Genomic DNA, 288,358 nt, shown 5'->3' with positions numbered 1-288,358 from the left:
AGAATAATGAGGCTTAAAAAAAAAAAAAAAGCAACTACAGAAAATACAGGACACTCCCTAAGAAGAAACACAGATAAGAGGGTGACAAGAACTTACCTTATAAAATTTTAATAAAATTGCTGTGATAATTTAGTACAGTAATAACACAAGGTCAAACAAATTCAATAATGGAACTGACTAGAAATCTCAGTAACAATCTACACATTTGGAAACTGTATGAATGTCGAAGTGACACTGAATAACAATCCCTTTCGAGTTTTCTGAGTATTAGGAGCAATTTTTTTTCCTAATAAGGCAATGCTTGGTAGGCTCCTGGGTGGGGGCTGGTCATCAGAAAGATTAGGCTATGACTAGAAGCTTGGAGCTTTCAGCTTCATCCCCTAATTACCAGGAAGAGGATAGGGGCTAAAAATTGAGTTAATGTTAGATCATGGCAATATGAGGGAATCTCCATAAAAATCCCAAACGTAGCAGGTTCAGGGAACTTCTGGGTTGGTGAGCCCATGCAGGTGCCTGTTCAAATACAGTATGGAAGTTTGATGCCCCTTTCCACTTACTTTGTCCTCTGTATCTCTTTCATCTGGCTATTCCTGAGTACCATCTCTTTTTGTTTTTAACAAACTGATAATCTAGTATGTAAACTGTTTTCCTGAGTTTTGTGAGCTGCACTAGCAAAATCAGTTGAACCAAGGAGGGAGCTGTACTATAATCAGTAGTAGGGACCTCTGATTTATATCCGGTGGATCAGAAGCACAGGTAACAGGTACTTGCAGTTAGGAGCTGAAGCTGGGAGTGTGATGTTGTAGGGCTAAGACTTTAAGTTATGGGATCTGATGCTATCTCCAGGTAGACAATATCAGAATTGAGTAAAATTGTAGGACACCCAGCTGGTATGGCAGATAATTGATTAGTATAGGAAAAAAAAAAACACAGACATTTGGTGATGTATCAGAGGAGAAGTGTTCTGTGTGAGTAGTAAAGGAGAAAGGAAGAGTATAGATTTTCTTAACAGATTTGTTCCTTGAAATTTTTAAAAATTGATTTATAATATATTAAGCAAATAATGTGATGAACAGTATATGTATTCAATGCTATAAATTTCCCTGTAAGCACTGTTTTTGCTGCATCCCATATATTTTGATAACTTGAAATTGATAACTGATAATTTGATGCTTTAATATTGCTTGTGAACTTTTATTCAATTCAATATTTAAAACAATTTATATCCATATTTATCCCATGTGTTATCTAAAAATGTGTTTTTTAATATCCACGTATTTTGGTAATTTCCAGCTGTTTTTCTGTTATAGGTTTTTTAATTTCATCGTGGTGTAAGAACAAACCTTAAGTAATTTCTACTTTTTTCAATTTTTAAGGTGTAATTTATGACCCAGATATGGTCTATCATGGTGAATGTTCTATTCAGAGATTGAACAGAATGTGTGTTCTGCTATTGTTAGATGAAGTCATTCAGTTCAGTTCAGCTCAGTTCAGTCACTCAGTCATGTCCAACTCTTTGCGACCCCATGAATTGCAGCACGCCAGGCCTCCCTGTCCATCACCAACTCCTGGAGTTCACCCAGACTCACGTCCATTGAGTCAGTGATGCCATCCAGCCATCTCATCCTCTGTCGTCCCCTTCTCCTCCTGCCCCCAATCCCTCCCAGCATCAGAGTCTTTTCCAAATGGATCACATGGGATCACAGTGTCCGACTCTGTGATTCCATGGACTGTGCCTGCCTGCCTGCCAGGAATCTCTGTCCATGGAATTCTCCAGGCAAGAATACTGGAGTGGGTCGCCATTCCTTTCTCCAGGGAATCTTCCTGACCCAGGAATAAAACCCAGATCTCCCCGCATTGCGGGCAGATTCTTTACTGTCTGAGCAACTGGAGAACCACTGATGAAATCATTGAGAGATGTCAATTACATCCAGTTAATTGACGGTGTTGAGTTCATCTATATCCGTATTGATTTTCTGCCTGCTGAATCTGTTCATTCCCAATAGAGTATTGAAGTCTCAACTATAACAATGGATTCATCTGTTTATCCAAGTAGTTCTAATAGTTTTTGCTTCATGAATTTCGATGTTCTATTATTATATACATATTTATTCTGTCTGTCTGGTCAAGGCTATGGTTTTTCCAGTAGTCACGTATGGATGTGAGAGTTGGACTGTGAAGAAAGCTGAGCACCGAAGAATTGATGCTTTTGAACTGTGGTGTTGGAGAAGACTCTTGAGAGTTCTTTGGACTGCAAGGAGATCCAACCAGTCTATCCTAAAGGAGATCAGTCCTGGGTGTTCTTTGGAAGGACTGATGCTGAGGCTGAAATTCCAGTACTTTGGCCACCTCATGCAAAGAGTTGACCCATTGGAAAAGACTCTGATGCTGGGAGGGATTGGGAGCAGGAGGAGAAGGGGACGACAGAGGATGAGATGGCTGGATGGCATCACCAACTGGATGGACGTGAGTTTGAGTGAACTCTGGGAGTTGGTGATGGACAGGGAGGCCTGGCGTGCGGCAATTCATGGGGTCGCAAAGAGTCGGATACGACTGAGCGACTGAACTGAACTGACTGAGTAAGGATTATTATTGTCTTCTTGTATTGACATCTTTGTCATTATGTGAAAGTGAAAGTTAAGTCGCTCAGTCCTGCCCGACTCTTTGTGACTCCATGGACTGTAGCCTACCACTCTCCTCCGTCCACGGGATTTTCCAGGCAAGAGTATGAAGTGGGTTGCCATTTCCTTCTCCAGAGGATCTTCCCGACCCAGGGATCGAACCCAGGTCCCCTGCATTTTAGGCAGACGCCTTGTAGTCTGAGCCACCTATGTAACCCACTCTTTATCCCCGATAACTTACCGTGCTCTGAAGTCTACTTTGTTTGATTTAATACATCTGATTGGGCTTCCCAGGTGGCGCTAGTGGTAATGAATCCACATGTCAATGCAGGAGACGTGAGACCCCCTAGAGGAGGGCATGGCAACCCACTCCAGTCTTGAGAGTCCAGTAGACAGAGAAGCCTGGCGGACTATGGTGCATAAAGTCCCAAAGAGTCAGACACAACTGAAAAGACTTAGCAGGCGCACGTTCAATAAAACTGATCACTCTACTGCTGGGCATACACACTGAGGAAACCAGAAGGGAAAGAGACACGTGTACCCCAATGTTCATCGCAGCACTGTTTATAATAGCCAGGACATGGAAGCAACCTAGATGTCCATCAGCAGATGAATGGATAAGAAAGCTGTGGTACATATACACAATGGAGTATTACTCAGCCATTAAAAAGAATAGATTTGAATCAGTTCTAATGAGGTGGATGAAACTGGAGCCTATTATACAGAGTGAAGTAAGCCAGAAGGAAAAACACCAATATAGTATACTAACGCATATATATGGAATTTAGAAAGATGGTAATGATAACCCTGTATACGAGACAGCAAAAGAGACACTGATGTATAGAACAGGCTTATGGACTCTGGGAGAGGGAGAGGGTGGGAAGATTTGGGAGAATGGCATTGAAACATGTGAAATGTCATGTATGAAACGAGATGCCAGTCCAGGTTCAATGCACGATGCTGGATGCTTGGGGCTGGTGCACTGGGACGACCCAGAGGGATGGTATGGGGAGGGAGGAGGGAGGAGGGTTCAGGATGGGGAACACATGTTTTAAAATTATTAAATTAAAAATTAAAAAAAAAAAAAACTGATCACTCTAGATTAGAGTAGCTGCTGCTGCTGCTAAGTTGCTTCAGTCGTGTCCGACTCTGTGCGACCCCATAGAGGGAAGCCCACCAGGTTCCCCCGTCCCTGGGATTCTCCAGGCAAAAACACTGGAGTGGGTTAGCTTGGCCTGTTTTCAGCATCTCTTTACTTTTAATCTAAGGTGTCTTAATATTTAAAGTCAGATTCTTGTAGACAATATATTAGTGTGGGCTTGTTCTTTGATTGGCTTTATCTGTCTTTTGATTAGTATATTTAGACCACTGACATTTCAGTGATCATGGATATAGTTGGACACATATTTTCCATATTTGTTACTGTCTTCTACTTCTTGTCTTTGTTTCTACTTTTGTCTTCCACACTTTTTCTGCCTTTTGTGGTTTTAATTGAAGATTTTATATGATCCCATTTTCTCTCCTTTTGTAGAATACCAATTGTACTAAAAAAAAAAAACCCAAACTTTTCTTATAGACATGTGACATGCTTCTTTATTCTGATACTCATCGCTTGTGCCTTGTTTCCTTCTGTGTTTTGTGAGCTCTCATTATGAGCCTTTCTTTTCTTGATCTTACTCTGTGAAAATCCTAAGGGACTAAAAGTGAGATGCTTTACACTAAAGAAGACTCATGTTTGCTTCTGCTCTGATTCAAGAGGTTTTGGTGACTACGTGATACTACGTGAACTCTACTGCCTAGACTCCTGCACACTGAAATACACTCTCATATAGCAGCATTTAATCCCAAGTTTGGCGTGGGTGTTCATACCTTAGATAAAGTCAATTTACAGGTTAATTTACTCTTCACTGCTTTCTACTCAGGTTTCAGCTTATAGCTTTGTTGATTACTTATTTTAACTCTTGCATAGGTTCCTTATTCCTTGAAACCCAACAGTGTATTTATATGCAAGATTTAATTGCTTTGTACGGAGGAGAGGTCTTCTGAGTGTCTAATCTATCACCTGGCTGGTAACAGACATGTATCGTTTTTTTAAATTCTATGAAATTTCAAACATTAATTTGTTAAGTCAAAAGGATTACATGCCTCTCACTCAAATTTCTTTAAACTTGATGGGAGTATATTACCATCAGCATTTTAAATTTGCAACTCTTAAATTAGTTCAAATCCCTGTGACTGAGAATGTATTATTTAAAATGTGTCATACTGGTGACTTAGGTCATTCTTTAATCACAAAAAAATAAGATAAGAAGTAGTAAAATAAGTACAACCTTCCTCATAATGACTTTCAACACATAGTCAATCTATAAGGAAACAAATCAATTACCTTTCCTGACACCATGAATATTATACAATCTATTTTGCTACAATAATAGTATATTCTTCAAAAAACAAGACTTTTTATAAACTTACATGATTTAATATTTGCTTAGCTATATTTCTGTGCCTTTTTATTACACATTTCCTGGATATTAACAGAATTTGCAAACACCAGAGTCTGAGTATCACTATCAATTTGCATTAACATAAAACTCTTCTTCATACTGTCTATAATTGTTTCATGCCTCATAAATCCAACTTGGTCCCTGTGTATTAATTTATCCATAACTCTTTCAAGTCTTGTTGCCAAAATCTTGGCATATATCTTTATAGCACATTTAGTTATTTAAATGGACCTATAATTTTCCAGACTGTTATCCCTCCGTTTTCTAAATTAGTAATAGGTACTTTGCTCATAGCTGGGGAAAACTCACCTTGTCCTGTTTGCTCCACAAAAACTGGCCATACAAGGTGGTCAGTTTCATCCTGAAATTATAAAATGACTCACTGGATAACCACATTCTCCTGTTCTTTGCCCTCAGTGAGTTTTCAAATGTCATTTAGAGAAAATTAATTTGTCTCCACAGGATGTTCTAATCAGTGACATTGAGGCTATATTTTCAAGCATTTCTTAGCTTTTAAAGTTAGCAGGAAATAAATCCACTGGAGTTATGACACCATTTTTTCCCTTTATATAAGACTGATGGAAATGAGGAAATATGCTCTGCCATGGCAGCATTCTGAGCCTATGTTCCCAGGGGCAAAGCATACTTAGATATAGGACAGACACTAGGGTGAAACACTATGTCTGAGTGCTAAGGAAATTGTTCCTTAGAGGCCTGAAAAGTTAATGTGTCTCATTAAATTATGACCATGGAACAGTACCAGGTTACACAGAAATTTGAAACTAGAATAGGCTGGAGAAATCATCTAACAGTACAAAATCATTTCATAAGTAAGAAACTGAGGCCCAGGCAAGTTATGTGACTTGGTGCAAGTTGCACAACTAACTAGTAAGGAATTCAAGATTAGAATTTAGTTTTCTAAATCTTTGATAGAAATATTATTCTATGTAACACTCAGAGAATAGTAGCCTAATTGTACTTTGATTAAGCTTGATAATGTATCTTTTAATTAAAAAATAACTTACATAATTAACATTTTTAACATATTTTAGACGTGGGATACATTTTTAGGAATTGGGGCTCAAGAGATATTTCATAGACCCCATCATCAAGGGACTCATGGTTCAAAGGAAGAAATAAATATGTAGTTAATTACAGTATGCTACGCAGTGAGATAATGAAAATAGGTGGGCAGGAACGAAATCTGAAAGGTTCCTTATTCTATGTTAACTAATTCTGACTTTATCTTAAAAGTCAAAACAATACTGATGGATGCCAAGAAGATAAGAACTAAAATAAATTCATTGTTTCAGAAAGCTCAACCTAAGTCAGCATTTTATACAGTGGTTAGGGTAAGAAACAAGAGACTTGAGGGCAATTACATTATTAACAAATAAATACAAAGAATAATACAGACACACACAGACACAAAGAATCATGAATGTCTCAAAGTTATTATAATGAATATAAAGAGAAAAGAAGAGTTTAAGAATTTTTTAAGGACACAAAATTGATAGAATTTAAAGATTCAGGCAATTAAGTACCATATACAATGATAAGGGACAACTCAGGAGGAAAATATTTGGGTCTGAGGGAATAAAAAGGTCTATTTTACATTTTGATATTATTTACATGTTGATTTTAAGATATCTGTTGGATATTTAGGTAAATATTTTCTGTGTATGTGGTAAAGCAGAATCTAAAAAAGATTTGGTTTAGTGATAGCAATTTATGAACATAAGAATAAATGTAAATTGAACATATGGATATGGATGAAATGTTATAACTTTAGAACTAAAGTAAAGGTTTAATATGAATATGTGAGATCCAATATTAAAGATGACAGAAAAAAATAATAGAGTGACCAGAGACACAAAAAATAAATTAAAAAAAAAGAAGGTATTATCTTGAAAGACCATGATGGAGAGAACTTCAAAATAGAGACAATGCCCCAAAAGGGCATATCCTGCAGAGAGCTTAAGTGCGATAAGCATTCATATGGTTATCTTGGGGTACTAACACAAAGTGTTTGGTGAAGTAAAAAATAATATTAGTTAAACACTAAGAGAAGAGACACATTAGAGAATTGAGGTATTAGTGAAAGTTTTAGATGTGGAAAAATGCATTAAATCTATTTCTTCATAAGTTTCTCTATGAAAGAAAGAAAAGAGAAAATTAGAAAACTAGAGCTGGAAAACATACAAAGAAACAAAAACATTGGGAAAGAAGTTGAGAAATTCTATTACAATGTTAAAGTTACACACTGTGCTAATGTTCAAGTTGGAAGAAAGTTTAGAGGCTTATTCCCGCCTGTTCACACATATAAATAATGTCCAATGAGGAAAAGTTAAGTAAATAACCACTGCTTAACAGTGACCTATGGAGGACCAAGTTGAGGTATCCACAACAAACAAGGTATTGATGTGTGTTCCATTCACACAGTCAGTAAAGTGTTTTGTGTGTGTGTTTTGTTCTGTCTTGTTTTGTTCGCTGTTGTTATTTTTGTTGTTAGGAAACTGTTCTGACTGAGGTAATACATGGATATTTCTGATCAAATATGGAAGAATTTTAATAGATATGTTCATTAGCATTGATGAACACAGATATGAAAAATGATTATTTCTGACAATTTAGAAAACAAGTACATATAATATATGTGAAATGATTCTGAGGAGAATAAGGAAGTAGACATTTTAAATATCTTTTTCAACATATTATAAGGACTTAACTGTAATAATGTTATAGTTTTTGCTTTCCAGTTTCTACCCTTACATTCAGTTATTATTTCCTTGAATCACGACATTTTGTTATTTAAGGATTGTTGTTCAGTCATTGAGTCACATCCGACTCTTTGCCATCCCATGGGCTGCAGCATGCCAGGCTTCCCTGTCCTTCACCATCTCTCAGAGTTTGCTCAAACTCATGTCCATTGAGTCGGTGATCCTATCCAAACATCTTGTTCTCTGTCATCCCCTTCTCCTCCTGCCTTCAATCTTTCCCAGCATCAGGGAAAGTTTGTTGTTGTTATTCAGTTGCTAAATTGTGTTTGACTCTTTACAACCCTATGGACTGCAGCATGCAGGCTCCTCTGTCCTTCATTATCTCCCAGTTTGCTCAAATTCATGCCCATTGAGTCAGTGGTGCTATTGAACCATTTCATTCTCTGCTGCCCCCTTCTTTTGCCTTCAGTCTTTCCCAGCATGAGGGTCTTTTCCAATGAGTCAGCTCTTCACATCAGGTGGCCAAAATACTGGAGCTTCAGCTTCAGCATCAGTCCTTCCAATGAATATTCAGGGTTGATTTCCTTTAGGATTGCCTGGCTTCATCTCCCTTCAGTCCAAGGGACTCTCAAGAGTCTCCTCCAGCACAAAATCAGTTCTTTGGAACTCAACCTTCTTTATGGACCAACTCTCACATCCATACATGACTACTGAAAAAACCATAGCTTCGACTTTACAGACCTTTGTTGGCAAAGTGATGTCTCTGTTTTTTCATATGCTGTCTAGATTTGTCATGCATTTCCTTCCAAGGAGCAAGTATCTCTTAATTTCATGGCTGCAGTCACTCTGTGCACTGATTTTGGAGCTCAAGAAAATGGAGTATTACTCAGCCATTGAAAAGAATACATTTGAATCAGTTCTAATGAGGTGGATGAAACTGGAGCCTATTATACAGAGTGAAGTAAGCCAGAAAGAAAAACACCATTATAGTATACTAACACATATATATGGAATTTAGAAAGATGCTAACAATAACCCTGTATACGAGACAGCAAAAGAGACACTGATGTATTGAACAGTCTTTTGGACTCTGTGGGAGAGGGAGAGGGTGGGATGATTTGGGAGAATGGCATTGAAACATGTATAATATCATATATGGAACGAGTCACCAGTCCAGGTTTGATGCACGATGCTGGATGCTTGGGGCTGGTGCACTGGGATGACCAGTGGGATGATATGGGGAGGGAGGAGGGAGGAGGGTTCAGGATGGGGAACACATGTATACCTTGGCGGATTCATTTTGATATATGGCAAAACCAATACAATATTGTAGTTAAAAAATAAAAAAAATAAAAAAAAAACATCTAGTTACTTGTAATTTAGGAATAAATGGATGAGTAATTATGATTTAATTATCTCATTTATCAAATAAACCAGGACAGAAATCTCTAATAACTAGATGAAAAATCTCTTCAAAATAAAGAATTATCAGCAATCATAAATAAAATAAAATAAAATAACATCTGTCACTGCTTCCATTTTTCCCCTTCTATTTGTCATGAAGTGATGGGACAGAATGCCATGATCTTAGTTTTTTGTATGTTGAGTTTTAAGCCAGCTTTTCCACTCTCCTCTTTCACCCTCATCAAGAGACTCTTTAGTTCTTCTTTACTTTCTGTCATTAGTGGTGTTATCTGATTATCTGAGGCTGTTCATATTTCTTCTAGCAATCTTGATTCCAGCCTGTGATTCATCCAGTCCAGTATTTTGCATAATGTACTCTGCATATAAGTTAAATAAACTGGGTGACAATGACAGCCTTGCTATCCTCCTTTCTCAGGTTTGAACCATTCAGTTATTCCAGGTAAGGTTCTGTTGCTTTTTGACCTGTATACAGGTTTTTTAGGATACAGCTCAGGTAGTCTTGTACTCAATCTCTTTAAGAATTTCCCACAGTTTGTTCTTAAGGATAGTTCCACATATTAATGACCTTATTCATCTATTACTTTTTTTTTCTTTAAAGATGTTCTTAGAGTTTATTAGTTTTTCTCTGAAGATGAGTTCTAAAGGCATGAAGCATTGGACAGTGTAGACATATCTTTAAATTCTGTTTTTTTGTAAAATCAGTTTTACTATACATTTCTACTTAAATAGGACAGATTCAGTTCAGCTCAGTTCAGTTCAGTTGCTCAGTCGTGTCCGACTCTTTGTGGCCCCATGAATTGCAGCACACTAGGCCTCCCTGTACATCACCAACTCCTGGAGTTCATTCAAACTCACTTCCATCGAGTCGGTGATGCCATCCAGCCATCTCATCCCCTGTCGTCCCCTTCTCCTCCTGCCCCCAATCCCTCCCAGCATCAGAGTCTTTTCCAATGAGTCAACTCTTCTCATGAGGTAGCCCAAGTACTGGAGTTTCAGCTTTAGCATCAGTCCTTCCAAAGAACACACCGTCCACCTTTAGGATGGACTCCTTGGATCTCCTTGTAGTCCAAGGGACTCTCAAGAGTCTTCTCCAACACCACGGTTCAAAAGCATCAATTCTTCGGCGCTCAGCCTTCTTCACAGTCCAACTCTCACATCCATACATGACTACTGGAAAAACCATAACTTTGACTAGATGGACCTTTGTTGGCAAAGTAATGTCTCTGCTTTTGAATATGCTATCTAGGTTGGTCATAACTTTCCTTCCAAGGAGTAAGCGTCTTTTAATTTCATGGCTGCAGTCACCATCTGCAGTGATTTTGGAGCCCCCAAAAATAGTCTGACACTGTTTCCACTGTTTCCCCATCTATTTCCCATGAAATGATGGGACCAGATGCCATGATCTTCGTTTTCTGAATGTTGAGATTTAAGCTAACTTTTTCACTCTCCTCTTTCACTTTCATCATGAGGATTTTTAGTTCCTCTGCACTTTCTGTCATAAAGGTGGTGTCATCTGCATATCTGAAGTTGTTAAGATTTCTCCCAGCAATCTTGATTCCAGCTTGTGCTTCATCCAGCCTGGCATTTCACATGATGTACTTTGCATATAAGTTAAATAACCACTGTGACAATATGCAGCCTTGACGTACTCCTTTTCTATTTGGAACCAGTCTGTTGTTCCATGTCCTGTTCTAACTGTTGTTTTCTTATCTGCATACAGGTTTCTCAAGAGTAGGTCAGGTGGTCTGGTATTCCCATCTCTTTCAGAATTTTCCACAGTTTATTGTGATCCACATAGTCAAAGGCTTTGGCATAGTCAATAAAGCAGAAATAGATGGTTTTCTGCAACTCTTGCTTTTTTCGATGATCCAGCGGATGTTGGCAATTTGATCTCTGGTTCCTCTGCCTTTTCTAAAACCAGCTTGAACATCTGGAAGTTCATAGTTCACATATTGCTGAAGCCTGGCTTGGAGAATTTTGAGCATTACTTCACTAGCGTGTGAGATGAGTGCAGTTATGCAATAGTTTGAGCATTCTTTGGCATTGCCTTTCTTTGGGATTGTAGTGAAAACTGACCTTTTCCAGTCCTGTGGCCATTGCTGAGTTTTTCAAATTTGCTGGCATATTAAGTGCAGCACTTTCACAGCATCATCTTTCAGGATTTAAAATAGCTCAACTGGAATTCCATCACCTCCACTAGCTTTGTTCATAGTGATGCTTTCTAAGGCCCACTTGACTTCACATTCCAGGATGTCTGGCTCTAGGAAAATTAGAGATACCAAGGGAACATTTCATGCAAAGTGGGCTCAATAAAGGACAGAAATGGTATGGACCTAACAGAAGCAGAAGATATTAAGAAGAAGTGGCAAGAATACACAGAAGAACTGTACCAAAAAAAAAAAAGGACAGCTTAGTTATAGTTTATGTGTGCTACACCCTAAGACATTTGAAATACCATTAAATGTTAATATTGATATTAAACAGGAAAGCTTGAGATGGATGCCCTGAGAGCAAACATGGGGTCTGTATCCTTCAGTGCTGATCCCCAGTGTCTAGCTCCCATCCTGAAACTCAATAAATGTAATTGAGTGAAATAAATGAGAAAGTGTTCCTCCAAAGGTGCAAATATATGCATCAGAATATGGGACATTTTAGCTAGGGCATCTTTGCGATAAATTTACAGAATCTGTATGTGGTTGTGGTGAATTATTTATCACTATTATAAATATTTGCCTCCATTTGCCCAGGACGATCTCCGTTTTTTACACCAATTGTCCTTGTGTCTGGCCTGGTTAGCAACTCCTATCATTTTCAAGGATGCACACGTTTTAAAATACCTTTTATACTAATAATATCCACTGGCTGTACTCTCCAGCTTACTCAGTAACTAAATTCTTCCTTTATTTTCTTCTATCTTGGATAATGTTATGTTAATAAAAAATAACTTGCAGGAAATAGAATTGGACAAATTCAGGCTAATAGGTATATGAAAAGTGTAGGTATACAATCCGAATAGCTCAGAAAAAAACATGTTTTACGTTTTAAGCAGGAGACTGTCTGCATTACAGAAGACCTGAGTTTGATCCCTGGGTTGGGAAGATCACCTGAAGAAGGAAATGGCAATCCACTCCAGGATTCTTGCCTGGTAAATCTCATGCACAGAGGAGCCTGGCAGACTACACTCCATGGAGTCACAAGAATAGAACATGACATAAGCAAATAAGCCATCACCATACTTTCTAAATCTTATAGAGTCATTAGAAAAAATGTAAACTAAAAAATGCCAATAGGAGTAAATACGTAGAATTTGGAATTTGGAATGTCCTTCTGAGTGCTTAGTTGCTCAGTCATGTCTGACTCTTTGTGACGCCCATGGACTGCAGCCTGTCAGGCTCCTCTGTCCATGGGATTCTCCAGGCAAGAATACTGGAGTGGGTTGTCATGCCCTCCTCCAGGGGATCTTCCCAACCCAGGGATCGGACCCAGGTCTCCTGCATTGCAGGTAGGGAAGCCCCCAGTGTCCTTCTATGGGCATTTGAAATTCTGAATATGATACTAGAGTGCAGAAGAAATTTGGGTTTCATACGCCAAACAAAATTAAGCTTCCACAAAAGTGCACAGCAGTTACTATATTTGAGAAAGTTAGTTTCATATTGTAACAATCTTCTCCTTGATGACAACATGATACTCAAGAGGGATTATATTTTACTGATTCAAGGTCTAAGTTAGAAATGAGTAAACTTCTGTGGTTTTACAGTAAGACAGTAACTGAATTATACAATGTTTCAATCCCATTCAAAACTGTACTGAGGCTCGAATGAACTGGTGCTGGATATCAAAACAGATACGGACCCCTGTTGACACCTACTGAAAAGAATCCATAGTTAGGTGAGTTTGAAGATCCTAGCTATTCTATTGAACTAGATACCACTGGGACTTTAAGGAAGGTTAAAAAAAAATACTCCTATAGAATCAAAGGAGTAAACTGTAGTTATTCTCATTTTGGGTCATGTAAACTCCTTTCCCATTTTTATCTGGCCTTTAAAGATGAGTATCAATGATTACAATCAGTATCAGATTATACCTACAGTGTTCTAGGTGCAGATTAAATATTTTATTCCACATGACACCAGGGAATAATTAAATTACAATTTTCCTATTACTGATGAGGAAACTCAATCAATATTAAGGATATTAGAATCAGAAACATTTTATCTTTTTGGTCTTTTTTAATTTTAATTAGAGGCTAATTACTTTACAATATTGTATTGGTTTTGCCATACATCAACATGAATCCGAAATAGCATCTGATTTGGTGATTCCAATTATTCCTGGTATAAATATGCTCTGATGAATATTTTGTATACAATACTGACAACTCTTAGACAACTGCAACTGCAACTAACCCAAATAATTATTTCAATTTTCACTATTTAGCAGAATTTCTGAGTGCCTGGGTATTCTCATTTTCAGTGTTACTAGACAGGGAAGGATATCTCTTCGAAAGGACTACCACTTTTGAAACTTGCCCTGCTGTGTAAGAATACATTTTCCTCTCATACTCTTTAAAGCCTCTACATCTTCATTAACACATCTTATCATCTGACTGTTCTAGGAGAAATTCATTGTTGCTATGTTATGTCATGCTCAGATTCAAAGTGAGGTTGAGCATATTTTCACTTGTTTATTGGCCACTTGGATACTCATTTTTGTGAATGTTCTATTAACATCATTCGTGCAAATTTTATTTAGATTTTTTTGCTGTTATTGTTGCTTATCCTTATTGATTGGTAATTATTTATATAATCAAATATTGTTACGTCATATGGTTTGCAGTTACCTCACCTGTACTTGCAATTAGCAATGTAGTGTCAAAGTTGTTCTGTTTTTCTCATTTAGTGCTTTTTTTACAGGTATAACTTACACACTATAACATTAACACTTCCAACAATCAAGGTGTAGAGCAGCTGAAAAAATGCCCTCATGACCTTTTGAAGTCAAACCCTTCTTCCAGTCCAGTTTCTTGGGCTCACTGACTAATCAGTTTTTGGTTTCTATTCTTTTGCCATTCCAAGGCTGTCATATTAACATAAATGGAATCATATTTTACACAGCCTCTAAGAACTTAACTTCTTAAGTTAACTTCTTCCACTTAGAATATTGCGTCTGAGATTCATTCATGTTATGCGTATCAATAGTTCTTTTTCAAATTCCTTGAAGCATTTTGTTGTGTGGATGTACCAACACTTATCTATTGATGTGTTGAAGGACATTTGGGTTGCTTACAACACAAATGGAATTGGAATACCTCTGGCAATTGTATGCAGTGCCAGATGTCCATGGGCCACAGAGTTATGCTCAACAACAGAACATGGAGTTTATGAACTTCCTGCATAATAGGCAGCTACATAAAATAAATATATGCCAGTTGTCTTTATTGTGCCTTATGTTCTAACTAGACATGAAACTGAACATATATTAGGCAATAAAGGGAATGATTCTATGTCTGGTAACAGAATTTCATGTAAATGAATTGCTTTTTCTAAAATGCATGGCTAAAGTTTTTCCAAGAAAAAGTCATAATTAACATTTACTAAAATCTCAGAGTATTTCTCATAAAATGGTTAAAGCTATAATCACATTATTCAGAACAAGTTAGGAATCATTTTCAGAGGAGGGGACATATATTTTGGGGACAGAAAATAAATTATTTCCCTATGAATATACTTCTAAAATGATTATGCCTCAATAAACTGAGGCAACTTTTTAAATGTTAATTGATTAATTTTATAGTTATATATTTCTTTGATTAGGGAAAAGTGAAGTGTTTTTTTTTTTTTTTTTTAAGTAACTCACTCATTGTTCTTGCCAGAGAATCCCAGGGACAGGGGAGCCTGGTGGGCTGCCGTCTATGGGGTCGCACAGAGTTGGACACGACTGAAGCGACTTAGCAGCAGCAGCAGCAGCAACTCATATTGCTAATGTAAAACTAACTTGGATTTTAGTTCTGTAGTTAAAGGAATCTTTAATAACAGTTCATTTACAATATTTTTTAGGATTCTTATATTTTGAATTTGTTTTCTTCTAAATATGTAGGTCATTGGGTTCAGAGAAAAACAGGTCATGATTATCTGCCTTTTAAGCTTTTAGAACTATGGTAAATATAAATTGACAAGAAAATTTAGTTTCTATTCAATTTGATAAGCTAGGAATGAAATAAGAAGCAGCAGCAATTATTTTTAATAAAACAACTGTATGACCCTATGCTTTTGATTATAAAATCAAATTTTAACTTAAGAACCTGCACTTTACTTTGAAATATCATCTGTTGGGGATAGACAACAAACTTTAATAAATACCAGACAATCCTTTAAGGCCTTTGTGAAAAACAAATAAAATTATTACTTAGCTTATTTCAAAAATTAAATTCAACTATATATATGTGTGTGTGTGTGTGTGTACATATATATATACATATGCGTGTGTGTGTGTGTGTGATTTTCACTTGATTTCCCAAATGCCAAGATATTATAATATGTAACATAAAAGCATTACATGGATGTAAATTGCTGCCGTCAAGTGGCTTACATTCCACTGAGAAAATGTTAAATGATAGTGGGAGTTGGGGGAGACAATAAATACGGAGAATAGACCAGATATGGGACGATGATAATACAAAATTTTTTGCAGTGACTAAATGTGCCAATAATTTGAACAGGTCTATCAACAGGTCACAGAAAATTGTAGAGGAGAGGAAAACATTAGTTGATAAAGAACAAGAAAAATCAGATAAGTATATAGGATAAGAAAATTAGCTGATATTTTAAATGGGCAGTTTTTACTTTTTGACTACTTGGTTAATATAAAATACTAGTAACTCATGCAACGAAAATAAAAAACTTTTGAATAAAGGAGGAAAGATGGGCAAAAAGAAAGCCAAAGTAAAGTAAAAATATATAAAATAAATATATAAAAATAAAAGTAAAAATTATAATTGAGTAACAGATGGTTGGTTAGTAAAATACGTGGTATGAAACTTGCTCAGGCTGTTATCGGGTTAATGTTACTCTTAAAACATATTATCTCTATGATGATAGATTTTCCAGTGTTGCTTTTCACTCTTCTAGTGTGCCTACTATAGCACAGCAGCTATTTCCTCCCCAAAATCCAATAACCAAGATAAGAAAACTCTTTAGAGTGGGAATGAAACCACCTTGGCATTTTACTAACTAGAAAGACCCAGACTACATCAAAGCTGTACTGCCTCCAAATCCCCAGAGGTGGGACTCAGGACTTAGCATCACTAAATCCAGGATTAGACTCCTCAGGTGATATAAGCCATATTATAAACTTTTGTTCCTTGCAATATAAAGAAACAAGTCATAATGATTAAATAACTAGGTTTTACAGGCCAAATCATTGAGCCTTGTTTCAAAGAAACAGAAATAATGAATTTTTAATCTTTGTACCTGAATTTCCTTTTTTTCTCATTCTTTTTCCTGATCCAGGTCTTTCAAAATTCTTCTTTTTAACCATGTAGGAATTAAATTTGCCTTAGGGATGAGGACTATGACATCATCAAGTCTAGAAAGGAAGTCTATTTTAATCCCCAACTGGAGTATGAGGATACACCTCTGTATTTATTAATGTTTTATCTTTCTCATACAGTAATCCTGGTGTCTGACATGAAAGAATCAGGATCTTTCTGCCCCTGATTACTTACTGGACTTCTCAACACTGTGCTCGGCTACCTGCAGCCCCACACACATTTTATCCTTTGTCCTTACCTTACTTTCTGCGGCACAGCCTCTAGGTGTACACCAGGTATCCATTCACCTCTTCTTTGATAAACGAATACTTGTGTTCAGGAGAGTAAGTTCTTCAAATTTCTATCAAATGTTTCATTTTCTAAAATGGTCTTTCACAGACTATTTTATAGTTGGTAAATGAAGTCACAGCTTATCCACAGATTCCGCATATCATATAGCCAATAATTTATCCAATAACTTACCCAATCACTATATATGTATATTGTATATGTACCTATGTACACATGTGTAAACATATATATGGGCTTCCAGGTGGCTCAGTGGTAAAGAATCTGCTGCCAACGCAGGAGACAGGAGACATGGTTTCAGTCCTTGGGTCAGGAAGATTCCCTGGAGAAGGGAATGACAACTCACTGCAGTATTCTTGCCTAGAGAATTCTGTGAACAGAGGAGCCTGGTGGGCTATAGTCCATGGAGTCGCAAAGAATCGGACACAACTGAGCACACAGACATGCATCACATCCTACATATATATACACACTGATAGTGAATAGTTGCAAGTTTTATTCCCTTATGGTAGAAATTAGCAGTGCCATGCAACAGAAACTAGGGGATATGTATACCTATGGCTGATTCATGTTGATGTGTGACAGAAAACTACAAAATTCTGTAAAGCAATTATACTTCAATTAAAATTTTTAAAAAACATAATTCACTTTGAAAAGTGAGCAGTATTTGTTCTCTTCAATTTTTCTTCAGATCTCACTATATTTTAATCAAGAATTAATTTCCCTGTATATACAGACTCTTTCCTTAATTTAAATAAAAACTATATAAAAGTAAATGCTACAACTATACTGCCCTTGTTAATGATTTATAGCAAATGCTGTATTAAATTATACTCAGAAAGAATCTTTTGAAGGGCTCATTCAGTCACATGTTGCTCACTAAAAGGAGCCAAATGCATCCGAGTGTGACTTTTGGCAATGTCGTTAACAAAAAGGCAGTTCAATATGAGTTAATTATAGTTATGATGTCTTTTATAAACAATAATGATAACTTTAGCACTCCATCATCATTAAGATGTAAGCAGTTATTGTAGATTGGTTTGAATTACAATTATATAAAGCCAATGAATTCAATTTTTAGCTGATAACACACTCGTCTTAGATGTTAAGGAAGCAGAGTTTCTTTCTGCCTTCCTTTCAGTTCTGTGACTTTCTTCCTTTCAGTTCTACTCTCACCTTCAGGAGATCACACAGGGATGGTCACAGTCACCCACCATTCCCCCCGGTTCTCCACACAAACAAAAAAACGACATTAAATTCACAGCATTATTTTCCCTATGAACTATCATAAAAAAGAAAGGAAGAAAAATATACTAGCATTCATAGTTGGTGACTCAGCCTACCAGACACATAGACCTCAGACTGAGACACAGGGATCACAACAGCATGCTGAGTCAAGTCACTGAGACAGCTTTCCGCCACAACCTAAAGGCTTATGTATGGAGTAACAAACAATAAATGCTTGCTGAAAGAATGCATGATTGAAACAATATAAAGCCAGTAACAACATTTAAGGAACCAGACTATACTTTAAGCTAGATTCAAAAGAGGAATGTTAAGAGAAGCCTCAAAGAATTAAATCCAATATTCATGATATTGAACTGAATTAATAAAATGTCTTAAGAATACTAGATTTAATTTTTCAGTCTCTCATAGAAACTTCTTTTTCACCTTTTGAAAGGTATCTTTTCCATCACTTTACAATTCTTTGCCCACTCTGACAGTTTTTCTCTCTACTGTCATTCACCTTTGCCCTGAAGACCTCAAATATTCATAACTAAGGGCAATTCTGATGGCTATTACTTAAAAATCAGGGATAACATGTGATAAAAGTTGTGACTTTTCATGTACCTTGAAGATTGAGCCAAAGAAGGCAGAGTATTGCATATACATCTTTCAAAACTTAGTTGAACGTTTACACTGTATATTGTGGAAAATTAAAGCTTTTAGATAGAAAGTGAGCATGTGTTGGGCTGTACTAAGTCCCTTCAGTCGTGCCTGACCCTTTGTAACCCTATGGACCAAAGCCCTCCAGGCTCCTCTGATGTGGGATTCTCCAAATAAGAATACTGGCAGGCGTTGCCATGGCTTCCTCCAGGACATCTTTCTGACCCAAGGATTAAACCTGAGTCTCATACATCTCCTTCATTGGTAGGCAGGTTCTTTACCACTAGCACCATGTGGGAAGCCTCAGAAAATGAGCTTATCTGACCTAAATAGCACAAACTTATACACCAAAATTGGAGAAGGGAATGGCAATCCACTCCAGTATTCTTTCCTGGAGAATCCCATGGACAGAGGAGCCTGTGGGCTACAGTCCATGAGTCGAAGAGTCAGACACGACTGAGCGATTTAGCATCAGCATACACCAAATAATGAGAAAATGTTTCTAGGCACTAATAAATGTAAATGCGTGATATTTGTGTTGTAGGACATGAAGAATTCTGCTGACTGGGCCTTATTTGCTTGCTCTGATCTTATTCAAAATCCATTTGACACCAGATACATTTATAAGGAACAGAAGTTTCTAAGCATCATATCTATTGGTACAGATAAGTGAGACACAGAAGGATAGAGATTAAAAAAAAAGAAATGAGAGTATAAATGTGAGTACAAATGCTTTGGTGTCTTCGTAGTAGCCCAGTCTTCAGGACAAACTTCCTCATAGTCAAGCAGGATCAAGAACAATAAACAATTTCTGCCATCAACTGAATCCCAGGTTATAAGGAACCAATGCACTGATGATTAATAAATTGACACTTTCAACAGATTCAGTCTTGCTTCTTTGTAATGCCAATGCTTATCTCTGCTCCCCCACACAGTACCACTAATGACTTCATAATAGCAATGACCTTTTTTTTTTAATGATACGAGGTTGTTAACTCAGTGAGCAATCAAACAAGAATTATCAAGCCTACTATTCTTTTAGTTCAGTTCAGTTCAGTTGCTCAGTCATGTCTGACTCTTTGTGACCTCATGGACTGCAGCACACCAGGCTTCCCCAGCTCTCAGAACTTGCTCAAACTCATGTCCATCCAGTCGGTGATGCCATCCAAACATCTCATTCTCTGTCATCCCCTTCTCCTCCTGCCTTCAATCTTTCCCAGCATCAGGATCTTTTCAATGAGTCAGTTCTTTGCATCAGGTAACCAAAGTATTGGAGCTTCTACTTCAGCATCAGTTCTTTCAATGAATATTCAGGACTGATTTCCTTCAGGATGGACTGGTTGGATCTCCTTGCTCTCCACAGGACTCTCAAGAGTCTTCTCCAACACCACAGTTCAAAAGCATCAATTCTTTAGCGCTCAGCTTTCCTTTTGGTTCAACTCTCACATCCATACATGACTACTGGAAAAACCATACCTTTGACTAGATGGACTTTTGTTTGCAAAGTAATGTCTCTGCTTTTTAATTTGTTGTCTACGTTGGTCATAGCTTTTCTTCCAAGGAGCAACCACCTTTTAATTTCATGGCTTTAGTTACCATCTGCAGTGATTTTGGAGCCCTAGAAAATAAAGTCTCTCACTGTTTCCATTGTTTCCCCATCTATTCACCATAAAGTGATGGGACCAGATTCCATGATCTTCAGTTTTTAAATGTTGAGCTTTAAACCAGCTTTTTTCACTCTTCTTTCACTTTCCTCAACAGGTTTTTTAATTCCTCTTCACTTTCTGCCCTTAGGGTGGTGTCATCTGCCTATCTGAGGCTATTGGTATTTCTCCTGGCAATCTTGATTCCAGGTTGTGTTTCATCCAGTCCAGCATTTCACATGATGTACTCTGCATAGAAGTTAAATAAGCAAGGTGACAGTATACAACCTTGATGTACTCTTTTCCCAACTTGGAACTAGTCGGTTGTTCCATGTCCAGTTCTAACTGTTGCTTCTTGACCTGCATACAGATTTCTCAAGAGGCAGGTAAGATGGTTTGGTGTTCCCATCTCTTGAATAATTTTCCACAGTTTGTTGAGATCCACACAGTCAAAGAATTTAGTGTAGTCAATGAAGCAGAAGTAGATGATTTTTCTGGAATTCTCTTGCTTTATCTATGATCCAGTAGATTTGGCAATTTGATCTCTGGTTCCTCTGCCTTCTCTTCTGGGGCTTCTCTGGTGGCTCAGAGGTTAAAGCATCTACCTGCAAGGTGGGAGATCCGGATTCAATTTCTGGGTTGGGAAGATTCCCCTGGGGAAGGAAATGGCAACCCACTCCAGTATTCTTGCCTGGAGAATCCCATGGATGGAGAAGCCTGGTAGGTTACAGTACATGGCGTCACAAAGAGTAGGACATGACTGAGTGACTTCATTTTCACTTTCACTTTCCTCTGCTTTTTCTAAATCTAGCTTGAATTCTTTTAGAGAGGCAACATTTTACCTATTACCTATTTAAGGCATGTCTTCCCTTTCTTTCTTTCTTCCTTCTCTCCTTTCTCTTATTCTTAATAAGGACAACTGAGCATCTTCTATGTGCCACATGATATATTATATAATTATGATATATCATGATACATTTTCTAATGATACATTCAATTCAGTTCAGTCACTCAGTCATGTCCAACTCTTTGCGACCCCATGAACCGCAGAATGCCAGGCCTCCCTGTCCATCACCAACTCCCGGAGTTCACCCAGACTCACGCCAATCGAATCAGTGGTGCCATCCAGCCATCTCAACCTCTGTCGTCCCCTTCTCCTCCTGCCCCCAATCCCTCCCAGCATCAGAGTCTTTTCCAATGAGTCAACTCTTCACGTGAGGTGGCCAAAGTACTGGAGTTTCAGCTTTAGCATCAGTCCTTCCAAAGAACACCCAGGACTGATCTCCTTTAGGATGGACTGGTTGGATCTCCTTGCAGTCCAAGGGACTCTCAGGAGTTTTCTCCAACACCACAGTTCAAAAGCATCAATTCTTTGGCGCTCAGCCTTCTTCACAGTCCAACTCTCACATCCATACATGACCACTGGAAAAACCATAGCCTTGACTAGGTGGACCTTTGTTGGCAAAGTAATGTCTCCGTTTTTCAATATGCTGTCTAGGGTGGTCATAACTTTCCTTCCAAGGAGTAAGCGTCTTTTAATTTCATGGCTGCAGTCACCATCTGCAGTGATTTTGGAGCCCCCAAAATAAAGTCTGACACTGTTTCCACTGTTTCCCCATCTATTTGCCATGAAGTGGTGGGACCAGATGCCATGATCTTCATTTTCTGTATGTTGAGCTTTAAGCCAACTTTTTCACTCTCCTCTTTCATCTTCATCAAGAGGCTTTTTAGTTCCTCTTTACTTTCTGCCATAAGGATGGTGTCATCTGCATATCTGAAGTTATTGATATTTCTCCCGGCAATCTTGATTCCAGCTTGTGCTTCTTCCAGCCCAGCATTTCTCATGATGTACTCTGCATATAAGTTAAATAAGCGAGGTGATAATATACAGCCTTGACGTACTCCTTTTCCTAGTTGGAACCAGTCTGCTGTTCCATGTCCAGTTCTAACTGTTGCTTCCTGACCTGCATATAGGTTTTTAAAGAGGTAGGTCAGGTGGTCTGGTATCCCCAATCTCTTGAAGAATTTTCCACAGTTTATTGTGATCCACACAGTGAAAGGCTTTGGTATAGTCAATAAAGCAGGAATAGATGTTTTTCTGCAACTCTTTTGCTTTTTTGATGATCCAGCGGATGTTGGCAATTTGATCTCTGGTTCCTCTGCCTTTTCTAAAACCAGCTTGAACATCTGAAAGTTCACAGTTCACGTATTATATCACGTAATGTATATAATGATCTATTATATATATTATATAATGATATATAATGTATATTATATAATGTATAATGTATTATATAATGTATATATACATTGTATAATGATATATTATATCATTAAGCTAAGTGCTTAAACAGGTCCCTGTCTGCACACAGCTTAATTCTAGTGATAGAAGACTGATAATAATCTAATGAATTCTTCATGTTTTTGATGATGGTGGGCACTGTGGTGAAATTTAAAGAAAGGTGAAGGGATCACACAGTGTTCTTGGCTGGGGAAACATATGCTATTGTATATACAGCAGTGAGGACAGCCTTTCTGACAAGATGACACTTGAACCATTGACCTGACAAAAAAGAAGTGATAACATGTGTGGCTCTCTGTAGAAAGAATATTCAAAGCAGAGAAAACAACAGATACATAGTCAAGAGAATGCTTAAGTTTATTCAACTCTAAAGTGTTACAAAGGTTTACAAGAGTAACACTGAGAGGGGAGAATTCAGAGACATGACAGAATTTCTTTGCTACTTCCCTGTGGCAGCTGGGGTGGAATTTTTCTAGGCAACATTTCATAAAAGATCCCTTGATGGCTCCAGGGTTTCTCATGGCAATTCAAATCCTGCTTGTTGTACTTCTCGAATCAGTGGTCAGGATTATTATCCATGTGGTTGTATGGAGGCCTATATTCTTTGTTTAAAGTTCATATCTCATTCCAATTTCCCTATAGGCATCTTGGCTTGACATCTAATAAGTGTCTTTTCTTGACTTTTCTGCTCCATTTCAAACACTTGTGGATTTTTCCATTCTTCATTTCAAGCTTGGCTATGCATTTAATTTATTCAGCTATATTCTATGTGTTTGGGACATGGAAATGGACTCCTATGATGATACATTCCACCATATTTACCTAAAAATAAGGATTTCCTTCATGTCAGCTGACCAGTGGGTCTAATTGTTTCACTGAGCTTACTATCTTCATAAAAATACATTTTTAAAGAATCAAATTCTCATATCTAGGTTTTATTCAAGGAGTTTACAGAAAACACAGACACATGGTAAATACATAGTTTAAATTACATAAGCTGCCTTTTGAGCACTGGTTCTTTTTTCTTGCCAAATTCCATAAAATGTGAAAATTTATATAATAGACCAATATAGTATAAGCAAGATGGGAGACTGTTTGACAGCCAGATGTCCCAATTTTTTAGCCTAAGATATAAGATATAGTTGTTCATGTCAATAAATATGTAAAATAGGCTACCATGTATAAGCAGTTTTCAATATGACTTATAAGAATTATGTAAAAATAACCCAGATTTGTGCTACCATTCCAGTCTTGAAAATTCAATGTTTTATTTCCTATTGGAAATAAAATAGTTATAACTACATTTTCAAAGTCCACACTAAAGGGAAAAAGGTGAATAAATCAATGAAGCACAGCCTGTGTCCTCATAATTCACTAAATTAAATGCTGTAATTTCGTCCACCAGACTCCACAGAAAATGAAACCTAATTTCATCAGAAACATTTACAGATCCACCTAGCTAATTCATTTAATAGTGAACACTGAATTATTCCTCTTGGTATTGGAGAAATGTAAATTTGGAGATTACTAAAGAAACAAAAACACTCAGAAGTAACAAGTATTGACTTGCTGTCGGGTAGCAATCACAGAAATGGCTGGTAAACAATACACTAAGTGGTTGTAGAAACATTGTGCTATTTATTGCCTTTTCATGGTGACATGAGAAAGTGGTAACAAGCTAAAATTATGCTTTTATTTGGCGACACAAAAGCTCATTTATCCAACATCCATCCATGCAAATTTCTAATTATTCAAGATGTAGTCTTCTTAATGACAAAATCTTGACCTGCCATTTAGCTACTGACCCTGAGAAAATTATTTAATGTGTCTCTCAGTTTCCTCAACTATCAAATACAGATAAGGATAGTGCCTCCTCATAAGTTATTTATAGGAAACAAAGAAGTAAATATATATAAGGTGCTGAGACCAGTGCCTAATACATAGTATGAATTATAAAACTGCTACCTATTAAAATACTTATTGCTTTATATCGTATGGACTAGACTGGGAGAGGGCAATATAATTATCCATATAAGCATTGTATGAGAAAGATGATGGGCAACTTCTCAGGCCAGCCCAGGTATTCTTATCTGAAAATTGTATATAAAGAAAGACTTGAGAAGATCACAGACCAGAGACAGAGGCTGGCTGAAAAACTGAGAGTTAATAAGAGGATATTACAAAGTGATAAAGGGGTCAATTCTTCAATAAAGCACAATAATCCTAAAAGGGTATGTACCTAACAATAGAGCATCAAATATGTGATAGAACTAAAACAAGTAATAGGTAAATGTGCTATTATATTTGTAAATTAAAATATTCCCCTTGTCAATAACTGATGGGTGAAGTAAGTAGAAAATCAATAAAGAGAGAGTGGACCTGAAGGTCACTATCAATCCTCTTGGTCTAATTGATAATTTTAGAATACACTCTTCAATAACAGCTGAATGCTCATTATGCTCAAGTTCACATGGAACATTCACCACAAAAGACCACATTCTAGACCATAAAGCATACCTCATCAAATAGGAGGAATAGAAGTCATACAAAGTATGCACTCAAACCACAATGGAATTACAAAATCAATAGCAAAAACTTAGCTGGAAAATCACCAAACATTTGGAAATTAAATGATACATTACTAAATAGCAAATAAAATATGAGTCAAATAGGATGACTCAAGAGGAATTAAAACAAATTTTGAACTAGATGAAAATTAAAATAAAACCTATCAAAATCATTGTCATGGTATAAAAATAGTTCAATGCCTAAAGGAAAATGTATAACATTCAGTGCATGTAATATAAAAGAAAGATCTAAAATCAATAACCCAAGCTTCCAATGTAAAAGACTAGGAAACAAGGATCAATTTAACTCTAAAGCAAGCAGAGGAAAAAAATAATTAAAATTAGAGCACTAAGCATGAAATTGAAAACAAGAAAACAATAGAGAAAAATCAACAAAACTAAAAAATAGTTCTTTGAAAAGAAACACAAACTTTACAGACCTCTAGCCAGGCTAACTGGAGAAGGCAATGGCACCCCACTCCAGTACTCTCGCCTGGAAAATCCCATGGATGGAGGAGCGGGTGGGCTGCAGTCCATGGGGTTGCTAAGAGTCAGACACGACTGAGCGACTTCACTTTCACTTTTCACTTTCATGCATTGGAGAAGGAAATGGCAACCCACTCCAGTGTTTTTGCCTGGAGAATCCCAGGGACAGGGGAGCCTGGTGGGCTGTCTATGGGGTCGCACAGAGTCGGGCACGACTGAGGCGACTTAGCACAGCAGCAGCAGCCAGGCTAATGAATGTGAAAAGAGAGATGACATGAAACATCGGTATCATAACTGAAAGAAGATAATTTCTGCTAAGTCCCTGGATTTAGATGACAATAAAAAATATATGAACAGCTTCATGTCTACAAATTTGATAATTCAGATAAAACAGACCAATTATTTGAAAAACACGAAGTACCAAAACACACAAAAAAGTAAATTACTTTAGTAATTCTATATCTAGTAAAGAAGTTAAATGATAAACTAGCCATCCAAACCAATAAATCACCAGGCACAAATGGTTTTACTGGTAAATTCTAGCAAACATTTAAAGAAAAACTGGCACTAATTCTCTAAAATCTTGTCCAGGAAAAGATACAGTGAAAAAACTTGCCTCTTTCTCTGAGAATAGCATTGCCCCAAACAACAAAGCAGATTAAGGTATTATAAGAAATGAAAACTATAGACTAGTTCTTTCATGAACATTGACAAAAATATCCTCAAAAATATGAACAAATTGAACTCAAAAGGTGTAAAGAGTGTCATACTCCATGATTAAGTGAAATCTATTCCAGATATTCTGCTGCTGCTGCTGCTGCTGCTGCTGCTGCTAAGTCGCTTCAGTCATGTCCGACTGTGCGACCCCAAAGACGGCAGCCCACCAGGCTCACCCCATCCCTGGGATTCTCCAGACAAGAACACTGGAGTGGGTTGCCATTTCCTTCTCCAATGCATGAAAGTGAAAATTGAAAGTGAAGTCGCTCAGTCGTGTATGACTCTTGGCGACCCCGTGGACTGCAGCCCACCAGGCTCCTCCGTCCATGGGATTTTCCAGGCAAGAGTACTGGAGTGGGGTACCATTGCCTTCTCTGCCAGATATGTTAAGCAGGCTAAATATTTGAGAATTAATCAATGTAATCAATAGAAATAGAAAATCATATTATCATATCAGTTGACTCATAAAAGCATTTAGCAAAATCCAAAGTCCATTCATGATTAAAAGCACAGATCAAACTAGGGACCAAGGGGAAATTCTTCAGTTTGATAAAGAATATTTGCATAAAGCCTACAGCTAACATCATATTAAATCATGAAAATCTGAACACGCAATATTTTTAACATACGGTTCTAAAATTTATCTAAATGCGTTTAACACAATTTGGGGACAGGGAAGGAGAGAAGGACAAATTTTTGGTATGTAATTAACAAACACAAGCTACTATACTTAAAATAGATCAATAATAAGGATTTACTGTATAGCACAGGGAATTACACCCAGTATCTTATAGTAATTTGTAATGGAATATTATCTTCACAAAAAACTGAATCATTATATTATGTACCTGAAGCTAATACAATAGTATAAATCAACTATACTTCAATTAGAAAATATTTTTTAAAAATAAAAAATTATGTTGAAAGGAGAAGAGTCATTGTGATTCACTCTTGAAAGTATGTATCACTTTTTACTATATTTCTTGGCCAGCCCTTAGTCATGGAGCCCCAGTTAACTGCAAGGGAGTCTGGGTAATCTGTCTCAGTCCCTAGAAGAAGAGAATATGTAAATAGTGAACTCTAGGGATCTCTTCCACATCTGTGACCCATTGAGAAAGCAGAAACTTTAGAAATCCCTCCAAGAAATCACAGTTCAATCAGATTTAAGGACAAAGACATTGTGTCTGAAAGGATTCTCTTACTACATAGAAATGTTTGCTGGAAGTAATACTGGACCCTTGGAATTCACAGAGAACTAAACTGAAATGAAGGTGACAAGAGGAAATATAAATTTTATTTAAAGGAAGGGAATGGCATCAAGGTAATTCCGGGGATCAGGATGACATTTAGCAGGCCAGGTTCCAATAAATAGAACACTGGTTGTTGTTGTTTAGTTGCTAAGTAGTGTCCGACTCTTTTGTAGCCCATTGGATTGTAACATTCCAGGCTCCTTTGTCCATGGGATTTCCCAGGCAAGAAAACTGGAGTGGGTTGCAATTTCTTTCTTCGGGGGATCTTCCCAACCCAGGGATCGAACCCACATCCCCTGCATTGGTAGACAGGTTCTTTACCACTGAGCCACCATGGAACACTGGAATGGAGTGCAAAAAGAAGACTGGCTAAGAAGGCAGTTCTCATAGGAGACAAACATCACTCATCACTCCCAAACTTTCTAGAGGCTAGTTGTAAACAAACATTTATTAGTGTAGAGGCTCCAAAGAGATAAGTGTCTTTTTCTTTGTTCACTATCCTTTCTGTGTTCTGTTCTATTCTCACAACTCAAAAATGTTCTGAATTCTTTTCCAGTGTCCTCCAAGCATTAAAATTCCGATAACAAGACATAAATTCATCTTCAAAAAATCTGAGGAAGTGATTTTGTAGATATAAACAAATGAATTCTAAAGCTTATATGGAAAGACAACATCTGTTAGCACCTGCCTTTTTTTTTTTCTTCTTCATCCTTATCTATAACTTTACCAATGCTTTTTTTTTTTTTTTTTTTCTATCACTGAGGAAAGTGTATCACTTTAGGAGTTATACTTGCACCTGATCCAGTCACCAGACTTCTCTGTAGTGGCCACTGGCGTTTTCTTTGCTCTCACCTCACTCCTTCACCTATGGGCACGGCAGGAGTCTGTGAACGGTGAATTACACGTAGTCCTTGCCATCAAAGGAAAATAGGATTAAACCCTTGTTTCAACTCCAGCTAAATATCAAATGCCAGGCAGGTGTTTTGCCTGTGTGGATCAATATTAATTTTTCTATCTTCCCCTTAGCCTACAAACACATTCAAGTACATTCTAACATAACCTTCCTTTCTCTCTTTGCCCTTCCTGAAGCTACCAGTGAGAACAATTTTCAAAGAGATGGTAAACTGCCTGCATATATTTCCTCTCCACTTCTTCATCCTCAAATACCTATAGATGGCATTCATTCCTACTGGTTCCTCACATTATTAAAAAAAAATGATTAGTGACTTTCTATTTTCAAATACAAAAGTCTTTTTCTAGCTTGAGCTGCATTTACTCTGAGATATTCTTACGGTTTTCGTTTTAATAAACAAACAGCTTCATTCCCTAAATCCCTGAGTGGAAGAATATCATTAGTTCTCCTTGAATAAAACATACACTAAAACAGATTCAATCCATCCATGTGAACTCAATTGATTAAAGTATCTTGACACAAACTATGATTCTTTAAGAAAAATACAAACATCTTGATATAAAAGAATTTCTGAAATATATTCAATTAGTTATTCTAGTGGAACACTGATTCATAAAAGTAAATTCTTCTGCTCAGTAAAAAGATGCCTAAAGGCTTAAAATTCCTTCTCTTCTTACTGACTCAGCATGTTGTTTCATTTTTAGATATAAACACATTAATGCAAAACACACTACAACTGCTCTACTGGAGGACTAAGCTGGTACTGAAATTAGTTGACTATTTCCTTTGAAGAAAAGTAAACAAGCCATCTTAAAATAATTTGAATGGTAATGTCACATTTATTGAACAAATCTTTTACAATGAGCTACAAAAAGAAACAAATGGCAAGCAAAAGTCAGTAAGGAGCGGGGTAATTTTTAATTTTCAAAGATGAGGATAAAACAGTACCCCAAGTGAGATTTTAGCATTGACCATGTTCAAGGGATTTTTTTGGTCAACAAGTAATGAAATAAGAAAAAAAACCTCATTAAAATATCCAGTTTTAACTGTGGTAAGGAATTTACCAATAACCATGCTAAAATTTATTCTCTTTGCTTTATTTTCCTGGTATTCAAATACTAAGCCTTTTAAAATTTATTGTAGCATATGCATTATACAATTCAAGGTCAAATGTAGAAGTGACGAATCTCTTTGGACAAATTTTTGAACTTGTTTTATGTGCCCAACCAAAAATTTTTGAAGTCATCATCATAATTATTACAGTGACAGTTATAATTGCTGTCACAAGCAGAACCCTACTGCAAAGGAAACTAGCTCTTGCTGCAAGATAACTCTGAGGCATTCACAGCAGAAACTTCATATGTTATCCATGGAATCCTCTCAACATCCCTGTGTGGTAGCTGTTAACTCTACTGAGTGAGGAGAAAATTGCCAGACTAGCTCCAAGTCAAATATCCAGTATTGGCAGCTTTGAATTCAAATGAGGCCAGTGCATAAGTTTGTTTTCCACATCTGTGAAGGAGTGGGGGATAAACTGGGAGATTGGGATTGACATATATGCACTACAATATATAAAATAGATAACTAATAAAAACCGACTATATAGCACAGGGAACTCTATTCAGGTCTTTGTAATGACCGATACAGGAAAAAAATCTAAATAAGAGTGCATGCGTATGTGCTAAGTCACTTTAGTCATGTCTGAATCTGTGTGACCCTATGGACTGTAGCCTGTCAGGCTCCGCTGTCCATGGGATTCTCCAGGCAAGAATACTGTAGTGGGTTTCCATACCCTCCTCCAGGGTATCTTCCTGAACCAGGGATCAAAATTGTGTCTTTTATGTCTCCTGCATTGGCAGGTGGATTCCTTACCACCAGTGTCACCTGGGAAGCCCGTGAATATGTTTATATGTATAGCTGATTCACTTTCTTGTACAGCAGAAAGTAACACAACATTGTAAATTAACTATACTCCAATAAAAATTAATTTTAAAAAGACAAAGACAAAACAAATGCTGTGGTGCAACTTCAGAGTCTATAGGTATACAATGTATTCATTTGCAGAAGAAATGAGAAATGTGGGGGTTAGCTTATGTGACCAAAAAAAAACAAAGAAAATTCACACTTTTCCTCTTTGTCTGCTAAGAAGAATTCCAGATTCCCTGCTTAGTTCTTTCTCTGCATTGTTTAGAATCAGAGAGATGACTGTCTAGGAAAATTGAGAGGCACAAAATCAACTTTCGTTTGTTTATATGGAAAGTCACTGACGGGTCTGGTGCCCAAAGGGGACTGAGAAGAGGAGTGAAGAAAAGATTTCACTCAGGCTGAGAAGATTAAAAATTTTCTGGGACCTTAGCAAGAGATGAGAAGGTTCAGAGAACTCTGTAAGACTCCGAGAGAAAGTTAGGGAAATTGAATCTTTAAGAAATCCTTCTTTAACATTAGAGAAACAATCCCCCTTTGTTGTCTCTGCTGCTGCTGCTGCTGCTAAGTCGCTTCAGTCGTGTCCGACTCTGTGCGACCCCATAGAGGGCAGCCCACCAGGCTCCCCCGTGCCTGGGATTCTCCAGGCAAGAACACTGGAGTGGGTTGCCATTTCCTTCTCCAATGCATGAAAGTGAAAAGTGAAAGTGAAGTCTCTCAGTCGTGTCCGACTCTTCGCGACCCTATGGACTGCAGCCTACCAGGCTCCTCTGTCCATGGGATTTTCCAGGCAAGAGTGCTGGAGTGGGGTGCCATTGTTGTCTCTAGACTGCATTTAACATCTAAATGTTTTAAGATTACTTTTAGACACAGGCGTGATATTTCTTTGAATACAACACAGGGTGAGGAATTGGTCATGTGGAGACATGGCTTTGTTTTGAATACGGTAGACATCGAACTAGCATTGAGATGGAACATTACATTTTAAAAATCTTTCCCTCCATTTGTATTACAGCCAACACCTCTGGCAACTGGTATAGGCAAGGAGACTAAAATGACCTTCTCCCCAATGGCTGCCTCCAACAGACCTTCTCCTGAAAGCTGGAGACCAATTGTTTCAGCGGTGGAGGGGTAGGGAGAGAATTTCTAGCCATCAACTTCTCCAAGTCTTAGAAATTTTAAGAGGTCAGATGTCTGGCAACAGATGACAGATGAAAGAAAAACATTAGTTTCATGTCAAACAAGCTGGAGACGGAGAAGCAGCCCTTTTATCAGACAGAAAAACTGGGAGGCAGATACTGTAACCTAAAGTCTTGAAGTATAATGGGGCTCTACCATTGGAAATTGTTTTTATTGACAAGTTTGCATTGATGTAACCTAGTTAAAAACCAACTGAGGTGACCAAAGTAAGCAGTGAATCCAAGTGAGATTGTTGATAAGACTTGGTACATGAACATGGAGACAATTTATCTAGGCTGGTAAAGTCTGTACTACCTACATCACCACTGTAGCCTGTTCAGAGCAACACATAGGATCCCTAAGGACTCTACATATGTGATATATAAGCACTCGCTTTATGTGTATTAAGCAACCTGAAGAACTACTGTACCTTCTTCTGAGCCCTGCACCATCTGACGTCAACTAACTTCTTATCCAGACTCCACTGTAGCAAGATCACTGAAGGGCACCATTCACTCTGCACTACAGAATCATATTTAAGGAGGCCAACTATTTTGATACACTAACAAGGCAATGTTAGATACCCTCCAAAAATGATGTACTTCATCTTCATCCTCTGTGCTGGTCCTCTTTCCATACCAGCAACTGCCAGCCTTAAGTCTATAACCTATGCCATCTCCGTGCCCCACTTCTGCCTCTAATCATCTGCAGGTTTGGGAGTACGTTCTTTTAGACTTGTTGATTCCACTTATCCAGTGACCCTAAAACAAAGTATATTCACTAGGTTTAGGAAGAATACTTTCAACTGCTTTCTTCCTTTTTTCCCTTATCCCCTCTTTCTTCTTTCTCTCTTTTACTGTCAGATGTTTGAACAAGTTATCTGATCACTGTCACTGCATTTCGCCTCATGCTTGTTCATCTTTCATCACAGATGCTTTGCTAAGTTAGCTCTTCCTAATTTCACACATGAGTTTCAAGTTTCCAAATTAAATATCATTTTTATATTTTCAATTCCTCTTTCTTATATTGACTTCTGAAGACAATGTTTATTCTTGTGTTCACTCAGTTTATTCTACTAATGTTTTTAAACACCTATCTTCAATGAAACAGTATTGTAAGCAAGGAGAATAAAGAAATGGTCAATAAATACATGGTTGATATTCTTGTGACGCATATACTTTCATACAGGAGACAGATATTAGACAAATAATCACAAAACTATGTTTAATTAAAATCTGAGTTAAGTCCTCTAAGGGAATTAAATTCCATTTTATTACAAGAGCCTGGCCTATATTGAGACTTGAGGTCAACCTCCCAAAGAAGTTAATCTTGAGCTGAGATCTGAAAAATGAGTAGAACTTTATCTAAAGACACAGGGACATGGACACACTGAGCAAACAGTTAGTGGCAAAGGCATATTTTCCTGTACACTTATCCTTAGGAACGAGGGTAGGAGGTGGGATATAAATGAAATGCTTAAGAGAGAAAATGAGAAACATAATTATAATTTATGTTGTTATAGGTTTTATTTTTGTACCCAGCACCTTTTGGACATTATTGCATTTGATCTTCAAAGTCCCCTGATGGGTAAGTATTCTTATCCTGTCTCTTACAAATAAGGAAAGTGAAAGTGAAAGTCATGCAGTTGTGTCCAACTCTTTGCAACTCCATGGGCCATAGCCTGCCAGCCTCCTCTGTCCATGGAATTCTCCAGGCAAGAATATTGGAGTGGGTTGCCATCCCCTTCTCCAGGGGATCTTCCCAACCCAGGGACTGAACTTGGGTCACCTGTGTTACAGGCAGATTCTTTACTGTCTGAACCACCAGGGAAGCCCTAATGAGGAAACTGGGATGCAAAGTATTACTAAAATGAATGTGCAGAGGGTTCATAGGAGCAGGGCCCTGATTAGAAGCCTCATTTCTGAGGCTCCATGAAAGGCTTAAAGACAAAATTTTGCAAATAAAATTAGTGGAGAGACAGAATCTTTTTAAAGAATTAGTAACTGCATCAATCGTTAGCTGGAAAGTTATTTATCCATGGTAGAGTATCCAACGACAATCTAAATTACCCACTGGGAAGCCTGAAGAAATCCATCCCCAGGCTTTTGGAATTAGGGTTTTCTGAGAGAGGTGTGAGATTCAAGTTAGCTCACTGCCTTTAAGAATTTAGATTTTGCCAAAGGCAGAAAGCGTAAAAACCTGTAAAGAGAATTTCTAACCAAATTCCTTTGGCAGTATTCCGCCCAACTATCCATTTCTTTCTTTGAGAGGGTCTGTGTTTTTCCTCTGTTTTTGTTGTTGTTGCTTTGCTTGGCATTCAAATTTGGTTTCTCAACAAGATACTATCTCCTTTTGTTGTTGTTGTTGTTCAGTTGCTAAGTCATGGTAGACTTTTTGTGACCCCATGGACTGCAGCATGCCAGGCTTTCCTGTCCTTCATTATCTACCAGAGTTTGCTTAAATTCATGTCCATCAGTTGCCGATGCCATTCAACCACCTCATCCTCTCTCGTCCCCTTCTCCTTCTGCCTTCAATCTTTTCCAGCATCAGGGTCTTTTCCAATGAGTTGGCTCTTCACATCAGGTGGACAAAGTGTTGGAGCTTCAGCTTCAGACCTTCCAAAGAATATTCAGGGTTGATTTCCTTTAGGATTGACTGATTTGAGCTATCTCCTTTATCCTTCCTTTGTTATCATGTACCCAGCACATGATAAGAGTTCTTCCCAAGTGGCTTAGATGGTAAAGCGTCTGCTTACAACGTGGGAGACCCTGGTTCGATCCCTGGGTTGGGAAGGCCCTCTGGAGAAGGAAATGGCAACCCACTCCAGTACTCTTGCCTGGAAAATCCCATGGATGGAAGAGCCTGATAGGCTACAGTCCACGGCATCGCAAAGAGTCAGACACGACTGAGCGACGTCACTTTCACCCAGCACCTAGGTAAACCACCTCTCAGCTGCTCTCACCTCATTTTAGGCCCCTGAAACATCACATCTTTGTAAGTATAGGTGAGACAATGTTAATTTATCTGCCACCTCTTTTCATAAAGATAATGAACTAGAATCATCCATGATATGACTCTTTTAATAGCACTTGGTAAAATCATAACATAGGTTTAAGTATCAGAATATGAGGCAAGGGGAAAAAACATTAAAATCCTGAAAGGACTGTTGGATGGCCAGGGTTAATCGCTTGTCCAGTTAGCAGTGATCGAACTGTTCTAGTTCTCACAGATGTGAGAGAACATGAACTGAAAATTCGTGAACCAGACTATGATGAGATGAAAGAGCAATTAGAGGACACCTATCACTTGCTGAAATAGTTTGTCTGAAGAATCCATGGCACAGCAGGGAGTTGTCTTGGGAATGGAGCACTGATTTGGAATGTGGCAAGTTTCACAAGAAGTGTTCAGATTAATACTGAAGGAATCATAATAAAAACTCCTCAGAGAACTTACAGTTTATGAAAATGTTACAATGTGGAAGTGCCCTCCGACCCCCATTCCTCAGTAATCACCTGAACCTTCCTGTCTCTGTGTGGTTCCAATCCAACAAACCTATATTGCATCCTTTCTTAAGAGAGTGTCACACTTTATCTCATCAGCATGATCCAAAAGAGTCTGAAAATATCATGAAGGTTCTATCAAGTTGACAATATATATTTTCAGAGCATAGAGAGGACAAAAGAATAGATTAACTCCTTTAGTAACTGTTACTTAACAATTTAGGTTTTCTTTCTTAAAATTGAAAAAGCTCTAAATGTTATTTTATAGTGTTCTATTTCTCTACAGCAATATCTAAGCCATAGAAAGAAGATTTTATATTAGGGAAGAGTAATGTTGTTTGTGCCCTAATGGATATACTGTACTAGGTACTTTTGCATTAATTCAGTTTTTATCCAATTATTTCTATATCCTATAAGTGCACGACTGCCAGTATTGTTTCAGATTATCCATGCCTTAGGGGCAAAAGGAATGCCAGTACAATAAAATTAAAATGTCTAAAATAAATTTTAAAGGGGCTGTAGTCAATAACTTATTTATCAAAATAGATTCCCAAATGGTTTCTTAAAACCAAATAAAAGAAGTAAATGATATTTTTTGAAAGTTTATTGCTTTCACTGACCACCTCCATCACCCACCCATTACCTTCTTGCCACTCATAATTGGGTTGGTTAGTTATACAAACTGATTTAAAAGAATTACAAAGTCACCTATCCACTGCTCAAGACGTGAGTTCAGCTGTAAATTCATGCTGCTGCTGCTGCTAAGTCTCTTCAGTCGTGTCTGACTCTGTGAGACCCCATAGACAGCAGCTCACCAGGCTCCCCCATCCCTGGAATTCTCCAGGCTAGAACATTGGAGTGGGTTGCCATTTCCTTCTCCAATGCATGAAAGTGAAAGGTGAAAGTGAAATCGCTCGGTCGTGTCCGACTCTTAGCTACCCCATGGACTGCAGCCCACCAGGCTCCTCTGCCCACGGGATTTACCAGGCAAGAGTACTGGAGTGGGATGCCACTGCCTTCTCCAAAATTCATGCTATATTTGGACTTATTTTTACTTGAAGTCAGGTTTTTTAAAGAATTAAATGTGAGGAAACTGATAGTAAAATGTAGGTTTTACTTTTCTGTATCCTAAGGGTGTGTGTGTGTGTGTGTGTGTTTATTTACATGTATATGCAGATGGGGTAGGAGAAAAAAGTAAAAGCAAGTTTATAATATTCTCTAACCAAATTTTGAAAATTGATTACTGAATATAAGAGAGAAATTTTTAGATAATTTTTACACTTAATATACTAGAAAAGGCTATACTCAGTCACACTTTGTGGCTCAGATTATAGGTTAATTCCAAGGGAATCATCCAACTTAGAGAGCTCACTGATTCTAGGAGTTAAGTTTTTTTAAATGTGATCCCATAATTTATGGAGTTCCAAAATAAATATTTCAATCTATGTAGTTATAGATTAATTATAGATTAATGCATTGTTTTGAAAGTGTGGAAATGCCATTTCTAGAGCATGAGCATTTCATTATTTTTGATACCAAGTAATATGGCCGAATCATATTCTTTTAGGTATTCTACATTTAAATGTGAATCAAAATAACTAAGATATCAGTTCAGTTGAGTCGCTCAGTCACGGCTGACTCTTTGCAACCCCATGAACCACAGCACGCCAGGCCTCCCTGTCCATCCCCAACTCCCGGAGATTACTGAAACCCATGTCCATTGAGTCAGTGATGCATCCAACCATCTCATGCTCTGTCGTCCCCTTCTCCTCCTGCCCTCAATCTTTCCCAGCATCAGTCTTTTCCAATGAGTCAGCTCTTTGAATCAGGTGGCCAAAGTATTGGAGTTTCAGCCTCAGCATCAGTCCTTACAATGAACACCCAAGACTGATCTCCTTTAGGATGGACTGGTTGGATCTCCTTGCAGTCCAAGGGACTCTCAAGAGTCTTCTCCAACACCACAGTTCAAAAGCATCAATTCTTCGGTGCTTAGCTTTCTTCACAGTCCAACTCTCACATCCATACATGACCACTGGGAAAACCATAGCCTTGACTAGATGGACCTTTGTTGGCAGAGTAATGTCTCTGCTTTTCAATATTCTGTCCAGGTTGGTCATAACTTTCCTTCCAAGGAGTAAGCATCTTTTAATTTCATGGCTGCAATCACCATCTGAAGTGATTTTGGAGCCCCCCAAAATAAAGTCAGCCACTGTTTCCCCATGTATTTGACATTAAGTGATGGGACAAGACGCCATGATCTTAGTTTTCTGAATGTTGAGCTTTAAGCCAACTTTTTCACTCTCCTCTTTCACTTTCATCAAGAGGCTTTTGAGTTCCTCTTCATTTTCTGCCATAAGGGTGGTGTCATCTGCGTATCTGAGGTTATTGATATTTCTCCCGGCAATCTTGATTCCAGCTTGTGCTTCATCCAGCCCAGCATTTATCATGATGTACTCTGCATATAAGTTAAATAAGTAAGGTGACAATATATAGCCTTGACGTACTCCTTTTCCTATTTGGAACCAGTCTGTTGTTCCATGTCCAGTTCTAACTGTTGCTTCCTGACCTGCATACACATTTCTCAGGAGGCAGGTCAGGTGGTCTGGTATTCCCATCTCAGAATTTTCCACAGTTTATTGTGATCCACACAGTCAGAGGCTTTGGCATAGTCAATAAAGCAGAAATAGATGTTTGTCTGCAACTCTTTTGCTTTTTTGATGATTCCACGGATGTTGGCAATTTGATCTCTGGTTCCTCTGCCTTTTCTAAAACCAGCTTGAACATCTGGAAGTTCACAGTTCACGTATTGCTGAAGCCTGGCTTGGAGAATTTTGAGCATTACTTTACTAGCGTGTGAGATGAGTGCAATTGTGCAGTAGTTTGAGCATTCTTTGGCATTGCCTTTCTTTGGGGTTGAAATGAAAATTGACCTTTTCCAATCCTGTGGCCAGCTAAATTTTCCATATTTGCTGGCATATTGAGTGCAGCACTTTCACAGCATCATCTTTCATGATTTGAAATAGCTCCACTGGAATTCCATCACCTTCACTAGCTTTGTTCCTAGTGATGCTTCTTAAGGCCCGCTTGACTTCACATTCCAGGATGTCTGGCTCTAGGTGAGTGATCACACCATCGTGATTATCTTAGTCGTGAAGATCTTTTTTGTACAGTTGTTCTGTGTATTCTTGCCACCTTTTCTTAATATTTTCTGCTTCTGTTAGGTCCATACCATTTCTGTCCTTTATCGAGCCCATCTTTGCATGAAATGTTCCCTTGGTACCTCTAATTTTCTTGAAAAGATCTCCAGTCTTTCCCATTCTATTGTTTTCCTTTATTTCTTTTCATTGATCACTGAGGAAGGCTTTCTTATCTCTCTTTGCTATTCTTTGGAACACTGCATTCAAATGGGTATATCTTTCCTTTTCCTTTTGCTTTTCGCTTCCCTTCTTTTCACAGCTATTTTTGTTAAACTACTGTGTGGTAAACAAAAATTAATTAATGTACATGGTTTTTCTGAAAAATGTCTAAAGTGAGGGAGTAAAGTGTTATTTAATTCACTTTGGTTTTTTTCCTTCTATCATGAATGCATCAACTGGTATTTCTCCTATAATAGCAGATGAGCCCCTAAATACTATGAGGACAATAAGTGAAGCTATGTGATTCCAAACTTAGAACCAAGAGGACTTAGTTCAGAAGACTGGCTTTGAGACAGATTAAATTTTACTGAAGTGTTTTAGCAGTGTGTTGTTATTTTCAGGAACAACCATTAAAGATATTTTGTTAGACTATGATAGTTTAAACTGTCATTCTTAAATGATTCATTTTTGCCGTTGTCTTGAATGGATCCATGATTATAGTTGGTAGTATGGACATTTGCCATTGGTTCAGGTTATTCTGCATGTGCACAGAAGTCCAGTGTGTGTGGGCTCTTTCAATTTAGGAGGCAAAACCTCCTCTCACAGAGGAGTCAAATATTTGAGTTTCTTACATGCCTCGACTCACTGGAAGTTCACACTCAAGCCCCTGCTCTGAAACTTTCATTTGAAGCCAGTGATGTGAAGAAGTGAGAGTCATGCAGCACCCATTCTAAGACAGATAGCCACAGGGCAGTTGCGTCTTCTTTTCTCTGTGTAAGAGTAGAGCAGTTCTAACCAGAGACAAGCAGCTTTGGTGTCATCAGTGGCATTGTTATATAGGCTATGGTGTCTGAATTCAACTGCAAGATCATTTCTGGGATATAATCAAACAGGAAATTGTGTCATGCCAATTAGCCTCAAATCCCAGTTCTCTGGTCCCCAAGAGATTCCTGTGACCATCTACAGAATTCTTTTCCTACCTTTTTTAAAAACTGTGAACTACAGTTGACTTCTGTTCTTGAAATTAAAAAATCCTATCCAATATATTTGTGATTGATTAAGGGATGGAGAGAGGAAGTAAGAAGGGTGAAAGAGAGAAAGAGAATGAATGAGAGAGTGAGAATAAAGGTACATTATTAGAAAAAGTACTAAGCTGTCTCCTGCTTTTATTGTTGCCATGACACCATAAAATGTTAAAAATTGTATTGCAAACTGTGATTTTTGGGGCAAGGCTACTCATAATTGTCAGTTACAGCCCTAGAGAATCCATAAACATTGTATAAGGGTTGAGATAAATAATGCCTCTGAAACAGGTAATTGAGAAAATGGATAGTAATTTTATCCTTTATTCTAACTCTTATTTTTGCTTGTTGAGTAATGACAAACAAACTGCAAAATATACTTACTTATACGAAATTTAAGCAGACTTTAGTTTGAAAGCATTGGAAAGAAAATGTTAAAGACATCTGGTTTAGAAAGCAACACACACATGCACAGGCACATGGAAACTCTAGGGAGCCCATTATATTGATATTTATGTAAATAAAGTGATTAGCATTAAGCATTCCCTTGTGACTTTTAACTACTTAAGATTTCTCCCATCAGAACTCCTAATCTAAACTGTACAATATGAAGAATTCAGAAGACTCTACATCCAGTTAAAATAATATAAACTAGTATAGATTCACCAAGGGATTATTAAAAATCCATGAAATCTGGGAAATGTTCCAGAGTCCAAACTGGAGAGTCTGCGTTTGAAACATTTACAAAAGTAGAATATTCTCAGCTAGCATGCACATGGGACCTACACAGATGATTTAGCCAAAATGATGGATCCTGGCACTTTTGGAATGAAATCCCGGAAAACCTTTATTCCTGGATTTTTTGTTACAAGCAAAAGACATTTTGAGGGAGGACAGTAATACAAATGCCTACATGAGTGAGGCATGTAACTAACTGGCAGAATCAGTGTACTTACTGTGAGTGTTTAAACTAATTTCTAGTCCCAGCAAATGGACTAGAAAAATTAATTTCAGTTTTCTCCGCTTTGAAGTGGGAATTTTAACAGTGTCAGTATAACTTGGGCTTCCCACGTGGCCGAGTAGTAAAGAAACTGTCTTTTGATACTGGAGATGTAGGATCAATCCTTGGATTGGGAAGATGCCCTGGAGAAGGAAATGGCAACCCACTCCAGTATTCTTGCCAGGGAAATCACATGGACAGAGAAGCCTGGCAGGCTACAGTCCATGGGGGTCACAAAAGATTCTGACATGATTTAGCAACTAAACAACAACACAATAAAGACATTCTGCCTTTGCGATCACCACAATCACTGAAATCCCAGACTCTCAGAAGGAAAGTAGGTGCTTATGAGTAATTGTTTGTATACAATCTAGAGAGGTTGGACAACAGCATTCACTGACTCAGACACAAAAGCAATCTATTACCCAGGGAACATTTCAAAAGCCAGCCAAGGGTTAGCCTTGGAAGCAGGTTTTTCTGATAAACAGCCCTTTCATGTTACCCTTGCCTGCATGTCCACTAATGTGCCAGTTGTTTAAAAAATACCCACCTATAACACTACACTCCTACAGATCTGTTGTATGCCATATATGAAAAAGACAATAAAGTTGTCTTCAAATTATTGATATTTAAATGCTGTTGACCTGCACTTAACTAAAAGCCTTTTAAATTAATGTATTGAAGAGAACAATAAAATCAGATATGTCCTTCAGGGAAATGTATCACAGCCAAATGAAAGAACATAAAATGACTCTTGATCATACAACTCAACAGCTAAAAAGCAAACAATGTGATTAAAAAATGGGCAAAAGATCTGAATAGACATTTTCCCAAAGACACATAGATTGCCAACAGGTACATAAAAAGGTGCTCAACATCATAAATATTCAGGAAAGTGCATATCAAAACCACAATGAGATATTACCTCACAACTGTTAGAATGGCTATAGTCAAAACGATGAGAAATAACAAGTGCTAGCATGGATACTCAGAGAAGGCGATGGCACCCCACTCCAGTACCCTTGCCTGGAAAATCCCATGGGTGGAGGAGCCCGGTAGGCTGCAGTCTATGGGGTCATGAAGAGTCGGACGTGACTGAGAGACTTCCCTTTCACTTTTCACTTTCACGCATTGGAGAAGGAAATAGCAACCCACTCCAGTGTTCTTGCCTGGAGAATTCCAGGGACGGGGGAGCCTGGTGGGCTGCCGTCTGTGGGGTTGCACAGAGTCGGACATGACTGAAGCGACTTAGCAGCAGCAGCATGGATACTAGTGGGAATGTAAATTGGTGACACCACTATAGAAAACACTATGGAGGTTTCTCAAACATTTAAAAATAGAACTACCATATGATCCAGAAATTGCACTTCTGGACATTTCCAAAGAAAATGAAAATAGTAATTTGAAAAGATACATGCACTTCAATATTCATAGCAGCATCATTTACAATTGCCAAGATATGGGGACAACCTAAGTGTACATAGATGGATGAGTGGATAAATAAAATGTTAAATACATATATAATATATAAATTATTCAACCACCAAAAAAGGAAATCCTGCCATCTGTGACAACAGGGATGGGCCTTAAGTGTATTATGTTAAGTGAAAAAAGTCAGATGGAGAAAGGTGAATAACATATGATTGCACTTACATATGGAATATACACAAACAAACTCAGATACAGAAAACAGATCGGTGGTTGCCAGAGCTGAAGAGTGGCAAGGTAGACGAAATGGGTGAAGGTGGTTAAAAGATACAAACTTACAATCATAAACTAAGTCCTGGGGATTTAATAGACAGTAAAGGATTCCCGGGTGGAGCAGTGGTAATGCAGGAGACACAGGAGAGTGGGTCAAGAGGATCCCCCAGAGTAGGAAATGGCAAACCACCCCAGTATTCTTGCCTGGAGAAGCCTATGGACAGAGAAGTCTGACAGGCTACAGTCCATTGGGTCACGAAGAGTCGGACACGATTGAAAATGCATGCACACATACCGGAGTATACCTAAAAATAGAGCACTTTTAATTGAAAGTTACTAAGACAATAGATTTGAAAAGTTCTCACTACAACAACAACAAAAACTATGTGTAGTGGTGATAAATAGCTAGATTTATGATGGTGACCATTTTTCAATATATATATAGTGAATCATTACATTCTACACCTGAAACTAATACAGTTCAGTCGCTCAGTCATGTCTGACTCTTTGCGACCCAAATGGACTGGAGCACACCAGGCTTCCCCATCCTTCACCAACACCAGGAGATTGCTCAAACCTATGTCCATTGAGTTGCTGATGCCATCCAACCGTCTCATCCTCTGTCGTCCCCTTCTCCTCCCTCCTTCAATTTTTCCTAGCATCACAGTCTTTTCCAGAGTCGGTTATTCACATCAAGTGGCCAAACTATTGGAGTTTCAACTTCAGCATCAGTCTTTCCAATGAATATTCAGGACTGATTTCCTTCAGGATTGACTGGTTTGATCTCCTTGCAGTCCAAGGGACTCTCAAGAGTCTTCTCCAACACTACAGTTCAAAAGCATCAATTCTTCAGCACTCAGCTTTCTTTTTTTTTTTAATTTTATTTTATTTTTAAACTTTACATAATAGTATTAGTTTTGCCAAATATCAAAATGAATCCGCCACAGGTATACATGTATTCCCCATCCTGAACCCTCCTCCCTCCTCCCTCCCCATACCATCCCTCTGGGTCATCCCAGTGCACTAGCCCCAAGCATCCAGTATCGTGCATCGAACCTGGACTGGCATCTCGTTTCATACGTGATATTTTACATGTTTCAATGCCATTCCCCCAAATCTTCCCACCCTCTCCCTCTCCCACAGAGTCCATAAGACTGTTCTATACATCAGTGTCTCTTTTGCTGTCCCGTACACAGGGTTATTGTTACCATCTTTCTAAATTCCATATATATGCGTTAGTATACTGTATTGGTGTTTTTCCTTCTGGCTTACTTCACTCTGTATAATAGGCTCCAGTTTCATCCACCTCATTAGAACTGATTCAAATCTATTCTTTTTAATGGCTGAGTAATACTCCATTGTGTATATGTACCACAGCTTTCTTATCCATTCATCTGCTGATGGGCATCTAGGTTGCTTCCATGTCCTGGCTATTATAAACAGTGCTGCGATGAACATTGGGGTACACATGTCTCTTTCCATTCTGGTTTCCTCAGTGTGTATGCCCAGCAGTGGGATTGCTGGATCATAAGGCAGTTCTATTTCCAGTTTTTTAAGGAATCTCCACACTGTTCTCCATAGTGGCTATACTAGTTTGCATTCCCACCAACAGTGTAAGAGGGTTCCCTTTTCTCCACACCCTCTCCAGCATTTATTATTTGTAGACTTTTGGATCCCAGCCATTCTGACTGGTGTGAAATGGTACCTCATAGTGGTTTTGATTTGCATTTCTCTGATAATGAGTGATGTTGAGCATCTTTTCATGTGTTTGTTAGCCATCTGTATGTCTTCTTTGGAGAAATGTCTATTTAGTTCTTTGGCCCATTTTTTGATTGGGTCTTTTATTTTTCTGGAATTGAGCTGTAGGAGTCAGCTTTCTTTATAGTCCAACTCTCACATCCATACATGACTACTGGAAAAACCATAGCTTTGACTAGACAGACCTTTGTCGGCAAAGTAATGTCTCTGCTTTAAATATGCTGTCTAGGGTGGTCATAGCTTTTTTTCCAAGGAGCAAGCGTCTTTTAATTTCATGGCTGCAATCACCATCTGCAGTGATTTTGGAGCCCCCAAAATAAAGTCTCTCATTGTTTCCATTGTTTCCCCATCTATTTGCCATGAAGTGATCGGACCAGATTCGATGATCTTAGTCTTCCGAATGTTGAGTTTTATGCCAGCCTTTTCACTCTCCTCTTTCATTTTCATTAACAGGCTCTTTAATTCTTCTTCACTTTCTGCCATAAGGATGGTGTCATCTTCATATGTGAGGTTATTGATATTTCTCCCAGCAGTCTTGATTTCAGCTTGTGCTTCATCCAGACCGGGATTTTGCATGATATAATCTGCATGTGAGTTAAATAAGCATGGTGACAGTATACAGCCTTGATGTACTCCTTTCCTGATTTGGAACCAGTCTGTTGTTCCATGTCCAGTTCTAACAGTTGCTTCTTGACCTGCATATAGATTTGTCAGGAGGCAGGTCAGGTGGCCTGGTATTCCCACCTCTTGAAGAATTTTCCACAGTTTGTTGTGATCCACGCAGTCAAAGGCTCTGGCATAGTCAATAAAGGAGAAGATGATTTTCTGAAACTCTCTTGCTTTTTTGATGATTCAACAGATGTTGGAAATTTGATCTTTGGTTTCTCTGCTTTTCTAAATCCAACTTGAACATCTAGAAGTTCATGGTTCATGTATTTTGAAGACTGACTTGGAGAATTTTGAGCATTACTTTGCTAGCATGTGAGATGAGTGCAATTGTGTAGTAGTTTGAACATTCTTCAACATTGCCTTAATTTGGGATTGGAATGAAAACTGACCTTTTCTAGTCCTGGGGCCACTACTGAATTTTCCAAATCTGCTGGCATATTGAGTGCAGCACTTTCACAGCATAATCTTTTAGGATTTGAAATAGTTCCTCTGGAATTCTATCACCTCCACTAGTTTTGTTTGTAGTGATGTTTCCTAAGGCTCACTTGAGTTCACATTCCAGGATGTCTGATACTAGGTGGGTGATCACACCATCATGGTTATCTGGGTCATGAAGATCTTTTTGAATAGTTCTTCTGTGTATTCTTGCCACCTCTTCTTAATATCTTCTGCTTCTGTTAAGTCCATACCATTTCTGTCCTTTATTGAGCCATCTTTGCATGGATTATTCCCTTGATATCTCTAATTTTCTTGAAGAGATCTCTAGTCTTTCCCATTCTATTGTTTTCCTCTATTTCTTTGCAGTGATCACTGAGGAAGGCTTTCTTATCTCTCCTTGCTATTCTTTGGAACTCTGCATTCTAATGGGCATATCTTTCCTTTTCTCCCTTGCTTTTCTCCCTTTCCTCTCTTGTCTTCTCTTCTTTTCTTAGCTATTTGTAAGGCCTCCTCAGACAACCATTTTGCCTTTTTACATTTCTCTTTCTTGGGGATGGCTTGATCTCTGCCTCCTGTACAATGTCACGAACCTCCATCCATAGTTCTTCAAGCACTCTGTCTATCAGATCTAATCCCTTGAATCTATTTCTCATTTCCACCATATAATTTGATATAGGTCATACCTGAATCAGAGAAGGCAATGGCACCCCACTCCAGTACTCTTGCCTGGAAAGTCCCATGGATGGAGGAGCCTGGTGGGCCGCAGTCCATCGGGTCGCGAAGAGTCGGACACGACTGAGCGACTTCACTTTCCCTTTTCACTTTCATGCATTGGAGAAGGAAATGGCAACCTACTCCAGTGTTCTTGCCTGGAGAGTCCCAGGGACGGTGGCGCCTGGTGGGCTGCCGTCTATGGGATCACACAGAGTCAGACACAACTAAAGTGACTTAGCAACGGTAGCAGCATACCCGAATGGTCTAGTGGTTTTCCCCACTTTATTCAATTTAAGTCTGAATTTGGCAGTAAGGAGTTCATTATCTGAGCCAAAGTCAGCTACGAGTCTTTTTTTTTTTTTTTTTTTTTTTGCTGACTATATAGAGCTTCTCCATCTTTGGTTACAAAGAACATAATCAATCTGATTTCCGTATTTACCATCTGGTGATGTCCATGTGTCAAGTCTTCTCTTGTGTTGTTGGAAGAAGGTGTTTGCTATGACCAGTGTTTTCTGCTGGTAATACTGTGTTAGCCTTTACCCTGCTTCATTTTGTACTCCAAGGCCAAATTTTCTGGTTACTCCAGGTGTCATTTGACTTCCTACTTTTGCATTGCAGTCCCCTATAATGAAGAGATATCCTTTTTGGGTATTAGTTCTAGAAGGTCTTGTAGGTCTTTATAGAACGGCTCAACTTCAGCTTCTTCAGCATTACTGGTTGGGACATAGACTTGGATTACTGCAATATTGAATGGTTTGCCTTGGAAACTAACAGAGATCATTCTCTTGTTTTTGTGATTGTACCCAAGAAGTCCATTTCAGACTTTTGTTGAAGTTTTTTTTTTTTTTCCTAAGGGATTTTTTCTAAGGGATTCTTGCACACAACAGTTGATATAATGGTCATCTGAGTTAAATTTGCCCATTCCAGTCCGTTTTAGTTCACAATTCCTAAAATGTTGATGTTCAATCTCCTGTTTGACCACTTCCAATTTGACTGGATTCTTGAACCTAATATTCCAGGTTCTTATGTAACATTGTTCTTTAGAGAATCAGACTTTACTTTCATCACCAGTCACATTCACAACTGGACACTGTTTTTGCTTTGGCTTTGTCTCTTCATTCTTTGTGGAGTTATTTCTCCACTCTTCTCCAGTAGCCTATTGGGCACCTACCGACCTGGAAAGTTCATCTTTCAGTGTCATATCTTTTTGCCTTTTTATACTCTTCATGGGGTTCTCAAGGCAAGAATACTGAAGTGGTTTGCCATTCCCTTCTCCAGCAGACAACGTTTTTTCAGAACTCTCCACCATGACCCTTCCATCTTGGGTGGCCCTATGCAGCATGGCTCATTCATTGAGTTAGATAAGGCTGTGGTCCTCGTGATCAGATTGGTTTGTTTTCTGTGATTGTGGTTTTCATTCTGTCTGCCCTCTGAGGGGTGATGAGAGGCTTATTGAAGCTTTCTGATGGGAGACACTGACCAGGGGGAAACTAGGTCTTGTTCTGATGGTGGGGCCATGCATGGTAAATCTTTAATCCAATTTTCTTCTGATGGGTGGGGCTGTGTTCTCTCTCTGTTGTTGGACCTGAGACCAAACTATGGTGGAGGTAATGAAGAAAATGGCGACCTCCTTCAAAAGGTCCCACGCACGCACTGCTGCACTCAGTGACCCCGACCCTGCAGCAGGCCACCACTGACCCATGCCTTCGCCGGAGACTCCTGGACACTCACAGGCAAGTCTGAGTCAGTCTATTGTGGGGTCACTGCTCCTTTCTCCTGGATCTAATGTAATATAGACCCAGGAAAAACTAATACAATGTTATGTCATATATAATGTTATGTCAATATAATGTTATGTCAACTATATCCCAATTAAAAATGACTTGATTATTTATAATAAAGCCTATATTCATTAAGCCTTTACTTTGTGCCAGGCCCTGAACTAAGGCCTCGATACAATTTATTTTCTTTAATCCCTGCTGCTGCTACTGCTGCTGATAAGTCGCTTCAGTTGTGTCCGACTCTGTGTGACCCCATAGACAGAAACCCACCAGGCTCCCCTGTCCCTGGGATTCTCCAGGCAAGAACACTGGAGTGGGTTGCCATTTCCTTCTCCAATGCGTGAAAGTGAAAAGTGAAAGGGAAGTCGCTCAGTCATGTCCGACTCTTAGCGATCCCGTAGACTGCAGCCCACCAGGCTCCACCGTCCATGGGATTTTCCAGGCAAGAGTACTGGAGTGGGGTGCCATTGCTTTCTCCGCTTTAATCCCTATACAGTCCTATAATTCAGTTACTAAAATGCTCCCTATTTTATAACTTGGAAACTGAGGTTTAAAGAAATTAACTCATATGCCTATAGTTACTCAACTAGAAAGAGCAGAGTATGCAAAGGGCAGTTTGATTCCAGACTTTGAGCATACAACCTTTGGAAAACACTGCCTCATTTGTTTGAAATAATAACACAAACATATTTTTATAGTCCAATTCTTTATCTTCCCTATTTACATACTTTTTTCAATTTTTACTTGAGTCTAGGAATATGAACTATTCCACATGACAAGTTAGGATACTGAGAAAAATTATGTGCCATCAGTCACATTGTTTTCAAAGAAAGTATAAGTATTCACAACTTTATAAGCACCCTCATACCTATATTAAATATAGAAAAAATACTTCATGAATTCTAATTAAATTCAAAGAATAGAGACTTAAACTTGAATTGCCATCTTCCAATAGTTAGCCATTTACTCCAATGAGTATTTCTAACATAAGTAATTTTACTTTTAAGTGATATGTCTTAAATTCATTTGGCAAATGCAAAATCAAAACCCATAATTTTTAGGTTTGCTTACCACATTTTTCTAAAATACAATTTACCTCCTTTTAAAGTCTTCCTAATTTCTAATTCCCAACATGATTTTGGAAATTGTGGCTGTGTCATGTTGTTTGAATTCAAAAAGTTATAATGCAGCAAAAAATGTCTGAAGTTGCTAAGCAGTGAATTAAAGTACTCTTCAGGAGGAGACAATAAGAAACTTACAAGATCAGTTATGTCTACAGGGGGTAAACTGTCCTTGAAAGAAATAAAGGAAGCATAAAGAGGAATTTATAATATCTCTTGGGTTCAACAATATTAATTTGTCTTAACCATCTTTGAAGTCCTGACCACAGTGATACCTTCCTAGGTGCATTTTAATTAGCATGATACTGTCTCAATAAGCTGCCCAGAATTCAGAAGAGAACAAATCATTATCCCAAAAGCATTTGTCATAGAATATATTGCAACATGAAATGAATAAATTGGTTTCCATATGAGAGCAGAAAGTCTAGAATTGAAAAAAATTAGAAAATTATTTCCATCATGGTTCACAATACCCTCAATAATTTTTAATACATACCATATTTTGGGGAAAATGGATTTTATGAGAACAGGTGGGGCAAGTATTTTCCTATTAGTGTCTTAACTGTCAAGATTTTATATAAATATAAGGTTTTCAACATCGCAAGTGTCTTTCACCTCCAAAAGTCCCATCTTTTTCATCATTTTAAGTATTGAATCATCCTCACTTGTGAATAAGCCATCTGCTAGAAGCAATAATTTTAGGAACGATGTCCCAAAACAGCTTCCCATAGATAGCTGTTGGCAGCTCTGGCATTTGGGAGCATAATCCTTTTAAATTGAAATCTGCCCTCACAGGTACAGGTTTCCAGATCCTCAGAGTGTCATGAGTTCTATATATTTGTGAGGAAGGTCAAATTTACCAAAAAGGACATTTAAGCTGAAATTTAGCTGATTTTCTTTCTAGTTGTGTCATTATATTTCAAATTATAAATAATCAAGAATGTGCTGAGATTCTTAATGAAAACCCAACATTCATCTTTGGAAACTTTTAACATCCATGATTCATGAGAAAATGAATGAGCATAGATTTCCTAAATCATGGATGAGTAATCTATCTTCTTTATACTTACACTTTGTCTTTCAGCATGATCTTCACACCTCCTTTGTTGCAATACACATTTAAAATTCTTGATATGTCCTTAAACTGAGTGTCTTGGTCAAAGGAGCATTGTACAGAGCGGAACAAATATCGTAGACTGAAACACCTTAGTTTATTCAGAACATTTTCACTTAAAAATATTATTGAAGAAAACAATCCATCCAGAAGCAAAGATAATACTCAAGGAGGATATAATTCTCATCGATCTCTTAGTTTTTGGCTCTTAGATGAACTGCTTCCTTTAATGCTAACACAAATCATGTAAAAGAAAAATTTTGTGTTGCCATAAAATAAAATGAATTATAATGGCTGTAGAATTCTTCTACATATATTCACTTCATGCTTTGATATCTTTGTAGCAAGAACAAGTTAAACCGATATGTAATATGAAAACTTACATAGAAAAAAGGTTTAGAAAGCCCAAATGTCATTACTGTAAATGTAATGGGAAAATTTTTATCTAATTCTGATTTTTCAAACTATGAATTGACAGTATATTTAAAGATGTTTTATCTATTCTTTATAGATTACAGAAATATGAAAACAATCTGCATCTAATAAATTTATTGTTTTCTATAACCAGAGACTTCCTGAATGTTTATGTTCTTAGAATAGCATTAAAAACTTTTAACTTATGTATTACACACATCGATTTTTCTTTTCACGAATAATCTTTAGCTTAATAAACTATGTATATGTGCATGCTAAGCCACTTCAGTCGTGTCTGACTCTTTGCGAACCTGTGGATTGTAGTCCTCCAGGTCCCTGCTGGCTCCTCTGTCTGTGGGATTCTCCAGGCAAGAACACTGGGATGGGCTCCCATGCCCTCCTCCAGGGGATCTTCCCAACCCGGGGACTGAACCTGTGTCTCTCACATGTCCTGCATTGGCAGATGGATTCTTTACCATTAACGCCACCTGGTCTATAACTATATATTTTTACAATCTTTGACTCTTTGCAACCCCAAGGACTATACAGTCCATGGAATTCTCCAGGCCAGAATACTGGAGTGGGTAGCCTTTCCCTTCTCCAGGGGATCTTCCCAACCCAGGGATCGAACCCAGGTCTCCCACATTGCAGGCAGATTCTTTACCAGTTGAGCCACAAGGGAAGCCCAAGAATACTGGAGTGAGTAGCTATCCCTTCTCCAGGGGATCTTCCCAACCCAGGAGTCGAACCGGGGTTTCCTGCATTGCAGGTGGATTCTTTACCAACAGAGCTATCAGGGAAGCCCTTGGGTTTTTAATAACTACTCATAAATGATTTCAATTGAATACCTAGAAAATCTAGATAGATAATATAAAATATTTTATATCATATGGTAGAAGAAGTCATTTTCTTCTCCTAGTAGTCCTGATTTGCCTATTACATTTGGGATATATTGGACATTTACCCTTTTGCATGTACTGAGAATATCTTCTAGCTTCCCTCCACATCCCCATTCATTCATGATCCTGGAAAATTAGTGATTTAGCTATTGATTTTAAGAGGAAAAACAGTATTGTGGGTCAGCCTTTGCTCTTTCTTTTGGATAATCTGTACTCAGTGTGAAGAACACAAGCAATCTTTGTTCCCCTATTTGTCAAGCTTCCAGCGAAAGACCCTTCATCTGCAAGGTGAAAAGCATGCTGCCTTGTATAAGTAATTTCAATTTACATATGAAGAATAAAAATAAACCGTGAATTCATAAAGCAGATATGTGGTGTTCCATTTACATTACTTTTGTAACTAATTTCTCAGTTAGTTTGGACCTCAGGAAAAAAAAAAAAAAAAGCATTGCAAATCACCAAGATTTCCTTAAAGTAAAAATTTCTAAGAAGGTATGAATAAGATAATTCCTTGGTGGCTCAGCTGGTAAAGAATCCACTTGTAATGAGGGAGACCTGGGTTTGATCCCTGGGTTGGGAAGATCCCCTGGAGAAGGGGACAGCTATTCACTCCAGTATTCTGGCCTGGAGAATTCCATGGACTGTATAGTCCACAGGGTCTCAAAGAGTTGGACACAACTGAGTGAATTTGGGTCCATGGGTAGTATGATTAAGATTGGGATTAACTTTTCAGAAGGAAGTATAATTGACTAAATTTAGGCACAATTAATCAGTTACCTTAAAAAAAAGTTCCTGTTGAAAATAAACATTATACCATTATCTTGATCATTTAGTTCCCATTTCTTTGAGAATTAAAAAATGCCCTGTATATGCCTATTTATTGTTAGTAATCTTTGTTTTTGTTCAGTTGCCCAGTTGTGTCCCACTCTTTGTGACCCCATGGACTGCAGCACAGCAGGCCTCTCTGTCCCTCACCATTTCCTGAGGTTTGCGTAAGTTCATGTCCATTGCATCAGTGATGCTATCCAGCCATTTCATCCTCTGATGCTGTCTTATCCTTTGGCCCTCAATCCTTCCCAGCATGAGGGACTTTTCCAGTGAATGAGCTGTTTGCATCAGATGACCAAAATACTGGAGCTTCAACTTCAGCATCAGTCCTTCCAATGAGTATTCAGGGTTGATTTCCCTTAAGATTGACTGGTTTGGTCTCCTTGCTGACCAAGGGACTCTCAGGAGTCTTCTCTAAGACCATAGTTTGAAGGCATCAATTCTTCGGCACTCCACCTTCTTTACAGTTCAGCTTTCACAACCGTGCATGACGACTGGGAAGACCATAGCCTTGACTGTACAGCCCTTTGTTGGCAGAGTAAGGTCTCAGCTTTTCAACACATTAAGTTTGTCATAGCTTTCTTGCCAAGAAGCAAATGTCTTATGATTTCATGGCTGCAGTCACCATCCACAGTGATTTTAGAGCCCAAGAAAAGGAAATCTGTCAGTACTTCCACCTTTTCCCTCTCTATTTGCCATGAAGTAATGGGGTCAGATGCCATGATCTTATTTTTTTTAATATTTAGTTCTAAGCTGGCTCTTTCACTCTCCTCCTTCACCTTTACCAAGAGACTCTTTAGTTCCTCTCAGTTTCTGCCATTAGAGTGGTATCATCCTCATATCTGAGGTTGTTGATGTTTCTCCCACCTGTCTTGATTCCAGCTTGTAACTCATCAAGCCTGGCATTTCTCATGATGTATTCAGCATATATATTAAACAAACAAGGTGACAGCAAATTTTCGTTTGCTTTCTCAATCTTGAACCATTTAGTTGTTTCATATAGGATTCTAACTGTTGCTGCTTGACCGGCATACAGGTTTCTCAGGAGACAGGTAAAAAGGTCTGGTATTTCCATATCTTTAAGAGCTTTCCACAGTTTATTATGATCCACACAGTCAAAGGCTTTGGTGTAGTTGATGAAATAAGGGTAGGTGTTTTTTTCCCCTTAATTCTCTAGCTTTCTCTGTGATCCAGCGAATGTTGGCAATTTGATCTCTGGTTCCTCTTCCTTTTCTAAACAGCTTGGACATCTGGAAGTTCTTGGTTCACATAATGCTGAAGCCTAGCACGCAAGATTTTAAACATGACCTTATTAGTATGGGAGATGAGTGCAACTGTCTGATGGATAGCACATTCTTTAGTACTACCCTTCTTGGGAATCGAGATTAATCTTTACTAGCACACTTATAATAGTGAATGTTGGAGAAAATTAGGAAACAGGTTTAAAACATTAGTAAGTAAAAAGAAGATAATTTGTTTAAGTTAAAAATGATTGGTTCTTACTTTGGGTCTAGCCATGTTACAAATTTTCATACATGTTACTTGATTTCATATTTTTAAAATTTAACAAGATATAACTATAAATATTATCTGAATCTTAAGAAAATGGATAATATTACTTAAAGAGACTCAAACAAATAAAGACATATCATTTTTAAGGCTACAGTTGAAAATAAAAAGGCAAAGTCAACATGAATTTCTGATTAAAGAAAATATCAGATATTCAATAAAAATTATAAAAAAAGTATGTTCTTATTTCTGAAAAACTTAAAACCACTCAATAAAATTAATAATAATTATTCATCTATATCTGAAGACTTTTAAGTCACTCAATGAAGTATATTTATAATAAATAACATTTAAGACCTTAATAATTCTCATGTGGTAGCTAGTCTCACAATATGGTCTTCTCACTGAATATACCTCTTTGTGTTCACATCATTGCGTGGTATTCTTCACTAGAATCTGGGCTGGCCCTGTGCTTATTTTTTTTGATCAATAGATCACAGTGAAGCTGGTTCATAATGAGAGTTGGGACTCTTGGAACGCTTGCTGTTGTCATGTAGCCTCACAGATCCCACCCACAATTTTCTGCTAAAAGCCCAGACCAGACAGGTCTCATAGTCTAAAGTAAACATAGTCACTTTGGCCGATAGCACAGGCTGAGATCAGAGCCAACAACAAATATTAGTTTTCAGTAATGTGAGTGGGTACATCTTGGACATTCAGTTGAATTAAACCCTTAATGTCCCAGTTATCTGACAGCAGCTGCCTAAGAGAATGCAGTGCTCAGCTGAATTCAGTCAAGCCACCCAACCATGAGAGACAATGCTTTGCTTAATGTTATTTTTAGCTAGTAAGGTTTCAGATGATTTGTTATAGAGCAGAAATGACTGGAAGAGAAATCAGTACCTAGAGTGGGGTGATACAACTGAAAAAAAAAAAAAAAAAAACAACCTTTATATGACTTTCGTTTTAGGATTGGGTAGCTAATGGAGGCCTGAAGGGCATGGAGAGGATTATTTTCAATGGAATAATAATTATGGAAGCTGCAAGGACAGCAAGAAATTTTGTTTTAGAATCCATAAGAACTGTTACTTCTGCCATACAAGAGAGGAATTTAGAAAAATGTTGCTTGGGATAAAATAGAAAATATATTAAATAAACTGGTATGTTTGGCTAAGAGTTCCACTCAGTTGCAAGTGCTAACTGGTTTTCTTTAGCTGCGTATGATGAGGTAGGGATATTTAGAAATAAGCTAAAAATTGTTCCATTTTCAAGTAAAATTTAGAGGAAGTAAAAAGAAGTCAGGAATTTCTCAGTTTAAAAAAAAATGCATCATATTCTCAGCCTCTCTCAATGGAAAAAGGCTCTCAGAGTAAAAAAAAAAAAAAAAAATGCCCCTGGGATAAAGACCATCTCAACAGCATGACTGTAGAAACCTTTGTTAAGACTTCAGAAAGGTTTAAGGACTATCTCATAGAACTTCTTAATATTTCAAATTACTTTTAAGAATTTTAAGAGCATTGCTCCAACACATCCTGACAAAGAAAGATCCTGAGTTAAAGCAATAGGTATTCACAGTGTTTGTCTAATGAGTGAATTCTATGATATTCATAGGAAAACCACAAGGGCTCTCAAGAGTGCAGTATTTGAGGACATACTGTTAGCTTGCACCAAAATAGGGAAAGTTCAAAATGAATTCAACCCTTCGGGTCCTGACCTATACATAGGTAGGAATCAGGCTAAGAAAGGCACAGAGCGGCAAATTTCTTGTAAAAAGGGAAGGTATTAAAAAGTAGAAGAGAAAGTGGAGTCAAGAGTCCAGAGAGTAGAATTAAGAGCCTAGATATAAATAACAACCATCTAGAAGATGTGGAGAGCAGCTTATAGGGAACAATACTGAGATCTAACCAATGAAATTGGTGGCATGCACTGGCTGGATTTGAGACTTGCTATGTATAGGTTATTGCAATGTGTTCTCATTCCTACCATTCTTGGATGAGAATGACTATTGCATTTATCCTGTTCCTACATCACCACTGTATGTTGAGAGTGTGTATTTTCATTGAGATGAATGCAGATTGAGAGAAATAACATTCCAGAAATAACATAGCAGAAACCATTTTTGTAAAGGCTGAATAATTGTCGCTATACCCTGACCCTCGGAACCTATGAATATGTTATCTTATTACATGGCAAAAGGGACTTCACAGATGAGCATTAGTTTTAAAATGGAGAAATTATCCTGGATTATCATGGTGAGCCCAAGGGAATCACAAGGTTTCTTATAAAAGGGAGGCTGTAAGTCAGGAAAAAGACATCATGCCACTGATTTAAAGATAAGTAAGGAACCACAGGTCAAGGAATGCAGATGGTCTTTACAAGCTAGAAAGGCAAAAATAAATAAATAAATAAACCTCAAGAAGGGATATGCCCCTTCCAACACCTTGGCTGTAGACTTTTAATCATCATATCCAAGAGGAAAAAACATTTGTGTTGTTTTAAGCCATTAAATTTGTAGTGATTTGTTATAGAAACAGTAACCATCCTTATATTCCTGCCCTGCCCTAACCCATGGATTGCAGCCTGTTTCAGCTGCTTCTGCCTCCTGGGCTCAGTGGGGTGGCAGGAGTCGGCTTGGGCTCTAACTTGCTGCTCATGGTCAACATATCCTCAGACAAGGAGCTATAGTTACTACAGTCCTCACTACCTAAGTTTCCCTTCTCTCATAGATTGCATTTGGGAGCTGAAAAACGATCTTCCTCTATGTTATTCAGTTTTACAGTTCTTTACATTGAAACAGCTAGTCTAGTACTAATAACTCTGTCTTGGCCAAAAGCAAAAGGCATTTTTACTTCTAAATGAACATTAAGTCTATCTTTTAAACTTAAATTTCTCTAAGTATTGTAACTCAATTTAGGAAATAATTAAGGCATAATAAATCTTCCTATCCAGGAAAATATTATGTTTTTGTATATTTTTAGTAAAAATTGGAGTTACCACTTAATGGTCTTGATCTATCAGGCAGTCTGCTAAAAGCAAAATATGCAATCCATATAACAATGGTGTATTTTACAGATGAGGAATCAGAAGATAGCAGATATCTGAAATTTCTAAAAGCACTGGCTTTGAAACTATGAGGCTTCACATCCAGCCTCAACAAGTTATTGACTATCATCTTAGGCACATTATTTTTCATTTTTCTGTACTTCAGTTCCCTCATTTGTAAAAAGGACACGATATTATCCAACCCATAGAACTGCTGAGAAGATTAATTTAAACAACAAGTGCTTACAATACCATCTACTCAAGAAAGTATCAATAAATGTTACTTGCTGTTGTTTAGTCACTAAGTCATGTCTGACTCTGCCACCCAACATGGGCTGCCAGGCTCCTCTGTCCGTGGGATTTTTTCAGACAAGAATACTGGAGCGGATTGCTATTTCCTCCTCTAGGGGATCTCCCTGAGCCAAGGATCAAATACACGCCTTCTGTATCTCCTGCATTGCAGACGGATTCTTTACCCATTGAGCTATCATGGAAGCCCAAATGTCAGCGATTACAGGTATATTTCAGATTCAAATCCAAGTCTTATATGATACCAAAGTCTCATATTTAACCACTTGCTACTATATTTTGTCTTTTATAGACTTTGTTCCATGGATTGTTTCAATTTTTGTTGCCATTGTAAAAAGCATCTGACTTTTTATAATTCCATTTTATCCAAACTGGCTATTTCTGATATGTAGAAAACATATGTATGTTACAATTAGAAACCTTCCTAAAGTCTATTATTTCAAATAGCTTTCTTATTGAATTCCTTAAGTTTCCTGGGCAAGCAATTACATAATACACAAACAATAATAATCTTCTTCAAATTCTTATGTTTTATTTCTTTCTCCTAAGTATTGAAATGATTAAAACTTCAGAACACTGTTTAATAGATGTGATAATAAAGAGCATATTTCTTTAGCTCTTGACTTTAATCAAGATGAGTAATTTTTCACTGTTGAGTATGATCAGATTTTTATTTTGAAGTAGGTATTTTAATCACATCTTTATGTCTTGTTTAAAGTGTGTTTAACTTTTTCACATATAATCATAAACAATGTTTAAATTAACTTAGTCTCTACATATTTTGAGGGAATCAAATCACATGAATTTGATTATTTCAATTTGATTAAATAAAGCGAATAAAGTTTTTCAATATTATCTTAGTGAATTGTCTTATGTACTGTTTACATTGTCATCACCATTCAGTAAACACATAAAACACATTAATAACAATAATCATTAAACATTACACCCTTTTGATAGCCCAAGAATTCTTCTAAACATTTTGATCCTCGTTTTGTTTAATTTTTACAAGAGTCTTATGAATTGGGGACTATTCTAGTCTACATTTTATAGCTGAATAAATCAAAGTGTAAGTGGCTATAAATCTTGCCAGACTTTACTCACCTGGGAAATATACCATTTGGAATTTGAGCTAATCACATGATTCTAGAACTCGAGTGTTTTAATATTTCATTCTACTTAATTTTGATTGCCCAAGTAGCAGTGAGCTAAGCTAGCCTCAGGAAGGTTAAGTCTAAATCCTTTTGCAAAATGCTTCCCAGTTATATCTGTATCTCTAAGAAGGACTCTCACACATTTACTTCAATGACTCTGGTGTTGTCAGTTACTATGCAATGTTTACTCTGTTCTTTCTTCTTTCTCTCATTCTGTTACCAAAACCATTAGAAAAAAACAGATTTTGTTTAAACTCAACAGATTGAACCTATATGTGTACTTGTACTCTCTCTGTATGGGAGATGTCATAAAATTGGAAGCTAAAATGGAAAAGTGGTAACTGATTAAACAAATCAGAAGAAAGTCAAAATCTGATTAACTATAGTAAGTGGCAGTCAGGTGTGAAGTGTTTGTGTGAAGTCAGATGTGACGTATGTGTGTGTGTATGTGGTAGGGAAGGAGTGGAACTGGAGTTGAAAGCCAGAATTGATGCAGAAAATTCCAGAAAGGCTTCAAGGGTAAGGACTGTAACACTTTCTATGGTTTATGACTCTTGGAAAGTCTAGGAAACCTAAAAATTGAAATACTTGTTTTTGGTTTAGACTTCCTTCTGTTGTGTTTGCAAATGGAAATTATTGTGTTTGGTTCACTACCCATTCTCCTATACTCACTTCTTCTTATTGTCTGATGTGTACTCCTTGCACTGGTCTTTTCCCACTATTGTAATCAGACCTTATGTGCAGTATCTGAGTTCAGGAGTTAAAGTTACAAAGTGGCCTACCGACTTGCTTTGTCTCTATCATCCTGCTTCTTGCCTAAGTAAAACAAAACAAAATCCAAATAAGTATATTAGTTTACCTAGTTTACTAATGGGCTTTCCTGGTGGCTCAGACAGTAAAGAATCTGTCTGCAATGCAGGAAACCCAGGAAACCCTGGGTCGCAAAGACCACCTGGAGAAGGGAATGGCTACCCACTTCAGTATTCTTGCCTGGAGAATCCAGTTTATTAAAGATTATATTCATGGGAAAGTCTCTTAGTAAAAATCTCACAGATTATTCTTTTGATTACTTTTTGTCTTCCAGGCATGTAAGTCCCTCTGAAATTCTTAAAAAGTGACCATAAGAAGGCCAAAGACTAAATTCAAGAATTCAAATACTGTCATCTGCTTTCCTTTCTTATTTGATGCCCAGCAATATAGAATTATGCATAGTATTCACATATAATTTTATTAATTTATTTTCTGAATCTACAGTTATGTCCCTTTTTTCATAATTAATTGTGTGTTTGGTTGTTCATCTTTTTGCAATATTGGTCTAGTAGAAACGCCTATTTTATTCCTTTTTCTTCAAAGAACAACAGATGGTGTTTTTTAATCATTTCTATTCAACTGCTTGATGTTTCATAATATATTATTGCTTTAATATTGACTAATGCATTAAATTGTTTTATTATTCCCCAATATTTAAAGATATATGATTAGCCCTTTTACTTGCCTTCTGTCTTTTTAGTAATGAATGCATTTGTTCTTAAGATTTACCTTTGATTACTGCTGTTCTTACTCTGCAACCACTGTTGAACCCATCCTCTTATTTTAAAGTCAAAGAAAACATTTTTTACCAACAATTTATTTTCAGTCATATCAGAAATATGACTAACATCTATCCTATTACTTTAGCAATTTTTGAAATATTTTCCTTCAACATGACTTATGCTTTGGTACAATATTGTAATCAGTCCATTCTATTTCTTAGCATTAGCAATACAATTTTCTAAAAATATCATTTATGATACAACACTGCCTTGGTACTTTTTAATATTTGGCTCTTTGTCCCAAATTTTTAGAAGGCTGTATAATCCAATCTATAAAACAAAAGTTTTGTACTTTACATGAGATCCAAATAACAAATACAATTTTCTCACTCAATAAGTGTTATTAGAAATAGAATATCCAACTACAGTAATAAAAGAGGACAGTGTACTAAATCAGTTAGAAACATTTAGAGTCAGAATGACCCAGGTAGACTTTGAGGTCCTTCTTACCTATCTGTTCCTTCCAGCATTTGGACCAGGCATTCTACCTGCTTGATAGACCAAGGATTTTCAACACAGAGTGTAGCTTTACACTCTGTACACACACAGAGTGTAGTGTGTGCTGAGTTGCTCAGTTGTGTCTGACTGTTTGTGACACCATGAACTGTAGTCCACCAGGCTCCTCTGTCCATGGGGATTCTCCAGGCAAGAATAACTCTAGTGGGTTGGGTGCCCTCTTCTAGGAGATCTTCCTAACCCAGAGATTGAACCCAGGTCTCCCGCATTGCAGGCAGAGTCTTTACTATCTAAGCCACCAAGGAAGCCCCTTAGAATATTTTAAACAATGAGGTATCATTTCACACCAGTCAGAATGGCTGCGACCCAAAAGTCTACAAGCAGTAAATGCTGGAGAGGGTGTGGAGAAAAGGTAACCCTCTTACAGTGTTGGTGGGAATGCAAACTAGTACAGCCACTATGGAGAACAGTGTGGAGATTTCTTAAAAAATAAGGAATAGAACTGCCTTATGATCCAGCAATCCCACTGCTGGGCATACACACTGAGGAAACCAGAATGGAAAGAGACACGTGTACCCCAATGTTCATCACAGCACTGTTTATAATAGCCAGGACATGGAAGCAACCTAGATGTCCATCAGCAGATGAATGGATAAGAAAGCTGTGGTACATATACACAATGGAGTATTACTCAGCCATTAAAAAGAATACATTTGAATCAGTTCAAATGAGGTGGATGAAACTGGAGTCTATTATACAGAGTGAAGTAAGCCAGAAAGAAAAACACCAATACAGTACACTAATGCATATATATGGAATTTAGAAAGATGGTAACAATAACCCTGTATACGAGACAGCAAAAGAGACACAGATGTATAACAGTCTTTTGGACTCTGTGGGAGAGGGAGAGGGTGGGATGATTTGGGAGAATGGCATTGAAACATGTATAATATCATATATGAAATGAATCGCCAGTCCAGGTTCGATGCATGATACTGGATGCTTGGGGCTGGTGCACTGGGATGACCCAGAGGGATGCTACAGGGAGGGAGGAGGGAGGGGTTTTCAGGATGGGGAACATGTGTATACCCATGGCGGATTCATGTTGATGTATGGCAAAACCAATACAATATTGTAATTAACCTCCAATTAAAATAAATAAATTTACATTAAAAAATAAAAATAAAAAACTAAAAAAAAAATAAAATTAATTAATTAATTAAAAAAAAAGAATATTTTAAATGATTCTAATGAGGAACTTTCAAACAGGATACGTTTCAAGCCCAACCTAAGAGTAATTAAATGAGAATTCATACTTAATTCCTTAGATATTCTACTGAACAACCAGAGTTAAGTATCATTGTTATATCCTTTAGTTTGTAGGCTTCAAACTAGTAACTATATTCTCTAGTACAAAATGTATTAACCAATATTCAAACAAAAAACTTTGTATATACAAATAAGCATATATATATGTATATGTGTGTGTGTCTATGTATGGATGATAATAAAAGATTATTATGTATATATGTTTGTGTCTATGTATGGATGATAATAAATATATATAATATACTCATATATTATATAAATATATATATAATATATATTATATAAATATTATGTATATATGTGTGTGTCTATGTATGGATGATAATAAAAGATTATTATGGATGGTAATAAAGATGAAAAGAGTACTATGAGTTCAATATGATCCAAACAGTGAAGAAATGATATAAGGTAATTTTGATGAGAAATTAAGCTCTTAATAAAGCTGAATATCTCAATAAAACCAGAGTATTTCAATTAGTAATTAGCTACTGAGCAAACCTCTGGGAGTAATAATATATGACACTACAAAGTATCCCAAAATAGTACAAGAAAAAGTTATGCCTTCAAGAAGCTTGTAAGGGAGACTGAGATACAAATATAACATGGAGAAAATCATTGCAAAATTAAATTCTAACTAAAGATATTGTTTGGGTTTCTCTGATGGCTCAGTGGTAAAGAATCCACCTGCTATGCAGGAGAGGCAGGTTGGATCCCTGGGTGGGGAAGATCCCCTGGAGGAGGAAATGGCAACCCACTCCAGTTTCTCACCTGAAAAATCCCACGGATAGAAGAGTCTGGCGGGCTACAGTCCACAGGGTCACAAAGAGTTGGTCAGGACTGAGTGCCTGAGCTCACACATACTCACTAAAGGATATTAAGTAAGTTTCAGAAATAATTCCATAAAGCTCGTAATCCAGATTCAACCTGACACAGCATCAAGCAGCTTATGGAGAAGAGGCAGCATTACTGGGCTTGAAGGATCATTAGGCTTTAAATAGATTAAAAAAAAAAAGATGCATGTTCGAAACAGAAGGGACAGTAAGAGCTGTGTATATGCTGAGGAGCTGAAATCATCTCTGCTGATTTAGATTGTGTATGTTATGAAGTCCTGGGGATAGTGGAGAATAGTGATATAAGTATGGAGACAAGATAAACTTACAAATCTATTATATCTAATATTTATCATGGTGATCTTTTTTTTATACCAGTGTATTTAACCATTCTGTCCCTTGAGTTACTCAGAAGATTGTATACAATGCCAATGACACCTATGGTATGCAATGGTAATTCATTAAATATATATTAATATATATGCATATTTACAGTTCAGTGGTAATTAAAAATAAAGCTTTAATACTTTTATAAACAATAATACATTATTGTTTCACATATATATTATAAACACAACAGTTAATATATTAGCAACATATTACAGAAATTATAAATTAAATTAATGCAATTATACTACAGTCAAACTAAACTCCTTTCCATAAATTAAACATTACTTGAACCAAGACTTTTTTTTATTGCACTTGTATTTTTGTTTGCCTTGTTTTTGTTTTTTCTTACTATGTTTTCCCTGATATTATCATGGCTTAATCTTTCTCATGTATCATTTCAAGGGCAATGTGTTCTCTTGAAGGAAGCCTTTGCTGACTTGAATAACAACTAATGTTGTATGCTCTAAGTTGCTACCCTAGTCTTCCTCTGCTTCCTTTACAGCAGTCAGCATGATGGGTTTGTACTTGTTTCTACTCCTGTGTTTGTCCATTCTCCACAGTTACTGTTTAGTTGCTCAGTCACATCAACTCTTTACAATCCTGTGGATTGCAGCATCACAGGCTTCCCTGTCCATCACCAACTCGCACAGCTTGCTCAAACTCATGTCCATTGAGTCAGTGATGCCATCCTACCATCTTATCCTCTGTCATCCACTTCTCCTCTTGCCCTCTATCTTTCCCAGCATCAGGGTCTTTTCCAGTTAGTCAGCTCTTCGCATCAGGTAGCAAGCTTCAGCATCAGTCCTTCCAATGAATATTCAGGGTTGATTTCCTTTAGGATTGACTGGTTTGATCTTCTTGCAGTCCAAGGGACTCTCAAGAGTCTCTTCCAACACTGCAGTTAAGAAGCATCAATTCTTCAGTGCTCAGCCTTTTTTATGGTCCAGCTCTCACATTTATACATGACTACTAGAAAAACAGTAGCTTTGACTATATATATCTCTGTCGGCAAAGTGATGTCTGTGCTTTTTCATATGCTCTCTAGGTTTGTCATAGCTTTCCCTCTGAGGAACAAGCATCTTTTAATTTCATAGCTGCAGTAACCATCGACAGTGATTTTGGAGCCGAAAAAAACGAACATCTATCACTGTTTCCATTGTTCCCCCATCTATATGCCTTGAAGTGATGGGACCAGATGCAATGATCTTTGCTTTTTGAATATTAAGTTTCAAGCCAGCTTTTTCATTCCCCTCTTTCACCTTCATCAAGAGGCTCTTTAGTTCCTCTTCACTTTCTGCCATAAGGTGTCACCTGCATATCTAAGGTTATTGGTATTTCTCTTGGCAATCTTGAGTCCAGTTTGTGATTCATCCAGCCTGGCATTTCACATGATGTACTCTGCATTTACATTAAATAAACAGGGTGACAATATACAACCTTGACGCATTCCTTTCCCAATTTTGAACCAGTCTGTTGTTCCATGTTTGATTCTAACTTCTGTTCTTGACCTGCATATAGGTTTCTCAGGAAACAGGTAATGTGGTCTGGTATTCCCATCTCTCTAAGAATTTTCCACAGTCTGTTGTGATTTACACAGTCAAAGGCTTTAGCATAGTCAATGAAGTAGAAGTTGATACTTTTCTGGAATTGTTTTGCTTTTTCGATGATACAGCAGATGTTGGCAATTCGATGTCTGGTTCCTCTGCCTCATCTAAATCCACCTGTACAATCTGGAAGTTCTCAGTTCACATAATGTTGAAGTCTAGCTTGGAGGATTTTGAGCATGACCTTGCTAGCACATGAAATGAGTGCTATTGTGCAGTAGTCTGAACATTCTTTGGCATTGTCCTTTGGGATTGGAATGAAAACTGACTTTTTCCAGTGCAGTGGCCACTGCTGAGTTTTCCAAATTTACTGGCATATTGAGTGCAGTACTTTCATAGCATCATCTTTTAGGGTTTGAAATAGCTCAACTGGAATTCCATCACCTCCACTAGCATTGTTCATAGTGATGCTTCCTAAAGCCCACTTGATTTCACACACCAGGATGTCTGCTCTAGGTGAGTGATCACACCATCATGGTTTTCCAAGTCATTAATATCTTTTTTATATAGTTCTTCTGTGTATTCTTGCTACCTGTTCTTAATATCTTCTGCTTCTGTTAGGTCCATACCATTTCTGTCCTTTATTGTGCTATCTTTGCATGAAATATTCCCTTGGTATGTCTACTTTTTTTGAAAAGGTCTCTAGTCTTTCCCATTCTATTGTTTTCCTCCATTTGCACTGTTCACTTAGGAAGGCTTTCTTATCTGTCCTTGCTATTCTTTGGAACTCCTCATGATGGGCATATCTTTCCTTTTCTCTTTTGCCTTTCAATTCTCTTTTTTCAGCGATTTGTAAGGCCTCCTCAGACAACCATTTTGCCTTTTTGCATTTCTGTTCCTTGAGGATGGTTTCAATCACTGCCTCCTATACAATGTTACAGAGCTCCTCCATCCGTAGATCTTCAGGCATTCTATGAGATCTAATCCCTTGAATCTATTTATCATTTCCACTGTATAATCATAGAGAATTTTATTTATGTCATACCTGAATGGCCTAATGGTTTTCCCTACTTTCTTCAATTTAAGTCTGAATTTTGCAATAAGGAGTTGATGATCTAAGGCATTGTCAGTTCCCAGTCTTGCTTTTGCTGACCCTAGAGAGCTTCTCCATCTTCAGTTGCAAAGAATATAATCAATCTGATTTTGGTACTGACCATCTGATGATGTTCATGTGTACAGTCGTCTCTTGCATTGTTGGAAGAGGGTGTTTTCTATGACCAGTGTGTTCTCTTGGTAAACTCCATTCTCCACAGTAGAATGTAAATATTAGGAGTATTGCAACCAAGTTTGTCTTATACAGCAGTGAGCCTTTTGAGCCCAGCACAATTCTTGGCTCAGAGAGAAACCAATGTATTGGTTTTGCCATATATCAACATGAATCCGCCACGGGTGTACATGTGTTCCCCATCCTGCACCCCCCCTCCCACCTCCCTCTGCATACCATCCCTCTGGGTCATGCCAGTGCACCAGCCCTGAGCATCCTGTATCATGCATCGAACCTAGACTGGCGATTCGCTTTGCATATGATATTATACATGTTTCAATGCCATTCTCCCAAATCATGCCACCCTCGCCCTCTCCCACAAAGTCCAAAAGACTGTTCTATACATCTCTGTCTCTTTTGCTGTTGTAAAGTAATTAGCCTCCAATTAAAATAAATAAATTTATATTATTAAAATATTTTTAAAAATTAGTTAAGCAGATAAATGAAATCTACAATCATATATCCCTCTTGCCTTTCAGTGGTGCTTTCACCATATTATTTCATTTTTTTTGCCCTGAATTGTTTAACAATCTATATTAAGGATGACCTAAGGAAATGGCAACCCACTCCAGTATTCTTGCCTGGAAAATCCCATGGACAGAGGAGCTTGGTTGGCTACTGTCCATGGGGTCGCAAAGAGTCAGACACAACTGAGCGACTTCACTATCACTACTAAGTAAATTATACATATTCCACATTATTCTATGACAGTAAAGAAATACATAATCTTTCTTCTCATAATCTATGGCCTTATCTGTTAAGTTAAGCATCTTCCCTAGATCTATTTGAAGCTGTGGAGACAGACCCCAAAGGCCAGGCTGAAAGGATAACTAGTGAGTAAAGCTTCTTTCAATATGTAATAAAGCTCTCAGATCACTACTCTTGTAAGAATCCAATTTAAAGTTGAACATTATTGAATTAAAATCTTTAAACTATAATTGAAATATAAAAATCACAATTATTATTTTGACTGAATTCCTGTTTTCAATAAAAATATCTCCTTTTGAGACAAGAGAGGGATGGATGGCTGTAGCAAAGGAGAGTGATACATACAAATGTCAAATTTACAGGAATGTGGATTTGTAATATGATTTCCTGCTTTATAACAATGCTAATGTTTTATTGTTTTAGATTTTATTTTAAATGATCCTTAAAGTCTGTAAGTGTCACATTACGAACTTTATGCCTTGAGTGGTTGTTACAGCAGAAGTAGAAATAAATTTCTTAAGATATTCCAGAACCCCCTCCAGCTTTTACTGTATTATTGCTACTAATATACTGCATAGAATAGTTTTACCACTCAGCTGGGAGTATAAGGAAATTGAAAACAAAATGCATGCCTTATGTGCTAAGTGCACTGCAATAAACCATGTTTGAATCCTGACCACCCCAGTAAATCAGATGCTAATGAGCTTTCCTATTTATTAACATTGTAAAATTGCCTTAAACATTCCTCTCAATTTGAGGAATTAAAGACAAGTTTTGCTCCCTTTTACTATCATAGAAAAATCATATTGAAAAAATATTTTTTCAAATAGAAATATGAACATATCCAGAACAAGTAAATAGATTCTTTAAAATCATATTGTCCCCAAATCCTTCAGCAAATGCAATAATATTAATGGTTTTGAAACCTTTAAAGCTAGTTTGCAAGGATGTAATAGACAGTTGTTGACATTGATACTGAAGCACAAGACATTTGTTTTGTTCTATTTTTTGCCAGTCGGTTGCTGCTTTTTATGAAAGTTTACTTAGCCTTAGGCACAGAAAAGCAGGGATCAATAGCATGGATTTTAGCTACAGCCCCAGATATATAGCTAACAATAATTTTGTTGATTAGAAGTGAATAGACTGAATAGAGATTTTTCAAAAATAAGTGATGGTAAAAATAATTCAAAACAAATATTCCAATATCTGCATGTGTGCTCAGTCACTAAGTCGTGTCCAACTCTTTGTGACCCCTAGATTGGTAGCCTACCAGGCTCTTCTGTCCATAGGATTTCCCAGGCAAGAACACTTGAGTGGGTTGCCATTTCCTTCTCCATGGGATCTCCCCAACTCAGGGATCAAACCCATATCTCCTGCATTGGCAGGCAAATTCTTTACCACTGAACCACAAGGGAAGCCCATTCCCATGTCTAATGACCTGCAATTGCAGAGATAGCATTAATTGCATTTTTAAAATAATAACTAAGGTTTTAATATCTAAACATCTAAGTTCGGAAGTGTCTAAGATTACATATGCATGTTTTCATTAAATTGAGAGGCTATTATTTTTAAAATATAGCTATTATTGTGCTTCAAAAGAGATAAAATTTTAATAAAATTAAAACTTTATTGTGATGTCAACTTTGGTGGGGAATTCAGAGATCTATTTTATGAGTTTTAGACATTTACTTTTTATACTTTTTCTCCTTTGCACAATCTGACTAAAGCTTTCCATCACTTCAGTTCTTGGCATTTCTTACTGTTTCTCAATTGTTTCTTAAATCTCTTAATTATTTCCATACTCTGGTTTCTGACTTTTCCCTTCCAAACCAATGTCTTCTTCATGATTTACTTATCCCATAATACTCTTAATACCAAGGTTTGATATATGTACCAAACTCTACATACCAAACTCTTCCCTCTACTTGCACTGTTCTTTTCCCTCTATTTAAGATTCTTTGATTTTCTTTCTTTTTTTTTGCTACATCAACTCTGAGAGATTCCCAGTCATCTTCCTTATTGGTAGCTCAGCCATATACTCCTGAATCCAACTGTTAATTTGACATCACCACTTGGACATATCTAAAATGTATGTAGGTAACATTACAACCTTAAATAGCTAAAGCTGTTACTCATTCCCATTTCCTTAAATCTGCTCTAGACTTCCTTTTAGCACAACCATTTTTACTTAGGACACAATTCTTGGACTCACCATTGATTTCTCTGTTTCCTTACACCTCACATCCAACACAGCAGTATAGATTCTTAGATTTACCTCCGAAAATAGCAGAATTTATTTATTTTTTCTGCAGCTGTGCCACAGGACATGGTATCTTAGTTCTCCAACCAGGGAATGAACCCGGGCAGGGAAAGTGTGGTGTCCTAACCACTGGACTGTCAGGGAATTCCCAAAAGAATAGCCAAATTTAACTTAAATTTCTATTGCTATAATCAAAGACCTGGAATACTACAGGCTACTGAGACTACTTTTGACTAATTTCCCCCCATTGTTAACTTCACAACAGAACACAACACAACTTCTTCACACAATAAGAGAAATAATTCCTCCAATCAAACATGAGGTCATAATAATTCTCTGCTTAAAAGAGCCTTCAAATGGGTTTATATTTCCACTAGAAAAAAAAATCAGACTTCTTATCATGGCCTTCAGGGATTTCAAGTTAGATTTAACCCTAACTTAAATGTCCAAGCTTATGTTCTTTCCTCTGTTGTATCCAGCCACACATCTACTCTATCCAGCTCTTTATTTGTGTCCTTTAACACATCAAATGTGTGTTTGATCTCAAGATCTTTTGACTTATTGTTTCATCTACATGGAATGTTCTTTCCCTGGAACATATATGCCTGGATCCTTATCATCATATAAGTATCAAATCAAATGAAGTTGTCTCTATGCCAAGCATACACTTAGCAGAATGATATATATGGAAATATTTAAGGGTTCTGCCAACATTTCCTGGACTCAAATCTTAATCCTGTTATTTACTTGTGTAAAGGCACATGCAAATTAAAAATAAGAGGCTTAATTCTTCCTATTAAATACAAGGAAAGCAACGTCTCCCTTCCTTTGAGCATTACATTTAGAGTACTTGCAACTCTAAGTTCTTTCTCTGTCTTTTGAAAGTGTATGCAAAATGTTTAAAAAACTAAATAAGACCTTTGTCAGATTTATAACCTTATAAGTAGGGTATGTCTTTCTCAAGGACCTGGGAGCCATCTCTTTGGTATGTAATTATCACAGAAGATGTATCTCTATTTCCCATTTTCCTTAAAAGCTTAGGACTCTAACTTTGGCAGGTGCCACACTCCAAATTGCAAAACTACCTCCTGTCATAAAGAGAAGTTTATTTTTCCTTTGGATAAGGCCAATTCATTGACAGAGAAGGTCACCCTAATTATCAGGTTAACTTAGGGTGAAGTATGTATGATAAATGGTGCTTTCAAGTCTCCTTGCTCAAGGGCTAGTTATTGTTTATCTTGAAGACATATCTATAATGGGTTGTATCTGCTTGGCTACAGATGCGGTGAGATTTCTTTTTGCCTTTGCAATCTCTTAGCAGATTGCCTACAATGAGCATCACGTTCTGGTTTTATGCTCATTGAATAAACTGTTTTCTTTCTCTTCCACTTTTGGAGAAAATGGAGAGGTTTCCTGGGTTAGCAGGAAATTTTATTTTAATTATTTTCTCAATACTTACTAGCTGTGAAACAAGTTACTTATTTAAAATATTTCTTCCTCATTTTCCTCATATGAACAACCAGGTGTAATAAAACCCCTTAAGTTCCTATAAGGAAACAAATTAATTAAGCCATGGAAAGAAGGGTATCTATTACAATAAAAGTGTTCAAAAATTATTAGGCATTGTTGTTATTCTAACAGCATAATACAATCCCTAGTAATATAAGAAATTATCTTTATGCATTTTAATGTTCACCAGTTTATTATATGTCTCCTTCAAAAAAGCTCTGCCAGTTTCTCCTTGAATGTATTTCAATTGCTTATTCATAAACAATAGTAAATATTTATTTACTGATGTAATAAGTAAATTTGAAGAAACAAATTTAAAGATGACAAACACTATTAAAAGGGAGGCATTTCTTCTACTTTTATTCACAGCCTGTTAGTAAGTCAGAGCCCATAAAGTTGTTTTAAATATTTTATAAATGTTTATAAAAATACTATATATAAATGTATGAAACTTAAAAAAGTATGCCTTGCTGGCTATTTATTTTTAGGAAAAGAACCTTACAGTCTTAATAGCTTATTAAAACTATATCTCTGAATCATCAATAATAGAATAATATATTCAGTGTAATTGATTTTAACAGAAAAAAATTATAGCATACTTCAAACAACAATAACTTTTTAAAAGTTTCAATGCCTAAGGGATCCTTCATTTGTTTGGAAGATTCATTTATAAAACAAAATATGTTATTTCAAAAAAGAACACATAAATTGGACACTAGATGTTTTATTTGCTTGCTTCCTCAATTATAGAAATATACATATATGGACATCTTAAATGTGCATGTATGTACACCTGTATACATGCATATTGGTAAGCACCTTGAGTTTTAAACAAAAGAAATTTGGGTTTGCGTGTTCAAAGTAGATAAAAGTTAAAATTCTACTCACATTGCTGTGATATAGTCTTTACAGTTTAATGAAAATGCAAATGAGCTAACAGTTTAAATGAATAATACATGTCTTTATATGCTGTATGAACTAAAAAAATATCCCTCAGATAAATGAGTTATAAATTTAAGCTTAATTTCAGCATTTGGTTGTACAATATACACTTTATGGGTTATAAAAACTGGCTATTGTCTCATACCAGTTAAAGGCACTCCTTTATAAACAAAATATTAACATAAAATAATTGTTAGTAGCTATTTCAGAAAGCCTTACATATTCATTGTATTATTGACTTTAGAGAATTTTGCAACAGTTATCACTACTCAAGTACACCAAACTCCCATTTCTCATCAAATATGTATTTTCTCCTTTGTCAAATTCACAGGTCATTTTCAATTTTTGAACTTTGAACTTGTACTTTTACTCTGGAGGAAAACATGAGATAATCACTAAGTGGATAAATAATTTTTAAAAGCATAATTTTGAAAAACTGTTTAACTTAAACATTTGTTGTTATGGTTCAGTCACTAAATTTGTTTTTTAAACATTACAACTAACCTTTGATTTCACACAAGCCTTTGAGGTTTTATGCTATTATTATACAATTGGCAGAGAGATGTAGGAACTTTAATTTCTTACTTCCATTTCCTTTACAGTAGCTGCTTTAATTAACAGAAGTCAATGTCCACTTTCCTTTGCATTGGAGACTTGTAATAAATCTCCTCAAACATTCCTTGCTCAGTATAACTTCTAGACATGCTATAAGATGACTTCCCCTGAAAGCAGGAATGAAAATACATTATACAGTGGTACCTATGGCCAACAGTAGTTGTTACTATTTGTAATCTTATGTTCAGATGATTGTGTGCTAAACATATTTCATGTTACCTACATAGCCATGCCTGCTTGAAGGGGAAGAATGAAACCCATGTACTTTGACAAACGGGGTGGCCTTGGTGATCATTTTTCTTTTTCATGGCTCTACCTGCTCACCCTACCACAGCTAATGGAGCTTCTCTAGTTGCTCAGATGGTAAAGTAGTATCTGTCTGAAATGCAGGAGACTGGGTACAATCCCAGAGTCAGGAAGATCTCCTGAAGAAGGGAGTGGCTACCCACTCCACTACTCTTGCCTGGAGAATTCCATGGACAGAGGAGCCTGGTAGGCTACAGTCCATGGGGTCACAAAGAGTCAGATGCAACTGAGCAACTAACACTTAATACTTGATCTCTTCCAAAAAGCTTGGTTTAAAAAAAATGAGCTAGACTTAAGAGATTTTCTCTCAATAATCTGAACCAAAATAGCTGATTACCAATAGGTGTCAAAGATGAAAGAGTAACTTCTTGAAAGTAGATTAATGGTCATGGTACAGTGAAGCCATGAGAGAAGAGAAATAATGAATAAAAAGATGAAGAAAATAGATCAGGAAGAAGAGTTCATGCAAACTATGAGTCATGTCTGGAGTTATGTCAGTCAGAGAGCACTCAAGTTGAGGCTGTTATGATTGATTCCTTAGTATAGCTGAGTCCAGCATTAATGTCCAAGCTAAGCTTCATGAGCATTGACTTCATATAGTCTCTTCTTTGTGGATTTCTATTATGTCCCATTTATATCCTCATAATAAATAACACTGGGCTAAAACTAGCTTCATTAGTCCTTTCTTCCCTGGAATAAAAAATATCTAGGGAAGATACATGTTTAACGTGACATTTCAGCTCAAAGTAAAATTCATCTTTTCAAGCAAATGTAGGACTTTCAAAACTGTTCATTTGAAATTTTTCATTGCCATGTTATATAACCCCAGGTGGTGCTTCATTATGTCTTTGAATCACAGAATTTCAGGTCTGAAAGCTACACTAGATATCATCTATTTTATGTTATCATTTTAAAGGACCAAAATTTAGAATCCCAAGTACATTTTGTTATTTGCCCAAGGTTATACTCTAAATCAACTTAGCAGAGACTAGAAATGAAATATTCTAACACCTAATGTGGAGGTAGGAGAGAAGGAGAGATAGAAAAAGAGAGGAGAGACAGACACAGAGAAAGGAGTAGACAGTGAGAGAGACCAAAATTTGTGATACTATAAAAAAATCACTTGGAAAATTTATTTTAGTGTCTACCCAGAAGTATATTTCAATTTTGGTATTTCTTTGTTTCCACCAGCACCTATTTAGAGAGAATATCTTTCTATTCTGACATATGAAACAACCAGGACTTTGACATAGGATGTCAATATCATCATGGCAGAAGGAAAAGCAGACTTGTCAAAAGAAAAAGAAAAGTGAAAAGAATAGTGATTGTCTTGAGTAAACTTAGAGAAAAGCAAGTGTTGAAAACTAGACATTAGTAAGATTAATATTAGAGTCTTTGTGAACCTTTTAAGAAGCATAGGTACATATCACATATTTCTACACTGAATCATTCATATTATTGTGTGTGTATGTATATATATATAAATATATACACATATATATAATGTATATATACTTCCTTGGTGGCTCAGATGGTAAAGCGTTTGCCTACAATGCCGGAGACCTGGGTTTGATCCCTGGGTCAGGAAGACCCCCTGGAGAAGGAAATGGCAACCCACTCTAGTATTCTTGCCTGGTGAATCCCATGGATGGAAGAGTCTGGTGGGCTACAGTCCATGGGGTCGCAAAGAGTTGGGCATGACTGAGTGACTTCACTTTCACTTTCAATGAATATTAATCAGTTTGAAGCATTTTATTGTCTCTGCTGCTGCTGCTAAGTCGCTTCAGTTGTGTCCAACTCTGTGTGACCCCATAGACAGCAGCCCACCAGACTCCCCCGTCACTGGGATTCTCCAGGCAAGAACACTGGAGTGGGTTGCCATTTCCTTCTCCAATGCATGAAAGTGAAAAGTGAAAGTGAAGTCGTTCAGTTGTGTCCGACTCCTACAGACCCCATGGACTGCAGCCTACCAGGCTCCCCCGTCCCTAGTATTCTCCAACTCAAAGTAAAAGCTTGATATATATATATATATATGATTTCTAAATAATGCAGAATAGTAATAACAGATGCTAGGTAGATAAAATATGATATAACTGCCCTTTATTGATTGTGATACAATGATACAATAAGTTTCCTTTCTCTAACTAGTTTGTTTTCTCTGTATACTTTCTCTGTTTAACTTTTCAAATAGAATGATTTTTTTTTCCACTAAAGAGCTTTTGTTTTTAAACAAACATATAATATTTCATTTCTGATCATATGGGCCTATTGTTATATATACATTGGATTGTTAGCTTAAAAGTTTACTCAAGGTAGTTTAAGGATAAAAGCTAAATTTATTGTCCTAATAGACATATCATATGGAATCAAAGGCAAGAAATACAACTAGATATCATAAAACTGTAATCAAAATTAAATATCAGAAACCCAGAATATTTAGTTCCATATAAGTTAGCACTTGGCCTATCCCTCCATTGATAAATTTAACACTGATATACAATCCAGACAGATGAATATAAAAATATGAACTAACAATGGAACTTCAAAATATATGAAGCAAAAAACTGAAATAATTGAATGGGGAAATGAATAATTCTGCAATAGTTGGAGACTTCAATATCCCACTTTCAGAAATGGAGTTAACAACTAGACAGAAAATCAATTACAAAATATAAGATTTGAACATATATAAAACTTTCCACTTCAAAAAAATAGGATACCTTTCCTCAAGTGCACATGGGATATTCTTCTGCACAGATCATATGTTAGACCACAAAATAAGTCCAAATAAAATTTTTAAAAATGAAACTGAAATTATCCAACATATCTTCTCCAAGTACAGTGCAATGAAATTAGAAACTAATAACAGAAGGAAAACTGGAAGGTCACAAATATGTAAATTAGATAACAACCACAAGGTCAAGAAGAAATCATAAAGGAATTGAGAAAATACTTTGATATGAACTAAATTAAAAAAATATATATATATATATCAGATCAGATCAGTCACTCAGTCTTGTCCGACTCTTTGCAATCCCATGAATCACAGCATGCCAGGCCTCCCTGTCCATCACCAACTCCCCGAGTTCACGCAGACTCACATCCATCTAGTCAGTGATGCCATCCAGCCATCTCATCCTCTGTCGTCCCCTTCTCCTCCCGCCCCCAATCTCTCCCAGCATCAGAGTCTTATCCAATGAGTCAACTCTTCGCATGAGGTGGCCAAAGTACTGGAGTTTCAGCTTTAGCATCAGTCCTTCCAAAGAAATCCCAGGGCCGATCTCTTCACAATGGACTGGTTGGATGTCCTTGCAGTCCAAGGGACTCTCAAGAGTCTTCTCCAACACCACAGTTCCGATGCATCAATTCTTCAGCGCTCAGCCTTCTTCACAATCCAACTCTCACATCCATACATGACCACAGGAAAAACCATAGCCTTGACTAGACAGACCTTTGTTGACAAAGTAATGTCTCTGCTTTTGAATATGCTATCTAGGTTGGTCATAACTTTCCTTCCAAGGAGTAAGCGTCTTTTAATTTCATGGCTGCAGTCACCATCTGCAGTGATTTTGAAGCCCCCAAAAATAAAGTCTGACAATGTTTCCACTGTTTCCCCATCTATTTCCCATGAAGTGATGGGACTGGATGCCATGATCTTCATTTTCTGAATGTTGAGCTTTAAGCCAACTTTTTCACTCTCCACTTTCACTTTCATCAAGAGGCTTTTGAGTTCCTCTTCACTTTCTGCCATAAGGGTGGTGTCATCTGCATATCTGAGGTTATTGATATATACAACACTTCAAAATTTACAGGATGAAGCAAAATGACTGCTTAGAAGCAAATTTTTAGCTCAAAATGCTTACCCTAAAAAATCGAAAGATCTCAAATCAATAACCTAACAATGAAAGAAAAAAGAACAAAATAAATACAAAACTAGCAGAAGGAAATAATAAAGATTAAAGTGTAGATAAACAAAATAACAGAAAAAGAGAAAACCAATGAATCTAAAAGTAATACATATGAGTGTCACATATAAGTAGAACATGATGGTATGCAATGAAATCTGAATTCAGTGATACATACTATAATAAATGATGCATTGGAGGAAGGGTATTTTTAAATTGAAGGCAAATTCTATAACAACTTCAGAGAAGAGATTGCTATGTTTTATGTAGGTCAAGAGAAGATTAAAGGAAATTTACATCAGTAATGCCAGGAGGAAATTTAAAAAGTTGACTAGTGGCATTCATAGGAGAAACAAGGAAGACAGAAGTGTAAACAAAGAAAGGTCACCCTGAAAGTGCAAACAAACAAAAAAGAGATTAGGTTATAGATCTTAGTCTGCTGCTGCTGCTGCTTCTAAGTCGCTTCAGTCATGTCCGACTCTCTGCGATCCCATAGACAGCAGCCCACCAGGCTCCCCCATCCCTGGGATTCTCAGGCAAGAACACTGGAGTGGATTGCCATTTCCTTCTCCAATGCATGAAAGTGAAAAGTGAAAGTGAAGTCACTCAGTCGTGTCCGACTCTTCCTGATCCCATGGACTGCAGCCTACCAGGCTGCTCCATCCATGGGATTTTCCAGGCAAGAGTACTGGACTGGGGTGCCATTGCCTTCTCCGAGATCTTAGTCTGAAATGAAGTAAAAGTCGCTCAGTCATGTCCGACTCTGCGCAAACCCCATAGACTGTAGCCCACCAGACTCCTCTATCCATGGAATTCTCCAGGTAAGTATACTGGAGTGGGTAGCCTATCCCTTCTCCAGTGGATCTTTCTGACCCAGGAATTGAACCCGGGTCTCCTGCATTGTAAGCAGATTCTTTACCAGCTAAGTAACCAGGAAAGCCCCAGCTCTTAGTCTATCCATTAATTATTCTGTGACTAACTTTCACTATATATAAAAATTATTGGTCATCAGAAGAGCCAATACAAATACAGAAGATAATGAAAATTTCAAATGCTGATATATTGAAAATTTTCATTTAAAATGTTTCATATCTATTAAATGTCATTTTCCACTGGTTATGTCAATTTCAGAAACTTACTGTTACTTATTGTTTTGAATGTGTGTGAGACTAAATATCTAGCTCTTTATTCCCATAGAAGTGCTAAGGAAGGTTTTCCTAGAATGTATCTAGGAGGGAGGAAGAGTGCACACTAGAGAATATTTTAGCAGAATAAATTTAATAAACTGTGCCTTTCTATTTATTACATTATTGTCAGAAAAAACATTTATATTTCAGGGGAAAGCCAAAGTACCGCAAGGCTGGGCAACAATAGGAAATGATGTCAAGGCTCAAATTGATGATAGCATTCATAAATTAAGGACTGGGCCAGGAAAAGTTTTGATGATCCAATATGTAAATCTACTTGTGAAGTCAATTTATCTAGCTTCTTGGTCTATTTGTATTTTTTATTTATGCTTTTAATTTTGGCTTAGACAGCAGCTCTAAGTTTACTAAAAGAAGTAAACATAAGATTCTCTCTGGGTTTGCCTTAGGGAATCAAGCTGATTTCATACATCTTTTCCTTGAAATGGATTAGACCTTTTGAAGATAAATATAACTGTGTAATGGAAAAGAGATTTTTGAAGACCTAATGTGAATACTCTTATCTTCAAAACAGTTATCTTTCCTTCTGAGGTAAAAATGACTTAGGCTTGAAGTTCAGTCAAAAAAAAATTTTCTATATGTGCTACATAGATGAAATTGTAACATTTATTAAGGATTATATGGAAATCATGGAGAGCAATAACGAGAAAGGAATAAGAGAACAATAACTACTATTTAGGCTTAAAAAATAAACTGTAGAGCTTATTTTTCCCATTCCTGAATACATACACAGTTCTTAACTGCATTTCTAAACTACTAATTTTTGTAGCCCGATCAGTCAGCGACTGTAAACTTTTTTCATGGCAAAAATCTAGAACAACCAAAATCATCTTGAAAATGAAAAATAATGTGGAGGATTTACATGTCCTGATCTTACTCTAAAGTCAGAAATCAAACACTGAGGTACTGACGAAAGGAAGGACTAAAAAAAAAAAATCAGTGACACATAATAGATAATTCATTAATAGGGCATATATTATCAGATGATATTTTGATCAAGGTGTCAATTCAACTGGAGAATAAAATTATTTTTAAAACAAATGGTGTTTGAAACACTGGATATATACTGGAAAAAAGAAACTCATTCCTTCATACCGTCCCCCTAAAAATAACATTTGATATGGATATCATAGACCAAACAGAATATCCAGAATCTCACAGCTTCTGAAAGAAAACTCTGTGAAAACTCCAATTTAGTACCAAAACAGCACAAAGGAAAAATTAAAAAATAATAAACTGTACCTTGTCAAATTTGAAAATATCTGCTCATTAAAAAAAATCATTTAGGAAACCATAACCAAACTGCTGACTTTATATAGTATTTGCAGCATACAGGAATTAGAAGTTCACATTTAGCCTTATTAAGGTAGAGCCCTGTGAAACATACCAAGAGAAATGTCATGTGGACAACTGGATATCAAATCCGGAGGTCAGGAGATTCAACCTGAAGATACACATTTCAGTCATCATCATGTAGTTGAAACCCCAGGAGAAAACAGAATTGCGGAGAGGATAGCAGGAACTGAGTCCTAAAGTAGTTCATTGTTTTGAGGCTGAAAATTTTAGAGGCAACAAGTGAAGGAAAGGAATGAGGAACAACCAGTAATGGCAAAGGAGAATCAAGAGAAGAAAAATCCAAAGGTGAAGAAAGCATTTCATGAATTGTGTTAACTACTGCTAATAAGTTAGAATTGTTTATAACTAAGTCAGCCTTACTATTGCATGATAAGATCTCAGATACAAGGGTGGCTTCAAAGTCTACACACTTAGTTTTAAAATGCTGTTTATGATTCATTTGCCCAGTCACCAAACTCAAGTACTCAAACAGGATATTTTAACCCTGGATACACACTAGGTGGTATCTTTTATTTAAAAACACTGTCTCTCAAAGAAAAATCTGATGTAATTTTCCTGAGATGGAATTGAGCTTTGGTAATTTTTTTTTCCAGTCTTCCAACATTAATATGCAGCCAGGACTAAAATCACTGACTGTGACCATTGCAGTGATGAGAATTCATTAATTATTTAGATAATTTATTTTGCTCTTAGACTTCTGTGATACACTATTTCAAATCTCTCCAAAAGCTTCTCTCCTTTATAATAACATTTCAAATTTTTGTAGATGGCAATAAAGTGATACAGATCAGACTGCCCTCACACTCCTGATTGCTCTTTTCTGAAACCACCTTAGATGATCAGTGTCTGTCAAGAAGTGAAATCTAATAGGAAGCTGTTATGATCATAACACAAAAAAAACACAGAAGTGTCCAGAGTCAGACTGTTGCTACAGGTATGATCTAACTTAGGTTCTCCTTGTGAACACAGGAGTATATTAAAACAAACCTATTTGTTTGTTTGCTTGCCTGTTTGTGTTTAATTATGGAGGTAGCATCATAATGGTGATATTTTTAACCTACTATCAACTATAACCTTTAGAAAGTTATCACACCTTATGAAGTACTGTGTCCTCTGCTTTAATCCTTCTTTACCAACTAGGATTTGGGTACTAGTTAAAGAAATTCCTAAAGCACTCTCCTAAATTTCATCTTGTCAAAATTAAATCATCATTAGAAATAGAAATGAATATAAATTGCATTCCTTGTCTAGTAAGTGGTTTAATAAATATCCCTTCATTCGAAATTTATAACAACATGACTCAGGCTAATTGCTTATTTACCATTTATATTATTGAATTTATCTTCATTATTATTTTGTTTATCATGTTCTCTGCAGCAGATTTTAATATTCTTTAATAATCCAGCAAATATCCATTATAGCCACTGTAACCAATCTCCACAATACCATCCACAATGTATATGTCCATAATATATTATTAATGGAAAGATCAACATAAACAACAGGGCTCACAGGATGATCCCACAGAGTACAGTGTATGCATGTATATGTGGATAGGCCAGTATAAGAAGATTAAAAGGTAACCTGTAAGTATATGTATCACATGGTCAGCAATAGCCATCTGCAGAAATAAAAGGGATTTTACTTTCTATTTTCAAATTTCTATAATGTTGCTAAATTTTCCTTTTGGGTTAAAAAAACCAAAAGTATTAAAAAAATCTTCAAAAGGAAAGGTACCTTCTTCATTAGGTACAGTAGGCACAGTGCCTACCACCCACAATACTTTTAGGGGTCCATGATTGCATTTTAATCTTTTGTAAATTAGAGGAAAAGTGAACTTATTTTAGTATAGAACATTAATCTATTAATTTATATACCAATACAGTTATAAAATATAAATTTAATTTTTTTTTTAAATCAGGGGTGCATGGAAAGTCAGAATTCAGCCCTAGGTATAGGCTCCTCTTGGAGAAGAAAAGCATCTTGAAGCTCTTACCTGTCAAGTACACAATCACACAGTCGATCCTAGAAGTCACAGGACAGAAAGTCTCCAGATCAAGTTAAGATGTTCGAATCACACAGTTTATTGAGTCAGTTTAAAACATACAACAAAGCAACTTAGCTTAATGTGCTATGGCAGCATGAAAGTGGGAGAGAAGGAAAACGGTACTTCAGTCTCTCCCTCTCTGTCTCCATTTGCCCCTCTCTCCCTTGTTTCCCTCCCTACTCCACCAGTTTCTCTCTTCCATCATCCTTCCCTGTGATAGTATGGCAAAAAGGGCCAGTTAGTTGAAGGCAGTCAAGATGACTCAGCAGAAGGAAGGTGACTGGAATCAACACACATACTTATTTTATGAGAAAATTAGGAACAAGACTCCTGGCAGGTAGCTGTAGCTCCTGTAACTTGCTACACACCAGTGGTTGGTTTCTACACGTCTTAGAGCTAAATAGAGCCAGATAAGGAGCACTGAAGAGTGTCCAAATTAAGGGTATATAACTGTCATAAAAATGGGGTGCTCCTTGAATATGTGATACTTGTTCATTCTATCCCTTCCTGTTTATGTCAGCACACAAATGAACTACTTCCCTCATCTATGTCTAACATGTTTCAGAAGCTTCTTGTTTATCATCTGTACTTCATTTTACTATCTTCTGTTGCTCATTTCTCTTCCTTTCCATAATACTGTGAACTATTCTTAAAGAACATCACAAACATACAATAAAATCAGCTGATCTGATCACAATAAAATTAAATGAGAGCTCTGCAATAACAATTTAACTGAAATGACAATAATTGCAACCATTTTAACAAATTAAAAATATTTAAACCTATGAGTTTTTAATGATTTAAAACAAACAACCATAGCAAAATTTCTATCATGTCTGGAAGATATAAGTAAAATCAGCTAAATATTTGAAAATCTGGTAAATAAGAATAAATAATCTAATATGTTATCTTTATATAAAAACTGTTATTCATGATAACATAATTGTTGATGAGGAAAGTTTCTCTTTGTAAAGGCATCACAGCTAATAATTAGGATTGTTAAATTAGATGTTATCTTTTCATAATCCCTAATGTAATAAAAGATGTTTGTAGTGATTGTCAATGGTTACTAACATCAAAGAGGGATGGGGTAAGATGTGGAAAGAGAAAGACATGAGAGAGAGATTTTTACCTCTGGAAATAAGTATGAGACATTATTTCTGAAGTGGTTTTGTCAAAACCTTAAACCAGTTTCTGATCAAACTTCTCAGTCTACCTCACAGTTTATACAGAAAAAAAAAAAAAAGCTAGCAGATTCTTTACCACTGAGCCACCAGGGAAGTCCAAGGTAACAGAGAGAAGCATGTTAATAAACACATGGAAATATAATCAATGAAATCCAGATTTAAAATTTCTATGGACATGCCACCTGGTTTATTCATTTAGAAGCAAATGTGAAAGAAAAATAGGTACAGAGGAAGAACATTTTTCAAAAGAGAATTAATTAAAAAGCACACCAATCATTCTCCATTCACAAATGAAATTACATAATTTTCAAAATTATCTTCAAAGAATTTTGGAGAAATAGAGGGTTAGGTCATCAATAAAATAAGACTGCCATGAAGGGATGATTTTTGAAGCTGAGGACATGGGAATATTATATTATTTTCTTTACTTTTGTATATCATTGGCCTTTTTTATAGTAAAGAAAAGAGACTTTCTGGTTCTTTGTTGTCATCTAAGGTCTATAGATAAGGTAGGTTTTGTAGAACATGTGTACAATAAAAGAAACCAAGAACATAAATGTGGTAATGTTTACAAAGAAGCCTAAACAACTTGATGTCTCAGAGTAAACAGAATACTCTGTAAAAATCAGGGAAATGTTTTATTCCTTTTTATAACACAGACACTCTATTAACGATCATACACAGAACTGCTTTAATTTTAATTTTAATCATAGAATTTATGATTTTATAGTAAAACATAATGATCAAATGTTTTAAAATTACCAAGTCATAGTGACAACAAAATGTACATACATTTTGTACATATATAGAACATACATTCTATGCAAAATGTACTGGGTTGATTTTCACATAAGTCCAAAAATTAAAATTGCTCAAAAATCTGAATTAACTAAAAAATATCTGTATTTGGTCTAATTTACAGATTTTAAGGGACAGCATTATTGAAAAGAAAATCCTAGCCATTCTAAATGTAACTCATTAAGTGAGAAAAAGCAGTTACAATTGCAACAAAAGTAGACATAATTATACATACTCCTGTATTTATATCTAGGTACTTCTAAAGCGACTGCCTACAATGCAGGAGACCTCGGTTCGATCCCTGGGTTGGGAAGATCCCCTGGAGAAGGAAATGGCAACCCACTCCAGTATTCTTGCCTGGAAAATTCCATGGATGGAGGAGCCTGGTAGGCGACAGTCCACTGGGTCACAAAGAGTCGGACACGACTGAGAGACTTCACTTTCTTTCAGGGGCGTCCTAGGTGGCTCATTAGTAAAGAATTGGCCTGCAATGCAGGAAACGCGGGTTTGATCCTTGGGTTGGGAAGATCTACTGGAAAAGAAAATGGCAACCCACTCCAGTATTCTTGCCTGGGAAATCCCATGGACAGAGGACCCTGGTAGGCTAAGTCCATAGGGTCACAAACAGTTGGACGTGGCTGAGCACACACAAGCGTGCACAGGTAATTTGGTCTTTTAATCCTTATTTGAAAATGCTTTTATTGGCATACAAACATAAAATCATAATAGTGACTTTTTGACTTATTCATGTACTTCTTTCTCAAACTTTTCTAAACAGTCTCTTTGCTTGGCATGTGGCCATTTTAGGAAGAGGGTACCAAGGGTCCTGTTTAAGTGAGTTCCATTTGAGCAGACTTGAAAAGGCTCTAAGAACATGCAGTTATTTTAAATAAATTGTTTAATTTGCTTTCAGTTTGCAATAATCATAAACTTTTAGAACTGTAATTGACCATAAATATAATCCAGTGCAATTTCTTTATCTAAAACACTGAAATTAAACCCAAGGTGCTCTACAAATAAGAAAGCTGGCTGAATGGTAATCAAAACAGTTGGGGCAACTTTAAAAAGGCCAATAATTAAATTTTTTTCCAATGACTAATTTTTCAACTATACCAGATGTTCCTTGAAAAAATACACCAATGGTTATATTTCCTTTTATCCCTACATACAATACAGAACCCAGCCCTGTAAAATATTAATTAAAGTTACATATTTTAAAGTCAAGAAAATTTGGGTTTAAATCCAATTTTTGACCCTTACTAGACATACAACATTGGAAAGATTATTTAACTAATTTTAATACTCAGTTTCTTCATCTGTAAGATAGGAATTAAAACAACAATTAGTTGTTAGTTTAATTATAATAATGTTCTCAGAAGTACTTACTATTTTTAATAATAAATTCTATTATTAATTTAGTAAATATTTAATAAAAAGTTAATGAGGTTTTCACTAGCACTCAACTGACATTATATACCCTATGTAAATTATTTTAAAATAATGTTTATAAATCTTATTTATAGTTATAAATATTTACCATTTTACACATAAGATTATAAATCTTGTTCTAATAATATACTAGATTTTGCTTGTGAGAGTAGCATTAACATGTATTAAACATGAATAGAATTAACATTTGTTTAAAAATAAGCACAGGGTATAAATATTAATAGATTATGTATTTAAGGCTTTGTGAGCAGATTTCAACTTGAAATACAACACATATAACTGTATTAGAATTATAACCTATGGATTAAAAGAAAAATGTAATTTCTGATGTGATATATAAATAAGTGACATAAAAAAAGATATAAATCTTTAGTATGATTTTTCTGCAAAATAGCCCAGTGCCCTTCTGAATACAGCCATCATCTATACTATTGCTTCTTATCTTGGCATCTGAAAATCCTTCCACAATGAAATTCAAAGATGAGCCTTAACTGCATAGATCCCCAAATAGCAGGAGCTATTTATTCTTAGGAACAACTCAAAACTGCTATCATAAATTATATTTCCATCATGTGGCATTTGATTGTCTACTTTTCTCTTTGGTAAAATAAGAAATCTTAAATATTCCTTTTCTGAATAATAAACACAACAGATATATGAGTTAACATTGAGAAAATGTATATGTCTTAATTTTTTTCTCTAACAGGAAATCACAAGAGTTCAGGAACATTTATGTTTTATAAATGACTATGACACTGAAATTTAAAGATGGAGAACTAGCAGTCATTCCGTTGGTGCACTGGTTGAAGGAACTTTTTTTTAGTGTAGGGATGTTTCCCATTGAGCATTAGATTTTATCCTACCCCACTCCCAATGTGTATATACACTTTTTTCAATTTTTATACCAGGAAGAGAATCTTGTGTTTAAGAAAAGAACTTGAGAAAAATCTTAGTATTGAAGTAGAAATGGAGAGTTCTAGAGTCATATTTACTTTAAGAAAGTGTTTCCCCTTTTAGTTATGGATGCGTAATTATAGCCACATAATCATTAATTTCACAAGCAGATTCAGCATGATTTTTATATACTAAGTGCTTAACAAGACATTTGAAACTAACCATCTCGTTCAGCTGATCAACACCCTTCTCTTAGAATCATATAATGACTCTAACGTTTGCCTTTAGGATAACTAACACATTTAGCTGCAGAATAAATAAAACAATCAGATAGACAGGGAGAAAGCAAGACTAAATATCACAACCAGATAGGTACTTAGAAAATAATCTCGGCAAAACCTAAATATTTAAGCTAAATGTGTTTGAACTCGAATGACTATTCTTCAATTTAATGCTAAATATACTCCTATATATATAGTTAAAAATTAGCTCAACCTAATTTTTATTTCCAGTTTCAACAATTTCACTGTTTTGGGAACTTTTCATCCCAGTCTTTGGCACTAAGTTAACACATAGTCACTTATTTACTTTTTTGACTGAAAGCAAAAGCCTACCCCCTCCAAAGAATAATAATGACAATATTGAGCTCTGAATTTAAAACAAGTGCTCTAAATATAAACTTGTAAAATGATCCATCCCTATGCAAATGCAACCAAGTTATATATTCATAGACTCACAAACTCATTTCATTAAGCCCCTTTTTGCTATCTCATAACCTTTCACTCTCTGAGAATGTATTCTACATATTTTATACAAATAGTTCTCTAATGGCCTTTGGCCAAAACTGTAAACTTCTGAACTAATTTGACCTAAAGACATTATCTCTACTACTAACTGCTTTACATTGAATATAAGCTTGAGAGTAAAAATTTAAAGAGATAGCGTTTTATACAGCTATTTAAAAGTATATTGCCCAAACACGTATTAAGTATTTTGTAAGCAAAAATGAACATTTTCTGTTGAAATCAGCTTCAGCAGGGAAAGTGACTAGAGATCTTTCTCATGACTATTGCTTCATAACAATAATCACCTACTGATGAAGGTACACTAACTCCCTGGAAAGTCAAAGTGTTGTTCAGTCGTGTCCGACTCTTTGCAACCCCATGGACTGAAGCCTGCAAGATTCCTCTGTCCATGGAATTCTCCAGGCAAGAATACTGGAGTAGGTTGCCATTTCCTGTTCCAGGGATCTTCCCAACCCAGGGATTAAACCTGGTCTCCTGCATTGTAGGCAGATTCTTTACAGTCTGAGCTACCAGGGAGGCTTTAGCAAAAGCTATTCCTTCTATTTTCTATTTCAGTGAAGCTACAGCCTGTATCTGTAAACAATCCCATTCACAAATAGGTTCTTATGATTTAGAGCTTATAATAAATTAAAATAATTAAAAACTAACTGTAGTCACATCTCTCCTTGAAAGTGAGTTACGTTTACATAGATGACAAGTTCATGCTAAACTGGAATTATAAATCAAGTCATAGGAAAAAAAAAAAGTGTGATATTATGGCCTGGTTTGAATGAAGTGGTTGCTCATTCTTTTTTGCTAAGGTCAAAACTAAAAATCGGTAATTGTGAATGTCAATATCTTCTAATATTAAGTGAGATCCAAAGACACGGTTATCTCAAAGCTGACAGTTATCACATAGATGCCTTACAAAAGTTAGCACTCCATTAAATAAACATTTATTTTTTAATGTAGTATAAAAAAGCAAAAAATGAATGGAAAAGAAAAATACAAAAATAGCACATAATATCCTAAGTATTATATAAGAAAATTAGTATTCTATAATAAAATATTTTTAAAGTTATAGAATTTCTAGATTTCTCCAGCTATGAAGTCTCTTATTTCAGTTGCCCAGGAGCCAGATAATTTCAAACTTTTAAAAACGTTCTCACTTTTGATCTTTCCATGTCCATTTCCAAATAATGGGAACAAAACTACATTCACAGTAAGCCAAAGAAGGGAAATTTGGTTAAAAACAAGACTACTTGCTTTTCAAATTACCTCTTCTCACATCCTTAATTTAGGATGCATTAATTCTCATTCTCTCTGCCATTCTCCTATTTTCAGAGGTTCAGGGAAGAGCGGTAAGAATATAACTGATTCTTTCCCAGACTTATTTGAATATCGAGAAGTAGTTATATAAATAATATTTATATATAAATGATATTTATACATACGTCTGTGGGGTTGCACAGAGTCAGACACGACTAAAGTGACTTAGCAGCAGCATACATGTATACTCTTCATTAACACTCCTTGTTACAACAACCCCTTCAGGATTATTCAAGATAGAGCTTTTCCTTTCTCTTGTCCATCTAAGATTTTGATTCTGATTTCCAAAAATAACCTCTTTCTTCAAGCAAAATTTTGCCTTCCTAAGTAAGGGCATAGGGTACTCACATTAGAATGAAGCATATAAATCTATATGTTTGCATAAGTGATATACACACATTGGAGAAAACAAAAGATGATATGATTTCTTAATTGGCTTACCTCACTGCAATTGTTGAATGTAGGTATTTATGGTCCTTTTTAGAAGGGATGTATATGTGGTAGATACAGAAACAACCAATTTTCAGGCTAACGATTATTCAAATGTCCTTTCCTCTTTAGACTTGTGATGACATAGATTGCTTGCCTGGGTGGCACTAGAGGTAAAGAGCCTATCTGCCAATGCAGGAGACCTAAGAGATGCGGGTTTGATCCCTGGGTCAAGACGATCCCCTGAAGGAGAGCATGACAATCCACTCCAGCATTCTTGCCTTAAGAATCCCACAGACAGTGGAGCCTGGCGGGCTACTGTCCATAGTGTCACAAAGAGTCAGACATGAATGAAGCAACTTAGCCCATAGGCATGTATTGCTTGCCACCTTGTAGTCAAAGAAATTAGAAACTAACACACTCCAGAGCTAGCTAGCCTTTGCATCCACTTGTCTGGTGGTTTTCAACTCTGACTTCACATTAGAATTATTTTGGAAAATTTTAAAAATTATTTTTAAAAATTTAAAAGTGTAGGATGCCTCCATCCTACACTTAAGATTCAGTTCAGTTACTCTTGGGTAAACTCAAAGCCTCAATGATTTGAAAAGCTTCTTAAATTACTCTAATGTGCAGCCAAAGTTGACTGGTTTAAATGATGTGGTTAAAAGAAATTAATATAATATTGAGAATGATATAATTGAATATATGTATATATTCATTCAATATAGGATCCTAGGGTCAAGCCAGGGTATTCTTTGAACCCATGAGATTAACATTACAATAGTTTATCCAGAGAAGGCAATGGCACCCCACTCCAGTACTCTTGCCTGGAAAACCCCATGGATGGAGGAGCCTGGTAGGCTGCAATCCGTGGGGTCGCTAAGAATCGGACACGACTGAGCGACTTCACTTTCAGCTTTCACTTTCATGCATTGGAGAAGGAAATGGCAACCTACTCCAGTGTTCTTGCCTACAAAATCCCAGGGAAGGGGGAGCTTGGTGGGCTTCCGTCTATGGGGTCGCACAGAGTCGGACACGACTGAAGCGACTTAGAGAGTTTATCAGACATAGATTCTTTCAGCCTATGATTCACTCTCAGAATAAAATACAGCTTCTTATTATTTTGTTACTTTTTTTTTTTTAATTTTTTTTATAGCGCGCCCGCGCGCAGTGGTAGCACCGCCCCCGCGCACGCTGTCACGCTTCCGACCCCGCCTCCCACGTGACGATCCGGAGCTATTTTGTTACTTTTTGGTAGTAACGTAGATCTAGCATTTGACAAAATGCACATATTGGAGAGAAAATAAACTGAACTGCCTCATCAGTTCAAAGGATATTTTAAATTGTTTTATTATATATAAATCTATTTTGTCCTTTCCAAATTTTCAGTCTGTTGTTCACTTTCAGAAATAATGTTGTTTGACAGTAAAAGAATAAATAACAGCAGAACACTTGAATTTAAACACACTCATTATAGAATCATCAATATGAAACAATGGTATGCTTCCAATTTCATGAAACTGTGATGGTAAAACAACAAATGCTTTTGCCTTTTAAATGAAAATCAGACATGAAGACTATTTATTATTCATTTGTAGAATTATATGTTATATACCATCAAACTGAAGTGTGTAGTAAGTTTTCACTGGGTAGTGTTTTTAAAATTTGGAAAGCCACACATATACACATGTCCTCTAAAGGCAATGTTGAAAATTTAACAGTGTAAAGATTTATTCAGTCATCTGATACTCCTCTCAGTTAAAGGATCTTTCAGAGCAGTGCCTTTTCCAGTGGCTCTGTCAGCCTGGGTGGCTGATAAGCAATGGGAACACAGTGGAAGGCATCCGTGGGTGAGAGCAACATCAAAGGTAGACTCTACCACACAAATAGTTATGAGAATATGAAAATGTCACAGATGTGGTAAATACACGAGGAAACACAATGTAACAAGGACCTGATCTGCTCAACTAACCGTTGAGAAAGAAAAAGAGGTCACGTTCACTAAGAGCTCCACTTAAGAAACGAGCTGAAATTTTGCAAAAGCACAGAAGTGATTTTAACTTACCTCTTCAAAGCATCTTAATTTGAGGAGGAGATGGATTTGAATAGGAGAGATGAGAACAGCAGTCATGTTTAATTTTTGATTGGCAGTATTAGCAAAGGACTTTCAATTTTCTTAACAGTATTTTACCTCCTGTCTTCCTCTACATGCTTTAACCTGTGGTGGATTCATTTTGATATTTGGCAAAACTAATACAATTATGTAAAGTTTAAAAATAAAATAAAATTAATTAAAAAAAAGTAAAAAAAAAAAATAAAGATGTCTTATTAAAAGAATACAAAGACAATCAGTATTTCTGCAGTATCATCATTGGGAATCAAAAGCTTGAAGAAGAAATTTGTGGAATGGCAGTGGGGCTACCGTGACTCTCCAGAAAATAAAAGTATAGAGATAGAAAGGAAGTGGATACAGGATGTAAGTAAGAGCCAATTAGATATTTCACACACACACACTCTTCAGCTATTTGCCATTATGAGAGGCCACAGTGTGGACAGCAGATGACCGTGTAGCTCAGGGAGTCAAGGAATGCCAATATACACACAGGTGTTGTTCTTAGGCTATGAAGACCACTCATCCACAGAGATACTAGAAACACAAACATTCATTCATTCACTCAGCATGTATTTCTTGAGCTCTTACTATGAATAGAAATCTGGTAGACACTGACAATCCAATGGTTAAAAAAAAATGGCATGGTCTCTACCCTAGTTTAAAGGCTCTCAAGGACTTCTTCCTCACAAGTGTGAAAGAACATTCACATATTAAAATTTTGATACCATACAGAATATTGATACAGAGTGATCTTGGAAAATGATTGGAGTATAGCATATAGACACCCAGAATACTGAGACTTACAATAGTACTGTAAATATGACATCTTTTCATCACAGCAGATAAAGCTTAAGTCACATTGGTCACACATAATAGTGGTATTGGGAGGCAGGAATATATGTCATCAGTGAGAATTATAAGACACTTGGGGAAGGAGACTTGGGGAGAATTATAAGACACTCTTTGAATCTACAAACTCTATAGGTGAGTTCTTAGAAAAGAGACAAGGAAGTAGTTTTTAAGTAATCAGTCAAAAAAAAAAAAACTTTTTAGAAAGGCAAGAAGAAAAACAAAAAAAAACAACAGAAGCAGAAAGAAAAAAAAGAAACAGAGAAAGTCTTGGAGTCAGAGGGTTAGAGAATTACATTCTGAAAGAAGTGCATAGACAGCAAGAAGTCCGAGATTTTGTCTACCAACGACAGAAATAAGATCCAAATCTAAAGGAGAAAAGAAAAAAAAAAGTTCTGTAGGACGAACTCATAACTGCCAGCAATGCCCATAGTCACTCATAGCCGTCTACTACAAGTTGGCTACTACTCTGGTTTAATGAAAGCAAACCGAATCAAACATTTGTCCTGAAGCCATGAAGGGCTGGATCAGATAGATAAAGATCTACTTTCTCTATGGAATGATGAAAAGTCTCATGTTTATGGGTGGGATCAGGAAAAATTAAAATCTGTACTATTTAGAATTTGTGACAAGCTAAAAATAATGCCTATATGGAAATTAGATCTAAATTTTATTTAAAAATAATTGTGCATATTTTATACTATGTATTTTTCCTACTTTAAAAAAGCAGTTGTAAATGACAGCAGAAACCATTATAAAACATTGGGAGTATGCTCTGTAGGAGTGATTCCATAAATAGAATAAGGGACAGTCTCTTTATAGTGATTAAATTCTTTCAAAAATCATGTAAGACACATCGATACTCATTTTCACACACATTAATACTTGCATGTGTACAATAAACATTAAAAAAGAAGGAACCAAGTAATCAGCATATTTTAGAACATGATTGATACGTATACAAACAACTAACTTGGTCTCAAAGTTCCTCATTCATTAATGGGTCCTTGTTCTGTAATGAGAAGGCTGTTTTGTGGGAGGATGGTTTGAAAAATCAGTTTTATGGTTTAGTCAGTTTCATAAGAATTATCAAAATATTCATAGTACTCTGACTTACTAATCACCTGTCCTAAACTGGACTACATAGGACTCTGAGAACTTCCTGCATAAACTTTCTTATATTTTTTATCAGCCAAGTATAGGCAAGCTGGAATTAAGATTGCTGGGAGAAATATCAGCAATCTCAATATGCAGATGATACCACTCTTATGCATAGCTCAGTTAGTAAAGAATCCACCTGCAATGCAGGAGACTCTGGTTCAATTCCTGAGTCGGGAAGATCTGCTGGAGAAGGGATAGGCTACTCATTCCAGTATTCTTGGGCTTCCTTGTGGCTTAGCTGGTAAAGAATCCACCCATAGTGCGGGAGATCTAGGTTTGATCCCTGGGTTGGGAAGATCCCCTGGAGAAAGGAAAGGCTACTCACTCCAGTATTCTGGCCTGGAGAATTCCATGGACTATACAGTCCATGTGGTCGCAAAGAGTTGGATAGGACTGAGTGACTTTCACCACTCTAATGGCATAAAGTGAAGAGGAACTAAAAATCCTCTTGGTAAGGGTAATAGAGAAGAGTGAAAAAGCTAGCTTAAAAAGCAACATTGAAAAAATGAAGATCATGGCATCTGGTCCCATCACTTTGTGGCACATAGATGGGGAAACAATGGAAACAATGACAGACTTTATTTTCTTGGGCTCCAAAATCAATGTGGACAGTGACTGCAGCCATGAAATTAAAAGCTGCTTGCTCCTTGGAAGAAAAGCTATGACAAACCTAGAGAGCATATTAAAAAGCAGAGACATTACTTTACTGACAAAGATCCATATAGTCAAAGTTATGGTTTCTCCAGTAGCTGTGTACAGATGTAAGAGATGGACCATAAAGAAGACTGAGTGCCGAAGAACTGATGCTTTTGAATTGTAATTCTGGAGAAGACTCTTGAGAGTCCCTTGGACTGCAAGGAATCAAACCAGTCAATTCTAAAGGAAATCAAGACTGACTATTCATTGGAAGGACTGATACTGAAGCTTTAATAATTTGGCCACCTGATGTGAAGAGCCAATTCTAGATAAGATCCTGATGCTGGGAAGGACCAAAGGCAGGAGGAGAAGGGGGTGACAGAGGATGTATGATTGGATGACATCATTAACTCAATGGACATGAGTTTGAGCAAACTCAGGGAGATAGTGAAGGACAGGGAAGCTTGGCATGCTGAAGTCCACGAGTCACAAAGAATCAGTCATGACTTAGCAACTGAACAACAAGAAGTATAGGCAAAGGAAACTAAAAAATGCAATCCTGTCATCATCCTCCATAAAGCACATTTTCAAACTCACTAAGATACTACATTTAGAACAACACAAAACGTGCATGTATTCACAGTTTTACATATGTAAAATAACAATAGAAAACAAGTACTCATCAGTCCATTGCTTTTCTGTGTTGTCCTTCATAAGTAAGCCAAGCCGGCAGATCAGTAAGGTCAATATTAGCCAAAATCAGCTTTGAGACATTTTGTGAACCAATTTCCTAGCCATTTACTTGGACCCACTAGCTAATCAGCCACAGCATAATGATTAAAAATGAATATGACTCACCAGCCCTCAATTTTTTCAATCTCAACTGAAAAAAAAAAAAACTCCATTTCATTTTAAGGGGAAAAAAATGCATTATTTCAATTAGGGAGAATTTTATTTAGGTCAATAACATTTTTTTTTTCCAGTTTCGTTCAGTTCAGTCACTCAGTCATGTCTGATGCTTTGCAACCCCCATGGACTGCAGTATGCCAGGCCTCTGTCCATCACCAACTCCTGGAGTTTACTCAAATTCATGTCCATTGAGCTGGTGATGCCATCCAATCATCTCATCCTCTGGCATCCCCTTCTCCTCCTGCCCTCAATCTTTCCCAGCATCAGGGTCTTTTCAAATGAGTCAGCTCTTCACATCAGGTGGCTAAAGTACTAGAGTTTCAGCTTCAGCATCAGTCCTTCCAATGAAAGGACTGATTTCCTTTAGGATAGACTGGTTGGATCTCCTTGCAGTCCAAGGGACTCTCAAGAGTCTTCTCCAACACCACAGATCAAAAGCATCAATTCTTTGGCTCTCAGCTTTCTTTATAGTCCAACTTTCACATCCATACATGTCTACTGGAAAAACCATAGCTTTTTGACTAGACAGACCTTTGTTGGTAAAGTAATGTCTTTGCTTTCTAATATGCTGTCTAGGCTGGTCATAACTGTTCTTCCAAGGAGCAAGTGTCTTTTAATTTCATGGCTGCAGTCACTATCTGCAGAGATTTTGGAGCCCCGCAAAAATAGTTTGTCACTGTTTCCAGTTTCCCCATCTATTTGCCATGAAGTGATGGGACCAGATACCATGATCTTAGTGTTCTAAATGTTGAGCTTTAAGCCAACTTTTTCACTCTCCTCTTTCACCTTCAACAAGGGGCTCTTTAGTTCCTCTTCACTTTCTGCCATAAGGGTGGTGTCATCTGCATATCTGAGGTTATTGATATTTCTCCCGGCAATCGAGATTCCAGCTTGTGCTTCATCCAGCCCAGTGTTTCTCATGATGTACTCTGCATATATCTTAAATAAGCAGGGTGACAATATACAGCTTTGACCTACTCCTTTCCCAACTTGGAACTAGTTTGTTGTTCCATGTCCAGTTCTATCTGTTGCTTCCTGGCCTGCATACACATTTCTTAGGAGGCAGGTCTAGTATTCCCATATCTTTCAAAATTTTCCACAGTCTTGTGATCCACACAGTCAAAGGCTTTGGCATAGTCAATAAAGCAGAAGTAGATGTTTTTCTGGAACTCTCTTGCTTTTTTGATGATCCAGTGGATGTTGGCAATTTAATCTCTGATTCCTTTGCCTTTTCTAAATCCAGCTTGAATATCTGGAAGCTCATGGTTCACATACTGTTGAAGCCTGTCTTGGAGAATTTTGAGCATTATTTTGCTAGCGTGAGATGAGTGCAGTTGTGTGGTAATTAGAGCATTCTGTGGCATTGCCTTTCTTTGGGATTGAAATGAAACTGACCTTTTCTAGTCCTGTGGCCACTGCTGAGTTTTCCAAATTTGCTGGCATACTGAGTGCAGCACTTTCACTGCATCATCTTTTAGGATTTGAAATAGCTCAACTGGATTCCATCACTTCCACTAGGTTTGTTCATAGTGATGCTTCCTAAAGTCCACTTGACTTCACATTCCAGGATGTCTGGCTCTAGGTGAGTGATCACACCATTGTGATCTGGGTCATGAAGATATTTTTGTATACTTCTTCTTTGTATTCTTGCCACCTCTTTTTAATATCTTCTGCTTCTGTTAGCTTCATACCATTTCTGCCCTTTATTGAGCCCATCTTTGCATGAAAAGTTCTCTTGGTATCTCTAATTTTCTTGAAGAGATCTCTAGTCTTTCCCATTTTTTCCAGAATATTTTCCCGTTTTTCCAGAATATTTCCTAATTCATAGCTTTATAGTTATTCAGTAAGAGATTTTTGAAAATCGTCATTCCAAATCTTTTAAAACGTTATTTGAGAATAGCTCCAATTTTCTGACTTTCTGGTACTTCCCAGAGGCAGAAACTCAAATAGTCTTACATGGTATAAAATGAAAATTAGCCAAAGAAATTCAGTGACACAAATGTCGAGCCAAATAGGCCTAGGATAAAGGTGAGTGCTCTGGTGGGGTAAGGGGGAAGCCGGGTGACTAAAAGTGTGGGAAGAATGATTTTTTACTGCCTTAAGGATCCATTCCTGTAGCAGGACAAAGGGCCTGCTTACTGCCCATTAGAGAACTGAAGAATTATTTACTAGCTCTGATGAACTGGTTTTCCAGAAATAGCCATCACTAGGGAAAAAAAATTAAGTTTGAATTATAGCAGAAATTACTTCAGCAATTAAAACAAATGTTATCATATTTCACTCTAAAAAATGGTAATTTTATTTTGTTTTCTTTTTATTTAACATCAAAAGTAAATGTGAAAAGTAAAAGGGAACTAATATAAAACAATTCTATTCTTTAGCTAGTTTATTTTTTGCAATAACTAATCTATATATTGTATTGTCTTAGCTTTAGGTATACTTTTAAAAATTATGTCTAATGATTGCCAGTACTATGAAGATGATATGCTTAAGAAATGTACTTTAATTAACTGATAAGATCAGTGAAGTGGTAAATTAGTCAGCCACAGATGAAACATTTGACAAGTATCCTCAAAAGAGGAAAAGTTATTTTCTACAATGCATGTCAGCTTTAACACTGTCATGGTTTCATGGGTATAGAATTTTAAAACTGAAAAGTACCTTAGAGAGGATGAAGCTGAAGACAGTGTTCATGGGTTGCAGATCACTCTGAGGGCAGAGCTTAGGAATATTATCAGGTACTGCTTAGCACTATTTCATTGTGTTGAAAATGCACACAGACCAGAACTCATGATTTTTTTAAGTTCTATGCATCAAACACCAACATTTCCCAACAATTGCTATGGATTACTCAGCAATTCATTAAAACAAAGTAACAAAATAAATTCAACAATGAAATAATCAAACAATGAAATTCAGTATTTTCTAATAATTTTATGAACAGAGCTGTTACTATTTGCCTGGAGTAGTCTTAAAATCTATAGCAAATGAGAAAGGAAAACTCAGGCACATTGTTTGAGTATGAGAAATCTATCTTAGTTTCTCGTCTTCTCAGTTCCTAGTCTCTTCTCTCTCACTCCCTTGTCCTTGACTTCTGGTCTTTTTTCTGTTACTCTCATTCTCATTCTCTCTCTCTTTTTTGTATTGCTCTCATTCTCATTCTTTGTCTCCCTCTTACTCACTGCAAACAACCAACACATTCTGTTAAAATTCAGCCAGTACTACACTGAAGTTGTACTACTCAAAATTCATTTCAGAAAAGTTCTTGACTGAATATGTCATTAATTACCCTAATTAAATAAGCCTGTATTGAAATATTCCCACTTTGTGCAAATACGCTAGGCACCAGAGAATCACATGCAAATAATATGGTGCAACTCAGTTATAAACAAAGGAGAGAAGATAATATATATATTTTACCATAAATATCAACATAGAACAAATTATTTAAAAGTGATTCCAAGTACAATATAAGCAAGTTGGGAAATTAATAGCATCGAGTTATTCAATTTGTATTGCATATATTTTAAGTTTCATGCACTTTTCTTACTATGTGTTGATAATTCAGGCAAAGCTTAAGTCTGTTTTGTTTACTCATTATTTTTAAAGCCACATAAATGAACTTATTAAAAGTACTCAGAATATTTAATTGTCAAGTTGTAGAATATTTCCCAATCAGAAGAGGAAGAAAAAACTGTCACTAACTGATGATACACTTTGAGAGTCACAGAAATTTAAAAAGAAAAAATAAGCAACATTTTAGCCCCCAGACACTAGGCATGGGCCTTTCCTTCTGATTTTACCATTCTGAATGGGGTAGCTGAATACACTGAAATCAGAATCTGAATGCATCCTTACTTTGACAGGTTATGCTATGCTATGCTAAGTCACTTCAGTCGTGTCCGACTCTGTGCGATCCCATAGACGGCAGCCCACCAGGCTCCCCCGTCCCTGGGATTCTCCAGGCAAGAACACTGGAGTGGGTTGCCATTTCCTTCTCCAATGCATGAAAGTGAAAAGTGAAAGTGAAGTCGCTCAGTCGTGTCCGATTCTTCGCGACCACATGGACTGCAGCCTACCAGGCTCCTCCGTCCATGAGATTTTCCAGGCAAGAGTACTGGAGTAGGGTGCCATTGCCTTAGGCTTATGGTAACTCTGACTTCAATTTACCTTCTAACTCACAGGGCTCAAACAATCCTTTTGCCCATTTATTGACACACTCTTAACAACCCCAGAATGGTTTGTTTTGTTTTGACAGAACTGAACTCCCAGCAAATAATCCAAATGTTTAATCTGGTCTAGCTCAGCTGAGATAACATAAAAATAACCCAAAAATGAAGTACTAAAGAAAATATCGGCAGAAAATAGACTTATTTTAAGCTAATTATAAGCTCCTTTTAAAGGAAAATATTATAAATAAAAATCCATTGTGTTGTATGTACTTTAAAGGACACTAAGTTTTGGCTGGAATTTTTCTGGTCAAAATATGATTATGCAAAGTAAAGAGCCTTTAAGGTCTTTCTTAAGCAAATTTGCTTTTGCTAAATTTAAAAATATTTTACATGCTACATGTCATGTCCCTGTTGATTACAAAGCTAAAGATTAATATTGAAATATCAGTACTTTAGTTTTAAATTCCATGATTCACTTGCATTCCACATAGAAATTATTTTTAAAATATCATAAACTGATATTTGGCCTGTGTACTTACTTTCCAATACTAAAATTCTGTTTAAACTTATGATGGGGTAATAAGAAATTATAGCTTCAGATACAAACCCAGTGCTAACTTAAATGAAAACCTCTAATATTTCATTTTAATGTTTTTAGGAGTTAAGAGATGTCAGGATTTCCTATTGTAGTTTCTTTTTACAAGTGTTTTACTTATTTTTACTTATGCAAGGTGAAATTAGATTATTCTAGGCTGTTTTAGCAATGGCACCCCACTCCAGTACTCTTGCCTGGAAAACCTCATGGACGGAGAAGCCTGGTAGGCTGCAGTCCATGGGGTCGCTAAGAGTTGGCGCGACTGAGTGACTTCACTTTCGCTTTTCACTTTCATGCACTGGAGAAGGAAATGGCAACCCATTCTCGTATTCTTGCCTGGAGAATTCCAGGGACAGGAGAGCCTGGTGGGCTGCCATCTATGGGGTCGCACAGAGTTGGACACGACTGAAGCGACTTAGCAGCAGTAGCAGCAGGCTGTTTTATTAATTCCATTAATTCTAGCATAATTATTTTATATAGAAGACAGAGAAAATTGATTCCTATATAAAATAATAAAAGCAAAACATAAATTTTGTTAGATCAAAAGAAAATGAAATAAGACAAAGAATTACTATACTACAATTTTAAAAACTAATTTTTAAGAAGAATATGTATTTTTCTTATCTTTCTCACAATAAAATGAGATACATGTGGTGCATGAGTTTTAATACACGTCAAAAGTGAAAATATACCCACAATATATATTTTAACTGTAGACAATCCTTGTACTGGTGATTTTTTAAGAACAAAAGAGGAGAGGAATAAGAAGAATGATAGGATTAGAACAATTCTTAACATTTCTATTAGTATTACATCTGGAGGTATTTGGTGTTCTGAAATATTTATACTTAGCATTCCAATGAACTGCTTTTTGAAATGCAATAAACAATTTATTTCTTATTGTAAGGAATGTATAACTGCACACAATAATGATTACATACACTGAAATTTAAATTATTCATTCTTTATACTACAAAAAAAATAGTTCAATATTTAGGCAATGCTCTTGACTCATTATTAAAGCCCTTGCTTCAACATTTGATTAAAATTAATTCTGAGTCCAGTAACACTATAATAACATTTAGTGTCAATCATTTAAAAATTGTTCTATGTCATGAGGGAGAAAAGCTATTATCAGGCCTAAGAATTAGTAAAAGTGTCAAGCAAGTAAATAACCTGTCATACAGCTGTTAATGCTGATTAATTTCTGAAGCAGCATCCCTTTTTCATAAATGAAGGAGAAATGGAGAGGCCAATGAAACTAGCAAGCTTTTACTAAATGTGTAAGGGCAGCCTGGTCCTAAAACAAATTTCCCTCATATGAACAAGTTTAAAATATTCATTCTAAAAATGTTTATTTTATACCATTGTACTGTGTGAGATAAATTTATTGCAGAAAACTTATAAAGGTGTAGGTCATCAAAAAAGAAGATTGAGGAAGGAAGAAGAGAGAAACAAAGAAACAGGGGAAAAATTATCCTATCATTAGGGGTACTGGTTTTTGTTATTTGAAATGAAGAAAGATTAAATAGATAAATTGTAAGGAAAATAATCAGTTTTCAATTTGGCATTCTACATGATTATCTTTTTCCGTTGATAAAATTTAATCTGTAAAATCATTTTTAATTTGTAAATAGTATTCTATCACCTGGGGCTTCCCTCAATGGTAAAGCATCTGCCTGACAATGCAGGAGATGGAGGTAGGATCTCTGGGTTGGGAAGATCCCCTGGAAGAGGAAATGGCAACCCACTCCAGTTTTCTTGCCTGGAGAATCCCATGGACACAGAAGCCTGGCGGGCTACAGTCCACGGGATTACAAAAGAGTAGGGCATGACTTAGGGACTAAACATACATACATAGATACATACATTACACATTCTATCACACGGATTGACTTTGAATTCTTCAACTATTATGAGTTGTATTTAAGAACTATTTCTAATTGAGTAAGAAGCACCAACCTAGTACCATGATACAGCTCTCTGAGGGGAACATGGTAAACAAGTAAAATACCTCTGTAAACAAGGAATCCCAAGGACAGAGGAGCCTGGCGGGCTACAGTCCATGGGATTACAGAGAGTCAAACATGACTGACCAATTGAGACTTTCACATACTATTATAAATAAGTGAACAGTGAGAGAAAGAGGAGGGAGGGCATGTGAGGGTTGTATTTCATGAATTCTAGGAGAAAAACTACTCATGTGCTTTCAGTTCAGTTCAGTTCAGTCACTCAATCGTGTCCGTCTCTTTGCGACCCCGTGGACCGCAGCATGCCAGGCCTCCCTGTCCATCATCAGCTCCCGGAGTTTACCCAAACTCATGTCCATTGAGTCAGTGATGCCATCCAACCATCTCATCCACTGTTGTCCTCTTCTCCTCCTGCCTTCAATCTGTCCTCTCATTAGAGTCTTTTCAAATGAGTCAGCTCTTCGCATCAGGTGGGCAAAGAACTGGAGTTTCAACATCAGTCCTTCCAATGAACACTCAGGACTGATCTTTAGGATGGACTGGTTGGATCTCCTTGCAGTCCAAGGGACTCTCAAGAGTCTTCTCCAACACCACAGTTCAAAAGCATCAATTCTTTGGTGCTCAGCTTTCTTTATAATCCAACTCTCACATTTATACATGACTACTGGAAAAACCATAGCCTTGGATAGATGGACCTTTGTTGGCAAAGTAATGTCTCTGCTTTCTAATATGCTATCTAGGTTGGTCATAACTTTCAAGGAGTAAGTGTCTTTTAATTTCATGGCTACAGTAACCATCTGCAGTGATTTTGGAACCCCCGCCCCAAAAATAGTCTGTCACTGTTTCCACTGTTTCCCCATCTATTTGCCATGAAGTGATGGGACTGGATGCCATGTGCTTTACAGTGGTGAAATGTCAAGGCAATTTGTAATCAGTACTGTAGACCAATGCCTCATAAACCTTGTTCCAAAAGGTTTCCTTACAGTTTCCTATGTGTGTGAGTGAGCAGAACTCAGAGCCAGAGGACCAAATCCAACCAGGGCAGGTCAACTTCATCATGGTTTTCATATTTATTGTGTTTATATGGACTTTTGCTTTTAGCAACAATTTCTTAGACTTAAAGACTTTTAAAACCACCATTTTTGACAGTGCATATTATAAATTCATTCCATGACAGTGGTTTTGAGAAAATTTAGAAGTTGTGCCAAAAGTATTTAGATTTCACCATGCTGTCTTTTATGAGTTCCTACACATGCACATGTTGTACTGTATAAACCCATTCATTCCATTCTTTGTTAACAGACTGAAAAGGAAGCTCATGTGAAAGGAAAGAGATGTTCATAAACACTCTTTAAATGGTTAAAGTGTAAATTATCACAAATATCCATTAAGATCACATGAAAATGTGATATTTAGAGTTTTTAAAATATTTTCTATTGATTTCTTAATTTCAGTCTAATATTTTCAAGTGATGAGCTATCCTGCATCTCACCAGAGAATTCTCAAACAAGTAAACTTTATACTTTGAGAACTACTTCCTTCAGAAGCTATTTAGTATTAGAAATGTATCTCATTAATTTCTCTTCCCCAAATTGCTCCAGCAGCTTGAAAGCATGAAGAGTTTTTCTAAATCCAGTGTTGGTAGATGAATTTCTCATATTTCTAAATGCTGATTCTCTGACATCTTGAATAAGAGATAAGCCATTTTTTTCAAAGGCATTGAATAAAGAAATCATATTAGTATAGTGTCACCTCTGAGAATTTAATTAAAAGCATCACAATTACTTTATTATATGATATTAATAAAAATTTTGCTAGATTTCCAGCAAACTTAAGCTTTAAGTAATAATTACTTGAATCAACATTTTTATTGTTTATAATTATGAATTTGACTCCTTAGCAATTTTTCATTAGAATATTAACATACTCATAAATTTTATAAGGCTATAAAGCCCATTAGCAAATTTTTTGTCTATGAATATCTTCAATTTATAATTCTAACATAGTTATAATTTATAACTACAAAGTTCCTTTTCAAGAGGCCAAAAAACAATCACAGGTAAAATCGACAATAATGTTTCCATATTCCTTAGAACCTTGAAGGGCTAAGGCTTATTTTAAATATATTAAACCCCCATAAGTCATTAAGTATTATACACAGTGTGATTTTTAAAATAACAAGCAATTAAAACTATAGCACTAATCCGGTCCTGTAGACTAGTATAAGCCAGTTTGTTCATGCTCTTTCTAAGTCAATTTTATCCATTAGCTTCCTGACTGAATCCATTAACCGTAGCCCCACATTTTTGCATGGCTATACGTTCCTCTACTGAGAAGAAATATGATTATTTGAACATACTTCACATCAGTCAAAGGATAATCCCTAAATCAAAGTGATTTGTATAACAACCAAATGATGAATAATAACCTCAGTAAGAAAATGCATACTGTCAAGTCATCTATATATGAGTTGTGTTTTGGATATTGGGTGGTATGCAAATGGCAGGAAGGAATTAAGAAACTGAAGGAAGAAATTTTAAGAAACAAAGCAGATAAGATCATACTTATTGCAATTATATGTATATAGGAAGCCATCAGCATCTATGGAGGAAAAATTATAGATATATATATTCCTGTCAGCAAGGGAAATTAAATATCCATGAGAGTGAAGGAACAGATGGTGGGATTAAGTAAACAAATCATAAAATGATTTAAGTATTTAAATACTTGCTTTACACAGCTTTCACTAAGAAATATGTGCTAAAAAATAGCTATTTGCTCTACTTCTTCCTCATTCTGTGTGTGTATGTGTGAGGGAGGGAAAAAAGAGAGATAGAGAAGAAGGTAAGCAATGAGGGATGGGAGGAAAGAAGGCAAGAATGAGAGAGGAAATGCTCGTCAGAAATGGTAGACACTAAATAAACTGAAGAGTAAAAGAATGAAAGATGCCCAAACTGACAGAACGCTGTCATTATAGAAACAAAATCTGACATCCTAACCCCAATAATTAATAATTATGCCACACATTTTTTCCCACTCAAGGTCATAGCTCAATTTACACAGTCCTTCAGACCCATCTAACTCCTTTCCCTTCCTTATCCTCAAAGGCTTTCCATTATCAAGGTCATCAGATTCAACCTTATTGCACAGTGCACTTCATTTCAAAATTTTCATTCTTTCCAAAACTCCTTTCAAAAAAGTAGAAAAGTAAAAAGAGGAAACAAACAGAAAAAATTCCCTTCACTGAAGTTGATCTCCCCAAGTTACAACAGATTTCAATAATCCCCAAGAGAAACATGCTAATCCTAAAAAGGGTATGGTGTCTGATGTCAGGAGTTTTTTGTTTTTGTTTTTTTTCACTCAAAGCTGATTACTTACTCAGAACACCTCAACTACCACAGACTAATTTCCTCACCTAGATAGTAGGTAAATAGAACGAGATAATCTGCAAATTACCTTCTGTGATATTATATGTATTGAAAGAATTTGTACATAAGTGTGTATGGAAATAATTATCTCAAGAAATGACACCAAAATTATTAAAGTAAATAATATATTCTACATAAAGAGAGTATCAGATCAGATCAGTCGCTCAGTCGTGTCCGACTCTTTGCGACCCCATGAATCGCAGCACGCCAGGCCTCCCTGTCCATTACCAACTCCCGGAGTTCACTCAGATTCACGTCCATCGAGTCAGTGATGCCATCCAGCCATCTCATCCTCTGTCATCCCCTTCTCCTCCTGCCCCTAATCCCTCCCAGCATCAGAGTCTTTTCCAATGAGTCAACTCTTCGCATGAGGTGGTCAAAGTACTGGAGTTTCAGCTTCAGCATCATTCCTTCCAAAGAAATCCCAGGGCTGGTCTCCTTCAGAATGGACTGGTTGGATGTCCTTGCAGTCCAAGGGACTCTCAAGAGTCTTCTCCAACACCACAGTTCAAAAGCATCAATTCTTCGGTGCTCAGCCTTCTTCACAGTCCAACTCTCACATCCATACATGACCACAGGAAAAACCATAGCCTTGACTAGACGAACCTTTGTTGGCAAAGTAATGTCTCTGCTTTTGAATAAGAGAGTATAGAAGATATTATTTGTTGACTGCTTAATGTGTTCTTAGAATGGTAATGGTCAAGGCAGAAGCATGCAGGAATTACAGATCTGCAGTCAACAAATAAAACAGAAAATGTGTACTGAGAAAATCCGAGGAACTACTTATTTGATAGAGTATTACAAAGACAGCTGAAGAGCAATTTCTTTCTTCTGTTAGTTGTTAATTTATCAGATATTGTATAAGTGTATCCATATTTTATCATTTTCACTTCCAGCTAGAAAGTAAGAATTTTCCCAAAATAAGAAGATGAACATGTAAGGCTATTCCATATATATCCACTGATGGTAGGTAGAATTTCCTATTTTCCAAACTATTCATGTGTCTTTCTATCTATACAGTTATCTTTTTCCATCTTTGTCCATCTGTGCCATCTATCTCTGTATCTATATATCCATCAGCACTTCTCCAAAGCCTACCCAAAAGTCTGGTAGACACACAATGGAAAGACTAGCACCCAATGGGCTTTGACAAATGAATATTAAAGCCTAGGGTCATATGGAGAAGGCAATGGCACCCCACTCCAGTACTCTTGCCTGGAAAATCCCATGGACAGAGGAGACTGGTGGGCTGCAGTCCATGGGGTCACTGAGTCGGACACCACTGAGTGACTTCACTTTCACTTTTCACTTTCATGCATTGGAGTAGGAAATGGCAACCCACTCCAGTGTTCTTGCCTGGAGAATCCCAGGGACGGTAGCCTGCGGGCTGCTGTCTATGGGGTGGCACAGAGTTGGACACGACTGAAGCGACTTAGCAGCAGCAGCAGGGTCATATGACCATTTCCAACATTGAAAACCATGGCTCTAAATACATGGAAATGACCAGAAATAGGATTGGTCTGCACATTGGGGAAAAGCCACATAAAATTAAACAATAAAAATACCCAGCATACTTTGGTAGTTTCTTAAAAACAACTATTCCAGATGGGTTAACTGTTTTCATCTTACTCCTCAAAAAAGAATGTGCATCTTACACATACACAGCCTTAGAACAAGTAGCCCTCCTCTAATTTAAGGTTATCAGCTTCATACTTTCTGCCTTCACAGGGAATCTGTGCCAGATCAAAAAAAAGAAACAAACAAACAAACAAGAACTTATTTTAACTTAGAAAATTGTAAGTTGATTTACCAATAATGTGAGTATTATACCATTTGTGTTACATGTGAGATGAATAAAATAACTTTTTTTTCTTAATAATACAGTATATAAAAATGTATATATTTACTGCTTCATTAGTGATCATTAGCTGTCCTGAAGCAATACATACGTACTCGGTACAGATTGTTCTCATTTTTGTGCCTTTGGTTTGCTCTCTTCTGTGTTACTCCTTCCTCTTCCTGGTTACTTATGGGATGGCTGATATTTCCTTGTCTGCCTCTTAGGTGAGAAATGCCAGTAATTATGACTGAAATTAGAGTTCCGCTTTAAAAATACGGATGATATGATACACTAAGAAATAATTTCAAATTTTGGCACTTCTTAATTAAAACATTTTTTAAAAGGACATACAGAAAGGGTGACTGCACAATTGATGTTAAAATGAATTTTCCAATGTTATATGTCCTCACAAGCCTTCACTTTCATTATTAATTGTGACTTTTAAAACCATGCAAAAGGATATTTGTATGCATTCTTATTTCTCATTACCAGCATAATTTCACAATAAATGTATACGAGTTTGATCCTTAATACCCTAAAAATCGACTGCTTTAAAATGACAAATTACATATTGCACATTTAACAATAACTAAAACCTCAAAAATTATTCCTTAGGTAACTATTTTCTAGGTTTAGTTTTTTTTCAGGTTTAGGTCAAGATTTGCCAATATATCTTTGTGATTTAGACCTATGTTCTACATAAATTCTGGTTTGTCACAGGTCGATCTGAAATGCCCAAAGCTTTTTCTGTACTTTCCCTCTACATTCTGGAAGTATTTAGGGAGAATCATGTTTCTTCCATGCAAAAGAATTTGAGACTTTATTTGGAGAATATGTCTTTCCATTTAGTGATTTAATATGTTTCCCCAGTGAATAAACTAACTTGCAAAAGTTGGCAAGGGATTTTCTTAAGCACAAATAGTTAATCTAAAAAAAGTTTTTTTAATTGTATTGCCTGTTCAGAGAAGTGAATAAGAGATTTAAATAATCCATTGTAAATTTTTTAAAGGAAAACAATCAATATGCATGATCTAGGCACATTTTATGCTCTCCTAATTTGATAAATGTTTCAACCAAATATCATAACAAAATTCTGTTTCTACTCAATTCTCATTTAATTGAATTTTCACTTCTTTACAGAGCCCAGAATCACTACAAGCTCATTGACCATCTACCATTTCCTCAGTATGCTTTGCTTCCAAATATTTTATTTGTATCCTTGAATTTATCCATATCCAATGTAATTCCAAAATCATGCAAAGGAGAATGTCTTATGCATTTGTACAGCTTCTTATTGAGCCTCCCTTTGCTCCTCAGATGAAAAAGTCAGTAAATATCACCCTTTGAGAATCTTTACTTTCTGCCACACTTGGCCCTGACAGATTAGACCATTCAGCAGTGAATGTTGTAGGTAACTATGAGCATAATTCCAAACTGTTGCATGTGTTCTCTGATAGTATTTTGGAAATGACCTCTCAATGATGAAATAATAAAAAAAAAAAAACACTCTTGGAAGATGAGACTACATATATATATATATATATATATATATATATATATATACATTAAATTTAAGAGTTTTATTTGTTTAATAGCCTTCTTAGGATAGATGAAATTGACTTACTGGAAAACAAACTTTACAGAAAAAATCCACCTTCCAAAGTTTTCTTCTATTTGTATATTTTGCTACTAGATAATTCTTTAATAATGATTCTCCAAGGCCCCAAGAAGACTTCATTTATCAAAATACCAAAATACCAAATACTCATGCTCAAGCCTTGAAAAAAACATGTAAATTTTGTTTTTCACGATGGTGTGATCACTCAGCTAGATCCAGATATCCTGGAATGTGAAGTCAAGTGGGCCTTAGAAAGCATCACTATGAACAAAGCTAGTGGAGGTGATGGAATTCCAGTGGAGCTATTTGAAATCCTGAAAGATGATGCTGTGAAAGTGCTGCACTCAATATGCCAGTAAATTTGGACAACTCAGCAGTGGCCACAGGACTGGAAAAGGTCAGTTTTCATTCCAATCCCAAAGAAAGGCAATGCCAAAGAATGCTCAAACTACCACACAATTGGACTCATCTCACACGCTAGTAAGTAATGCTCAAAATTCTCCAAGCCAGGCTTCAGCAATATGTGAACTGTGAACTTCCTGATGTTCAAACTGGTTTTAGAAAAGACAGAGGAACCAGAGATCAAATTGCCAACCTTTGCTGGATCATCGAAAAAGCTAGAGAGTTCCAGAAAACCATCTATTTCTGCTTTATTGACTATGCCAAAGCCTTTGACTGTGTGGATCACAATAAACTGTGGAAAATTCTGAAAGAGATGGGAATACCAGACCACCTGACCTGCCTCTTGAGAAACCTATATGCAGGTCAGGAAGCAACAGTTAGAACCAGACATGGAACAACAGACTGGTTCCAAATAGGAAAAGGAGTACATCAAAACTGTATATTGTCACCCTGCTTATTTAACTTCTACGCAGAGTACATCATGAGAAACGCTGGGCTGGAAGAATCACAAGCTGGAATCAAGACTGCCGGGAGAAATATCAATAACCTCAGATATGCAGATGACACCACCCTTACGGCAGAAGGTGAAGAGGAACTAAAAAGCCTCTTGATGAAAGTGAAAGAGGAGAGAAAAAGTTGGCTTAAAGCTCAACATTCAGAAAACAAAGATCATGGCATCCGGTCCCATCACTTCATGGGAAAGAGATGGGGAAACAGTGGAAACGGTATCAGACTTTATTTTTTGGAGCTCCAAAATCACTGAAGATGGTGATTGCAGCCATGAAATTAAAAGAGGATTACTCCTTGAAAGGAAAGTTATGACCAACCTAGATAGCATATTGAAAAGCAGAGACATTACTTTGCCAACAAAGTTCCATCTAGTCAAGGCTATGGTTTTTCCTGTGGTCATGTATGGATGTGAGAGTTGGACTGTGAAGAAGGCTGAACGCCGAAGAATTGATGCTTTTGAACTGTGGTGTTGGAGAAGACTCTTGAAAGTCCTTGGACTGCAAGGAGATCCAACCAGTCCATTCTGAAGGAGATCAGCCCTGGGATTTCTTTGGAAGGACTGATGCTAAAGCTGAAACTCCAGTACTTTGGCCACCTCATGTGAAGAGTTGACCCATTGGAAAAGACTCTGATGCTGGGAGGGACTGGGGGCAGGAGAAGGGGATGACAGAGGATGAGATGGCTGGATGGCATCACTGACTCAATGGTCATGAGTTTGAGGGAACTCTGGGAGTTGGTGATGGACAGGGAGGCCTGGCGTGCTGCGATTCATGGGGTCACAAAGAGTCGGACACAACTGAACAACTGAACTGAACTGAAAATGTTTCAAAGCGCCTTCCCTTGTAGCTCAGTCAGTAAATCTGCCTGCAAGGCAGGAGACCTGGATTCAGTTCTTGGGTTGGGAAGATCCCCTAGGGAAATAAATGGCAACTCACTCCAGTATTATTGCCTGGAGAATCCCATGGACAGAGGAGCCTGGCAGGCTATACAGTGCATGAGGTCACAAGTTGGACACAACTTGGCGAATAACCACCACCAATATTTCAAACAGTTTGTCTGATGCCATTAGTTCCCCATTCCTCTTAGGATTATAGAACTGCTGCCTTTCCTTGATATGACAGATGCTGTTCTTATTGTACCAACATCACTTTTCTCAGCCATTTACCATATCCTTGCTTTCAGCATCATATCTCTATGCCTAAGTAGTCACTGACTGCTAACACCTGTTCTTACTTTGTATAATCAGGAGAGAAGTGTACTACAAGGAGTGCTTCCCATAAGTAGAGCTCCACTGATAATTCACACGAGTTGGTGTGTGTTCTACATCATTTCTCAGACTCTTTCAGTGATATTAAGCTCTATTTGCTCACAGAGGCAACTTATTAGATAGAATACTCTTTATTTACCTCCTATACTTTACTGCCACACTTCTTTACTTCTCTATTGGCATTTCCAGGGATTGTGTTTCAAATAAATTTCTTGCCCTCAAATATGCTTCTCAAGGCTTATGCCTGGGGAAACTCAAATTAAGATACATATCTTTGAGATGCTTGATTTTCCCCACATTTCTACATCATTGAAGTTGGGATGTAACTTTGTATGCATCAGTTCTATTTGGCTGACTACTTGGTTCACATTAAATTCTTAAATGGCCCTATCTGTGCTATTAGGATTCTTCTCTACACACCATAGGTGCCCTAGCTATAGAATCTGACCCTTATTTCGTCCAAGAAATTAAAACTTGAATAAAGGGTCCAGAGATTGAACTGGCTGATGCACGTTAAAGGTTGTGTCCTAGAAGAATGAAGAACTCCTTTATTGAGGCTCCAAAGCTCCAAGGCTTCTTTACTAAGGCTTGCTGCCTCTTCAGTATGAAGAGGTGATCTCAAAGCATTTCAATAAACTCCCCTCCAAGAACGTATTTATGTTCCATGAAATGCCTTGCTCACCATTTTCTTTACTGCCTCCCCGCAAAAAAAGAATGTTTAATGCTCCAAACCACAAGTTATTAGTACAAAACTCCTGATCCATTCATCTCTCCTATCATCTAGAGTTTTACTCTTTTTCATTTTTTTTTTTTGTTGTTGTTGTTGTTTTGTCCTTAAGACACAAGTCAATAAGTATAGCCACCTGGAATCCTTCTTGGAAATAAAGTACTCATTTTGGAAATCCTATAGTCATACACGACTGAGTGACTTCACTTTCCCTTTCCCCTTTCATGCATTGGAGAAGGAAATGGCAACCCACTCCAGTGTTCTTTCCTGGAGAATCCCAGGGACGGGGGAGCCTGGTGGGCTGCCGTCTATGGGGTCGCACAGAGTCAGACACGACTGAAGCACCAGCAGAAGCATAGTCATCAAAGAGTGAAAATACAGTTTAAATCTGTGAAACACTAATTATCAGCTAAGAAACAGAAATTCATTTTAAAAGCTTTTTCTCTAAGTGCTATTCTGTGATGGCCACCATGCTGAGTAAATGTGACAGAGATGAATGATCTATGTGCCTCATTCTACTCTTGTTCTGCAAAATGATTTTTTTTTTTTTTGGGTTTCTGAATATTTACTTACAATGTGCAAGCTAAATCTTCTCCTTTAAAGGTAACAGGCAGACTAAACTATAAAGTTTTAGCTACAATTCTAAATTCCTGGGTGAAGAACTGTGACAGGCCAGCTTGGTTCAAGTGTTAATTCCTCCAGCACCCAATTAAGGCTAAGGCAGAAGAGTAACATTTTACAAAACAGTTGCTGAGACCTCATCACTGTTGTGATTAGGAAGTTGGGAGTCTGTAGGATGTGGGACTATGAAGAACTTCCAGGAAGGGTCTGTTCATTGTACACAGGCTGTTCATACATCCTAGGTTTCCTGAGACATTCTTGATTGAGTCTGTGTTTCAGGTATAAATATTAACACTGCCACCTTTTGCTCTCAAAAGAGAGTTTTCCATTGGATGATATATGTCACCCTGGTTATAGAGATCATTGAAGGTAACCCTATCCTTTTACTTGAGATGACAAATGAGACCTGGAATGTTGAAGGGACTTTTTCAAGTTCATTCAATTAGTAGTATATTTATCAGTAAAATTCAGTGTGCAGTATGCTGCTGCTGCTGCTAAGTCCCTTCAGTTGTGTTCGACTCTGTGCGACCCCATAGACGGCAGCCCACAGGCTACCATCCCTGGGATTCTCCAGGCAAGAACACTGGAGTGGGTTGCCATTTCCTTCTCCAATGCATGAAAGTGAAAAGTGAAAGTGAAGTCGCTCAGTCGTGTCCGACCCTCAGCGACCCCATGGACTGCAGCCTACCAGGCTCCTGCATCCATGGGATTTTCCAGGCAAGAGTACTGGAGTGGGGTGCCATTGCCTTCTCCGATGTGCTGTATACCATTTTATTTTTTAGTTTATATTGTTGAATCCATTCTTTCATCATTCCACCTTGTGATTGACAGCAAGCTGTCAAGATATGGTTAACGTTCAGCTGATTGAGTAGTCAAGGAACAGAGCAGCCCCAGCTCCACTCAGTAACATCAGGATCATAATTAGCATACTAAACAATGAGCCAGGTAAAGATAAGAGGACACTGTCCTGCAGAACTTTTCTTGGAATATAAAATGTTATTATAAAATAGAGTATAATTCCAAGTCACTTTTTTTTTGTTTCCTTAATATTTGCTGAAGAAACCTAGCCTTGAATCTATCATTAAATATTTGTACTCTTAAGAAAACATTCAGCCTAAAAGTTTAAGCAGTAACTAAGGGTAGTCTCCCTTCCAACCGGCTAATTAAGCCAGAAAATAGTATCTGAAAATGACTCTTCTCTCAAAACAGACATCTTATCAATCCAAAAAAACATAAGAAATATAGCTTTTCAGAGAAAAAAAAAAATCCCACTTCTGAGGAAATTACCTTCTTCTGAGTTTAGTGTTAAGAAAATCTGTAAAGCAGAAAAATTTGGTCACATTTCAATATGCTAAAACCACCACTTCTCTATATCCTTAGTGATACCATTTTACCAACCTATCCTCTGGTCTCTGAGTCTTTTTATTTTGTCATTATATTTGAGTTTGAATTTTGTTCTCTGGTAATGAATTTTTATGTTTTTCTAAAGAATCGATGATTCCCAAGATCCCTGTTCTATAAGTCTTATCTACAAAGCCCACACAGTTGGAACTCCAGAAATTAAATTTTAAGTGTAAGCAAAATACAGTATTGTTTGGCATAGGAGAGACTTAGAACTCCTTTAACCATGCCAGGTGTGTGGCCCCTTAATCCATTCACTTATACCTATTAGAAAACTGGTTCTGCCTTCCAGCTCAAGTTCTGGGTATAGTTAGCAAAGCAGAATGAATGCTCCTTTCAAAGTATTCCAAATTGGAAAATTAACTTCACAGATTTCCAATTGTAAAAGCACCCTAAAATCATGGCAAAATGATCAATAGCTACTATATATTTCAATGCCAGGAGCTGAGAAAAAAATCACAGGCAAAAGATGGAATTTAGATGAGTTGCCTAAGGGAAAGCTTTAGATTTGTGCATACTGATAGGTGATTTTCAGAGAAAGCTGAATTATGACTTTTCCCAATCAACTCATCCTTAAAAACGTCAACAGCAGCACAATGCTTTGGATGCTTTGAACATGCTCACTTAAACATACGCCAGCTGAAACTGTGAACAGAGTGAGCTGGTGAGCAAGAACTTCAAATAAGGGAAATTTCTCATACCTCTTGCTACTGCTAAGTCACTTCAGTCGTGTCCGACTCTGTGCAACCCCATAGACCGAAGCCCACCAGGCTCCCCCATCCCTGGGACTCTCCAGGCAAGAACACTGGAGTGGGTTGCTATTTCCTTCTCCAATACATGAAAGTGAAAACTGAAAGTGAAGTCGCTCGGTCGTATCTGACCCTCAGGGACCCCATGGACTGCAGCATTCCAGGCTCCTCGGTCCATGGGATTTTCCAGGCAAGAGTACTGGAGTGGGGTGCCATTGCCTTCTCCGTCATACCTCTTACATGATATTAAAAATAAGAAAAGTAAAAGATGTGTTAAGACCTTAGTCTAATTTCTGATTATTAATTGCTATAGCAGTAATTCAAACATGTTTTGATTTCTTACAGTTAACTATGTTTGTAAGTTTTGTTGCCTTTTGAATAGCAGAATGTGCTAAAGAATCAGCAAAATAGCTTAGTGAAATTTACATGACTATCAGATTTCAGGGCTTATTTCTTTTAACTTGTTGGAATTTTTGAACAAGATAATGCATCTAATTATAACCATAACCTACCTATTTTATGGGGAGATTATAAGAAATTACTTGATGTTACCAATATACCCTTTAAGAGTCTTAAGAAAAATAAGTACAAGATGGCAAGATAATTTGTGGAGCAGAAATAGAGACGCAGCATAGAGAATGGACTTGTGGACACAGTCGGGTAAAGGGAAGGTAGGAAGAGCTGAGAGAGTAACATTGACATATATACACTCCCATGTGTAAAATATATAACTAGTGAGAAGCTGCTATATCACACAGGGAGCTTAGCTCGGTGCTCTATGATGACCAAGAGGAATAGGATGGGGTGCAGAAGGGAGGCTAAAGAGGGAGAAAATATATGTATACTTATGCCTGATTCATGTTGATGTATGGAAGAAACCAACATAACACTGTAAAGCAATTATCCTCCAATTAAAAATAAATTTAAAGAAAGATGGCAGCATATATTTTTAGAGGGTGTTAAAATATAGAAAATGGACAAAAGTAGTGGCTTCAGGGGTAACTAAATTAAGCATTCATGAATCGGTCTGGAATTTTCAGTACTACAATTCAGAAGAATGCTGCTGCTGCTGCTAAGTCGCTTCAGTCATGTCCAACTCTTTGCGACCCCATGGACCGCAGCTTACCAGGCTTCTCCATCCATGGGATTTTCCAGGCAAGAGTACTGGAGTGGGTTGTCATTGCCTTCTCTGCAGCAGAATGCTATCAGTAACTAAATTGAAAGTTACATCAGGACTTCTAATTTAGTTTACTTTATCACCTATATATTTAGTGGACATAAATATATATTTATTTCCAATTAATTCATCAAATTATAATCAAAAGTATTAAGATTTTGTTTTCTTCCACCTTCCAAGCTCATTTTCAACTCAAGTTACCATCATTACTCACTATTTTGAGCTTACAATTACAAAAATAAAGACTTCCAGAGAGTGGATACATAGGTGATTTCCTTTAATTTCTCTCTTCTTAAATCTTGTTGCAAGCATAATCTATAAGGGTACTTTCTCCATAACTGAAATATTTGAATCACTTTTCAAAGTCATCAGTTTTTAAAAAGAACCAGTCATTTGGGATTATTTCTACAGTCACTTCCATCTGGAAACAAACAAACAAAAACTACGGTTCTGCTATGCAGAACATTACTAAAATACCTAGTTGATATGTTAAAGAGTTCTACAAGAGTAGCTCTAATCAATAAATACTAAGATTTGCATCTAACTTATCAATTGTTCATGTATAGTCTGGTTTGTAAACTCTGTTTCTTTCAGTTTATTCCATATAAGAAAATTCTATTATACTAGAAAATTCTTAATGATATTATTTCGTAATAGGTTGTATCTTCTCCCAGAAATTTCTGCTTAAAGGCAGACCCTGCATTTCAGAACTGTTCAACATTCAGCATTCTTAGTCCTCAAATGATTGAAGTATCTTATTATCTTAGTTATTCACAGTTTTCCTTACTATACCTCAATTTAAACTCAGTGGCTTAACATTGGTCTTTTTATTTTCCTTTTTTTAAAATTTCATATTTATAAGCCTTCCCTGCTTTATTCAAAGTATCTAGATTTGGGGAAGTATTGAAGGCATAGAAGGACAGCACACTCTTGCTCACTGTGGGAAATATAACATACTTTTCTTCTCTATGTGAAAAGAAAAGTATTAACCCAGTGGAAAAATAGGCATAAGAAAATTGTTAGCAAAATTAGAACTTTTTGTCTGCTACCTCATTTATCGAAATTATTTCCTAAATTACAAAGGTTCTTACATATTTGTTTCACTTTATAATGCTGTTTGAATATTATTGTTGTTCAGTCACTCAGTCATGTCCGACTATTTGTGATCCCATGGACTGCAGCATGCCAGGCTTCCAGTCCTTCACCATCTACCAGAGCTTTCTTAAACTCATGTCCACTGAGTCAGTGACGCCATCCAACCATCTCATCTTCTGTCATCCCCTTCTCCTCCTGCCTTCAATCTTTCCCAGCATCAGGGCCTTTCCAATGAGACAGTTCTTCACATCAGATGGCCAAAGTACTGGAGTTTCAGCTTTAGCATTATTCCTTCCAAAGAACACCGAGGACTGATCTCCTTTAAGTGTACTGGTTGGATCTCCTTGCAGTCCAAGGAACTCTCAAGAGTCTTCTCCAACACCACAGTTCAAAAGCATTAATTCTTCAGTGCTCAGCTTTCTTCACAGTCCAACTCTCACATCCATACACGACTACTGGAAAAACCATAACCTTGACTAGATTGACCTTTGTTGGCAAAGTAATGTCTATTTCATGGCTGCAATCACTACCTGCAGTGATTTTGGAGTCCTCAAAAATAAAGTCTGGCATTATTTCTACTGTTTCCCCATCTATTTCCTATGAAGTGATGGGACCAGATGCCATGATCTTCATTTTCTGAATGTTGAGCTTTAAGCCAACTTTTTCACTCTCCTCTTTCATTTTCATCAAGAGGCTTTTTAGTTCCTCTTCACTTTCTGCCTTGATGTACTCCTTTAACAATTTGGAACCAGTCTATTATTCCATGTTCAGTTCTAACTGTTGCTTCCTGACCAGCATACAGGTTTCACAGGAGGCAGGGAAGGTGGTCTGGTATTCCCGTATCTTTAAGAATTTTCTTCAGTTTGATGTGATCCACACAGTCAAAGGCTTTAGCTTAGTCAGTGAAGCAAAAGTAGATGTTTTTTCTAGAATTCTCTTGCTTTTTCTATGATTCAGTGGATGTTGACAATTTGATATCTGGTTCCTCTACCTTTTCTAAATCCAGCTTGAACATCTGGTAGTTCTCAGTTCATGTACTGTTGAAGCCTAGCTTGGAGAATTTTGAGCATTACTTTGCTAGCATTTGAAAAGAGTACAATTGTGTGGTAGTTTGAATATTTTTGGCCACCGCTGACTTTTCCAAATTTGTGGCATATTGAATGCAGCACTTTCATAGCATCATCATTTAGGATTTGAAATAACTCATCTGGGATGCCATAATCACCAGTAGCTTTGTTCATAGCAATGCTTCCTAAGGCCCATTTGACACCACACTCAGGATGTCTGGCTCTAGGTAAGTGATCACCCCATCGTGGTTATCTGGGTCATTAAGATCTTTTTGTATTCTTCTTCTGCGCATTCTTGCCACCTCTTCTTAATATTTTCTGTTTCTGTTAGGTCTATACCATTTCTGTCCTTTGTTGTGCCCATCTTTGCATGAAATATTCCCTTGATATAGCTAATTTTTTTGACGAGATCTCTAGTCTTTCCCATTCCGTTGTTTTCCTCTATTTCTTTGCATTGATCACTTAGGAAGGCTTTCTTATCCCTCCTTGCTATTCTTTGGAACTCTGATTTAAGATGGGTGTATCTTTCCTTTTCTCTTTTGCCTTTCACTTTTCTTTTCTCAACTATTTGTAAGGCCTCCTCAAGACAACCACTTTGCCTTTTTGCATTTCTTTCTCTTGGGAATGGTCTTGATCCCTGCCTCCTGTATAAAGTCAAGAACCTCTGTCCATAGTTCTTCAGGTACTCTGTCGATCAGATCTAATACTTTGAATCTATTTGTCACCTCCATTGTATATTCCTAAGGGATTTGATTTAGGTCATACCTGAATTGCCCTATGGTTTTCCCTACTTTCTTCAACTTCAGTCTGAATTTGGCATTAAGGAGTTTAAGATCAGAGTCACAGTCAGTTCCCAGTCTTGATTTTGCTGACTGTATAGACCTTCTCAACCTTTGGCTAAGAATATAATCAATCCGATTTCGGTATTGACCATCTGGTGATGACCATGTGTAGAGTCATATCTTGTGTTGTTAGAATCAGGTGTTTGTTATGGCCACTGCATTCTTGGCAAAACATTGTTAGCCTTTGCCCTGCTTCATTTTTTACTCCAAGACCAAACTTACCTGTTACTCTAGGTATTTCTTGACTTCCTATTTTTGCATTCCAGTCCCCTATGATGAAAAGAACATCTTTGTTTGGTGTTAGTTCTGGAAGGTCTTATAAGTCTTCATGGGTTTGGTCAACTTCACCTTCTCTGGCATCAGTAGTTAGGGCAAGAGAATTTCAGAAAAACATCTATTTCTGCATTATTGAATATACCAAAGCCTTTGACCGTATGGATCAAAACAAACTGGAAAATTCTTAAAGAGATGAGAATACCAGACCACCTTACCTGCCTCCTGAGAAATCTGTATGCAAGTCAAGAAGCAACAATTAGAACAGGATATGGAACAACAAACTAGTTCCAAATTGGGAAAGGATTACATCAAGGCTGTATATTGCCACCCTGCTTATTTAACTTATATGCAGAGTACATCATGAGGAACATTGGGCTAGATGAGGCACAAGCTGGAATCAAGATTGTGAGGAGAAATATCAATAACTTCAGATAATGTGCAGATGACACCACCCTTAAAGTAGAAAGTAAAGAGGAACTAAAGAGCCTCTTGATGAAGGTTAAAGATGAGAGTGAAAAAGCTGGCTTAAAACTCAACATTCAAAAAACTAATGTTTGGCATTGGTGATGGCATCCAGTCCCATCACTCCAAGGCAAATAGATGGGGAAACAATGGAAACAGTGACAGACTTTATTTTCTAGGGCTCCAAAGCCACTGCAGCCATGTAATTAAAAGAAATTTGCTCCTTGGAAGAAAAGCTATGACCAGTCTAGACAGCATATTAAAAAGCAGAGACATTACTTTGCCAAAAAATGTCCATATAAACAAAGCTTATGATTTCTCCAGTAGTCAGGTATGGATATGAGAGTTGGACTATAAAGAAAGCTGAGCAACAAAGAATTGACGCTTTTGAAATGTGGCATTGGAGCACTCTTGAGAGTCCCTTGGACTACAAGGAGATCCAACCAGTCAAACCTAAAGGAAATCAGTCCTGAATTTTCATTGGAAGGACTGATGCTGAAGCTGAAGCTCCAATACTTTGGCTATGTGATGTGAAGAACTGACTCATTGGAAAGACCTGGATGCTGGGAAAGATTGAAGGCAGGAGGAAAAGTGGATGACAGAGCATGAGATGGTTGAATGGCATCACCGACTCAATGAACATGAGTTTGAGTAAACTCTAGGAGTTGGTGGTGGACAGGTAAGCCTGGCATGCTGCTGGGGTTGCAAATAGTCAGACGTAACTGAGCGACTAAACTAAACTGAGTTAGGGCATAGACTTGGATTTCTGTGATATTGAACGGTTTGCCTTGGAAATGAACAGAGATCATTCTGTCATTTTTGAGATTGCACCCAAGTACTGCTTTTCTAACTCTTATTGACTATGAGGGCTACTCCATTTCTTCTAAGGGATTCTTGCCCACAGCAGTAGATATAATGGTCATCTGAATTAAATTCACCCATTCCAGTCCATTTTCGTTCACTTATTCCTAAAATGTCAATATTCACTCTTGCCATCTCCTGTCTGACCACTTCCAATTTACCTTGATTCGTGAACCTAACATTCCACATTCCTATGCAATGTTGTTCTTTATAGTATCAGATTCTGCTTCCACCACCAGCCACATCCGCAGCTGGGTATTATTTTCACTTTGGCTCAGCCTCTTCATTCCTTCTGGAGTTATTTCTCCACTGATCTCCAGTAGCATATTGGGCACCTACCAACCTGGTGAGTTAATCTTTCAATGTCATATCTTTTTGCCTTTTTGATACTCTGCATGGCCACCTCATGCGAAGAGTTGACTCATTGGAAAAGACTCTGATACTGGGAGGGATTGGGGGCAGGAGGAGAAGGGGACAACAGAGGATGAGATGGCTGGATGGCATCACTGACTTGATGGACATGAGTCTTGGTGAATTCCGGGAGCTGGTGATGGACAGGGTGGCCTGGCATGCTGCGATTCATGGGGTCGCAAAGAGTCGGACATGACTGAGCGACTGATCTGATCTGATCTGATGGGGTTCTCAAGGCCAGAATACTGAAGTGGTTTGCCATTCCCTTCTCCAGTGGACCACATTGTGTTAGAACTCTCCACCACAACCTGTCTGTCTTGGGTGGCCCCACATGGCATGGCTCATAGTTTCATTGAGTTAGACAAGGCTGTGGTCCATGTGATTAGTTTGATTAGTTTTCTGTGATTATGGTTTTCATTCTATTTGCCCTCTGATGGATAGGATAAGAGCCTTGTGGAAGCTTCCTGATGGGAGAGACTGACTATGGGCCAGGCCATGCTCAGTAAATCTTTAATCCAATTTTCTGCTGATTGGTGGAGCTGTGTTCCCTTCTTTTGTATCTATTTTTACTTCTTCTGTATCTATTCTAACGAATAATGTACCTCCTTTTGACCAAGTTTTGTGTTTTTCATGTATTAATGGGTCTGTTTACATAGGGAAAATTTTCCAGGAAGATGCATTTTTGAAAAAACTATGTTGTTAACCAATCTAGAATTTTTCTAGGATTTCAATACTAAACTCTAATCTCTTGAGAGTAAGAATTGTCAAATAAACTCATTATATTATTTATCAAATCTTAAAATATTTATTGAGTAGCTACTATTTCTAGGAATTATAAAGAGTTACAAAAAGATCATATAATATATCAATTTATATAAATATTACTTAGTATCACCAGTATCTCTAGGGACTGTGCTTGATTGACATTTGACAGTCAATAGGGCTAGTTGGTGGTTCAGAAGGTAAAGAGTCTGCCTGCATTGTGGGAGACCTAGGTTTGTTCCCTGAGTCAGTAAGATCCCCTTGAGAAGGAAATGGCAACTCACTCCGGTATTCTTGTCTGGAGAATTCCATGGACAAAGGAGCCTGGTGGGCTATATAGTCCATGGGGTCACAGAATCAGACACAACTAAGTGACTGATACTTTCACTTTCTACTTTGTAAACAAGACTAGGATGTGCCCTCTTACCACGCCTACTCAGTGTCATAGAGGGAAGCCCTGGCTGGGGCAGTAAAACAAGATAAAGAAATAAAGTTTACACAAATTGAGAAAGAAGAAATTGTCTCTATTCACTGAAGGCATGATTGTCTATGTAGAAAACCTTAAACAATTAAAAAACAGTCCTACAATTAATAAGTGAGCATAACAAGGTTGAGGATACGAGGTTAACATACAAAAGTCAACTGATTTTCTATATACCAGCAAAGAACAATTGAAATATGAAATGTATACAAAGTTATAACATTTCAATAGCACTCAATGAAACATGCATAAATCTAATAAAATATGAATAGGATGCATAAGCAGAAACACCATAAGCAGAATCACAAGAAACACTGGTGAAAAAAAATCAAAAAAATATCTCAATAAAAGGAGAGGTGTCTATGTTCAGGGATTGAAGACAATATTATTAAAATGTCAATTCTTCTCAATCTGATCTATTGAGTCAATGTAATCCCAAAACAAAATCCCAGAAAGCTATTTTGCAGATATTGTTTCTAAATTTTCTATGGAAAAGAAAAAGTCCTAAGAGGCAACACAATAATTAAGAAGAAAATTGGAGAACTGGATGTTCATTTGCAAAAAACAAAAATAAAACAAAACAGAACACAATTACGCCTTACATAAAACATTAACTGAAAATCAATCTTACATCTAAAATGCAGAACAAAAACTTATTGATAAAGACATAGAAGAAAATCTACAACCTTAATTTGGTGATGAGTTTTCAATAAAACACCAATAGCCCAACTCATGAGGAAAGATAAATTGAACTTCATTAAAATAAAAATATTCTGCTCTGTCATAAGCACTGTTAAGAGAATAGAAAATAAGCCAAAGACTGGAAAAATACGGTTGTAAAACATATAACTGATAAATGACTTGAATCAAAAATATACTAAGAACTCTTCAGTCAGTTCAGTTCAGTTCAGTGGCTCAGTCGTGTCTGACTCTTTGTGACCCCATGAATCACAGCACGCCAGGCCTCCCTGTCCATCACCAACTCCCAGAGTTCACTCAGACTCACATCCATCGAGTTGGTGATGCCATCCAGCCATCTCATCCTCTGTTGTCCCCTTCTCCTCCTGCCCCCAATCCCTCCCAGCATCAGAGTCTTTTCCAATGAGTCAACTCTTCACATGAGGTGGCCAAAGTACTGGAGTTTCAGCCTTAGAATCATTCCTTCCAAAGAAATCCCAGGGCTAATCTCCTTCACAATGGACTGGTTGGATCTCCTCGCAGTCCAAGGGACTCTCAAGAGTCTTCCCCGACACCACAGTTCAAAAGCATCAATTCTTCGGCGCTCAGCTTTCTTCACAGTCCAACTCTCACATCCATACATGAGCACTGGAAAAACCATATACCCAACAAAAAGAAAGCAAAACACAATTTGAAAACGGACAAAAGATCTCAGCAGAAACATCTTTGAAGAAAATATGAAAAGTCAAAGTTTTAGTAACTCAATATGTCCAATTCTTTTGCAACCCCATGGACTGTAGCCCACCAGGCTCCTCTGCCATGGAATTCTCCAGGCAAGAATACTGGAGTGGATAACCACTTCCTTCTCCAGGGAATCTTCCCAACCCAGGGATCGAACTTGAGTCTCCTGCACTAAAGGCAAATTCTTTACTGTCTGAGCCACCAGAGAAGCCCAAATATATACAGATGGCAAATAAACATATGAAAACATGCCAGTAGTATTTGTCATTCAGTTAGGACTTCCCTGGTGGCTCAGACGGTGTCTGCCTACAATGAGGGAGATTGGGGTTCAATCCTTGGGTTGGGAAGATCCTCTGGAGAAGAAAATGGCAACCCATTCCAGTACTCTTGCCTGGAAAATCCCATGGACAGAGTAGCTACAGTCCATGGGGGTCACAAAGAATCAGACACAACTGAGCAACCCTTTGCGACCCCCATGGACTACAGCATTCCATGCTTCCCTGTACGTTACACCTATTAGAGTAGCTAAAATGAAACAAACAAAAAAAGACCATATCAATAGCTGGTGAAGATATGGAGCAATAGAATATCTCATTCATTGCTGGTGAAATAGCAAATGGGTCAGGAAGATCCCCTGGTGGAGGGCATGGCAACCCACTTGAGTATTCTTGCCTGGAGAATCCCATAGACAGAGGAGCCTGTTAGGATACAGTCCGTAGGGTCACACAGAGTCGGACACAACTGAAGTGATTTAGCATGCCTGCATGCACAGTCACTTAGATTGCTAGTTTCTTTGAAGATTAAACATCTTAGCACACAATTCAGCAATGGTGCTCATAGGTATTTATTCAATAAATTGAAAAAATAATGTTCACACAAACTTACAAATTTATAGGAGCTTTTAGTTTTTGGTGATTATAGTAAAACTATTATAAGCATTCAAACTTAGCCTGTAGTGGTGTGAAAAAGGCAAGAAAACAGATTCTCCTGTACAGCCTCCATAAAAAAATGCAGCAGCATTGCTGACACTTTGATTTTAGCCCAGTAAAATTATGTCATATTTCTGACTTATATTGAACTAACACCAGCTATTAACAGTAGAGGAAATGATATGGGTATACAGGCATTCTTTGTGTTAACAGCTCTAAAAAATTCAGATGTCTGTCCACGAATGCACATATTTTGCCTTCAGTCAATGTAAAACTGAACTGGTCTGTCTTTCCAGTCATCTCAGGGACTCTTGTGTCCTTTATAAACTGATTCATCTTGAAAAGCTAAGCACAGAGATTTGATATTCTTCATTTTCTATTTGTGAAGCATATTGTGAGAATAATAATGACAACCTCACTAAACGCCATCAAAGGACAGGACATATTTTACCATATGATAAACCTCCTTTTTAACAGATCTGTTATACACATTGAATAGGTGTTTCTCCTATTTTACTGATAAAAAAAAATAAAGTTCAAAAATCTAAGAATCTGTGAAGTTGCCTCAGTGATTTGAGATAGGAGGCTTTTCAGAACTAAAATTTCCCATTTTACAGATTTTGTTAAGTCACTTCAGTCGTGTCCAACTCTGTGCGATCCCATAGATGGCAGCCCACCAGGCTCCCCAGTCCCTGGGATTCTCCAGGCAGGAACACCGGAGTGGGTTGCCATTTCCTTCTCCAATGCATGAAAGTGAAAAGCGAAAGTAAAGTTGCTCAGTCGTGTCCGACTCTTAGCGACCCCATGGACTGCAGCCTACCAGGCTCCTCCATTCATGGGATTTTCCAGGCAAGAGTACTGGAGTGGGGTGCCATCACCTTCTCTGATTTTACAGATAGGTTTTGTATATAACAACATTTAGTAACAGTATATTTTCATGACAAAAAATACTTGTTATACATTGTAAAACCTTTTAGTATGAAAATTATTGAAAAATATTGATGAAAGAAGGGAAAGATGCAATACTGTCAACAAACAAAAATGACAAACCAACTGAATAAATCAGCAAATATATAAATCAACCTCTTCCACAGACCTGAAGAATAAGAAAGGATGAGTGCCAGGCAATTTTGCATAATAGTAGAAAATAGAATAACACACAACACATTCCCTCAGGGAAATATTTAAAACAGAATTATTTGGTAGTATGCCAATACTAATACTAAATTCAGGTTTCAATTGCACTTACCAAGTATGATGTAACCTACTTAGTTTGGTTGATCTGAAGTGAACTTGCGAATCCTTTGGATAAAGACCATTAAAATCAGAAACAATGATTTATAAACTTTCCCAGATATTGTTCAATACTGAATGGGTGTGTTAACTCTCTCTTTTCAGTGTCTGCAAAGCACTGGTGTCTTTACATTAAAGTTAGTAGGCTATGTTGGAGACATATACATTCAGCTCCAGAGCTGAGTCCTTATAAAACTTAAGGGCTCGCCTATAGGGTTTAACTCAACAAGGTTTTCCTCTCACCTCCTCAAGCAAAAAAAAAAAAAATGTTTTAACTTTTAAATAGCTCTCACTAGAAAAACAAAGTGATAAACATGAAAACAGATTCTTTCTCTTTTTAACTTTTTCACTTAGATCATGCTACAGGGAGGCTGTATTTAAATACTCAAACAGGTGTATTCCATACATCCCCTACCTCAATATCTCTAGGAAGAGGTAAATCTCTGTTTGTACAGGTATGTATAATCATTAAATCATGCCATCATTGCTGAAGCACTAAACAAACCCTGTGCTTCTTTTGGGCTTCCCAGCTGGTGCTAGTGGTAAAGAACCCATCTGCCAATGTGGAAGACATAAGAGATGTGAGTTAGATCCCTGGGTAAATAGATATTCTGGATGAGGGCATGGCAACCCACTCCAGTTCTCTTGCCTGAAGAATCCCATGGACAGAGGAGCCTGGCAGGCTACAGTCCATAGAGTGCAAACAGTTAAACATACCTGAAGCAACTTAGCACACACACACGCTTCTTTTAAAGCAGCAGATTTATCTGAGAATTTGTACATATATATTTCATGACTGAGCCAAAAGAGCCAAAATAAACTTTTGTTTCATAGGCAGTATGTATCTACATTTCAAATTACACACACAATCTGTCAAACCACACACATTTTACTTTGAGAGATACCATTAAGTAGCAAGTCATTTGGCTTCATTACTGATGATGTTGTTTTTTTATTAGTTTCCCTTGGCCAACTCCCTATTTTTAACAGTACTTTGTATTTACTTTGGACATATTTATGAAAGCTGTCTTAGACTCTATGCCCTCTGATCCCATCATCTTTCATTTCTTAATCTGTTTCTATTAACTAAATTTTGTCCTGATTATGAGTCATATTTTTTCCTACTTATTTGCTTGCCTAGTAATTTTTTCTTGGTTGCAAGACATTAGTAAATGTTAGGTTATTGGATGTCTCTATTTTGTTTTCTCCTGTGGAGAAGTATTCAGCTCTGATCTAGGAGATAATTCACATATTGGTGGTCCCACACTCTGGCAACACTGAGGCTGGATTAATTCATTGCAGTTATATAAAGGATCCTAAAGTAATATAAAGAATCTTAAATCCTAATGTAAAGAATCCTTACTTAAATGAAACATGTATTCCTCAGCTCACTAAGATGCTAACACACTCCTAGAGGCATTTAAGTTTGTGAATCTTGATCTATAAACCCATGAGATTATCTGGCAGAATTCCATCCAAACCACTTCCCATTTACTCCTCCCTGCAGTCCCCGCCCTTACTAGATCTATAGCAATAGAGTCTATAGTATCCTGAATTTCTGTCTGCTCACAAACATATAATTGTTAATACTGACTGGCCTGAAGGACATTATTTGTAATCCTAGGGGGGATACAATGGGAATAAATAAAGAAATCTCAAATAGAAAAACATTCCTGGAAATCTTTCATTCTAAGCTCTCAGTAGCTCTTTCTTTTTCCTTTTATTTAGAAGTTACTGCCAGTGTCAGTTAAAAAAAAATATATATATATATACATATATGTGTGTGTATATATATATAAATATATATATCAGCAGCTGCAGGCCTGCTTTTCTTTTCCTATAAATGACAGTGAGAGGAAATTCCCAGTTGGGCTGGATTATTCAAATTAGCCATAACTCAAAATCCTTCACAATGAACTCAGGAATTTATTATATGATTTAACTCTGCAACTGATGTATCATATTTCTAATTAAATTTTTGTTAGACCAAAGCTGTATTTTCTGAGAACTCCTTTTTCTGAGAGCTCAACCTTTTGAACAGGAGTACAAAAGGAAAGGTGATATAAAACTAAAAATATCTTCTGGGTAAACCATCAGAGTACTTCCATAAAACTCATCAAGAATAGGTAAAACTCAATGTTTTAGAAAATGTTTCTTCTATTTTTATGCCCAGGAAGCAAACATATTTACAGGACAGTAGACAAATGATATCGAGTTAAGATAATATCAATTTCCCTTCCAGAAAAGGAGGAAATCACCCTCCTGTGCATTGTTTACAGTTTTAGGGAAAACAGGTGAGCAGAAAGAGCATCTCTCCAGTCTTTCTTTCTTGAATGGATATGTGACCTTATTTTTTCCAAGACTTTTTTTGCTCAAAAATAATTCTTTAATCTGATCTCAACAAACTGCTATAGAGAACCTTTCAACATTATGAAAATATCCCTGAGAAGTACCGTGTTGATTGTTGTTCAGTTGCTCAGTCATGTCTGACTTTGTTGACCCCATGAACCCCCGCACACCAGGCTTCCCTGTCCTTCACCATGTCCGGAGCTTGCTCAAACTCATGTCCTTTGACTTGGTGATGCCATTCAACTATCTCATCCTCTGTCACCCCCTTCTCCTCCTGCCTTCAGTCTTTCCCAGCATCAGGGTCTTTTCTAAAGAGTCAGCTGTTCTCATCAGGTGGCCAACGTATTAGAGCTTCAGCATCAGTCCTTCCAATGAATATACAGGGTTGATTTCCTGTAGAATTGACTGGTTTGATCTCCATGCAGCCCAAGGGACTCTCAGGAGTCTTCTCCAACATGACAGTTTGAAACCATTAATTCTTCAGTGCTCAGCCTTATTTATGGTACAAGTCTCACATCTGTTCATGACTATGGGAAAAACCATAGCTTTGACTATATGGACCTTTGCTGGCAAAGTAATGTCTCTTCATGTATGGATGTGAGAGTTGGACTGTGAAGAAGGCTTAGCACCGAAGAATTGACCCTTTTGAACTGTGGTGTTGGAGAAGACTCTGGAGAGTCCCTTGGACTGCAAGGAAATCCAACCAGTCCATTCTGAAGGAGATCAGCCCTGGGATTTCTTTGGAAGGAATGATGCTAAAGCTGAAACTCCAGTACTTTGGCCACCTCATGCAAAGAGTTGCTCATTGGAAAAGACTCTGATGCTGGGAGGGATTGGGGGCAGGAGGAGAAGGGGACAACAGAGGATGAGATGGCTGGATGGCATTACTGACTCGATGCACATGAGTCTGAGTGAACTTTGGGAGTTGGTGATGGACAGGGAGGCCTGGTGTTCTGTGATTCATGGGGTCACAAAGAGTCAGACACGACTGAGCGACTGAACTGAACTGAACTGAATGTCTCCATTTTAATATGCTGTCTAGTTTTGTCATAGCTTTTCTTTCAAGGAGCAAGTATGTTTTAATTTCATGGCTGTAGTCACTGTCTACAATGATTTTGGAGCCTAAGAAGATAAAGTCTGTCACTGTTTCCATTGTTTCCCATTCTATTTCCCATGAAGTGATGGGACCAGATGCCATGATCTTAGTTTTGGAAGTCCACAGAGCTAGAGGCCAGCACAGTTTCATAAAACATGAAATGGAGTATGTGTTGCCCTCACTTGTATAGACAGGGCTCTAACTATGACTTCTACCTGCATCTAATACTAATTAGGATCACAAAGGAGAAAAATACTCACAGCATTAAATCTTAAATTTTTATTTTGATATTCAACATCACCATGGTGGTTTTTATGTGTTTGTGTGTTTGAAAAATAAGTGCTAACTCAAATAGTGGTTTCAAATTTTTTAGGGAATATTTTCCCCACTGGTTCCATATAACATCTTAGAGGAAAAAGGTCTCCAAGAGAAATTTTTTCTAAGATTAAAAAAAAATATGTGAAGTTTGTTAATGAGGTAAACTCTCACAAATAAGATAATCCATTTCTGCTATGGGATAGAAATTTTTTTCAGGAAGGAACTAACTTGCCATACACATTTCCTCATAAAGCATCCATCGCTCAGTGTCACCTTTTGCTTCCTTGTTCCCTTAAAATCAGCAGGCAACAATCTTAAATTGAGCTTTTCAATAGGGTGCAAAAGAATATTTTAGCACCTTTACCTAAATATAAAGTATAGGACATACTTTCCATTTTAGATACAAGACTTTGCCAATGGGAACATTTAATGTAATTAATGTATTTCTATAAAACGTTATAAAGTCACTCTATATTGAAAACTATGGGGTTTGTTCTTGTGTTTGCATTACCAGGAAAACACGAAAAACTGAAATCAAGATTTGGTTTAAAATATAAAACCATCACAACCTTGAGAATCAGGGCATTTCCTGTAGCTGAACAGAAAGCACAGAACTGTCCCATTTTCAAAACTCACTTCCCATATTATCTTTCACTTGGATTATATACATCAAAATTCTCTAAAGGTAGGATTGCATAAACAAATAGGGCATCTGAAAAACCTAAACCATAACAATTTTAGTTGAATTTTTACCCTACTAATAAAGTTGTTTAAGATTTCCTCACCAGCTTATTAAAAGGTTAAACAAGTAAGTTCAACAAATATTTATAAACAAAGTTCAAAAAAACTTGAAGAAAAAAAGGCCAATATATGACTCTGAGGAGAGTCTTCTCTGAAAGCCATTATTTTCTCTCCCCAGTGGCCACAGCTTCATTTCTGTTTCAGACATTTTGCAAAGCTGACCTAACAGGCCTTGACTTGGGATAACAGACCTCCAGGAAACCTGGAGCTCCCACTCCCCTCCATCAAATAGAGAGAAACCTAGAATGTCCCTGATTCAGTTTATTTGCTTACAGACTAGATGGGATAATTAAAAAGAAACATATTTTCATTTTACCCCACTTTATAAGCCTTTCTAGTTGCCAAATGCCAAAAGTGCCCTGTCCTGATAATGGCTTCTATGGTTTTATCACTAGGAATAACTAATCCAAATGAGCTTAGAAATGTCCCCCAACCTACTCTTCTTCCCATCCACCACCATACACAAAGGACAATAAAACTGCATGCCTGGAAAATCCCCTAGACAAGCTGAAGTGTCAATTCTAATTAGACTTTGGGCATTTTAACTAAATTCTCAATCAAGTCTGGAAAAATATATAAGTCATTCTTGGTACTAGTCATTTTCAGTAAAATGACTCAGAAACTGATCCAACCCTATGGCAGTATTACAAGCTCTAGCAATTGACCAGGTTGTTTTGGAAAGATCACCTTTGATCATATGATTGAGACAGCCTTTTCAGGAGATCATGAATTACAACCCAAACCCAATACACTATACCAACTGTTATAGCTATTGAGCCCAAATCTCTCCTGCAATTTCAGTAGCTGGGCAGGTTGTGACCATTGTAAAAGAAAGCCTATAGGTGATAGATATAAGAGGACTTAACAGCAATGTAGTATAGGGGGTCAAAGTCCAATTTTCCCAGGAGATGAGAAGTAAATTGGTATTGACAGAATGAGTAGGAATTTTGCCAGATTGAGACAGAGAATAAAAGGACATAAGAATGGACCTAGAGACTGTCATACTGAATGAACTAAGTCAGACAGAGAAGGAGAAATATTGTATGGCATCCTTTTTATATGGAATCTAAAAAGAAACAATACAAATGAACTTATTTGCAAAACAGACTCACAGAACTTAGAGAATGAAGTTATGGTTGCCAGAGGAAAGGATAGGGGGAACAGATAGTTAGGGAATTTGGGATGGACATAAACTCACTGCTATATTTAAAAAGGATAATCAGAAAAGTCTTACTGTATAGCACAGAGAACTGTGCTTAATGTTATGTGGTAGCCTGGATGGGAAGGGAGTTTAGGGGAGAGTGGATGCATGTATATATAAGGCTGAGTCCTTTTGCTGTCCACTTGAAATTATCACAACATTGTTAATTAAATTAATTGGCTATACTCCAATATAAAATAAAAAGTAAAATAAAATAAATGGTACAAAATAAAAGAGGCTGCCCAGAAATTGCTTTCTAACCTGAACACCAATAGCTACTCTATATAAAAGCACTGATCCAATCAAGTTACTTGTTTTGTGCCTTTTTTTTTTTTTTTGGCTTTTTTATTGCTTGAATATGTTTTTCTCTGCCTCTCTACTCATGATATAGGCCAGATTTTACCTCAAGTTATCAAATGTATGAGTAAGTGAAAGTCACTGAGTCGTGTCTGACTCTTTGCAACCCCATGGACTATACAGTCCATGGAATTCTCCAAGCCAGAATATTGGAGTGGGTAACCATTCCTTTCTCCAGGGGATCTTCCCAACCCAGGGATCTGAACTCAGGTATCCAACATTGCAGAAGAATTCTTTACCAGCTAAGCCACCAAGAAAGCCCGAGAATACTGGAGTGGGTAGCCTATCCCTTCTCCAGCGGATCTTCCACACCTAGGAATGGAACCAGGGACTCCTGCATTGCAAGCAGATTCTTTACCAGCTGAGCTAACAGGGAAGCCCTATCAAATGTATAGGCACCTTTCAATATGCAGCACTACAACAACCTTGTCTAGGAAGCACTGACTTACTTTTCCAGATGAATATGGCCTCTCCCTTTCTGGTCATTTCTGACACTTTTAATTTTCATAATAAATAACAACTCAAGCAGAAAGAGAAAATGAAATGAGCATATAAGGATATTTCTCTATCAGTTCAGTCACTCAGTCATGTCCAACTCTTTGTGATCCCATGGACTGCAGCACGCCAGGCCTCCCTGTCCATCACCAATTCCTGGAGTTTACTCAAACTCATGTTCATTGAGTTGGTGATGCCATCCAACCACCTCATCTTCTGTAATCCCATTCTCCTCCTGCCTTCCATCTTTCCCAGCATCAGGGTCTTTTCAGATGAGTCAGTTCTTCGCATCAGGTGGCCAAAGTATTGGAGTTTCAGCTTTAGCATCAGTCCTTCCAATGAATATTCAGGACTGATTTCCTTTAGGATGGACTGGTTGGATCTCCTTGCAGTCCAAGGAACTCTTAAGAGTCTTCTCCAACATCACAGTTCAAAAGCATAATTCTTCAGCACTCAGCTTTCTTTATAGACCAACTCTCACATCTATACATGATTAATGGAAAAACCATAGCTTTGACTAGATGAACATTTGTTGGCAAAGTAATGTCTCTCCTTTGTAATATGCTGTCTAGGTTGGTCAAAACTTTTCTTCCAAGGAGCAAATGTCTTTTAATTTCATGGCTGTAGTCACCATTTGCAGTGCTTTTAGAGTCCACCAAAAAAAAGACTGTCACCATTTCCATTGTTCCCCCATCTATTTGCCATGAAGTGATGGGACCAGATGCCATGATCTTCATTTTCTGAATGTTGAGTTTTAAGCCAACTTTTTCACTCTCCTCTTTCACTTTCAAGAGCTTCTTTATTTCTTCTTTACTTTCTGCCGTAAGGGTGGTGTCATCTGCATATCTGAGTTCATTGATATTTCTCCTGGCAATCTTGATTCCAGTGTGTGCTTAATCCAGCCTGGCATTTCTCTTGCTGTATTCTGCATATAAGTTTAATAAGCAGGGTGACAATATACAGATTTGATGTACTCCTTTGCTGATTTGGAATCAGTCTGTTGTTCCATGTCCAGTTCTAACTGTTCATTCTTGACCTGCATACAGATTTCTCAGGAGGCAGGTCAGGTGGTCTGGTATTCCCATCTCTTTCAGAATTTTCCACAGTTCGTTGTTTCCACAGTCAAAGGCTTTGGCATAGTCAATAAAGCAGAAATAGATGTTTTTCTGGAACTCTCTTGCTTCTTTGATGATCCAGCAGATGTTGGCAATTTGATCTCTGGTTCCTCTGCCTTTTCTAAATCCAGCCTGAACATCTGGAAGTTCACAGTTCACGTAGTGTTGAAGCCTGGCTTGGAGAATCTTGAGTATTACCTTACCAGCGTGTGAGATGAGTGCAATTGTGCAGTAGTCTAGCATTCTTTGACATTGCCTTTTTTGGGATTGGAATGAAAACTGACCTTTTCCAGTCTTGTGGCCACTGCTGAGTTTTCCAAATTTGCTGGCATACTGAGTGCAGCACTTTCACAGCATCATCTTTTAAGACTTGAAATAGCTCAACTGGAATTCTATCACCTCCACTAGCTTTGTTCATAGTGATGCTTCCTAAAGCCCACTTGACTTTGCATTCAATGATGTCTGGCTCTAGGTGAGTGATCATACAACCATGATTATCTGGGTCATGAATATCTTTTTTGTATAGTTTTCTGTGTATTCTTGCCACCTCTTCTTAATATCTTCTGCTTCTGTTAGGTCCATAACATTTCTGTTCTTGATTGTGCCCATCTTTGCATGAAATGTTCCCTTGGTATCTCTGATTTTCTTGGAGTGATATCTAGTGTTTCCCATTCCTTTGTTTTCCTCTATTTCTTTGTATTGATCACTGAGGAAGGCTTTCTTATCTCTCCTTGCTATTCTTTGGAACTCTGCATTGAAATGGGTATATCTTTCCTTTTCCCCTTTGCCTTTTGCTTCTCTTCTTTTCTCAGCTATTTGCAAGGCCTCCTCAGACAACCATTTTGCCTTTTTGCATTTTTTTTTCCCTTGGAGATGGTTTGATCCCTGCCTCCTATACAATGTGATGAACCTCTGTCCATAATTCTTCAGGCACTCTATCAGATCTAATCCCTTGAATCTATTTGTCACTTCCACTGTATAATCGTAAGGGATTTGAGTTAGGTCATATCTGAATGGTCTAGTGGGTTTTAGTACTTTCTTTAATTTAAGTCTGAATTTGGCAATAAGGAGGTCACGATCTGGGCCACAGTCAGCTCCCAGTCTTGTTTTTGCTGACTGTATAGAGCTTCTCCATTTTTGGCTGCAAAGAATATAATCAATCTGATTTCAGTATTGACCATCTGGTGAGGCTCATGTGTAAAGTCTTCTCTTATGTAGTTGGAAGAAGTTGTTTGCTATGATCAGTGCTTTCTCTTGGCAAACTTGCCCTGCTTCATTCTGTACTCCAAGGCCAAATTTGCCTGTTACTCCAGGTTATTTCTTGACTTTTACTTTTGCATTCCAATCTCCTATATGAAAATGACATCTTTTTTGGGTGTCATTTTTAGAAGGTCTTGTAGATCTTCATAGAGCCATTCAACTTCAGCTTCTTCAGCATTACTGGTCAGGGCATATACTTGGATTACTCTGATATTGAATGGTTTGCCTGGGAAACGAACAGAAATCATTCTGTCATTTTTGAGATTGCATCCAAGTACTGCATTTCGGACTCTTTCGTTGACTATGATGGCTACTCCATTTCTTCTAAGGGATTCTTGCCCACAGTAGTAGATATAATGGTCATCTCAGTTAAATTCACCCTTTCCAGTCCATTTTAGTTCGCTGATTCTTAGAATGTCGACGTTCACTCTTGCCATCTCCTGTTTGACCACTTCCAATTCGACTTGATTCATGGACCTGACATTCTGGGTTCCTATGCAGTATTGCTCTTTACGGCATCCCACTTTACTTCCATCACCAGTCACATCCATAACTGGGTGGTGGTGTTGCTTTGTCTCAGTCTCTTCATTCTTTCTGGAGTTATTTCTCCACTGATATCCAGTAGCATACTGGGCACCTACTGACCTGGGGAGTTCATCTTTCAGTGTCCTATCTTTTTGCCTTTTCATACTGCTCATGGGGTTCTCAAGGCAAGAATACTGAAGTGGTTTGCCATTCTCTTCTCCAGTGGACCACGTTTTGTTAGAACTCTCCAACATGACCTGTCTGTCTAGGGTGGCCCTACAAGTCATGGCTCATTTATTTAGATAGATAAGGCCATAGTTGTTATAATCAGATTGGTTCATTTTCTGTCATTCTGGCTTATCCGTCTCCATCAGAGGCTTATGGAAGCTTCTGAATGGAGAGACTGATTGAGGGGGAACCTGGACCTTGTTCTGATGGGCAGGGCCATGCTCAGTAAATCTTTAACCCAATTTTCTATTGATGAGTGGGGCTGTGTTCCTTCCCTGTTATTTGAAAAGTAAAAGCAAAGTCACCCAGTCAAACTCTTTGCTAACTCATGGACTATAGCCTACCAAGATCCTCTGTCCATGGGGTTTTCCAGGCAAGAGTACTGGAGTGGGTTGCCATTTCCTTCTCCAGGGGAGTTTCCTGACCCAGGGAACGAACTCGGGTCTCCAGAGCAATGTAGGCAGACGCTTTACCATCTAAGCCACCAGGGAAGTCCCTGTTATTTACCTGGGGCCAAACTATGGTGGAGGTAATGGAGATAATGGCAACCTCCTTCAAAACTGCTACACTCAGTTGTCCCCAACCTGCAGCAGGCCACAGCCAACCACACCTCCACCGGAGACTCCTGAACACTCACAGGCAAGTCTGGGTCAGTCTCTTTTGGGCTCACTGCTCCTTTCTCCTGGGTCCTGGTGAGCACAAGGTTCTGTTTAAGCAAATAAATAAACAAATAATTAATAGTTAATAGTTCTCTACATGTAATAGATTATCAACTAATATTTGAGTGACTAAATAAAATTGACCTGAAAACAGCTTCTATCTAAAAGTAATGTCAAGATTCTGTTTAGATGCTTCTTGCCTGTTATAACAAGAAAACACTGCAGTACTCCTTTTAGATCATTTATTACCTTCTAATTAGCTAAAGCAGCTAATTTAACCAATATTTTATGTCAGGGCATGCACCATATACTGATGAACCTAGAATACATAAGATAGAATCTTCTGCGTCCGAAGACATGATAAATACAGTTTTGTCTCTTAGCTTTTCTGATATTTCTTCCTAAAGTGTGTTAAACCTTGTAAAGTGGTTCAGTTTTTAGAGCCATCAGAGCCTTAGCATTGTTTGTACGTAAGGTAGTTCTATATCATGTGTGATATTTCTAGCACCAGTTACACTATTCTCCAACTTTAAAATCTACAACCTTGAAAAAAGACTGTGGTGCTTACTGTTTATAGTCACTTTGCTCAATCATGTCCAACTCTCTGTGGCCCCATGGACTATAGCCAGCTAGGCTCCTCTGTCCATGGAATTTTCTAGGCAAGAATACTGGAGTGAGTTGTCATTTCCTACTTCAAGAGATCTTCCTGACCCAAGGATCAAACCAAGCCCTCTCATGTCTCCTGAACTGGCAGGCAGATTCTTTACCACCAGTGCCACCTGGGAAGCCCTTGAGATTTCATTTGATCCACACCCTGAGTCAGTCAATCAAAATCTGATGGATAAGTCAATCCTAATTGTTAAGGCAGCTAGAAAAGCAAATTTCACAGTGTCCCATGACAAGTTATTCTATTTTAAGGCTTTCACTACCTAGAAAAGACATACCTAATCAATGACAATGCAGAGGAAATGAGGAGGGAAAGAAACTATTCTTTAATAATTGCATTCAGTATTCAAGGCAGAGTGCTAATGGTTTTACATGTGTACATTAAGCAACCCTTGAAAAAACCAATGTGCTTAAAATTGTCACTGTTATGCTTATTTAGAAATGAGAGAATTAAGAACTGAAGAATGCGTGCATCATGCTCAAAACTGCACAGCAAATAAAGAACAACTTAAATTATCTAAATAAGAGTATTAGATTCAAAGAAAGGAATAGGGCAGAGGCCCTCACTTCACTTACATTTTTCAGAAACGACTTGAGAGTTCTCTCTTCTGTACCAAAAAGCAAGTTTAGACAAGCATTATTCCCTCATATTCTCTACTTTTCCTTAGAAAACCTATAGCCTGCAAGAGGCAACCCAACTTATTTATCAATTTATCCATATACTAAACTTTATTCAGTACTAATTACACATCTGTAACTGCAAGAGCCTCTGATACGCTGATCAATAAAACATGCATTCTTCTCTTTAGGAAGTAAAGATAAGCACAAGAGACAGACATAAAAGAAGTAATCACACTAAGAAAAAATTGCAGTGTCATGCAACAGAAAGAACAAAAATATATACAGGGTGTTCTCAAGTAATATAACAAGACAACTTTCTTAAGATCAAGAAGGTAGAAAAGACCTCCTATCGATGATACTTAAAGTGGAGAATAAATGAGTTAACCTGGGGGAAGGAGGGTATTAAGAAGGGAAAAGAAACAGTCCAAGTGTAGGAAATGAAATGTATAAAAGCCCTCGAGTAGGATCTAACATAATAGGGGAATAGAAAAGAGTTCAGTATCTAAAGCACAGTGATCAAGGAAGTGGTATGTGGGACTCTCGGGCACTCCAGTGGTTAAGAGTTTGCCTTCTAAGGCAGGGGCTGTGGGTCCCACCCCTGTCCAGGGATCTAGGGTTCCCACATGACTCCTGGCCCAAAAACAAACAAACAAAAAAACCATAAAACAGAAGCAAAATTGTAACAAACTCAATCGTTTAAAAAATGGTTCACATAAAAAAATCTTAAAAAAAAAAGAAATAGTGATACAAAATATGGCAAAGAGGCAGGCGGCAGGGGCCACCCAGGTAGAACTGTATGTTCTATTCCAATGGAACACTAAGCCATTGACATGTTTTGAGCAGAGGTGTGACAATGTATAACCCAAGTTTTATAGTGATTACTCTAAAAACACTTGAAATTAATGATGGCAAAGACAACAATATTATTAATAATAATAGCAATTTGGTAACAGCTGATAATAACTATGGGAAAGAGTAGTTTGGATAAATTTTGTACATCTTAAAAAATCAGGCTTTTTTTTTTTTTTTTGCAGGAAGAAAAGTAAAGATTTAGAATATTGCCCCCACATCATGGGCCTAAAATATACAACTCAAATCTTCTAGGATAACTGATTTAACAAGAGGTAGGTATTCTGATCCAAAATTATCTGCTCAGTTTCTCTCTCCTGGTAATTGCTATTTGGGAAACAGAATGAATCATTCAAATGTATAGAGCTGAACTGAAAACTTTGACAGCCTGGGAGCTAAAGCTGCCATGGAATAACAATGATGAGTCAAGAATGCAATGCTACGTAAGCAAGGAGAGCTGGGCCATAGAGAGAAGCAGAAGAGTCAAGCTGACATTCAGAAAGAAAAGAGAAGAAAACACGTGTCCTAAAAAATTTCAAGTTCCCATGAAACCCTCCTGGGCTTCCATGAGGCCATTAACATTAAAGTACAACTGATTTTTAATAAGTTAATTCTTACTTGTTTCTATTCCATGAAACAAAGCTCCCTTGGGTAAGAAAATTAGGAGATATTCATCCTGGTTATGCTTATTTCAATGCTATGTTAATATTTATACCTACCATCGGAGTTGATATAAAATTAATCTAGACCCATAATATATGTGAATTAAAGGAACATAGGGAGCCTGGTGGTCTGCCGTCTATGGGGTCGCACAGAGTCGGACATGACTGAAGCAACTTAGCAGCAGCAGCAGCAGCAGTTTTTCACATAGGAATAGAGAGAACTCATCTTCAGTGGACTAAAATACGAGCTTATGAGGAAATTTCTCTTTTTTTCTGTTTGTATCAGTTCAGTTCAGTTGCTCAGTCGTGTCCGACTCTTTTCGACCCCATGAATCGCAGCACGCCAGGCCTCCCTGTCCATCACCAACTCCCTGAGTTCGCTGAGACTCACGTCCATCGAGTCAGTGATGCCATCCAGCCATCTCATCCTCTGTCATCCCCTTCTCTTCGTGCCCCCAACCCCTCCCAGCATCAGAATCTTTTCCAATGAGTCAACTCTTCGCATGAGGTGGCCAAAGTACTGGAGTTTCAGCTTTAGCATCATTCCTTCCAAAGAAATCCCAGGGCTTATCTTCAGAATGGACTGGTTGGATCTCCTTGCCGTCCGAGGAACTCTCAAGAGTCTTCTCCAACACCACAGTTGAAAAGCATCAATTCTTCGGCGCTCAGCTTTCTTCACAGTCCAACTCTCATATCCATACATAACCACTGGAAAAACCATAGTTATTTTTAATAACCTTGTTCTGTCAGTATTTCCCAGAATAATGTATTGATAATCTTGTTCTCTCTTTTGTTCATGAACAATGACTTTAACATTGCTGATACCTGCATTTTAAAAGTTCTTTTAGATATGTGTTATATTTACCTAGAAATCAGTATTTTACCTGTCATTTAAAAGAACTGAAAATCAATCCACAGTTTTAATTAAAATTGTCACATGAATACATACTATTCTCAATTCAAACTTGTTAGTAGTAATTTATTTGTGTAGCTAAACAATAGAAAAGAAAATTGCAATGCATTCCAAAAAATAGATGTTGGCTAGATGTATCATTCCTAATGTAATTACTGAGATTACATATACTGAGAGTTGCAAAAGGATGATAATGAACATATAAATATTAATGAAAAAGATACTATTATTCATAAAATATTACCATAAATAGTACAAGACTTCAGGGGAAAGAGGATATTGGGTTCTTTCACAAGGTTTTGCAAAGACTGAAATTCAAAATTATATCTGACAGAATATACCGCAGAAATACTTCTGAAACAGGGTAATTTTATGTCCATGTATTACTACTTGAATCATGAATTACCCAATTTACTCACAAAAAGCACTTTATAATTGCTACATGTGCTTTTTCTAATATATGAAAGAATTGTAAAGTTTTACATAAGAGCATCATTGTCAAATTAGTATTTGGTGAAATTAAGAAGTGGAAATTCCTGCTAAATACAAAAGGATCATTTCAGATTTCAATAACAAAGAATATGGTGAGATAATTCTAACTACTTAAGATTAAACATCTTGAAAATCTCTATAGATTTTATTCTTAACATTCAGATCTAAAAATGATTTATATGTATGTAGCTGTGTTAGCAGTATCATCATCACACAAGAACTTGTTGGAAATTCAAATTCTTAGTCCCCAGTCCCTGATCTGTTTTAGCAGTGATTTCTGATACATGCTGAAGTTTAAGAATCACTGAAAGTCAGGAATTTTAAAGCAACAGGGGTTTTAACTGGAAGAGAGAGGTGCTGTAATCTGAAAGCATCAGTAATAGGGAGAGAAGCACTAGCCCCTAACCCCCAGGTGCTAGGATGCTGGGAGAAGAGCAGTTTCAAATAGAAATTCAAGAGATAGCCAGTCCTTATGTAAAACTTGAAAGTGGAGGGAATAGTCAGTGAAAGTCAGGGGTTGGCCACTAATTGTTAACTAATGTAATAGAAGAGAGGACTTCCCTGATGGCTCAGAGGGTTAAGAATCTGCCGTAAATCAGGAGACCCAGGTTCAATCCCTAGGTTGGGAACATCCTTTAGACAAGGGAATGGCAACCCACTCCAGTATTCTGCCTGGAAAATCCCATGGACAGAAGAGCCTGGCTACAGTCCATGAGGTCGCAGAGCTGGACATGACTGAGCAACTAAACCAGCACCACCACCATAACAGAAGAGTTCCAGGAAAGAGAAAGGAGGAGTTTTCAGACAGACACAGGAAAATGGGGAAATGGCTGTAGGGAAGAAAAATAGTATGTAATGATAGTGTGGGAGACTAACAAAAGAAGTCCATACTGGGAAATATATAAAAACAATCCAGATATGCTTTTTGCAGGCGGCACTGTGTAGTATAAGAGCACTTTAAGCACTGGATTTTAGCAATGAACTCCCTTGCCTGGGTTTCAGTTTTCCCTTGCAAGTTTGGTAACTTTGGTTTTTTTTTTTTTTTTTTTTTTTCTTTTTGAGGGGGCGGGTGGGGGAGGGAGGAGGTTAAATCTTCAAAATAGAAGAAAAAACCAGTAGTATTCTCAAGAGTTGTTGTGGGTATTAATAGGATAATGCTAATGTGTTAAGAAATGACACATATGCACCATGACTTGGATAGGGAAAAGTCAAATTAGTAGAATACTTTCTATAATGTAGTCATTCTTCTGAAGTCCCCATTAATGTGGATGGTGAAAGGGAATACAGGAGGAAAAAACTGAACTAGACAAAATTAATTCATTTTCTTTTGGATGAATTGAAATCTTTTCAGTAAATATTCAGTCTTTCCAAGTTATTTATCTTTTTCCCCATATGGTATAGATGTGTCTCCATGGAGATGGATAAAGGGGCAGCTGATATGTCTACACGTGGTTGTACTGCCCTCTAAATTCATGGTGCTCTCTTCAGTAATTCTTGGTCACTGGACACTCTGGCGGCAAACGTCCTCACCAGTTGAAGTCATCAGCATGTTCAGCTTTCAGTCCTTTTTCTCCAGGCACAGCCCTGCTTTCCTGACTAGCTCCCACCCCAGCTCTCACGAGCTTTGCAGATACTGGATCTTAGTCAGAACTTACACCAAGACTGAAGATTCAACAACTGTCTTCATGGCTTCTTCTGGGGAGTGCCCTCAAGTCTTTTACTTTGATAGTCCCAGAGCAGCTCCACTAACTCTCAATTCCCAGTACCAATTCTGAGATCATACTAGAGCATCTATGTTTTTAAAACGTAAGAGCCAATGGAAACTCAGGCACTCTATGACCCACACTATGCTGCCATTTCCTTTCTGGTTCAAGGACACCTGCCTGTGGTCCCTTCTCACAGTTCCAGACTAATCTAGGTCTAAAATCTTCAGCTTTTGGCTTCCCACATAACCTATTTGGGATTTCTAACACCTTCAGCCCTCAAGTGGGACCTCTTCCCCATCTCTTCTTTTAACCTCTCAAGTCTGAGAACTCTTTTTTCTTTCCTTTGTGTATATTCTGAGGTTTCTCTGCCTTTACTTACAGTAAAAGTTTGGTTATCTGAACAATCATAACACATTGCTTAATTTGTTGGAGAATATATAAATCCCCTTTCCCTCACTAAAGCCTGGTTCTATTTTTCAAGGAAGAGGTCTAAAAGCCAAAGGTGGTCAAAACATTCTTTGGTGACAATAGACAAACCTTGCATTTTGGCCTTAATGATAGAAAGGATGCAGGGAAATAAATTTTAAATTAGCATGTGAATTAAATTAAATTGGTTTGATGCTTTCAAAATATCATCCTTGTTATCTAAGGGATAGCTAACTTTTATCACTTAGCAGATGTCAGGCACTACGCAAAGTTCTTTACATATACTATCTCAGTTTTTCACCGTGCAGCTCTATAAAGCATCTTACAGATGATAAAATCAAGGCAAGCAGAGGCTAAGCTATATGTCCCAGGCAACAGACTGATTAAGGAGCCAAAGTTGAATTTAAGCAGTTTGACAATGCTTAAACTCTCACAAGTAAGGCTATATTCCCTCTGTGTATGGAACTAAGTATTTAACAAGTAAGAGCTAGTCTTACTAATATCACTCTTGTTTGGCAACTCTGATCACTAAGAGTTGGTATATGCTGTTTCTTAAAAAAAATTTTATTTTATTTTTTTGTCTGTGCTGGGTCATTATTACTGTGCAGGCTTTTCTCTAGTTGCAGTGAACAGGGGCTAGTCTTTAGTTGCACTGCACAGGCTTCTCATCGTGGTCACTTCTCTTGTTGCAGAGCACAGGCTCTAGAGTGTGGGGGCCTCAGTAGTTGCAGCACTGGGGCTCAGTAGTTGTGGCTCCTGGGCTCTGGAGCACAGACTCAACAGTTGTAGTGCCTGGGCTTAGTTGTTCTGTGGCATATGGGGTCTTCCTGGATCAGGGATCAAACCTGTGTCTCCCGCATTGGCAGGCAGATTCTTTTCCACTGAGTCACCAGGAAAGCCTGGTATATATAGTGTTTTAAACAATAATTTAGTATTTGGTTTACAGATTAGTCTTTAGTGAATTTTATCATTTCTTGGAACACAAAAACATAAAGAAGAATATAGAAAATAATGATTTACAGCACCATCTTTAAATAAATTAAACTGCAATTATACTATCCCAACCCCACTTATTGTTACTACAAAATATGGCCACATTTCTATTGAATACCAAATTGTAATGCTCTTTCAGCTATCTCTGCCCATTTTGGGATTTAATCATTCTCTTTAGATGTATGGGAGTGATGATCTGAAAGGTTCACAAATAATGTGATTGAGCTATTGGGAGGGGTGAAAATGAATAACTTTCCAGGGACAATCCTAAATTACATAAAATTCTTAGATGAGAACATTTTTTGCTACACTATTCCCTTGGGGAAAAAAGTGACAAAAGAGGGCTTTTTAATCTTTTTTTTTAGTTCTTTGTGTGAAATCTATAAAGAAACTACAAATTTTTATTCAAGGATATAACACTTTGAGAGAATAAGTGGGTTGATATATCATGTCATTCAAATGCAACTGTATATATAAAAACGTTAATTCTCTCTCATAGTATGCCATAATTCAATGCAATTTAAATGGACTTCTTCGGGAATCACTAAAAAAGTGATTTGAAAAAATCAATAGGTGACTATATCAAAGATAATTCAGAAAGAATAGACTAATATGAAGAATCTAGTTATTTAAAAAAAATCTCAGTACATTATAAAGACATAATATGTCATATAGGATAGCTGTTCCCGGACAAGCAACTACATGAACAATACGGATTGGAAAAGATTGCCCAGAAAGAGATGCAATTGTGTGTTAGAATTTATTACAGTAATATAGACACCACAAATCAAATGAGGAATATTTTTGTAAGCAAATCTGAAACAACTAGCTTGCAATTTTAAGAAAATCAATAGATGTTTTATTTCATACATCAAATTCAATTTAAGATGAATTACTCTTTTGATATTTGAAAGATTCAGTTAGGGAAAATGTGGAGAAAGGACTGGGCAAAACTATAGAAAACCACAAGTTGGGAGACTAATAAGCAGACTAAATGACACATGACAAATGAGAAATAAGGGGCAAAAAGATGAGATAAAATCCAGAAAAAAAGAACTTGGTGGTGAAAGATACATGAAATACGCAGTTTTCAGACTTTAGAATGTAAATGAATAATGGTTCTTTTAATTGACAGAGGTCAGAAATGAAGAACAAGAACATTTCTGAAGAAATGCTTATGAAACAAAGCCTTTCAGTTCAGCACGTGCTGTGTATGACACCTAGGACTGGAGATGAAAATAAAAGTCCATAATATAATATTGAGTTGGTCAAAAAGTTCATTTGGGTTTTTTATATCTTATGGAAAAAGATGAATGAACTTTTTGGCCAACCCATATGTCTGTAATGGAAATATGGACTTAGTAGCAATCTGCTTCTACAGAGAATCTGAAGACAAAGAGATGGCTAAAATGACTCAGGAAGAGGATGTAGACGATAGGAAAGCCAAACATAAAAATCTCACAGAGGTGGCAAGATTACAAGCAAAGTATTCTCTCCCAGAAAACAGAATTGTAATAAGGAGCATAATGTCAACAATACGAAATATAGCTGAGAAATCTTAGAAGATATCAAAAAAACTGAATCCTCTAAATTGGGCAATTAAGACGGTTTTGGAGATCCTGGCCAAAAGACGACAGAGGTAGAGGCTACGTTGTATGTAGTTTGGGTATGAGTGACAAGAGAGGAGAAAACAGATGCAAATGTAATGGAGGAAAAGTTACGTGAAATCTTATTTTGCTTAGGAAAAGAAGAAAAACCAGACTCTCTGAGATTCATATTTGTGCCTCTAGGCATTGATTAGTACATAGAAATAGAAAATATTTTGCAAGTTTATGTTTTTAAAAACTGGTAATTTTTATTTTGACAATCATTATTTTACAACATACTTAGATCAAATATTTAAGCCAAATATCAACTGCAGCTCCATTTCAATGTTGAAATAAAAAGCACAATTTTAAGATTTTCTCATGTGATATTCTGTGATTATCAGCTATCATGGGTCACTATATATTTAAATGGAATTCCTTTAACTCATGAAACAATCGAATTTTACTTCATAATTCAAAGGTACTTAATTTTGGTTTTTATTTAGAGAAAATATCAGTGAATAGTCTGATCCTACATCTCCTTGGTACCTGAAAGTCACTGTTGCTACCATCTATCTACAGATTCTGACATCATGGTGTTTCATTGTTTTATAGTTTGCTGATTTTCCCTAAGAAACAAATTCTAGGACACTAAATTTTCATTTCTTTTTTTCTTAAGGTGACATGAACTGTCTTTGAAGTGTCTCCATAAAAATGTGTTAAACAGATTAAATTACACATGAGAGATACCAGTCGAAAAATGGGTCAGGAAAAATAATGAATTTCTTGCTTCCTTAATATAAAATACTGTTGGTGAGCCAAAGATCCTACAATCTAAACTTGTTGTTTAAAAAGTAAAGAGAATTCCTATTGATCAGGTGGGACAATGGAATAGTCATGAAATATCATTTGATGAGATGTCACTAGAAAATACCTACTGAGATATGAAGAACTGCAATGCTGTGAATTTCTTTGCCTTAATAAGGAAGAACCTTTGAAGATTTGCAAGCATGTTGAGATTTTTCTGATTTGAAAAAAAAAAAAAAGATTTAGTTAAGAAGCAAAGTGAATAAGACAGTGTTTTAGCAGAATCAAAATTTTGAAATTCTATTGATAAATACACACTACTACTGATCATTTCTGTTATTAGAAATTCACAAAATTTAAAATAATTTACTGTTCTTTAATGATTTTTCCATGTAAACTACCTAAGGGGTAATCCAGTAATAGTTGTTTTTGTTTAGTTGCTCAGTTGTGTCCAATTCTTTGGTAACCCCATGAACTGTAGCCCTCCAGGCTCCTCTGTCCATGGGATTTCCCAGGCAAGAATACTGGAGTGGGTTGCCATTTTCTTATCCAGGGGATCTTCTGGACCCAGGGATCGAACACACGTCTCCTGCACTGGCATGTGTATTGTTTACCACTGAGCCACTAAAGAATTTGTTTGAATCCAATAATAGGATCCAATAAAATAAAGTGATAACAATGGTTTCCTTTCTCAAGAAAATTCTAGTTTAATAAAGAAGGATACCAATCTCTTCAGTGAAGTTTAACAGATTCTATAGATAATAGCTTTCAAAAAAATCAAGTTTATAGGATTCAGAGGGACAGATGAAGATCTCAGAAATACTTATATATATTAGAGTAGGGGCGTGCATGCTCAGTCACTGCAGTCATGCCCAAATCTTGGCAACCCAGTGGACCATAGCCCTCCAGGGTCCTCTGTCCATGGGATTCTCCAGCAAGAATACTGTAATGGGTTGCCATGCACTCCTCCAGGGGATCTTCCTGACCCAGGGATTGAACCCACATCTTCTATACTGCAGGTGGATTCTTTACTACTGAGCCACGGAGAAAGCCCCATATATTATACAGTAAGTCCCCTACAAACAAATCTTTAAGTTGCAAAATTTCAAGGAGGTGAATGTGTGTTCCCAGGTCCAATCACATAAGTTAGTTCACATGTCTGGCATACACTGTCATGCATGCATCCTTACAAGCAGTTGTGCTTTTGTGTACTTACTGTATAGAGTACTTTTTGTACAGTATTGTATAGAGTACAGTAGGATAGTATCTTTATTTCAAGTCCAGGATGTCCAGAAGCAAGCATAAAAGCAGTGATGATGTAGCTGGTACTGCTAAGAAGCACAAACCAGCAATAACAAGAAAAACAAAAGTGAAAATAATTGAGAAAGTGGAGCAACAAGAGGAAAAAGTGACTGAAGAGATTCTTGATGCATGAAATGGCAAGGGGATTGTCTTCATTTGAGGAGGCAATCTTAGTTCTTGAGACATAGGCCACAAATGTAGAATGGTACATGAAGGTTGCAGCAGCCTTTAAGAATGCAGACCAGTGCTACCTTGTCATTTATAATGAGAGAAGAAAGAGATATTACCCAGATACCACTGGATTGTTTTTTTAAGAGGGTAGACAGAATTGAATCCAGCAAAGAACCAGTACTGGTGCAATTGCATTCACGCCTGAGGTTAATGTCAGCTGTGAGTGAAATTGCAGCTTGCCCTTCATCTCCTGACCTGTCTGTCTTAGGTAGCCCTACATAGCATGGCTTATAGTTTCATTGAGTTAAACAAGGCTGTGGGCCATGTGACCAGATTAGTTGGTTTGCCGTGATTGTGGTTTTCAGTCTGTCTGCCCTCTGACGGACGGGTAATGGTGGAGAGTTCTGACAAAACATGGTTCACTGGAGAAGGGAATGGCAAACCACTTCAGTATTCTTGCCTTGAGAACCCCATGAACAGTATGAAAAGGCAAAAAGATAGGACACTGAAAGATGAACTCCCCAGGTCAGTAGGTGCCCAATATGCTACTGGAGATCAGTGGAGATATAACTCCAGAAAAAATGAAAAGATGGAGACAAAGCAAAAGCAACACCCAGTTATGGATGTGACTGGTGATGGATGTAAAGTCTGATGCTGTAAAGAGCAATATTGCATAGGAACTTGGAATGTTAGGTCCATGAATCAAGTCAAATTGGAACTGGTTAAACAGGGGATTGGCTGGAGAAAACATTGACATTTTAGGAATCAGCAAACTAAAATGGACTGGAATGGGTGAATTTAACTCAGATGACCATTATATCTACTACTGTGGGCAAGAATCCGATAGAAGAAATAGTAGCCATTATAGTCAATGAAAGAGTCCAAAATGCATTACTTAGATGCAATCTCAAAAACGACAGAATGATCTCTGTTCTTTTCCAAGGCAAACCATTCAATATCAGAGTAATCCAAGTCCATGGCCTGACCAGTAATGCTGAAGAAGCTGAAGTTGAATGGTTCTATGAAGACTTACAAGACCTTTTAGAACTAACACTCAAAAAGATATCCTTTTCATTATAGGGGACTGAAAGTAGGAAGTAGGAACTCAAGAAACACCTGGAGTAACAGGCAAATTTGGCCTTGGAGCACAGCATGAAGCAGGGCAAAGGCTAATAGAGTTTTGCCAAGAGAATGCACTGGACATGGCAAACACCTTCTTCTAACAATACAAGAGAAGACTCTACACATGGACATCACCAGATGGTCAATACTGAAATGAGACTGATTATATTCTTTGCAGCCAAAGATGGAGAAGCTCTAAACAATCAGCAAAAACAAGACTAGGAGTTGACTGTTGCTCAGATCATGAATTCGTTATTGCCAAATTCAGACTTAAATTGAAGAAAGTAGGGAAAACCACTAAACCACTCAGATAGGATCTAAATCAAATTCTTTACAAATATACAGTTGAAGTGAGAAATAGATTCAAGGGATTAGATCTGATAGAGTGCCTGAAGAACTATAGACGGAGGTTTGTGACATTGTACAGGAGGCAGGGAATAAGACCATACCCAAGAAACAGAAATGTAAAAAGACAAAATGGTTGTCTGAGGAGGCCTTACAAATAGCTGAGAAAAGAAGAGAAGTGAAAGGCAAAGGAGAAAAGGAAAGATAGACCCATTTGAATGCAGAGTTCCAAAGAATAGCAAGGAGAGGTAAAAAAGCCTTCCTCAGCAATCAATGCAAAGAAATAGAGGAAAATAGTACAATGGGAAAGACTAGAGAATTCCTCAAGAAAAATTACAGATACCAAGGGACGATTTCATGCACAGATTGGCACAATAAAGGACAGAAATGGTATGGACTCAACAGAAGCAGAAGATATTAATAAGAGGTGGCAAGAACAGACAGAAGAACTATACAAAAAAGATCTTCATGACCCAGATAATCACCATGGTATGATCACTCACCTAGAGCCAGACATCCTGGAATGTGAAGTCAAGTGGGCCTTAGGAAGGCTCACTACGAACAAAGCCAATGAAGGTGATAGAATTCCAGTTGTGCTATTTCAAACACTAAAAGATGATGCTGTGAAAGTGCTGCACTCAATATGTCAGCAAATTTGGAAACTCAGCAGTGGCCACAACATTGGAAAGGGTCAGTTTTCATTCCAATTCCATGGAAGGGCAATCCCAAAGAATGCTCAGACTATGGCACAATTGCACTCATCTCACATGCTAGTAAAGTAAGCTCAAAATTCTCCCAGCCAGGTTTCAACACTATGTGAACTGAGAACTTCCAGATGTTCAAGCTGGATTTAGAAAAAGCAGAGGAACGAGAGATTAAATTGGCAACATCCGTTGGATCATCAAAAAAGCAAGAGAGTTCCAGAAAAACATCTACTTCTGCTTTATTGACTATGCCAAAGCCTTTGACTGTGAACCACATCAAACTGTGGAAAATACTGAAAGAGATGGGAATACCAGACCACCTTACCTGCCTCCTGAGAAATCTGTATGCAGGTCAGGAAGTAACAGTTAGAACTGGACATGGAACAACAAACTGGTTCAAAATCAGAAAAGGAGTACATCAAGGTTGTATATTGTCATCCTGTTTATTTAACTTATATGCAGAGTACATCATGAGAAATGCTGGGCTGGATGAAGCACACACTGGAATCAATATTGCTGGGAGAAATATTAATAACCTCAGATATGCAGATGACACCACCCTTATGGCAGAAAATGAAGAGGAACTAAAAAGCCTCTTGATGAAAGTGAAAGAGGAGAGCCAAAAAGTTGGCTTAAAACTCAACATTCAGAAAACTAAGATCATGGCATCTGGTCCCATCATTTCATGGCAAATAGATGGGGAAGCAATGGAAATAGTGACAGACTCTTTTTTTGGGCTCCAAAATCACTGCAGATAATGACTGCAGCCATGAAATTAAAAGATGCTTGCTCCTTGGAAGAAAAAGTTATGACCAACCTAGACAGCACATTAAAGAGCAGAAACATTGCTTTGCCAACAAATGTCCATCTAGTCAAAGCTATCATCTTTCTAGTAGTTATGCTTGGATATGAAAGTTGGACTATAAAGAAAGCTGAGCACCGAAGAATTGATGATTTTGAACTGTGGTGTTGGAGAAGACTCTTGAGAGTCCCTTGGACTGCAAGGAGATCCAACCAGTCCATCCTGAAGGAAATCATTCTTGAATATTCATTGGAAGGACTAATGATTAAGCTAAAACTCCAATACTTTGGCCACCTGAAGGGAAGAACTAACTCATTGGAAAAGACCCTGATGCTAGGAAAGATTGAGGGCAGGAGGAGAAGGGGACAATAGAGGATCAGATGGTTGGATGGCATCACCTACTCTAGGGACATGAGTTTGAGCAAGCTCCGGGAGTTGGCGATTGACAGGGAGGCCTGGCATGCTGCAGTCATGGGGTTGCAAAGAGTCAGATACGACTGAGCAACTGAACTGAACTGAACTTCATCTCTTATTGCTGATGACCCTTCAGCTCTACCATTTCCTCACCATCTTCCAGTCACCAAGTCTTCTTGCCTGTTCACTTGATGCCAGCCCCTTTATGCTAGTCATTCTTCTGTACTATTGCATTTTTCAAGGTACTTTACTATAAGACTAAAAAATGTTTTATTTTTGTGTTTGTTTTTAATGTATTATTTGCATGAAAAGCATCACACACTTAATTGAAGTATAGTATTATATAGACCATTGTGTTAGTTGGGTATCTAGGTTAAATTTTTTGGACTTATGTACAAACTGAACTTAACGAATTTGCTCTCAGAACATAATTGGCTCATAAGTAGGAGATTTACTTGGAGAAAGAAATGGCAACCCACTCCAGTATTCTTGCCTAGAGAATCCTGTGGACAGAGGAGCCTGATGGGCTGCTGTCCATAGGGTCACACAGAGTTAGACATGACTAAAGCAACTTAGCAGCAGCAGCAGGGGGCTTACTGTACACCTAAGAGGAACCCCTTTATATGATTCATAAGAGAGTTAAGAGAGTTGGCAAAAAATAATCAATGTGAGCACACAAGTACACATCAGATCAGATCAGATCAGTCGCTCAGTCGTGTCTGACTCTTCGCAACCCCATGAATCGCAGCACGCCAGGCCTCCCTGTCCATCACCAACTCCCGGAGTTCACTCAGACTCATGTCCATCGAGTCAGTGATGCCATCCAGCCATCTCATCCTCTGTCATCCCCTTCTCCTCCTGCCCCCAATCCCTCCCATAATCAGAGTCTTTTCCAATGAATCAACTCTTTGCATGAGGTGGCCAAAGTACTGGAGTTTCAGCTTTAGCATCATTCCTTCCAAAGAAATCCCAGGACTGATCTCTTTCAGAATGGATTGGTTGCATCTTCTTGCAGTCCAAGGGACTCTCAAGAGTCTTCTCCAACACCACAGTTCAAAAGCATCAATTCTTCGGCGCTCAGCCTTCTTCACAGTCCAACTCTCACATGCATACATGACCACAGGAAAAACCATAGCCTTGACTAGACGAACCTTTGTTGGCAAAGTAATGTCTCTGCTTTTGAATATGCTATCTAGGTTGGTCATAACTTTCCTTCCAAGGAGTAAGCGTCTTTTAATTTCATAGCTACAGTCACCATCTGCAGTAATTTTGGAGCTCAAAAAAATAAAGTCTGACACTGTTTCCACTGTTTCCCCATCTATTTCCCATGAAGTGATGGGACTGGATGCCATGATCTTCGTTTTCTGAATGTTGAGCTTTAAGCCAACTTTTTCACTCTCCACTTTCACTTTCATCAAGAGGCTTTTGAGTTCCTCTTCACTTTCTGCCATAAGGGTAGTGTAATCTGCATATCTGAGGTTATTGATATTTCTCCCGGCAATCTTGATTCCAGCTTGTGTTTCTTCCAGTCCAGCATTTCTCATGATGTACTCTGCATATAAGTTAAATAAACAGGGTGACAATATACAGCCTTGATGTACTCCTTTTCCTATTTGGAACCAGTCTGTTGTTCAATGTCCAGTTCTAACTGTTGCTTCCCGACCTGCATCTCAAAAACGACAGAATGATCTCTGTTCATTTCCAAGGCAAACCATTCAATATCACAGTAATCCAAGTCTATGCCCCAACCAGTAACGCTGAAGAAGCTGAAGTTGAACAGTTCTATGAAGACCTGTAAGACCTTTTAGAACTAACACCCAAAAAAGATGTCCTTTTCATTATAGGGGACTGGAATACAAAAGTAGGAAGTCAAGAAACACCTGGAGTAACAGGCAAATTTGGCCTTGGAATACAGAATGAAGCAGGGCAAAGACTGATAAGAGTTTTGCCAAGAAAATGCACTGGTCATAACAAACACCTTCTTCCAACAACACAAGAGAAGACTCTATACATGGACATCACCAGATGGTCAACACTGAAATCAGATTGATTATATTCTTTGCAGCCAAAGATGGAGAAGCTCTATACAGTCAGCAAAAACAAGACCAGGAGCTGACTGTGGCTCAGACCATGAACTCCTTATTGCCAAATTCAGACTTAAATTGAAGAAAGTAGGGAAAACCACTAGACCATTCAGGTATGACCTAAATCAAATCAAATCAAGTACACATACACAAACAATATTATTTCTTTACACAAAAAAAACAGCAAAAAGTATAAAATAAGTAGAAATTAAAAAGGATATATATAAATTCACTAAATAAATAATCAGTGCTTGCCAGACAATTAGGGTCAAGGGAAGGATGAAATATGGAGCACAGAATATTTTTAGGGTAGTGAAAATACCCTGTATAATATCATAATGATGGGTATATGCTGTTATATGTTTGTTTAAACCCATAGTGTACAACACCAGTAGTAAACCATAATGTGACCTATGGTGGTGGTGGTTTAGTCACTAAGTTGTGTCCAAGTCTTGCAACCCCGTGGACTGTAGCCTGCCGGACTCTTCTGTTTATGGGATTCTCCAGACAAGAATACTTGAATGGGTTGCCATTTCCTTCTGCAGGGATCTTCCTGACCCCCAGGAATCAAATGCAGGGTCTCCTGCATTTCAGGCAGATTCTTTTCTGACTGAGCTACAAGGGAAGCCTGTGACCTGTGGACTTTGGGTGATAACGATGTGTCAGTGTAGGTTAATCAATTAAAACAACTGTAATGGGCTATCTATGTACCTTTCCTTCAATTTTACTGTGATCTAAAACTTCTCTAAAAGAGTACAGTCTTAATTTTTAAAAACCTATTCAGTTCTCGTTTTAAAACTACCTTCAAACTTGATGGCATCATACGCATACAATGTCTATTGCTAACTGAAATTATTTTTAAATGTTTAACTATAGTATCTGATTAAATAGAAAATATTTATATTTTTCTTTCTCATATTAAATATACATCTATATTTTATATTTTAAATTTAGCAACTTTAACATCCTTATCCAATGGAGAATGTAATAACCATGTTTCTATAGTCCATTTTAAGAACATATCATTTAGACATTCTCATAAAAAACTTATTCAATATTTTGCTTGATTTGTCTTATCTCACAAATGAAAAGAGAAAATATAAAGTGGTTATTGAGTAACTACCTGAGAATCTATTGTATAACCCTGCTTCTTACCAAAAGAAATCAAGTCAGGTAGGTAAACTTATGACCCTTTGTAGGGCACGTCAATTTGGTTAATATAAAGGCTAAATATATAATCATATAAAGCTGATAGGTTTTTATACTTCATGACTTTGAAATCAAGTCGAAGTTGAAAACTCTTTTATGAAAACAAAAAAAGAGTCTTAATTTCCTCAGGTATTCCTACAAAAACTAGACAACAGTTATATGAAGCACTTCATGCTTTATGCTATCTGATGAAACTGTGGTTACAGAGACTTATCATAAATGACATAAAAATGCATCTAGAGGAAATGGTTATGCAGGCCATTATGCTAAGCCACTTATGCTGACTAAAGTCCTATTCAAAGAGCTCTTGTAAAACAAAAAGAAAAATCCCGGAGAAGTCAGAAACTTCCACTAGTTAATACACCAAATTTGGCCAACAGTTCCAAAAAAAAAAAAAAAATACTGAAAATGACTGGGTTGTAAGACAAGTTATATCAAAGCTAGGATGGCTAAACAGTCACAAAAGATAACCTCAAGTGGACACGTGCTGAAATATTTAATGAGATAATTCATGATAAAAGGGACAAATTGTCCACAATATTAATCAAATACTAGTTGACAAACTTTCTCAATATCAAAGGATATATCCAGTTTATGCCTTATCTACAGCCAACATAATCCTTAAAAATAGTAAAAACTGGGCACAGACAAGAACTATGGTCTACTTGACTCCACTGAGCATCTCCAAATGTATTTTTTACAGTTGTCTTCCTCTATGGATTATGAATATGTTCTAGTGATAGTAACAATATTTTGGATATATAGTCTTCAAGCCTCAAGTGCTACACTATTACCTCATTTCCTATCACCTCAGTAGTTTCAGAGAATTCTCCAAGAGCAAGGTTATAATTTTACATACATAGTACCACTTCCTATAATAATACCACTTTCCTGGGAAAGATTGAAAGCGGGAGGAGAAAGGGATGACAGAGGATGAGATGGTTGGATGGCATCACTGACTCAATAGACATGAGTTTGAGCAAGCTTGGAAGTTGGTGATGAACAGGGAAGCCTGGTGTGGTGCAGTCCATGGGGTCGCAAAGAGTCGGACACGACTGAGCGACTGAACTAACCACTTCAGTGGGAACCACAGCAGCTCTAAGGCCCAAGTGTGACTCAATTAGTTTCATAAGTTCCAATCTTTCTTAGTAGCCCTGAGGATACATGGGACACAATTCAAACATGAAACATGAGCACCCTAAGAGAACTTTAACCAGTGAAAGCCAGAAAGAACTGGCAGATAAATCTAACAAAAACTTAGTTAATATTGTGTTTGATTTGTCTTACCTCACAAATGAAAAGAGAAATTATTAAGTATTTATTGAATAATTACCCCAGATTCCATTGTAGAATCCTCTTTCAGGTGAAGAACACTTCCCTTGATGAAGTATTTTAAGACTGACATCCTCAAGTGGACTATTCCAAAATGTAGGGATTACAAATGGCCTCTCCAGATATATCATGCATGACCTAGCCTCCAGCTGTGCTTTCTTTTAAAGTTGTGGCTCCATAATACATTATCTTTATTATTTTCCTCCATTCTTATCTTCCTTTCTCTTCACTATTTTGATCACAATTACTACAGACTTCACCTGGGATTAATTATGCTAATGTATATGTAGAATGCAAGTAACTGGAGGATCTGTGTATAGGAGAGACCACTCACAGAGCTGGTAAGTTATTGCTGGTTGTTGGCTGGGCACTCAGGAGGCCTTTTAAATTGTGTGCTTCAGCTCTGCTCCACAGGGCCCTCTGCACTGGGCTTCTTGGGCTTTCTCCCCACTTGCAGCTGTGTTTCAAGAGCAAGTATTCTAAGAGATAAAGATGGAAGCTGCAAATCTTTTCCTTACCTAGACTCAAAAGTCCCAGGAAGTCAATTCTTCTGCATTATATTAGTCAAGAGAATCACTAAGACCAGCCTAGATTCAACAAGAGTGCACCTGGACTCCACCCCTCCATGAAGGGAAGAATGAAGAATCCGTGGCTATCTTCAATCTCAGACCCCAAGATCAGATACAATAATATCAATAGAAATTTCAGGTTGGTGTGCTAATCCTCTTTAAGCCTTTTTTAGGAGTTAGCTTTTGCTGCTTCACAGATACTTCAGTCCTATCTGTTCTTCTAGGCCTTGTCCAATTACTTGTTTTCTGATCTGATTAGCTCCTATGGAAGATCACAAACCCATGGCCACTATGATAGTCACATTCACATCAGTATCTCACACATCAGTTGTTTCAGTTTTCTTAAAATGCAGGAACTGGCTTTGAACTTAATCTCCGTGAACATCTTTCATGGTAGAATCCACAGAAACTCTTAACTCCCAGTTTAAGCCTAACTGAATCCCCAAATGTTCTAGATTCCAATGGGTTGAATTTATTAAAGAGTGAAGTTAGTCATTCAGTCTCGTCTGACTCTTTGTGACCCCATGAACTGTATAGCCTGCCAGGCTCCTCTGTCCATGGAATTCTCCAGGCAAGAATACTTTAGTGGGTTGCTATTTCCTTCTCCAGGGGATCTTTCCAACTCAGGGATCAAACCTGGATCCCTTATGTCTCCTGTATTGCAGGTGGATTCTTAACCATCTGAGCCACTAGGGGAGGATTGTAGCCCACCAGCCTCCTCTGTCTTATGGAATTCTCCAGGCAAGAATACTAGAGTGGGAGTACTAGTAAGAGTACTAGTATTCTTGAAAAGTGAAAGTCGCTCAGTCGTGTCCGACTCCTTTTGACCCCACTGACTGTAGCCCACCAGGCTCCTCGGTCTATGAGGATTCTCCAGGGGATCTTCCCAACCCAGGGATCGAACCCAGGTCTCCCACATTGCTGGCAGATTCTTTACCGTCTGAGCCACCAGGGAAGCCCATGAATTTATTAATATTAACTTTATTGCGATACAATTCACATGAAATAAAATGCACATGTTTAATGTGTACACTTCAGTGGCTTTTAGTCCAATCACAGAATTGCACAACCATCACCTCTGTCCAATTTTAGAGCATTCTCATCACCCACGATTTGAATTTTGATCTATGAAAGATGGGATGAGAAGCAGCCAGGAGATAAATTGCTCACCTTCCCCCTGTGACAGACTGTTGTGAGATGCAATGGCTCCATATGGCCTCTCTAGAGATGTCCTGCTTGACAAAACAACCATCTGTGATTTCTTGTAACAATTTGCAACAACTCAGTGACAGAACATCTTGTATTTGATTTCCATCCTGTCCCCTTCATTTGTCCTTTCCAATGCCCTTAATTTTCTGGAACCAAAATATTCAACAAAGTATGAGCATGCAAACTCTGCTTTAGGCTCTATTTTCTAGAATATGGGTAAAATGCATGGCACTCAAGGATCGCCACACTCTTACTTCCACAGTATCTCCCTCTACACACATAGCCATGACATTCCATTCTTTATACTTCAATTCCTTCAGACTACTCAGTTTCCAAGATGGCCACTTCTTTTCCCATGCTATTTCATCAGGCTACAGTATACAATGTACTTTCCTAATTACTCAACCCCTAAGAATCTTTTTTTTCTTTTAAAGCCCAGAGAAAAGCCCCTGTTGGATATTTTAATCACTCTCTCCTCTCACTGTCTTTCACTTACACTTTTAGTGAAGCATTTGTACATCTTACCTTGAGTCACAGTCAAATTTTATCACATGTCCTTAGGACTTCCCTGGTGGCTCAGACAGTAAAGCGTCTGCTTACAAAGTGGGAGACCCGGGTTCAATTCCTGGGTTGGGAAGATCTCCTGGAGAAGGAAATGGCAACCCACTCCGGCATTCTTGCCTATAAAGTCCCATGGATGGAAGAGCCTGGGGTTGCAAAGAATTGGACACGACTAAGTGACTTCAAAATGTTTAGATCCTTTGGAAGTAGGTTCCTTGTTCTCTTTTGACTTTGTGACCCCCAAATGACATGGCACAATGCCTTGCACATAGTAGGGGATCAATAAATGTTGAATTAAATATTAGGTTCCATAACAGGAAAAACAGTATTGCAAATTGATACACTATTAATTTCAAATGACATTAGCAGCTATCAACCATTTTATTTGCCCTGAGGGTTTCATGACACAAAGCCCTTTAACTTCAAAGCATATTTTACAGATCTGATTTATTTCATTGCATTTCTTTTAGCATGGAGAAAAATCACACTGAAATTGGAAAACAAAGAGGTATCTATAGATTCAATTTTGTCCTAGGTAGAACTGCTGAAAAATTAAGTATTTTTCAGAAAATATTTTTTAATATATCTCAAAAAAAGTATGGAACATGGGTATTAATAAATCACACATAGATTGACGCTGCCAGAGAAATATTACAGTGTACCAAGAATATTTTACTTTTCTCAGAAAATACAGAAAACTTTCCCATAAGAATATTGTTAGGCATTAGCTAATAATGAATTTTAATCAAACCCAAAATTTTGAAGCGTTTATTGTCTTGTATGTTTCCTGCTCTCTAATATTAAACAGACACTTGAGATGGGTTGGTTCTGCAGCAAACTTGGGCTTAGCCATAAATAACAGTGGGTACGTGAACCGTGAACTTCTGGATGTTCAAGCTGGTTTTAGAAAAGGCAGAAGAACCAGAGATCAAATTGCCAACATCTGCTGGATCATCAAAAGAGCAAGAGAGTTCCAGAAAAACATCTATTTCTGCTTTATTGACTATGCCAAAGCCTTTGACTGTGTGGATCACAATAGACTGTGGAAAATTCTTCAAGAGATGGGAATACCAGACCACCTGACCTGCCTCTTGAGAAACCTATATGCAGGTCAGGAAGCAACAGTTAGAACTGGACATGGAACAACAGACTGGTTCCAAAGAGGAAACGGAGTACGACAAGGCTGTATATTGTCACCCTGCTTATTTAACTTATATGCAGAGTACATCATGAGAAATGCTGGGCTGGAAGAAGCACAAGCTGGAATCAAGATTGCCGGGAGAAATATCAATAACCTCAGATATGCAGATGACACCACCCTTATGGCAGAAAGTGAAGAGGAACTCAAAAGCCTCTTGATGAAAGTGAAACAGGAGAGTGAAAAAGTTGGCTTAAAGCCAACTTCTGAATGTTGATTCAGAAAACGAAGATCATGGCATCCAGTCCCATCACTTCATGGGAAACAGTGGAAACAGTGTCAGGCTTTGTTTTTGGGGGGCTCCAAAATCACTGTAGATGGTGACTGCAGCCATGAAATTAAAAGACGCGTACTCCTTGGAAGGAAAGTTATGACCAACCTAGATAGCATATTCAAAAGCAGAGACATTACTTTGCCAACAAAGTTCCATCTAGTCAAGGCTATGATTTTTCCAGTGGTCATGTGTGGGTGTGAGAGTTGGACTGTGAAGAAGGCTGAGCGCTGAAGAATTGATGCTTTTGAACTGTGGTGTTGGAGAAGACTCTTGAGGGTCCCTTGGACTGCAAGGAGATCCAAGCAGTCCATTCTAAAGGAGATCAGTCCTGGGTGTTCATTGGAAGGACTGATGTTGAAGCTGAAACTCCAATACTATGGCCACCTGATGTGAAGGGCTGACTCATTGGAAAAGACCCTGATTCTGGGAAAGATTGAGGGCAGGAGGAGAAGGGGATGACGGAGGATGAGATGGTTGGAAGGCATCACCGACTCAATGAACATGGGTTTGGGTGGACTCTGGGAGTTGGTGATGGACAGGGAGGCCTGGTGTGCTGCTATTCATGTGGTCTCAGAGTCAGACACGACTGAGCAACTGAACTGAACTGAACTCCTGGAGGTGATACCAAGTTTAATATAAACACTAGATAATTAAGTTTGCTGTGTACCAATTTCTATTTAGAGTTTGTGAACACCAGATAAATTTTAAATGACGTTATAGAAAATAAACAATATATCAGGCTAAAATTTTATTACAGTTTCTAAAAGAATAAATTATATTTAATCAGCATTTTGATTCTAATCAGATCATATCAGTTGCTCAGTCGAGTCCGACTCTTTGCGACCCCATGAATCGCAGCACGCCAGGCCTCCCTGTGCATCACCAACTCCCAGAGTTCACTCAGACTCAAGTCCATCGAGTCAGTGATGCCATCCAGCCATCTCATCCTCTGTCTTCCCTTTCTCCTCCTGCCCTCAATCCCTCCCAGCATCAGAGTCTTTTCCAATGAGTCAACTCTTCGCATGAGGTGGCCAAAGTACTGGAGTTTCAGCTTTAGCATCATTCCCTCCAAAGAAATCCCAGGGCTGATCTCCTTCAGAATGGATTGGTTGGATGTCCTTGAAGTACAAGGGACTCTCAAGAGTCTTCTCCAATACCACAGTTCCAAAGCATCAATTCTTCGGCGCTCAGCCTTCTTCACAGTCCAACTCTCACATCCATACATGACCACTGGAAAAACCATAGCCTTGACTAGACGAACCTTTGTTGGCAAAGTAATGTCTCTGCTTTTGAATATGGTATCTAGGTTGGTCATAACTTTCCTTCCAAGGAGTAAGTGTCTTTTAATTTTATGGCTGCAGTCACCATCTGTAGTGATTTTGGAGCCCAGAAAAATAAAGTCTGACACTGTTTCCACTGTTTCTCCATCTATTTCCCATGAAGTTGTGGGACCAGATGCCATGATCTTCGTTTTCTGAATGTTGAGATTTAAGCCAACCTTGTCACTCTCCACTTTCACTTTCATCAAGAGGCTTTTGAGTTCCTCTTCACTTTCTGCCATAAGGGTGGTGTCATCTGCATATCTGAGGTTATCGATATTTCTCCCAGAAATCTTCATTCCAGCTTGTGTTTCTTCCAGTCCAGCGTTTCTCAGGATGTACTCTGCATATAAGTTAAATGAACAGGGTAACAATATATAGCCTTGACGAACCCCTTTTCCTATTTGGAATCAGTTTGTTGTTCCATGTCCAGTTCTAACTGTTGCTTCCTGACCTGCATACAAATTTCTCAAGAGGCAGATCAGGTGGTCTGGTATTCCCATCTCTTGAAGAATTTTCCACAGCTTATTGTGATCCACACAGTCAAAGGCTTTGGCATAGTCAATAAAGCAGAAATAGATGTTTTTCTGGAATTCTCTTGCTCTTTTGATGATCCAGCGGATGTTGGCAATTTGATCTCTGGTTCTTCTACCTTTTCTAAAACCAGCTTGAACATCAGGAAGTTCACGGTTCACATATTGCTGAAGCCTGGCTTGGAGAATTTTGAGCATTACTTTACTAGCGTGTGAGATGAGTGCAATTGTATGGCAGTTTGAGCATTCTTTGGCATTGCCTTTCTTTGGGATTGGAATGAAAACTGACCTTTTCCAGTCCTGTGGCCACTGCTGAGTTTTCCAAATTTGCTGGCATATTGAGTGCAGCACTTTCACAGCATCATTTTTCAGGATTTGGAATAGTTCAACTGGAATTCCATCACCTCCACTAGCTTTGTTCATAGTGATGCTTTCTAAGGCCCACTTGACTTCACATTCCAGGATGTCTGGCTCTAGGTCAGTGATCACACCATCGTGATTATCTTGCTCTTGAAGATCTTTTTTGTACAGTTCTTCTGTGTATTCTTGCCACCTCTTCTTAATATCTTCTGCTTCTGTTAGGTCCATACCATTTCTGTCCTTTATCAAGCTCATCTTTGCATGAAATGTTCCTTTGGTATCTCTGATTTTCTTGAAGAGATCCCTAGTCTTTCCCATTCTGTTGTTTTCCTCTATTTCTTTGCATTGATCGCTGAAGAAGGCTTTCTTATCTCTTCTTGCTATTCTTTGGAACTCTGCATTCAGATGTTTATATCTTTCCTTTTCTCCTTTGCTTTTCACTTCTCTTCTTTTCACAGATATTTGTAAGGCCTCCCCAGACAGCCATTTTGCTTTTTTGCATTTCTTTTCTATGGGAATGGTCTTGATCCCTGTCTCCTGTACAATGTCACGAACTTCATTCCATAGTTCATCAGGCACTCTATCTATCAGATCTAGGCCCTTAAATCTATTTCTCACTTCCACTGTATAATCATAAGGGATTTGATTTAGGTCATACCTGAATGGTCTAGTGGTTTTCCCTACTTTCTTCAATTTAAGTCTGAATTTAGCAATAAGGAGTTCATGGTCTGAGCCACAGTCAGCTCCTGGTCTTGTTTTTGCTGACTGTATAGAGCTTCTCCATCTTTGGCTGCAAAGAATATAATCAATCTGATTTCGGTGTTGACCATCTGATTCTAATAGCATGAGTAAATTATAAGTTTTATTAAAAATTCAATTTAAAATTATTCTTTTCATGGATTCATTCATGACAAATTATACAGACAAATTTCCTATAAAATCCAGATTGAGATTTACATACTTTGGTCCAAGTGCCTATAATATATTCTATAATTAATTAGACTAATTTGTGTAAAGTATCTTTGGGTGACTGAATCTCAAAAAATATAAAATCTCAAAGATCATGAAAGAAGATAGTAGAAGCTGAATTTCATAAACGTACAACTTATATCAAGGTATTGCCACTAATATCACTAGCAAATTATTTCAATATTTCTTCACTAATACTTCACTAATTTTTTCATTCACCTGACATTTGTTATGCAATTACTTTATGTCGTTTCCTATATTTAAAACTCGGAGAAGGCAATGGCACCCCACTCCAGTACTCTTACCTGGAAAATCCCATGGACGGAGGAGCCTGGTAGACTGCAGTCCATGGGGTCGCTAGGAGTTGGACACGACGGTATAACTTTCAAGTAGACAACCTAAGAGACTTAACTTTCACTTTTCACTTTCATGCATTGGAGAAGGAAATGGCAAGCCACTGGAGTGGCTTGTCTGGAGGATCCCAAGGACAGGGGAGCCTGGTGGGCTGCCGTCTCTGGGGTCGCACAGTCAGACATGACTGAAGCGACTTAGCAGCAGCAGTAGCAGCAGCATATTTAAAACTGGTGATATAAATACAAATAAGATGCATGAAGATAAGCACATGATGGAATAATGACAAAGCTTATACAATAAGCCAGAAACTGCAGAAAAGGGAGCACTTATCTTGGTCCTGGAAAATATTGAGCACAGAAAGTAAACATTTAACCCATTTTAAAGAATGACTGGGAGTTTCCTTTATAAAATGAACTCTAAGTGCTTGCTTAGTGGTAAAATTTTATGATACACTTGCTTTCTGAGTGAAAACAACATCCCTCAGAGCAGTAGGCCTTGTCTCTAAGCAAAGCAAGGAGAAGCAAACTGCAAAACTGATTTTAGATTTCTTGTAAGTTTTAGCTAACCTTCGTTCTACTATTATGCCCCATGTTGTTAAAAGCAATATCCCATTGAAGCCATCTGTTTCATTAAGGCATCTGGCAATTTTTGAAACAAATGATTTCCCCCACATACACACAATGTATGGTTACCCTAATCTACTAAAAATTGTTTCAAATGTTAGGCATTAAAACAGAGCAGATATGTCTGATACCAATTAATATGTTCAGTTACTATAATTAATATTTGATAAGAGTAAAAGCCTGTTCAAGCTGGTTTTAGAAAAGGCAGAGGAACTAGAGATCAAATTGCCAACATCTGCTGGATCATCAAAAAAGCAAGAGAATTCCAGAAAAACATCTATTTCTGCTTTATTGACTATCCCAAAGCCTTTGACTGTGTGGATCACAATAAACTGTGGAAAATTCTTCAAGAGATGGGAATACCAGACCACCTGATCTGCCTCTTGAGAAACCTATATGCAGGTCAGGAAGCAACAGTTAGAACTGGACATGGAACAACAGACTGGTTCCAAAGAGGAAATGGAGTACGTCAATGCTCTATTGTCAAGTATTGTCAAGGCTCTAACCCTGCTTATTTAACTTCTATGCAGAGTACATCATGAGAAATGCTGGACTGGAAGAAACACAAGCTGGAATCAAGATTGCTGGGAGAAATATCAATAACCTCAGATATGCAGATGACACCACCCTTATGGCAGAAAGTGAAGAGGAACTCAAAAGCCTCTTGATGAAAGTGAAAGTGGAGAGTGACAAGGTTGGCTTAAAGCTCAACATTCAGAAAATGAAGATCATGGCATCTGGTCCCATCACTTCATGGAAAATAGATGGGGAAACAGTGTCAGACTTTATTTTGGGGGGCTCCAAAATCACTGCAGATGGTGACTGCAGCCATGAAATAAAAAAACGCTTACTCCTTGGAAGGAAAGTTATGACCAACCTAGATAGCATATTCAAAAACAGAGACATTACTTTGCCAACAAAAGTCCGTCTAGTCAAGGCTATGTTTTTTCCAGTGGTCATGTATGAATTTGAGAGTTGGACTGTGAAGAAAGCTGAGCACAGAAGAATTGATGCTTTTGAACTGTGGTATTGGAGAAGACTCTTGAGAGTCCCTTGTACTTCAAGGACATCCAACCAGTCCATTCTGAAGGAGATCAGCCCTGGGATTTCTTTGGAGGGAATGATGCTAAAGCTGAAACTCCAGTACTTTGGCCACCTCATGTGAAGAGTTGACTCATTGGAAAAGACTCTGATGCTGGGAGAGATTGGTGGCAGGAGGAGAAGGGGATGACAGAGGATGAGATGGCTGGATGGCATCACTGACTCGATGGACTTGAGTCTGAGTGAACTCCAGGAGTTGGTGATGGACAGGGAGGCCTGGCGTGCTGCGATTCATGGGGTTGCAAAGAGTCGGACATGACTGAGTGACTGAACTCAACTGAAAAGCTCCTGAACACAAAAAAACCACAACCACACAAAAGCGTCATACTCTCTCATCACCATTAATAGAGAACTTTGTTTTCCATCTTTAAAATACACTTAATAAATAAAATGACTGAATTCATCAACAGATACTATGTCCACAAAAAGGCAAATGCTATCCAAGGGAGGGTGATGTTTTATTGTTAAGTTTTCTAAAAAATTCAAAATAAATGCATGAAGTTTCAATGTTAGTTCCCTGGTATTTATTAAAAGTAATCAAAGAGTCATGAAATGGAGAGATGTGCATCAAACGTAAATAAGAAAATCAAGATTTTTTTCATCATTTAGGCCTCAGATCTAATATTCTTGACGGTCACTCTGTTCAGTGTATATTGCCAACACTAATGTTCAAATGAGCTATACAAATTAGACTGATGTTTATCAATGATGCAGTTGAGATTTCAATTTCCACATAATATATTAAATTATTAAATTTTGAGCTATAGAAAATTATAGAAACGTAAGCTTAGATAACTCAAAAAATTAGACATGGCCTCCCACTCAGTCTAGTAAGTACAATAGAAGTGAGAGAAGGGCAAATGAACACAGGATGGAGCCAGCTAAGTGAATATCAAAAAAAGTATTAATACAATTACTAAAACGCATGGCTTCTCTTCTGCTTTTAAGGTTTGGTTCTTAAAAAAATCATCACTTTTCATAGCTGATAGATAACAGAAAGAAAGAAGAAGGCAGGAGAGAATTTGCAGAATGAGACTTTGTGAAATGATCAGAGCCCAAATTTTCACAAAATGACTGACAAGTCTGGTCTAAAAGAAGAACCAATCCCTCATGTATAAGGCAATGAAAAACTTTCAAACTTAAAAACCAGAAAACCATATAATTACCTCAATAATTATGCCATACTCTTCACATGTCACTCTTAAATGTGAAAAATGTGAATTGGTTACAAACAGATGATCCTGTTTTTTCTTCCATGTTTATTCACTAATGATTTCAATATTGAATAATGACTAATAGGAAAAACACATGACAATATGTTTACTTTCGCTTATCTTCCTTCTCTAATGTTGATCCTGTAACATGAAATCAGGATTCTTAAAAGGATGAATCTCTTTCAGTTGGTGTGTAGAAGAGTATTTTAGTCATGAGTACATACATTCAGTTCAGTCGCTCAGTCGTGTCCAACTCTTTGCGAACCCATGAATCGCAGCACGCCAGGCCTCCCTGTCCATCACCAACTCCTGGAGTTCACTCAAACTCACGTCCATCGAATCAGTGATGCCATCCAGCCATCTCATCCTCTGTCGTCCCCTTCTCCTCCTGCCCCCAATCCCTCCCAGCATCAGAGTCTTTTCCAATGAGTCAACTCTTTGCATGAGGTGGCCAAAGTACTGAAGTTTCAGCTTTAGCATCAGTCCTTCCAAAGAACACCCAGGGTTGATCTCCTTTAGAATGGACTGGTCGGATCTCCTTGAAGTCCAAGGGACTCTCAAGAGTCTTCTCCAACACCACAGTTCAAAAGCATCAATTCTTCGGCGCTCAGCCTTCTTCACAGTCCAACTCTCACATCCATACATGACCACTGGAAAAACCATAGCCTTGACTAGATGGACATACATTGGCCACATATAATTACAAAGAATGTTTGTCACTGTATTGGAACAGATGAAAATTGTGACCCACGCTTGGGATAATGACAATAACAATGACTACAAAACATTAACTCAACATACTAGTAATTTCTTAAAGAATTGAATGTCCTATTTTCTGTCAGGCCTTTGCTCTGATATAACCATCAAATAAAATAAAATACTTGTCTGACTTTTAACTGCTTTAGGAATAATATTTGTAAAGAGTTAACTTTGTGTAAATACTGTTAAGTCTTAAGAGAATTTTTAAAAGAACAATTAATATGCTTAAAGTCTTCTGGTACCAAAATATACATTTTATAATAGTATTTATTTTTACATTACAGTTAATTGGTTTATTATGCCAAATTATAACATTACACTGAAGTTCTAAGAACTGCCAAAATTCCATGCCTAATTGACTTAGACAAAAAAGTTAACGTTTTTGCACACTTAATTTTATTTTATTTTATATTTTCTATTTCTTGAGTTTATTTGTGTCTTTGTTTTAAAAAAACTGACAATCCACTGACAAGATTAAGGACAAACATTTTTGTTACGTGTAAAATTAAAAATTTTAGTTAATTTGGGATGGGAAAGGACAGAATAAATCTCTGTGCCTGATTATGAGAGTCTAATCTATGGATTAGCACCTCATTCAGTGCTTCTTGGAAATCTAACAGCATCTTCAACAACACATCATCAAAAATATTTAATATTTCTTAAAGGAAACAAATTAAGACTTTAGAATTTTAGAACTGCATTATGTCTACTTTAAAAGTATATTACGATGTTGACTCACTGAAAGCTAACTTCGATTTGCTAAGTGGGTAATATTTACTTTGTAGTGACAGCAGTCTAAATTTCAATCAATTTTTACTACTAGAAATGACTTACTGATTGGGCTTACATATGATCATGCTGCTGCTGCTGCTAAGTCACTTCAGTCATGTCCAACTCTGTGCGGACCCCATAGATGGCAGCCCACCAGGCTCCCCCGTCCCTGGGATTCTCCAGGCAAGAACACTGGAGTGGCTTGCCATTTCCTTCTCCAATGCATGAAAGTGAAAAGTGAAAGTGAAATCGCTCAGTCCTGTCCAACTCTTCGCAACCCCATGGACTGCAGCTTACCAGGCTCCTCCATCCATGGGGTTTTCCAGGCAAGAGTACTGGAGTGGGGTGCCATCACCTTCTCCAAGATATCATCATACTTACAACCAATTCCGTTATATTCTGTCATATTGGTATCACTTGGATGATTCTAAAACTGAATTAGATTCATTTAGACCCATAGCAAGGTAGCACTAGTGGTAAAGAATCTGCCTGCCAATGCAGAAGACTTAAGAGACCACTGGGTTGCGAAGAGCCTCTGGAGGAGGGCATGGCAACCCACTCTAATATGCTTGCCTGGAGAATCCCATGGACAGAGGAGAATGGCGGGCTACAGCCCATGGGGTCTCAAAGAGTTGGAAATGACTGAAAGCAACTCAGAATGCACACAGATGCAGACCTATAGCTAAAATACTATTGTTTTGTAATATGTGTCAAGTACACCATAACAGAATTTGTAAAAGGTAAACATTTTGAGACATTTTTTTAATCTAAAAAGTAGGATTGATTCCAATATAGCATTATTTGCAATGGAAGGATTTTGTTTCATTAATCATATAGAAAACTCATAAATTACAATTCTATAATTTAACAGAAAATAAAGAGAGTGTACATTAGCTACTAGGATAGGGCTTTAATAGCTCAAAATAAATTCTGCAAATAACTTTTTGAAATTTCCAAACATCAGAATATGGATTGAACCTCATAATTATGTGTGCCTTAAATTTAGTCTGCAAATTAAAAGTTTACCCAAAACTAAGGCAGAACAACAAAATCACATGTAACTAATGACCATTTACAAAGGTTAAGTTCCCTACATTCCTTTGGGAAATACGGGACATTCTGGGCTACTGTTAGAACTCAATCTGCATCTGTGCTTTTTGAGCTCTCTACAAGATTATGTGAGGAGGCATTTGGGATTGTTGCTAAGTTCCAGGACAGACTGAAGTGAGGATATTTTCAAAGGAAAGAGAGACTTGAAGCTATAATTCAGCATGAGAGATAAAGGTAGAATGTGTGTGTGTGCTTAATCACTCAGTCGTACCCAACTCTTGCAACCCCCCAGACTGTAGCCTGCCAGGCTCCTCTGTCCATGGAATTCTCCAGGCAAAAATACTGGAGAGGGCTGCCATTTCCTTCTCCAAAAGAAGAAAGATATCTTGGATTTGGGGGTAGGAATAGAGAAGCCTTGAAAAGAATATTAACCATGAGCTCATAGAGACTTAAACTGGTGTTACATTAGAAACAGAAAAATGGCAAGCAGGGTTCAATCAGTGCAAAACAGCGATGTGCCATACCCTACACAGGCTTTCAATGAAAGAGTTGCTCTAGAGCTAGCTCTGAAAGTGCCATGTAGCCCTAGGATGAACATGTGTCCCAATTTGTCCTGGACCATTGCTGTTTATACCCCTTTCTCAGCATAACTAATAACAGCGTTCCCATTTGCTCTTCGTTGTGTTTCCTGCTCTGGATAATTAAATAATATGGTTAGCTATGGGAGAAAAGCAGTTCCTGAGAGAATGCTTTGTATGCTAAGTGATTCAATAATGAAAAGCTCCCAGGAGACAGTGGTAAGGGAATGAGAAAGGCAGAACAGGAAAGGGGAAGACACCAAGGAGAATCTGCATTCATGCACAGTCCTACTGAACAAGGCTTTAGCTTGGTCCCTCAAGGGATGTGTGGAGTATAAATACATCTCAGAGTTAATTCCATCCTGAGGGGTGGATGCTGAGTTTTCATTATCTTGTGCCCTAGTCATTGGCAAAGGGTGTCCCCAGGTGCTTCCAGCTTTCTGTAGGAGTAGGTGAGGTGGCTCCAGTGGCAGAGGACATTCCCCCAAGAAAGAGCAATTGTAAGCGGCAGCTTGGATATGAAAGGGCACAGAGAGATAAACTATAGATAAGGAATCTGGAACAAAGAACCAGCAGCAATTACTATAGTCATCCTGTGTGGCAGCCTCCAGAGGGCTCACAAGACTCACTCTGACCCACCCTGTATAGGCTGTTTATTAAATTAAGTTCCATGAATGATTCAGTGAGTCTGTCATACCTCAGGAAATTGTATGAATTTTCAAATCAGTATATGAACACATATGCCTAGAGAGGGAGCTTCCTCGTAGCTCAGTCGGTAAAGCATCAGCCTACAATGCGGGAGACCTGGGTTCAATTCCTGGGGCAGGAAGATCTCCTAGAGAAGGAAATGGCAACCCACTCCAGTATTTTGGCCTGGAGAATCCCATGGATGGAGGAGCCTGGCAGGTTACAGTTCACGGGATTGCAAGAGTATCAGCATCCTAGAGAGAGAATAGTTTTCTTCAGATTATTATTATTATTTTTTTAAAGTATGTGCTTGAGGAAAGTTTGGACCAGGGTCCTTCAGAGAGCAGTTCTGGGGATCCAGCCCCAGGATAGTGCCTTCCCCATTCAGGCAGCAGCGGGTTCGCAGCATTAGTTCTGGTGTCCGCTTATAATAAAGAGCCACTTCTGACAAATTTTGCACACTCCCTCGACACTGGGTGCATATCTCGGGTAGTGCCAAAGCCCTTCCCACGCTCAGAACGAAGAGCAGGGCTGCAGCCCGGGGATCCAAACTCCTCTTAAGATTACTTTTTAAAAATCTCATGATCCAAATGAGATTCTGTAGACTTTGCAAGAGAAACTTGAAGAAACCCAGTGTTTTGTGCAATCCATACACATGTCTGTAACTCTTTATAGTGTTAGTCGCTCAGTCATGTCCAACTCTTTGCGATCTCATGGACTGTAGCCCACCAGGCTCCCCTGTCCATAGATTTTCCAGGCAAGAATACTGTAGTGGGTTGCTATTCCCTTCTCCAGGGGATCTTCTCAATCCAGGGATCAAATACAGGTCTTCCACATGGCAGGCCGATTCTTAACTGTCTGAGCCACCAAAGAAGTCCTAACTCATTAGGTAAAGAAACAATTCCCCCAATAACCTCATATGTATAAAATAGATTTTTAAATTTTTTGCATAGGCCCCTCAGAAGTAAGAAATACATAACTGGGGAATTCAATGCTGCTGGAAACTCAGAATCACTAAGTGACTTTAAGTCAGCTGGTGATGCTGAATTTTAATGCTTCTGGTGAATGATTTATCAGGGCAAATAAATGTTACAACATTTTTTTTTCCTTTGCCAATCTATCAGTGGACTCCAGATTTAATCAAAAGTTGATCAGTAAGATTGTCAGAAGAACCTTGGTGAGGTTGTAGAAAATATGGAATAAACCGCTTTCACAAGTGAGCTAGCAAACTCTTCCTTTCCTTTTTCTCAGTAACTGTACGTTGGATACTCCCTTGAACACAGTCAGGCAACACAGCTCCTAACTAGGCCAACAATGAATAATGTATTATTTCTCTCCTCACATACTGATCACCACCTTCAGCACCAGTACTGCTGATACCTCCTCATTCTTACTTGCCTCATCACACCTTAAAAGTGTGATATTAGTGTTTGTTTATTTATTTCTAAGACATTTAACAACTTCTTAGTATGAGATATGCAAAAATGCAGAATCTTTCAAATTCTCATCTTTAATTTTCCTCTCTCAAATGGTTTTTATTCCACTTTGAACTGTGAAATATATTCCTCTTAATTAAAAATTCTCAACATCTAATTTTAAAGGTATTTTCTATCTAGTCATTCTTATCTCTGAGAAGTCTTCATTACGTTACCATTTTTCACACCACTTAATAAGAAACATAAGTCATATTCAAATAAGAAAACTAACCATTAAATTGAAAAGAAACATTAAAAATTAAATAAGTATATGTCTGTCATAAATGAATTTCAAGGACCAATTTGTGATTTGAAGTATTAATAATAATCACCATGAAAAACGACCTCTCTTTTCTGACATTTACCTAATATTTTCTGTTACTTTATTCTTATAATCATGATGTTTCTCTTATTGAATTCAAACTTGTACAACTCTCAATATCTTTCATAGTTCATACTTTATTTCTACCATCATTTCCCAACATTCCCCATCTGTAAAAGCTTCTCTACATGGATTGATTTGATTAATACCCTAAGTCTTATTATTATGGCCTCTTAGTCCTACACCCTGATTCTTTCATTCCATCTTTGCTCTTTGGAGCAATTTCTAGAAAACACTATTTAGGCTTCACAGGTCCTGGTCTACAACTCAGCAGTAACCATAATTCCTAAGTAGTCCAATGAAAAATGATTAGTGCAACATGAAGATGTGTTCTTCTTTTTACCTTTTAGATCAAGAATTACATCTCCTACACATTCTCCCACACTCCCCAACTCTAAACCTCCTTCAGCCTGAATCCAGAAACCATTATTATAAGTTAGTCTCCCACAACCAAAGCAACATGGAAATTGCTGGAGAAACCAAGAGCAAGAACCTAAAAGGTACCCCGTGCTCTTGCTGACTGCCTTGTTTATTAAGAGGTGACAGCACTTCTTAATGCTGGCTCTTAATGATGCTGTACTCTCTTCCTCCAACCCTAGTTTACCAAGATGAAACACCTAGGAAAATAAACAAAAATCATTAGTAAATGATAAGGTCTTCTGAACACAGTTCAGAAAACAGTACCCAGAATTTTCCACTTTTAGGACCAGTGTAGCAAGTTGGAAAGTATTTCTAATGCCTGCTCTGGGTCATGTTAAGGCAAAGGGCAGAAAGACAATGTCTGATATACTTAAACCCAGGAATATTAAGTGATGGATATATTCATTTCACATGTTGATAGCTTTTTAATATAATATTGAAAGTGGGTTCTATACCTGTTAGTTGCTCAGTCGTGTCCGACTCTGTGACCCCATGGACAGTAGCCCAGCAGGCTCCTCTGTCCATGGAATTTTATAGGCAAGAATACTGGAGTGAGTTACCATTCCCTTCTCCAGGGGTGATCTTTGTAAGTAGTAATTATTTTTCCTGATACCTACTCACAAGACTGAAAATGAAATTAAGGAACTGTAACATGTAGGTAAATGTTAGTAAAGTAATGCTTTAAATTCTCCAAGCCAGGCTTCAGCTGGTTTTAGAAAAGGCAGAGGAACCAGAGATCAAATTGCCAACATCCAATGGATCATTGAAAAAGCAAGAAAGTTCCAGAAAAACATCTATTTCTGCTCTATTGACTGTGCCAAAGCCTTTGACTGTATGGATTAAAATAAACTGTGGAAAATTCTGAAAGAGGTGGGCATACCAGATCACCTGACCTGCCTCTTGAGAAACTTGTATGCAGGTCAGGAAGCAACAGTTAGAACTGGACATGGAACAACAGACTGATTCCAAATAGGAAAAGGAGTACATCAAGAGTATTGTCACCCTGCTTATTTAACTTCTATGCAGAATACATCATGAGAAACGCTGGGGTGGAAGAAGCACAAGCTGGAATCTAGATTGCTGGGAGAAATATCAATAACCTCAGATATGCAGATGACACCACCCTTATGGCAGAAAGTGAAGAGGAACTAAAAAGCCTCTTGATGAAGGTGAAAGTGGAGAGTGAAAAAGTTGGCTTAAAGCTCAACATTCAGAAAACAAAGATCATGGCATCCAGTCCCATCACTTCATGGGAAATAGATGGGGAAACAGTGTCAGACTTTATTTTTCTGGGCTCCAAAATCACTGCAGATGGTGACTGCAGCCATGAAATTAAAAGACACTTACTCCTTGGAAGGAAAGTTATGACCAACCTAGATAGCATATTCAAAAGCAGAGACATTACTTTGCCAACAAAGTTTCGTCTAGTCAAGGCTATGGTTTTTCCTGTGGTCATGTATGGATGTGAGAGTTGGACTGTGAAGAAGGCTGAGCACAGAAGAATTGATGCTTTTGAACTGTGGTGTTGGAGAAGACTCTTGAGGGTCCCTTGGACTGCAAGGACATCCAACCAGTCCATTCTAAAGGAGATCAGTCCTGGGTGTTCACTGGAAGGACTGATGTTGAAGCTGAAACTCCAATACTTTGGCCACCTGATGCGAAGGGCTGACTCATTGGAAAAGACTCTGATGCTGGGAAAGATTGAGGGCAGGAGGAGAAGGGGACAACAGAGGATGAGATGGTTGGATGGCATCATCGACTCGATGGACGTGGGTTTGGGTGGACTCCAGGAGTTGGTGATGGACAGGGAGGCCTGGCGTGCTGCGGTTCATGGGGTTGCAAAGAGTCAGACATGACTAAGCAACTGAACTGAACTGAACATGTAAATAAAATGTTCTGGATAGAGAATTTGGTTACTAGTCGAAGCACTGATACTGCAATCACAGTGTCTTGACTCAGTCAAATCTGCTTCATCTTCAACCCCCAAAGTATTTATATGCAGCCAAGGTGAATAGTTAAAAGAACTAATTTACTTTTCCTTTTACTTTGACACTGTGAGAGTCCTGCCCCCTTGTTGATCTTTTTATCACCAGATTTTTTGCCCATTTTTCTCTTTCTGTAATGGCAGGCTTATTTTTCCACTTGGCCAAGTATGTTCTGGAAATCTGTTGTTTAGTCTCTAAGTCATGTCTGACTCTTTTGCCACCCCATGGACTATAGCCCACCAGACTTCTCTGTCCATGGGATTTCCCAGGCTAGAATACTGGAGTGAGTTGCCATTTCCTTCTCCAGGGGATCTTCCCAACCCAGGGATCGAATCCACGTCTCCTGCTTGGCAGGTAGACTCTTTACCACTGAGTCACCTGGGAAGATGGTTTGGGAAATAAGTACATACATATAACAAAACACCTGTCATCTAATGGGAAGAAAAGACATGTAATTAGCAAGGTGTCAGCTCCAAATTCCAGCATCTTAGACTGTGGTCATCTTCAATTAAATGAAGTGGTGGACCACAAAATACAAATCCATTCAAAGATTTTGCTTTAGTACCTAGAAACAATATTTTGCAATCATCTATGATTATGTTTGGAGAAGGCAATGGCACCCCACGCCAGTACTTTTGCCTGGAAAATCCCATGGACGGAGGAGCCTGGTGGGCTGCAGTCCATGGGGTCACTAAGAGTCAGACACGACTGAGCGACTTCACTTTCACTTTTCACTTTCATGCACTGGAGAAGGAAATGGCAACCCACTCCAGTGTTCTTGCCTGGAGAATCCCAGGGATGGTGGAGCCTGGTGGGCTGCTGTCTATGGGGTCACACAGAGTCAGACACGACTGAAGCGACTTAGCAGCAACTTAGCAGCATGGTTATGTTACTGATACTTAAACACACTACAAATGAAAAAAATAGATTTTCTGACTTCTTTAACTCTTTCAAGAAATAAGACTCTAAAAGACATTATAAGACAACACCAAATACTGACTTGCATGTGGAACAATAGGAACTCTCATTCATTGCTGGTGGAAGTGAAAATGGTACAGCCATTTCAAAAGACAGTGTAGTAGTTTATTACAAAACTAAACTGATTCTTATTATCCAGTTCAGCAAATGTACTCCTTGATATTTACCCAAAATAGTTGAAAAGTTGGCACAAAAACCTGCACAGGGATGTTCACAGACACTTTGCTCATAACTACCAAAACTTGGAAGCAACTAAGCTTCCCTCCAGCAGGTGAATGGATAAACAAACTGCTGTACACATGGGTAAGGAATATTATTCAGTGCTAAAATGCAATGAGCTATTAAGCCATGGAAATACATGGGGTAAAAACTTAAATGCATATTACTAAGTAAAAGAAGCCAATCTTAAAAGGCTACATATTATATGACATTCTAGGCAAAATTATGAAGACAGTAAAAAAGACCAGTGGCTTCCAGGGCTTAAGTGAAAAGTATGGGATGAATAAACAGAATACAAAGAATTCTTAGGGCAGTGAAAGTACTTTATGATACTATAATGGTGAGTACCTTTCATTACACATCTGTCAAAACAGAATGCAAACAACAACAGTGAACCCTACAGTACACTATGGACTTTGCGTGACAATGATGTGTCAGTGTAAGTTCATTGATTATAACAAATGTATGACCCTGATGAGGTATGTTAGTAGGGGAGGTTGTGCATGTAAGGACAAGAGATGTAAGGCAACTCCCAGTACCTTCTGTTCCATTTCTTGCTGTGAACCAAAAAAAAAAAAATACTCTAAAAATAAATTCTATTTAAAAGAGACATTTCATATTCTTTTCAAAATGTTTATTGAATAAAGGATATCTTTAATAAGTTTTAAGCTGGTATACCTCGTGCATAGCATAGTCCCTAGCACTTGCGGTTATAAAAAATGGTGAATGGATATATAAAGTGGAAAAAGAAGAAATGTGCTATTCAAGGTGATAACAATGAATTAATTTTTTTCAAGTAAGTTTTGGAAACAACTGACTTCTTCACAGCGGGTATTTATCATACCTTTTACTATGAAAATACATTTTATAACTATCCATGAGGTTTATATCATGCCACATTCTATAAACTTACTTGATAATAAACTCATTTTTTGTAAGCATTTCTTGAAGCCAGATGAACTGACTGAACATGCTTTTGGAAATGCTCTTATTCACTCTGTTGCTTCTATTTGGTTGTGAGAACTGTCATTTTGACATAAAATTCATTCTGCCAATATTCTTGACCACATAAAAATAAATGAAGCAGGACTCCTACCCTTAAGAACTTCATCCTGTGTGTGGATGGGGGAGAGGGCAAACATTTACCATACAGCTTAGCAAATGATAGGATAAAAATATACAGAGTACAGATTGTACGAAATACATAAGTTGTCATTGTTCTAAACCTGGGTCATCAAAATACAGACTGTGAGCCAGATCTATCTCATATCGCCTGTTTTTATAAATAAAATTTTATTGGAACACAGCCATGAGCATTCATTTATGTATTGTCTATGGCTGCTTTTCCAGAGTTGAATAGTTATGATGGGCCATCTGGTCCCCAAATTCTAAAATATTTATTATCTAGCCCTTTGTAGAAAAAGTTGGCCAACTAGATAGATATAAAAATAGCTCACTCTTAGCCACGGATGCTCTAAACTGGAGGAAATAAATGGAGCCTTGTGGAAAGAATGCTAGTTAATAAAGAATATTATTATTTCATCAGAAATTTTGTATGTTCCATAAGATATGGCCAAATATTAATACATTCTAATATGGTAGGGTGAACCACTGTTCAGAAGTCAGGAAACTCACTTCCTTGTTCTCCTCATGTAAAAGTATCTTTGGATTACAGAATCTAACTTTTCTGCTAGTTTTAAAATATGTTTATTTTCATATAACACCCACCTTGGCTAAAGCTTTTATGCATGTATTATAGGCACTTGAATATTGAATTTTCATTTTATTGAGGACAAATTATTAGCAGTTGTTCTCTGCAAGGACTAGAATTCTAAAAATAATAGAAAGGATATGAAACTAAATCAAGAAAGATTTTAGACTCTATCACTTGCTTTTTTCATTTCATGGGAATAAACTGAGTTTTTAAAAAGTATTCTTAAGGTAAAGGGACAAAGAAACTATTTTTGGAAACATCCGATTAAGGGACTAGTAGAATATTTAGCTATGTTACAAAAAATAAGTCCTTTTATTTAAAATAGAAATGAGTGACTGTCCCCCCTTCCCTGAAATTACCAAATTCATAATTTTTAATAATTAAAAATGCCAGTAAAACAAAACAACTGGTTTATTTATTGAATTTACTGGCCATTTCACTTTGTTCATTTGTTTAGATAAATTATTTTGGCATCGTAATACTAAATCTTTGTTCTTTCCTCCCTTGGTTGCTGGGCTGTCATTCTTCATTTATATCCTTAGATTCAAAGAATCACTGCAAATGCTTGAATAATGTAACTGCAGCTATGAAGGCACTCAGTTTCTTTAATTAAATTTATTTGCCTGAAGCATATGATATGTTTTAAAGTATTAGTAGTAACAGCATTCCACTTTGGGATATCTGGTGCTTTAATTTCTCTTCTTTCATTAGACACCTCATGAAGAAGCTGGAGATTTTCTTCATATAATAAGCTCAAACTAATTTTAAGACACTACCTAAATAAAGCATTTTTAAACCAGGCTATCACATCTTTCTAAAGAATGCATTTCAACAAGCACTTTGCTTTAAAAATTTTAAACAAGATTTAAGTATAGCATGTAATTCCTATTTTTCATCATGATTCCAATTATTATAAAAATCAGAGAAATCTATCCTTTTATCTATAGCAAAATCTGAATATAGACTGATAATCTGATTCTTTCAGAAAGCGTGTTCTATATGAACTCCGACTCAAGGCCTAAACTATGCTCTTTTAAAAATAGCATTTACAGTGATGTACTTAGAACTCCCAAGACTAAAAAACCAGTCTGTCTTCTGCCTGTGCATTGCTATCATGTTTTGGAAATCTGTGAAGATGATTGATTATGGTCTCTCTGAGCCATTAATGTCATCTGTTAATTAAATAAATTTTATAATATCATATACTTTAAAATGAAGCCTTTCAGTTTTTAGGAACTTTTTTTTTATAGTTTATTACTTGAGGTTCTATATTGATATGATTTTTATGATTATGTATGTAAGATTTTATAATTACTTATCTTTCATATTCATTTTTCTTTTCATGTATTCTGAACTATTCAAGAGTTTATTTAATATTTTATTGCAATGGCACATATTGTGACTTTTTACCATGATAAATTTGAAATGCTTCCCTTGTAGCTGAGCTGGCAAAGAATCTGCCTGCAATGCAGGAGACCTGGGTTTGATCCCTGGGTTGGGAAGATTCCCTGGAGAAGGGAAAGGGTACCCACTCCAGTATTCTGGCCTGGAGAATTCCATGGACTTGATAGTCCATGGGGTTGCAAAGAGTTGGACACAACTGAACGACTTTCACTTTCACTTCTTAAGCAAAACTTAAATTGGCTCATCTCTTTCTCTTTTCTCAAGTATCACCACAAACAGAGCATTATAAACATACTTTGTAGCAGATAGTAGATTTTTTCCCTCTTAAATAGACTATGAATATCAATCATTTTTCTCATTTTGCTTGAACTATTTTCTATGCTTGATAAACAATATAAATGCAGAACTCCAGGAGATCTTAAGCAAGATAAAAAGACAGACCATCATACTTAGGCACATACAACAACCAAATACCAAAGGTACAAATGTAATATATAAGAAAATTCTAATACCAGTCAGAGGGGAAAAGACAACAAACCCAGGAGGATAAACATAAGAAGAAATGCTAACTTTTCACCAGAAGCACCAGAAACCAAAAGGCAATGAAACATCTCTAAAAAAGAAGGAAAACAGTCAATTTAATATATTCTATCCTGCAAAAATATTCTCCAAAAGTGAAAATTGAAAAAAGGAAATTTCAGATAAGCAAAGGCTGAGAGAATTTGCTACCACTCTTCAGTTTGAAGAGAATGAAACCACTTATAAACATGTACGTACAAGAACTTAAGAGCATCTAAAATGATAGTTTGTTAAACAAAAAGAACTTTCATTATTTTCACCAGTTTCATTGAAAGATCTGAGATTTTAGACTGTAAGAAGTCTGCAAAGTAGAGGGATATAAAGTATATATATGTATTCATAAAATAAAATATATATCATATAGGATGGGAAGGGTTTAAATGAAAGCATACCATTGCTAAGTTACAATACAACAAATGGCATATTTTAAATATATAATACATTATTTAGTTAAAGATACATATTATAACCTCTAGAAACTCCTCTAAACACACACATGCACACATACTCACAAAGGCGATTAGATTTAGATAGAAGGGAAAAGTTAGAACTGAATATGAAAACATATTTGATTGAGAAAAGTAAGGCATACCAAGGAAAAAAGAACACAAGAAAGAAATTAAATAAGATACAGAACTTTTAGTGATAGCCCAACCATACCAATAACTACAGTAAACATAAATGGATTCAGAAAAATCTAATTAAAATTCAGACATTATCACAATGAATTAAAAAGAAACAAGACAGAATTATAGGTAGTTAGCAGAGTACACACTAAAGTAAGTAAAGACACAGATGGTTTGCAAATTAAAGAATTGAAAGAAAAGTATACAAAGTAAATATTTATTATGAGAAAACTGGTATGTTTAAAATGCAGATGTAAAATAGAGAACACAGACTCCAATTCTGGGAGAATTATCAGTAATGATTGATATTTCATAATAACAAATGGTGAATTCACAAAAAGTTCTAACAATTTTCAGTATGTAGGTACTTTGTAACAAAATTTCACAGAATGTGAAGGAAAAATGGACTCAACTAATGGAAGAAATAGACAAACCCATCATCACAGATGAAGAAGTTAAGGAAATTAATACTTCTTTCTTACTGTTAACTTTACTGGGAATTGTTAATGTATAAGAAAATAATACTATCATCCAACACTGCCTAATAGATATTTATGGAACACCACATCCAACATAGAATGTACATTCTTTTTTGAATGTACATAGAACACTGTCCAAGACAAACCACATTCTAAGCCATAAAACAAGTCTCAATAAATTTAAAAGCGTTAAATAATATAGAATATATTACCTGACCAAAACAGAATATGTACAGTAATTAAAAAGAGTAACATCTCTAAGAAAAACTCAAATAATTAGAAAAAGCAAAATGACTTCCAACTAACTCACGGATCAAAGAAAAATCACAAAAGAAAAAATTTTAATATTTTTTAACTAAATGACAATATAACACAGTATATCAAAATTTAGAAAATGCAGTTTCACAGGTGCTTAAAAGAAAATTTATTCAAATAGAGAACCAGATGACTACCAATGCTTGTTCAGGCCCTTCTGGGAATACAGTAACAAAAACTCCACAAAACATGGGGATAATTTTGAAGACTAGGGATAAGTTTTCTCTTATTTCAGTAGAAAGAGCATCAGAATGTGATCTGAATTTCTGCCACACCTCTAACTAGCTCAACATTACCTTGTCTTGGTTTCTGTTTAGCAAAATATGGATAATAATATCTAGTAACGCTGCACTGTGGTAATGATAGGATAAAAAGTCAACACTTCACACAGTCCTAAACACAGAAGACAAGCAATATCAATAATTATTAATAATATTACTATCTCCTAGAATAATGCATTTTCTATCTTCTCTTAATATCTCTTCAATTCCACTTTTTCAACTCAAATAGAAGCTCTGATATTCCACATTTGCTCCAAGAATTTCATACCCTGTGTTATGACACTGAAAGATGCCTTCTGTTGGTAGCTCTTTTCATACCATCATTACATCGACCACTCCATGTTTCTACTTCAGTTACTCAGTATCTTCTGAGCTCTTTGTTAATCTTCACTAGTGTATCACTGAAATTCATAACCAATTTAATTTTGGTTTTAAATATATCAAGACTTCCAGTGAGGACACTGATATCTTTTTACCTGTCATTAGTTCCTTTATAGCTAAAAATCTCATTAGGAACTCTGCTTTGAAATATTTTTTAATGCTTTTCGCTTAGAAATTTACATGGCCAACAGCATGACTGTCAGTTGTGATATTTATTTTATGACTAAATCATATTTGTTTATTATATTTATATAATAAATGAAATCATATTTATTATAATTATAATAAATTATATTTATTATAGGGTAATAGTAGTCAAAATTTCTATGATGAGACACTCTCAAAGATTCAAGATGTTGATTATATTTTTGAAGTCTTATTTAATAAAACTATATAAAATATTAATTTTTGTTTCCTCCACGTGACTCCTTATTAGATCTTTCCACACCACAAGTCAGTCAACACACTCACATGATTTGTGCACCAAAGATGAAATTATTATTCAGGGTTGACCTTACCACAGGGTATGTGAAAGTGAGTATCAAAATGTAATTCTAAATTTAGCCCTGTAATACATCGATTGTGGAATAGGAATATTTACTGATCTTCTACAAGAAGAGTTAACATTTAAAGCAGAGGTTTGAGTCTTAGGTACCTTGAATGTAATTTCATAGTTGAATTTACCGGCATGGTAACTTCTCAAATCAGATCAATAGAGCTAGGGAGAAAAATGAATTACAAGTGGAAACATCATTTTCTTAACAAGTTCAAAATATCAATTTTCACATCCAAACAGTCAGCCCCATAGGGGATATTTGTCAAATTTTGGTTCTTTTCTTTCATGTGCCTGCTGTCAACTATTAACTCGCTCAATTCTTTCCCTCCTTCACTTTCAGGTTCCTTTGCAGCCTCTGCAGAAATACTGGGTTGGCCCAAAGCAACTTCTTGTCCACCCCTACACAAGCCTTACCAAGCCTCTGTGCTCACATATTCTGTCCATGTATTTCACCAACTACAATCTGAAGACATGACTTAAAGTTATTTAATATATTCATCTATGTTTAGCTTAATGACTAAATAGTAATAAGACATCCTGGAAATGTCTTCCCTGATAGCTCAGTTGGTAAAGAATCTGCCTGCAATGCAAGAGACCCTGATTCCTGAGTCAGGAATTCCAGTACTCTTGTGTTATCCTTGTGGTTCAGCTGGTAAAGAATCTGCCTACAACGCGGGAGACCTGGATGAGATCTCTGGGTCAGAAAGATCCCCTGGAGAAGGGAAAGGCTACCCACTCCAGTATTCAGGCCTGGAGAAAGAGTCAGACACCACTGAGCAGCTTTCAATATCCTGGAAATACATCCCAGTGTTTGCCTGAGTTACAGGAAGGGAGAGGATGCTCTTATCTATCTGACTGAAGTCATGTAGACTGTGCTTCATATTCTCAACCAGGACTGTTCTAAGTTATTGTGGGATCACTTCTTTTTTTTTTTTTTTTTTTACAAATCACACTGGCATTTAATACCACTATACATTCACATAAGAAAGAAAATAGAACATAAACAAAATGCTAGAAATACACTGTTGATAACTGTGCTGAAAAAGGCAGGGTGGATGAGGTTTAAAGGAATGGAGAGCCTTCCAAAATTCAGATTTTCTTGAGAACTCTTCAGATTTCAAAATTTCAAAACAGGAGATGACCATTAGTGACCACCAGTTAACCAAAATTTGCTTCTGCAAGGGTATTTCAGGGTATTCCATTTTTATCTGTAACACAGTTCTGTAATTTCAAAAATTTTTTTTTTTCTGGAGGAAAATGAAACCTTTGTAAGCTGGATGGCAGAGTAAGAATTACACAACGGCAAACAACATAATGAATTACTAAGTTGAAATTTCATTGACTGTGGCCAAAAACACCAAGGCAGAGGTACAGAACGGGGAAAACAGCTTCATGGATTTCTGTTATTTGAAAACTCCAGGCTCATCTGCAGGAGAGCAGCCTAGGGGCCAAGGCGTTCGGAGGTTCAGGAGATATGAGTGTTGATCCGTCAGACTGGCCTGGCCACACGTGCTGGTCAGAGTTGGGCCCGGAAGGGTACATGCAAGAAGGGCCTTGGATGACCTGGGGACACCCAGAGTGGAGGAGACTTGCCATGTGGAATCTCAAATCCACGACTCCAAGGTACTGGGGCTGAGCAAAGATCACTTGAATGTTCTCAACAGAAGGCCAAAAGTTTACAATCATTTAAAAAGCAACATGCCTTTAAAAGCTGTCTTTTAAAAAGTACTCATCTGTGGTAAACAGTACTCATCTATGGTAATCCATTTCTGAGTTAATTTTCTAAAAGGAAAGAATATAGTATGCCTGCAGCAAATACAATGTATAAACCCAGTAAGGCAGCAGAAACATGAACTGTGCAGGCATGTATAACAAGTATGCAGATGTCATTTATTTGGTCCTTAAGTACAGTATAGTTGTATTTGAGTTTTACAAAACATCAAATATAAATAACCTGAAACTGTAACAATACACAAAAATTGACTTCTTACACAGACATACCAGGCAGTACAAGCTGAAAACTTGAGTAAATTAACAACTGTTTTACATTAATATACATAGTGCCGGTTAACATTTAAAAACAAGTTTCAATGCATAGCACTCGATACTTCTTTGAATCTGTTTCAGTCAGTTAAGAGTAGGAAAGTGGTTAGATCTAGGCTAAAAATAATTCTTCTTCTAATCAAAAATAAAGGCATAATATTTATAACCAGGTATCAACTTTACTAAACCACAATATTTTAAAACTGTTAAATGATACCGAAGGATATTTACATTAAAAAGGCAACATGCACGGTGTTGTTTCATCTCATGGACTGGTTATGCACATACTTTGTTCAAAGGGTCTTAAAACTATATTCCTACTTTCAATACAGCATACTGCAATGTTTCTAATAGTTCTAGCAAAATGAATGCTTTCAAAGGGAGCAGAACCATCTTCAAGTCACTGGTGTCAATATTTTCCCTTTGGAACAAAGGACGTAACAAATAACCTGGTTCTGCCAAGAAGGCCTTAATGGAGTAAGAGGTTCCATTCAGAGGCATTTCTGTTCAATCTAATGCTATAACCTCATCAAGCTCCTCTGCCTGCTCTATGCGTGACCTTTTCGCACTGACACTCTCTTTCTCATCTAGCTTCCTCTTGCGACTTCTTTCTTCTTCACTGATACCAGCATTATTTGAGGGACCTTCTTCATCCGAATCAACTATGAGCACATCATCTTGCTCTTGTGCTGTGGATGTGGAAGGCTGAGCTCCATCATCGCTGCCATTGGTTATGCTTTTGGCAGCATCTTCAGCTTGCTTGGGCCCCACTTTTTCTGGGGCATCACCAACAACTTCAAATTCAACATCCTTTCCTAGGTCTTCACTATGAAGGATGTTGATCAATAAAGTGTAGTCCTAAAGGAAGTCATCTGCTTGAAGTCGGCTCGCATTTCTAATTCCAAATTCTGACAATTTCTTGTGATTATTAGCTTCTGTCTCTCCCTCTTCTGAAGATATTAGGATTGTTCCTTTTCCATCTTCAATTTGGACATCTGGTGCTACCATAGCAAATTTTTCTTTCACAATCTTATCTTGTAAGGTGAGAACCGTCACTTTATGAACATTCAGCCGCACAGTCACCTCTGGCTTGCTGGCACATATGTAACAGTTAGGATTGGGAGCATCCAGTGCACAAGGCACAAGAAGCTTCTTTCTTGGGTTTGGTTGTTTATTCAAAAAAATTGTTCTACACTGGTCTATTTTTCCTGATAAAATCTTCAATCTTTCCAATACTATCAACCCAGCAATCACTGCATTAGTAGTAGCGATAGCAGGAATAATGTTCCCTGCCATTGATTTGATATCGAATCTGCTTTTCATATTCATACTGAAAATATGCATCCTGAGATTTGCAGCAGAGGTGACAAAATCCATTGCAGATGGGTCATCCTTGTCCCATATGAGCTCAGCTCCATTCCCCTTTTCTGCTAAATGAACTCTCAAAGTCTCAATGCTCTTTGAAAAAAGACATGCATAGCTCTTGACATCTAGAACCTGCTGGTCTTTCAGACCTAACTGGGGTTCGTTTTGTTGATCTGATGCACTGGTTTCTTCTCCTTGACTTTGCACTTCAGCCCAATCCAATGGAACTGGAGGTTTCCTTTTCCGCCATAGTTTGTCCATCGTCAACAGATATCTGATATCATCTTTAAAAAGCTTGGTAAAAAGTTTAACTGGATCATATCCAGTTGATTTAGCCCATTCCTTGGTGGAAACACGTTTAATGTCACCATCCTCATTAGATGCTCTGGCTCTGGCTTCGGCTTCCATTGGTTCCCAGGAAGCTTCAGGGTCAGCTCTGTCAGGAGATACTTCTTGATCAGCATCTTCTTCTCCAAACAACTGGTTGAACAAATATTTCGCCCAGACAATGCAATGAATAGGTTCTAAAGGTGTGTTATGAATTGTACAGCCAGGAAAAGTTCTCTGGGTTGGTTTGGGATGGCATTCGTAACACTCGGTCACATCCTTTTTGATAGTGGTTACTTGCCCAAGATAACCAGCAGTTCCACTCTCAATAAGAGGGACATCAGCTGCTACACACACTCTATTAACATGGTTGCAGGCAGCTCTGTTATCTAAAGCATTCATAACCAATATAAATTGTTGAAAAAATTCCACATTATAGTCAGGGTTCATGATGCTGTCATGGTAGGCTACGATATTAGCTTTCGGGTAAAACTGCAGTACACTCTCTTTGGCAACCTGGGCCTTTGATCTTCCAACATGTTTCTTTTGAAACAAAAACTGCCTGTTGAGGTTGCTGACATCAATAGTATCCAGATCAATCAGGTCGATGTGGGAGAAGCCGGTGAGCATGAGGTTTTTGAGGAGCTCGCAGCCGATGCCTCCCGCCCCCACCACCAGGACCCGGCCCCCGGCCACGGCCTCAGCCAGTTCCCGGGGCAGACCCCTCGACAGTGCCAAGGCTGGACGACCACGAGCCGCGGCGGAGGCGGAGGCGGGAGAAGTGAGCCGCGGCCGGAAACGGGTGGGGGAGGGGCGGCCTAGCTTCGGGATCACTTCTTTATTGACGTGCGTGTGTGTGTGTGTGTGTGTGTGTGTGTGTGTGTGTGTTAGTCGCTTAGTCTTGTCTGACTCTTTGTGACTCGTAGACAGTAGCCCACCAGGTTCCTCTATCCATGGGATTTTCCAGGCAAGAATACTGCAGTGGGTTGCCATTTCCTTCTTGACATGAGCCATAACTTATAGTTGTAGAAGAACCCATTCTTGCCTTAATTAAATATCTCTTGCTTACAAAGCAGTCTACACTCTCTACCTGAAGGCACTATGTGAAGAACTGTAAAGGATCTGAATTTTTATTCTCCTTATACTCTAACAAGTCAGCCGGCTATACAATCATAAATGTAAAGGCTATCAGAAGACAAGTGAGAGACAAAGGACAGTTTACTACTTGGAGCAGTAGCAGTATCCAGACTGTCAGCACTTCTCTGAGCTCCTGAACCCTGACTCCCACATGACAATGCAAAGAGGGCCAGTGACATTTGCACACACAGTGGATTACGTTACAAGGAGAAACTCTGAGCTTAAGGAACCTGAGCCTTTTATCAGGGAAAGTAACTAATAACACATGTGCATTTTGCTCTGGAGGAAGATGCTATCTCTATCTTCCAAAGAGGTTCACTATACAAACATCCTTGAAAATACAGTCCAGGACAGTGATAGTCAGTGCTCTGCTCATAAGATAGGCAGAAACATGAGCGACCTTTTGGAGAACTGTCACGGGAAGTGCACTGAAGTCAAAGCCAGGGCAAGGAATCATGCCCACAATTTTAAACTCTTATTGCAGATAAAAGAACTCCTTCAAAGAGGAGATTTCTTTGGGAAAAATAATTAGATATCCATTCAATATTTACATCATCCTAATCAAATTTCAAATATTTTAAACCACATCTCAAATTATAACTTACCATGGTTTTACAGAAATCTTCCAATTATTGCTGTCTGGATGCCACACAATGGTTAAATATGTTACACATCTCTGAAGTTTTGCCTTTATAATATAAAACTACCAAGGTCTGTGGAAAGTAGAATATCCAGTTCACTGACTTAATTCTTCATCCTTTGGCATTATGCTGAGTTAGTCTTGACTTGTAGAAATTGATAACAAAAAAAAAGATCCATATTGCATACACCATGGCTACTAGAGAAATCTAGTGTCTAAAAACATAATTTATGATACCAATGTAGATAAGTAATCAATATGGCATGAAAACATTTTTAAAAATGGGTCATAAAATGTGTTTTTGAGGAAATGATAATTGATCTATATGTAAGAAATGAATGAGTATCAACCAAGTACATTGAGAGTGATTTTCAGTCAAATGTGTTTTGTGATTTGTCTACTGAAAAATCTATCAAAATATTCTTTATTTCTGTTACAGTATTCTTTTTAATTATTCTTTCTAGCACTTTTTTGATCCCTTTTTGACTATACATCTCTGTTTAAATTACTCATCTCAATATTTCATATAAGATATTAATCATGCTTATTTTAAATTCCCTGTATGATAATTGTAATATCTCTGTCATATCTGAGTCTAGATCTGATGACTGTTTTGCCTCTTCAGACTGAGAGCTATTTTACCTTTTGTTTTGCCTTGTAGTGTTTTGATGAAATCAAGGCCTGATATATTGGGTAACAGGAACTGAGGTGAAGAGGACTTTAGTGTGAGGTTTTATATTAACCTGGCTGAGAGCTGGGCTATGTTTAATGTTTGTTCCAGAGGCTTCAAACTCCTCTAATGTCCTTATGCCTTAGGCTTCCCAAGAACTCCTTCTTAAATAGAGTCTGGGCCTTACAGCTCCTACAGTTGTTATACTATAGTCATGATGATGTGCTGATAAGAAATTGACTTGGGGAAGATTCTGTAATTCTCTGATTAAAACTCCAGTGATATAGTTTTTCCTCTTTGCTTCCTAATCTCTTTCCTAGCTGGAACATTCTCATTATATTTCCTAGAATCCCTAACTCTTGTTGACCATCTTCCTTCCCTTCAAATATACAGGAAAGCTGCAGGGCCTGGAGTGGGATGACTCCCTTCCACTGGGATAAGGCTCTGCCAAAATCCTTTCCCCCCAGTGTAGACTTTGTTAAGGAGAGTTCTCTGTTAAGGAGAGTCATTCCTCAACAATTACTCCTCCACTCTCCTTGCCAGTGCCATGGAGGAATCTTTTCAGGTCTTCCTTTTGAAGAGCTGGTAGGGTTCCTAGAGGTAGTCCCCTAAGTATGCTGACTCCAAGACTGCAGCCCTAGTTAGTCTCTCACCCTAAAGCCAGTCCACAGTCAAACTCCAGAAATATACTCAAAGTACCACTTATGGCTACCAGCTTAAACCTCCAGTGACTTTAGATCCAGCAACCAAATTTCATCTAAATCTTATTGAATATAATCTGTTTGTCTAGACTTGAGAGGTCATTTGCTTTTAAACTTATTTGGCTCCAATGAAAGTCACTGATTTTCAGTATTTTCAACAATTTCTTATAAGGATAGAAGTGACAGCTTCCAAGTTCTTTACATATCAGAGCTAAAACTACGTGTCCATTTCTGGATTTTAAATATTTCAGTATTTAATTCTTTTCTATAAGAAATCCAAACATACAGAAAAGTGAAACGAATAATATAATTACATGCTTATAGACAGCACTTATGGAGAAGGCAATGGCATCCCACTCCAGTACTCTTGCCTGGAAAATCCCATGGACAGAGGAGCCTGGTAGGCTGCAGTCCATGGAGTTGCTAAGAGTCAGAAATGACTGAGCGACTTCACTTTCACTTTTCATTTTCATACATTGGAGAAGGAAATGGCAACCCACTCCAGTGTTCTTGCCTGGAGAATCCTAGGGACGGGGGAGCCTGGTGGGCTGCCGTCTATGGGGTCGCACAGAGTCGGACATGACTGAAGCGACTTAGCAGCAGCAGCAGAGAGCACTTAAATTTAAAAACTATTTACATACCACCATACTGGCTTCAATTATTTTTTTCACATGTTTTGTGTGTGTGTGTGTTTTAATCAATTGCAACTATTACAATATTTTACCCCAAATAATATTTCTTACACACTGGCCACATTACTATCCTACTTAACAAAAACTGACAATAATCTCAAAACAGCATCTAATTATAAGCCCATATTCTGATATTTCCAAGAGCCCCAACCAGTACAACTTATTAGTTTAAACCAGTAATCAGTTATGAGCTATGACTTGTGTTTTATTTTTTTCTCTTTTAAATGCATTTTAACTTAGAACAAACTACCATTTTTTTTTTCATGGCATTGATTGTTGAACATAAAAGACCAGCTGTACTATAGAATGTCTGATGTTTTATATTTTGTGTCTTTTTTGTGATCAATTTTTTCTCCATTGTCTATCTTTTCTGTAAATTGGAAGTTAAATCTAAAAATAAGTCTTGAGTATGGTCATTTCAACAAGACTACTTCGTGGATGAAACTGTACCTCACATGCATCATGTCGGAAAGCATCTAAAGCCAGCCGTTCTGCTAGTAGTGATGCTATAATTGGCCAATGCAGTGAGATGGGACTAGCCAGCATGCTCTAGGTTTCCCATGGCAACCAAAAATAATCTGTTCCCTCCCTATCCTTTACCAGGAGTCCATGCCCTACAAGGGAGAACCACCCAACTTCCCACTTTCCCCAGATAAGCCCAAGTATAGTTGTGGTAGGTTGTGGTCTACTAAAGGGAGAAATATCAATAACCTCAGATATGCAGATGACACCACTCTTATGGCAGAAAGTGAAGAGGAACTAAGAAGCCTCTTGATGAAAGAGAAAGTGGACAGTGAAAAAGTTGGCTTAAAGCTCAACATTCAGAAAACGAAGATCATGGCATCCGGTCCCATCACTTCATGGGAAATAGATGGGGAAACAGTGGAAACAGTGTCAGACTTTATTTTTCTGGGCTCCAAAATCACTGCAGATGGTGATTGCAGCCATGAAATTAAAAGACGCTTACTCCTTGGAAGGAAAGTTATGAGCAACCTAGATAGCATATTCAAAAGCAGAGACATTACTTTGCCAACAAAGGTTCATCTAGTCAAGGCTATGGTTTTTCCTGTGGTCATGTATGGATGTGAGAGTTGGACTGTGAAGAAGGCTAAGCGCAGAAGAATTGATGCTTTTGAACTGTGGTGTTGGAGAAGACTCTTGAGGGTCCCTTGGACTGCAAGGACATCCAACCAGTCCATTCTGAAGGAGATCAGCCCTGGGATTTCTTTGGAAGGAATGATGTTAAAGCTGAAACTCCAGTACTCTGGCCACCTCATGAGAAGACTTGACTCATTGGAAAAGACTCTGATGCTGGAAGGGATTGGAGGCAGGAGGAGAAGGGGACGACAGAGGATGAGATGGTTGGATGGCATCACTGACTCAATGGACGTGAGTCTGAGTGAACTCCGGGAGTTGGTGATGGACAGGGAGGCCTGGCGTGCTGTGATTCATGGGTTCGCAAAGAGTCGGACACAACTGAGTGACTGAACTGAACTGAACCTGAATTCTGTTTTACATGAAGAGGATTCCTTATCTAATTCACATAAGTGTTCTTTGGGCAGCATTCGTCTGGACAATTATATGCTGATTTCCATTTTAGGAAGATCACTTTTTCGCAAAGTAGAAAACACATTTGAGTAAGATTAGACAGAAAGTATGCTGCTGCTGCTGCTAAGTCTCTTCAGTCGTGTCCGACTCTGTGCGACCCCAGAGACGGCAGCCCACCAGGCTCCACCGTCCCTGGGATTCTCTAGGAAAGAACGCTGGAGTGGGTTGCCATTTCCTTCTCCAATGCAGGAAAGTGAAAAGTGAAAGTGAAGTTGCTCAGTCATGTCCGACTCTTATCGACCCCATGGACTGCAGCCTACCAGGCTCCTCCATCCATGGGATTTTCCAGGCAAGAGTACTGGAGTGGGGTGCCATTGCCTTCTCCAGACAGAAAGTATAGATTCAAGTAAAATATACTTGGCCCAAATGAGGAAGATACAGGCCTTGAGTACATGAGTAATTAGAGAAATTAGACAGATAGAATGCAAGAAATATTTAGATAGTAAATGGATAGAAACCTCAGATTTCTACAAGCAAAAATCCTTACATTTTCAGTTAACATCAAACATCTCCTTGCCTTTCTAATGAAACAAAGACAATCAAAATATTGTATGGAATAACTGAAAGCAGAGATTTTGCATAGGTCATAAATACTGTATTTGTGACACTAAAAATTTCAGGTTTATTCAAAACTTTAATGTTAAAATGAAAAGAAAGATTGTTGCTAATCCAAGTACAGAGTATGTACAATCCAAATCCATAGTTGTGAAGTTTCCATTATTCACAGGAGCATCCCAAAATGAAGGACCTGACAAAACTGTTAAGGAGAAAAACTGCACTGGACCAAATGACAAGGAGGACAATGCAAGACTATTGCCATAGGAGAGAGAGAGACTGAACCCAACTTTCCTGAAACAAAAGCTAGGAGGATCTGCCGGATGACGGAATGAAACAGTACTGGAGAAATCTGAGGAAGGAGGAGGAGTGTGCCCAAAGTGCTTGGTTCATTTGTGTCTGCTGCTTGTGATTTATGGAAGGTAGGCTCCTACCCTTGCTCAGAGACAGGAGACAGAAGCCTATCTTTCTTGATGACTGCATTACAAAAAGATAGATCCCAAGTCCCAAAGAAATATATTCCTAGGTTGCAGGAGGCTTACACCTCCAAAGAGCAGAAAAAGAATTTACAACTGCAACTTTTCTACAGTAAAGGTTCTAAGAAAAGGGAGCTTATAGTCAGAGGTCATGAGAGGAACAATAAAAGAAAAGTGAAAGTGAAAGTCGCTCATTCGTGTCTGACTCTTTGCCACCCCATTGACTATAGTTCATGGAATTCTCCAGGCCAGAATACTGGAGTAGGTAGCCTTTCCCTTCTCCAGGAGATTTTCCCTACGAAGGGATCAAACCCAGGTCTCCCTCATTGCAGGCGGACTCTTTACCAGCTAAGCCGCAAGGGAAGCCCAAGAGTTCTAGAGTGGATAGGCCATCTCTGTCAAAACACTCAAACAATAGAGGCTAAAAGCAAAATAAGATGCCTGGAAAAAGACCTTATGAATATAAATATGTTAACTTGTCAATTTTGTGTTCAGCTGTATTAGTAAAACAGCATAAGGTAAATAAAAAACACACTCCTTTTATAGTATAGTAATGAGAAAGATGAATGCCAATGGGGGAAAAAATAATCTCCTGATTTTCAATTTACAAATTTTGCAGCTACTAATTCACCTTGAAAGACTTCAAACTGAAGCAAGCTTCAGAAGTATGCAAAGCCTGGCACTCTGTGCAAATAAGGAGACAATTTTTCTCTGTGTCCCTGAGGCAGAAATAGTTACTTGACATAATCTTTTCTAATTATTGGAGTGGATTTTCTCAAGCTAATCATATGCATTCTGTCTCAGCTCTAAAGGAGCATAAATAATTTGGATAGTGAGACTGTCACAAGGAAGCAAATAAACCAACTAGACAAAGGTAGTTAGCCTTATGTGAGGGAATTCTCTATTGCTATCAAAATTAGTGAAAGTGCAACTTCAAGCTAATAGCTGACTTTAGGATTTTGTACCTCAGACAATATTAATACTTTAGAGTTGTATATTTATTTTCCAAGATAGTTGTTATGGTTTGAATTGTGCCCCCTCAAAAACAAAACAAAACAAAAAATATATATATATATATGATGCAGTCCTAAACCCCAGTACCTCAAAACATGACCTTCTTTGGAGATAAGAATCTTCATGCAGATCTTTGTGACACTTTAGACTGTAGCCCGCCAGGCTCCTCAGTCCATGGGATTCTCCAGGCAGGAATACTGGTGTGGGTTGTATGCCCTCATCCAGGGGATCTTCCCGACCCAGCAACTGAACCTGCATCTCTCGTGTCTCCTGCATTGCAGGCAGATTTTTTATCCACTGAGCCATCGGGGAAGCCGTTTACAGAGGTAATCAAGTTAAAATGAGGTCATTATGATGGGCCCTAACCCAATGTGGTTTGTGAGGGAAATTTGAACACAGATGGAAACAGGCATAGAGGGAAGACAGCCATCTGCAAGACAAGGAGAGCCGTCCAGAATAGATAATTTCCTCAGAATAAACTGCCTGCAGGAGGAACCAACCCTGCTAATAACTTGATCTCAGACTTCGAGGCTTCAGAACCTCTAAACAATAAACGTCTGTTGTTTCAGCCAGTCAGTGTACAGTGCTTTTTTAATGGCAGCACTAACAAACTAATACAAGGGATTGGATTTTTTTTTTTTAATTTGGGGGTTACTAGCTTCTTACTCAACTGTAGTTTGTTTTGTTTTTTTTTTAAGTGTTATCTTTCTCACTTTTGTTAACCGTCTTGCCATGTTTCAATGCCCACTTCGTTTGATTCATTCAGTTGTCTTTTCAAAGCAATTTTATTTGAATTTGGCTTCTAAATATGAACATGTGATGATTCTTAAATCTTTGCATAAATAAATTTTTACTAAATCCAACTGGCCTACTGAGTCAGAATCTCAAGTCCTTTTTAATTAGTTCAATAAGAACTTAGTAACATACACACACACTCACACACACAGAAGTCACTCAGTCGTGTCCGACTCTTTGCGACCCCATGGACTGTAGCCCACCAGGCTCCTCGGTCCATGGGACTCTCCAGGCATGAACACTGGAGTGGGCTGCCGTTTCCTTCTCCACACACATGCCTCTAAATCTTTGGTGAATAATAAATACACCCAAGTCCATACAAAATAACTAACTTTTCTATTATATGAAAAGCCTAACATAATTCCTCTTCCAAATGTGAAAACTATTGTCCTGGAGATTCATATTTGGACATGTTTATTTCAAGAACCAATGTAAGCTTAGGTATAAAGTGTCTTCACTTAGTTTATCATGGATATATACAAATTTTAATTCAACCAACTAGTACTGGATTATACTAGTCAGCTACTAAGAAGAAATTTTTAATAAAGAAAATGCCAGGTATATAAATTGTTAATATTCAAGGTCTCAATGCTATATTTCTCCTATAAATGATAGTGCCTTCAGGATTATCTTACTTCCTAATATTCTTGATGGATTCAAAGGATACTATATAAAACTAAATTTTGAAAGCTTTACATAGATGAAAGCCAATCATAAATAATGCATTTTTGCATTTAGATAAGATATTGTTTGCTTATTTTAAGGTTTTGTTTTTTTTTAAATGAAGCTATTCTGTTTTGGAGAAGGAAATGGCAACCCACTCCAGTATTCTTGCCTGGAGAATCCCATGGACAGAGGAGCCTGGCAGACTACAGTCTGTGGAACAGAGAAGGGCTCTTGTCTTGCCTTTGGAGCCTTAGCTCCTGATGTCTCCTCTCCTGGAATGCTCTTCCCTAGAAAGTCTCTTTGTTCAATCTCTCATCTCCTTCAAGTCTTTTCTCAAATCTCTTCCTCATAAGAAGAAACCTAACTGCAAGTTCAATATAGCAAACTGTTCCTCTCCCCTGATATTTGAGATCTCCCTTATATGCTCTAATTTTTCCTCTTAAAGTAGCATTTGCCATATTTTAAAATATTGTAGGCTTTTATAATGTATTATTTCTATTTTCATCACCCTTGTGTGTGTGTGTTTAGTCGGTCAGTCATGTCCGATATTTTGGGATCTCATGGACTGCAGAGCTCTGGACTCCTCTGTCCATGGGATTCTCCAGGCAAGAATACTGGAGTGGGTTGCCATCCCCTCTTCCAGGTGATCTTCCTGACCCAGGGGATGAAACCAGGTCTCCTGCATTGCAGACAGATTCTTAACGTCTGAGTCACCAGGGAAGCCTTCATCACCCTTAAACCCTAATAAACTCTTTGAGTGTAGTGATCTCTTTCTGTTTCTTCCTGTATCCTTTGTTTTAGGAATACTGTCTGAGGCATAGTTCACACTCACTAAATATTGTGAATGACTATATAAATGACCAGATACAGAGAAAAGGGCTTGCTACTCCTTGTTCCTTTTGGATAAGCAAACAAACAAATCAACCCCCTTTGGAGTCTTTGAGGAAGGAGCAGTCTGCACCTACCTGCCTGCTGTGGATCTAAAGAGAAGCTGCTCTAGTGAGCTGAATATACAGAAGAGGAACTGGATTTCCTTCTCACTGGCTGAAACTCCAAAAGAGAAGCTGCTTTGCTTTCCACCATATGTTGATTTGCTGCTACAGGAGATCTGCCAGCAGTTTGAATTTAGTGACTTCTAAGGAATCACAATATTATGACAAATGTAAAACACACCTCATTTAAAGGCACTCAGTTACCTAAGAGAGGAAGACTAAATTGAATACCTAGTATGGCCAGCTTCTACTGAAAGGGAGCTGAAGAAAAGACAGAAAAGAATGTTACTAAGGAAAACAAAACAAGTAGACAGAACCAAAACTCTTTCAGAAAATAACAAAGGAGGGAAGATATCCTTCTCACTTTCTAAAGCCAGCATTATTACCTCTATATCAAAGCCAGCAAAATAAATTACATAAAAAGTAAGCTCCAGATGGATATCCCTCATGAACATAGGTAGAAAATTTCACAACCAAATGTTGGAAAATTAAATGTAACAGTATATTAAAAATACTATGCAACATGAGCAAATCAGATGTATCTCAGGAAACAAGTTAATATACCATTAAAAGAGCAATGAATATAATTCTCTACATTTTCAGACTGGGAAAGAAGAAAACACACTGATTTCAATAACTGTAAAAAAGCATTTACTAAAACCCAACTACTATTCCATCTCTCACCAGTCTAATAACAGAAGGAACATTCCCATACTAATCACAAATATCTACAGAAACCCAATGCTAACATTGTATTTAATGTTGAAACACTGAATGCTTACCTAAAACTTCAGGAATAAGGCAGGGACATCTGCTCTCACCACCTGTATTCACTTTAATAATAGAGGTCTTCGATCCTGCACTAAGGAAAAAAGAGGAAGGGGAAGAAAAATCATAAATATCAAAAAGGAAAAAATAAAACAGTCTTAATTCAGAGATAATATGATCTTTACATGAAGTAAGTTATAAGGGACGTGCAAAAAAAGATACAAAGTAATAAGTAAATTTATGGACATCAAATATTCAAGGTCAGTATGCAAAATTAATTTACTTCTAAATGTCAACAATCAAACTGGGGATTGAAAATAAAAATACTATTTTACTAATTATATCAAAAGTGTATACTACTTAACGGTACCTTAGCAAAAAACTACAGAATATTGTTGAAAGAAATTTTAAAAGATGAAAATGAGGATATAGTATATCACAGGATAAGAAGAATAAATTAAAATAGGAATTCTCCCCAGATTGATATACAGAATTATCACAAACCCTTTCAAAATTATCGCAGGCTTCTGTGCAGAAATTCACATGCTGATTCTAAAATGTATATGAAAAATGAATAACCCAGAGTAATCAAAATAATATTGAAATAAACAGCAGCACTATACTCTCCAAATTCAAAATTATTATAAAGCTATTACAATCAAGAATTGTGGTTCTATCAAGGAAAGAAACACATAGATCAAAGAAACAGAACTGAGAATCTAGAAAATAATTCTTACATTCATGGTAAATTCAGTTTTAACAAAGGTGCCCCCAAAACCCAGTGAATAAGAGAGAATCTTTTCAACAAATGGTACTCACACCATTGTATAACCACATATGAAAAGATATATCTAGCCTCTTAACTGACAATATACATAAAGATTAACTCAAATTGGATCATAGACAAACATAAGAATTAAGTCTATTACAAAAACTGGGTAAAATACATAAAAAGAAACTTCAACAGAGAAAAAGCATATATTTATACTTGGCAAATAAGCACATGAAATTATGCTCCACATCATTTAAATATCATTAGAGAAAGGAAAATTAAAACCACAATGAAATACTAATATAAACAATTTAGAATGGTTAAAATTAAAAAGAAAAAAAAGACCAAGTTTCAGAAAGAATGTGTAGCAAGTGGAACTCTTATAAACTGCTGGCAGGAATGCAAACTGGCATGGCCATATTGGAAAGCTGTTTGGCAGTATCTTATAAAGATAAACATGCATTCAACATACGACTCAGCTATTTCACTCCAAGAAGAAATAAAAACATCTGTCTACACAAAAAAGTTATATTTGAATGGTCTTAGAAGCTTTATTCACAATAGGATAAAGCTGAAAAAAAATCCCAAGGCCTATGAACTGGCGAATGGGTAAACAGCTGATAGACCCATACAATAGAATAAGCAATCAAAAGTAACAAACAATATATTCACATAAATACATGATTTTTTGCATAGATGAATTTTTTTTAAAGATTTTTTTCTTAATGTGGACCATTTTCAGTCTTTATTGAATTTGCTACAAGATTGCTTCTGCTGTTTATGTTCTGGGTTTTGGGCCATGAGGCATATGGGATGTTAGCTCCCACCCAGACCAGGGATCTAACCTGCACCTTTAAATTGAAAGATCACGGGCTTAACCACTGGATCTCCAGGGAAGTCCCTTGCATACATGAATTTTATTTTTTTTTAATTTTATTTTTTAACTTTACAATATTGTATTGGTTTTGCCATATATCAACATGAATCTGCCGCAGGTATACACGTGTTCCCCATCCTGAACCCTCCTCCCTCCTCCCTCCCTGTACTATCCCTCTGGGTTGTCCCAGTGCACCAGCCCCAAGCATCCAGTATCGTGCATTGAACCTGGACTGGCATCTCGTTTCATATATGATATTATACATGTTTCAACGCCATTCTCCCAAATCATCTGACCTCTCCCTCTCCCACAGAGTCCAAAAGACTGTTCTATACATCAATGTCTCTTTTGCTGTCTCCTATACAGGGTTATTGTTACCATCTTTCTAAATTCCATATATATGTGTTAGTATACTGTATTGGTGTTTATCTTTCTGGCCTACTTCACTCTGTACAATCAGCTCCAGTTTCATCCACCTCAGAACTGATTCAAATGTATTCTTTTTAATGGCTGAGTAATACTCCATTGTGTATATGTACCACAGCTTTCTTATCCATTCGTCTGCTGATGGGCATCTAGGTTGCTTCCATGTCCTGGCTATTATAAACAGCGCTGCGATGAACATTGGGGTACATGTGTCTCTTTCCATTCTGGTTTCCTCAGTGTGTATGCCCAGCAGTGGGATTGCTGGGTCATAAGGCAGTTCTATTTCCAGTTTTTTAAGGAATCTCCACACTGTTCTCCATAGTGGCTGTACTAGTTTGCATTCCCACCAACAATGTAAGAGGGTTCCCTTTTCTCCACACCCTCTCCAGCACTTATAGCTTGTAGACTTTTGGATCGCAGCCATAGATGAATTGTTAAAGCATTATGCTAAGTGAAAGGGTTTCCCTGGTGGCTCAGCGGTAACAAACCAACCTGCAATGCAAGAGACTCAGGTTTTGTTAGGGGGAGCACACTGACTGAAACTGCCCACCCTGGCCAGGCACCACAGTAACCATTTGCATGAGTTGTTTTACGACAGGAGGTCCTGGTAAAGAACACGGAACTAATAAGTCACCACCAACCAGAAGATTTCAGGAAAGGTCAAAAGGAAACACCACATGTCTGGCCACCTCCCAGAATCCTTCTCGCTGGCATCCATCTTGGCTGAACAAGGTATGCACCACCAGGAAGGACTCTGAGTCAGAATGACTGGCTAAAGACAACCAGAAACTAATCCCATCACCATAAAACCCAAAACTGCCAGCCACATGGCAGAGCAGTTCTCCTGGGTTCCCTTACCCTACTGCTCTCTGCCCATGTGCCCTTTCCCAATAAAATCTCTTGCTTTGTCAGCACCGGTATCTCCTCAGACAATTCATCTCTGAGTGTTAGACAAGAGCCCGGTTTCAGGCCCCAGAAGGGGTCCCCCTTCCTGCAACAGTTCAATCCCTGGGTCAGGAAGATCCCCTGAAGGAGGACATGGCAACCATTCCAATATTCTTGCCTCAAGAATCCCATGGACAGAGGAGCCTGGCAGACTATAGTCTACAGAGGCACAAAGAGTCAGGCACGACTGAAGAGACCAAGCACACGTGCTAAGTGAAAGGTCAGAATCACCAAAAATAGATACTGCATGATACTGTATGATTCCACTTTATATAAAATTCTAGAAAAGGCAAAATTTTAAGGACAGTAAGGTCAGTGGCTGACTGTTCCATGGAAGAAAGAGAGGGTAAGAACTGCAAATGGGTACATAGAAATGGGTGATTCTAATATTCTCAGGCTTTCACCAATTTTTTAATTATATTGTGTTTAAATTATATCTCATAGTGAAAAAGTTTGAAAAATGCAAATTCACAGTACACAAACTTGTCTTTATCTGAACTTGGAACTGTATTCCTGTATTAAGGAACTGTATTCTAGACAGCTATCTTCTGAAAGACCAGGAGAGCAAGAGCACTGACAACAGAGAGAAGAGCAACAACTCTGCGCTGTCTTTGCCACTGGACTCTGTATTTAGGTAGCCTTCACCTTTAAGGGTTTCACTTCTCTGGCAGCCTTTGCTTCCCACTCAAACCCAATCACCAAAACAAACAAACAAGCAAACAAAAAACAAATTTCATAGTTTTATGTTAAAGAAGTTTGTAGAATCTTCCACAGAGGAAATCATATTTTCTTTCCTGGTACTCCTATGAAACTTCATACGCCTCTAACTTAAAATTTTTCAAATTTGATGTGTACCACTACATTTTATTTACATTTATCTACTCTATTGGACTGTTCCTTGTTATGAAACCTATGTTGGGTAAATAGTTTTTGTGGTCTTACAATGCTTTGGTCAAGTGGCACAGATCTGGTAAAGCATATTTCAGTGTTTTTGTGTGTGATTAGTCCAATTGTCTTCATGAACTTCTTTCCAGGGTCCAAGCTATTAGTTATAACCATTTTTTCTTACAAGCTAATATTTCTTATTAAAGTCTAAGAACTTAATGCTATTTTGAACATTAATTTCTGTTTATATTAAATATACTTTTATATTAAAATGTATTTTAATTTTTATATTGAACAGTTATTTCTGTTTCTATTAAATTCAAATTCTATTATAGATTAGAAAAGAGAAACGTGTATATGTGTATGTGTCCCTTTTATAAATTATACCATATACCTCCCAGATTATCAGTTACTTGAATATTTATTACAAGGTATCCATTTAATATGAAAAAAATTATAATAAATGCATTTCAGTAATTTTTTTCTTTCATCTTTTCCTCTTCTCTCTAGCTTCTTTTTTTCCTAAAGAAAGAAGATCATATACTGGGGACATAACACTTACAAAATTCATAAGCACTGGAACAATATACATATAAATTTTAAAAACAACTATTTAAAGATTTGCAGTGATTGAATCTTTTCTTTCACATCACTATTTTTCACTATTCCTATTTGCTGTTTGAAGTGGTAACTATTAATCAGTGATAATTCAACTTGTATATTCAGATAATATAATTTTTATACTAATTGAAAAAAATTAGAGTTGAAAATATGTTAAGAAGTTCTACTACTATATAATCAAATTAGTAGTTTTGAAAATATAATAACATTTCCAACTACAAGTATAAATTATACTTGAAAATTTACAAAGAATGTCACCCAGAAATAAATAATAAACAATGCATCTTTGTGACTTATAAAGAACATATTCTATTCACACATCCCTCAGATTTTAATATTTGGCAAACACACATTTTTAGGTTTCCCTTAAATAAAAAGGACAAATAGTTGATATTAATGAAAAATGCCCTTCTCAGAAAGTGTACAGCAGTTTTAGCCCATTTTGAATGAAAGGAAAAACTTTATTCAAAAATAAATACCTAAATCCAAACTAACAACATTCATTTGTTCACGTTGGTAATCTGCCACTTTAGTTATCAGAAAATGAAGTGAGTCATTTATAATCTTGCATTTATAATGTTAATCCAGTGAATACGTTTGATCTCACAGATCAGAAATTCAGCTTTGACAGCTCTCATTTTTCTTGTATCTATTTTGGTACTATTTATGTGTATACTATTAAGAGTTTTCATGTGAAATGTGCATTTGATCCTTGTTTATGAAAACAGTAAAAAAATTATAATTAATAAAGATTAAAAATTTGAGTTAAATTCTTTGTCTTAAAATACCATTCTGGAATTTTATGGAAGATCAGAGCCACAGACAGGCATTGAGAAAAACATCAAGTAAGCCATTGATAATCATCAGTTCATCTCATATAGGTCATCACAGGATCAGTATGCTGAATATGTACCCTCTATTTCATAGAGAAATCTATGTATAAAAGGAACTTTATACAATAAAAGTTCCCAGGGAAGGGAAAAAAAAAGGAATGAGTAGAAATCATATACTCAAAAGCATTTCTTACTAATGATTAGCACATTTAGCATACTTAATGATGTTCAAACAATGCTAAATATATTTATATTGCTCAAGAAAAGAGCTATTTTTAACCAACTGAATAAAACTCATTTTGAAATTGACACTTCACAATTCTTCTTGATCTCAAGGGAACCTCAGTTCCTGTTATCTCTCTGTACGACAATGGAGCAATTAACACATATCCCAGTAGCTTAGCTTCTGTTTGACTGTGGTTATTTTTAAGCTGTCAAGGGACTGAAACCATACTCTAATAAGACAGACCATGACATGATGAGACAGTCTCTCTAAAAGCATGGTATAGTCACAGTTCAACTGGTTTAAACTGAGAGGCAGTTCTCCAAGTGTATTTACCCTAGTTAATGCCTAGCAAGATTTAGTTATCTATTCTGTTCTACATTATTTTGCCTTGGAGATTTAGCAGATTTAAGGAAATGAAAGATGCTTCAAAAGTGACTAGAATAAACTGGAATAAATCTTTAGCCTTAAGAACTCGGCCGTTAGCATAAAGACAATGTAGTTCAAACCCCCTTTTTTTCCCACAGATAAACAGAATTCTAACTTAGTATGTTATCTGTCTATTCAGCTATCTAATATATCTATCTCATCTACCTGTATACTATCTGCCTATCTAGTTATCAACTGCTGCATAAAAACCTACTCTAAAAGTTAGTAGTTTAACAAGTATTTTGTATCACATTGATTTGTGGGTCAGAAAAAGCAGCAGGGCTCATTCTGGCATTTCCTCTATTACACTTGGAACTGACTGGATCACCCAGTGGTGTCAGGCTGGTCCCCAAGCTGTTCTGAAGAATCTAAGATGGCCCCAAGCATATCCCTGATAACATGGCTGGAAGATTGGAAAGCGAGAGACTGCTGTAGGTCCCTTCTTTATATAATCTCAAGGACTCCTCTTGGATTTTCTCCAGTAGGGTAGTTAGATTTAATATACGGAGGCTCATAATATGTATGGGCTTCCCTTGTAGCTCAGTCAGTAAAGAATCTGCCTGTAATAGAGGAGACTTGGGTTTGATTCCTGGGTCGGGAAGATCCCCTGGAGAAGGAAGTGTCAACCCACTCCAGTAGCCTTGCATTGAGAATACCAGGGACAGAGGCAGGCTACAGTTCATGGGGTCATAAGAGTTGAACACAACTGAGCAGTTAAACCACCACCATAACATGTATGTCCAGAGACAAAGACGGGAATTACTGGTACGTTTAAAGACTAGACTCAGACTTAAAATTATATGCTTTACTCTGTATGCCAGCCTGGATTCAAGAGATGGGGAAACAGACCTCATCACTCATTAAGGACTTTTGCCATTTTAAATATGACATAGTTCTCTCTCCAGCCACTAATAATTTCTACTTCTTCCACATGCAAAATACACTCAGCTCTTTCCAAGATGTCCCAAAGTCTTATCCTATTTCAACACCAACTTCGTGCTCAATATCTTATTATCTAAATTAGGTCCAGGTGTGAACAACATGCCCTGTGTAAAATTCCTCTTAATCCAAAGATCTGTGAATTAAAGAAATGTTATATGCTTCCCTCCATACATACCCATAACAGAATGAAAAGTTTCTTCTTTTGTAAATCTATGAGAGGCCACTAGAACCCAGTTGAAGTGAAGTCGCTCAGTTGTGCCCGCCTCTTTGCAACCCCATGGATAGTAGCCTGCACCAAGCTCCTCTGTCTGTGGGATTTTCAAGGCAAGAGTCCATGGGATTTTCAAGGCAAGAGTACTGGCGTGGGTTGCCATTTCCTTCTCCAGGGAATCTTCCCAACCCAGGGATCAAACCCGGGTCTCTCACATTGTAGACAGACGCTTTACAGTCTGAGCCACCCAGTTGGCCCTGTGCCAATTATACCTGGAAAGCTCCTTAGTTTAAGCCAGTAGGTGTATTTCCAATCTTCCCCACTACTGTCAGTGACAGTGTTGCTGAACTTTCCACTGGTAAATAACAAAGGACTACTTTTAATTCAAATACACTTTTCCTACTGTCCTTCAAACCCACATCCACTTTCAAGTTTCACTATCAGTCTCCTTGACGTCCAGGGTTTACCCACTATTGGCCCAAAGACAGTGTCACATGTTTCAGGGTTTTTTTTATGGCAGCATCCCACTTCCAGGTAACAAATTCAGTTCCAGTTATCTACATCATAGACTGCTACATTAGTGGCTTTAAACAAAAAATATATATATATATATATTTTTTAATATCTCATGATTTTATGGGTCAGCAAAAGCCAGTCTGAGCAGAAATGGAATCTTGAAAAGGATTTCTACTGAATAAATTGCTAGTATGACTAGCAATTCCAGCCTGTTTAAACAATAATGTTCAGACAGTGTGAAAAACAAACAAACAAACAAAACCAAAACACATTCTCTAAGAAAAAAGCTATATGTAAGCAATAGTACAAGCCACCTCACTGGCTAGGCGATTCTGCTTCATACTCCATTCAATGAGATTCAGTTTAGTTCAGTTCAGTTCAGTTGCTCAGTCGTGTCCGACTCTTTGTGACCCCATGAATCACAGCACGCCAGGCCTCCCTGTCCATTACCATCTCCCAGAGTTCAATCAAACTCACGTCCATCGAATCAGTGATGCCATCCAGCCATCTCGTCCTCTGTCGTCCCCTTCTCCTCCTGCCCCCAATCCCTCCCAGCATCAGAGTCTTTTCCAGTGAGTCAACTCTTTGCATGAGGTGGCCAAAGTACTGGAGTTTCAGCTTTAGCATCATTCCTTCCAAAGAAATCCCAGGGCTGATCTCCTTCAGGATGGACTGGTTGGATCTCCTTGCAGTCCAAGGGACTCTTAAGAGTCTTCTCCAACACCACAGTTCAAAAGCATCAATTCTTCAACACTCAGCTTTCTTCACAGTCCAACTCTCACATCCATACATGACCACAGGAAAAAACCATAGCCTTGACTAGACGGACCTTTGTTGGCAAAGTAATGTCTCTGCTTTTGAATATGCTATCTAGGTTGGTCATAACTTTCCTTCCAAGGATTACTCTGTGGTATTTAAGGAGTGGCTGAGCTGAACTGCAGGGTTCCACACAGCTGCAATCACATACCTACACCTTTAGAGGGACAGTTACCTGAGCTCATCTAGGCTCTTCACCCTCTCCCTTTCCTCTCACAGACACTCTATGTGTTCTTGCTGGCTAGGCAGCTTGACTTTCTATACTTCAGGGATCCCAGAGACCAAGGTGAAGCCAATAGCATACTTAAAGGCTATGGTAGTAGTTACTCTGGCTAAATGTCAATTCTGCCATCTTCCAAATCAGTCACAAGCCAGCCCAGAAGCAAGGGTGGGGAAAAGGATTCCACTTCTAAGTGGGAGGAATGTCCTAAAATGTGTAATAATTTTCAATCCATCAAAAGCAACATGCTCAAGGTCATTCTGGGAGTTAGTCAAGTATTTCGGGTTTGGAATCAGGTCTCCTAAACCCCAATTTTTCTTTGTAAATGTTCAGAAAACTAAGATCATGGCATCTGGTCCCATCACTTCATGGCATATAGACGGGGAAACAATGGAAACAGTGAGAGGTTTTATTTTCTTGGGCTCCAAAATCACTGCAGATGGTGATGCAGCCACGAAATTAAAAGACTTGCTCTTTGGAAGAAAAGTTATGATCAACCTAGACAGCACATTAAAAAGCAGAGGAGACATTGCTTTGCCAACAAAGGTCCGTCTAGTCAAAGCTATGGTTTTTCCAGTAGTCATGTATGGATGTGAGAGCTGGACTATAAAGAAAGCTGTGTGCTGAAGAAATGATGCTTTTGAACTGTGGTGTTGGAGAAGACTCTTGAGAGTCCCTTGGACTGTGAGGAGATCAAACCAGTCAATTGTAAAGGAAATCAGTCCTGAATATTCATTGGAAGGTCTGATGCTGAAGCTGAAACTCCAATACTTTAGCCACCTGATGTGAAGAACTGACCCATTTGAAAAGACCCTGATGCCGGGAAAAATTGAAGGTGGGAGGAGAAGGGGTGACGGAGGATGAGATGGTTGGATGGCATCATCAGCTTGACGGACATGAGTTTGAGTAAACTCTGGGAGTTGGTGATGGACAGGGAAGCCAGGCGTGCTGCAGTCCATGGGGTCACAAAGAGCTGGACTCGACTGAGTGATTGAACTGAACTTAACTAAAATGTTCACATTGCCTTTAGAATCGGGCTTCTCTTTCATCTTCACTTCTTTTTTCTCTTTAAGATCAGTTTGTCTTTATTTTTTAATAGTACTCTGAATAAATATCAATCTTTCACAATCTTAGATGGGCGAAGTATCTGAGCGACTTTTCATACCAGAGTTTAGAGATATAAAGTTTACTGTCCCTGTGGTCAAAGGAATCATTCAACATTTATAACATTCAATATCCTTTGTCCATATTAAAAATGCTTATAATAAAATATTTCAGTTTAATAAAGTATATATGCAAATAATATAAAGAATCCATGTGCTTATGCATCACTTAAAAATAAAATACTATTTATTTCTATAATAGTCTGTATTCTTCCTTTTGATTCATTCCTCTTCATCTCCTCCCAAGCAACCACTATGGTGAATCAAAGGTATGTGGTTATATATCTACATAGATCCATGTCTATATCTATTGCCATGTTTAATATTTTTTCTGTTGCTAATTGTTGCTCTATATCTTTTTGCCCATTTTTATGCTCAAATCTTTTTTGAAGTTTTTTTTTTTTTAATTTATGTAACTGAGTGAACTCCGGGAGTTGGTGATGGACAGGGAGGCCGGGCGTGCTGCGATTCATGGGGTCGCAAAGAGTCGGACATGACTGAGTGACTGATCTGATCTGATCTGATTTTAGTTATTACATTAAACATTTATATATCTTGCAATTACTGTCTCCTGGACCACAGACCATGGGGTTATTGTTCAGTTGTTTCTGGCTCTTTGCAACCCCATGGACTGTAGGCTTCCAGGCATCTCTGTCCATGGGATTTCCCAGGCAAGAATACTGGAGTGGGTTGCCATTTCCTTCCATAGATCTTCCTGACCTAGGGACTGAACCGTCTCACATTGCAGGCAGATTCTTTACCCCTGAACCCTCAGGGAAGCCCAACCATAGGATTACTATGTCACTTATTTTAATGTTGTCTCTTAGAAAACAGATGTTTCTAACATTTTGATTTTCCTGATTAGATTTTCATTTCTCCTAAAATTGATTTCTGGGCATGGTAGGAGGTAAGCATATATTTTACTTGTTTCATATGAATAACTAATCCCATCATCATTATAAATGTAGAAGTTAATTCTTTCCATCACTGATCTGTGGAGCCACATCTCTCCTCAAACAGGGTTTAATATGTTTTTATTTCTCTATTTTGTTCCATTAGTCCATTTATCTATCTCCTAACACAATACTACTACATTATTTTTGAGATTTTTGTGGCAAATACTCTCAGCTTATACTTTTTCAAATCTTAATCATTTTTGGCCCTCTTAATCATCTTGTAAGTGATATCATCAATTTGTTCATTCCATAAAAACCATGAAGGGATAAGGATTGCTAATGTATTAAATTCATATATCAATAAGGACTGAAATACCCTACATATATTGTTAAGATGTTTTAGGCATAGATATGAACACCTCTATATTCAATTCTTCAATGCTTTTCAATAAAGTTATAATTCCCCGCTAAGGAAATGGCAACCCACTCCAGTATTCTTGCCTGGAGAATCCCAGGGGCAGAGGAGCCTGGTGGGCTGACACCTATGGGGTCACACAGAGTCGGACACGACTGAAGTGACTTAGCAGCAGCAGCAGCAAACAATTTATACACTTTCTTTATATGTATTACATAGTGCTTTACAGCTTTTATTGTGTTTATAATTTTATCCTATTTATTGTTGCTATGTATAAGAATATCATGGATTTATGGCTACCTTTCTGAACTCACATTAATTCCAAATATTTCTTTATTAAGTTTTCTAGGCACAAATATAAACATATTACATGAGGATATTGAAAATTTTGTTTCTTACTTTCAAAATCTTACAACTTTTATTATTTTTTGTGTTCCAGCCCTGCTTAGGGCCTCATCCATGATGCTGAATAAAAATGGCCACAGCAGGCATTCTTGTCATCTTCCTGAGTTAAAAGAAAACACTTCTTCTATCACAAAATAAGTGTGATTTTTGCTGAGATTTTAGGAGACAGTTTTCCACCAAATTTACTTATAGCTTCATTTTTTTTCTTAATGATAAACACTGAATTTTATAAAAATGTTTTCTACATACAGAATGAACATATGTTTTTGTTCTTATTTAATATAATTTGTGTAATACACTAGTTTTCACCATTAAATATTTCCAGGAATAACTGGACTATGCCCAACTTAATAATGAATGTTTTCTTTCAATACATTACTAGATTTAGTAAGCTAATATAATTTAAAGCTATTTGTGCATTTACTTGTAAGTGAAATTGCCCTGTAGCATCTCTTTGAGTGCACCATGGCATAACACTTAACAACACAATTTCTAGAGCCAATCTGTTTGGCTTTCAGTCCATGCTTTACCAATTACTACCTCTGTTATCTCAGAAAAATTACCAAAACTTTTTCCTTCCATTGCTCATATGCAAAATGGAAACAGTAATTGTACCTACTTCTAATTCAATTGGTGGGTAAAAGGAATAATTGAGTTAACATTCATAAAGTGCTTAGAATAATGCTCAATACATAGGTATGACATGAGGTTAATAAAAATACCATGGGGCACTCTTTCTGCTTTAATTATCAGATATGTATCAAATGCCTTAAATGAGATAGACAAGATTAATGTTTTTCTATTACTGAATAAATTTTTATGAGATTCAATTATCTATTACTTGAACATTTGACAGTGGATCTGATCTTTTTTTCATTTGTTCATTTGGAGGGGCATAGTACATGGTTACTGTTTCAAATCATTATTTTCTGAAGTTCTTTCAAACTTTCTAGATTTTTTTCTTGATTGTTTTTGATAGTACAAGAAAATACAGGCAAATTCTCACAACTTGGTATTTTTGTGACAAGGAGATAAAGAATTCAGATGCTAAGAACAAACAATACAAGGTATAGAGTAAAGGGGAATGAATTCACAGTGTTACTGCCTAGGTGACTCAGTAAGTACAGAACCTGCCTGCAATGCAGGAGACGCCGGAGACACAGGTTCAATGCCTGGGTCAGGAAGATCCCCTGGAGGAGGGCATGGCAACCCACTCCAGTATTCTTGCCTGGAGAATCCCATGGACAGAAGAGTCTGGCGGGCTACAGTTTATGGGTCGCAAAGAGTTGGATACAGCTGAAGCAACTGGGCACATATCAAGTATAGAGAAACGTCCTCTTTGAATAAATGTTCCACTAGTTTCCTATGGCTACTGTAACAAAATACCACAAACTGGATGGCTTAAACAACAGAAATGTATGCCTTATAATTCTAGAGGCTAAAAGTCGGAAACCAAGGTGTCAGCAGTTTAGTTCCTTCTGAGAGGGAAGGAAATGGGATCAGAAAATCTGTTGGGACCAGATCAGGAGGAACCTGGTTCCAGGTGCCTGGTTGAGCACCATGGTAAGGATCTGGAGTTTATTCTGTGTGATATAGGAAATCACCAGGAGTTTTGATCTGATGAGTGGCAAGATATGACTTTGTAGAGAATAAATACAGATATCAAGTGTAGAAGCAAAGAAACTTATTATGCAGTTACCACAATAATGCACAGGGAAGATTATAGTGGTGGCTAAGAATAGTATGGTACGGAGAAACCATGAGAATTGACTTGGCAGTATCACTAGATGTATTTTGAAGAAAGATCTGCATATTTTGCTAACACATTGGAGTGTTATTTTGGAATGCTTAGGTTAATATCTCAGGCTACAATTTTTCAGACCAGGTGGCTAATATAAATTTGAACTTTAACTTTCAGTAGGAGTCAGAAAGATGGAAGAATAGGTGGTCACCAGTTTGTGTCCCTGACACCAACTTGCAGTGGCAAATGCCTGTGATTATATACTCTGAGGGAAAATCTTTTTTCAATTGAATTCTCTAGCCCAAGCTGAATTAAATCACTTTCCAGATTCCTTTCCTTTGATAGACTGGTAGATTTCTTCTACTCCCATTTTTACTTAAAGGTGTAGAAAAGAGCTTTGAAAAACACCAATACAGTATACTAATGCATATATATGGAATTTAGAAAGATGGTAATGATAACCCTGTATGCAAGACAGCAAAAGAGACACAGACGTATAGAACAGTCTTTTGGACTCTGTGGGAGAGGGAGGGTGGGATGATTTGGGAAAATTGCATTGAAACATGTATAATATCATATAAGAAACGAATGGCCAGTCCAGGTTCAATGCAGGATGCTTGGGGCTGGTGCACTGGGATGACCCAGAGGGATGGTATGGGGAGGGAGGTGGGAGGGGGATTCAGGATGGGGAACACGTGTACACTCGTGGAGGATTCATGTTGATGTATGGCAAAACCAATACAATATTGTAAAGTAATTAGCCTCCAATTAAAATAAATAAATTTAAATTAAAAAAAAAGAAACATGTCTCCATGTTGACAAAGTACAAAGAGTTTTAACTGCCCCCGCCCCACCATCTATTCCACATCCACCCCTACTTAGGGGCTGTTAAAAGCTCAGTCTTTAGGTCAAAAAGATAGCACACATATGGAGGTAGTCATGCTTTCAAATTAGCTTATCTGCTACAGATCATTCTCTGCATTTAGAGTCGAGATTTTTCTTTATAATATTTAAACTTAGCCTGCACTTAATGTAAAAGTGTATCCAATGTTCCTGGTAGCTTGAAGTTGGGAGAGTTTCTATAGGCATATATCCTAATTAAAGGACAGAAACATGTACACAATGCTCATGATAAAGTGAAATGGCATGCTTTAACTGAGATTATTATACAACTCCATCAGCTGAAAATAAAGGATATTAAATGACAAACAGGATTGCTTTTCTTACAAAACTGCCCAGTCATCTTGGTAACAGGTACATTACCTGTTATTATTGTTGCTTAGCATCCATGCTTATAATCCTCTTATTCAAGAGATTGTGCTTCCTTTTGTTTTGAAACACTTCTTTTGATATATCAACCTTTCATATCGAGTTATTAGTGTTCAGTGTTAATGTTGAAATTAAGTGTAAAACTGGTGTAACACCATCACTTTAATGCTTAAGTTAATTTGCTTTTGTTTGTTTGTTTGGTATCCGTACAAGAAATTGAAAAAAAGTTGCTACTAAAACAAGGAGGGAAAAAAAACTTTTGGGGATTTCCATTAATTTCAGGACATATAATCATAAGCATTAACCATGATGGCAATATTGACATTTAGACTATGAAGTTATTTAATGTATAACTAAACAATTTAGTAATTATTATAAAGTTTAATGTCAAGGAGAAAGCATATAATTCATAATTATAAAGCCCTATAAATTCACAAAGTAAGCATATCATTTTAACCAAAACTTATCATGAAACAAAATTTCACCAGCTCCCCCAGAAACTTCCCTTTGCATACCTGTCTAGTCCATACTGCTTCTTCTAACCATGATTAATCACTATTTGGGCTTAAGAGAGCATAGACAAAATTTGGGTATTTTTGAGTTTCATATAAATGCAGTCATTCAATATGTAGTTTAAATGATGCTTGTGAAAATTTAATGTTGCCAATGACACTATGTGGTAGGTAATATTATTACTCCCATTTTATAGGCAAAAGCACTGATGCTTGAGAAACTGGTGTTCCTGCTTATAGAAATATTCACCCTAGTTAAGTTTAGTTCCCTCTTATTGAAGTCACAATCCATTCATGTTCCTCCTGCCCCCACAACATACAGGGGGCACTTATAAGTGTCCAGAAATGCCAAAAGGTAGGTTGCACATGAGTTGCCATAAGGGACACTCATACTTAAGACCAGTTCATCCTGAATCCCTTCTAACTTTCCAAACTGGTCTGCTGCAATGAAAAAAAAAAATTAATACTAACTAATTAGCAAAAATCCTCTCTTCATCTAGTATGCTGCTAAGTCACTTCAGTCGTGTCTGACTCTGTGCGACCCCATAGACGGCAGCCCACCAGGCTCTGCCGTCCCTGGGATTCTCCAGGCAAGAATACTGGAGTGGGTTGCCATTTCCTTCTCCAATGCATGAGAATGAAAAGTGAAAGTGAAGTCGCTCAGTCGTGTCCGACTCTTAGCGACCCCATGGACTGCAGCCCACCAGGCTCCTCCATCCATGGGATTTTCCAGGCAAGAGTACTGGAGTGGGGTGCCATTGCCTTCTCCGTTCATCTAGTATATTCCCTCTCCAACTTAAATTTTGTTGCTTTCTCAGCATTAACCCTCCCCTTACAGCAGACCACTCCTGTGTATCCAAACACCAACTGTGTAACAAAAGTGTCTTAAGAAGAGGATCATCATCTCATATTTAATTGGGCAATTTCTTTTAATCTTGGCTTCTACTTCAATGTGGGTTTTGGTGCGTGAGGCTGGAAAAGGAAAAGTATATGAGAAAGAAAGGTTGGAGTGAAATGTTCAAATTAATCTATTAAACTACATAGCCACAAAAAAAGTTAAGTAAATTTCCTAGAATGGTATTACGCAGGAGAACTTGAAGTGGCATCGACCAGGTGGCCCTTTCTGAAGCCTTTACCTATCAGAAGGCTTTTCTTGACCACTTTTCCCCTTCAGGATGATTAAGTGCTCTTCTGTATTCTCAGAGATTCTTTGGCTACATTTATCCTAGCATTTACTACACTGTGTTCATAGCATCTAAATATGGCCCAATGGCCACAACTTATATTTACTTATTTATTATCATGGCTCTGTTCTTCCCTTCACAAAATTTTGTTGAAAGACAAGTTGACATTTACATTGTACCTCCCCATGGCCCATTCACTCTTTAGCTCAATGCAATCTACCTATGCTGTTTCATTACACCAAAAGGCCTCTCACTAACAACACTATTATTATCCTACATTATGCCAACAATCACCCTCATTACTAATTTCCATAGAGAGACAGATTTCAGGCTACCTTATTTAAGATCTCTGGAACAAATAACTGCTAATCACCCTCTCAAATTTCTTACTTCTATTTCTGTGACACTTTTCTCCTTTGATTAACTTCCTATGTCTCTGGACATTCCTTTTCAATTCCTTTTGTGTGCTGCAATTTCTCTCTGGTGCCCTTATGTGCCCCTATTCATTTACATTCCTCATTCCATTCTGCACACTTTACCTAAGATAGCATCTGTTGGAACCATATACTCCTAAAGACATTTATCAGGTTACACCAGTTGACCACACGGCCAATTGATCCACTGATTAAACTGATCACATCTTCTTTTATCTCTTTTCTACACAACAAGTATCCTTATCTTTCTCAGGAAAAAAAGAAAAACTATGATTGATGAGGAAAATTGACTTCCTGGCAAAGTGCTATCAGGAAATCCATTTGTCTGGGAAAGGAAACAACTCTATCTGAGTGGTAAAGATGCCTGCCACAGCCACAGGGAGACAATCAAGGGACTGCCAATCTGTAAGATTTCACAATTCCACAGAATGTTTACTTTTGCTCTTTTATTGTCACCTATACCTGAATTATACATATCAAATTGGTTCCATGACTAAAGTGATTCACATCCAAATCCTGCTGCAAACAAACAAACAAAAATCCATTCTCGCACATTTTCAGATGCCAACTATAGCATTTGGGTGGAATTCCAAGCTGGCACGACACATATTTCTGCTTGCCAGAAACCCATCATTCCATGTTGAATTTATAGAGCATCGTCTTTCCAAAACCTCCTAATACTCCTCAAGGCAGGGGAAAAAAGTGATTATATTCTTATTCCTGAAATGGACACCAAGGAGAACTTAAAATTAAAGATATGAAAAGTGCTAACAAGAGACTCAGAATGAATTCTTCAATTCCCCACGAGGGTGCTATTCGGCAAATTGGCTTAAGCCTAGGAGCTACCTTTTGCATCACATTTGATATGTCTAAAATTTTTACTTCTTAAATATTCTTGGAAAGCAAAAATATTTTCATATCATAACCTTTGTATCCATAAGCATCTTCTTATTCTAAAATAATATGTTTCCTTCATCCACTGTGAACATTCTGACCCATTTACATTATGGATTATTTTTTCTATTTTTTAAAAGATAAAAGTATTGTAAGAGCATAGAATAGAGACTGTCTGTGTTTAATGTAAAATCTTCTTCAGAACAATAGAAAGAAGGAATCTGAATTCTCAGGGAAGGGGTGGAGGTAATACAACCTTCTCTGTTGCATCATAACAATAGCCAGGAAGAAAATGAAGGTGGTAATATGGATGTAGTTGGCAGATATGAGAGGCCTTGAGAGTAATGGTAGGAGTGAGTCAGAATAAATTTTCTCAGTCCGCACTGAGATCACATCCCTGCACCATCAGAGTTGCCATTCTGATCAAAAAGACAGATCACACCTCCTACAAGCAATCCTCATAAAAGAACACATTTTGGGACTAGAACTACGAGTTGAAATGAGGTCACTTGATTTTATTTCCCTTTAAAAATGGGGAAAAACAAAAACAAAAACATGCTTATGAACCAAAATCCCAGTAACCGACTTTGGTAGACATGATCATATTTTATGAACTTGAAATTCTGAACCTCTAGAAAATAAGCCTATTAATTGCAAGTAAATTACCACAAACTGGGTGGCTTAAAACAACAGAAATGTATTCTTTCATAGTCTGGAGGCTGAAATTCTGAAATCCAGGTGTTGGCATGGCCTTGCTCCCTCTGAAGGCTCCAGGGAAGAATCTTCTCTGCCTCTTCCTAGTCTCTGTGGCTGATAGCAATCCTTGGCGTTCCTTGGCTTACATCTGCATAACTCCAATCTGGCTGTCTTCACATTACCTTCTTCTCTGTATTTCTTTTTGTCCTCTACTCTCATCTTCATAAATGAATTTAGGATCCATCCTAACCCAGTATATCCTCATCTAAACTAATTACATCTGCAAAGACACCGTTTCCAAATAAGGTCATATTTGAGATTCCAGGTGGAAATGAGTTTGAGGAGAATATTATGTACTAGTTTATTATGTATAAATATTATGTATTAGTTTTAGGAAAATATTATGTATTAGTTGTTGTTTTGTTTTTTTTTTTTAAGGAGAATTCAAGTTGGGCTAGATTTTTGTTTTTTTCTGCATTTGAATGCATGAGGAGCTGAGAGTCTTATGTAATGTCAGTTGAAAAAGACACCAGGCTTCAAACCATTCATTTATGACTTCTTGGTTACCTTCTCCTCCAGTCTCAGTCATGTATAAGCAACATCGTGAATCATATCATTTAAAGAGATAGGTCTGTTGACATCTACTATGCCCATCAGTTCACTCTGTGGGATGGATTGCTATGAATCTCTCCATCATACTTGGCCACCAAATTTCCAAATGACACCCATGTTCACAGATCATCATCTAAACCTGCTGCTGCTAAGTCGCTTCAGTCGTGTCCGACTCTGTGCGACCCCATAGACAGGCAGCCCACCAGGATCCCCCGTCCCTGGGATTCTCCAGGCAAGAACATTGGGAAGGCAATGGTAACCCACTCCAGTACTCTTGCCTGGAAAATCCCAAGGGCGGAGGAGCCTGGTAGGCTGCAGTCCATGGGGTCGCGAAGAGTTGGACATGACAGAGCGACTTCCCTTTCACTTTTCATCTAAACCTAGAGGAAGTCAAGTAACTTGGGATTTACTTTTCACCATCATGCTAGAAGTTTTTTGTCTTTTTCTTGTGTTTGATCTTCTGTTTCTTACCTCCATCCCATCTTTGCATTCATCTTTACTTAGTAACTTTCCCATTTTTATGGAACACAATTTTTTGTATCTTCTGAAGCAAGTGGAATGGGAAATTAAATTCCCCTTTTCTTACATGTCTAAAATATAACTTGAAGTAGGCCAGGTATAGAATTGTTAGTTGGAAACCAGCTTTCTTCAGTTATTCTAAGGTACTTCACATTGTTGCTTGCTTCTAGTGTTTCTGTTTTAAAAACAAACAAACAAACAAACCACTGGTCTGCTAGATTTATCTTTCTGTTTGCTTGTTTGTTTGTTTGTTTTTAATTTTGGTCTTTTTCTTCTGAGAGATTCCCACAAGATTATATCACAACAGTTTCATAAATATTTTTTTCCTGTAATCATTTTTTCTAATTTTATGGTGTTCTCTGAATGTTTCTCTTCATACTATCTAGTCTTTCTTTTAAGAATACAATCATCTCTAAGATCACTGCTAGGATATTAATGTTACTTGTTTTCATTCTGCCTAATACTTGTCTTCTCTAACTTGCTTCTTTTTTCTATTTGCTCCTTTTTCCCTACATTCTTTGTTAAAGTCTTCCTCCAAATATCTCGTCATCTGTTTGCCTGCTCATGATCAAGAATAGCAGGAAGTGGGCTCAAAATCAGACTGAACACGCTAAGCATCCTAGTAAGGACACGCCAATTTGAACTTCATTAGAGGGAGATCTGGACAGGTATTAGGAAAACTTGGATGTCAATATATTTGCTTTCTTTTTTTGTGGGAAGGCCAGTTTCCTAAAGGTAAATCTTTTAGTCTTCTATTAGGGGACAGAAGTCTGGTTTTACATGCCCTGAAAGGCAATTTAAGTATGAGACAAAAATCCTGGCATGTGTATGTATACACACACACACACATAGTCCATTCATTCTTTTCTTTATGATACTATACATCTACTCTCAAAAATCTAGGCCAGGAACAGTTTAATCTTCCTTAGCAAGCAAATGTTCAGAGGTACTCAAGTAATGGAGAGGAAGGCAAATTAAATGGGAGAGGTTATCTAGGAATTTGCTTTCTGTATCACCAGATCATCTTTAACAGCAAATTGTTTCACTGTAAATTCCTTAAGTTCTGCCAGTTTCTGAGTTTTTTTGAAAATCTTACAGTTTAATTTGGTTCTTTCTCAGTTTTTTTCTATTTCCAGGTTAGCATTTGCTAAGTGGGTAGTCCTTGACCATCTGCTTCCTGACTTCCAAAATGCTATTCCAATTGTTTTTCTTTCCTGTCTTAAGGGGCCAAATCTTAAAAATACTATCCCTTTATTATAGCTTTAGATAAGTTTGAAAGGATCAATACTAGACACATGTATTTAATCTGTCCTCTTAAAGCATAAAACCTGCAGGAAATTTTTATTTTATAAAAGAATAAAACTTAACAAAGTAGTTTTTAACCTAAAAACATAGGCTGTCTGTCATTGTGATCAAAATAATACAAAATGTGGACTAAGGTCTATGACAAATGGTAGATTGTTGGCTGATTATTTTTTCCCTGAAGGATGATGGAAGACTAGGGTGGCAGAAACTAAGACAAAAATCTAGTGATAATCAACATCACTTGTAATAAGTATGCTATAATTATACAACCAAGAATGACACAGGGCAAAAAAGAAATCATAAAAAATATGGAGTAACCCAAATGCCATTTTTTAAAAACTCAGTTCAGTTCAGTTTAGATGCTCAGTCATGTCTGACTGACTGCGACCCCATGGACTGCAGCATGTAAGGCTTCCCTGTCCATCACCATCTCCCAGAGCTTACTCAAACTCGTGTCCATTGAGTTGATGATGTCAGCCAACCATCTTGTCCTCTGTCATTCCATTCTACTCCTGCCTTCAATCTTCCCCAGCATCAGGGTCTTTTCAAATGAGTCAGTTATGGCCAACTTTGGAGCTTCAGCTTCAGCATCAGTCCTTCCAATGAATATTCAAGACTGATTTCCTTTAGAATTGACTGGTTTGATCTCCTTGCTATCCAAGGGACTCTCAAGAGTCTTCTCCAACACCACAGTTCAAAAGCATCAATTCTACGGTGCTCAGCTTTCTTTATGGTCCAACTCTCACATCCACACATGACTACTGGAAAAACCATAACTTTGACTAGATGGACCTTTGTTGGCAAAGTAATGCCTCTGCTTTTTACTACACTGCCTAGGTTGGTCATAGCTTTTCTTCTATTGAGCAAGTGTCTTTTAATTTCATGGCTGAAGTCACCATCTGTAGTGATTTTGGAGCCCAAGAAAATAAAGTCTGTCACTCTTTCCATTCTTTCCCCATCCATTTGAAATGAATTGTTGGGACAAGATGCCATGATCTTAGTTTTTTCAATGCTGAGTTTTAAGCCAACTTGTTCATTCTTGTCTTTCACTTTCATCAAGAGGCTCTTTAGTTCATCTTCACTTTCTGCCATAAGGGTGGTGTCCTCTACATTTCTGAGGTTATTGATATTTCTCCTGACAATCTTGATTCCAGCTTGTGCTTCATCCTGTCCAGCATTTTGCATGATATACTCTGCATATAAGTTAATTAAGCAGGGGACAATATACAGCCTTAATGTATTCCTTTCCCAATTTGGAACCAGTCTGTTGTTCCATGTCTGGTACTAACTGTTGCTTCTTGACTTGCATACAGACTTCTCAGGAGCCAGGTAAGGTGTTCTGGTATTCCAATCTCTTTAAGAATTCTCCACAGTTTGTTGTGATCCACACAAAGGTTTTAGTGTAGTCAATGAAGCAGAAGTAAATGTTTTTCAGGAGTTCTCTTGTTTTTTCTATGATTCAACAGGTATTGACAATTTCATCTCTGGCTTCTCTGCCTTTTCTAAAACCAGTCTTTACATCTGGAAGTTCTCAATGCATGTATTTTGAAGCCTAGCTTAGAGAATTTTGAGCATTACTTTACTAGCATGTGAGATGATTGCAATTATGGTAGTCTGAACATTCTTTGGTTTTCCCTTTCCTTGGGATTGGAATGAAACTGACCTTTTCCAGTCCTGTGGCCACTGCTGAGTTTTCCAAATTTGCTGGCATATTGAGTGCAGCACTTTTACAGCATCATCTTTTGGGATTTAAAAAAGCTCAGCTGGAGTTCCATCACCTCCAGTAATTTTGTTCATAGTGATGCTTCCTAAGTCCCACTTGACTTCACATTCCAGGATGTCTGGCTCTAGGGGAGTGATCACACCATCCTGGTTATCTTGGTCATGAAGATCATTTTTGTACAGTTCTTCCATGTATTCTTGCCACCTCTTCTTAATAGCTTCTGCTGCTGTAGATTCATACAGTTTCTGTCCTTTATTGAGCCCATCTTTGCATGAAATGTTCCCTTGGTATCTCTAATTTTCTTGAAGAGATCTCTAGTCCTTCCCATTCCACTGTTTTCTTCTATTTCTTTGCATTGATCACTTAGGAAGGCTTTCTTATCTCTCCTTGCTATTCTTTGGAACTCTGCATTCAGATAGATGTATCTTTCATTTTCTCCTCTTCCTTTCTCAGCTATTTGTAAGGCCTTCTCATACAACTGTTTTGCCTTTTTGCATTTCTTTTTCTTGGGGAAGGTTTTGATCACCACCTCTCTACAAGCAGTGATAATTGGTGGCTACTAGCATCATGAACGGAGAAGGCAATGGCACCCCACTCCAGTACTCTTTCCTGGAGAATCCCATGGATGGAGGAGCCTGGAAGGCTGCAGTCCATGGGGTTGCTGAGGGTCGGACACAACTGAGTGACTTCACTTTCACTTTTCACTTTCATGCATTGGAGAAGGAAATAGCAACCCACTCCAATGTTCTTGCCTGGAGAATCCCAGGGATGGGGGAGCCTGGTGGGCTGCTGTCTATGGGGTCGCACAGAGTCAGACACGACTAAAGCAACTTAGCAGCAGCAGCAGCATCATGAAAAGAGACCATCAGCTTTTATATATCTCCTAATGTAAGTGCACAATAAAATTATATAGCAGTTTTCACAAAACATTAAATACAAATCCATCAATACTCTAGATATAATTATCAATTTACAGGAAATACAGGAGTCAGACCACTTAAAATGACATAAGGGTATAATCAGGGAAAAAAACCATACCATGGGAAACAACATTCTTTGAGCTTCGAACAACAATGGAATTGTTCTGTAAAAGCATTATTCAATATAGTAGCTACATGGGGGGCTAATGGATATTTGAAATATGTTTAATGTAATATTTAAATTTTATTAATCTATGCTAATTTTTAACTTTAATTAATTAAAATTTAAATAACTAGATGTAGATAGGGGCTACCATATCAAGTCCATCATATAACTCTCTAAGACATTTCTTCATAAATATCAAAGAAAACAGGAGAAAAAAGGAGATAAAGAAAGACTCAAAAATATATCTTCCAATTATGATGTATAATTGTTATTTGGATTTTAATTAAAAGAAATAGTACACAATTATAAAACACTAGGTGAAATGTGAGCATTTATATTTGATGCTTTTAAGGAGTAAGTGTTATTTAGTGTATGATAGGGCTTCCCTGGTGGATCAAACTGTAAAGAATCTGCCTGTAATGCAGGAGACCTGGGTTAAATTCCTTGGCCAGGAAGATTCCCCTGGAGAAGTTTATGATAAGGATGTTATAGTTATGTTTAAAAATAGTTTTCATCAAAAATAAATAATTATAGATTAAATTATCTGTAATGATGGCTTAGATTTAGTTCATCATAATCCAAAATTGGGTGGGAATATGAATAAAACAAGAAATCGATGAAACAAGACTGATAAAAAGCTCATTGTTGAAGCTAGTGATAGACAGCTGGGAACACATCATACTATTCTCTTAACTCTTGAACATGCTAGAAAATTTCCTCATGCCCACTTTTTTTAATAACCATGTGGCAACTCCAGACATTCTAATATACAACTAGAGTTGAGATCCTTGAGGAAGAGGAAAGAAAATAGAGTAAACTTTTTAGGAAGCGTTCTAAGGGAGAACAGAAATATTTAAAAGACACTGTATAAAGTGTGAGGGACCTCTTCCTTCCCCTTCAGGAGATTTTACTGCACAATCACTTCAAATTTATTTGAGATTTTATTATAAATGCAACTTTGAGGAATCAATTCTTCAATTTCAGAATTTTGGTACACGCTCAAGATAGGAACATAAAAGTGGAGAAGCACCATTGGTACAAATAGATACAACTTTTCAAAGCATTCTTATTATACTTTATGTGAGGCTAATGAGGGCTTAACTCAGGAGAGATGAAAAACTCTGCATGTGTCTTCTGTAAGTGTCTTCAAAAATTAAACCTCAAATGTAAGCAGAAAGTATAAATACAGACATTTATTCATCATTAAGATCATTTTGAGAATCTATGAACTTGTCTGTGTGTTTTATTAATTAGGATCTGATACAGCAGATAGAATAAAGTAACAGAAAACTCAAAGACTGCAGCCTTTCACTTACCATCGATTGAGATATTTCTTTTCCTCTGACTGTGTAACTTTTTTTTTTTTGGTACACATAAGTTTAATAAGCAATCATTCCAAAAAAAAGTTCTTAAATGAATTCCCTGGGGCCATAAAGATATACATCTGTGTAAAAGCAGGTTTTACAAGGACTGCAAAAGATCTAACCTTATCAGTCTCTCTAAATTGCCACATGGATTAAAACCACTCTAGATGTTCAAAATTTCCAAGCATTAAATTCATGATTACAGGGTAACCTCCCTCTATTGCTTATTCATAATAATCCTACTGGGATAAAGGGAAGGAAGAAAATTAGCATATACTGTGCCTGCCAAATTAAATATATTTTGTACTTTAATTCTCTTGTCAACTTAATTGTTATCATTTCTGTCTTATAGATAAAGAAAGTCAATTCAGAGAGGTTTACTCATTTGTTTGATGTCACATAGTGGAGAAGTAGACTTTAAATCTAGTTTGATTCAAAGTTTAATATGATTGCCATTATGCCATTCTGCCTTCTAATCAACTTTGCTTTTGTCTAGTTTTTACACATACATAAGAAAACTTTTTAAAAAAGAGAATTAAAAATTCCAGACATGTTCTGTTGGGGAAGATGGTTTACTACCTAAAATAGAATGCAAATTATACCAGTAAATTCCAGAAAATGTGAGTGAATTTGTTTCCTAGGCTGCCATACAAATTACTACACACTTGGAAGCTTAAAACAACTGAAATGTGTTCCTTCATAGAGGCTCTGGCAATATCAGTGCCCCCATCTTACTCTGCACCCATTTCTCTGTCTTCAGCTTCTGCATTTACAACTCTGCCCTTGGAGTCACTCTCCTTTTTCTTGAAGGGTTGCACATTTTTAAGCCAATAATCTTTATCAGCTCATTTCCCTTATGGAGAACACCAGAAGCCCAACACATCCTTCATTTCACCCTGTCTGTATTCTTTTGTCCAAGTTGATATTGCTTCTGCTGGTATAGCAGTCTCAAAAATCTCATGTCTCCCATGTATATCATAAGCATCCATACCATTAGACAAGAGCATTCTTCACACAGACCTGTCCTGGTTAACCCTTATCTATTCCTGGTTTCTGCTGAGATAGTTGATTGGATTCACGAGTGACTTATCTAATTGATTAGCAAAAATTGTCTAGCCACACCCTTAGACCTCTATCACATGCTTTCCCATTAGTAAAGAGCCTAATTTTCCATCATTTTCAATCTGAATAACCTAGGTACCCCCAAATAATTCAAGCGCTGATTCCATCAGTTCAGTTCAGTTCAGTTGCTCAGTCATATCCAACTCTGAGACCCCATGAATCACAGCACGCCAGGCCTCCCTGTCCATCACCAACTCCCAGAGTCCACCCAAACCCATGTCCATCAAGTCATTGATGTCACCCAACCATCTCATTCTCTGTCGTCCTCTTCTCCTCCTGCCCTCAATCTTTCCCAGCATCAGCATCTTTTCAAGTGAGTCAGCTCTTCACATCAGGTGACTAAAGTACTGGAGTTTCAGCTTCAACATCAGTCCTTCCAATGAACACCCAGGACAGATCTCCTCCAGGATGGACTGGTTGGATCTCCTTGCAGTCCAAAGGACTCTCAAGAGTCTTCTCCAACACCACAGTTTAAAAGCATCAATTCTTTGGTGCTCAGCTTTCTTTATAGTCCAACTCTCACATTCAGACATGACCACTGGAAAAAACATAGCCTTGAATAGATGGACTTTTGTTGGCAAAGTAATGCTGCTGCTTTTTAATATGCTGTCTAGGTTGGTCATAACTTTCCTTCCAAGGAGTAAGCGTCTTTTAATTTCATGGCTGCAATCACCATATGCAGTGATTTTGGAGCCCAGAAAAATAAAGTCAGCCACTGTTTCCACTGTTTCCCCATCTACTTGTCATGAACTGATGGGGCTGGATGACATGATCTTAGTTTTCTGAATGTTGAGCTTTAAGCCAACTTTTTCACTCTCCTCTTTCACTTTCATCAAGAGGCTTTTTAGTTCCTCTTCATTTTCTGCCATAAGGGTGGTGTCATCTGCATATCTGAGGTTATTGATATTTCTCCCAGCAATCTTGATTCCAGCTTGTACTTCTTCCAGCCCACTGTTTCTCATAATGTACTCTGCATACAAGTTAAATAAGCAGGGTGACAATATACAGCCTTGAAGTACTCCTTTTTCTATTTGGAACCAGACTGTTGTTCCATGTCCAGTTCTAACTGTTGCTTCCTGACCTGCATACAGGTTTTTCAAGAGGCAGGTCAGGTGGTCTGATATGACCATCTCTTTCAGAATTTTCCACAGTTTATTGTGATCCACACAGTCAACGGCTTTGGCATAGTCAATAAAGCAGAAATAGATGTTTTTCTGGAACTCTCTTGCTTTTTCCATGATCCACTGGATGTTGGCAATTTGATCTCTGGTTCCTCTGCCTTTTCTAAAACCAGCTTGAACATCTGGAAGTTCACGGTTCACGTATTGCTGAAGCCTGGCTTGGAGAATTTTAAGCATTACTTTACTAGCGTGTGCTGCTGCTAAGTCGCTTCAGTTGTGTCCAACTCTGTGCGACCCCATAGACAGCAGCCCACCAGGCTCCCCCATCCCTGGGATTCTCCAGGCAAGAACAATGGAGTGGGTTGCCATTTCCTTCTCCAATGCATGAAAGTGAAAAGTGAAAGCTAAGTCGCTCAGTCGTGTCCAACCCTCAGTGACCCCATGGACTTCAGCCCTCCAGGCTCCTCCGTCCATGGGATTTTCCAGGCACGAGTACTGGAGTAGGGTGCCATTGCCGAGATGAGTGCAATTGTGTGGTATTTTGAGCATTCTTTGGCATTGCCTTTCTTTGGGATTGGAATGAAAACTGATCTTTTCCAGTCCTGTGGCCACTGCTGAGTTTTCCAATTTTCCTGGCATATTGAGTGCAGCACTTTCACAGCATCATCTTTCAGGATTTGAAATAGCTCAACTGGAATTCCATCACCTCCACTAGCTTTGTTCGTAGTGATGCTTTCTAAGGCCCACTTGACTTCACATTCCAGGATGTTTGGCTCTAGGTCAGTGATCACACCATCATGATTATCTGGGTCATGAAGATCTTTTTTGTACAGTTCTTCTGTTATTCTTGCCACCTCTTCTTAATATCTTCTGCTTCTGTTAGGTCCATACCATTTCTGTCCTTTATCGAGCCCATCTTTGCATGAAATGTTCCCTTGGTATCTCTAATTATCTTGAAGAGATCTCTAGTCTTTCCCATTCTATTGTTTTCTTCTATTTCTTTGCACTGATCACTGAGGAAGACTTTCTTATCTCTCCTTGCTATTCTTTGGAACTCTGTATTCAGATGCTTATATCTTTCCTTTTCTCCTTTGCTTTTTGCTCTTCTTCTTTTCAGAGCTATTTGTAAGGCCTCCCCAGATAGCCATTTTGCTTTTTTGCATTTCTTTTTCTTGGGGATGGTCTTGATCCCTGTCTCCTGTACAATGTCACGAACCTCATTCCATAGTTCATCAGGCAATCTGTCTATCAGATCTAGTCCCTTAAATGTATTTCTCACTTCCACTGTATAATCATAAGGGATTTGATTTAGGTCATACCTGAATGGTCTAGTGGTTTTCCCTACTTTCTTCAATTTAAGTCTGAATTTGGCAATAAGGAGTTCATGATCTGTGCCACAGTCAGCTCCTGGTTTTGTTTTTGCCGACTGTATAGAGCTTCTCCATCTTTGGCTGCAAAAAATATAATCAATCTGATTTCGGTGTTGACCATCTGGTGATGTCCATGTGTAGAGTCTTTGCCAGGAGCCAGCACAGGAGTCCCCACCCATGACAAGGTCATGTGGGAGAGTTCTGGTGGGCAAGGCGAGCCAGAACTTGAGGGGTGCCCCTCTGGGCCTGCCTGAGCATCTACCCCAATACCAGAGTCTGTCTGTTTTACTGCTCATGACTCTCACCAACTCCTCTGATATTCACAGAGGGCTATCTCCGACCACCTTTTCTCTGAATGAAATAAACTTAGAGCTCTAGCTAATTAGCCTCCTGGGCATAATAGGAGTGTTTAAATCCAAACCCCTCAGAGGGCTCTCTAACTCGCCTGACAGGTTTACCCGGACTCCTACAGCTACGCATACGATTGTTTACAGTCTCCCAACCGTGAGAGACACGGGAAGCTTTTAAGATATTCAAATAGTATAGAGCCTCTCAGAGAGTTAGAAATTGTTAGAACTAGTAGAAGATTTCATTGTTGAGCCAATGCTTGCTGCCAAGTGTCCACATCCCCTGTATTGTATCCTTAAAAGTGTATTAATTAATATAGTTGGTACATAGAAAAAATAAGTAGTGGCCTTGGTGCCAACAACTTTAGACCCTTAAGGTAATGAATTCTTTCCTTGTTGTAAACCCACTGCACCTCTGCCCTATAGGAATGCAACTTTATCTAACACCTTCGGAGGATGGCGCCAAATTTTAAAATAATTACTCTTAGAGAAAATAAGTCTTATGGTTGACAAACCTTTATCAGAGTCATAAAATGTTAACAGGCCTTCTGGCCAGAAGATGATGTAAATCACCTAAACAATTTGTATATGATAAGTTTGCAGAAAAGAAAGCCTGGTCTCGATAAGGATTAAAGACTGCTGACTTTGCATGATTTCACACCCCCTATTATCCTATATGCACAACTTAAGGTATATAAGCTCCCTTTGAAAATAAAGCTACGGGCCTTGCTCAAAGCTTGGTCTCCCTGTGTCGTTCTTTCTCTTTCCTTTCCCTTTTCAGGCTGATCCCCTGGAGCACAGGGGCCCTCTGTGTTCACTTTCCTGCCTGGGCTTCTAAGACCCACTCGAGAAGGTGCCTAAGGGGGGGCACCTTCCACGATTCGAGAGGGCGGCTGCAGCCTACGTGAACAGAGCAAGTCCCATGCTGGGGCTTTATTGGCTTTTTGCGTAAACCAAGGAATATCAGCCTCTTTTCTCTCCTCTATTTTCTTAACTGCAAAATTCTTTCCCTGTCTCTTTCTCCTTTTATCTATTATTTATCTTTTAATCACCAATGCTGTCCTCCCGAGGGAATCCCTGGCTCCTACCAGGGCTGGACCCCAGTAAGTCTTCTCTTGTATTGTTGGAAGAGGGTGTTTGCTGTGATCAGTGCATTCTCTTGGCAGAACTCTATTAGCCTTTGCCCTGCTTCATTCTGTACTCCAAGGCCAAATTTGCCTGTTACTCCAGGTGTTTCTTGACTTCCTACTTTTGCATATTGCTTAGCAGTTCTTTTCTTATCTCTTTCCTCTCACATTTACCATATACAACAATGGAAACCAGGCCGAATCTTTAGCACTTTGTTTGGAAAGCTCTTCAGCTAAATATCCAATTTCATTACTTATAAGATCTGCCTTCCATCCCCAAATAGAAAACAATTCAGCCACAGTTCTCTGTCACTTTATGACAAGGAACACAAGTGTCTTTATAATATGTTCTTACTTCTTTCTGAGATCTCACCAGAAGCACTGTTAAGGTCTTTATTTTTATCAAATGTCTCTTCAACTGAATCTAGGCTTTTACTGTTATATACTTCAAAATTCTTCCAGTCTCTACCTATTATACAATTCTAGAGCAACTTCTGTATTTTTAGGTACTTTTTACATCAGCACCCCACTCTCAGTAACAAAATTTGCATTGATTACCCAGGGCTGCCAAATGAACAACCCACAAATTTAGTGGTTTTAAACAACAAAAGTTTATTCTCTCACAGTTATGGAGGGAAGAAGTCTTAAATCAATGTACTAAGAGTGCCACATTCTCTCCAAAGTCTCTAGGGACCAATACTTTCTTTTTTCTTCCAGCTTCTGGTGTCTACCAGCAATCCTTGGCCTTCCTTGGCTAGTAGATGCATTACTGAAATCTCTGCCTCTGTCTTTATATCATCTTCTCCTCTATATCTTTTCTTCCACTCTCTGTATAATTTATCTCTGACTCATTCTTCTAGTGACATCCATGCTTGGATTTCAGGCCCACTCAGGAAATCCAAGATGATCTCATCTCAAGATCCTCAAGAGTGTGTGTGTGTGTGTGTTCTGTATTTATATAATACATAATACATAAGTCTATAAAAGTTTATAGCTATATAAATCTAATTATAATTTCATAAGATTGCAAAGTGTGAAGCAAAATTTATCTTATTAATGGTGCTGAAATTCAGCATATCTATGATACTACATTTTAAATCTGATGATAACAGTGTATCAATAAAATAAATTTAATCGGAGTTAAGAAATCTTTCACCAAAATTGTTGGGGAATGGCTGTCAAATTGAATGCAGATGTAAAACCTACTAAAAACAACTGATCCTTAAGGAGTAGTGAGTTTATATTTGCATTCACTGCTCTGTCACTGTCCATAAAAGCTATCAGATATTTGTTCTTTAGGTACTACTGTCAAATCGGTTTTGAGAGACAGACAATGTTAAAGTAAGCACATGTCAAAAAGAACTTTTATAAAAAATATCACAGGGATAAGGATGGACCTAAATATATTGTGAAACTAGTGGAAATGTACTTATGATAAAAAAAAAAAAGTCTGCCCATGCTCCCATCTTGAATCATAAAGTCAACATTCTTTAAAATTTATTTATCTTGGTTGACAGCAAATGTACAAGTAGTATATGTTTTCAATTCACTCATTTTACCAGTAATCTAGGTATACAATATTTCACACTTGGCCTAATTCTATCATGTGATTGAAAACTTCTAAAGACAAAGACTTGGTAATAGAACTACTCTTCCACAAAGAGGATTTATCCATAGTGTAGACCTTACAAGGATTATATTTGGCACACCTGCATCAGGTTATCAATGCTCCCAGGACAAGTTACCTATCATTTAAACCTTCAAATAACCACTTTTATTGCCTTCAATTTTTCTAGTAATAGCTATTTTATAATAGCAAAATTTATCATTCTGTGTAATGTTTTGAAAAAACAATCATTTTCTGCATATAAAACTTATTCTTGAAAAAATATGGAGTACATTTTATTTTCTTAGCTGCTGGTATGAAATATCTCTTTGTGGAAACCTGTCTTTGTTGAGAGAATAGATTTTGCCTAATGAAACCTGTACAATCTATTCTTTCAACAAAGACAGGTCTCCACAAAGAGACATTTCATACCAGCAGCTAAGAAAATAAAGTGCCTGGGGCTTCCAGTTGGCTCAGTGGTACTATATCCACCTGCCAAGCAGGAGACACAGGTTTGATCCCTGGGTAGGGAAGGTCCCCTAGAGAAGTAAATGGCAACCCACTCTAGTATTCTTGCCTGGGAAATCCCATGGGCAGAGGGCTTCAGGCCATGGGGTCACAAAGAGTCTGACAGGACTTACTGACTAAAGAACAACAATGAAGCCTGAGGTCCCAGTAACTTAGATTGGTGCCTCAGTTAGAAAGAGTTTACAGAAGAACTACTCATCTACACATTGGAAAGGGAGATATTTACTCCTAAGAGACAGTAGGGATAGAAAATATTGGAGGCAAAGTAACAATGAAAGGATCAAGATTGTGGAAATACAGCACAGATAATAGGGGAAAATATTCACAAACTATATATTCAATAAGGACTTAGTATTCATAATACATAAAAAGCACTTATAACACAACAATAAAAAACAAACAAAAAAATAACTCAATTTAAAAATGGGCAAAGAATTGACTAAACATTTTTTCCAAAGATTACATACACATGGACAACAAGCTCAACCCAATTCACCATTTGGAAAATACAAATCAAAGCTAAAATAATATATAGCCTCACACTAGGATGGCTTTAATTTAAAACAAAAAAAAAAGTATATAACAAGTATTGGTAAGGAAATGGAGAAATTTTTGGAACCTTTGTACTTTGCTGATGGGAATGTAAAATGGTACAGATACTGTGGGAAACCGCTGGCATTTCCTCAATAGGTTAAACAGAATTACCATATGATCCAGAAATTCTATTTCTTGGTATGTATCCAGGAGATCTGAAATCAGATATCCAAACAAATTTCTACACAAATGTTCACAGCAGTATTTATAATTGCCAGAAGATGAAAATGATGAAAATGTTCATTAATTAATGAATAGATAAATAAAATGTAGCATATATAAACAATGGAATATTCAGACATAAAGAATAAAGTGCTTACACATGCTATAGCATGAAAACAACAAGGTACATAAAAGAAGCCAGAAATAAAATGCCATATATTGTATGGTTCCATTAAAAAAAAAAAGCAGAGTAGGCAGTTTTACAGAGAGAATAAAGTTATTGATTGCCAGGAGTTCAGGGAAATGGGGAATGACTGTTTAATGGATTTCTTTTGGGGGTAATGAAAACGTTCTGTAATTAGACAGTGGAGCTAGTGGTACAATGTTTCAATAAATGAGCTAAATGCCACTAATGGTAAATTGTTTATTATGTGTATTTTATCACCATGAAAAGAAATAATTGTAAAGAAAAACCAATTAGGAAAGGGGCTTCCCTAGTGATCCAAGGGTTGAAACTTTGCCTTTCTGTTCAGGGTGTATGAGTTCAATCTCTGGTCAGGAAACTGAGATCCTACATATTTTGGGGCCAAAAAAAAAAAAAAACCAGAATGAATGTTTTAACAAATTCAAGAAAGACTTTTAAAAAAGTACTAGGGAAGAAGAAGGACCAGGGAAAGAGAAATTAGAAAATGCTGCAGGACCCATGAAATATCTTCTTTCACTATGACCTTACAATATTTTGGTCTTTTTGAAAGATCATAAAAAAGTCTCATTTCCTGGTATGCTTGGATTCCTTTGAAAATTGGTGTCAAGGCTGAGTTCTGCGCCTGGGCTAATATTATGTCAATAAGACCAGCCTATGCTGTTAAAGGAAGTAGAAATTTGAAATCCATATTTACTTTTAAAAATTTGGTCACCTGTTTTTTATCACTGTGCTAGACCTTGTGAGCTATTCTTAAAAGTACGTTCTCCTTAAAAGCATGATCAGTGTTCTTCCCCTCTTGTTCCATGTGACACACATGGAGCTCAGACATCCCCATCTGAAACTCAGGGTCTCTCCTTGACCAGTTCAAGGTATTTCAGGACATCAAGAGACTCAGGTTGACCCTACCAACCCACCGCCTTACCACTTAAGGGTCTTTCACCCATTCTGATTGCCAGATTACCGGATCAGGGTTAGCAAATGCCCCCAGGTCATGGTTGGTTGAGGACAGAGTTTGAAATTTGATTTACCTAAACCTTCACAAAGACTTGAGTTTCAAGGAATGTGCATTGTGGGACACTGTGGATTACAACTGGGGACTACTGTCAAACAGCGATGTAGAAGAATTGTTAGAACTCATGAAAAGTTCCTTTGGCTACCTTGCTTGGTAAAGGTGGGAGTGAAAAAGCTTGATAAACCTTTACTGGGCTTCTCTGTTAGGGTGTTTGTGTTAGGTCTTCAAGCAGGTGCTCAAAATACATGGAACAGGAGGACTTCTAAGGGTGTCTTTGTCATAAGGACATTTCAGATACAGGATTTATAAGTAAGTGAAAGTCGATTTATAAGTAAGTGAAAGTCACTCAGTCATGTCCAACTCTTTGCAACCCCATGGACTATACAGTCCATGGAATTCTCCAGTCCAGAATACTGGAGTGGGTAGCCTTTCCCTTCTCCAGGGGATCTTCCCAACCCAGGTATCAAACCCAGGTCTCCCACATTATAGGCTGATTCTTTACCAGCTGAGCCACAAGGGAAGCCCAAGAATACTGGAATGGGTAGCCTATCCCTTCTCCAGGGGATCTTCCCAACCCAGGAAGTGAACTGAGGTCTCCTGTATATTGCAGGCAGATTGTTTACTAACTGAGCTATCAGGAAAGATTTCATAGGACTTACATATGTGACTAATTCTATAGGTGAAACTATGTTCTCAAACAAGGAAGAGATATCCCAAATGGTATATCCAAATAAGTCATATTACATTTTTGTTCTAATCCAATTATTTATTTCAACTTTTTATAAATGTTCATAGCTTCTGGGTAAAATGTTTTAATCTATCTTTCATTGCACACAGGTTGTTATAACCAAACGTTAAATGCTCCAGGAAACAAACTCGCTCAGAAGGACAGTGTGGATAGTGGAATGCAGTTTATTACACTGTCAGGTTGAGGCAGAGTTTCCTTTTTAGCCAGGGACCCCAACCAACTTTTGTGAAAACCTTATATACCTTAAGTGTACTGCTCAAGCCCACATCCCTAAATTCTTTGAATCTAGCCTGGAAAGTGTTAAAGGGAGATAAAATCAGGTTACAGCCCTGATTCATAACCAGAAGGGTCAGCTGGTTATACATTATAACCTACACCAAAGGGTGCCATAAAGATTACAAAGGTGATTGACTACATAGGGGATTATCACATTCTTTCTGGCGAAGGGAAATCTTGGTATGGAATCTGGTGTCTATCAGTCCAGGAGGCCTGTTTGGCCATAGGTATGTGATCTCCATGGTTACCAGGCACACAGTCCAAAGTTCACTGGGAATGTAAGATGGGGGTTCCTTCTTTTTCAAGATGGAGTCAGCTTGGCCTGTTCCTTTCCTCCTTCAAAGTAATCCACTAAATTCCCAAAGTACTGATACCTCAAATAAAGCTACTACTGGCCTCAAAATAATGGAGAAGGCAATGGCAACCCACTCCAATACTCTTGCCTGGAAAATCCCATGGACGGAGGAGCCTGGTAGTCCATGGGGACGCAAAGAACCGGACACGACTGAGCGACTTCACTTCACTTTTCACTTTCATGTATTGGAGAAGGAAATGGCAACCTACTCCAGTGTTCTTGCCTGGAGAATCCCAGGGACGGGGGAGCCTGGTGGGCTGCCGTCTATGGGGTCGCACAGAGTTGGGCATGACTGAAGCAACTTAGCAGCAGCAGCAGCCTCAAAATAAAATACAATTCTCTGAAAAATTACTTGGTTACAGAAGGACTTTACTATCAGCATCTCTGTAGAAGAATTCATTAGTTGGTAATATTGCTAAGGCTGCACAGATCTGGAAGAAAGTATTAGATGAGTTGTGGTCACATCTGATTAGGTTTGAACCTGAGGGAATAATTCCATACATCAGGGTAACAAGGGAATGAGCTCATGTGCAGTGCTTTGTCCCTGATAAATTCACTCTCTGCTAAACATGAATAGTTAATTTTTTAAGGAGGGTACAAGAAGCACATGCATACTACATTTAGAGGTGAAACTAATCTCATACTTTGGTATAAAATGTATTTCAGGTCTAATCACTGAATACCAGAAAATAGCCCTTTCTGCTAAAGTAAGTCAGTAATTTATATGACTCTGACAAGTTTAAATTGCCTAGCTTGCACCTCTAAAGTGAAATTCAAAAATTAGCAACAGAAGATGATATACTCCTGTCAGGAAAAAATAAATACTGTAATTCTAACTTACATCTGAAATATTTATGATGAATGTGGGCTTTTTTCTTGTTTGTCTTTTTTTTTTTCTCTCTCTCCTTTATATTTCCAAGGGAATTTATTACCCCTTTCACTCTTTTTCTATGTTCAAAATTTTCCAAGGAAATATAGTTATGGGCTATGATTCTATCCATCATTTTAGTATGAACAACAAGAAATGAGTTTAGGGAAGAAGACTGAGAAAAAATAAGCATTTGGTTTATGTTAAGCATTTTGCTACATGATTGATTCACTTTATCTCATTACATATTTACCACAGCTTTTCAAGGTAGGTGTAACAGGATTCCAAAATTGAACTTCTTCTTGTCTCAAATTTGACTGAGGTTCTGATGGCACAAAACGAAACAACAGGTCAGAAGCAAATTGCAAATTGCTTGACTACACCTACACAGGACCAGCAACCTGCCATTCTGTGCTGCAAATCTTACCTCAATACCTAGTATTTAAGTCTACAGTCCATTGGTCAGCAAAGAGTGGGGCACAACTGACGGACACAAAGGAGAAAGATGAGAGCAGGACAAAGGAGAGAAGGGAGGAATTGCAGAGAGAATTGCTTTGAAAGGGCATGGGAAAGAGGCATGAAAAAGGAGATTAACATGCATTTAAGTCATTGAGAAGGCACTTCAAGATTCAGAGAACTTGAATTTGCACCCTCTGAGATATAGGAACTACTGCCTCACCAATGTTGTAAAAGGTCCAAATATTTGAGTTTGTGGTTATCTAATAGCCCCAAGAGTATAGAAGGCTGATTTGAAAAATAGCTGCACTTTCACTTGTCAAATGTTACTGTTTAAAATAATTAATTGTGTATATTTTGATAGAAGCCACCAAGGCCTTGTTTTGGATCACACTGAATAGGGCACTGTAGAAAAACAACAGGATTCCAATAAAGGGGCTCTTCCTCCAAGATTCATTCCTCCATTCATTCATTCATCTTTGTCAACAATATTTACTGAATACCTACTACAAACCAGGCATTTCTTAGTACAGGAAATACAGTAATGAATAAAAATAGGTAATCTTTGCCTTTTAAAATTTTATATTCTATTGAGAGAAGACAGATAATAGATAAATATGTCTAACTGAAAAATGCTTTGGAGAAAAAGCCATGAAGGGAAGACTGGGAGAAAGATCCAGTAAAAGAAGGTAAACAAGAGCTCAAGCAGAGATCCAAAGTGACCAGTTAGAAAAGATGCTTTGGCTGCATCATACGGAGTAAGGTGAAATGTTCATTGTGAGAGAATCTAGAAGCCAAAAATGGCCAAGGCGAGAGTCAACTTTCAAAGTCTACCCAGCCTAGAAAATGTGAGTGTCATTTCTTAAGTAGGTATTTTCTTCTTCTTAAGTAGGTATTTCTCTCTTCACTCCCATGACCCACCCCAACACTGAAGAAGCCAGAAGCAAACAGCAAAGGAATGAATGAGGAGATGGAATGTAGAAGAATAGAAAGAAAAGGAAGTTAAGCAGAAGAATGAGAAATTGAGAACTGATCTTATCTGCCTTCCCGTTGTTGGTTTCCACCCTGCAGAATATTCAAGGTGTGGAAGGAAGGTAAGTGTTTTAACCTCATATGAAGGTTGGAATTCTGACTGTTGAACTGCAATACCATTTTAATAAAATGAAAATGACAAAGTGCTTAGAACACTTTCCTAATCCAAGAGTGACTAGAAAAGTCATGGGAATTCTCTGAGATTTCATTCTAGCAGAGACTGACAACAAATTCAGCAAGGTGGTATGAATGGAAGAGGGGGGAAATTACATTTAATGATTGTGCTCTACTGAGTTCTGCTCTGTTAACTTCCAAGCAACAGTCAGTAGCACTCCAGAGTGGAGAAACAGAAGCTTAGAGAATGAATTAACCTTTCAAGATCATACAAAACTATGAAGTAGTGAAGTCCCAAAGCAAATATGGAAAATCAAAGTGATAACTCACTTGTCTGGAAGAGGCATGCTTTGGCCTCAATGCCTCAAAGAGAAGGAACATTCAAGAATAAATATTTCTTTGTGAAAGAGTCTAAATTCTTTAAGGTCCTTTATGGACCAAACAACTTGAGGTTCAACAAAGTTCTGTGTTGAGAAGAGGAATATTTCTTCACCAATGTATGATCCTGAATGTGGTAGCATCATTCTGTCATTTCTACAGACATGATTGGCCCATCACATCTTTTGCCCACTCCTTTGTCGCATATGCTCGACTTGATATTTGCTCATTAGAATTATGGGCTTCCCAGGTGGCTTCATGGTAAAGAATTTTCCAGCCAATGCAGGTGATGCAAGAGACACAGGTTTGATCCCAGAGTTGGGAAGATTCCCTGGAGAAAGAAATGGCAACCCAGTCCAGTATTCTTGCCTGGCTAAATCCCACAGACAGAGGAGCCTGGCAAGCTAGTCCACGGGTTCACAGAGTCGGACACAACTGAGCAACCGAGCACACACGTGTGCATTAGTATTATAGGGTATGGTTCTGAACTGGTAGTGATATTGACATAGTCCTTAGGTTTATAGTGCACTTTCATATACAAATAATTATTTGATCTCATAACTCAAAAGGAAGAACAATTACCATTCGGAATAATTTATCATAATACTAGAAAATTAAATTTAAACTAAAAGAATAAAACTAGAACTAAAAAAGTCTGAGTGGATTGCTCAGAGTCATAATGTTACTGTTAGAGACAGACTTTTAACACTACTCTACTGCCTCATAGTTTAAGGGAGACTTAAGAAGATAAAAGAAAGCACTTTTACTGTTATTGATAAAAATAATTTAGATAACCATTTGTGTCTAAAACAGATATACCAAATAATTACCAGTTTCTACCACTTTTAAATTTAATATTTTATATCATTTAGTCTCTTTTCCTTTATCTCTACCAATGCCTTCTGGGACTTTCTACTGAGAAAAGTTGTTTGTTTGAAGGTCTCGATTAAATAGTCTTTGGGTTCTCCTAATTTCTAATAAAAATCTAAACATTTCTCAAGGTAACTTTTGCAGCCTGTTCCCAATCTTTCGTAAGTAGTGAGAAAATTCAGTTGCCTACTTTTGTTTCTTAAAGGAAAACAACTAACCTTATCTACAAAATTATATTAATCAGCAAATATCAAAAATAACTCAGTCAATGGACTTTAAACAACAAGGTTGGATTTTTCTGTTTTTATGAAATTAACATACACATGTTTGAGACTCCAACCAGTCCATTCTGAAGGAGATCAGCCCTGGGATTTCTTTGGAAGGAATGACGCTAAAGCTGATACTCCAGTACTTTGGCCACCTCATGCAAAGAGTTGACTCATTGGAAAAGACTCTGATGCTGGGAGGGATTGGGGCCAGGAGGAGAAGGAGACGACAGAGGATGAAATGGCTGGATGGCATCACTGACATGAGTCTGGGTGAACTCCAGGAGTTGGTGATGGACAGGGAGGCCTGGTGTGCTGTGATTCATGGGGTCGCAAAGAGTCGGACACGACTGAGCAACTGAACTGAACTGAACTGAACTGAACAGACTTAATATGCATTGTTCAAACCCTCATCAAGTCATAATTAATAAAGAAAATATCAAGATTGTAATGGTACTGAAATATCACAGGAATCTATATCTATAAATGTGCAATCATTTATTCATTTGAATAACTGTTCTTCATTCTACCTGTATTTAATGTCTCCAAGTACTGACCCATAATTTCTGTTACAGATTTTCTGAAATAGCGTATTGAAACAAACTAAAAGTATATGTTTTAATAAAACTGAAAATAGGAACAGACAATTTAATGGCAAAGTCATAAAGATTAATTTGCACATATGCAAGGGCTTCCTAGGTGGCTCAGTGATAAAGACTCCACCTGCCAGTGCAGCAGCTGCAGGAGACATGGGTTTAACCCCTGGGTAGGGAAGATCCTTGCAGCAGGAAATGGCAACCACTCCAGTATTCAGGCCTAGATAATCCCATGGACAGAGGAGCCGGGTGGGCAACAGTCCATAGGGCTGCAAGGAGATGACTGAGTGACTGATCCATATGTGCATGTACTTCCCTCTGCATAAAAAATATTTTAGTGCATATGTCCTCCAAAGACAAATAAATCCCATCAGTTGACTGGTTTAGAGTGTTCAGTAACAGTACTTTCCCTTTGACAAAAAGAAGTTGCACATTACAAAAGTTCAGATTAATATTTTATGAAGTACTTTATAATTTGTGCAGGATATATTATCAGCAAAGTTATAAGAACTCTCTCCAATGAAACACTCAGGTGAAATGAAAATCACATGCTTTCCTTTATTACTTTTCTTATTTTTACATTCTATTAGTGGTTTAACATGCACAATTCAATAAAATTAGAAATATACAGTCAAAAGGCTTTTCTTCTTAATTGAATTTTATTTCAATAAAAATAGGACTAATATTTTATTTTTAACCTCCCTTATTATAGTCATTTTCAAACATATACAGAAGTAGAAAAACTAGTGTAGAGAACCTTCAAGTATCCAACAGACATCTTCAATAGTTCCAACATGCTTAGCCAGTTTTACTTTACTTCACAATTGTTATTAAATAATCCTCAGATATCTCAGAATTCCTTCTCTAAATACTATATATCTTTAAGAGAGTACTTTTTTGAAACATGATCACAATATCATTATAATGCTAAATAAATAATACTAATTTCTACATGCCACCGTATATTCTTTCAATATACAGTGTTCTTTCTACTGTTTGGTGGCATTTATTTTATTTAAAGTATTTGTATCATTTTATTTGCAGGTACCTTCTCTCATTTTCATTCTTCAGCTTATTTATTGAAGAATCTGGATCATTTTTCTTAAAACATTTCCTATAGGTTTTTCTGATTTATCTGCTTTGCTGTCTCCTCACTACTGATAACTGATACTTAGACTCACATATGAGGGGTTTTTCTTCTTTATTTGGCAAAATACCTATAAGTGATTTTGACTTTCTTTTTTACACCATACCTGAAGCTGTCTAACATCTGGTTATTTATTTTTTTATGCTTGATTCAATATGTTCAGATGTTGCCACTTTGACCCATTCATTACAGAGTTTCCCGTCTGTTTTTCACTCACTGGTGTCAGCAGCCATCACTCATTATTTACTAAGATCCATTAGAGACTGCAAAATGTACTATTATCACCCAGGTGTTCCTTGGACATTTATTAGTTGGATTTTTTTTTTCTATAGAGGAAAACAGTCATCTACTATTTGGTTAACTTCGGATGCAGATTTTACAGTACAGGAAGAATAAGTACCTTCTTTGGAGAAGGCGATGGCAACCGACTCCAGTACTCTTGCCTGGAAAATCCCATGGACAGAGGGGAAGAGTCGGACACGACTGAGCGACTTCACTTTCACTTTTCACTTTCATGCATTGGAGAAGGAAATGGCAACCCACTCCAGTGTTCTTGCCTGGAGAATCCCAGGGACAGCGGAGCCTGGTGGGCTGCCGTCTCTGGGGTCGCACAGAGTCAGACATGACTGAAGTGACTTAGTAGTAGTAGTAGTAGTAGTAGTAGAGCCTTCTTTGAGCAACAGACTTCTTCTGTATCCTCATATGGTGAAAAAAGCAAGCAATCTCTCTAAGGTCACTTTTATAAGGACACTAATCCCTTGTTGCAGAAAGTGAAGAAGAACTAAAGAGCCTCTTGATGAAAGTGAAAAAGGAGAGTGAAAAAGTTGGCTTAAAACTCAACATTCAGAAAATTAAGACCATGGCAACCGTTCCCACTACTTCATGGCAAATAGATGGGGAAACAATGGAAACAGTGACAGACTTTTATTTGGGGACTCCAAATCACTGCAGATGGTGACTGCAGCCATGAAATTAAAAGATGCCTGCTCCTTGGAAGAAAATCTATGACCAACCTAGACAGCATATTAAAAAGCAGAGACGTTACTTTGCCAACAAAAGTCTGTCTAGTCAAAGCTGTAGTTTTTCCAGTGGTCATGTCTGGATGTGAGAGTTGAACTATAAAGAAAGCTGAGTGTCAAAGAATTGATGCTTTTGAACTGTGGTGTTGGAGAAGACTCTTGAGAATCTTTTAGACTCAAGGAGATTCAACTAGTCAATCCTAAGAGAAATCAGTCCTGATTATTCACTGGAAGGACTGATGCTGAAGCTGAAATTCCAATACTTTGGCCACCTGATGCGATGAACTGACTCAATGGAAAAGACCCTAATGCTAGGAAAGACTGAAGGTGGAAGGAGAAGAGGACAATAGAGGAAGAGATGATTGGATGGCATCACCAACTTGATGGACATGAATTTGAGTAAGCTCTGGGAGTTGGTGATGGACAGGGAAGCCTGGTATGTTGTAGTACATGGGGTCACAAACAGTTGAACACAACTGAGTGACTGAGCTGAACTGAACTGATCTTCATCTTATTATATGCTTAATTGTTTGGTTGTGTCTACTTCTTTGCAACCCCATAGACTGTAGCCTGCCAAACTCCTCTGTCCATGGTGATTCTCCAGGCAAGAATACTGGAGTGGGTTGCCCTGCCCTCTTCCATGGGATCTTCCCAACCCAGGGATCAAACCCAGGTCTCCCACAATGCAGATGGATTCTTTACCATCTGAGCCACCAGGAAAGCCATCATCTTATCACAGCATTTGATATAATATTAATTTCAAGAATTTAACATTTTGACATTTTATTATAATTTTGCAGAAAAATATAAAAATCATAGCTCTCTTTTTAAAATGTTTTTCTTAATGCCCAAGTGCATAGCTAATTTTTCACTATCTTCTAAACAAACATAATAAATCAATATTCTAAACATAATACTCTTTATTTAAGACAAAGCTCTCCCTGTCTCTCTCTTTATATATGGCTCTAAAAATCTTATAATAATGACAGACTACACTAGTCATACTTAATATGTGTGCATGTACAATTCTATTCATCCAGCCTTTTGGCCTATTACAATAGTCTAATTCTGACAGTAACATGAAATCTATTATTATACTTGTGATTTATTTTTAATCATTTTCTCTATGCTCTTCAAAGAGATTTTTTTTCTTGCACGTATTTAGTTCCTGGTTTTTGATTTGTTCTTGGTTTGTGTGTGTGTGTGTGTGTGTGTGTGTGCACTACTCTTTGTTACATTTTTATTATAAATTGTACCTTTTTGTCTTTTTTTCATCATGCAATGCCCCTCTATATTATGTTTAGTGCTTTAATTCTTCCTCAATATAATATCTCCATACCTATTTTCCTACTGTTAGTGTTTTTCCAGTGTTTCTGTACCCCCACACCCTATTTTCAACTTTTATTAAATATTTGGTTTTTGCAGAAATATACTTTTTACATTAATCTAATCTCAGTTTATTTACATGTAACATAATGGCTGACATATTTCTTGATGTCCATCTTATTTATACCTATCACATATTTTGCATTTACTCTTTCTTCTCTTACAACTTTTTTACTGATTTGGCAGAGTTAATACTGGTTACTTATTAACTTTTAGTTTTGCCCCACTTTTTGATGCCATGAGTGAATACCTTTCTATTATTGTTGCTATGTGCGTGCTAAGCTGCCTCAGTCATGTCTGACTCTTTGTGATCCTATGGACCGTAGCCCACCAGGCCCCTCTGTCTATGGGATTCTCTAGGCTAGAATACTAGAGTGGGTTGCCATTCCCTCTTCCAGGGGTTCTTCCCGACCCAAGGATGGAACCCACATCTCTTTCTTGACAGGCAGTTTCTTTACCACTAAACCACCAGGAAAGCCCTTTTACTAGTGGATAGACATATAAATAAAGATTATACCTATATATAGTAAAATAATAATAATATATTCTAATTCATGTGATGTGGTTTATATGAAAGGAGGCATAGATGACACAGAAGTGAAAGTCGCTTAGTCATGTCCAACTCTTTGAAACTCCATGGACTATACAGTCCTTGGAATTCACCAAGCCAGAATACTGGAGTGGGTGGCCATTCCTTTCTGCAGGGGATCTTTCCAACCCAGGGATGGAACACAGGTCTCCCACATTGCAGGTGGATTCTTTACCAGGTAAGCCACCAGGGAAGCCCAGATGGCATAGGGCTAAATCTGAACTCAAGTGATAGAATTAGTTTCATTAACTTCTGCTTTATTTTTCTGTTGAGATGATCTCTTAGAAAAACTCATGAAATCATGCTGAAGTTCAGACTAGGAGCAATGTGGAAGAGATAAAGTTAAGTGAAACACTGATATAATGAAATCTGATTTATAGAGTTCACACCTGCCATCCAAGCAGAAAATGTTAAGTGCTCTATGTTGAAAAGGAAGAATATTTTAATTCTCTATCCCCTGAAGGCATCAGTTTTTCATTTTTATTACTCTTTGGATTAACATTCAGATTTGAGTTGTTCTATGTTTGCTTTGATATACTCAAAACATTGTCTAATAAATAAATATATCATATTGTGGTGATATATGGTTAGTGATATAGTATATAAGTATTATATTTGTTTTATAATCATTTTTCACAAGCTTTAAATTTTATCATATTCTCTTATAGCAATAAAGACATTTCCATTGCAAACTTGTAACAATAATGGATAGCAACCTTCAGGGGATACATTTCTGAGAAATTTATTTTCCCTCATGTTGCTCAGCCACCCAAAGAATGAATTTGTTTCCATGACAGATAAGGACTACACTGATCATTTTTAAAATGGTCTTGGGGCACCACAAATCAATAACAGAAAAGAAAAATGCAAGATAATAATATTTCTTTTCATTAGGTTGATTGATGGCATTCTAGATTCATGCATCGAAATCGTCTCTTTAACAGTTATTAAATAACCTAAAGCATACATCTTGGCTGTGTGGGTCCTCTTTTATACTGAATAATCAAGACAAAGATAAATTCTATTTGACTGCAATGTGGTTACTCTACAGAAATATAATAACCAAAAAGCATATGAAATTTAAAAGACAGAATATACTTACCACAAAGCATAATATTCTACACTAAAATCTAAAACAGCCACGTGACATAATTTTAAATTATTTTTTAGTATAAGATAGTTCTGCAATAATAATACATTTCATAGTAATATTGTGTTGTGTTGTTTTGTTTTTTAAATTCTCACTTGAGCAATATGTAATAAGAACGTTGTTCTACCAAATTGTCATGGAAGAAGACACACATTTCATAGGCTATTTAATTCAGTGATGGTAAAAAAAAATTCTGTTGCAAAAGTGTGCCTTTAAAAGTAACTTGAGATAAACTGAAATTATAGCATTTTAAGGGATTTTTTCCCCCTGATTGCTCTCATTTTTCTCTGAGAGTGTGATATATGCACGAATTACATATAATAAATAGAAAAGTGCTTCTTTTAGAGAAAGTTCCAAAACATTTCTTTAGAAATATGATTTCAACATTTTCTTTATTTGAATTTGCTATATTCCTTCCTATCATTCAAATATCAAGTCGAAATGTCTTTTGAAAAAGTATTACTTTTGGGAAAATTACCAATGACTTTGCTGAAAAGTGAAAAATTTAAGTAATTTAGTGAAGAAAAAAAAAATCTATTTGATGTAAACTCCGTTTGATTGTCTGAATTTTTTCCCCTTCACTGGTTTTGGTAGATGCATGCGAACATATGTCTTCTGTTTTGAAGAGTTTGATATAGCACCCATGAAATATGTCAGTTTTTAACATCCATATGCCAAAGTCTCAGAAAAAGTTTTTCTATTAATTTGAGTTCTAATAATATTTGTATTTCTATACACTAGAAATTAACAATCCAAGAGAAAATTAAGGAGAAAAATCATTTACAAGATTATTTTTTTTTAAAGGAATAAAATACTGGACTTAGAAATAAATTAACAAAAATGGTTCTAGCCCTGCATACTGTACCATGCTAATATTTTGAAAACGGTAAAATATTATTGAAAGAAATTAAATTAAAAATTAATGTCTGTGTTGATGAATTAGAAGCCTTAATTTTGTTAAGGTGGCAGTAATATTCAAAATGTTTAAGAAATTTAATGCATTCCATATTAAACTTCCTACTGCCATTTTGCAGAAATGTAAAGGCTAATCCTAAAGTCCATATGGAATTTCAGAAGACTCTGAACACTAAAAACAATATTGAAAAGGAAGAACAAACTTGAAGGACTTATACGTCTTGATTTCAAAACTTATTATACAGCTGCTACAATCAAAACAATAGCATACTGGCATAACAATACACATACAGATTAATGGAATAAGATTGAGAATCCAGAAATGAACACATAATATATTGTCAATTGATCTTTTCAAGGTACCAAGACCATTCAATGAAGGAGAGCATTTAACACATGCTGAAAATACAGTATATCCACATGGAAAAGTATGAAGTTGGACACTTCATATCATACACAAAAGTTAACTCAAAATGGATAAAAATATTTATATTTAAGAGTTCAAATTGTACAAATCATAAAAGAAAATATAGGAATAAATCTTTATGACTATGGGTACTTAGATATGACACCAAAAAAACAAGCAAAAATAAATAAATAAATTGAACTTTATTAAATCAAAATTAAATTTTATTGTGCTTCAAAGGACACTAACAACAGAGTGGAAAAAAAAATCCACAAAATGGGAGAAAATATTTGAAAATCTTAAATCTGATAAGAGCCTAGGATCTAGAATACATGAAGAACTAAAAACTTAACAGCTAAAAGATAAACAATGGAATTTTAAAATGGGCAAAGGATTCGAACAGACATTTCTTCAGAGTATAGACACATGACCATAACAGTGAGATGTTCACTGTCATTGGCCACTGACTCCATATCAAAACCCATGAGATACCATTTCATACCCACTGCTGCTGCTGCTAAGTCGCTTCAGTCATGTCTGACTCTGTGCAACCCCATAGGCAGCAGCCCACCAGGCTCTCCCGTCCCGGGCATTCTCCAGGCAAGAACACTGGAGTGGGTTGCCATTTCCTTCTCCAATGCATGAAAAGAAAAGTGAAGTCGCTCAGTCATGTCTGACTCTTAGCGACCCCATGTACTGCAGCCTACCAGGCTCCTCCGTCCATGGGATTTTCCAGGCAAGAGTACTGGAGTGTCACACCCACTAGTATGGCCATAATTTAAAGAAGAAAAACTGATGTTGATGATGATGTAGAGAAACTGGAGTCCTCTTACACTGCCTGGTAGAGATTTAAATGGTACAGCTGCTTTAACAAACAGTCTGGCATTTCTTCAAAAAGTTAAATATAGAAGTATAAAATGACCTAGCAATTTTACTCGTAAGTACTTACTCAAAATATTAAAGACATATTCAAGCAAAAAAAAAAAAATTAACACAAATGTTCATAACAGCTTTATTCATAGTAGCCAAAAATGAAAACAATCCAATGTCTGTCAACTGATAAATGGATAAACAAAATGTGGCATATTCATACAATGGAATATTATTCTGTTATAAAAGGAATGAAGTACTAACATAGCTACAACCTGGATGAACCCAAAAACACTATAAGTGAAAGAAGTCAGTCACAAAGGTCATATTTGTGTGATGCCTTTTATATAAAACATTCAGAATAAGCAAACTCAGGTTAGATAGAATGTAGAGGAGTGGTTTCCAGGGATGATGAGAAAGGGAGGAAAGGATCAGAGAGTAACTGTTAATGTAAGAGACATATTTTGGTGGAGATAAAAATATTCTGAAATGTGACAATGTTGATGATAGTGGTTTTATTGCATTCACAATATTGCACAGTTATATATCTTATGTCATTAAAATGGTGAAATTTATGTTATGTAAATTTACCTCAATTTAAAAGAATGGAGTGAAGTAGTGATGAATACAGCAGCATGGATGAACCTAAAACACACAATACTTTATAAAGTAAGCCTGATCCAGAAGAGTACATATTCTATAATCCCATTTATTCAAAGTTTCAGAATAGGCAAATCAAACATGATGGTAGAAATCAGAACAGTGGTTTGTTGGAAAGAATAATAGGTATGAAGCAGAAAAGGAACATTCTGGGATGATAAAAATGTCTGATATCTTGAGAAGGCATGGGTTGATGGGTTTTTCAAAGCTGAACAAACAATGTGATTAAGAATTATGCATTTCATTGCATAATCAGATCTTCTATCACACTTGTTTTGATAACATGAATGTGTTCCAAAATGACTGATGTATTAGGGACTAACAGGAATGGAATTTTGGAATTTTAGCTTATGCACGAAAAATACTAGTGAACATCAAAAACAGCACCCAATTTCAATGAGCCAAATAATGCAAAAACTAAACACACTTCAGACACCTACCAGCTGTCTTAGTTCCCCACATGTGTTACAAGCCATTCCCATCCACATCTAGTGTTAGAGCCTTTTAATTTCATACGATCCATTGTACTAGATTAAATAATGACCTTCAACACTCCATGTCCATCTGGAACCTATAAATATGACCTTACTTGTAAACAGGGTCCTTGCAGCAGATACACAGGGAAGAAGGCTTGTGAAGAGAGTGGCAGACATTTAAGTAACGTATCTGCAGATCCTTAGGATTCTACCAGCAACCACAAGAAGTTAGAAGAGGCAACAGAGAATTCTTCCCTAGAACCATCAGAAAAAGCACAGACCTGCCTACACCTTCTTTTCAAACTTCTAGCATCCAGAACTGTGAGAGAATAAACTTTCCTTGTTTAAGGCCACCCAGTTTATGGTCATTTGTTACAGCAACCCAAAGAAGCTAACACACCGACCTTCTACCACTCCACAATACTCCACAATACTGAAACCTTTCTGAAGTTCACATTCACAAGCAAACATGGGTATTTTTCAAATTAAAGTGTCTTATTTATTGTATTATTTTTTTCATGTCCATTTAACATATATAAAACTGTACTATTATTTTACTAGGCTCCAATTAACTGTTCCTTATGTCACTGTTATATGACACCATATTCATTTCAGTTCAGTTGCTCAATTGTGTCCAAATATTTGCAACCCCATGGACTGTAGCACACCAGGCTTCCCTGTCCATCACCAACTCCCGGAGCTTGCTCAAATTCATGTCCATTGAGTCAGTGATGCCATCCAACCATCTCATCCTCTATCATCCCCTTCTCCTCCTGCCCTCAATCTTTCCAAGCATAAGGGTCTTTTCTAATGAGTCAGTTCTTTGCATCAGGTGCCCAAAGTATTGGAGTTTCAGCTTCACCATCAGTCTTTCCAATGAAAATTCAGGACTGAATTCCTTTAGAATAGACTTTTGGATTTCCTTGCTGTCCAAGGGATTCTCAAGAGTCTTCTCCAACATCACAGTTCAAAAGCATCAATTCTTCAGCACTCAGCTTTCTTTATAGCCCAACTCTCACATCCATACATGACTAATGGAAAAACCATAGCTTTGATTAGATGGACCTTTGTCAGCAAAGTAATATAGTTGCTTTTTAATATACTGTCTAGGTTGGTCATAGCTTTTCTTCCAAGGAGCAAGCATCTTTTAATTTCATGGCTGCAGTCACCATCTGCAGTGATTTTGGAGCCCAAAAGATAAAGTCTGACACTATTTCCCCTGTTTCCCCATCTATTTGCCATGAAGTGATGGGTCCAGATCTTCATTTTTTGAGTGTTGAGTCTTAAGCCAACTTTTTCACTCTCCTCTTTCACTTTCATCAAGAGGCTCTTTCATTCCTCTTCACCTTCTGCCATAAGGGTGGTGTCATCTGCATTTCTGAGGTTATTGATATTTCTCTCAGCAATCTTGATTCCAGCTTGTGCTTCCTCCAGCCAAGCGTTTCTCATGATGTAGTCTGCATATAAGTTAAATAAACAGGGTGACAATATACAGCCTTGACGTACTCCTTTCCCAATTTGGAGCCAATCCACTTTTCCATGTCTGGTTCTAACTGTTGCTTCTTGACCTGCATACAGATTTCTTAGGAGGCAGGTAAGGTAGTCTGATAGTCCTATCTCTTCAAGAATTTTCCAGTTTGCTGTGATCCACACAGTCAATAAGCCAGAAGCAGATGTTTTTCTGGAACTCTCTTGCTTTTTTTGATGATCCAACAGATGTTGGCAATTTGATCTCTTGTTCCTCTGCCTTTTCTAAATCCAGCTTGAATATCTGGAAGTTGTCGGTTCACATACTGTTGAAGCCTGTCTTGGAGAATTTTGAGCATTATTTTGCTAGTGTGTGAGATGAGTGCAATTGTGTGGTAGTCTGAACATTCTTTGGTGTTGCCTTTCTTTGGGATTGGAATGAAAACTGACCTTTTCCAGTCCTGTGGCCACTGCTGAGTTTTCCAAATTTGCTGGCATATTGAGTGCAGCACTTTCACAGCATCATCTTTAGTTTCCTCTACCAATAGTTAATTTTATATTTTTTGGTTTCATTGTCAGAAATTAATACTATTTTCAAATTCTAAAATCTACCTTCTTAGTTCAAATTTTCCTTTAGCTATTAATTTAGCTATTAATTATCTCTACTCTTTTTTGCAAACTAATTAAAATCTTGTTTACCTATACTCTGTCTCCTCCTCACTTCTCAAACTATCACAATCTAGATTCCATCTCTTCTACTCAACTGAATCTCAAACTCAGCATGATTGACAAATAGCTTCTGTTTCCTCAATTTAGTGAGCACTATTCAGTCTTCATCTCACTTGATGGCTTGGAAGCTTTTTATACCATTAACTTCTCTCTTTTTTCATGACTTTCAATGCTTTAAAAGTCAGTTTCATAATATACCCTCTCATAGTCTTCCTCCTCTCTCTCTTTAGTTACATTTCAGCATTACTGCTTGTGGCATATTTTTCTTTGCCTGTCATTTAAATGAGGATGTTCTCAAGCTACTGATTTTTAATGCAAATCAGTGCCATCCTGGCTAACAAGATAAATAGAGGAGCTAACATGAGCAGAGTTCTGAGATAGGTTTTTACTGTGTTTCAAGAGGAGTGATATGAAGATCATTTGTACAAGAAGAGTTATTCAGCATGCTAATTCCAATTTATTCAGAGACACTGAACATACCACTTAATCTATTTTTGGTTATAGTTTTGCTATCTCCCAAATTAGTATATATTTGCTTTTTACCTTACTGAAATGATAGAACATTTCCAAGACGTTTTCAAATTGTTTTTTAAAGCCTCTGAGAATGTATTATATAAGCACCAATAAATGAAAATGTTATCATAGCCATAGTTTACAAATATTTTTTTAATCTCTAATGTCATTATATGACATGATAATTCGGCAATACTCAGAGTTGTAAAGTGAGTTTTTAGTTTTAAATTTAGAGGCATTTACTCTAAAGTATTTCTTTCATTTTATGGTTGCTTCGATTCACATCAAATACTAACAAACACAAATACTCTCTTAGCAAAGGTTTTCCTGGCCTGTGGTAATGAATTACCTTCATTTTGAGTTATTAAAAACCAACATATACAATGAAAGTAATTCACTAAAAATAAGTTGTAATGTCATCTCTTTTCTACTATTCAAACCATAATCATTAGCTAGATATACTTCCAGGCCTGCATACATAAGGACATACTCCCAAGGGCATATCCTTTTGTTGTGGAGTGGTATCTCCTTACTGAGTTCTTGAAGGAGAATACATAAATGATAATTGTATAATCTCAGAGATAAAAGGAGCCTAGGAGTTCACCTATGGTGATAGAAAAGCATCATTGCTCGCAAAACAGCCATATGTCCTGAATTTGAATTCAGTCTCTGCTATTTTCTGCTATTTAGCTCTTGCTTGAGTTGGGCAAGTTACATAATGTTACTATACTCGGTTTTCTTCTCTGTACCTTAGTAATAATACCTACACTGTAAGAATTGTTAACATTAAATAATTGTGTGTGTGTGTGTGTCTGTGTGTCTGTGTGTAGGGGCTTCCCCAATGGCTCAGGGGTAAAGAATCTACCTGCAATGCAGGAGATGTGGGTTCAGTCCCTGGATTGGGAAGATTCCCTGGAGAAGGGCATAGCAACCCACTTTAGTATTCTTGCCTGGAGAATGCCATGGACAGAGGAATTTGGCAGGCTACAGTCCCTAAGATCACAAACAGTTGGACACAACTGAAGCAACTGAGCATTCTCGCATGCACGTGTGTGTATATAAAATCTTATATATAACATATATGTATATCTTATATCAACACCTATATTTAACACATATTATACACCTAGTAAATGTGAGCTACTACTATTATTATTTACTCCAATTCTTAGTTCCTACATGAGCTCATGCCACTCAGCTCACATGCAGCCATTTCATTAAGGAGATCCCACCAGTTCATGCAGAACTCTGGATGGTCACTTATATTTAGGATATCTAATTCTCTTTAGAGTATCCCTTTGGTACAGTTTCATAGTATGTTATTGTTCCATATCTATTTCAGTATCATCAGCTATTTTATACTAGGTATAAAACAAATATAGTTAAAGACAGGACAGCTTATAGGAAGAAGAGAAAAATATTCCTCAATATATATCATATTATATATGTATACTGTAGATATAACTATATATTACATATGTTATTAAAACAGCCAAAATACAAAAGGGAAAGATTATATGAATTGTGCGTGAAGCCTCAGTCACTCAGTTGTGTCTGACTCTCTGCAACCCCATGGACTGTAGCCCACCAGGATCCTCTGTCCATGGGATTCTCCAGGCAAGAAAACTGGAATGGGTTGCCATTTCTTCCTCCAGGGGATCTTCCAACACAGAGATGGAAACTGCGTCTTTTGTGCCTCCTGCACTGGCAGCCAGATTCTTTACCACTGCGCCACCTGGGAAGCCTAATTATATTGGCTAACTTCAGGCAAATTTGGGGTTTTACTGGAACTGAAATGGAGCAGAACCCTATAGTCCTTGCCCCCTCACCATGTCCTCTGCCTGCCTTTTGTCTATGGGAAACTTTAGTCATAGAATAAGTGTAATCAGAGAAGTAAGAAATGCAGAAACAAAAGAAAACAGTCAAAGGAGTTAAATAATTATGATGTAGTCATTAAGCATAATCAAGAACCTTTAATTCTTTCTTAAGGGCTATAGATAATATTCTGAGCCATATCCTGTCTTATAGAGCTGTCTTATAGATGCTAAAACACCAGATGGAGAAGTTAACTGCATGATGACCAGACTTTACCCAGGACACGAGCTGCCACAATTCTGGGAACTGGCCACAAAGAAATGGGAAGAAATGGACCCTGGAACTGAAGATTGAGTGAGTGAGTGAAAGTCACTCAGTCATGTCCATCTCTTTGCGACCCCAGGGACTGTACAGTCCATGGGATTCTCCAGGCCAGAATACTGGAGTGGGTAGCCTTATCCCTTCTCCAGGGGTTCTTCCCAACCCAGGGATAAAACCCAGGTCTCCCACATTACAGGAGGATTTTTTACCAGCTGGGCCACAAGGGAAGCCCAAGAATACTGGAGCGGGTAGCCTATCCCTTCTCCAGTGGATCTTTCTGACCCAGGAATCGAACTGGGGTCTCCTGCATTGCAGGCAGATTCATTACCAACTGAACTATCAGGGAAGCCAGAACTGAAGAGTAACTGTACCTAAAACAACCAAGCTGACACTGGTCAGACCACTGATGACCAATTTGAAGAAGACTGTCAGAGCTCACTGTGCTGTTTCTGCATGTTGCTCCCCCCCCCGCCCCCCTCCCCCCCAACACACACTTCTATCTATGAAAGCTCTTGCCCCACTGACTGCCAGTGGGGGTGGGGGTGGGAGTCAGCCTATGGACAGATGTCTGACACCATCCCCGCTCCCAGTTGCTGGCATCTGAAATAAAGCAAACTTTCCTTTCCACCAATCTGGCCTGTTTATTGGCTTTTGCGCAGCAAGCAGCAGGACCCACACATACTCTTTCGGTAACAGAGTCTGTATTTTCCTTCTTGAAATAATAAGGACAGTAAACATAAATAATAAATGTGTTTACTCCAAAATATGTTTCCTTTTCTTCAAGACTCATTCCACTTAGCAATTTTTCAAGATTCATTCAGTAGGGACCATATTTAATTAAATGCTCAACATAATACATTCTTATTTTTCAAGAAAGCCTAAATTATTGCATGCCATAATTTTAAAAGTAGAAATCAGGATCTTTCAAGGAAGAAATAAAAATACACTAAATTCTACAACTAATCTAAATAAACAACAAAAATGAAAGTTTTCTATACCTTAGAATTAGACAATCTTTATTTTTTTTTCTTTTTTATGTTTCCTTTAATAAGAATACTTGCTGCTCCTAAAAGGGGAGTTTTACTTTGATTTCAGAAAAATATAAAATAATAATGATTTATAATATAAGAGTGAATATAAACTGTCTTATATCCACTCACTCTTGCTTGTCATTGTTACTCTATAGGCTTAACATTCTCTTCAGTAATGTACACTTTTACAAAGTCAAGAAACACTATGAGTTGTTTTTGTTAACCAGATGTCTTCCCACTTGATACGGCACAAAATAAAACCAGCGAGCATTTACTCTTGACTCAGAATAGAGGAAATTTTGGAATGTTTTCTAAAATAGCATTTAACACTTTTATTTTCAAAATATTAACATAACATTATTATATCTTTTTTTTTCATCAGAACAGAATTCTTGTATTTAAATTGTACCAATATACAGTTTCTTATTTTTTTAAAAGACAATAGAATAAGTACCTGATTATATGTATTCTTTTCAAAATTAAAAAAAAAAAATCTATGATGGAAATTCCCTGCCAGTCCATTAGTTAGGATTCCATGCTTCCACTGCAGGAGGCCTTGATTCAATCTCTGGTCAGAGAATTAAGATTCCAGAAGCCACCAAGTGGCACAGTCCAAAGAATAAATAAATAAAAAGAATAAATAAAATCTATGAAAGGCTTACTGAATGAAAAGTATTCATCTAGCTATGGAAAAAGGTGACCTGTTACCCCATTTCTTACTAGAGACTACAGTAAGAAACCACTCTGGGAAAAAATTAAAAAAACAATTTACACCAAATTAAAAATGTGCTGCTAAACACACTCACCACAGCACAATTTGAAATAGGTACTCTTGGTATTTTGCACCTATACTTGAATAATTATAATTTTGCCCCAAGTTAAAATCCTTTTTAAAGTTATTTTAATAATATAACTACATAGACTATTTCTTTTAAAAGAACTTAGAGAATCCAAATATTAACAAGAAAAGGAAAATACAGATAAGTTATTACTGTCAGTACCCATAAATTTTGACAAAGAAACACAATACTCGATGTTTCTCTCTCCTCTAGACATCCTGCCAGCCTGCAGCAACCTACTGATGTTATATACACTTACTTCATCACTAATTAAGGATGAAAAGTTTAATCAGATCCTCCCATCATCTCTCTCTAAAAATCTAGGCCTAGGCTTCATATATATTTTAGTTCTAAAGAGCTTCCCCAGAACACTTGGGACTCTATATCTTTCTATCCATAAATGTCTGTAGGATTATGCATATTCCTTTCCCTAATATTAAAGCTGTAGGGGCCAAGAGTTTTATTGATTCTTATGACTCATTGGTCACATGTCTTGTCATCCTTCCCTAGAAGAACAATATGGATCCTTCAGAATCCACTTAAATTATTACAACTCTTAAAAAACTCTGCCTAATTCTCTTATTATCACCCTCAGACTTCTCTGAATTTCTCTGACCCCTTATTGCAATACTAAGTATCAGCCAATTTACAAAATCATATGTACCATATCTTGTATAAGTATATATGTAGTTTCCCTAGGGCCTCATATCCTACAAAGTATTTAATATTTTGCCCATGACAAATGCTTAAAAATATTATTCAATGCTCTGATTAAATTCCTGCTTTTGGCTGGTGTTTATGTCTCTTGTTCTTGATTTTGTTCTTTTATCAAGCTATGCCTCATAAAACACATGATATCTTGCTCAAAACATGGTAGCATGGCCAAATATTATATGATTAAACTCAAAGGAATTCAATTTAAACTGTTCTCCCCAAAATATCATCATCTTTGATTACCCTTCAGAAAAAATAATCTTGTGCTTCATCATGTGTAGAGTCAAATATCCAAAAGCAGATTTCTTTAAAAAGTCACATGTATTTATCGCATGGGCGAATTAGACTATTAAACTAAGATGAGAATGCTGGAGAGTGCAACAATATTTGCCAACAAACATTTTCTCGGTAGTTAAATGTAGTGCTGTAATGGAGAGGAAACAGAAAAATCCAATACCATAGTCTCTGCAAATCAATGGATCAAGAATATGCAATGCTGTATTTTTTTATGTTTTACTCTGTTTGTCTTGCCCTTCTAACAAAGCTGGTTTTTTCTGGTAACGACAATCTTCCAACCCACACAAGAAACGCTATTGTAACCTGGATGGACAGGGAAGCCTGGTGTGCTGCAGTTCATGGGATCGCAAAGAGTCAGACACAACTGAGTGACTGAACTAAACTGAACTGAACTGAGAAGGATCCTATGGGGCCTTCCCAGAACAGATTTTCCCTACACAATGTCTTCTGCCTGCCTTTTGTCTGTAGAAAAACTTTAGTCAAAGAATAAATTTAATTAGAAAAGTGAGAAAATGCAAAAAGAAACGAAAACAGTCAAGCAAGACAAAAATAATAATAGTTCAGCCATTAAACAAAGTCAAGGACATCCAGTTCCTCCTCCAGGACTATAGATAATATTCTGAGCTTTGAGCTGTTTTTTAGATACTGAAATTCCCACCAGGTAGAAGTTAACTGTATACTGTCCAAAAGCAGGTAGATAGATCACAGACCATTTGGAACCAGAAGGCTGATGATGCTGACACCTGATTACCTCACCACCAACCAATCAGAAGAACATCCACTAGCTAATCACACACCCCACAACCCCATTCCAAAACCCTGTCTTTAAAAATCTTTCCCTGAAAGTCTTCAGGGAGTTCAGGTCTTTCAAGTAGTATCTAATTCAGAATCCTTGCTTCGGTTCAGTTCAGTTCAGTTCAGTTGCTCAGTCATGTCTGACTCTTTGCGACCCCAAGAATCGCAGCACGCCAGGCCTCCCTGTCCATCACCAACTCCTGGAGTTCACTCAGACTCACGTCCATTGAGTCGGTGATGCCATCCAGCTATCTCATCCTCTGTCATCCCCTTCTCCTTCTGTCCCCCATCCCTCCCAGCATCAGAGTCTGTTCCAATGAGTCAACTCTTTGCATGAGGTGGCCAAAGTACTGGAGTTTCAGCTTTAGCATCATACCTTCCAAAGAACACCCAGGGCTGATCTCCTTGAGAATGGACTGGTTGGATCTCCTTGCAGTCCAAGGGACTCTCAAGAGTCTTCTCCAACACCATAGTTCAAAAGCATCAGCTTCTTCAGCACTCAGCTTTCTTCACAGTCCAACTCTCGCATCCATACATGACCACTGGAAAAACCATAGCCTTGACTAGACGAACCTTTGTTGGCAAAGTAATGTCTTTGCTTTTCAATATGCTATCTAGGTTGGCCAAATCTTTTCTTCCTAGGATATGCGTCTTTTAATTTCATGGCTGCAGTCACCATCTGCAGTGATTTTGGGGCCCAAAAAAATAAAGTCTGACATTGTTTCCACTGTTTCCTCATCTATTTCCCATGAAATGATGGGACCAGATGCCATGATCTTCGTTTTCTGAATGTTGAGCCTTAAGCCAACTTTTTCACTCTTCTCTTTCACTCTCATCAAGAGGCTTTTTAGTTCCTCTTCACTTTCTGCCATAAGGGTGGTGTCATCTGCATATCTGAAGTTATTGATATTTCTCCTGGCAATCTTGATTCCAGCTTGTGCTTCATCCAGCCCAGAGTTTCTCATGATGTACTCTGCATAGAAGTTAAATAAACAGGGTGACAATATACAGCCTTGACGTACTCCTTTTTCTATTTAGAACCAGTCTGTTGTTCCATGTCCAGTTCTAATTGTTACTTCCTGACCTGCATACAAATTTCTCAAGAGGCAGGTCAGGTGGTCTGGTATTCCCATCTCTTTCAGAATTTTCCACAGTTTATTGTGATCCACAGAGTCAAAGGCTTTGGCATAGTCAATAAAGCAGAAATAGATGTTTTTCTGGAACTCTCTTGCTTTTTCCATGATCCAGCAGATGTTGGCAATTTGATCTCTGGTTCCTCTGCCTTTTCTAAAACCGGCTTGAACATCTGGAAGTTCACAGTTCACGTATTGCTGAAGCCTGGCTTGGAGAATTTTGAGCATTACTTTACTAGCATGTGAAATGAGTGCAATTGTGCGGTAGTTTGAGCATTCTTTGGCATTGCCTTTCTTTGGGATTAGAATGAAAACTGACCTTTTCCAGTCCTGTGGCCACTGCTGAGTTTTCCAAATTTGTTGGCATATTGAGTGCAGCACTTTCACAGCATCATCTTTCAGGATTTGAAATAGCTCAACTGGAATTCCATCACCTCCACTAGCTTTGTTCACAGTGATGCTTTCTAAGGCCCACTTGACTTCACATTTCAGGATGTCTGGCTCTAGGTGAGTGATCATACCATCATGATTATCTTGGTCATGAAGATCTTTTTGTACAGTTCTTCTGTGTATTCTTGCCACCTCTTCTTAATATGTTCTGCTTCTGTTAGGTCCATGCCATTTCTGTCCTTTACTGAGCCCATCTTTCCATGAAATGTTCCCTTGGTATCTCTGATTTTCTTGAAGAGATCTCTTGTCTTTCCTATTCTGTTGTTTTCCTCTATTTCTTTGCATTGATCGCTGAGGAAGGCTTTCTTATCTCTTCTTGCTAGTCTTTGGAATTCTGCATTCTTAAGCTTACATCTTTCCTTTTCTCCTTTGCTTTTCACTTCTCTTCTTAACACAGCTATTTGTAAGGCCTCCCCAGACAGACATTTTGCTTGCTTGACACCCTGCAATAAATGCAGCACTTTCCTTCACTACAACCAGTGTCAGTAGACTGGCGTCACTGCTCATAGGCAGGTAGACCCAAGTTTGGTTCGGTAGTATTATGATTATTGAATTTGCTTGGGCTCCCCTGATAGCTCAGTTAGTAAAGAATCTGCCTGCAATGCGGAGATCCTGGTTTAATTCCTAGGTCGGGATGATCTGCTTGGAGAGGGGATAGGCTATCCACTCCAGTATTCTCAGGCTTCACTTGTGGCTCAGCTGGTAAATTCACCTGCAATGGGGAAGACCTAGGTTTGATCCCTGAGTTGGGAAGATCCCCTGGAGAAGGGAAAGGCTACCCACCCCAGTATTCTGGCCTGGAGAATTCCATGGACTATACAGTCCATGGGGTCGCAAAGAGTAGGACACAGCTGAGTGACTTTCACCTTAATGTCTTAATATAGCATCTCTAAGAAATGAACTTCCATTTGGAAAGGGGAAATTTAGTCCAAGCAATAAATGACTAATGATAGGTTCTGACGTCAATTGCCGTCTACAAGAAGAAGAGGAAAAAAAGCATTGACTGTAACTGTGAGCATTGAAATCAAATCCTATAGGTACCCACCTGTTTTACCTACAGATGGCAGAGTCCACTCAAGGCTACTCCACCTGGTTCAGTTTTACTCACTCTACATTCTTTATTACCATATTATACTTGATTCCTTCAGACACATCCAGCCTATCTTCCTGCATCTCTTCTTGTCCTTCTTCAATCCATATTTAAAGAAAACAATTCAGAATATGTTACAGCCTTGATTAAGCTAAGCACCACTTCCACAATAGCAACAAAACACAGCCTCTCTCTGCACTTAAAGTTCAAATCCTGATGGGCTCTGAGCACTTCCATGATCTGGCTCCTGCCTTTCTAGCATCTCTGCAATCTTGTTTACCATTTTGTTCAACTTGCTTGACCTTCCTTCTGTCCTTGATCACATCCAGCTTATTCTATCTTTGGGCTTTTCACTTGCTGTTTGGGGTACCTGGAACACTTGGTTCAAATTTCATTTCTTTAAAGAAAACTTGTGTCTCAATCTAAAGCCTTCATATCCCCCAGGCCAGTCACTCCTTCACATCACCCTGCTTTTCCATTTCCACAGTAGAAAGCAATATTTAAAACTCACTTAGTGCTTATTTTTGACTTCTCCTCTTTAAAACAGGATCTCTCTGGTCTATTCTCTCCCTAGGACCCAGAACAGACCCAGAGCAAGTGCCTAGTGCATATTGGCTAAAGAAAGCCAGACTAGGAGCAGAAGCAATATAGTTTCTCAAGAACCTAAGTCCTAAGACAAACAAGAACAAGGAACGGAATTTAAAACAAGGACACAGGGAGAAAGTTAATTTCTCCTGGAGAGCTACAGAGGCTGCTGACACTCCTCTAAGATTTAGAAACTTCTGTCATTATATGTCCCTTACACATTGAAGGGCTTGCAGGTGGCACAGCGGTAAAGAATCCTCCTGCCAAAGCAGGAGATGCAAGAGATGCAGATTCGATCCCTGGCTTGGGAAGGTCACCTGGAGTAGGAAATGTCAACTCGCTCCAGTATTCCTGCCTGGAAAACTCCATGGACAGAGGAGCCTGGCAGGCAAGGGGTCACAAATAATCAGACAGAACTGAGCAACTGATCACACACACATACACACACACACAAACACACATTGAAACAAAAAATGTCAGTGAAAAATCCAAGATAGAGGGATAATTAGGTAAATAAATAAAACATAGTGAATATATAAATCCTAGCATAGTTTCCAGAGAAGGCAATGGGACCCCACTCTAGTACTCTTGCCTGGAAAATCCCATGGACAGAGGAGCCTGGTAGGCTGCAGTCCATGAGGTCGCTAAGAGTCGGACTCGACTGAGTGACTTCACTTTCACTTTTCACTTTCACGCACTGGAGAAGGAAATGGCAACCCACTCCAGTGCTCTTGCCTGGAGAATCCCAGGGATGGGAGAGCCTGGTGGGCTGCCGTCTATGGGGTCGCACAGAGTCGGACATGACTGAAGCGACTTAGCAGCAGCAGCAGCAGCAGCAGCGTAGTTTCAGTTATTACTCATCAATTTAAATAAAAGGAAGAATCCTTGGAAATAAGAAGTGATTCTTTTTAAAACTTTTTTTAAAATGTGATACAAATGAGTATATGCATGCTGTCACTTCAGCAGAGTCCAACTCTTTATGACCCTATGGACTATTCTCTGCCCATGGGGATTCTCCAGGCAAGGATACTGGAGTGGGCTGCCAAGCTCTCCTCCATGGGGATCTTCCTGACCCAGGGATCAAACTTCTCTCCAGCATTGGTAGGTGGGTTCTTTACCACTAGCGCCACCTGTAAAGCCATGATATAAATGAGGAAGTGTACGTTATTCTAATTACAAACAAACTACTTACAATATGTATTAATGAATCATAAAATTTCACTTCCACTTAGAAATAACCCTCCTTCGAATATACACACCGGATGGACACTTATGTGTGTTGGTAACCTTTAGTATTAAGTAAAGTGCCATTCACGTTGGATTTTCTTGCCTTTAATAAACTTATTTCTCTTGTTTCCTGAGAAACTGTGGGCTCCTACTGTTATGCCCACCCCAGGCCATCCCCATCTGTTTGCCTGTGGCTCAATCCATATAACCTCACTGGTTGCCTAAAACCCTCTCATCTGAGCTCCTCACTGAGATTCTTCTCCTCCCTTAAATGAATCCTCAGTTTAATCTTCAGGTTAGCTGAGTAATCAATGGTTCAGGTAAAGCCTATTTCCTTGTCATTTTTTTCCTATGTTTGAGGATTTTTTTCAGCTTCAGTGTTAAAGTTGACAAGGAAAGTACTTTCATTTTAGTGCTATGTTTTCATCTTTCTCTTAATCTAGAAACAATTTCACTCCTGCAAACAAAGTTCACATATTTATGAACATGAGCAGGGTAAATGGTCAGCTATTATCTCTCTATAATTTTGTCATGGAGTCAAATTGTATTTTCAAGAAAACAGACATCTTGCATCAAGTATATGTACACAATACTAAGCATCCTAAAAAAAAAAAAAAAAACATTGGGTAGTATAAGTGAAGCTATGTCTGTTACATGTTTTATCCTTTCTGCAAAATGAGTGTATGGGGAAATTCTAAATTCAGTGAATGCAAAAGCATTATTTGAGTTTGCCATAAAAACGTCCACTCCGATGACCTTTCCAGCTTCTGTCACAAGTGGGAGTGATTGATTGACAAAGGGGTCTTGCACTAAATATCGCAAAAAAAAAAAACAAAAAAAAAACAGATCCTTCTGTGCATATCTACAATACAGAGAATTGAGCTGTTTAAGAAACAACCCTAGAAAGTAAAGGCTTTCAAAACTTTCCATCTGAAACTGATAATTTTTAAAAGGGAAAAACTGAGTCATAGATATGATTTTAACACAGCAATATTCTATAATCAGTTCCCGGGGATTATATTCTCAATACAAAAAAAGAAATGTAAACAGTCACACATCATTGTTCATTCCAAAGAGTGCTTTACCCAAATACTAATCGATAAGAACAGTTACTATATTCCACATGGAACATTCCCTTGAAGGATCATTTTACAATGTAATGGACTATAGTATTCACATCATCCTTTCAAGACGGTAAATAATGCCAACATTCATTATTATTGTTGCTATTGTTAACAATCATGGCTATTGTTATTACTCTAACAACCATAATAATGGTCATTTCTTTTCACCCTTCAGAAAACACTATTAAAAATGAGCTACCGAGAGAAAGTGGTGTACATCAAAATCTTTCAGAGCTCCTCATCAGGATGCCACATTGGAGAGAGTGAGAGAGGGAGTGGGAAAGAAAGAGGCAAAGACAGAGGAGTGTGAAGCAAGAGAGAGAAATATATCCCATACTATTAAAAATGTGAATACAGATAGAGAAAAAGACAAATCATACCTGTGTCAAGAAAAAGGAGAAAGGCCACTTTCAGCTTATGGGTAAAAGGAACAAGAAAGATACAATCCTAGCACTTTTACTTCATACAATGACTTTTTTTTTCCAAGGTAAAATCTAGAAGACTAGAGTTAGTCGTGTCCAGCAAATGAAAGACCTTGACTATTCCAAAGATGCATGTGCTGCTAAAGTTTGGCAAAACTCTTAAGTTCCTAAAAGCAATAGCAATAATACCCTCCAAAACACAGCAATTCTCAGCCTATTCAGGTATCACTTTTCCTACACATCAAGCCTGAAATCCTACCATTATGTTTTATTAAGCCACCATGAATTTTTTTAAAAGAGCATGAGATTCAAGAACAAGAATGGAAATGATTGTGCATAATGTGACAGATAAGAACCAGGAGAAATAATTAGCAACGCTTGGGGAGAGGAGACCCAGGGGGTAGACACCTTTCAACATGATGAAAAGCTACCCTGAGAACCGGAGGCCAGAGAGAGCAAGCTTTCACTGAGAAAGAACAGTGCCTCTAAGAAGGGGACCAGAGAAAAGTTCTACCAATTTTCTATTTTTACCAACGGAATAGTTCTGTAGCACAAGAAGAAAGTGTATAGGAGAATGAGGCTGAGTTCATAAAGCAATCCTCTTACTTTCCATAATATTCACATATGAGCCTCTCCTCCAGAAGTTTCTTAGCTGCTGCTGCTAAGTCACTTCAGTCATGTCCGACTCTGTGCGACCCCATAGACAGCAGCCCACCAGGCTCCCCCGTCCCTGGGATTCTCCAGGCAAGAACACTGGAGTGGGTTGCCATTTCCTTCTCCAATGCCTGAAACTGAAAAGTGAAAGTGAAGTCGCTCAGTCGTGTCCGACCCTCAGCGACCCCACGGACTGCAGCCTACCAGGCTCCTCCACCCATGGGATTTTCCAGGCAAGAGTACTGGAGTGGGGTGCCATTGCCTTCTCCAAGAAGTTTCTTAAATGGTTCCATTTACCCAAACTTTCAAATAATAGCAATGCAAAATACCAAAACTTTGATCTTTCCATATAATAGCCTACTCAGCAAAAATGCAAAAAGCACCTGAATATCTACTCCTGGCTTGATAACTGAAGAAAGAAAGGTGACTACAGAGTGGTTTCTATCCTTACATAATTTTAAACCTAGTGAGGAGAATAAAAGAAAGGCAAGAGTAAAATATAGTTTTTTATATGAGAGGTGAGTGCAGGGTCCCCTGGGAGCAAAGAAGGGCATCATTAGCTCACACTAGGAAATCCAGACTTACTGGAGATGACTATGTATGAGCTGATTTAAAGACTCAGTAGAAGTTATCCCCATAAAGAAAGAGGGACAGGACCCTAGATCGCAGGAGTGTGATGCACTTGGAAAGTAGAAGTAATTTCGGTTTATATAGAGGAGTGACAGCAGTTAAGACGAGAGCAATTAACTATAGGGTTGGATTTAAAAAGAATTTTCAGGCTCTTCAGGCTCACCAGCAAATCTGGCCTTCAGCCTAGGGATATTGAAAATAACTATTGATTTTTTAAAAATTGGTTTTGAAATATAATTTATGTAAAATAAGGTACACTCATTTGAAGTATATCATTCAATGAGTTTTGACAGACATATAAAGCTGTATAAATGTAACTATAATTAAGATCAGAACATTTCTATTACCCTCCAAAATTTCCTCATGTCCCTTTGTAATTTTTTTTAGATGCTCACATGAAGAAAGCTGCTATAAAAATACCTAAGAGTAGATTATGTGGCTCATATGGTAGGTACAGGCTTAACATTTTAAGAAACTCCAAATTCTCCAAAGTACTCATATGACTATATATTTTCATCGAAAATGTAAGAGAATTCCAGTTGTTCTATAGCATCTCCAATGAATATTATTACCAATTTTCCTACAGGATTATAGTGGATCAAGTTAAACTTTTATTCACTATTTCTCTAATGACTAAAGATGTGAACATTTTTTCATATGCTTTTTGATCTTTTAGTATGTTCCATTCATCTTCTGAGACTATTTCTTTCCCCTCATTAGTTAATTGAACATACTTACAAAAGCTACCTTAAAGATCTTTCCTGAAAAATAAAAATATGGATTATCCAAGGGTTCACTTCAGCTGATTGTTTTTCCTCCTGAAAATGGTCACAACTTCCTGTTTCTTCATAGTTTAAGTAAAAATAGACTTTATCCTGAACATCACAAAATATATATCATGGAGTCTCTAGATTTCATTATATTGTTCTGAAGAATGTGGCTTTTATTGTTTTAGCAGAAAATATAGGCAATTAACTTGGTTAGAAACAAACTTTACCACTGTTTCACTGAAGTAGGTGACATTTCAAATTTCAATTGCTTTTCATCTTTAGCATCATTGACTCTATCCTTACAGATATGGTCTAAGTCAGCTAGACATTGGGCAGAGTGTACACATTACTATAGGTACCCAAGTGTTTTGACAAATAAACTATTTTGAATTTCTCTCTCTCCTTTGGCCTTATCTTGACATTGGTCCAGATTACTGCAACCTGTTGATGTTATCTGCACTTACCTTGTCACTAATTAAGGAAGAGAGAGTTAATTAGACACTTCTTTCATTCTCCATCTAGAAGCCTAGGTATAGGCTTCATATATGTTTTAGTTCTAAAGAACTTCCCCAAATCACCTGGGACTCAAAATTTTCCTCCAGGAATATCTATAGGATTATCCATATTCTTTTCCCTAAGATTTAAAAAAGAATTTTATTGATTCTGGTGGCTCATTGATCATGCATCTTTGTCATCCTTCCCTGGAAGAACAAAGTGGGTCCTTCAGGATCCAGTTAAAGTGGTATAATTTCTAGGAAAGTCTACCCGACTCTCTTATAATTACCCTCATACTCTGGTTTCTCTTCAGATCATATAAATCACTCAACTTTTTCTTATAATCACTCTCAGGCTCCCTTGAATTTCTCTGAACCCTTCTGGGAACATTTTATATCAACCAATGAATACAATATTATTTACAATTATCTATTATAATTTTATAAGTATGAGTTTACACATACCTGGGGCTTCCATTCTCTGGTTCTCTCCTTTCTGGGATGAATCCTCACTTTCCTTCAGCTGTAACCGCCCTGTCTTCTGTCCTCTGATGTCTCTGGTCACAAAGCCAATAGGTTTTCCATGGACATTTCAGCTGCCTTAAATCAAAACATGATCTTCATCACCAGGCTAAAAATCATAAAAACAGGAAAGTCACCAGTTGCCATTCCTTTTTGCTAAGTTTTACCCACCTCCAAAAAAATCTGTAGGCTGAGTTTAAGGTATCTGTGGAATATCCTGCTAGAGATGTCAAGTTTGAAAATAGATGGGCCAACACTGGATTGGCTACCTCCAACTATGGATTTATCCATAGCTGAACTGGGTACCTCAATATATTCATAACTAAATCCTCCCTTCCCTTTATCCATTATCAAAGGAAAATTTAATAACCAACTTTACAATCCACCTTAAAATTATGGAGAGCCAAGTGATACTTCGTCAGTGTTATATCTGAACATATGTCTGGTGGGATTTCTAGTGAATATTTTGCTTTCTATTTAAAAAAAAAAAAAAAAAGCCAGGCCCAGCTGTTTATTCCTTCCTCCTGTTTCCTCTGGATGTGATGCCAGGAAATGTAGCAGCCATTGTATGACTAGGAAGCAACAAGCATTAGGACCAAAGCCAATATGCTAACAATGTTGCAGTAAAAAGGCAGGTGGAATTGGATCAGTAATGATCCAAATGATCAGTAATGACTAAAAGGTCTTCTGCAAAAGCCATGGATTGACTATCTCTGGACTTATTATTCAGTCTGTGGGACAAACATGCTCTATGTTTTTTCAGTTGTTTGTTACATTATCTGTTACTTACAACTGATATAATAAATATAGAAAACAACTCAAGAAAGGTCTAGGCAGGAGAGAGGTCAACAGGGTACACACAGCCATTGAAGCCCTGGTTTGAATGAGATCACCAAGTGAGATTATTTTAGAATAGAATGAGAACAGGGCTGAGAATGAAGTGTTGGAGAACATTGGCACTTAAGAGGAACTGGTAGAGGAGAGGAGTAGCTGGAAAAAGACATATGACTATAAGGAGAGAGCATAAAAAAAGAGAGAAGGGTGACCTAGAAACCAAAAGAGGAAAAAGTAAGTGTCAGTGTTCAAATGCTACACAGTAGAGCTAACCAGAGCACAGGAAAGGGCCCATGAAGTTTGGTGCTATCAAAGATAATTGCAGTGAAACAGAAAACAGGTTCTCGTAAACCTGGCTTGTAGATAATCTGTTTCTCAGCTACAAACTGCACTGTACCAATCATCCCAGTACAGGTACCTCTCATGGTAGGCTGTTGGTCCCAGAGTAGATCCTGGCAGGGGATGCGGATGGATCAATTGTGCCACCTGGAAATACAATTCAAAGTACAGGCTCTATCCACAGAAATACAATGGGATCTTTCTTAATATGAAAGGCAGCATATGTATATCCCTTAAAAACAAAAATGACAGCTTAAGTTTAGAATGACCTATCAAATGGGGAACAGGATAAATTTTAATGAGCCTTTCACTTTTAAAAGAAAAGCAAGCTTCTAAGGTTTAATGCCTTCCTGGTTCCCTGCAGCTGTGACACAGGTCTCAAGCATGCTTTGAAGATGACCAGCACTTGAGTCAGTGTTGCTACAGGTACAGAAAGCGGGAGAGGAGGAGATAAAATGGAATCAGTAAACTACAGTGAGGAAAGAAACTTATTAAGCATGCTTGCATTCTTCCTGTCAGTAACCAATAATAAGAAAATAATTAGCACAGGGAAAATTTACAAGAAAAATTATAAAAAGGACTGAGAGACATAAAATATGATGAAAAGGGAGGCAAACCAACTTCCAGTGCCTACGTTAGTACTTAGTGGACTTCAGAATCATAGGAAACATTCCTTTTTTTTTTTTTTTTTTTACTATGGAATTGGTAAAATGGACCTGTAAAGGTATGTGAAAATATACCAGTGTTTCTTTCTTTTGTCATTTTTGAGAATTCTTTTAAATTAAAGAAGATGTATGGAAACCCCACAAAGCAATTAGTGAAAGTGAAAAGATAGTTATGAATAATTAAAATCCTTTCTGCTTCAATAGCTTTTCATTGTTAAATGTTGTCACTGATTAATGCCAGGCTGTGACACTGAATATGTCTCTCAAATAACACATAGATCAAGAAAGGAGTTGAAGACAAAAGCAAAACAAGAGAACACACATAATAAGCTTGTTAACAGCATGACACGGGTACAAGGCCCAAGTTAAAAGTCTACATCTCAGTTACCAAGGGACGGGGGAAAGGAGGGATAAACCGGGAGACTGGGATTGCAATACACACACTACTGTATTATAGATAAAAATAGATAACTAATGAAAACCTGCATAACACAGGGAACTCTACTCAGTATTCTGTAACGGCTTCTATGGAAAAATAATCTTAAGTTAAAAAACAAAAATAAGAGTGGATACATGCATGAAAGTGAAGTCGCTCAGTCATGTCCGACTCTTTGCCATCCCATGGACTGTAGTCTACCAGGCTTCTCTGTCCATGGGATTTTCCAGGCAAGAGTACTGGAGTGGGTCGCCATTTCCTTCTCCAGGGGATCTTCCTGACTCAGGGATCAAACCCAGGTCTCCTGCATTGCAGGCAGACGCTCTACCCTCTGAGCCACCTGTATAGCTAATTAAACACTTTGCTATATATCTGAAACTAACACATTATAAATCAACTATACTCCAGTACATTTTTTTTAAGTGCATGTTTCTATTCTGAGCATCCCACTGGGCACTTTTTGCTCACAAAGCTATGTATGTAGGGTAATAGGCATTCTTTACATTTTCCAAAACATTCCTCACCACTGTAGATACAGTATAGATGAAAAGAAAGAGATACATAATTTGCACGGTCTGATACAAAATGAAAATGTGGGTTCCCTCATTTAAAAAACCAGATAAAACAATGCCTTTAAAAGTGCTAAAATACAATTGTTTCCTTTCTTTTTGCAGTCTTTCTCTCAATGTCATACTGTTTAATATTTGCTATTTATCATAATTCTAACTTTTTAAATTAAAACTTTAAATGGAAGAAATTGTATTATTCACTTTATATTATGCAATGTCATTTTAAATGAAAATATGACAGAATTTAACTCAGTTGCTGCATCACAAAATTATGTAATTCATATGCCTTGGTTTGTACATGTATATGTATTTCATCCTCACCAGAACAGCAGAAACATTCCACAAAATCCAACTGGTTGTATTTTACTTATTTTTAAAATTAATTTTTTTCCTGTTTTTTTCCTGTTGTGACGTTCATCTTTTTTAATTAATACATAATTGCTTTACAACGTTGGATTCGTTTCTGCTCTACAACAAAGTGAATCGGCTATATGTATACATGTATCCCCCACCTTTTGGATCTCCCTCCCACCCTCTCCCCTCTCACCCAGAATTAATTTCTAATTGTCATAAAATAAGCATAACATAAAATTTACCACCTTAACCGTTTTTAAGAGGATAGTTCAGTGGTATTAGGTACATTTATATTGTACAACCATCACTACCATCTTTATTTCATTTCTTGATATGCATACATTCTACTGATACTCTATACTGTGGCTAACTGATGTGTAAGACATAAATAAAATAGGAGAAGGAACCGGAAGTCCTATTTTTCCTTTTCAGGTCATTACTTTGCATGTAAGTGGTCGGCTAACGCAAGGAAGTAACACAAGTAAAAACAAGGGCATAATAGAACTCCTTGGCTGTTTCTGTTTTTAGAATGCCATCCATGGCTTTCTTTCTGTGTTAAAGATAAGTCTTGGTTCAACCGGGAAGTGTGGTCTCCAAGGGGTGGTCAGTATGTGCCCCTCCACCCCCATCACCTCTGACTCAGTCATAGTCTTAACATCTTACCTCCTAGTAGCTTTGAGGAATGCTTAACTCCCAAATATCTTGGAATTCTGCGTCATCTGCAAATAGAGTAGCAAAAAAGAAGAGATACACGTTATGCTGATTTCCAAGTGTCTCCTCCTGTGCTGTTTTCCCTTGGCCTTGATTTATAACACATGTGAAAAGACAAAGTGGTTAAGAATTTCAGGGGGCACCAGCAGGACGTTTGAGTAGGTGCCAGGTTCCCCAGAGCAAGGTCCCGAGCAGTGGGACGGGTTAGATGCCCAGGAAGTGGTCGCTACAGACCAGGGAGACTGAACAGGATGCAGGGTCCGCACGCTCACAGAGCACTTTGCAGTTTACAAAGCGCGTCTCATTTACCTCACTGTCACATCAGTTCTGTTTGCAGGTGAGGAGCTGATAGCCACCGTTCAATGAATTAAACAAGGAAGCTTTTAGTCTGAGGTGGCTCTAAAACAAGAGCCGCAAACGCAAACCATAATTTAAGCCTCTAAACGCGCCAAAGTTATGAAATCTAAGCGGTAAGAAACAACCAATCACGAGGAGCAAACGAGCCCGTAAATTTCAGCCACGCAAAAGCCTCGTTGCTTCTGCAAGTTCTCTGCGTGTCCTGTACCAACTCCTGTCTCGGGACTGCTCGCGCCTAACTACTTCTTGGTCGGCGCTGCCTGTTTCAAATCTATTTTAGCTCTTAATAAAATAAACTCTTCATATGTTTAATGTTTAAGCTTATTTTATAACATTCCTTATGGACTAGAGACGGCTTCCCTGGTGGCTCAGTGGTAAATAGCCTACCTACAGTGCAGGAGACTGGGTTGCATCCCTGGGTGGGGAAGATCCCCTAGAGGAGGAAATGGCAATCCACTCCAGTATTCTTCCCTGGAGAATCCCATGGACAGAGGTGCCTGGCAGGCTTCAGTCCATTCGGTCGGGAAGTGTCAAACAGGACTTAGTAACTGAGCATGGACTAGAGAGATGCATGACTAAGGGAAGTTTCATGGCTGACTGGGGTCAGAATGAGGAGGAGAAGCAGGCATCCCGGGCTCTGGTTAGGCCCTTTCTCAATAACCTTTGCCCTATAAGAAGAGCTGTCAGATTGCAAAAGAAGAGAGTACTTTTGTCCTGTCCTTTGGGTGCATTTTCTGTGCAATTCCAGAGACAGCAAAAGGTCATGGGTTATGGTACATGGAATATGTTAGTAGCAGAAAGGTTAAAGGAAAGAGATGATCAGAGTCAGGAGGAGCGTCTCTGAAGTCTCCCAAGAGGACAGAAACTTTGAGGGAGGATTGGAAGTGAATACTGAGCAGAGGCAAAGTCTGTGTGAAAAAATGTCTTCTCCAAGAAAATCAAGTGAGAACAAGCAGAGAAATTGCAGTCTGGGAAGGTCATGATTTGCATGCCTGCATGAAGTGTGTCAGCTGAAGATGCAGTGTTTGGCATACATTTCTTTCAATTTACAACCAATCGGCTTAAAGTCATTTCCTTCCATCATTTAGCTAGTTAAATCAGTGGTCTCTTCTATACTTCTTTGTTCTAATAACCAAACATCCCAGAGATGGAATTAATATAGGCCTAGAGGAGCCCGGCATGCCACAGTCCATACATAGGGTCGCAAAGAGTGGAACACTACCAAAGAAACTTAACATATGGCATGTTTCAATATTCATGGTTCTGTTTCTTGGTTGGCTTTTGATGAAACAATTCAAGAAAACAAAAACATATATATACCAAAAACCACTGAATATGCTAATAATTTTTCAAAAATATTTAAATACTCAGGATACAAATCTAATTCTTTCACTAACGCTACCTGTTAAAATCATGTATTAGTTACTACTTGGTCTAACTTGACTTCCTGCCACTCGGCTAGAATAGAAAATCCCTTTTTAACTCATCAAATATCTTCTAGATTGTTCAGTGTTTCTTAAAGTTGGCTTTTCTACAGAGGCTATAACCAAGTTTGCATCTAAAGCCATTTCAGCGGCTTATATTTGAGAGCATTCTTTCAAGCAAGGAAGATTGCCCATTCACTAAGGAAAGAAATCCTCTCATTCAATACTCTCAGAATTTCTTATCATCTATATATAACTGCCAGCATATCACTCACCTCGAAAGAAAGCATAGCACATAAATATAATCAGCATGAAATCCCTGTAATTATGTTTTCCCTAGGTGAAAAGAAAATCAGAAATCACAGACACTTCATTACCTGCTCTGTTTCTCCTTTTTTCCCTCCTGATACTTAAAAAAGGAAGAAAAAATAAAAGAACTGATCTTGTTACTTCTATTCTCTGAACTCAGAAACACAATAACACTTTATTGTTCAAATATAATATTTTTAAACCCCTGATAACAGAAATAACCTGGTGAATCGATTTCTTCACCCAGTGATCTATCTCACAGCAAGAAATTCTTTAGTGGATCAAGGGAAGGTACTGCTGTGGAAAGCCCAAAACTGATGTGAGCAGCTTCAATCTGAACTTCTTGGGAAAATCATCTGTCCTATTCATTCTCTTTTTCCATAACCTAACACAGAGCTTCCCAGGTGGTGCTGGTGGTAAAGAACTCGCCTGCCAATGCAGGTTAGACATTAGAGACTCGGGTTCGATCCCTGGGTCGGGAAGATCCCCTGGCAGAGGGCACGGCAACCCCTCCAGTATTCTTGCCTGGAGAATCCCATGGACAGAGGAGCCTGGCAGGCTGAAGTCATCTGGGTCTCAGAGTCAGACATGACTGAAGCACTTAGCACAACGCAGTGCCTGGCAAAGAAAGAACTCTCGTCAGTTCTGGTGTTTTAGTCAAAGAGCTTATTTGCTGTTTGACTCAGAAAATGGAATGTTGAAAGGGATTAGGTAAATTAATCCAGAGTTAAAGACATAGAGAAACTCATTCTCTGTCTTAGTGAATTGCTCTTATTGTGAATTTAAGCATGCCATTGTTTTTAGGCACTCTGTTTTCAAGAAGGCAAATAACCAGATTGTAGAAGAGCAGAAATACATAAATTTTTCATCTGAACCACTCAAGCAGGTAGCCCGACTATCCATTTTTCACCAAGGCATACAGGATGATAAGTGGATTGCCAGAAGCAAAACTGCCGCTTCCACCCTGCAATGCCCCATTTTTGGGATACTTAGTGACACCGATAGTGTTTCTCAATCTGTATATAACCACACAGCTATAAATAACATGGTCTCCCTCAGGCACCCTGTGAACAATAAAAAGAAGTTTCCAAGAATAATAATACTAAAAGTCAATGAACTATATTAATACCGTGTAAAAGTAAAGTTGTTGCCTGGCAATTCAGTGGTAGCACTGAAAATTCTTAACCAGAAGAGATTTTTGTATTACTTCTGAAAACCTCTTTTATCTTTCTCTGAACCTGGAACTTTAAATGAATGAAGGATTCTTATAAATATCCCCTTTAAAAAAATAGACATACTCTTCCAACTCCAAAGGGGGAAAAATTAGATGAAGCAAAATTATGTGAATAATGATCTACTGATAATTTTGCCTGACTTAGAAAAAAATGCACAATGTGAAAACTGCGAGTTAAGTTTTATTTGGGGCAAAATGAAGACTGCAGCTGGAAAGACAGCACCTCAGACAGCTGAGAAACTGCTCCAAAGAAGAATCTGCCAGTCTTGTGAAGTGTTTGTTAATCACGAGGAGTTGTCATCACCATGAAAGACTGTAGTGCTTTTCTAGATATGAGGAGATATGAGTCAGGCTTATAAAATCTGCTCCTGAAAATATACTGTCTGAAGAACTTTCCTGCCAGTTTCTCCCCTAACCCCTGAGTGGCTCACTTCTGCTCTCTACCCTAAACTCCTTTCAGGGGCTGCTGAAGGTCAGCAGCTGCAGCAGCACAGGATTTAATCCTCCTAGAGGTAGATGGCAAGGCCCATGGCAGGTGCCAATCTGTAGCTGACATAGCTAATAATATGGGCTTGCCTTGTGACTCAGCTGGTAAAGGATCTGCCTGCAATGTGGGAGATCTAGGCTCGATCCCTGGGTTGGGAAGATCGCTTGGAGAAGGGAAAGGGTACCCACTCCAGTATTCTGGCCTGGAGAATACCATGGGTTGTACAGTCCATGAGGTCACAAAGAGCCAGACACAACTGAGCAACTTTCATTTTCACTTAGCTAACGCTATAGTGATCTCAGCACCAGAATAGAGATTTACCACACGTACAGCAAAGTTTTGCAAAACACATCCACACAACAGGCAAAATGTAGACTCATGTGTTCCACACAGATCTACTAAATCAGAATATTTGGATGTGGGGAGATCTGCATATTTGATGTTTCCCAAGTGTTTCTTCAATATACTGAAGTTTGAGAACCACTATTCTAGAGTTTACTGGTTAGTTTCCACATAGCATTTCAGGATTACATCAGGATCTAGTGAATTACATGCCCACCTGACATTCAGTTCAGTTCAGCCACTCAGTCGTGTCCGACTCTTTGCAACCCCATGGACTGCAGCACACCAGGCCTCCCTGTCTATCACCAACTCCCGGAGTTTACTCAAACTCATGTCCATTGTGCCCGTGACGCCATCCAATCATCTCATCCTCTGTCTTTCCTTTCTCACCCACCTTCAATCTTTCCCAGTATCAGGGTCTTTTCAGATGAGTCAGTTCTTCCTATCAGGTGGCCAAAGTATTGGAGTTTCAGCTTCATCATCATTCCTTCCAGTGAAAATTCAGGACTGATTTCCTTAGGATGGACTCTTGGATTTCCTTGCTATCCAAGGGATTCTCAAGAGTCTTCTCCAACACCATAGTTCAAAAGCATCAATTCTTCAGCACTCAGATTTCTTTATAGTCCAACTCTCACATCCATACATGACTACTGGAAAAACCATATCTTTGACTAGACAGACCTTTGTTGGCAAAGTAATGTCTCTGCTTTTTAATATGCTGTCTAGGTTGGCCATAGCTTTTCTTCCAAGGAGCAAGTATCTTGTAATTTCATGGCTGCAGTCACCATCTGCAGTGATTTTGGAGCCCCAAAAATAAAGTCTGCCACTGTTTCCCCATCTATTTGCCATGAAGTGGTGGGATCGGATGCCATGATCTCAGTTTTCTGAATGTTGAATTTTAAGCCAACTTTTTCATTCTCCACCTTCACTTTCATCAAGAGGCTCTTGAGTTCTTCGTTTTCTGCCATAAGGGTGATGTCATCTGCATATCAAAGGTTATTTATACTTCTCCCAGCAACCTTATTCCAGCTTGTGCTTCATCCAGCCCAGCATTTCTAATGATGTATTCTGCATATAAGTTAAATAAGCAGGGTAACAATGTACAGCCTTGACATACTCCTTTCCCGATTCAGAACCAGTCTGTTGTTACATACCCAGTTCTAACTGTTGCTTCCTGACTTGTATACAGATTTCTCAAGAGGCTGGTCAGGTGGTCTGGTATTCCCATCTCTTTAAGAACTTTCCAGAGTTTGTTGTGATCCACACAGTCAAAGGCTTTGACATAGTCAATAAAGCAGAAATAGATGTTTTCTGGAACTCTTTTGCTCTTTCGATAATCCAGTTGATGTTGGCAATTTGATATCTGGTTCCTCTGCCTTTTCTAAATCCAGCTTGAACATCTGGAAGTTTACAGTTCATCTACTGTTGAAGCCTGGCTTGGAGAATGTTGAGCATTACTTTACTAGCGTGTGAGATGAGTGTAATTGTGCGGTAGTTTGAGCATTCTTTGGCATTGCCTTTCTTTGGGATTGGAACGAAAACTGACATTTTCTAGTCCTGTGGCCACTGCTGAGTTTTCCAAATTTGCTGGCATATTGAGTGCAGCACTTTCACAGCATCATCTTTTAGGATTTGAAATAGCTCAACTGGAATTCCATCACCTCCACTAGCTTTGTTCAGGTGATGCTTCCTAATGCTTGACTTTGCATTCCAGGATGTCCGGCTCTAGGTGAGTGATCACACCATCCTGATTATCTGGGTTATGAAGATTTTTTTTGTATAATTCTGTGTATTCTTACCACCTCTTCTTAATATCTTCTGCTTCTGTTAAATCCATACCATTTCTGTCCTTTATTGTGCCCATCTTTGTCTGAAATGTTCCCATTCTATTGTTTTCCCCTATTTCTTTGCATTTATCACTGAGGAAGACTTTCTTACCTCTCCTTGCTCTTCTTTGGAACTCTGCATCCAAATGGATATATCTTTCCTTTTCTCCTTTGCCTTTCATTTCTCTTCTTTTCACAGCTATTTGTAAGGCTTCCTCAGACAACTGTTTTGCCTTTTTGCATTTCTTTTTCCTGGGGATGGTCTTGATCCTTGCCTCCTGTACCATGTCACAAACCTCCATCCATAGTTCTTCAGGCACTCTGTCTATCAGATCTAATCCCTTGACTCTATTTTCACTTCCTCTGTATAATCGTAAGGGATTTGATTTAGGTCATACCTGAATGGTTTAGTGGTTTTCCATACTTTCTTCAATTTAAGTCTGAATTTGGCAGTAAGGAGCTCATGATCTGAGCCACAGTCAGCTCCTGGTCTTGTTTTTACTGACTGTATAGAGCTTCTCCATCTTTGGCTACAAAGAATATAATCAATCTGATTTCGGTATTGACCATTTGGTGATATCTAGGGTGTTTGCTATGACCGGTGTGTTCCCTTGGCAAAACTCTATTAGCCTTTGCCCTGCTTCATTCTGTACTCCAAGGCCAAATTTGCCTGCTACTCCATGTATTTCTGGACTTCCTACTTTTGCATTCCACCTGATGTACACAAACACAAACTCATTCAAGGATAATTATCTATATAGGTGCCTGTCTTCATTAGGTTACTTATAAAATGATGTCAACTCTCTATCATATATATATATCTTTGCTTTGGCTGCTTAGACTAGTAAGTGTGCAGTATATAATTTCACATATTTTGTAATAAAATTTAATTCTAGCTGATGTCATTTCCCTCTCTTCATTTCCTTTGGGCCTGTTTTCTTCACCTACTTTAATCATGCTGCTTGTCAGCCTTTTTATCTAAGGCTTTTCAAATCATTTTTGGGGTAATGAAGGCCATAAATAAACCTTATTATACTAAATGATCAGAGTTGCATGGTCATAACTTTACAAAATCACTCTGAATATAATTCCTACTGTACAAATCTTATTGTTCAGCCTCTCATGTAAACCCTCCACTACACAAATTTGATATTTAACATTACAGTGATAATAAGAAAAAATGTTTATAATAATTATTTCATTTTTATTTTTTTAAATAGGACTTGACTGAGAATGGCCTGGGTAATCACAGGATATACTGAATTATCCATTGTAGGAAGTAATCAAGCAAAAGCTAAGTGACTCCTTAGCAAGAATATTGTAGAAGGATTTTGATATCAAGAACACATCAGACATCCTGAGTCTCTTCCACCTCTGATATCCTTAAATCCATTAAGTATATAGTTAATATTATCAGAAAAAATAAAGTCAGCAAAAGAATTAAAAAAGAAACCTGCATTTCTCAGGAGTATACAAACAAATACACAGCCAGAAAAAAATTTACATTTTTAGGATAGACTAAGTAAAATCTTTCCATGTGTGAGTGCTAAGTCACTTCAGTCCTGTCCGACTCTTCGCAACCCTATGGACTGTAGCCCGCCCGTCTCCTCTGTCCATGGGATTCTCCAGGCAAGAATTCTGGGTTGGGTTGCCACGTCCTCATCCAGGGAATCTTCCTGACCCAGGGGTAGAGCCCATATCTCTTATGTCTCCTGCATTTACCACTAGTGCCACCTGAGAAGCCCATATTCTTTCTTTTTTGTCAGTATTAAGAGGCATGCAGTGCTTGCCTGGGTCCCTAGTTTCTATCTCGCATTGCATGAATGAACAAGCTACAGTGAACCCTGAGAGTGATTTAGGGACTTAACTTCAGCATGTGCTTCATATTTCTTCTCATAAAACTGTTTTTAAATATATAATCTTTAGTGCCAGGAAATCAATTAACTTTAAAAATTGCCAGCGCTGCCAATAACCAGTAATATGGATGTAACCCTTTTGCATCGAGAGCATGAAGAAATTAAGTGATCTAACACATTTAGCTAAATCCAGCCCTGAAAGAAGGTTGCTTCTCTGCAGTGAAGCTCTTTTGAAATGAGAGATGGAAACAGCAATGAAGGAAAAAGCATCTGAGTAATTGTACAAAGTCTTCCAAGTGGCACTCAGCCCAGAAGACATTTTTGTTCTGTCCAAATGCACAGAAATCTGCAGAGACCCATCTGACCCCAGCATTTCAGGGTATATATCAGGGCTTTTTCCACAAAAGAGCCCTTCTTCTGAAAAGCCAAGGTTTGCGTGTATTTGTAATAACAGTTAGAAATAAATATGATCAAGATATGTTGTTGTTGGATTCTAAAACAGATATAATCTTGTAATATAAGATCTAAAGAAAGAAATGTTGCAAATACAGGAATTAAGAAATTTATGTCATTTCTATACTAATTCTGATACTGAATAGGACCAAACCAGATGTAGCACAGAGAGATAATTGCATTTTTTAATTTTTTTTGAAGTCTTTCTTTGTGATCTAGACTAGTGGTCAGCAAACTGCTGTCTGTGAGCCATAGCTGCTCTGCCACCTGTTCTTGTTAAAAAAAAAAAAAAAAATTTACATTATCCTTTAAATCTCATCCATGGAGCTTTCACACTATAGCACCTCACTAAATAAGTGCAACAGAGATGATGTAGCTCACAAACCCTAAAATATTTCTTCCTATCCAACCTTTCACAGAAGAAGTTTGATGACACCTGATTTAAAGTGTGGTCAAGGTTTTATTAACATACTTCCTTTCCAACTAAATTTTTAATAATTTTTTTTCTGAAAAGTATTTGCAGGAAGAAAGACTCCTTGTTTTTTGTATCCCTGGCAATACTTTAATTTACCTTTCTTCCTTGAATGGTAATTTTCAGTGTTAAAATTATTCAACATATTTAAATAGCATTTCCTCATCTTCTAGCATTTAGCATTGCTGATGAGAAGTTGACTATAGTTGCTGTGTAAGTAATTCATTTTTTCCTCCCTTCTTATACTTAAAATTTCATTTTTATTTTTGATAGTTTCTAGTTTGAGGTAATATTTTGGTGTGGTTTTATTATTATCTATCCCAATGCACAATGAGTGTGCATCTTCAATATTTAGTTTACATATTTTCTTTGTTCTTAAAAAGTTTGCAGCCATTATTTTTGGGAACACTGATCTTTTATTCCATTCTTTTCTCTTCCTTAATTGAATATGTTGATCATAGCCCGTTACTATTATTCTATCTTTCCTGTTCTATAATGTCTCCTTTATATATTTTAAATCTCGGTATCTCTCTATGTTAAATTCAAGGTAGCTCACAATCATTTTTGACTCTTTAAATTCTCTCCTCAACTGTGTATGTATTGAACTCTATATTTTTTATTTCCAGGATTCTAAATACAGTCAGCTGTTTAAATACACCTTTTCTCATTCTGTGCTTTCAGTAGTTCTTTTTCATAAATAGTATTTCTTCTATCATACCTCTTAATTTACTAATCAAATATTTCAAAATTATTTTAGACAGTTTTTGTATACAAATAAATTTTCTCCCCCTTAGTTCATTTGAGAGCAAGCAATCGTCCTTGACTTGACTCATACATTTTGGAGTTTTGCTTTGTAGGCTCATCTTGAGAAGTGATTTTTGTCACCATTATTGTCATTGCTATTATAGATTTTATTTCCTTTCTGCTAATCCGTTATTTTCTAGGGGCTTTGGGGGTCTCCCTTACCTGGACTTCCTGCTCCACTCTCCCATGCAGAAGTAGGTTTACTACAATTACTTAGAGCTTCTAACCCATAGAGAGCTCAGGAAAATTTATCTCCTGTCACAAAAGTAAAAATCGTTGAACACAAGCTTGACACCTTTTACTATTTTCACAGGTATTTAACTTCATATAAGCCACACCCTAGGCAACTTTATCAACCACAACCTTCTTTCAGACTTTTTTGAGAACTCAGTTTCATGCCATGAGTTAACTCCAGCCCTTTATCTTGGTTGATATACACTTACACATTATCATCCCACAGGAGAGAAACTCCTCCTAATTCCAGACCCAGAGTCTCAACTTGCTTGAGGCTTGTTTGTGTGTGTTTTATTTCTAGTTCATGGAAATATCTTTCTTTGGGGCACTGATATATCTTTTTAAATTTAATTTTCAATGCTTAATCTATTATTATATGTTTTGTTGCCAAAAAATTAGAGATTAAATCATAAACATTACTATATCATTTTCAAAGATGGAAGAGTGACTGAACTTTAAGAGAGCTGATGCTAGCGATTTAGAACCTGCCTGTCCATGCAGGAGACATAAGAGATGCGGGTTCAGTCCCTGGGTCGGGAAGATCCCCTAGAGGAGGGCACGGCAACCCACTCCAGTGTTCTTGCCTGGAGAATCCAATGGACAGAGGAGCCTGGCAGGCCACAGTCTATAGGGTCACAAAGAGTCAGACACAACTGAAGTGACGTAGCATGCACTACAATTACAACCTAGAAATTTAGGTTGTAACAGAAATGCCAAAATATAATTACCAAAAGACATGTACTGAAACATTCATAGACATACTATTTATAATAGCTTCAAACTACAAGCTATCTGAATGTCCATTAAGAGTAAAATAGATAAATAAGTCATGGTGGTGTCACACAGAGCGACATTATTTACTAATGGGAATGAAAAATCCACACCTAGTCATAACAACATGAATAATCTTCACAATTAAAACAACAAGAGAAAAAAAGGCCAAAAAAGCCCTTTCTATAGAATTCCACTTAGATCAGTATTAGAATAAACCTACAGGGTTATAAATCAGGACAACAGGTATCCTTGTTAGAAGATCAGGGCACGAAAGGGATACTGGCCTTCAGGGATGCAGACAATGTTTCTTGTCCCAGGAAGTGATTTCAGAGATGTGCTTATTTTGAGAAAATTCATCAAGTTGTATACCTATATGATATGCTATAATGTATTTTATACTATGATAAAATTAAAAAATATATATATATGGTAGAAGTTCATCAGGTGAGTGGTTTTTCAAACTGTAATCATAAAGCCCTAAGGATCCAGGAACCTCAAGGCTATCTCTTGCTTTCAATTAATTGTAGGTTTGGTTTGATTTATTTTGGGGCCTTATCTTACAACTTGCAGGATCTTAGTTCCCCTGTGAGTTTATACTCTCCCTTCTGGAAGACAGAAGGACACAGTCTTAAGTGTCAGAAGGAAAGATCCTCTCTAAAAGCTGGCAATAAACACAAGTACCAATCAAGTACTGCAGCATCCAGAAAGTATCTTCAACAAGGTGGAACAGGCTCTGGAAGGGACTTTGGCGTCCCCCACCTACAAACTAATACTTTGAAGTGCAAATTAAAGCTAAGAAGTCTTAACTTCCAAGACAGACTCTGTCACTCAAAGACACTGCTTGCTGATAGCCTTTAGGAGGCTGAACTAATCTCACACCAAGACAGAAGAATGAATTTCTAAGTAATTTGCAAAGCAAAATGCAAAACATAACTTTAAGGGACCCAGAATGATGTCCTTTATTAATTTGCCAATATGGACTCAGAATGTGTCAAGAAATTCTGCAATACAGTTCTCCAGAATGAGCTTTGCTTTTGTGGGCCCAGAATAATTTTCAGGGCAAAGTCACCGATAAAGCTAAAGTATGTATTTCTTACAATTTGGGGCATTGGAGATAGGCTTTCCAATTATTTTTCAGTTTTCACACAGATTGATAAATTTCCCTGTAGCTCATCTGAGTCTAATCATATAATTATGTTCCATTTAATTAAAAATGAGTAGCTAAAAATGTTTGGATTTTTTTTTAAGCAAGCCTCAGATGGTGAAGGTTTTCTCAAATATTTTGAACAAGACTTCCAATGTCGTTGTTCTCTGGATCATAGACCTTGGACCAAAGATTATTCAAAATATTGAGGTGAAGTAGTAATATGCAAGGGCTTCCCCAGTGGATCAGGGTAAAGAATCCACTTACAACACAAGAGATGCAAGAGATGCAAGTCTGATCCCTGGTTCAGGAAGATTGCCTGGAGGAGGGCATGGCAACCTGCTCCAGTATTCTTGCCTGGAGAATCCTATGGACAGAAAAACCTCGTGGACTACAGACATAGGGTCTCAAAGAATCGGACTCAACTGAAGGAACTGAGCAGCAACATGCAAAGAGAAATTAAGTGTAATTTATTAAGTACAACTTACCGGTTAGAAACAGATTTAGTGTTCAGTTTTCAGCCTTAATAACAAACTAAATAGCATTTTTAAGACTTGGTATTGGCAAAATGTGAATAATAATGGTACCTTCCTCTGTTGGCTACTAGGTCTCCATTCCAAGATCCTTCTAGTAGGCCTTCCTTCTCTGGAGACACTGAAATATGAAAACATACTCTGAAATTGGGAGGTTTTTTTAGCTTTGTTGACCAATACAGTATTGAACAGATATAGTGAGAGTGGGTGTACTTATTCTCAACCTTAGGGAGGAAGTGCTCATTACTTCATCAGTCAGAATCCCAGGGACAGGGAAGCCTGGTGGGCTGCCGTCTATGGGGTCGCACAGAGTCGGACACGACTGAGGCGACTTAGCAGCAGCAGCAGCACAATGTTTACTGTAGGTTTGTTGCAAATAGCCTTTGTCATGGTAAGAAAGTCTTTTTCTACTCCTAATTTGCTAGGATATTTTATCATAAAGGGATATTGACTTTTATCAGAAGCATTGTTTGAATTTTATTAAAATGATGGTTTATCTACTTTTTTCTATTAATATAAAAAATAAAATCATTTTGGATTTGTTTTAATTTACATACAGCAAAAGTCACATCTTTGGTGTAAAGTTCAATAAGTATTTACATGTGTATATATTCTCATAAGGGCCTCACTTGTCCTTTGTGGCTCCGATGGTAAAGAAAGAAAGGAAGGAAGGAACTATTAGTCGCTCAGGTGTGTCTGACTCTTTGCAACCCATGGACTTCAGCCCGCCAGTCTCCTCTGTCCATGGAATTCTCCAGGCAAGAATACAGGAGTGAGTTGCCATCCCTTTCTCCAGGGGTTCTTCCCAACCCAGGGATCAAACCTGGGTCTCCCACATTGCAGGCAGATTCTTTGCTATCTGAGCCACCAGGGAAGATCCAGCTGGTAAAAATTTGCCTGCAATGCAGGAAACCTGGGTTTGATCCCTGGAGGATCCCTTAGAAAAGGGAATGGCAACCCATTCCAGTATTGCCTGGGGAATCCCATGGACAGAAAGGCCTGGCAGGCTACAGTCTTTGGGTTGCAAAGAGTTGGACACAACTGAAAGACTAACACTCTTTTATATTCTCATAATCACAACCAGAGTAGTGATTACAACTTATACCCCAAAGAATTATCTCATACATTTCATTTGTATTCACAACATACTCCCAAGCTCCTGGAAACAACTCATCTTTTCCGTCCTCCTATATTATTATTGCCTTTTCTTTTCCAAAATGCCAAATAAAAGAAATTATGCAGTATATAATATATTAATACTGGGCTCCTTAATTTAGCCCAGTATGATGAATTTGTATTCATCCATTCTGATATACATACATAGCCCTGGTTTGCTCACTCTTAATGGTTTAGAAGTATTCCATTAGATTGATTTAGTTTTGAATAATAAATTAACCTTAAATTCTTGAGATAAAACCAAATTGGTCAGAGTATAAATTTATTATCTTTTGTTATACATTGCTAGATTCATTTGTTCTAAAATTTTAGCTACAAAACTAATTATTTTTACTGATATATGGCTATTCAGGATTTTTTACTTCTTTAGTATGTATGATTTTTCAAAGATTTATTTCACACACAGTGTCAGATATAGTCATTTATCATTCTTCTTTATGATCTTTTTAATATCTGTACAATCTACCAAGATATCTCTCTTTCATTTCCAATATTGGTAATTTTTTATCTTTATTTTTTGACCAGTATTCTTAAAGTTTGTCAGTTTTAATAATCTTTTCAAAGAACCAATTTGATTACTTCAATTTTTCCTATTGCTTGTTAGTTTTCTATCTATGGATCAGTTCAGTTCAATTCAGTCGCTCAGTCGTGTCCGACTCCTTGCAACCCCATGAATCACAGCACACTAGGCCTCCCTGTCCATCACCATCTCCCAGAGTTCACTCAGACTCACGTCCATCGAGTCAGTGATGCCATCCAGCCATCATCCTCTGTCGTCCCCTTCTCCTCCTGCCCCCAATCCCTCCCAGCATCAGTCTTTTCCAATGATATTCTCTTATTATTTCTTCTTTTCTTTTCCTTATTTTATCTGTTTTCTTAAGGCCATAGTTTACTTAGAACATTGATTTTAATTTTTTCCCTTCTGTTAAAATATTTAAAGCTATAAATTTCCTATATGGTATTCTGTAGCTATAGTTCATAAATACTAATATATTACATTTTAATTATCATTCAGTTTTCAGTATTTCCTATTTTCTCTTTTGTTATTGATATTTACCTGTGGGTTGTTTGCTGCTGCTGCTGCTGCTGCTGCTCAGTTGCTTCAGTTGTGTCCGACTCTCTACGACCCCATAGACGGCCGCCCACCAGGCTCTGCTGTCCCCGGGATTCTCCAGGCAAGAACACTGGAGTGGGTTGCCATTTCCTTCTCCAATGCATGAAAGTGAAAGGTGAAAATGAAGTCGCTCAGTTGTGTCCGATTCTTAGCGACCCCATGGACTGCAGCCTACCAGGCTCCTCCATCCATGGGATTTTCCAGGCAAGAGTACTGGAGTGGGGTGGGTTGTTTAGAATTATGTAATTTTTTTCCCCTCAAGCATTAGGGGATTTAAACAAATTTTACATATCAATTTCTAATTTAATTATACTGTGGTAAGCCAACACACCCTGTATGATTTCAATCTTTTTAACTTAATGAGATTTATTTAATATGGCCCATAAGTGTTCTTTGCTTGCATTCCTCATTCTGTTGTTGTATATAGTTTTCCTCTAAATATCAAGTTGGGTGACATTGTTGTTCATACCTTTTATGCTTACTGTTTTTTTTTTCTCTTTAGTCCATCAATTCCTAACTAAAAGAGGGGTATTAAAATTTCCAGATGTTCTTATAATCTGTGTATTTCTCCCTTTGATTCTGCCTGTTTTTACTTCATGTATTTAGATACCCTTTTCTTAAGTACTTTGACATTCTGCTTTTCTGATAAGATGATCCTTTTATCATTATGAAATACTTATTTATCCTTAACATACTCTTTGGATTGAAGTCTACCTTGTCTAATATTAATATATATATATATATATACATCAGCTTTCTAGTGTTTACTCTTAGTCTGAGATGTAGCTTGTCATCCTAATACCTTCAGCCTACACTGAGTTTATATTTAATGTGTACCTCACGTCGACAGAGGAGAGCTTGATTGTGCTTTTATTATCCATCCTATATTCTCTGCCTTGTCATAGCATTGTTTTCTAAAACAAAAAGTCAAATTGAAAATAAGCACATACATGGTGGAGTTTATTTTTAATATTTTGCTACTTGTCTTATGTTTATTCCATGAATTTAGCACTCCTTCTTTTCCTTCCTTCTTTAGGGTTATTCAAGTTATAGTCAGTATTCCATTTATTTTCTCCACTTGCTACTTAAATGTGTAGACAATACTATATACTGAGATAAAGAAATACAAACATGGAATGGAAAATATATGAGGACAAACCCTGTGCTGTTCAATTTGAATTAGTGGCGTCAGGAGGAACTACTGATTGCTTACAAATATATGCTTCCAAACTCTTCCATTGAAGGGTTTAGAAGAACTGTCACTCAAAGCAATTAGCATATATAATATAATGCCCAGATGTTGGCTTTTAAATGTCACTTCCAACTAAAAGATATGACATTTGGGACTAGGAAAGTAAAAGGTGAACTTGAAACATTTAATTGCATCAGAAACCAAAGATGTGTTCTTGTACTAAATGGGATACATTAAAAGGGCACAAAAATTACCTGAAAGGAATTTTCTGGTGATCTTTTGGACAAATTAAACACAAAAAATAGTAATCATAATGACTTATAGCACACTGAAGAGAAAAATGAATCAATACAACAGAAAGATATTTTTGAGAAAGGCAAGAGGCTATGTGTGTGAGAGCAAGAGTTCTTCCTTATAGAATAAAATAAATGGAAAAATTCACCATTTTGCAATTAACAATGTAATAAAGTTTTTTTTAACTTTATGAATAAATATTAAAATCAGAACTAAACAAGATACACTCATATTTGGGTATTTCAAAAATATCTCTTTAATTGATAAAGCAAGTAGGAAAAAGTCAGTAAAGAGATAAAAGATCTGACAACACAATTAATCAATTTGACTAACTGCAAATTATAGGACACAAAAACAAACAATGCACATCTATTTCAAGTGCATCAGGAATATTTACGAAGATACCATATGGTCAACCAGAAGGTAAGTCTTCATTAATTATGAAATAATGATATTAAATTATCTTCATTGGCAATGAACTATCCAAAAAATCCTCAAATACTTGCATATTAAAAAATCACTTCTAAATAACATGTGGATCAAAGAACATATTACAGCTGAAACTTGAAAATATTTTGAACTCAGTAATAATTAAAATACAAAATATCAAAAATTGTATTTTTATATATATACAGCAAAAGTAGTAATTAGAAGGAAAGTATAACAGTAAATGCTTATATGCTTATATTTAAAAAGAAAGGTATAAGTAGAACTAAGCTCCCACTTTAAGGAGATGATGAAACTGTTTCATCAGTTGAAACTGAACAGATGAAACTGAACAAATTAAGCCCAAATAATATACAATGAAGAAAGAATAACAGAAATAAAATAGAAATAGATATTAAATATTTCCAACTGACAATCAATCTTCAATTCATCTGGAATTTCTCTTTTCTCTTTTATTCATTTATTCACACAGCCTACATTTATTTTGCAACACTCTGATCTTGTCATTGAGTGAGATGCTGTGGAAAAGCAAAGACTATATTTTTTCATTGTATATCAAAAAAGAATTACTCAAATAATTAAATTGCTGCTGCTGCTAAGTCGCTTCAGTCGTGTCCAACTCTGTGAAACCCCGTAGACGGCAGCCCACCAGGCTCCCCCATCCCTGGGATTCTCCAGGCAAGAACACTGGAGTGGGTTGCCGTTTCCTTCTCCAATGCATGAAAGTGAAAAAATAAAGTGAAGTCGCTCAGTCGTGTCCAACTCCTAGCGACCCCATGGACTGCAGCCCACCAGACCCCTCCGTCCATGGGATTTTCCAGGCATGAGTACTGGAGTGGGGTGCCATTGCCTTCTCCAATTAAATTGTTGCTTTTACTCAATTCTATATGAGAACTTCAGGATAAAATGAGATTGTGAAAGGAGTACTGAAGAAACTCTGACAGATTACAGACCACAAGAGCATATATATAACCCAAGATGCTCAACTGAATTCATTTAGTACTTCTCAAAGTTTATAGAATTGTCGCTGAAGTGAGGTGACCACACAGAGCAAGAACCACAACAGAGTTTCCTGTGATCTACTCTATCTCTTGTTCCCTCCAGTGAAGTCATTAGTGGTAACAGGTGAGTGTCATTATTGCTTAACATGAATAGCCCAGTCTTGTTTCTTTGGAGTATGTGGTAAGACTGTGCTGGAAAAAAAATGTAAGGGTATAATTCACTATGTGTGTTTCCCCCTACCATGATGATTATAGAAATTAAGATGAAGCCTCTGTCAGGCTCAGCTGCTAAGAGAGAGAATGTATACCAGAGACTGAGCTAACCTCACGGGGGACATGTGGCATAAGCAAGAAATAAATCTTTGTTGTCAGTGAGATAATGGGAATGTATGTTAGTGCAACATAACCCAGCCTATCTTGACTACTACACATTTACATCAGCAAACTACGTTAACCTGCCAGAGAAAATGGACATTCAGCTGGTAAGTGACCCTATACCATTCCTCGGCCTCAAATTATCTGGAATTCTTTAAAGCTCATTTCTATGCAGATGCTTTATCGGTTCTGTTCTGGTCAGGGACAGTGGCAAAGGAGGTTATTAAAGCTCTGCTGAGAAAGTGAACACCATTCTGATGCACTAGCAAATTCACTTATTTTACCACGAAGAGAACAATTTCCTTTTACACCCAAGCACAATTCCCTATACAGTAAAAGTTTAATAAATAACAGTTAGTGTTTTATTAGATCATCTGTGTTAGCTCATAGGAAGTAATTAAGGTGAAGCATAAGGATAAGTTAAGAATGTGACATAACATTTTTTTCAAAGAGCCAAAAGTATAAGTAATGGAATACTAAACAATGGTCAATGGGCTTAAGTAATTAACCACATCAATAATTAGATAGGTCTAGTGAGGTGAAACTAATGACTACATTTCAGGATCTATTATATCAAAATGGAATATAATTCTTGCTTATGTGGTGCTACTCTGGTATCAGTGAAATAATTTAACTTTCTAATGACCTTTTCACTTAGGTTTGATTAATTCCATATCATGGCATTAGCTCATGCAGTGAGCCTTAATGCCATGGTAGATTGTATAATTACCTAGCAGAATCAAGGCCTATAAACACTCAGAACTGCAATAGAAAATGTCATCACCTGGAAGCACAGTAGCATTGGGAGGCAGATACAGGGTGAAATTATCTATTATCCGTACTTCAATCTAATACTGAGGTATAGAGGATATTAAAATGTCCAGTAACTTTAAATTATCCAAGCTTATAAGTAACAGGACTCTAATGCAAACAACTTGATTCTTCAAAAATATCATTTGTTTTTCTTTCTTTCACTTATGCATTGTTTTAGCTTTTGGCTGCTTCCCTAAAATACACTGGTCGCACACACTACCTCAGGGATGCTCTAGGCTGATAAAAAACAGAGTTGCCAAACACTTTAAGAAACCATCAGTCTATTACTGTAAAAAGTTAATAGTGCTTTAAAAAAAAAAGTTGCTTCCCCCATGACTCAGTGGTGAAGAATCCGCCTGCAATGCAAGAAACGAAGGTTCAATCTCTGGGTCGGCAAGATGCCCTGGAGAAGGAAATGGCAACCCACTCCAGTATTCTTGCCCGGGAAATCCCACTGTAGCCTGGCGGGCTACAGTCCATGGGGTCACAAAAAAGTCAGACACAACAGTGACTAAACAACAACAACAACAAATAAAAAAAGATGTTGGAGACTTACAAAGAAGCCCGGAACAGGAAAATATCTAGCAACATATAATAGAAAGTATTTCCAAGAGAAAATGAAATGCATATTTGTTTCTTCAAGTACTATATGGAAAAATTCATTTTCAAGGAGCCCAAGTCAGCCTCAAAGCTCTGTAAACAAAATGCTATCTTAAATGTCTACCTCTTTAGTAAATAATTATGTATTACTTTAGCCTCTTAAGTTTACAAATTATTTTCACATTTGATCCTCCTGACAGTTCTGAGGAGGAATAAAAAGACAGTATATTTTTCCTTTCACGGAAGAGGATACTGAGGCCACAATGTAGCACAAGTGACTTAGCTGAGGTCATTAACGCATAAACGTCAGTGTCAGAGAGGTATTAATAGAAAAGCCCAGGCCTGGGCCAGAATTTAGCTGACACGCCCAGCCCAACTACATTCTCTGACAGGCGTGTGACATTGGTACTATTTCCAAACTCTTCTGGGCCTCATTTTTCATACTTACAAAATATGGATAATACCTACTTCAAGAAATTGTTACAAAATGAAACAAGGAATAAGAGAAAATTTTAATAATTACCGGTAGTATGCTGCTGCTGCTGCTGCTGCTAAGTCGCTTCAATCATGTCTGACTCTGTGCGACCCCACAGATGGCAGCCCGCCAGGCTCTGCCATCCCTGGGATTCTCCAGGCAAGAACACCAGAGTGAGTTGCCATTTCCTTCTCCAGTAGTATGCTAACAAATATTAAACAACAGTCTCTCTGAAGAAAAAAGTATGCATATGCATATGTACATAAGTTTATTATAAATTTTATTGACATAAAGAATGTATAGCACACAATTAGCAATTAATAATAAAATACACAATACTTAACTTATTTTAATTCTGCATAACTAATTTATTCTAACAATGCTTCCACTCATATTTTCCAAACTCTTGTCATGTTCAGCTCCTCAGTCATGTCCAACTCTCTGCAACCCCATGGACTATAGCCTGCCAGGCTCCTCTGTCCATGGAATTTTCCAGTCAAGAATACTGGAGTGGGTTGCCATTTCCTATTTCAGGGGATGTTCCTGACCCAGGCATTGAACCTGTATCTCCTGGGTCTCCTGCATTGGCAGGCAGAATCTTTACCACTGTGCCACCTGGGAAGCCCAGCTCCAAACTCTTATATCATTAGCCAAATTATGGCTAAAATTCAACCAGGATTTGGCAAATGGAGTCAGATCCCAATCTGCCATCTCTTTTCCCCGTAAATGCCTCATCAGTGAATCTGATATGGGACACGAAGGCTGGCTGATATTGGTATTTACTGTAAGAAGTTAGGAGAGAAGTGAGACAACTAAGATGTGTGTCAGAAATGCATTTGCTCATCAGTGACATGAATCACATCTTTGCTGAATCAGATAACAGTTTTCAAATGATAAATGAATATTTCCTTAATTGGATACTCTTCATAATGTAACTACATGACACACTTTCCATTTTAATTTGCATTATGAACATTTCTCAAGATTAGACAATCAACAGAACAATAAATCAATACCTGATTTGTCGCATTTGCCAGCTATGGCTGATCTGAACCACCGGTATGATGTCACTGAATACAGTACTGAAAAGAGAGGTGTAGTAGTGCACTGTTATATAGGATTTCCAACACTAATAGAACAGGTACGGAAAACTTCAAGAGAGCAAATAATAGTAAATGCAGAAAAATAATTTAGAAGTGATCTGCCTTTGACAGTTTATTAATTTTGCTTTTAATAGTTTGGTTAAGTGAAGGTTTATACAATTTAATTTTTAGTAATGAATGTTTTTAACAACTGGCTTGAAAAATTCTTGAAAATTTAACAATGAACTCTCTCAGGTAAGCTAGTGCTAGCAGGCCACGGCACAGCATTGGAACCCACTACATATTATGCTCAGTGAATATATATATTTTTTCCTTTTCCTTTTGTCTTGTTAGCTTACTACCTGTTCTCTTTGTATCAGTCAAAGATGCCATCCACTCCAATTCAGCATTTCCACTCCTGGCATCTAGGAGATTTGGGGAGGTGCCGTGATAGCTGCTCTCGATTAAGTCAACCTCAAAAAACTTCCAAATGTGACAGTCATTCTGCAGCTAACATACAAATTTAGTCGAAAATTTTCTGAATATATTTTTATTATCTGCCTGTTTTTAGGAGAATAACAAAAAACCATAAGAAGAAAAAAAGCTAAATTTTTATTTATTATTCTAAAGCACTATTTTTTTGTTCTCTTTAAAGCCAAACTGTAGGAAGCAGCAAAGCTCCCTCCAAACCTTGTATTCTCTATGCAACAAGATTTCTTTCACACCAGAGACTAACAAGTAATTTCCTAGTCCTCATTGTTATTCCTCCCTCCTCGCACATATTCTTCCCCAGAGTTTGATGGAACCTCAGTTCCTGCTACCTGATGCCACTGAGGCTTACTGGGCTGTGTGATGCAGAAGGTGATGCTTATTTGTCCTGATAATCCTGGTGACCCCGCATTCTGTGGGAACAAGCTGGGAGTGAAGATGGAACTATTTTTACACACGAATCACATTACAGTTCTGATGGGATACATGTGTGCATAGTATAACTTTTCTTTTTTTCCTCCCTTTCTCCTCTAAGGTTTTTTGGGTTATCTAGCTTTCTTTTTTTTCTTTTTTGCTTATTTTGTGAATGTTATACAAGCATTTTCATCTCTCATCCTCTACAAAGTCCCTTTTTTTCCTTATCTCTAAATCAATAGCATTCAAGTATTTGTTTAGAAGCTGCATTTTTTATAATCCTACTATAAAAAGAAGCTTCTTCTAGACTCAGGGAAATGAGATGAATCACAGCTTCTTTGTCTCATCAACACTCATTTTCAGTGGCTAGTGATGCAGATTTTGGTGGTGGTGATTTAGTCGCTAGGTCATGTCCTATTCTTTGGTGACCCCATGGACTGTAGCCCTCCAGGCTCCTCTGTCCATAGTATTTCCCAGGCAAGAATAATGGAGTCAGTTGCTATTTCATTCTCCAGGGGATCTTGCCAACCCAGGAGTTGAATCTGAATCTCCTGTATTATGAAACATTCTTTACCTCTGAGCCACCAGGGAAACCCAAAAATAATTTGATATGAATTACCTACTCCTTTTCATGGGTTTATTTGTTAGATTCAGTCTATATCATAAAATAACCTCTTTATGGAGACAGTGTCAGCCTTCTGCTTAGAAATTTTATGACCTTAAACTTGTCACAACCTCTAGTGTCATCTAGAAAATGGATATAAATAATACACCCCTACTTAACTAATGAAATGATTGCGAGGACCAATTTTAAATCTACGTTGGAATACTTTGTAAATGAAAAGACATGATGCAAACAAAGCATGTTATTATGGTTTTATTTATAACTCTTCTGCTATAACATAATTACATAAAGTTTTCAAAGAGACCCACTAAAGTTTTGATGAGAAACCTTAGTATCCTGAGGAGTCTGGATAAGATACTAGAATGTGTCCAGGAATACTAACATTTTACCATCATCCAGCCACTTGAGTTGAACTCCTGAAAGAGAGATGTTTGAGTAAGGAAAGCCAAGCAGGCATGATGACAGTCATACTGTATGGGACTATCACACAACACCCCAAAGTGGTAATTTTAGGAGGCAAATTCCTTTTGCCAAGAGTAGAAAACTCACTTTTGAAAAGGATCTAATATGACCGGGAGGAGCTGTACTAAACAGAAGATTCAGTGGACACAATTTGGAGTGATTCATTCTGACCATTGCTTTAGTAATACAGTCTGGTGGTTCTTAGAACCTACAGCATAGTTATCATAAACATCATCTACCAAGCCATTCATTGAAACCATCATGCTAGAATATGTTTTTAAGATGTAAAGAAACTGAGTTTAAATTATTTTGAAATAGGAATAGGAAAGAGACTTTTCAAAGTAGCTTGTAGGGGAAGAGGAGTTTAAAAATTCCTCTTAAAATTTTTCTTGTTATTATTCTCTATCTCTACCATTGACCTAGACTGTGCCATTAAAGAGAAAAAGGCCGAAATGAGGAGAGGGAATTTGTAATGTCCAGATCAGCACCAATTTCCTAAGCCATGTGCTGCATTTCTGTCAGTCTGAGCAGGTGTTCCAGCCGCCTCATCTTTGGAATTCATAAAACCCAGTTAGGAGACACGTGATAAAAGATTTAGGTCTCTCTTATTAACACATAGCTGAGAGCAAGTAATGGCAAATTAGGAAACACTAACAATAGATGATACTTAACTATATATGTATTGAGAGGTGTGAGTTTAAACTTTTTATTCTCAAATGTGTTCCAGGGTTTAAAATATGCTTTTAGAGTTATGATAAAATCTGAGGTATTTTTTTTTCTTTGTAGTTTCAATATCAATTCAATTCTCATCTGCAGTCTCATTCTTAGGTCTTTAAAATAAAAGCATTTGGGGAAAAGAAGTAAATCACAAAGAAGGGCAATCTCGATATGCAATAAGCAACAAAGATAAATAAAAAGGATGGGTAATCCTTAAGTGGAAAAGCATCATTGTAAGAAATTTCTCAAAGAGGATTTCTTTCACTCATAAATAGGCCATATTCATGGGGATTTGCACCAACATAAGCACTTTAAAAAGATTGTATATAATCTCTTCTTGGAATTGACATTTAGAATCAAGTCCTCTACTCCTAACTCTTAGGCCTCGAAAGACATAAAAAGTGGTCACATTTTCTACTGACAACTGGCAACACATTTCTGATATGAGTATATGTCTATTGAGACAGTAGGTATTTGTGGCTGATATAAGCAGAGTAAAGTAGCTCCATAACCTTGGTCTTTGAACTTTTAATTTCAATTCAATCCAATCAATTAGAGCAAAAACTTATCAGCAGTACAGCACCAAAATTTCACCTTATGTAATAGTTATAATATATTTCAGTGATTTTCTTTAAAATATACCCAGAGATATGAAGTTTGTATGTGGCCTAGCCTTATATGCTATTCAAATAAGAACATCATCACTGACCCCTTGTAGAACACCCAGAGCAAGCGGCATGAACGCAGTAGTGGCCTATCAGCATTTTTGACTTTATACACTGCCTTATCAACTTATCAGAAGCAAGAGTTTGATTTAAATTTGTAACACTGAGGCTTATCAGAATTGCTGACAAGTACTAAGTGCCTAATAGATCTATGATGATGAGTGGAAAAAAAAAAGTTATTGTAAGGATAGAGGGAATATCTTTGTTTTTATTTGCTTGTTTGTTTTACTTTGGCTATGCTGAGTCTTCATCGTGGGGCACTGGCTTCTCTAGTTGTAGTGTGAAGTCTGGTTAGTTGTGACACTCGGGCTTAGTTGCCCTGCAGCCTGTGAGATCTTACTTCCCTGACCAGGGAT

The 288,358-nt window shown here is 37.5% G+C and overlaps 1 long non-coding RNA gene and 1 pseudogene across 3 annotated transcripts; both read right to left on the bottom strand.

Moving 5' to 3' along the window:
* Positions 1 to 136,398: 136,398 nt before the first annotated feature.
* LOC147374243 (uncharacterized) lies at positions 136,399 to 264,400 on the bottom strand. 2 transcript variants are annotated; one of them, XR_015163228.1, is made up of 5 exons: positions 263,705 to 264,400; positions 261,097 to 261,164; positions 259,788 to 259,953; positions 193,532 to 193,611; positions 136,399 to 137,445 (listed from the first exon to the last, which is right to left on the bottom strand). It is a non-coding gene; the product is annotated as an uncharacterized LOC147374243 (long non-coding RNA). The 2 variants fall into 2 exon arrangements; XR_015163229.1 differs by lacking the exons at positions 136,399 to 137,445; positions 193,532 to 193,611 and adding an exon at positions 240,322 to 241,054.
* LOC147374244 (SUMO-activating enzyme subunit 2 pseudogene) lies at positions 180,938 to 183,615 on the bottom strand (annotated as a pseudogene). The gene has a single exon (XR_015163227.1). The product of XR_015163227.1 is annotated as an SUMO-activating enzyme subunit 2 pseudogene (transcript).
* Positions 264,401 to 288,358: the final 23,958 nt, after the last annotated feature.

This window comes from Bos grunniens, chromosome 4 (assembly GCF_055505025.1).
Source record: "Bos grunniens cultivar Pamir isolate PY7600 chromosome 4, Bosgru_T2T1.0, whole genome shotgun sequence".
Lineage (NCBI taxonomy): Eukaryota > Metazoa > Chordata > Mammalia > Artiodactyla > Bovidae > Bos > Bos grunniens.
Note: the sequence above shows the minus strand (reverse complement) of the source record. Positions and strands in the feature narration are given on the sequence as shown.